At 46.1% G+C, this 206,182-nt stretch overlaps 2 protein-coding genes across 2 annotated transcripts; one reads left to right on the forward strand and one right to left on the reverse strand.

Moving 5' to 3' along the window:
• Window positions 1–43,185: 43,185 nt before the first annotated feature.
• Window positions 43,186–113,282, forward strand: SYCP3 (synaptonemal complex protein 3). The gene is made up of 7 exons (XM_082256747.1): window positions 43,186–43,326; window positions 54,697–54,785; window positions 57,573–57,616; window positions 57,720–57,837; window positions 84,577–84,676; window positions 112,666–112,770; window positions 112,911–113,282. Exons 1-7 carry the CDS (start codon window positions 43,195–43,197, stop codon window positions 112,962–112,964), a joined length of 642 nt encoding a protein of 213 aa, XP_082112873.1. The 5' UTR covers window positions 43,186–43,194; the 3' UTR covers window positions 112,965–113,282.
• Window positions 112,822–196,566, reverse strand: CHPT1 (choline phosphotransferase 1). Its single transcript, XM_082256746.1, has 9 exons — window positions 196,291–196,566; window positions 169,107–169,254; window positions 158,545–158,686; window positions 155,636–155,720; window positions 142,244–142,375; window positions 130,131–130,289; window positions 119,811–119,936; window positions 114,958–115,068; window positions 112,822–112,990 (listed from the first exon to the last, which is right to left on the reverse strand). Exons 1-9 carry the CDS (start codon window positions 196,531–196,533, stop codon window positions 112,946–112,948), a joined length of 1,191 nt encoding a protein of 396 aa, XP_082112872.1. The 5' UTR covers window positions 196,534–196,566; the 3' UTR covers window positions 112,822–112,945.
• Between the last annotated feature and the right edge of the window lie 9,616 nt (window positions 196,567–206,182).

The raw sequence follows: 206,182 nt of genomic DNA on the forward strand, positions 1-206,182 counted from the left end.
GTATGTTTTTCTGGGGGCCTCCTTCCCTGTGTCACTTCGGTGCATTGTTGGGGGTGCAGACGTTTTTTTGTGTGGCGACCGCAGCGGTGTGAATTTGCGCGGTCCGCCATCTTTGATATGTGCAGGCATGTATAGCTTCCCTGTGGGCGATACTGCATGCTAGTTTGGCGCCATCCGCCGCCATTTTGTGGGAGGTGGACGATCGGTTCGACCGCATGTTCGGCGGCCATTTTGGCGTAGCCTCCAATGCATTCCTATGGGGCAGCCATTTTCCCTAAGTCTGGCAGTCTATAGTTCAGCCTACTTCAGCAGCACTTCCTGTCCCTCGGCAGCAGGACATCGGTAGCAACACTCTGCGGGCTCTGCAGGTTATCGCTCTCAATATTCCTCTGTATTATCGCTTCTGGCTCAGTTTTCTCTTCTCCTTTTGGGGGTCTTTGTCTCTGTAGCTGTAGCAGTGGGCTGCGCATTCCGCAGCGATCTTAAAGGGGCAGTACACATTTATTGCACTGTTTTTTTCTGTAACCTTGAGCAATGGCTTCTCAGGATAGCAAATTCCCCCCAGCTCTGATGGGGGTGCCCAGTTCTCCTGTGGCCCCGCTGAGACCTGATTTGGCTGCTGTGGTGGCGACTTTGGTGTCTAGTATGGAAATGCTGATGGCTGAACGTGCTGCAAATATGAGGCCCAGATTGTCTCTCTCCTCTGATTCAGATGGTGATATGGCTGCTGCTGCGAGCGTGCCCTTTTCAGGGTCCCGCTCATCCTTGGACCCCCCCGGGGTCTAAGGGGGAGGCTGAGGTGGAGGGGGTTGATACCTCCTCCCCGGGATCGCCTGAAGAACGGGCGACCATGGATGAGTTAATTGTTTCTGTTAAGGAAACACTGCATTTGGAGGATAAGCCCTGTCCTCCGGGCGTTGTGTCCTCGTTTGGGACGCACAGGACCCGCAAGTCGGCACAGGTTTTTCCCTGCCCAGCTGAATTTCATTACACTGTTAATGAAATGTGGCGCACATTGAAACGTCCATTCCTGGTACCTAGTCGGTTCAAATTGCTTTATCTGTTTGCGCCGGCTACGGAGTCACGATGGTGTGTGCCTCCACAGGTGGATCACACTGTGGCCGTGTTAAACAAGGCTACCTTGGTTCCTACTGAGGATACTCCGGTTTTCCGGGATCCCACGGACCAGCGGTTGGAGTCTCTAGCCCGCCATTCCTACACGGTGGCGGGTTCGTTGCTCAAACACGTTTTTGCGTCCGTTTTGGTGGCTCAGGCGGTGGCTGATTGGACTAAGATGCTTGGGAGCAATCTCGTGTCTGATGGTGTTCCGCCTGCCCGGCTGAAAATGGTGAATCAGATCCACCAAGGAGTCATGTATTTGTGTGATGCGGCCTTGAATGAGGCCCTTTTAGTGGCTCGCCTCTCTAGTGTCGCGGCGCTTAACCGGCGACTGATATGGCTGAAGAGCTGGTCGGCCGACCAGTCCTCACGGAAAACTGTTGCTGATTTTCCCTATGCTGGCTCTCGCCTTTTTGGCGAGGCGTTGGATACCCTGGTGAAAGGCGTCACGGGGGGCAAGAGCACTATGCTGCCCCAGAACCCGAAAAACAAGTCCTTTTGAGGCAAGCGGGGTTCTGCGCCTAGATCCAATCAGGGGTCCTTTCGCGCCTTTCGTGACCAATCCAAGGGCAAGCCCTTCCAGGGCAACCAGGAGGAGCCCGGGGCGGGCAAGCAAGAGTCAGGCAATGCCGACTCGGCGAGTCTGTCCGACTCTTCCTGAAGGAGCGCCCTCACCCGTTTTCAGGGGTGGGGGGACGTTTGCGCAATTTGCAGATGCTACTGGAGTTCAGATGGACCATCAACGTTCAAAAATTACCTTTGGCTTCATCGGTTCGTCTTCCCTATCTGGGAATGGTTCTGGACTCTGCTCAGGCAAATGTGTTCTTGCCAGAGGACAAGCTCAGGACCTTGCAGGACGAGCTCAGGTCCCTCAGAGACGACCCGTCCTCGTCACCATTTGCTCGGTTCCACACGTGGGCTCTCCAGGCGGAGATCCTGGCCAGGTGGGACAGCCTGCCTCATTCCCTGGATATGAGTGTCTCCTTGAGGTGTCAGACCAGATTGGTTCTTCTGTGGTGGCTCCAGTCCCCGTCAGTGGCGGAAGGCAAGTCCTTCCGTCCGTTGGTGTGGACGGTGATTACCACGGCTGGGGTGGAGTCCTGGGCAACCTGTCTGCCCAGGGCACTTGGTCGGAGGAAGAGTCCTCCCTCCCGATAAATGTGCTGGAATTGCGAGCGATGAAACTCTGTCTCTTCCAGTGGTCGGACCGTCTTCGGGGCCGTCCTGTCCGGGTACAGATGGACAATGCTACCGCGGTGGCTTACATCACCAAGGGGGCACCAGGAGTGCTCGGGCGGCCCGGGAGGTGACCAACATTCTGTCTTGGACCGAGGCTCATGTCCCCGCGATCTCGGCAGTTCACACTCCGGGTGTGGGGAATTGGCAGGCCGACTATCTGAGCCGCCAGACCCTGGACCAGGGGGAATGGTCCCTACACCCGGAGGTCTTCCAAATGCTGTGTGCGAGGTGGGAATCCCCGGACGTGGATCTGTTCGCATCCCGGCTAAATCAAAAGGTGGAAAGGTTAGTGGCAAGAACGCGCGATCCGTTGGCGGACGCCTCAGATGCGTTGGTAGCCCCTTGGCATCAGTATTGTCTGATGTATGCCTTTCCCCCGATTCAGTTACTATCCAGGTTCCTCCACAGGTTTGTCTTGGAACTGCACCTGGTGATTCTGGTGGCTCCGGACTGGCCACGCCGGTCCTGGTACGCCGACGTTGTTCACCTGGCAGTGGCGCCTCCATGGCGTCTGCCTCTGCAGGAAGATCTCCTGTCTCAGGGTCCGATCTTCCATCCTGCTTGACAGTCGCTGGCTCTAACGGCCTGGCTGTTGAGACCCAGGTCCTGAATGACATGGATCTCTCCCCTGAAGTCATCCCTACCCTTGTCAAGGCTAGGAACACCTCCTCTGGTAAAATCTATTACCGTACCTGGAAGGCTTATTTCGCCTGGTGTGAGTCCAGGGGGTTCTCCCCTCGCTCGTACTCGGTGTCAAGAGTGTTGGCCTTCCTCCAGTCTGGCGTGGACCAGTGCCTGGCGCTGGCCACGATCCAAGGCCAGGTGTCCGCACTGGCTATTCTTTTTTCAACGCCCTGCGGCGTCTCTTTCCCTGGTTCGCACCTTCATTCAAGGTGTGCGACATTTGGCTCCTGCCAGGAAGGAGCCCTTACCTCCATGGGACTTGAACTTGGTTCTGTCCATGTTACAGCGTGCTCCCTTTGAAAACATTCGGGAAATATCGTTGCCTCTGCTGTCTAAGAAGGTTGCCTTTTTGGTGGCGATCACTTCGGCTCGTAGGGTGTCAGAACTGGCAGCGTTATCTTGCCGTTCTCCGTACTTGGTGATTCACCGGGATAAGGTGGTTTTGCGTCCGCATCCCTCCTTTCTTCCTAAGGTGGTCTCTGAGTTCCACATTAATGAGGACATTGTCCTGCCTTCGCTTTGTACAAAACCTAAGCATCCTAAGGAGGTTGCTCTGCACTCCTTGGATGTTGTCAGGACGATCAGGGTTTACCTGTCGTCCACGGAATCTTTTCGTAAAATGGATTCCCTCCTTGTCCTTCCTGAGGGACCTTGGAAGGGCATGGCTGCATCCGCAGCGACTATTGCCAAATGGATCAGACAGACCGTTAAACAGGCTAATGCTTTGAAGGAACGGGTTCCACCCTTCCCTGTTAAGGTGCACTCTACCAGATCTGTGAGTGCGTCCTGGGCCTATTGGCATAGGGCCTCGGTGGCTCAGGTGTGCAAGGCTGCGACTTGGTCGTCGGTGCACACTTTTTCAAAATTCTACAAAGTAGGCGTTCTGGCATCAGCTGATGCTTCCTTTGGCCGCAAGGTTCTCAGTGCGGCAGTGCCATGATGGACCCTTGTGTTTTTTTCTGGGTACCTGGCTGTTGGCGTTTGCTTTCCTGGGCTGTTGCTCCTGTTGAGCATTGTTTTTTTCTGTTGCCCAGTTGGTTCTCTTACGGTGCATGTAAGATTCCTTTCTCTGATGTGGGTACTGCGTTGCCTTTTCTACGGTTGCGTCTCCCACCCCTCATGTCTATACTGCTTTGGGACATCCCAACAGTGATGACTTAGAGGCGGCGGCGACTGTCGGAGGACGTAAGAGAAAACGTAATTTTTGTAAAATCTTACCTGTAAAATTCCTTTCTCTGAGTCCTCCGACAGTCGCTACCCCCGCCCCTCTTTTGGGGTTCTTGTTACCTACTGTTATGCTACCAAACTGAATTGGGAGTGGTCACTGCAGGGGGGTATTGACCAGATGGGACAGTCCCCATGGGTGTGTATATGCTAATGCCTTTTGTCTTTTGACTAAGTCTATATGCCTAGCTACTCCTGCGTAGCGGAAGTCAATACCCAACAGTGATAACTTAGAGGCGGCGGCGACTGTTGGAGGACTCAGAGAAAGGAATTTTACAAAAATTCAGTTTTTCAAAAAGTCTGATGCTTTAGTTTTTTTAAAAATCTTTTTGTCAGATGTTACTATGGTATACTGAAGTATAATTACAGGCATTTCATGAGTGTCAATGGATTTTATTGACAATTACATTAAGTTTATGCAAAGAGTCAATATTTACAGTGTTGACCCTTCTTTCTCAAGACCTCTGCAATTCTCGCTGGCATGCTGTTAATCAACTTCTGGGCCACATCCTGACTGATTGCAGCCCATTCTTGCATAATCAACGCTTGGAGTTTGTCCGAATTTGTGGAGGTTTTTTTTTTTTTTTGTTCATTGGCCTCTTGAGGATTGACCACAAGTTCTCAATGGGATTAAGGCACATATGTCAAACACAATGCCCCCGGACCGAATCGGGCCCTCCAGGTTTTGTTGTGTGGCCATCCCACCCAGTTTTATAGCTGGATCATGGTGGAACTCCATTCCGCCACCTCCGGCTCTCACCCTCTGCTCCTGCTCCCCGCTGTCACTTGTAAACACAGAAGGGACAGCTTTGCTTTCAGCGGCTTTCTAATGTAATAGATCTTTCTCGATGGGGCACAGCAGGGACATCTCTCCAGAATCTGAGAGCAAGAACAATTTAGTTGCTCCCCCCCACCACCTACACAAAGAGGTATAACAAAGCCAAACACAAGGGTAGTAGAGAGAGCCGCATAACATGGTGGTACTAAAGCTGCCTACATAGGGAGAGGTAGGTGGAAGTAGAGATGCAAGGAAGCTTTGGGGGGGTGGATTTGGTGTTGCACACTGCGCATAGTGCATTCCTAAACCTTGCACTCTGTGTGTGTTGCACTCCCAAAGTCTGCATTCTGTACATAATGCACGTCTATACTCTGTGCATAGCGCACCCATAAGCTCTGCACTCTACACAGAACACCCCTGAACTCTGAACCCTGTAAGTAATATACTGCTTAATAATATACGGGTAGGTGCAAAGTCTTACAGATACAAACGGCCCTTTGAGGGCAACCATACTGCTGTGCTGCCCACGATAAAATTTAGTTGGACACCCCTGGATTAAGGTCTGGAGAGTTTCCTGGCCATGGACCCAAAATTTTAAAGTTTTGTTCACCAAGCCACTTAGTTATCACTTTTGCTTTCTGGCAATGTGCTTCATCATGCTGGAAAAGGCATTTTTCGTCACCAAACTCTTCTTGGATGGTTGGGAGAAGTTGCTCTCGGAGGATGTTTTTGGTACTATTCTTTATTCATGGCTGTGTTCTTAGCCAAAATTGTAAGTGAGCCCACTCCCTTGGCTGAGAGGCCAGCCCACACATAAATGATCTCAGGATGCTTTACTGTTGGCATGACACAGGATTGATGATAGCGCTTACCTTTTCTTCTCCGAACAAGGTTTTTTCCGGATGCCTCAAACAATCGGAAAGGGGATTCATCAGAGAAAATTACCCCAGTTCTCTGTAGTCCAATCCCTGTACCTTTTGCATAATATCAGTCTGTCCCTGATGTTTTTCCTGGAGAGAAGTGGCTTCTTTGCTGCCTTTCTTGACAACAGGCCATCCTCCAAAAGTCTTTGCCTCACTGTGCGTGTAGATGCACTCACACCTGCCTGCTGCCATTCCTGAGCAAGCTCTGCACTGGTGGTGCCCCGATCCTGCAGCTGAATCAGGTCCTGGCACTTGCTAGACTTTCTTGGGCACCCTGAAGCCTTCTTCACATTAATTGAACCTCTCTCCTTGAAGTTCTTAATGATCCGATAAATGGTTGATTTAGGTGTAATCTTAGTAGCAGCAATATCCTTGCCTGTGAATACCTTTTTGTACAAAGCAATGATGACTGCACGTGTTTCCTTGCAGGTAACCATGGTTAACAGAGGAAGAACAGTGATTCAAGCCCAACCCTCCTTTTAAAGCTTCCAGTCTATTTTTCTAACTCAATCACAATTAGGGCTCTTTCACACGGGCGTTCCGTATGTCCGTTTTTCATCCCATCCGTTTGCGGATGAAAAACTGACATAATGTATCTCTATGTAAATACGGATGTCATCGGATGATCATCCTCTGACATCCGTTTTTTATCAGTTCAGTTCAGTTCAGTTTTTTTGAACGGAGGAGAACCCTATTTTTTCTTCCTTTCAAAAAACGGAACGGAAGCAAAAACGGATGTCAGTGGTGTCATCCGCAGACATCCGTATTTACATAGACATGCATTATGTCAGTTTTTCATCCGCAAACGGATGGGATGAAAAACGGACATACGGACCGGATGACACAAGTGTCATCTGTGTCCGTTACAAAAAAAAAAAAAGGACCTGATCGGGCAAAAAAAAAGGAACGCCCGTGTGAAAGAGCCCTTAGAGTGATTTCCAGCCTTGTCCTCGTTAACACTGACACCTGTGTTAACGAGAGAAGCACTGACATGATGCCAGCTGGTACTTTTGTGGCAGAGCTGAAATGCAATGGAAGTGTTTTCTTGGGGGAGATTAAGTTAATTTCCATGGCAAAGAGGGACTTTGCAATTAATTGCAATCTATCTGATCAGTTTTCATAACTTTCTGGAGTATATGCGAATTGCCATCATAAAAACTGAGGCAGCAGACTTTGTGAAAATTGTGAAAATTAATATTTGTATCATTCTCCAAATTTTTGGCCAGGGCTGTAATTGCTAAATGCTTTTTCCCACTTTGACAAAGACTAGGAACAGCCAAGCAAGCATCATTTTCAGAATGAGCAGTCTCCATACTTGTCTCATGACAGATGTTAATAGAAGTGATATCAATTATTGACTGACTCAAGATACTTAAAGTGGTTGTAAACCTCAGACATGAAATATGAACAAAGCATATCCCTCTATAGTGTGTACTTGTCTCAACCCAGAGCACTAAGTATCATTTTTGTCCGCTGTCTTGTTCCCCTGCCAGCAGCATGAGTCACTTCTGATGAATTTTCCTGACACCATAATAAAAATGGTGACAGGGGAGGAAGCTCCAGCAAATTGACAGCCTCAGCTCTGTTACTGTGAGCAGTGTAGGATGGGGTGTGTCCCTTCCTTCCAATCCGCTCCAAGAGCTCTCCTCACTGATGTAAAAGCTCTCCATCCCCTTCTTTTCAGAGCTGAGTGATTCTGTGTAAATTCTGCATTTTAAATGGATGTAGGGAAAATATGGTTATAGATAAAAAAGGTACTACTTTTGTAGGATGAGAAAGACTGCAGGGAAAAAACATACAGTTTTATAAGCATTAAATAGCTGTTTGCTCTTCATTTTGAATGTATCGTTTGAAAGAAAAAAGAGTGCCACTCAATGGTTTTGTCCCTGGAGCAGTAAATTATGTATGTCTAAGGTAGTGTAGGGTTCCACACAACAAATGAGCCATAGTACATAATGTTGTTTCATTCAGCAGTGGCTGTCATACATCCAAACAAAACGTCCAAATATAAATAGCTTGAAATGTTAGCACACTGACAATTTTAATCCTGACTGGAGGCCTCCTTAAGAAGATAGGTACATATACACAACGTTCGACCTGCACCAGTGAAAGAGTCAAGTACATTCGATCTTATGAAAAAAGTTTCAACTGTGGCTGTAGGTATTCTTTTTAGGAGGTATGCAGGATAGTTCAATCCCTGGGGTTAGTGGAGATGGATGGTGGAGGTGGCTGCAGGCTTCATACAGAGCTAGAGGGACTCTGCAACAGACAAAAATGGGTAGGAGAAAAAAAGCAGCGCCACCTCAGTGTAGATTAAACGGTTATTTATTACATAAAAACAACGTAGTAACTCACACAGAGGAAATAGTTGATCAGCAAATGGTGATAGTTCATCTGCAGGGATGTTCGGGAAGTACACTGTGGCGGCCGTGGTCCTGGCTGTGCCGGTGGAGTCCGACACTTCCTGTGGTTCTGGCAGCGTTCAGTATCCAGGCTTACATCCAATAGTGGCAGGGGGGTGCTCGCGTTCGGAGCATGCGTGCTTCTTCCTCAGACGATGCTCCTTAAGAAGATGCAAGCCTATGAAACAGAATTCTTCATCGGGCATAACTGCAATGGGCACACATGTCCAATACAGCACTTTTTCTTGTTTTTTTTTTTATAAAAGTGTGTGGTTTTCAGATTGTACTTTGCCTGATGAAGAAGTCTGCTTTAAAAAAAAAAACTCCTTTTTTTAATCAACTTCAATAAATGCTATCAGTTTGGCTTCCTTTGTTCTTTTGTGTTCCTAAAAATATGTTGATCAGTTAATTTTGGGCTTTTTTTTTTTTTTTACAACCCCGTCCCTGCTCCATTATTTTGATTACACTTGCTTCCCTCCTTTACCATGTATAATGGTAAAATATTTGGTGGAAGTTTATCTTAATTTAAATGACCTATCTCTGTAGATCAGCGATGGGAATTGATGAAATTGTGCTATGTTAACTTTAATATGAGATGTAAATAGAAAGTTGTGCACATGTAAATAATGGCGGTAGAAGTGATGGCAAAGGATGTCATGCAATAAATTTTCTGACAAAACTATTTGCTTTTGAATTTTTTTTGCCTTTCCATTTATTGTTGCCCACTTGAGGATTTTCTGTTCAAGAATTATAATTCTGAGCTCTTTCTAGACACGTTGAGTGCTATGCAAAGTGATGGGTGCTATTGCTGGTCTCATAACAGAGTCCCCTGATGATGATAAAATGAATCACTTCCTACAAATTCTGAAGATCTTTCTTAACATGTAGTTTATCAAGTCAAGAGAAAACTGCATGATCCTCTCCGCAGCAATGGCGTAACCAAGTGTAGCACCTTTTTCTGTGAAGTCTTTGGCATTGGTATTTAAGCTGTGCTTTGCCCATAGAACTGGTTTGAACCCTTTTTTACGTTACTGAAAAAGTGTATTTTTACATTCTGTGTACCTTCTGGAGATTCCCATCGCACACCTAACCAGAATCTGCATATATATGGTGTGCTAATTTAAATATTGGATAGTGCCACAACAATACAGAAGAAATGTTGCCAGCCCAGCAGACTTTTGTGTTTTTGGAGTAAATCTATCTTTGTTAGCATAGAACTAAAAAAAGTAAAAAAAACATGCTAATAAACATTGATTTCTCACTATTTCTGGGGAAACCATTTTCTTTGAATGTTGAATAGGTACAGGTGAACTGAATTACTCCTTAAAGCTGAACTCTAGCTTTCTGTCCAAAAGAACTGTTACCATCACTAACAGATATACCTGCTGTGAGTGCTGTGTAAACTGTCTGCTATATGTACAGTGCCTTGCGAAAGTATTCGGCCCCCTTGAACTTTTCGACCTTTTGCCACATTTCAGGCTTCAAACATAAAGATATAAAACTGTAATTTTTTGTGAAGAATCAACAACAAGTGGGACACAATCATGAAGTGGAACGAAATTTATTGGATATTTCAAACTTTTTTAACAAATAAAAAACTGAAAAATTGGGCGTGCAAAATTATTCAGCCCCCTTAAGTTAATACTTTGTAGCGCCACCTTTTGCTGCGATTACAGCTGTAAGTCGCTTGGGGTATGTCTATCAGTTTTGCACATCGAGAGACTGAAATTTTTGCCCATTCCTCGTTGCAAAACAGCTCGAGCTCAGTGAGGTTGAATGGGAAGCATTTGTGAACAGCAGTTTTCAGTTCTTTCCACAGATTCTCGATTGGATTCAGGTCTGGACTTTGACTTGGCCATTCCAACACCTGGATATGTTTATTTGTGAACCATTCCATTGTAGATTTTGCTTTATGTTTTGGATCATTGTCTTGTTGGAAGACAAATCTTCGTCCCAGTCTCAGGTCTTTTGCAGACTCCATCAGGCTTTCTTCCAGAATGGTCCTGTATTTGGCTCCATCCATCTTCCCATCAATTTTAACCATCTTCCCTGTACCTGCTGAAGAAAAGCAGGCCCAAACCATGATGCCGCCACCACCATGTTTGACAGTGGGGATGGTGTGTTCAGGGTGATGAGCTGTGTTGCTTTTACGCCAAACATAACGTTTTGCATTGTTGCCAAAAAGTTAGATTTTGGTTTCATCTGACCAGAGCACCTTCTTCCACATGTTTGGTGTGTCTCCCAGGTGGCTTGTGGCAAACTTGAAACGACACTTGTTATGGATATCTTTAAGAAATGGCTTTCTTCTTGCCCCTCTTCCATAAAAGCCAGATTTGTGCAGTATACGACTGATTGTTGTCCTATGGACAGAGTCTCCCACCTCAGCTGTAGATCTCTGCAGTTCATCCAGAGTGATCATGGGCCTCTTGGCTGCATCTCTGATCAGTCTTCTCCTTGTATGAGCTGAAAGTTTAGAGGGACGGCCAGGTCTTCGTAGATTTGCAGTGGTCTGATACTCCTTCCATTTCAATATTATCGCTTGCACAGTGCTCCTTGGGATGTTTAAAGCTTGGGAAATCTTTTGTATCCAAATCCGGCTTTAAACTTCTCCACAACAGTATCTCGGACCTGCCTGCTGTGTTCCTTGTTCTTCATGATGCTCTCTGCGCTTTAAACGGACCTCTGAGACTATCACAGTGCAGGTGCATTTATACGGAGACTTGATTACACACAGGTGGATTCTATTTATCATCATTAGTCATTTAGGTCAACATTGGATCATTCAGAGATCCTCACTGAACTTCTGGAGAGAGTTTGCTGCACTGAAAGTAAAGGGGCTGAATAATTTTGCACGCCCAATTTTTCAGTTTTTTATTTGTTAAAGTTTGAAATATCCAATAAATTTTGTTCCACTTCATGATTGTGTCCCACTTGTTGATTCTTCACAAAAAATTGCAGTTTTATATCTTTGTTTGAAGCCTGAAATGTGGCAAAAGGTCGCAAAGTTCAAGGGGCCGAATACTTTCGCAAGGCACTGTATTTCGGCAGCAGTACAGAGATTTCCCGCCCCACTCCCAGCACAAATTTGAGTCAGGCTAGGCACTGCTCAGCCATTTACAGGAAGCTTTGCATTTTTGGAATAAATACAAGGTTTCCTCTGATTGGCTGAGGTGGAGGTGGGTGGATGACTTCACAATTTCCAGCCCAGCCAATCAGAGTAAGCTTTATACTCCTTCAGAATATCAAAGCTTCTTGTGAATAGCTGAGCAGCGCTCTGCCAAAGTTAATTTTGTTCTGGGAACGGGACAGTAAGTCCCCATCCCACTGCCAGAACACAGCCCTCTATATGCATGCACATGCATGTCTAACTTTATATATCAATTGTGGAGGTATATTGAATACGTTATTATGTAGGCGGAATGTTTTTTCACTATTAAAGTGTAAGTCCACCCTAAAACTCAAATCCATAGACATCCACGATCTAACACTAACCTATCTAACCCTGTAAAGAAGAAATCAGTATACATACCTTACTGATTAATGTCCAACTGCTGGTAGTAAAAGATTTTCAAGTTAAAGCTAAAAGACATATGGGAGCATTGCAAATAAAATGTGTTAATCTATTCTGCTGTCCGTTTAGTGTAGACACATTAGTGCTACCCAGGGGTCAGAGGAGATAGTACATTGTAATGCTGAAGATATGTCAAAACACGTTCACCAAAATTGCTGCACATTCTTGTAGGAATGAAAGGTATCTATAAGGCTTTTAAGCAAAGGTCAGATATGGTTTGGGATGTCCTTGTAAGCTGTGAAGGCACTCAATCAGGAATACGGTAATTTGTAGGACAATTGAATAATTTTTAAAGATGTTCTTGACATATAGATAAAAAGATCTCTTAGCATATCCTTCTAGTCTCATTGTGACTGAAACTTACTCCAAAAAAAGAAAAACCTAGCAGGTATAGACTCCAGTTATAGCTAATGCTAAAACAAATACAATATGGACTAGGTCAATAAAGTCTGAATAGACCACAAAGGAATTTTTTTTTTCTAAATCAACTGAAGACCAGGTAGAATGACCAAGAATTATGCCTTAAATACTGAATATGTGCCCAAAATACAGCTGATACTATTCTTTATGCAATTGACAAAATAGTTTTATAAATTCAAATCGTGGTATCTCTTCCCATGAATTAATTTTTATGTCTGTTTACCCATGCCTATCTAGAATATTCAGGCAAGAAATAAGGATTAAACCGCACTAGTTCTATGAAGCAATAAAAGTGTTTAAAACGGAACTTTACCTTTGATCATACATTTGTGCTTCAGCAAGGGACATACATTCCACATTATTAATTATGCTACCAGCATTAGGTTGTGCTGTAAATTACCTCCAGCATTGCTCCTGTTTCTTTCTGCTGGAGGCTGTCATTTTGCTGAAAACCAGAGCACATGAGCAGCAGTAAATCATAAAGCGGAACTAAACCCATCGATTTAACGGCTTCAAAAAAAGTTACATTCTTTCAATGCCGGGATTGCTAACTGTCACATTTGTTTGTGTCCTCAAGCAAACTGGTAAACCATCCAATGGCTGGTGTCATAACTGATCACATGTGCATTGCAGTTGCAGATCAAACATTAAGCAGCTTCCTTGGCTATAAAGGATAGGAGGGTTTATTTCTGCTTTAAAGCTGTCAGCAGATTGGCCTCTACAAGTTCAGCAGTGCCTAAAAATAGAGCAACTGAGCATGTGCAGAGCAGGGTGAAACAGTGTATTACTGGATTGTAAAGAGAACAGGAGCTTATTTCTAATGTTTTACATAGCTATACCTGCAAAAATGGCCAGCCTGAAGTGATCAAGCAAGACTTAATTTTCTGACTTGGGTTCCTCTTTAAGTGTAACTGTGGCCAGGCTATAGAAATTCAAGTTTTTAAATATTCTTAACATGCAGTAAACAAGATCTAAAACAAGCTCTAACTGCCCTCTGTATTTGCAGACACATTGGAGCAATTATTCTCAAAGTGAAGGTGTTTAAAGAGTAAGTAAACTTCCATCTATTGTTTGTACCTATTGGTATGCCTATAATAAGGCATATCTATACTCTAGGTACTGTAAATATCTCCTAAATGTGCACTGTTTAGGAGATATTTACTGTATATGCAGCTAATTACGTCATCGGCGCATGCGCTCTGAAGGAACGGCCACCCTGTGCCGTGACCGGTGGCTCCCACGCACATGTGCAGGAGTGACGTCACGCGGCTCTTGCCAGTCACACAGCCGGGAGTCGTGGACCCGGAAGGAAGACAGGTGAAGATGGATGCAGCCTCCAGTGATGACTACGAGGGCTTCGTTTGCAGGTAAGTTTCACATAATGTGCTAGTATGTGATACTAGAACATTATGCCTTCACTTTGCAGGTCATAAAAAAAACAAAACATCGGTTTACTTCTTTAAATAGTTCTCTCAGCAGCTCAGTTGACCTTGCTCCCACACTCCCTAGGCACCTGCTCTGTGTTTACATTAGAGATCACAAGGCTGTTGAGTCAGTACTGAAAGGGGTCAGCAGGATGAGCTGACCTGACTGCTTCTGGTGTGAATTTTGAGGATAGCGCCAATACTTACCCTGAATCCTTTCATAATGTTTAATGCTATCTGCGCATCTGTACACGTTGGATTTTCTACTGTTTTTTAATCTCTGTTCAGGTTTTGGAAAACTTGATAAAGTTGAAAAAATGTATTGTAAATATTTATCCATATACTGGTTACAGTTAAAAATTCAAGGACCATCCTATTTGCGTTGTAGTGGGCAGTATGGTGTTGCCTTCGAAAACTGAGGCCTTTTTCTTCTGTACCTGAAAGTCATTTACTAATATGGCAATTTTATGTGCTTGATGTTCTCCCTCTGTAGGTTGTTCAGTCATTGAAAAAGTAAGCACACCAATGGAAATTGTCTTTTTTCAACATATTCAAACAGGCATACTTTAGATCTTCATTCAAACAGTACCTACAGTTAAAGGTTGATATACATGAAAAAAAAAATGACAATTTGCATTTATTCTCATAATCGTAATCAAAATTACCAAAAATGTTTATTTGACAAATAGAAAGTACGTCACAACTTTACATCAATGAGATTAAAATCTTGTGTTTCAGATTAGGTGCCAATGATTAGAGCCTTCTTAGCGAATATGCAGGTGGAACTTATTTAAACCTCGGATATCTAGGATCTAGTGTTCTTTTTGCTTTTCACATGTGTCATGTCTTTACGCCTAGATCAAAAGAGCTCTCTAAGGCTAGGTTCATATCTATGCAGATTGCGGTTAATGCGTTTTTCTGGCACGTTTTGCAGTGTGTTTTGCGTTTTTGAGCACAGTTTTTGATGCATTTTTGAGGCATTTTGCAGGGGGGTTTTAATAAGAAAGTATGACAGTTCTGTTCATGTAGTAGGACTTTGATGCGACTTTACACTCTCTGGCACTCAAGTAGCATCAAAGTCACATCAAAGTAGTGAAGGAACCTTTGTGTTTAAAGTCACGTTAGAGTTAGGGGCTAGGGATAAATGTTGGTGTTAGGGTTAGCGGTATTTGTTATGGTTAGCCTAACAATTGCTGGTAACCCTAACTCTATGTCTAATTATAACCCTAACTCTATCTCTAACTCTAACCTTACTTCTAACCCTAACATTTAACTCTAGCTTTTAACCCTAGCCCTTAACCGTAATGTAACTTTGGACACATAAAGATTTCTGCACTACTTTGATGCGACTTTGATGCTACTTGAGTCCCAGTGAGTGTAAAGTCTCATCAAAGTCACAATACATGAACAGAACTGTCATACTTTCCTAATAGCCCAAAAAAAAAATGCAAAACACATCAAAACCACATCAAAAACGCAGCACTTGCTTTTTTGGTGCGGGTCTATTGAAGTGCATTACATCCAAAACACAATCTGCTTCAGGAAAAAAAGCCCATGACCCTTTCCAAAAAAATGCACAAATGCACGCAATCCATAGGATCAGAAACCATGTTAAATGAACTGTAGTGCATTGCTGCAAAACGCACTAAAAAATGCATGGGTGTGAACCAAGGGTAGGGTCCTCAGAAAAAAGGTTGCGAATGCCTATGAGTATGGTAAGAGATTTAAAAAGATTTTGAAATCATTAAAGTGATTTTAACCCTTAAAAAAAAAAAAGAGATCCTGTTCCCTCATATCAGATTAAACAGAAAAGTGCCTTTCGCTGTTTAATCTGCCTCTTTCTAAACGGTAAAAATACCTGGTTGAACTTGCCTATTTCCATGTCCCCCTCTGTGTGCTGACCACAGTAATCATGGCTGCTGAACCCTGATTACTATGGTTGGTTATGTGCCTCTGTCATCCCGCTGCTCTCCTCTCTCCCTCCCTCCCTGCCTGTCAGCTCCTGTTTGTGTCTCTCCTCCACAGCTCCAGTCTTGCTCATCTGCTTTTTGTCGGCCGAAATCTGTACTGACTGACGAACAATCGGCCGTTCTTTGTTGGCCTACCAAAATTTTATAGCCTGCACACCAGATTTTGTTCGGCCGAAAAGTCGGAGTCGGTTGTCGGAAGCATCATACTAACAAGCCGACAATTGGCCGATCGGACGTTGGCCGAATATTTACGGCCGGCAATCGGTACGTGTGTACGGGCCTTTAATCATCCAGAATCCTAAACAGTCTGATTAAACATGTTATGTTCAGTAGCTTGGTTCTCCTTGCCTGCCAATGTGATGGGTGAGATTAAAGTAAGAATTCTATTTACATCATGTGACTACAGCAATGGGCCTGAGGGTTCGTCTTTCAATATATTCATTCTGTAATGTGTTATTTTAAGAAAATATACATAGCAATTGTCACACAGAAGTAATTCCAGATGCAGTGACATATGTTGTTTACACAGTATCGGGTAATAAACAACTAGCGCAGCACTGGCATGAGGTCATGGGCCATTGTATTGTTAAGTGCACGGCCCATACAAAAAAGTACATTAGAGCATACCTGTATGTCATTGATTTTAACACACCATCATTAGTGCCAGTTTTGACTTTTCAAAGCTGAATAGGTCATCAGAAGACACATTTTGTTTTACTAAATACATGTATAGCACAGCTAGAACACAGCCTATAGTTGTGGTCTGCTGCGTCCATTATATTAAAACAATAGTGCACAAAAAAAGAATATCTGCGTCCATGAAAGTTGAACTGCAGCCAGAAATAAACCTAAAACAATGAATAAATCTATGTACGCCTTGAAACATAATCAAATGTGTTTTTAAATATCAGAAATACCTAACGCAGTATTAAACCCCAAAGCAAACCTTTGTTATATTTATTTTATTGCAGCTTATCAATTCTTAGATGTGATGGCTGCATTTGTTTGTTTGATTTTTTTGTTTTTTTAGGCTTTCTTTCCTTTAGTGCCGGTTCACACTACCGCGGCACGACTTCGGGGGCGACCTGTGAAGTCGCGTGCACCGCGACTTCGGCGCGACCCACACGGACTTCATATAATGAATGTCAATGCAAGTCGCTACGATGTCACCCCGAAGTAGTACAGGAACTATTTTCTAAGTCGGTGCGACTTGAATCGCTCCTATTAGAACGGTTCCCTTAGCACTGCATGGACCGCGACTTGTCAGGCTGACAAGTCGCAGTAGTGTGAATGGGCACTTATTGTCATCTGGTGGTCCAGCCAGTAGGTATGTTTTTTTTTTTTTTTTTCAAAAGAACAAGCTCTCCTGCAGTCAAAGAGTTGAGACAAACTGTTTAACACTGACAGGGGTGCTTAAAATGATCAGCTTTTATTTATTTACTGTACTTGAAACCTCTATCCCAAAAGAAAACTGCTGTAACTGCTTATAAAGTATGAGCTGGAGTTTGGCTTCAATTTGTTAGTGTGTTTAAATCTGTTAGTACGTCTAACACCCTCCTCCCAAACTGACAATGCTGCTGTCCAAAGGTGCCCCCTGTGCTCCATTATCACAAGAGTGTTGTTACTGGCCAGATCACCAGGTGAAACAGAGGGGAAAAAAAAGCCTGTGGCCCCTTTCACACCTGGCGGTCCGCCGGCAGACTCCATTTTTCTCAGTGGGGGATCGATCCGCCGATCCCCTGCTGAGCAGGTGGATGGCAGCTCTGTCTTCGCGATGTGTGCGGAGACAGAGCTGTCAGGTCTCCGCTGTTCTTTATGGGGGAATCTGATGAGAACGGACCATCTTTCCGTTCTCATCCGATCCGATCCGCTGGATGGATGGAAAATAGGGTTTCCATCCGTCCAGATTTGACAGATCGGATGTCAGCGGACATGTCTCCTCTGACATCCGATGCCCCATAGAGATGCATGGGGCATCCGTTCAGATCCACCAAAAAAATGGACAGGAGGATCTCAACGGTCCGCATGTGTTAAAGGGGCCTAAAAGGAAAGGAAACCAATGGAGCCACCACATCTACTAATTGGTAAGCTGCAATATTTTGCATTTTTGGGTTTGAGTTTAATTTGGCTTTAAAATCAGCCTCCAATGATCCCCCTCTACGTTAGTGATCAGACTGGGTGAAGAAAGGGGAGTACTGAGAGCCAATCAGATGTGCCGACAAGAACATGTTGACCAGAGGAGAGGGCAGAGAAATTATGCATTAGTCTGTTGCTGCTTCTTCACTGTAAAATCACAAGCTGAGGGCAGAGATGTTACAAGGCTGTATTGCATAACTGCAGTAGAGACATATTAGATCAATAATCTGGGTCTGCTGTTTGACAGGGCTGTGTAATTCTCAGGACAGACTGGACAAAATGACAAATCCTTTGGCAGATAAAAACGTTTCAATACATTTCATCACAGTACATTACAACTGTGTATTTAGCAGTTTGCCTTGATTTCAGCTTTAAAGATGTTTTCTGCTAAATTAAAATACAACTTAAAGCGGAGTTCCACCCTTGGAAAGTTTTTTTTAATAAAAATACCCCCGGGACAGTCAGGGCTAGTGCATTCCACAATGGATAGCCTCTGAACTGTCCCAGGTCGCACTTACCTTTAAGAAGAAATACTTACCTTGAAAATGTCTTATCCAGCACTGCCATCTTAGGTGTGGGCAGCTGAAGCCAGCGCGTCCTCTTCGGCGTCCTCTTCTGTGTCCTCTTCGTCCCAGAATGCCCTGCACCGGCCCCGCTCATCATGTCCGGTGCAGGCACGTCATTCCTGCACAGCTTCTGGGCATGCCCAGAAGCTGTTTAGCAGTGAATGACGCACCTGCACCGGAACTGACGAGCGGGGCCGGTGCAGACGCATTGACTCCTGGGAGCGATGCCGCTCAGCTCCCAGGAATCAATGCAAGCAGGAAGTGATGGCACGGGCCATGGCCGAAGAGAGAGGAACAGGAGGTAAGGTGAGTATATTTTCTTCTAAAACAAGGTAAGTAAAGAAATAAAAAAATGTTCGATTATCCAATTGTTTTACAGGTGACAGAGAGGAAGAAGATGGCGAAAAGTTGTATTTCAGGGTGGAACTCCACTTTAAAGCGGTTCTTCGCCCTTTTAAGAAAAAAAAAAAAAAAAAACACGAGTCGGCAGCTACAATTATTATAGCTGCTGACTTTGAATAAAAAGACATTTACCTGTCCAGGGGTGCAGCGCTGTGCTCACCCGAACAGAATATTTGCCGGTCTTTGGGTCACCGGCGCCCTACGGGCAGCTAGCTGTGATTCCTTGCAGCTATACAGCGGGCTACGCCAGCGTGAGCCAAGCTGCACTTTGTGAATGGTCCCACAGCCTTCTGAGCCCTGTGATGTGTCCTAGAATGTTACAGGGAGAGAAAGGGGGGGGGGGGTGAGAATGTCTGCTGGATCACCGTGGCGATCTGCTCAGAGTGGGAGTGGGAACCTATAGAAACCAGGTACCTGCTCCCACCCCCAAAAAAAGTGCCAAAAACAGAAGGGGGGCATAAAGTAAAACTTCCCCTTTATCTAACTGGAACTAATTACGGTATTTAACATTTTAAATATGTACCCAACGAGGTGACCATTAGGGCTGTCACTACTCGTCGACTACTAAAATTCTTTGACGTGCGAGAAAAGCGTTGACGCGTCACGCGTGACGTCACACGCCCCCTGCTTGCATTCCGGCCGGGCCGCTACATTGATTGGGGCCGCTGCAGGCTGCACTGCCCCGCCCCCGGCCCCTGCTGCGCTCCAGTCCAGAGTGTCTGTGAGCGGCATGACATCCCGGAGGCGAGCGATGCTCTGCACACTGAGGCAGTGATGTGGTTGCAATGCTCTGCAGGAGCAAAAGTTAGTAAAATTCCCTTTTTTTCTTTTTTTTGATTGTTGCCACATTTTTTACATTTGTTATAAGGGCGGACAGAGAAGTTGCAGTCTTTGCTCTGAAGTGTAATAGAACGCCATGTGACCCTCATTTTCATCTCTCATTGGACTCAGCTGAGAGTGATTGCCTAAAACTGATCTTTATTACTTGTCAATAAATTCTGTATGGTGGATTTCCTGCGCATTTCTAGTTATTTCAAACACAACTCCAGGGTAGGCAGTACCCCCTCCCCCCTCAGTCACATGGTCCCCCCAACATGCTTATATATATTTTTTAATATACAAAATGTTATCGTCTCTTTAAAGCAAACCTATCCATAGAGATGCATGGAGACTGTCATCCCCAATCCACTCCTGAAGATGCAGGTTGTCTGGCTGTCAGAATGATAAGATGATGTATATTTTTCCTATGTATATCCTGTCCCAGATAAAGAATACCATGTATTAAAGCAGGAGGATAAACATGACAGCCAAGTAACTAGCATTTGCAGAATGTGACGTTGCTTTGACAGCCTCCATTTTTCTCTGGTGACAGGTTCACTTTACAACGGAACTTTACTGTATGTGAGCGTCACAAACCAAAAAATGCTATTTAATTCATTAATTATATTCAAAGCAACTCCTCAAACCATCCACCCATATCCCCATCTATCCATCCAACCACATCTCCATCTATCCATCCATTCAACCGTGTCTCCATCCTTTCATCCATCCATCCATGTCTCCATCCTTTCATCCATCCATGCATGTCTCCATCCTTTCATCCATCCATCCATGTCTCCATCCTTTCATCCATCCATCCATGTCTCCATCCTTTTATCCATCCATCCATGTATCTATCCTTTCATCCACCCACCCGTGTCTCCATCCTTTCATTCATCCATCCGTGTCTCCATCCTTTCATCCATCCATCCATGTCTCCATCCTTTCATCCATCCTCTGTACTAGGTGGGAGAGCTTACTGAGGGGTCTGTACTGGGAGGGGGGCTTACTGAGGGGTCTGTACTGGGAGGGGGCTTACTGAGGGGGCTTACTGAGGGGTCTGTACTGGGAGGGGACTTACTGAGGGGTCTGTACTGGGAGGGGGGCTTACTGAGGGGTCTGTACTGGGAGGGGGGTTACTGAGGGGGCTTACTGAGGGGTCTGTACTGGGAGGGGACTTACTGAGAGGTCTGTACTGGGAGGGGGGCTTACTGAGGGGTCTGTACTGGGAGGGGGGCTTACTGAGGGGTCTGTATTAATTAGCTAATCAAAAAAACACTCAATTAAGCAAAAAAAAATAAAATAAAAATAATCGATAGATTAGTCGACAGACAAATTAATCGTTAGTTGCAGCCCTAGTGACCATTAGTAAGTAGAGTAAGCATTAATAACATTTTCTACATACAATACCTTATTTGTTGGGTGCACAGAAAGAGAAAAATGGATAGCAGAAAACCATTCAGGAAAAAAGAGAAAGCTGCCCTTTTCATTCCCATTTCTCTGATGTCTGTTTATGGCAGGTCACATCAATATTCTACTATACAGGAAACAGAACTCAACAGCACTTTGCAAAGTCCACAGTATATTTGCCTTTAGTAAATCAACCCCAAAGTATTGAACCAGGAGGATCAGTATTGCAGCCATTAAGGAGTTCAACAATGCAAGCTTCTATATGTATGTTATGACAGAGATTTCCTTTAAAAAACCTAACTGCAGGAGTCATTGTTGACTGCAGTGTGGCTTCAAAAGGTTGCAAGAACTAAAACTACAGCCTCTGGGTTTTGGAAATGTAAGTTTTGAGTACTGTATGTACCTATGGGCCTAATACCTTGCAGTTTCTTTTATCTCTTAATAGTTGATGCAGTGAGATTTCCCCACACCAACAATGCAAAGCATTCTTTAATTGGATGAGATGGAGAGCATCAAGGCCCTGCTTCTGCACCTCATCCATCATCATAAGAGAACGCATACACTTAGTCAATTTAAAACCTTCTCTGAATGGTGTCCATACCAAGTGGCTGATCTCCTATGATCAGAATGCAGAAGAACAGCCACTCAGCACAGGACCTGGAAATAGAGATCACTGGAGTAGCAGTGTCTACAAATGTGATTTCCAGCTTTTAATGGGGCCCATAGGGCATGGCATATGAATAGCTGCATTAGTCCAAGCTGGACCAATGTAACTATGTATACAATGCCACAATGCAATATCTAGAATCCATGTTTAACTTGCCAGCAATCTTGCAAAAGTCAATATTGTGATTTAGTTGGCTTTTGAGAGTCGGTTCACACTAGCGCGACTTGTCAGCCTGACAAGTCGTGCTCCCTCGCGGTCCATTGACCGCTACAGGACCCTTTCTAATAGGAGCAACACAAGTCGCTCCGACTTAGAAAAAGGATCCTGTACTACTTCGGGGCGACCTCGGAGCGACTTGCATAGACTTCCATTATGTGAAGTCTCTGCAAGTCGCTCCGAAGTCGTGGTGCATGGGACTGCTCAAGTCGCCTCTGAAGTAGTAAGGAGTCGTGTCGCCTCAGTGTGAACCGGCTCTAAAAGATGATTGGGAAACGACTCAATTCTTCAACATCATACCTCCCAACATTTGAACTTCAGAATGAGGGACACTTGAGGGAAGGAGTGACCTACTACATGCGCCGTGTCAGAGTGTGGCCAAAGGCGTAAAAGTGGGGGCGTGGTTAAACATAACCCAAGCTTCATTGTACTTAAAAATATGCTTTGATTTCTTTTTCTGAACCTACCTTAAAGAAAAACTTAATTAAAATAGTCAGGGACTGCATAGCAACCAGCAACTGTTGAGACGATGAAGACTTGGTGAGAAGTATATAATGTACAGTATTATGTATATCGTGCAGGAGTGTGTAATGCAGAGCACAGGAATTGGGGAGTGTTGCAGTCAGTGTTAGGGCTCTTTCACACGGCCGCTCCGCTTGTCCGCAAATCATCCTATTTTTTTGCGGATGATTTGCGGACATAATGTAAGTCAATGGCACTGCGGATGTCAGCGGAATACCATCCGCTGACATCCGATTTTCTTCCTTTCAGTTCTGTTCCGTTTTTTGGAATGGAACAGAACCCTATTTTTTCATCCGTTCAAAAAACGGAAAGGAAGGAAAATCAGATGTCAGCGGTGACATCCGCTGACATCCGCAATGCCATAGACTTACATTATGTCCGCATATCATCCGCAAACGGATGGGATGATATGCGGGCATACGGAGCGGATGACACAAATGTCATCCGCTCCGTGAAAAAAAAAAGTCCCGCAGCGGACAAAAGCAGCGGAGCGGCCGTCTGAAAGAGCCCTTAGGTTTAGTTAGGTTTGGCTTAAGGAGTACATGACAACACAGAGCAGGATCCAGGAGTGTTATCCACAGAATGCAGGGGTCAAGAGTATGTATTGCACAGAATGCAGGGGACATGAGTATGTAATGCACAGAATGCAGGGGACAGGGGTACATAATGCTCAGAATGCAGGGGACAGGGGTGTGTAATGCACAGAGTGCAGGGGACTGGAATGTGTAATGTAATGTACAGAATGCAAGGGAAAGGAGTGTGTAATGTACAGAATGCACGGGACAGGAGTGTGTAATGTACAGGAGACAGGAGTCTCCTGTACAATACTCTCCTCCACTTTACCACTCCCTCCTCTCCAAAAAAAAAAAAAACAACAAAAGCACTAATTTGCATGATGACCCCCCCCAAGTACAAACCCTCTCCCCCCCCCCTCGTAAAACAAATTCCCCCTCATGACACAAAGTTTCACCTCATTACCCCCAGTACCCCTCTCAGAATAAATTCTCTACCACCCCCCCCCCAAATCCTCTGTCCCAGCACAATCCCCCATTTTAGTACAAATCCTCTCCCACCCAATTCCCACTCTTCAAATGCTCCAGCACAAATCTTCTTTCCCCCACCAATCCCCCTTCCCAGCACGACCAACCCCCCCCAAATGTATTTTCCCAGCAAACATCCAACCCCTATTTTAGCACAGACCCTCCTCCTCCCACCTTAAATCCTTTCTCCACTTCTACCAAAAAAATATCTCCCCCCAAATCCCCCTTTCCAACACAGATCTTCTTTCACACACAAATCCCCCCTCCCAGCACAACTCCTCATCTTTGCACATATTACCCACCCCCAAATCCCCTCCCGGCACAAATCCACTCCCCGCTTCCAGCACAAAGCCACCCCACCCCTCCATCCCAGCACAAATCATTTTTCCCCTTCTTTAATATTCTCCCGGACAAATCCTGCCCCCCCCCCCAATCCCCACTTCCCTCTCCCAGCAAAAATCTTCTCCCCATCTCTAGTACAGATCCTCTCTCCCAAGTACTCCCTTCCAACACAACCCCCCCCTATCCTGAGTCAGATCCTCTCCAGCACAAATCCTCTCTCCCCCACATCCCACACATCTGTACAAGTCCTCTCCCAGTTCTATCACACATCCTCCCACCCAAATCCCCCCTCCCAGCACAAATCTTCTTCCCGTTCCTCAGGACAAATTTTCTTCCACAACCCCCCTTTCCAGTAAAATCCCCCCCCCCCCAAAAAAAAAAATCCCCCAGTCCCCCAATCTCCATTTCTAGCAGAATTCCTCTCCCCCACTCTGTTCCCCCTGCCACTGTGCCCCCCCTCTTCTGTGTAGCCTCCTGTTATTGTGCTCCCCCTTGTCACTGAGTCCCCCCTCACTTCACTTCCTTGTCAGTGTGCCTCAGTCAGTGTGCCAGCTACTACATGGCTCTTCTTACCAAGTAGGAGCCGCTGACAGGCATAATGCAGGAGCTGGTGGCGGGGTACAGAGCTCTCCTTCACTGGAGCCGGAGGGTGGAGCTGTCCTTTGCTGGATCTGGAGGCGGGGAGCGAAGCTGTTCCCTGGAGCGGGGGGCAGAGCCGTCCTTTCCTGGAGCCGGAGGCGGGGGGTGGAGCTGTCCCGTGCTGGAGCTGGAGGTGGAGGGCCGAGCTGTCCCATGCTGGAGACGAGGGGCCGAGCTGTCCCGTGCTGGAGGTGGGGGACAGAGCTATCCCGTGATGGAGGGGGGGCGGAGCTGTCCTGTACTGAAGCCAGAGGCACGTGCAGAGCTGTCCACTCTTATCAAAGCTACTACATGGCTTACCAGACATGACAGACAGAAAACCGGAGCCGAAGGGGGGGGCGGAGCTGTCCTTCATCGGAGGCGGGGGGCGTAGCTGTGAGGAGCTGGGAATCCGGGAATTCAGCCCAGATCCGCTGGACTCACTTTAAATCTCAGGACGGTCCCGCGGAATCCGAGACGATTGGGAGGTATGCAACATTGTGGTTACACAGGATTTCATGAAGGTGTCCCTCAGATATCATATGGATTTCCTGTAGGAGGACACAGTATATATACAGTAGGATGAGGACAGAGGTGATCTATGAGATGCGTAATAATGACTAAACTTTTGATCACTATTGTAACTTATACACTGTTCAAAAAAACTTAAGGAACACTATTTTTAATCAGAGTATAGAATCAAGTCAATTCAACTACTGGGATATTGATTTGATCAGTTAATGCGCAGGGGAGGTTTTTAATCAGTTTCAGCTGATTTGGTGTTAATGAATTTAACAACAGGTGCACTAGATGGGCAACAATGAGGTGACCTCCAAAACAGTAACGGTTTATAGGTGGAGGCAGCTGAGAATTTTTTCCTACTCATCGTTTCTGACTTGTTTTTCACTAGTTTTGCATTTGGGTCAGTATCACCACTAGTAGCATGAGGCAATACCTGGACCCTATAGAGGTTGCACAGTCAGTCCAACTCCTCCAAGATGGCACATCAATACATGCCATTGCCAGAAGGTTTGCTGTGTCTCCCAGCACAGTCTAAAAAGCATGGAGGAGATTCCAAGAGACCAGCAGTTACTCTAGGAGACCTGGACAGGGCCTTAGAAGGTCCTTAACCCATCAGCAGGACCGGTATCATCTTTGTGCAAGGAGGAACAGGGTGAGCATTGCCAAAACTCTACAAATACAAATTGACCTCCAGCAGGCCACTGATGTGAATGTCTCTGACAAAACAATCAGAAACAGACTTCATGAGGCTGGCCTGAGGGCCCGACATCCTCTAGTGGGCCCTGTGCTTACTACCCAGCACCATGGAGCTCGATTGACATTTGCCATTGAACCCCAGAAATGGCGGGTCCGCCACTAGCTCCCTGTGCTTTTCACAGATGAGAGCAGGTTCACCCTGAGCACATGTGACCGACGTGAAAGGGCATGGAGAAGCCGTGGAGAACGTTATGCTGCCTGTAACATCATTCAGTATGACCAGTTTGGTGGTGGGTCAGTGATGGTCTGGGGAAGCATATCCATGGAGGGACGCACAGTCCTCTACAGTCTAGACAATGGCACCCTGACTGTATATCCATGGAGGGACACACAGTCCTCTACAGTCTAGGCCAGGGATCCTCAAACTACGGCCCTCCAGCTGTTGCAGAACTACACTTCCCAAGAGGCATTGTAAAACTCTGACATTCACAGACATGACAAGGCATGATGGGAATTGTAGTTCCAGAACAACTGGAGGGCCATAGTTTGAAGATCCCTGGTCTAGGCAATTGCACCCTGACTGCCATTAGGTATCGGGATGAAATCTTTGGACCCATTGTCAGACCCTATGCTGGTGTAGTGGGTCCTGGGTTCCTCCTGGCGCATGACAATGCCTGGCCTCATGTGGCGAGTGTATGTAGCCAGTTCCTGGAGGATGAAGGAATTGATGCCATTGAATGGCCCCCCATGCTCATCTGACCTAAATCCAATAGAACACCTCTGGGACATTATGTTTCGGTCCATCCAACGCTGCCAGGTTGCACCTCAATCTGTTCAGGAGCTCAGTGATGCCCTGGTCCAAATGTGGGAGAAAATACCCCAGGACACCATCTGTCGTCTCATTAGGAGCATGCCCCAACGTTTTCAGGCATGCATACAAGCACGTGGGGCCATACAAACTACTAATTAACGTTCTGAACTGCTGCAATGAAATTTCAGCAAAATGGACTAGCCTACTGCATCATTTTTTTCACTTTGATTTTCGGGTTGTCTTTGAATTCAGCAATCTGTAGGTTGATAATTTTCATTTTCATCAAACATGTGGCATCTTTTTGTTCCTAACACATTACCCAGTCCATATCAGTATAGATATCCAGCATGAGATTTTTCCGCATTGAGATCTGATGTGTTTTTAAAGTGTTCCTTTAATTTTTTTGAGCAGTGTATAAAGCTGCTGAAGGCATGAAGAAAGATGGATCAAGTTCTTGCCTGACCTCATGCAGCCACCTTTAAAGTAAAAAATAAAAGTTTTTAATAGTGATACCTCACCAGTTTTCACTTGCTATGTACAGTGACAAAGACACTGGCACATATGGCATGGCTTCAAACATTTATGCATGCTCACACAAGTATAACTTACAGTATATGGTATCTTATATTAAAGTGGTTGTAAAGGCTGAATAAAATAATAAACATGTTGTACTTACCTGCTATGTGCAAGAGTATTGCACAGAGCAGCCCCTTATCGCCTCTTCTGGGGTCCCCAGCTGATGCTGTCCATTCCTTCTCTGCTCTGAGTGCAACCATAGGAACCTGTTTGCTTTGGGGGCATTTGTGTGGGTGTGCTCCCAAGCCAGGCTGTTTGTGTCAATAGACACGAACAGCATGGTTTGACCCGGCCTCCTGCTCCCTCCTCACATGATTTGATAGAAGCAATGTCTCTTGCTGCTGCATCTATGTCCTGTGCAGGTACAGTGTTGGATCCAAAGAGATAATAAGTAAGTAAGTATTTAGGAAGGGGGAGGGGGGGGTGCAGATCATGTAAGGTGTTATACCTTCAAGTGGTATACTATTAAAGGTTCAGCTTTAACCACTTAAGCCCCGGAAGATTTTATCCCCTTCCTGACAAGGCCCTATTTTGCGATTCGGCACTGCATGACTTTAACGGACAATTGTGCGGTCATGTGACGCTGTACCCAAATGAAATTGACGTCCTTTTTTCCCACAAACAGAGCTTTCTTTTGGTGGTATTTGATCACTTGTGAGATTTTTACTTTTTGTGCTATAAACAAAAAAATAGCGACAATTTTGAAAAAATAACAATATTTTTCACATTTTTTTTATATGAAATTTCCCCCAAAAAAATGTAAAAATCTAAATTTTTAACATTTTAGGCCAATTTGTTTTTTGCTACATATGTTTGGTAAAAGAAATCGCAATAAGCGTATTTTGATTGGTTTGCGCAAAAGTTACTGCGTTTACTAACTAAGGGAAAGGTTTCTGTCATTTTTGGTGTTTTTTTTTTAACGAGTAACGGCGGCAATCTGCGATTTTTTTTTTGCGGGACTGCGACATTGCGACGGACAGATCGGACCCTTGACTGACATTTTTGACACTTTTGGGGGTACCAGTGACATTACTACAGTAATCAGTGCTATACATATGCACTGTTACTGTAAAAATGACACTGGCAGTGAAAGGGTTAACTTTATTGGTGATGCAGGGGTTAAATGTGTCCCTAGGGGCGTTCTTACTGTAAAGGGGTGTGGCTAGTGATGTAACCACAGAGACATACGATCCTACATAGCAGGATCGTATGATCTCTGCAGTTAGATCAGGGAGAATGACAGGCGGCTTTGTTTACATCAGTCGCCTGCCGTTCTCCCTCTCCACGGGGAGATCGCGAGTGACCAGTGGACATCGGGTCCGCCGGTCACACGCGCGGTCTTGTTAGGGAACGAGCGGGGGGCAGGAGCACGCCTCCGGCGGCGCACGCTCGCCCTAGAGGCTCTCAGGCTAGCGACGTAGCACTACTACTGACCGCCACAGTAAATAGTCGTGCGGCGGTTGGCAACTGGTTAAAGAAAAAAAATAACAAACGTCATACTTACCTGCTCTGTGCAATGGTTTTGCACAAAGCAGCCCCTAGCCTCCACTTCTCAGATCCCCTGCCGATGCTCCTGGCTCCTCCCACCTTCTGAGTGTCCCGATTGTCAGTTGCTGCTATGGAGGCACTGTTGCGTGCTTGCTCCAAACCATCCTCCATGCATCCATAAGACACATAGAGCTGCAGCTGGGCCCCTTCCCTGCTCTCCCCTCACTGGTTCACTGGCTTTAATTGACAGCAGTGGAAGCCAATGGCTCCCACTGCTGTCACAGCCAATAAGGAGAGGGAGTCCCAGGACAACCGAGGCTCTCATGAACATCGCTGGAATGAGTGGGGGCTCAGACGAGTATTGGGGGGGCTGTGGGGGGAGCAGCACACAGATGATTTTTTTACCTTCATGTAAAGAATGCATAAAGGTAAAAAACCTTCAGCTTTCACAGCCACTTTAGAATGCCATGCCATGAAAGGTTTAGATTCCAACAAATACACCATCCATTGAACATTGTTACTTTAGGTAAAATGGGCACATGAGATGTAGTGCACACAGGCTGCATGCAGGTCAGTGTATCAACAATCTGTGGATTGTTAGAACCAGTTCACATTAGAGCGATCCGACTCTCACAGCGGCCGGCACGGACTTCATAACATTGACGTCTATGCAGGTCACTCCGGGTCGCCCCAAAGAAGCTCCGGACCCTTTTTCTAAGTCAGAGCGACTTGTGTCGCTCCTATTAGAATGGGTCCACAGCTTCTCTATGGCAGGCGACCAGGTCGCCTGACAGGTCGCCCCAGTGTGAACCGGCTCTTACTGGGTCCTCCTAACAAATTACCATTGCATAAAAGCATGGGAATCGGATGCTGGAGTGTCATATTCCATGGAGAATGGTTCTTTTGATGTCACGGAGTGGCATTTCATTCTAAAGGTTTCACTTATTGAAGCTAATTTCAAGGTTCTGTCCAGATGGTATTTAATTCCCACTACACAAAAATTTTCCAGAAACTACTTTGTGCTTTAGGGGTTACAAGAATAAAGGGACCTTGCTTCACTTATGATGGTAATGTCCTAAAATCCAGGAATATTGGAATAGAATACTGAACTTAAAGTGGTTGTTAAGCCACTTATATAAAGTCATCTAATCCCCTCTGTATTATAACAATAATTGCCCCTGTGTCTGTGGTAAAGAAATATATGCGATCTGTACCTAAATCAGAGCGTCTCCTTGGGTCTCTCCTCTGTCCGGCTGACAGCTCCAGCGGGTGGGATCGAGCACTGCCACTGACGTCAGCCGGGGGGAGAGAGAGAGTCAAGTGGTCACGTGATTGCCGGGAGCCGCTCGGATTTAGGTACAGATTGCAATTTTTTACTATAACACGGACACAGGGTAAGTTATTGTTATAATACAGAGGGGATTAGAGCAGCAGGAGGGGAGAGGGTGGGCACTGACCAGCAGACAGGCGGAGAGAGGACAGTGCAGACCTGCGGCTGATGGAGGCACGTAAACGGATCATGGTGTCAGGGCTCAGCAACCATGTTACACCGTGGTCAGTTTACAGAGGGAGGGCAGAAACTGTCAGGATCAGGCAGGTTTTTTAGGTGATACAGGGGGCCAAATGACACAGCACAAACACTGTGCTGTATAACATGCTTTAACCACTTGCCGACCACCCGCCATACATATATTGCGGCAGGTCCGTCCTTTCGCGCGTGGGGGGGGGGCATCGCTGGAGGCATGCACCTATTCGCCAGAGGAGAAGCTAAGCTGCGGGGCCGGCAGCCGTGATTGCTGCTGGGCACCCACGATCGCTCCCCGTGGAGACAGAACGGTGGTTGTAAACACGGCACACCGCTGTTATGTCAGCAATAACCACAGAGCTCCTGTGTTCCTCCTATTTAGGAACACAGATCTCTGTGTTCATCCCAAAAGTCAATCCCCCACACAGTTAGAAAGCACCCCCTAGGGACACATTTAACCCTTTGATCGACCTGGTGTTAACCCCTTCCCTGCCAGGGTCATTAATACAGTAACAGTGCATATTTTTAGCACTGATTACTGTAGTAATGTCACTGGTCCCCCCAAAAGTTTTAAAAATATAAATTATGTGTCCAATCTGTCAGCTGCAATGTCTCAGTCCCGCTAAAAATCGCTGATCGCCGCCATTACTAGTAAAAAAATAAATGACATAAATCTTTCCCCTAGTTTGTAGACGCGATAATTTTTGCGCAAACCAAACAATATACTCTTATTGAGATTTTTTCTTTACCAAAAAATATGTAGCAGAATACAAATTGGCCTAAAATGATGAAAAAAATTGATTTAAATTTTTTTTATTGGGAATGTTATATAGCAGAAAGTAAAAAATACAGTTTTTTTTTTTTTTTTTTTTTTTTTCAGAATTGTCGCTCTTTTTTTGTTTATAGCACTAAAAATAAAGAGGTGATCATATACCACCAAAAGAAAGCTCTATTTGTGGGGAAATAAAGGACAACAATTATATTTGGGTACAGCGTCTCACGACCGCGCAATTGTCAGTTAAAGTAACGCAGTGCCAAATCGCAAAAGATGGCCTGGTCATTAAGGGGGTAAACCTTCCGGTCCAGAAGTGGTTAACAGAACAGGATCTTTTTTTTTTTGGGTAACAAATGCTTTAAAATTGAACGACTGTGCCTTCCCACTTTACTTTATGTGTTACCTTTTTTATATTAAAATCTTTAAAAAAAAAAATATTGACAGTATTAAAATAATAAAAAAACGGTTTACACTCTACAGCACTGTGAAAGCAAAGAGCACATTAACAGTGTTTAGTCTTTCCTCTGAGTGGAGCTGTTAGATCACTTTTTATCTAGCAATGCTCAATATACATACAGTGTATACTATATATTTATATATATATATATATAGTTTTTTTTTCTTTAAGCATAAATTGATCTGAACAAAGAGCGGACCTGACTTGCAGAACAGGGTGTAATTGTTCAGTTTAAGGCTGAGTATACAGTATATTGGTTACAGCAATCACAGAGGCGGAGCATAGAAACTACTGTTGCATAGTCACCATTTTTTAAACATTTCCAGGGACACCTTTCTTCTCTGTGCACCCAGCAAGCCATTCTAGGTAAAGAATGTACTTTAATTAGGAGTTGGGCATTCAAATAAAATGGGCCTAGTTTTACAACAGGCATATATGTAAATGTGCCCCATACTTTTAATTAACCAATTCAGCCCCAGAAGGTTTTACCCCCTTAATGACCAGGCCATTTTTTGCGATTCGGCACTGCGTTGCTTTAACTAACAATTGCGGGGTTGTGTGACGCTGTACCCAAATTTGTTCTCCACAAATAGAGCTTTCTTTCGGTGGTATTTGATCACCTCTGCGGTTTTTAGATTTTGCGCTATAAACAAAAAAAAAAGAGCGACAATTTTGGAAAAAAAAAATATAAAAATTTCACTTTTGCGTAGAAACATTACCAATAAAAAAAAAAAATCTAATTTTTTTATGAGTTTAGGCCAATTTGTATTCTGCTACATATTTTTGGTAAAAGAAATCCAAAAAAGTGTATATTAATTGATTAAAATTTTTAGCGTTTACAAACTATGGGATAGATTTTTGGACTTTTTATTTTTGTTTGTTGTTTTTATTAGTAATGGCGGCGACCAGCGATTTTTAGCGGGATTGCGGCAGACAAATCTGACAATAAGTGACACTTTTTGGAGACCAGTAATTTATACAGTAATATGCACTGTTACTGTATAAATAACACTGGCAGGGAAGGGGTTAATACTGGGGTTAAGTGTGCTCCTAAATTGTGCTTACTAACTGTGTGGGGGCTCTGTGAAAGGCACACAGGGATCTGTGTTTCAGCTTAGCTGAGACAGATGATCTCATTGTTCCTGTCTGACAGAAGAGCCGTCGCCTTTGTTTACATAGGCAGGCGCCTCTCCTGTCAGTTTCCCCGAAGATCGTGGGAGGCCAGCGCCGCCGAGACCACATGCACATAATGACGTAGATCTGCATTATTATGCACAGACGAGCCGCCCTGCTGCAGTAAATCTGCGTGGGGCAGTGGGTTAAGCAAATATAACCACTTGCCTTTTGGGCACATTTACCCCCCCTCCTGCCCCGGCCAATTTTCAGCTTTCAGTGCTGTTGCATTTTGAATGACAATTGCTCGAACATGCAACACTGTACCCAAATGGAATTTTTCTAATTTTTTGCACACCAATAGAGCTTTCTTTTGGTGGTATTTAGTCACCGCTGAGTTTTTTATTTTTTGCTAAATAAACAAAAACTGAAATATTTGAAAAAAAAAAAAAACACTTTTTCATACATTGTTATAAAACTTTGCAAACAGGTAATTTTTCTCCTTCAATGTTGTGCGCTGATAAGGCAGCACTAATGGGCACTGATGAGGCACTGGAGGGCATTGACGAGGCTGCACTGATGGGTGACACTGATGGGCACTGGTAGGTGGCACTGATGAGGAGGCACTGGTGACACTGATGAGGAGGTACTGGTGGGCATTGACGAGGCTGCACTGATGGGTGACACTGATGGGCACTGGTAGACGGCACTGATAGGTGACACTGATGAGAAGACACTGGTGGCACTGATGAGGAGGTACTGGTGGGCATTGACGAGGCTGCACTGATGGGTGACACTGATGGAAACTGACAGGTGGCACTGATAGGTGACACTGATGAGGAGGCACTGGTGACACTGATGAGGAGGTACTGGTGGGCATTGACGAGGCTGCACTGATGGGCACTGGTAGACGGCACTTATGGGTGACACTGATGAGGAGACACTGGTGGCACTAATGAGGAGGTACTGGTGGGCATTGACGAGGCTGCACTGATGGGTGACACTGATGGGCACTGGTAGGCGGCACTGATGAGGAGACACTGGTGGCACTGATGAGGAGGTACTGGTGGGCATTGACGAGGCTGCACTGATGGGTGACACTGATGAGGAGGTACTGGTGGGCATTGACGAGGCTGCACTGATGGGTGACACTGCCGGGCACTGGTAGGCGGCACTGATAGGTGACCCTGATGAGGAGGCACTGATGAGGAGGTACTGGTGGGCATTGACGAGGCTGCACTGATGGGCACTGGTAGGCGGCACTGATAGGTGACACTGATGAGTATCAGGGTACATGTCCCTTTTGGAGACAGCATGTCAGCATGAGGAGTGCACAAAACCCGGCTTCTATTTACATCCTTGATCAGCTGTGATTGAAAACAGCTGATCACATGGTAAAGAGCCGCTGATTGGCTTTTTTCCTCAATATGTGATCAGCAATGTCCTCCGGACACCATAATCACAGAGCGCGAGTCTGTCATATGACCGCCATCAGTGGCCGTCAGTGAAGGAGAAAACTTACTTATTTTCAAAATGTTATAACCGAAACGAAGAAAAACTCTTTTTTTTCAAAAATCTCATTTTATTTAACATTTTGTTTAGCAAAAGATAAAAAAACACAGAGGTAATCAAATACCACCAAAAGAAAGCTCCATGTGTGTTGCATGACCGCATAATGGTCATTCAAAATGCGACAGCGGTAAAAGCTTAAAAATGGCCTGGGAAGAAAGGGAGTGAAAATGTCTGGTACTGAAGTGGTTAAATGGGTGTGCAGAAAAATGGTTCTGTCAATGAAAAGGTTAAAAATAGTGTTATAAAGGTAATGGGAGAAGCAGCAGCATGGCAGACACGTCTAGGGGGTAAAAGCCTACAGATAATAATAGGCGCCATTCTTTGAGAGAGCACAGCAGAGACAACTGAAGGTATCTTCACCCCCTCAGTCAGCAGCTCCACCCCCTCCTCGGCCTCCGATTGGTTTGTCGCAGGAGCGCGCTGTGCTGTGTGTGTGAGAGCGGAGCGGATTGCGGCGTGTGGTGGCCATTGTTATAGCGGAGAGTCAGTTCTTACCTCAGCTTTCCGGCGGTCCTAGTAAGCAGCTCTACAGTCAGCTTCTTATGTGTTATCGGAGCTGGTCACTTTACTCAGGAGGGAAGGCAGGCGGGTCTTTATATCTTATGGAAAGTCAGCAGCCTTTCTGAATGAGAGCAGCCCGCCGTCCCTTGTGTGAGGAAACCCAGCACTTGGTAGGGCTGTTCCCTGTGGGAGGGAGTCTGTTATTAATGTATGAGGCCAGGCCAGCTGCACACAATTATATCTTACACCTTCTCATCCTCTCTACACCTCTATGTATACTATGAGTATTCTTACATATACTCTGGAACACACATTTCTCACAAAAGTGAGTACACCCCTCACATTTTTTGTAAATATTTTTTTATAACTTTTTATAAGACAACACTGAAGAAATGACACTTTGCCACAATGTAAAGTAGTGAGTGTACAGCTTGTATAAGGGTCCTTTCACAAGATGCGCCGTCCGACGAGGTCCGTTCTCTGCTGAGCGGGGAATCGATCTGCCGATCCCTGCTGAGCAGGTGGATGATGGCTCCGTCTCCGCTTTGTGTGTGTAGACGGAGCTGTCAGATCCCTGCTGTCCTCTATGGGGGAATCGGATGAGAACGGATCGCCTATCCGTTCTCATCCTATCCGCTGGACGGATGGAAAATAGGGTTTCCATCCGTCCGGATTTCACAGATAGGATCGGAAGCGGATAGCAGCGGGTGTCAGCGGAGATGTCTCCGCTGCCCCATAGGGATGCGTGGAGCATCCGATCAGGTCCTCCTGAAAAACTGACAGGCGGACCTGATCGGATCGTTTGTGTGAAAGGACCCTTACTCTGGAACATACAGTATCTCACAAAAGTGAGTACACCCCTCACTTTTTTTGTAAATATTTTATATCTTTTCATGTGACAACACTGAAGAAATTACGCTTTGCTACAATGTAAAGTAGTGAGTGTACAGCTTGTATAACAGTGTAAATTTGCTGCCCCCGCAAAATAACTTATCACACAGCCATTAATGTCTAAACCGCTGGCAACAAAAGTGAGTACACTGCGAAGAAAAAAATGTCCAAATTGGGCCCAAAGTGTCAATTTTTAATTTATTTTGTGTGGCCACCATTATTTTTCTTTCGTTCCTTGTCTGACACAGCTCCTGATATTCTTAACCATTGGGTTATACTGACCCCTACAGGAGTAGGACACTAGGCAGAAAAAAAAGTCTGGCTATGACCATGGGCAGTCCCAGGGGGTATACTCCCTCTCCCTGCTATAGTTACTTTTTTCTGCCTAGTCAGGAGTAAGGATCTAGTTCCTTGCTGGAATCTTTGGTCCTGGAAATTTATTTCTTTTTAGATATAAATTTTTCCTCCTGGATTTTCCTGTGAGATCTACAATCAACTGCTGGACTGGGCGATGGACTGGATAATCTATATCCAGTGGTCACCCCAGTCTGGCCAGTGAGCGCACGCAGACCTCAGCTCTGCGCTAGGTCGGCCGCTACATAGCCCCACTGGACGGGGCCTGGCCTGCGATTTAAACACCTCGCGAGGACGAATACAACTGGGTCTCCCAGGGTTCCTCCTGGCTGACAGCCCCCTATTTCGATGGAGACCGGTTCTGTCTGGAGAGGTGCTTGCCTGGTTCTTGGTATGATGAATAGCTGTCCCCCCCCCCCCCTCCACCTGGAGGGTTTTAGGGTGGAAGTTGGTCACTCCTTGAAATGGTTTGACCCCCGGGTTCCCCTCCTTCCTATCAGGCACCCCCCCTTTCCAGTGTCCCCCATCCTACCCCCCCTCCTCATATGCTGGGGCTGTGTGGGTGGTCTGGTCCACCTGGGGCAGGGCGCTAGCTGGCGACCAGACGATTGACTGTGCGGGGGGGAGCTCCTGCCAGGGCCCCCTGTCCTGTTTGGATCTGTCCTTGAGGCCTGGGTTCCCTTCTGGGTCACTTTAAGCCTTGTGGGGCTGCCATTTTGTTGTAGCCTGTGTGTTTCTATGCATGGTGGCCATGTTTGTTTAGTCCGGTGGCCATTTTGCTGTGGTTTGCCATTGAAAATAGCGGCGGCCATGACAGTGGAGCCCTGTGGGTGGCGATTTTGGCCGTGGGAGCCTCTCCTCATCCACTGGTGCTGACTCCTGAATCCTTTCACTTCCTGATCGCCGCATGTGTAGTGTAGATTATCCTGGTGGCTGCAGATGCCTTTTTCTGCTAGGTGGTGAGTCTGGTGGGATCTTCTCCCTCTCTGCTGAGCATTGCTTGGTGCTTGTGCCTGGCGACCGGGTGGTATTGCCAGCGCAGTGGGGGATTGTTCTTTTGCAGTGGTTTACACTTTTTGTGGGGTACCCCTGGTGACTCAAGAGTCTTTGGAGCACATCTCCCCACTTTATCTCCTCTCTGAGGCTCTGGTGCCCTCTGGGTCCCAACCATCCATCAATGCACTGACGGTGGTCCTGCAGTCCTTTGTGTCCCAAGTGGAAGTAGCTTTCGAGCGACAGACTAACAAAAAGCCCCCCCCCCCCCCCCAGTCTGAATCTGATTCGGCCGCCGTGGGTCTGCAACCTCGCACCCGGAATCCTCTGATAGTGAGGATGATTCCTCCACATCTGCAACCGCACACGAAAAGGCGCTGGTGGAGGCACCGATTGTATCTGTGCATGAGACCCTGAAGATGGAGGACGCAGCTGCAACGGAGGCGCAAGTGCCCTTTGGAACTCACAAGCCATCCAGAGCAGCAAAGATGTTCCCTTTCCCTGCCTATTTTGACAGAAATATTGTTAAAGAGTAGAGACTACCAAAGTGTCCCTGTGGGGTCCCTAAGCGCTTTACTAGGCGTTACCCCATTGAGGAGTCCCTTCTTAAGAAGTGGACTGTTCCACCAGTGTTGGACCCTCCGGTTTCCGGATTAAACAAGGCAACCATGATTCCGGTTGAAGAGTCCCTGGCCTTTAAGGATCTGGCTGACAGGAAGGCGGAGGCTGTAGCCGCAATATGTACACTCTGGCTGGTTTTGCAATGAGGCCAGTATTCACCATTGCCCTGTTGTCGCAAACTCTGACCGAGTGGGCTAAGCTCTTACGACGTGACCTGGAGGGAGAACCGCTCCCCCCCGTCATTGCTGAGCTGGCGGACCAGCTGGTCCAGGGGCTGCAGTTTATCTGTGATGCCTCTTTGGATGCGGCTCCCCTAGTGGCTCGGCTCTCTGTTTCAGCAGTGGTCCTTCGGCGTGTCTTTTGGCTCAAATTCTGGTCTGCGGACCAGACTTCTAAAAAGGCCTGGACTGATTTTCCTTTTCATTAAGGGTCTCACAGGGGGAAAGAGTACTTTTCTACCCTAGGCTACTAAGGGCAAGGAACCACGTCATAGACGTGGGCCTTCCTTCTCAGCTCATAGGAAGTTATTTCGTCCCTCAGGGTCGACTGACAAGGACTCCAAGCCCTTCAGGGACTCTTCTGGAGGATCCAAACGAACCTGGTCTGGCAAGCCGAGAGCTGGCTTCTCCAAGCCTGCGGACAAGGCTCCTTCAGCATGAAGTTGCGCCCCCCACCCGTGTAGGGGACGTCTTCGCTGGTTTCCGGACCCGTTGACTTCCCTGTTGCAAGTAAAGTGGGTCCTTGAAGTAATTCGGTCCGGCTACAAGATCGATTTTCGCTCTTGTCCCTCGAAAAGGTTTGTTCCTTCCAATTTGCACCTGTCCCTGGACGGTTTACGAGATTTGTTTGGAGCGGTACAAGACCTGTTACTTCAGTGGGTGATTGTCCCGGTTCTGACTTCAGAACGTTTTCAGGGTTTTTACTCAAACCTGTTCCCAAGAAGAAAGGCAAAGTGCGTCCAATCCGGGACCTCAAGGCGCTAAACTGCTTTGTGCGGGTGTAAAAGTTCAGAATGGAGTCCATTCAAATGGTGGTGGCATCCCTAGGTCAGGGCGATTTCATTGCCTCTATCGACATCAAGGATGGCTACCTTCACATTCCAATATGTGCCAGTAACCAGTGTTTTCACCGCTTTGCTGTGGGAGAGGAGCATTGTGGCATTACATTTTGGTCTCGCCTCTGCTCCTCGGGTCTTCACGAAAGTGTTAGCCCCAGTGTTAGCCTTGTTACGCCAACTGGGGATCGCAGTGCTGGAGTACTTGGACGATCTCCTTCTGCAAGCGAAGACTCCTGCACTGGTGGAAAACCTGGAGATCACAATGCGAACTCTGCAGGAGTTCGGCTGGATTCTCAATCTTCAGTCTGCTCTGGTTTCGTCCACGAAGCTGGACTATCTAGCCCTGAGTCTGGACTCGGCCTTAGCTAGAGTGCTCCTTCCTTTGGACAAACTGCAAAGAGAAATTCTGACCAAATGGGACAAGACTCCGCAGTCTATGACAATCAGATCCGGCTGAGTCGGGGAAAGGAGGAGTCCCTGATATGGTGGCTTCATCCTCCGGCGCTTCGGCTGGACAAATCCTTCCTCCCCCCTTATTGGACAGTGGTCACCACAGATGCCAGCCCATCCAGCTGGGGAGGCGTCCTCCGCAAGCATTCTGGTCAGGGGATCCGGATGCTGGAAGAGTCTAGACTACCGATCAGTGTCTTGGAACTCGGAGCAATTAGACTGTGTGTGGACCATTGGACGGATCATCTGCAGGGATGTCCAGTGCGCATTCAATCGGACAAGGCCACGGCCATGGCTTATGTCGATCACCAAGAAATATAAAAGGTATCCTGGAGGCTCTGGAGGTAGCCGGCATTTTAAGGTGGGCAGAACGATTCGTTCCAGCCCTCTCTGCCGTACACATTCCCGCAGTGGAAAATTTGCAGGTGGATTGCCTCAATCAGCAGGCGTTGGATGAAGGGGAGTGGTCCCTTCTTCCGGAGGGGTTTAATCGACTGTGTTTCCAGTGGGGCACCCCCGAGGTGGATTTGTTGGCATCTTGACTCAACAAAAAGGTGCAGAGGTTTGTGGCTCAGTCACGGGATCCTCTGGCGGATGCCACAGATGCACTGGTGGACCAGTGGGGTCAGTCTTGTCTGATTTACGCCTTCCCTCCTCTCAAGCTTCTGCCAAGACTTCTGCGCAGATCAAGGCAGAAAGGATTGCGGTCATCTTAGTGGCTCTGGACTGGCCTCGCCGGGCTTGGTATGTGGATCTGATGCGACTGGTTGCCGACGTTCCTTGGAAGCTTCCTCTCGGGGGGGATCTGATGTCCCAAGGACCAATCTTCCATCCTGCTTTACAGTTGCTGGCTTTGACTGCTTGGCTGTTGAATGCCAGGTGCTGATGGATAGAGGTTTTTCTGAGTCGGTGATTCCAACGCTGTTAAAAGCTAGAAAATCTACTTCTAGGAAGATCTACCATTGTACGTGGAAGACGTACATTGCGTGGCATGAGTCGCTTGAGGTTCATCCTTGCTCCTTCTCGGTGGCTCGGATCTTGACCTTCCTTTTAATGGGGGGTTGAACAGAAATTGGCCTTGAGTACCATCAAGGGCCAGGTGTCCGCTTTGGCGGTCTTCTTCCAACGACCCTTGGCCACACACTCCCTGGTGTGTACCTTTTTTCAGGGGGTCCGACATTTGGTTCCTTCAGTGCCATCTCCATTGCTGCCTTGGGACCTCGGTTTGGTGCTTTCGGCCCTCCAGAAGCCTCCCTTTGAGAAGGTGGATTTTTTGGTGGCTATGACCTCTGCGTGCAGGGTGTCAGAACTGGTGGTGTTATCCTTTCGCTTACCTTACTTGGTGACAGAGATAAGGTGGTTCTTCGTCCCTGTCCATCGTTCCTCCCAAAGGTTGTCTCTGATTTTCATTTGAATGAAGACATTGTGTTGCCTTTCCTGTGTCCCAGGCAGAAACATCCGAAGGAAATTGCCTTCCATGCCTTGGATGTGGTTCTGGGCAATTAGGGTGTACCTGGCAGCTACGGAGTCTTTTAGAAAGTCAGACTCACTATTTGTGCTCACGGATGGGCCTCGGGAAGGGTTGTCCGCTTCCTCTGTGACCATTTCCAGATGGTTTAGACAGACGGTTATTCAGGCCGATTCCATCAGGGGTCAGGTTCCTCCTTTCCCTGTCAAGGCACACTATACTTGGGCACTCTTAGGCCTTCCGTCATCAGGCGTCAGTGACGCAGGTTTGCAAGGCGACCACCTGGTCGTCAGTGCACACTTTCACAAAGTTCTATAGAGTGGATGTGTTGGCATCTGCAGATGCTTCTTTTGGCCGCAAGGTTTTGCAGGCTGCTGTAGAGGACCTGATCCTCTTTGCAGCTGTTTTTTCAGGTGGGCTCCAGTTGTTTTTGGTTGAGCTCCTGTTGCCTGGTTGGCTACTGTTTAGCCCTAGAAATTTTTTTTTGGTGTTCCCACCCCTCATGTTTAGCACTGCTTTGGGATGTCCCAGTGGTCATGAAGATCAGGAGCTGTGTCCGCCAATGAACGAAAGAGAAAATGGGATTTTTGACTTACCGTAAAATCAATTTCTCTGATGTTCATTGATGGACACAGCACCCACCCCTCTGTGGAGTTGTAATTCTCCTAAAACTGCTTGTAACAAAACTGAGAGCAGAGAGAGGGAGTATACCCCCTGGGACTTCCCATAGGTCTAGCCAGATTCTTTTTCTGCCTAGTGTCCTACTCCTGTAGGGGGCATTATAACCCAATGGTCATGAAGATCCGGAGCTGTGTCCATCAATTAACATCCGAGAAATTGATTTTACAGTAAGTCAAAATCCCATTTTTTTCCTCGAAATTCTACAAGCAATACCCCATATTGACAATGTGAAAGAAGTTTGTTTAAAATCTTTGCATCCCATGCACATAAGTATTCACAGCCTTTGCTCAATACTTTGTTAAAGCACCCTTGGCACCAATTACAGCCAAGTCTTTTTGAGTATGATGCTACAAGCTTGGCACACATATTTTAGGCAGTTTATCCCCTTCTTCTTTACAGGACCTCTCAAGCTCCATCAGACTGGATGTGGAGCGTTGGTGCACAGCCATTTTCAGATCTCTCCAGAGATGTTCAGTCGGGTTCAAGTCTGGGCTCTGGCTGGACCACTCAAGGACATTACCAGAGTTGTCCCCTAGCCACTCCTTTGTTATCTTGGCTGTGTGCTCAGTCATTCATCCCAGTCTGAGGTCCAGAGTGCTCTGGAGCAGGTTTTCATCAAGGTCTGTACATTGCTGAATTCATCTTTCCCTCAATCCTGACTAGTCTCCCAGTTACTGCCACTGAAAAACATCGCCACAGCATGATGCTTCCACCACCATGCTTCACTGTAGGGATGGTATTAGCCAAGTGATTAGCGGTGCCTGGTTTCCTCCAGACATGACGCTTGTCATTCAGGCCAAAGAGTTCAATCTTTGTTTTATCAGACCAGAAAATTTTGTTTCTCATGGTCTGAGAGTGCTTCAGGTGCCTTTTGGCAAACTCCAGGCGGGCTGTCATGTGCCTTTTACCGAGGAGCGGCTTCCATATGGCCGCTCTACAATATAGGCCCAATTGGTGGTGTGCTGCAGAGATGGTTGTTCTTGAAGGTTCTCCTCTCTTCACAGAGAAATGCTTGAGCTCTCTGAGTGATCATCGGGTTCTTGGTCACCTCCCTGACTAAGGCCCTTCTTCCCTGATCGCTCAGTTTGGCCGGGCAGCCCGCTCTAGGAAAAGTCCTGGTGGTTCCAAACTTTTTCCATTTACGGATGATGGAGGGCACTGTGCTTATTGGGACCTTCAATGCTGCAGAAATTTTTCTGTACCCTTCCCGAGATCTGTGCATCAATCCTTTTTTGGAGGGTTACAGGCAATTCCTTGGACTCCATTGCTTGGTTTGTGCTCTTACATGTACTGTTAACTGTGGGACCCTATACAGGTGTGTGCCTTTCCAAATCATGTTCAATCAACTGAATTTACCACAGGTGGACTCCAGTCAAGTTGTAGAAACATCTCAAGGATGATCAGTGTTAGGATGCACCTGAGCTCAATTTTGAATGTCATAGTAAAGGCTGTAAATATGTACATATGATTTTTTTTTTTCGTTTTTTTAATTTTTAATAAATTTGCAAAGATTTCAAACATACTTCTTTCACATTGTCATTATGGGGTATTGCTTGTACAACTTTGAGGAACATTGAATCAATTTTGTAATAAGGCTGTAACATAACAAAATGTATGTGTAAGCTGGACCAAGTCAAGTGTCAAAGAGATCAAAGCATATGAATCCATCTTGCAGAGAATTCACAAAAATGTCTGCTATCACACCACAACCTAATCACAAGTAGATCTGTAGTAGATGTTGACATGCCCCTCTGCACAGCTATTTACTGGGAAGATCAATGTACTGATCTTTCTCTGCCCCTTTGCTTACACACCCAACTGCAGTCTCCATCCCCAGTCCCGTATGCAGCAGAAAACAGAGGTCATGTGATCAATTATAAAAAAAATAAAAAGTATTTATAATATATACAAACGCAAAGAAATGTTTTGGATTGCATTTCTATTTTAAACTAAGTTGTTTTAACAGGTAAGGGCTCACATATACTTTAAGCCACCAGGAAGTACTAAGAGCCAGTTTGGGACTCAGCCCTACAATATCCACATATAACTTAAATATCCCTTTGGGGGATTAATTCTTTATGAGCCCTTATGAATTGTGTTACTGTGTGCTATTGTTTTTTTCCACGATGATGTTGATGTTAGATAACCGTCATGGCTCCTGGAAAGAAGACAGGAAAATCTGTAAAGGCCATTCAAGAGGAGAAGGTGCTATCGTACAAATTTCAAGAAATAGAGCAAAAAACCCTTTCTGAATCAGAAGAAGATACAACAGAAGGTATACAAGTCTCATTGCTGCTATATGGTGTATTGTGATTGTGATGTTGGTTTTACATATTTGCATGATTAGAGCTGCTCGGATCACTTTCACAGGAAACCCCATCGCCGGCTGAAAATTTTGATAACAGGATCGTGGCTGCTGCTGCAGCAGTCATGATCCTGGCATCACCATATATGTATGTACAGCTGTCAGAATAGGTTCACATTTAGTTACACCCTTATTTAAGGTATAACGTGTAACAAGTTGCTGTGAACCAGCAACATGTTACATGTTTTTTGACAAAGGTGAACTTAGCCTTTAACCTCCCTGGCGGTCTGATTATGTCAGAATTTTTGTGCTAAAAGCGGTACATTGTTTTACATGGAAATATGTTGTTTTATATTTTAGGCCTGTAATTCTTAGGAATAACCCACTTAAATCTGTCCAAACAAGAGTCTAGTAGACATCCTGGGTTTGATAAAGTTTGAAACAGGAAATCATAAATTTTAATAACCTCCCTAGCAGTATTCCCGAGTGTAGCTCGGGGTTAATATAGAGTACCAAAAGCGGTAACCCTGAGCCACACTCAGGATTACCCCACAATAAAGCTCACTTTCTCCTGCAATCTGCTGCTGTCCTCCCCTGCCATCCTCCAGTCATCCTCCCGCTGTGTGCTTGGCCGATGCCGGCACCTGTCTTCCGGTTCCCTTCTCTGTGAGCGTCACGACGCAGGGGGGTGGAACTGGCGGCAATTTCAAAAATGTAAATAAACCAAATGACATGATAAAAAGTTGTTATCCTAACGGATTACACTGTATCATGCTATTTCACCTGGTGGCATTTACAGTGCCCTGCCTGTGCTTTTCCACTTCTTTGTGCCTGGAAAATTGAGACCGACCACGGCGTCCAAAAAGCATTCTTTTTGCGCAAAAGCGCTTTTAGACGAACTGGAAAACAGTGACAGCGAAACGGAGTTACTTGAAGAACTGAGCGATAGCAATTTGTGGGAAATTTCGTCATCAGGTACGGAAAGTGACGACAGTGACGATTCAGATGCCTCTTTCTGGCATATAGAGCTCTGTTGGAAATTCTGAAGAATCATTTGATATACTTCCCAAATTTTTTTTAGTTTTGGTGCAGAATGAGAAGTTTCATCAAATTCTTCATTATTTTCAAAATACTCATTCTGCACCAAAATTAAAAAAAAATTGGGAAGTATATTAAATGATTCTTCAGAATTTCCAAAGGAGCTATGTGCCAGAAAGAGACATCAGAATTGTCGCTGTCGTCACTTTCCATACCTGACGACGAGATTTCTCACGAATCGCTATCGCTCAGTTCTTCAAGTAACTCAGTTTCACTGTCGCTGGTTTCCAGTTCGTCTAAAAGCGCTTTTGCGCAAAAAGAACGCTTTTCGGACGCCATGGTCATTCTCAAGTTTCCAGGCACAAAGAACTGGAAAAGCACAGGCAGGGCACTGGAAAAGTCACCAGGTGAAATCCTGTGGTGAAATGGCATGATACAGTGTAATCCGTTAGGATCACAACGTTGTATCATGTCATTTGGTGTATTTACATTTTTGAAATTGCCGCCAGTTCCACCCCCCCCCTGCGTCGCAACGCTCGAAGGGAAGGGAAGCGGAAGACAGGTGCAGAGCACACAGCGGGAGGATGGCTGGAGAACGGCGGGGATCGCAGGGGAAGATGAGTTTTATTGTGGGGTAATCCCGAATGTGGCTCGGGGTTATCGCATTTGGTTTATATTTATATATTGGTCTATATTAACCCCCAGCCACACTCGGGAATAACGCTAGGGAGGTTATAGTTTATTTGTGAGACTAACTGGTTGCAAATAGCTGACTACATTCAAAATATCTACACCCACAATAAAATGGATATATCTTGCTGTGAGCTGTAACAATCCAAACACCCCAATGATCAAAGAATAGGAAGATCCACACTGTCACTACATGTAAGTGGTCAATGCATATTTGAGGGACACTCCTCCAGTGTAAATCATCCACTGTTCACAGGGACTCTTCCAAATGATGCAAATCTTAAGAGCTTCAATCACATGTAAAATACTCTATTTAAAAATTCACATAAAAGCCAGCATAAAACTTACAAAAGATGCTGTCGGCACTCTCCAACAGTGTGTAACGTCAGAATACAAACTCCGCCCAAGTTAACACCTGTGGATATACTATTGGAAGAAACACATTGAGTGGAGTTAGCAGTGGTGGAACTACCAGGGTTGCAGCAGTCACACTTTGAGACTGGGCCCTGGATTTCCGCCACTGTGGGGGGGCCCGCTGGCCGCTGCCGCCTCTAGGCAATATGTCCCGGACATAGTTGTACACTGTGGGTGCCACCCGCCACCGCTACTAATTGCAGGCATCATGTCAGTTGGAACATTATACACTCACTGTGCCTGAGTGAACACTCCCTGCTACTGGCACAGCACTCCACCCATTCCTCCAAGTAGATCAATGTCAGGGGAGCCAATGTGAAGACAGAGTCCCCATGTCGAGAGAGCTGCTACTGGAGGCACTGTGAAGCCAGGCTGAGAGCACTGAGCAAGGAGGGGGATCGATTGACGCAGAGAATAGATGGGTGCCAGTGTCACCATCCCATCCCCCACTGATCTCATCCCTCCCACCATCCCATCCCCCCCACCATCCCTCTGCCAGTGATCCCATCCCTCTTCCCCTGATCCCATCCCTCCCACCATCCCATCTCCCTCACCATCCTCTGCCACTGATCCCATCCCTCTACCACCATTCTATTCCCCCACCATCCCTCTGCCACTGATCCCATCCCTCTGCCACTGATCCTATCCCTCTACCACTGATCCCATCCCTCTGCCCCTGATCCCATCCCTCCACCACCATCCCACCCCCGCACCATCCCTCTGCCTCGGATTCCATCCCTCTGCCCCTGATCCCATCCCTCCCAACATCCCATCCCCCTCGCCATCCCCCTGCCACTTATCCCATCCCTCTACCACTTCCCATCCCCCCCCCACCATCTCTCTGCCCCTGATCCCATCCCTCCACCATCAGCCTATCTCTCCACCTCCATCCCACTGCCACTGATCCCATCCCTCTGCCCCTGATGCCATTCCTCCACCATCATTCTATCCCCCCCCCACTATCCCTTTGCCCCTGATGCCATCCCTACACCATCATTCCATCTCCTGCCACTGCCACTGATCCCATCCTCCACCACCATCTCTCAGCCACTAATTCTATCCCTCCACCACCATCCCTCTGCCACTGGTGTCATCCTCCCCACCACTATCCCTCTGCCACTGACCCCCCCCCCCCCCCCCCACCGCCATTGATCCCACCACCACCACCACTGATTCTATTCCCCTGCCAACCACTACTTCCCCTGATCCCAAGGGGACATTCAGGAGGATGTAAGGGGGCACTCTGGAGGTACTGTTTTAATACCTCCAGAGTGCTCCCTTACATCCAGGGTCTTAAAGGTCGCACTTGCGACTGGGCCCTGGCGTTCTACCACTATGTGGGAGCCTCAAGACAGCAGGAGGGGGCCCGCTGCAAAACATAAGAAAGGGCCTTGGGATGGGGTCAGGAGGGGGGGGGACCTTCATGTTTTTTTGCACCAGGGCCCTTAAGGTTGTAGTTACGCCTCTTGGAGTTAGCATGCTGACATTACATTCTTACAGGTGATTGTCTTTTGTACGTTTTAGAGCCGGTTCACACTTCTGCGTGTGCCGGGTTCGCATGTCATGTCGGAGCGCACTGCTCCGACATGACATGCGATCAGCTGTGCGGTGCGAGTTTAGCCATACAGTTTGTATGGCTAAATTCGCACCGCACCCGCAGCAAAGACGCACAGGAGGCATTTTTGCTGCCGCATCAGGATCGGATCGCACAGCGGTTCACACTTGTGCGATCCGATCCTGTGCGAACTGCACGATCGCACTGCGATATGCGATCAAACTGGGGGTGTCGTTAAGATTACATTGACACCCCCAGCGGATCGCATATGGCAGTGTGAACTGCCGGGGGTGCGTGTGCGATGCGGGAAGGCTGCGAATTCGCAGCCTTCCCGCATCGCAATAGTGTGAACCGAGCCTCATGCTGGCTATTATATGAATGCTTTAAAAAAAAAAAAACCGTATTCTACAGTATCACATTATTGAAGCTATTTATTTTTATTTGCATCTTAGGGGAGAGTGCCTTTGATATTTACTAACGTTGAGCAGTGGATGATATACAGTGTGTATAAAAGATATACCGCGCTAACAATGATGACCTGCAGCCAGCAAAAAATTAAAGACAATTCGTAACAACCAATAATAAAAGTAATGCAGCGCTGCATTATTTTTATTATTGACGATATACAATGGAAGAGCATAACACAAACGCACACTGACTCCTTACATTCAGTGAGTTCCTGCCATTTGGTGGCGGTGGTGTCCTCCCACATGGGTCTCCTTATCCCTTGATTGTTGGAGGTATTTGGATTCTTACAGCCCACAGTGAGACCTACCGTATATACTCGTATAAGCCGAGTTTTTCAGCATGTTTTTTCATGCTGAAAGTGCCCCCCGAGTCACTGGCTTCACTGTGTTTTTAAAAATGGCGCCGACGTGTCACTGCGCATGTGCGGCATGCCAGGGAATAGCCGAACGTGTTGGGGTTTTCCCAAGCATCGGCGGCGCATTTGCAGTGACGTAGTATTGGCGCTGGGCGGCACGATTTTTAAATCGAAAGCGGCTCACCGACAGGTAAGTGAGACTCCTCCGCAGCCCCTGCATTTCCTCATGCAGTGCTGCGGGCATAGTACAGGACATTCTCCTGTACCATGCCCGCAGCACTGCATCTCCTGTGCCATGCCTGTACTTACTGTGCCATGCCTATACCTACTGTGCCATGCCTGTACTTACTGTGCCATGCCTATACCATGACCTGTGCCATGCCTGTACCATGACCTGTGCCATGCCTGTACCATGACCTGTGCCATGCCTGTACCATGACCTGTACCATGACCTGTGCCATGACCTGTGCCATGCCTGTACCATGACCTGTGACATGCCTGTACCATCACCTGTGCCCTGACCTGTGCAATGCCTATACTATGACCTGCGCCATCTCCTGTACCATGCCCGCAGCCCCTGTTTTGGGTCTCATTGTGGTCCAGTTGGGTCCAGTAGCTGCTGCATTTCCCACCCTAGGCTTATACTCGAGTCAATAAGTTTTCTCTCTTTTTGTGGTAAAATTAGGGGTCTCGGCTTATATTCGGGTCGGCTTATACTCGATTATATACGGTATCTATTTTGTTATGGATGTGGACATTTTAAACTTTATTTATAATGCATCACAAAATGACACGCCATTTAAGTTTCCACACAGCTGTACACTATGCTACGGTGACATGTTGTGCCTTACAGTGCACTGTGGTAAAATGTAGCACAGCCTGTGACTGGACAGTGAAAGAAGCAGCAGCAGCACATGAGCTCATTTCTGTCACCCTTATTTTTCTTATCAATGTGCTTCTTGTCATCACATGAACTCATTGGCTCCTTGTGCTGTTTCTTCCTCTCATACTCCAGCCCTGCTGTACAAGAAATGCAGGAGGCTAATACAAAGTCAAATTCAGGTATTTAAGCTGCATACACTAAAAAAAATAAATAAATAAATAAGCAAACATTTAAAGTAGGTGCAAAGCCAGCATGTAACCCTAGCCTATGTGGTACCTCCAATAGTACTCCTTCACTCTCTTATCTTTGACCAATTAAATGGAAACTTAAATTCCTTCCTATTTTATTGTTTACATACGGTCACATGACCGCTAAGCTGGCCATACACTGATTGAAATGTAGCTGGTCCAGCAGAGGCACAGCCTAGAACTGGAACTAAAGCCATGAGAAGGAAAACAGCAAGATCACCAGGTAATCTATTGATTTTAATAAAGGCTAATTTGAAGAAGCATCATGTGAATGCACACAGATTATGGGAACCCTGAACAATAAAGATTTTTATTTTTGCCAGGAGAGACACTTTATGTATTAAAGTGGAATTCCAGGATAAAACTGTCTAATCTTAAAACTACTCCCACCCCCTTTCTAACACCTATACTAATTATGTTGTAAATGAAAGATACATATAATTACCTATTCTCAGGTGGCTCCAGTCAAGTTACGTGATCTTGCATATGTCAGCAAGCACAGGCTACAGGGAGAGGAAATATTGCTCCAATGGCTGGAATGCCTGAACATTACCATCCATTGCCAGAGCTTCCTCCTCCTCCCTGAGGCCACTGCGGCCTGAGAATAGGTAAATATATAAGTCTTCCTTCTACAGGGTATTTAGAAGAAGGATGGGAGCAGTTTTAAAATGAGTTTTAATACAGTATTCCACTTTAATGATTACGGAGTTACATACATTTGTGTGTTCTATATCTGCAAGGAGATTAGGTTTAATGTAAGAACCACTGAAATCTCATACACTATTAATGGTAGCTCTTATTTGAAGGTGAATAGTCCTAAAACTAACAAAGATGAAAATCAGTTTTCTGTGTTTTTTTTTTTTTTTCTGAAGTGCTTATTTTACATGGTGCAGGTTTATGTTTTCAGTTCAATCATTTTTATTGAGTTTTGCATGAAATAAAATAAAATGGGTGAACAAAATATAACCTAGCAATTCCTTGCATACATTTAGCAGAAGAGTGGTAAACAAATATTACAGAACTGTGTCTTGCATTTACATTCAGCCAAGGTATATATTAGCCACTTCCGGACCGCTTTAGGGCTGCAACTAACGATTAATTACTCTGTCGACTAATCTATCGATTATTTTTACGATTAGTCGACTAATCTAACGATTATTTAAATTTTTTGTTTTTTTGCTTAATCTAGTGTTCTTTCTTTGATTAGTTAAATAATCATTTGAATAACTTTACAAAAAATGATACGTACAACTTCTAATATAATATTTCAACTTTTATTAAAGTTTTTCCAAAAAATACTTCAATGTGGTTGAAGTTTCAGTGGCAAAAATAAAATGTAAACAACACTTTAACATCAGGCAGGAATAATGCCATTAATTCAAAATGCCATATAAATTATAAAGCACTGCAGTGCTCAACAACACTAACTTGTGCAACTGTGCAAAAATACAAGAGACACATAAAGTGCCAAACACTTTAGGGCATCAGGCATGAAAAATGCCATATCTTCTGCCTAACACTTTAACTTCTTTAAACTACAAGTCAGCTCTCTGCCTTCAGGTAATCTTTTGCTGTATTGGCCATTATTTTTGGCCATTACTTTTGCACAGTGTTGAGGGGTGCTTTTGTTGGACTAGTTGGCTCCTTTAAAACTTGGTTACTTTTTAGGTATGTTTTCCATATACAGTGTTTGACCAGTATTTTTTTGGTGTGTGTGTTACTTGTAAATGTAAAACATACCTAAAAACTAACATAGTTTTAAAGCAGCCAAGTCCAACCAAAAGCAAGCACCGCTCAACACTGTGCAAATTATAATGGCCAATACTGAGGAAAGATTACCTGAAGGCAGCCAACAGCCATCTTGTAGTTTAAAGAAGTCCAACAATACAACCCAAGAGAGTGCAACAGGTACAGGTTGGGGGCCTGTACCTATAATATAGTATTTCAATGGAGGAAGGTTAGCATATCGACATGCTCTGCAGTTAGGCTTGCTCTTTTTTTAGTCACAATGTTGCCAGCAACTGAGAAAAGCCTTTCAGATGGGGTTGATGTTGCAGGCACACAGAAGTAACTCTTTGCCAGCATGGCCAAGATGGGGAAACCTCCCTTCATTTTCCTTCCACCATTTCAGTGGATTGTCTTTCTTTGGAATGGCCTGCTCACTAAAGTACATGTGTATCTCATTCCTCACAACTTCACTGTGAATTTCTGGATCTTGGATGTGACCAGTGTCATCCTCACCATTACTGTGGTGTTCATCTGAATCTGAACCGAAAGAGTCCAACATAGACACTTGCCTCTTTTCTGAAAGTTTCATGTCTGGACTCATTGCACTGGCTGACTGAACCTGTTCCTCACATTGACGTTGATGTGTTTGCTCTTCCTCATATCTTCTTTTCTCTTCAAGAGCTTGGACCTTGAGGTGAACTTTTAAACTATCCTCTGCTGCCAGGAATTTTAGCTTGCGGAATCTGGGGTCCAGGGCTGCTGCAATAAGACATATATTTTCTCCTCCGTCATTTCTGAATTTGGTTTCCCTCTCCCATCTTGTGGTCATCTCCTGTGCAGCCACATTTTGGAAAGCCTTGACTGCCGTTATCTCGCAAATTGAGCTCTGTATGGATTTCTGGAGGCCTTTTACCAAAGGAGGTAGAGCGGAACCAGTCACATAGGACTCTCCACTCAAGAAAACAGTAGCACACTCAAAAGGCTTCAAGACTTGTTCCACTTCCTCAAGTAAGCTCCACTGATCATGTTTTAAATCCAGGAAGCGCTTCCCTTGTGGTGTGACATCAGGATCGGAAAGTGTGGCAGTCACAGGCCACCTCTGTTCAAGCAGGCCACTGATCAGCTGGTTAGCAATGTTTTCAGCTGTGTGGCGATCTTCAAGTGGCATAGTGGTCAGATTGTAGGATGTGAGCTTCCAGTCTTCATTAATGAAGTGGCATGTGACACCCAAGTATGCCTCTGTGGCAATACTGGTCCATGCGTCTGTGGTGAGAGCTATTTTGGATTTGACATCTTTGATTGACGCTTTCAATCTTTCAAAATTCTCCTCATATTTCCTCTCCATCAGCTTCGTGAAATGGGACCTGGAGGGAAGTTTGTATCCTGGGTAAAATGTGCTGATCATCTCACGAAATCCTTGACCGTCTACAATAGAAAGAGGTCTCATATCTTTTACAATCATGTTGAGTATGCTATTGGTAAGTGTAATGGCCACTTGGGGTGTGCAAGCAGTGACATCCTTTTTATGAAAGTAGAAATCAACAATAATAATAATTAATAATAATAATTAATAACATTACCAATTTACACATCTATGAATGCTCAGCCTCAACGCTAACAATATTAATTGTATTTTTTCTAGTAGAATTTTGAGATATCCATGGCCAATGTTGTAATTAATAATGCTGCAGAGTGCAGTGACAGTCAAAATAGCTCTCAGGTGTGCTGGTGGTCATGGTCAGATCATTGCACTTGTTGTCAATCATGACCTGAGGGATCCACAAGACAGACACTGAGGGCTGCAAATGCAAAATGCCTTGTAGTCCATTTAAGAAAAGTGAGCTGGCCCGGCCTAAGCAATCATCAGCTAGCAATGCATTAATTAATATTGTTGAAATTAGTAGTACTAGTACTTACAAAGATGGCTCGTCCTTTGTGGTCAGTGCGCCAGGATGCTTTCTTCTGAGGTGCTCATGCATAGCAGTTGTGCTGCCGTGGTATGCCATTTCACTTTTGCAAAGGGAACAGAGGACCATTTTATTTGGCCTCTGCTGAAAGTATTCCCATACCCTTCATGACCGTGATCGGGCTCTCGCTGTCTTTTGTACTGGTGGTGTGCTGCTGGAACTGCTGCTGGAAGCCTTTTGTACTCTGCTGCTGGACGTGGAACCGCTGCTGCTGCTGGCTTTTTCTCCCCCAGGATCAGATGTCGCCATTACCGCTGCTGTTCCGCTATTTTAATGCAACTCGCGTGAGATGCGTGTGACGTCACGTCACGTGCTGACGCGTCGACGCTTTTTACGCACGTCGACGATTTTTTGTAGTCTACTACGTCGACGCGTCGTGGCAGCCCTAGACCGCTTACTTTCTATTTACTGCGGCAGGCTGGCTCGTACAGGCAAAACTATGTAGGTCTATGTAGCTCGCCTGTGGGCAGCTAGGGGGCGAGCATGCGAGTGCTAGGGGGCCAGTGCGGGTGTCAGGCGCCCGATTGCCGCCTGACACCCGCAATCGTTCCCCGCTGAGAGAGAAGGATGGTCGGCTGTTGTAAACACAGCCGACTGTCCTTCTCCCTGGGATGATGACAGAGCTCATGTGATCCTGCTATATAGGATCGCATTTCTCTGTGATCATTTCACAAGCCACGCCCCCCCCACAGTTAGAATCACTCCCCTAGGCTCACAATTAACCCCTTGATCACCCACAGGGTTACCCCCTTCCCTGCCAGTGTCATTATTACAGTAACAGTGCATATTTGTAGCACTGATTACTGTGGTAATGTCACTGGTACCCCCAAAAGTGTCAAAAATGTCAGTTAGGGGTCCAATCTGTCCACCGCAATGTCACAGTCCCGCAGAAAATCGCAGATTGCCGCCATTACTAGTAAAAAAAAAACAATAAAAATGACATAAATCTTTCCCGTAGTTAGTAGACGCGATAACTTTTGCGCAAACCATATCAAAATACGCTTATTGCTATTTTTTTTTTTTTTTAAATATAAAATATGTAGCAGAAAACAAATTGGCCTAAAATGTTAAAATTTAGATTTTTACTTTTTTTTTTTTTTTGAGAATGTCATATAGCAGAATGTGAAAAATTTTTTTTTTTTTTTTTTTTTTTTTTTTCCAAAAGGGAGCTGAATACAAATGCACACCACACTTTTCAGATATTTATTTGTAAAAAAAATATTGAAAACCATTTATCATTTTCCTTCCACTTCACAATTATTTTCCACTTTGTGTTGGTCTATCGCCTAAAATCTCAATGAAATACATTTACGTTTTTGGTTGTAGCATGACAAAATGTAGAAAATGTCAAGGGGTATGAATACTTTATCAAGGCACTGTATCAACAGTAGCTCTTGTGTGAAGGTGAATAGTCCTAAAACTTTTAAAGAATAAAAATCAGTTTTCTGTGTGGTTTTTTTCTAAAGTGCTTATTTTATATGATGCAGGTGTATGTTTTATTACTTTGTGACTTAAATAATTAGCAAAGTAACAATATTTTAACAAAGTAACTTTTTTGTTTTCCCTCAGTTTTCATACTATATTTTAACAGCACCCAAGATTTTTTGGACTGTTACATTTTTATGTATAACCGAATGCATTTTAGGCCCACAATTACACCTGCGCGTTCCAGGAATGCACGCAAAAATGGTTGCAGTGCCATTATTTCATAATGACATCCCAAACGCAGCCAGCAGTCGTGCATTTTTGCACTCTACAAAACACACAAAGCTTTATGCATGAAAAGGTTCTGTAGCTTCTTTGGTGTGTTTGACACACACACACACACACACACACACACACACACACACACACACACACACACACACATTCAAGTAATCGGGCTGCCTATGCGTGACACACCTAGAACTCACATAAAAGAAAAACTAGCGTTCACCTATGCTAGGTGTGAATGGGGCCTTACAGTGCAAATAATTTCTAGGTTTCTTTGTTTTTATTTTTAAATACAGAAAAGACTCCAGGTTTTGAGAAACATGGAAAAAAACGTCCTGCATCTGTTACAGATCAAGGAATAGAAGAAGAACATGTGGGGTAATATTATTTTTAGAGCAATAGGGCTGCAACGTCTGATATCATCTTCTTTTTAGTTATCAGCTCTTCTACTAAAAACAGCTGTATATTAAAGGAGAAGTATGGGCAAAGCTCTTTTGGCCCAACTTCTCCTATGGGTCACAGGAGCACACTAATGCCTCGTGCACACAATGAGATTATCAGACAAATGATTGTCTGTTTTTTTGTTGCATGCTAGTCTCATATAAAAAATGAAGAGGTTACTAAAGTTATGAAAATTCTCGTATGACAGAATACAACTTGGGAAGTGAGGTAATGTGTTGTATTGCATTGTAATGTATTATTTCCGGTGGTTTCTGAGCATGCATGGTCTTGGAGAATTACTGTACTGATTAAACAAAAACGTACGATCTGGTATCGTAGGAGAATAATGTTGTGCTTGTCCCTTATTTTTGGATGAACTGTCATTTGATGTGATTTTTGTCATCTGATTTTCTGATCGTGTATAACTAAGCATTAGTTCTGCAGTTTTGTGATCCAGATTCAGCCAACAGCAGGCTAAAGTCCACTGTTGGCTGACTAACCAATAATGTCAGGATCCGTCCAGATGCCTGATTGACAGCCTCCTGAGCCAGCCACTCTTGACCACTCCACAGTCTGGCGATCTAGTGAGCGCTGGAGAGGCAGAGCACAGAGCAGTGACTTAAAGTCACCACTCTGTGCTTGGAGCGGATCTGAGAATTGGGTGATCAGCGTTCTCTGATTGCTGAAGTGCTCTTGCAAATGCCCTTGCCCCTTCACTCCCCCAAATACTGGCTCAACGCCATTGTCTCTTCCATCCCTGTATAAGGAGCACACTGTACATGTAGATATGATTTACTTCAATGTATCCTCTTAGAACAGTGGTTCTTAACCTGGGTTCGATCGAACCCCAGGGGTTCGGTGGGTCAGTCTCGAGGGTTCGGCACACCCTCCGCTAGTACCACTTCGCTGTCAGGGACTATTTCTCCAGTTTCGGGCATGTCCTTCGCTCCCGCTCCGTCATCATGGAAATACATAACATCCAGTGGCATAGCGTGGGGGGTGCAGAGGGGGCCGGTCGCACCATCTGGGGGGGGGGGGGGCGCATCCGCTCCGGAGTGTCATGTCACTCACTCTGTCATGATAGGCTGGCCGCTGCCGCCCGCTGAGTCTGCTCGCACTCGCAGCTCTCTCTGCCCCTGGCTCACTCTCACTGCTGGCTGTGCAGCTCGGCTCCCGACCGAATCCGATCCAGCCGGAGCCGGCGTCGCCCACTGTGGAGTGGGGGGGGGGACAGGCCAGGCGTGCGGTGCGGAGAGGGACTGTCTGGGGGAGGGACTAACCCGTACAGCGGCCGCCCAGCGCAGCGCGGGAGAGAACCACCAGGCCAGGCAGCCGCAGCAGCAGAAGAAGCCGGCAGGCGAGAGGCCAGAGAGCCAGTGGTGACAGTGGTGCTGCAGCCTGCAGGAGGAAAACCTAGCCTGTGATCGGGAGTCGGGACACAGGTGAAAAAAAAGGTAGGACTGGAGTAGTACTGGCTGTACTAGTCTAGTGACTGACTGTCTGACTGTGTGAGAACACTGAGAAGACTATGTAAAGGGGATCTATTTTATGGGAAACCTGGCCTGCTGTAAGGGGGGAGATCTAAATGGGGGACGGGACCTCACCTCACCCTGGCCTGCTGTAAGGGGGGATCTATATGGGGGACATGATCCCCCATATAGATCCCCCCCTTACAGTAGGCCAGGGTGAGGTGAGGTCCCCCATATAGATCCCCCCCTACAGCAGGCCAGGGTGAGGTTAGGTCACTCTGGGGTCCCCCATATAGATCCCCCCTACAGCAGGCCATGGTCCGGACCTCACCTCACCCTGTCCTGCTGTAAGGGGGGAGATCTATATGGGGGACGGGACCTCACCTCACCCTGGCCTGCTGTAAGGGGGGATCTATATGGGGGACCTCACCCTGGCCTACTGTAAGGGGGGATCTATATGAGGGACCAGGTCCCCCATATAGATCCCCCCCTTACAGCAGGCCAGGGTGAGGTGAGGTCCCGTCCCCCATATAGATCCCCCCTTACAGCAGGCCAGGGTGAGGTAACATGAGACATGATAATGACATGAGAGTGGCACTTGCCAAGATAAAGCCACGCATTTCTGAACTGGTCTCTGAAAGACAACAGCAGAAGTCACACTAATTTGCAGTAAATATTCATTATTATGTTTTTGTTTTTGTGTGAATCATGTTTTAATGGTTTTGTTCTTTGTTCTTAATGGTTTTGTTAATTTTGTGCACCTATGTATAAATATATACCTAAAATAATATATACCTATGTTTTGAATTTGAAAAAATCATATTTTATTTTTCCAATTAAGAAGGGTTCGGTGAATGCGCATATGAAACTGGTGGGGTTCAGTACCTCCAACAAGGTTAAGAACCACTGTCCTAGAACTATCACTACTAGCTCCCACCCTCAGCTCACAAGTTCACCTGCAAATACCAGCATTCTCTTAGCCCAGCTTCACCTTTTGTCTTTTGCTTAGCAGCACGTTATTTCTGTAAGTATTACTTAGCAGTGGTTCTGTGTAATATTCTAGAAAATATTACTACCTTCCATCCCCAGTTCAGCAATTCCCTTACAATTAATAATTTCTCCAATACTCAACATAGCAGCACACATTTCCTTTCTGAGTTGTCCCAGAATTGTTTCCTAGATGTTCTCTTTCAGCTGAAGAGATAGGTTAGTATGCAGTTGTCAAAATATTTTACTGTGCGCTTCTCTCTTTTAGTGGTGAAGTACAAAACATGTTGGAAAGATTTGGAGGCAAGTACTGTGTTAATCATTATTTCTAATGTCTTCATCAGTTAGCTTGAGGCAGTGATTATTTTCTTCTAGACATTGTTTTAACTGCACTTCATAAAATCTTCCAATACAGCGGATATTAGCAAAGCACTTGTAGCAAAACGAAAGAGGTTGGAGATGTATACAAAGGCTTCTCTAAAGACCAGCAGCCAAAAAATTGAACATGTTTGGAAAACACAGCAAGAACAAAGGTAGGATACATACCTAAAGCTGGCTATATGTTGCTTGATAGTAATGTATAATTTGCACAGGCGTTTATTTGCATTCATCCCTTACATGTCCAACCGTTTTTCTGACATTTGTTGCTTACAAGTTAAATTCAGTATTTGCTTGAAAATTACTCAAAACCCCCAAACATTATATATATAATTTTAGCAGAGACCCTAGAAAATAAAATGGCGATCGTTGCAATATTTTATGTCACATGGTTTATGCACAGCGGTCTTTCAAATGCAATTTCTTTTGGAAGAAATACACTTTCATTTATAAAAAAAAAAAACTTTTTTTGTATAACGTGAACGATGATGTTACGCTGAGTAAATAGATACCTAACATGTTGTGCTTTAAAACTGCACACACTCGTGGAATGGCGACAAACTACGGTACTTTAAAATCTCCATGGGCGGTGTTTTAAATTTTTTTTTTTTAACGATTACCTGTTTTGAGTTACAGAGGTGGTCTCATGCTAGAATTATTGCTCTTACTCTAATGATTGCATCGTTACCTCCATTTGTGGTTTGAACACCTTTTACATATGCGGACGCAACTTGCATATGCGTTCGCTTCTGTGTGTGAGCACGGAGGGACAGGCCGCTTAATTTTTTTTTTTTTTATTTATTTTTTTCATTGTCCCTTAAAAAAAATTTTTTTTGATTGCTGTCTCAAGGAATGTAAATCCCTTGTGGCGATAATAGGCAGTGACAAGTACTCTTTATAGAGGGATCTGGGGTCTAAGGGTGTTTTCACGAGTTGGATTGCTCCCCCCTCCCCCTGCCCCCGATGGACAGTGTTCACATTTGATTTTTGTATCCAAACCGCAGTACACTTGTGTCATCAATCTGCATCCGGCGCGTACTCATGTTGCTTGGCAAAGGCTGTAAACGAGAATGTGCCAAAATGGATAGAATTGCTTGCTTTGGTACGATTGCGTTATCAGTACCCGGAAGTGATGTCATAACATCGCTACTCAGTTTTTACATCAGAGACCCAATCAAAGCCAAATCCGACTTTGTTCCGGTCTTCGTCCAGCCAACGCATGTAAGACCCGGGCGAGCCACGGAAGGTGGCAGAGGGGGGGATATCCCATACCACTCCTTGTATAAATTTCTTTTTATTCATTTTAAAGAAAAAGACACAATAAAACATAGGAGCCATGCAGGTCGAAAACAAAAACACGAACAGCCGGCAACAAGCCAGTGGAAGTGCAGGAATTTAAAGTGGATTAAACGATCCTAGCAGAAACTAGGTAGGTAAATGGATAATACCACATATCATCCCAATCATCTCCATCCAAGTCCGGCACCTCCTCCACCCACTTCTCCCTGCACCTACACATTGCCAATGGGAGGGTGACAAACAGCTCCTTGTAGAGCTCCGACAGTGGCTTCCTCTTGTCCTCAGCCTGCACAACAGTCTCTAGTGCGGCAGTTTTAATCTCAATGCGAGAAGAGCCAAACTGTGCAAGAAAAGCATGGCGTAGCTGGAGGTATTGGAACAGGTATGAATTTGACGGATTAAATTGGGCTTACAGGGTGTCAAAGGGGTAAAGTTCCCCGCCGGACGTAACCTCACCCAGCGTCTTGACCCCCCTCGATGTCCATATGACAGGGTCAGGTATCGAGTGAAGATGAGGATTCCGCCACGGGGGGGGGGGGGCTGGAGACAACCCAGACGCTCCGGGCTCCACCAGTGCCCGCATCTGGTCCCAGGCTTTGATAGGCACGCATCGTCCCCATCAGGGGAAAATTGGCCCCAGAGCCATGATGCAGAAGGAGATGGAGACTCTCGTACGAGCCCAAAACAGCCGTCTCCACCGTGGTAGAATCCCCATCATCACCCCGAAGCCACCTGCATGCAAACACCCCTGGTCCCGTCAAAAAATACTTGTATAAATCAGGCAAACGAGTCCCCCGTCCCCATGGTTCCTGAAGCACCTTGAGGCCTATTCTAGGAGAACTACCCCAGAAAAAAGAGCCTATCAGGCCATTCACCCTTCGGAAAAACGAACGGGGTACCCACACTGGTGAATTCCGGAGAAAAAATACAGGAAGACTGGGGGAATTTTCATTTTAACAAGATTGATACGCCCCAAAACCGACAATGGTAGGTTCCTCCGCCCTCCGTTTAAGAACATAACAGTAGGGGCAGCAGATTTAGACTGAGGTAGTCCGCCACTCTAGCAGAGACCCGGACCCCCAGATAGGTAAAATTGGTAACCCACTAAAGTGGCAACGTCACATCGGCCGCACCCTGGGTGCCAGGGACAAGTGGCAGAATTATGGACTTGTCCTGAGTCCCGAGAATTTAGCAAACATATCCAAAATAGTAAAGACCGCCTGTAAAAATCGACCGGGGTCACGCAAAAACAAACAACATATCATCAGCGTAAAGTTCTAGGCATTCCCTAATCGAACCAACCTTTGGAGAAGTGCGCAGTGCTATGGCCAATGGTTCTATCATTAAGGTGAACCGTCTGGTCTATGTCCAATAGTGAGGGGAGCACCACAGCCAGCCTGGTAGCCAAGACATTTGTCAGGATTTTCAAATCCGCATTAAGCAGAGCTTTGGGACGGTAAGATGAGCAGAGAGTATGGTTCTTACCTGGTTTGGGCAGGAGAACAACATACGCTTCCAGCATGGACCCCGGCAGCGCCCCCCTTTCAAAACACTCAGCATACAGGGATTAAAGTCTGGGGGCAAGGGAGTCCGAGTATTGCCGATACCATTCCACCAGGAACCCATCCGGACCCGGAGATTTATGGAGGGGAAAAGAGAGAATAGCTGTCTCAATCTCCCGCAGAGTAATGTCATTTTCCAACCAGGCCCTATCATCCCCCTCCAAAGCCGGCACCAGAAGAGCAGAAAGAAGCTGCTCTAGCTCCCCCTGGTCATACGCCGGCAAAGGGTGAGTACACTTCAGCATAATAATCAACAAAGATCTGCATAATTGTCTCGGGGTCCCTGACCAGATCCCCAGTACATGACATAATACAAGGGACACTGACCGGGGCCCACTGATCCGCACACCAGAAAAGCCATCAGCCTACCAATCTTGTCTCCTTTTTCAAAGAGTGACTCCGCTCTATGTAGTATATTGGCGTGTGCAAAGTCGGTATCCAACAAAGCTAATTGATGTCTAGCTGCCTCCAGGGCCGCATAGGCGGCAGACCCAGACGCCTGTAATGTCTCCCTCTCAGCATTCGCCTCTTTACGAGCCGCCTTGATGGCAGAAATCTAATGCCCCCGCAATATGCATACACTTGGGGCTCCACCTGCTGTGTCACCCGCTCAACTTGTAACCAGCCCGGAGACAGGCGCCGTGCACACCTGTCTGCCAACTTAAGGGTTAGCAGTAAGGGGTTGTGGTTCGACAGACCACCCGCTAGATATGCAGCATTCCGCACAAGACGCAGGCAACTCTCATTTGCGAAGGCCAGGTCAATCCTGGACGCCATCCTGTGGACCCCAGACCAGCAGGAGTAACCTCGTACCCCAGAGTTCTTCCAGCGCCAAAGCTTAGTAAGCTGTGCCGCGGCGACCCATGATACCAACTCCGGGGCAGCCAGTCTCCGCGGATTAGAGGGGTCCAGTCCGCCATCCAGGATAGCGTTGAAATCCCCCGCCATGAGTAGGGGGCGGTGCATATAAGGAGCCAAAGTCTCCAAAAGGTGAGATAAAAAACTGTGGCTGAAAGGGTGGAGGCAGGTAGACACTCAATATCACCATCGCGTGTTGATGGACATCCAATACAACAATAGCATATCGTCCTCCAGGATCAGTAATCACTTTCTGAATGGAGCAGGGCACACTCTTACCAAGCAGAATAGATACTCCTCGGGCATAGGTGGAATATGTAGCGTGGAACATACGCTGGATCCATGGCCTTTTTAAAGAGAGCACCCTGCCCCCATCCAAATGAGTCTCCTGGAGGAGGACAACATGAGTGTAGCAGAATGGACACTAAGAGTGTGGTTTGTGTTGGAAGAGTGAGGGAGCAGTGGCCCTCAGGAGATGGGTGGGGGTTTGTTATTGTTAAATACCTGCATTCTATTCTATTGTTCCTGTCTGGCTAGAGTAGGTTATTATGGGATGTTCAGTTTTGTGTGTGGGATGGCTCGAAGAGGGAGGGGTTTTCCTAGATTGTAGATCCCTTGTGTTTTCAATAAACAAACTTAGTCTAGTTTGACTCCCAGAACTGTGTGTCGTCCAGTTACTGGGGGGGGTTTGCCTTTGGATATTTTAGCACTTCCTCAGCTTCAAGGATGATACAGCGGAGATACCTAGGCTGGGTATTGGAGCTCCGTTACATTGGTGGCAAGCGGTGGGATGCAAGTCTTGCAGCAAGAGGAAGCAGTTTGTACAAATTCGGTTACACGAATGGAAGTGTAAATGGAGACGAACTATGCTGGATAAAAATGAGCCACGTTAAAGGATTTGCTGGAAGCGAGAGGGAAGATGGCCAGCAGTAAAACCAAAGCCACGCTGATTGCAGAGCTGACCGAGGAGGATCGGGCACGCAGTATGGCTACGGAAGCCATGGATACAGAATTTGACAAAGAAGTGAAACGCAGGCTAGCGTTTTATGGAGAAAACCCCTCAATAGAGCTGGTACAGGCAACGTTAGGCCAAGTGGATGCCTTTATCACAGCAAGAGAGGACCGGGAGGCAGTTGTAGGGTCAGCAGCGACAGTAGGTCCACAACGTCTATTGGTAGGTCTGTGCGGGAGAACCGCAGACCAAACAGGAATAAACATAACCAATCACGTTTAACTTCCGTAAAACTAAGAGGGGTATATGCTAATGCCAGGAGCCTAGCTAATAAAATGGATGAGTTGGAAATGTTAGTACATGAGGAGGACATAGACCTAGTGGGAATAACGGAGACTTGGTTCGACCCCTCACATGACTGGCTGGCAAATATCCAAGGGTATTCAGTGTACCGGAAGGACAGGGTAGGAAAAAGAGGGGGAGGGGTATGTCTCTACGTCAAGAATAATGTAAGGGTGATAGAGAGGAGTGACATTACGGAAGGGATGAGTATGGAGTTAGAATCCGTGTGGGTAGAACTCCATAGGGAAGGAGAAAAGGGAAAAGTAATTGTGGGGGTTTGCTATAGGCCACCTAAACAAGGGGAGGAGGTAGAGCTGGAATTTTTAGCACTTTTGGGTAAAGTGGCAAAGCTAGGATCGGTCATCATATTGGGGGACTTCAATTATCCCGACATTGACTGGGGAGAGGGGACTACACACTCACATAAGGGCCGTCAATTCACGGAAACCTTACTGGATAATTACATGTCACAGTTGGTGGATTCCCCTACCAGAGAAAACACAATCCTGGATCTATTGATCACTAATGACCCAGACCTAATCTCGGAGGTAGGAGTCCAGGACAACCTGGGCTCTAGCGATCACAGGATGATCACATTTAGCGTAAATAACAATATAGCAAGGCAAGTGGGGAACATAAGAACCCTTAACTTCAGAAGGGCAAACTTTCCAAAATTGTACTTGTTGATGGAAAGGGTAAACTGGGACCGAACCTTGGGATCCCTGACCACAGAGGAAAAATGGGAATGCTTTAGGAACATATTAAGCAAAGGCATCTTGCAGTGCATTCCTATGGAAAATAAATTTAGAAGGGACAAAGCCAAACCTGGCTGGCTAAACCGGAGCGTTAAAAAACTTATTAGGGGAAAAAAATTGGCCTTCAGGAAATATAAATCAGAGGGCACAGTATTGGCTTTCGACCAATACAAGGAGGCAAATAGGAAGTGTAAACACAAAATCAAGATGGCTAAAATAGACTTTGAGAGACAAATAGCGGAGGATAGCAAAAAAAACCCAAAGAAATTCTTTAAGTATATCAACAGCAAAAAAACTAAGGCAGGGCATATTGCACACATAATTAACAATGATGGGAGGATGGTTACAGAGGACACTGAAAAAGCAACCGTACTGAATGCTTTTTTCTCATCAGTCTTTACACATGAATCGGAGGGGTACACTGACCATGACTGTATAGTCAGTAGTAATACACAGGACTTGCCACTATGGCTAACAGAGGGGGAAATCAGGGAAAGGCTGGATAAACTCAACATAAACAAATCACCAGGCCCGGATGGCGTACATCCGAGAGTACTCAAGGAACTCAGTAAGGTTATATCCAGACCACTGTTCCTGATCTTTGCGGACAGTATTAGGACAGGAGATGTACCAGGGGAGTGGAGGAAAGCTAACGTGATTCCGATATTCAAAAAGGGTCAGAGGCATATACCGGGAAATTATAGGCCTGTCAGTCTGACATCAGTAGTATGTAAACTTCTGGAGGGGATGATAAGGGACTATATCGTAGAGTTTGCTAAGGACAACAGCATCATCAGTAGTAACCAGCACGGGTTTACAAATGGGCGTTCTTGTCAAACCAATCTCTTAACATTCTACGAGGAGGTGAGCTGTGAGCTAGATAGGGGCAGTCCAGTGGATGTGGTGTACCTAGATTTTGCTAAGGCGTTTGATACAGTTCCCCATAAGCGCTTAATTTATAAAATAAGGTCTGCAGGTATCGACAGCAGGGTTTGCTCTTGGATACGGAACTGGCTAAAAGGGCGTGTCCAAAGGGTGGTAATAAACAGCGCGTACTCAGACTGGTCTGAGGTAGTAAGCGGGGTCCCCCAAGGCTCAGTCCTAGGACCAACCTTGTTCAATTTATTCATAAACAGCATTGAGGACGGGATCAGTAGTTCAATATCAGTTTTTGCAGATGACACAAAATTAGGCAGGACAATAACAGCACAGCATGAAGCAGATATCCTACAGAATGACCTGGACAAAATAACGGAGTGGGCAAAGACATGGCAAATGAGGTTTAACGTGGAGAAATGTAAGGTTTTACACTTGGGGACTAGAAACATAAAAGCACAATACACGTTAGGAGGGGAACCCTTGGGAGAATCAAAAATGGAGAAGGATCTGGGAGTCTTGGTTGATGATAGACTAGGCAACAGCATGCAATGTCAAGCGGCAGCTGCCAAGGCTAGCAGAATATTAGCATGCATAAAGAAAGGGATGTATTCCAGAGATAAGACTATAATCCTTCCACTTTATAAAACTCTGGTCCGACCTCATCTGGAGTATTCGGTCCAGTTCTGGTCACCAGTCCTCAGAAGGGATGTGTTGGAGCTGGAGAGAGTCCAGAGAAGGGCAACTAAACTAATTAGGGGATTGGAGGACCTTGATTATGAGGAGCGTCTGCAATCGCTTGATTTATTCTCCCTGGAGAAGAGACGCCTGAGGGGGGACATGATAGCAATTTTTAAATATCTAAATGGGGATCTAGGCTTAGAAAAAAAGCTGTTCAGTCGAAGGGATTGCATGAGAACTCGGGGGCATACAATGCGATTAGAGGAGAAGCGTTTTAACCTCAGGCAACGTGGGGGGTTCTTTACTGTTAGGGCTACAAGATTGTGGAATTCTCTACCACATGAGGTGGTTTCTGCGGGTAGTATGGTGGCTTTCAAAAGACTCTTAGACGTACATCTCAAGGATCAGAACATTCAGGGGTATGCAAGATGATTACAGCCACACACATCTACACAGGTTGAACTGGATGGACTTTTGTCTTTATTCAACCTCACCAACTATGTAACTATGTAACTCTGGCTGGCAGAGCAGCGTGCCTTGGAGAGACGGCCAACTACTACACAGGCACCAGAGACAAGATTAAAGGTACCACATGATGCCTTAAAAAGTTTGTGGAAGCAGAGGAAGAGATCGATGGCTTCCTACAAGATTTTGAATGGCAATGCAGGCTGTACCAAGTACCCCTGACAGACTGGGTACGGATCCTAGCTGGTAAACTGTCAGGCCGTGCAGCAGAAGCCTACAGAGCCGTGCCAGAGGAGGAAATCTCAAGCTATAGCCGGGTAAAGGAAGTGATTTTGGCAAGATATGCCATCACCCCAGAAGCGTACAGGAGATGCTTCAGGGAAACCAAGAAACAGAAGGACTCCCACACCGAATGGGCTTGCCATATGCAGAGGGCAGCCCAATCCTGGCTACAAGCCTGTCAGGCAACCACAGAAGAAGCGATCACCCAGCTGATTTTACTGGAACAATTCTATAATGGACTAAACCCAGGGGTACAGGAGTGGGTAAGGGACCGCAAACCTACCACTCTCCCAGAAGCGGCCAGGCAGGCCGATGAATATCAGGATGCCCGCAGGCAATCACAGATTAGCTTCAGACCAAACCCCAGACCGCTGAACAATAACCCAGGGTCACCAGCACCACAAAGATCAGGACTAATCCCTAAGCGCCCAGAAAATCGATACCACGGGCACAACGGAGTGCAGTGCCATTTGTGCAAGAAATTTGGGCACTATCAGAGAGACTGCACTCAGAATCGAAACCACGCTTCATGGATTCGAACAGGACCCCCACTACCACAGAGGGGGCGAATCCCCTCCAAACACCAGATACCCGTCCCGCAGTGGGGCACAGTGCCACAGGTGCAAGCAATTTGGGCACTATCAACGAAACTGTACCCAGAGCAGCAACCAAGCTGCAGGGATCCGACCAGGGTCACCCCCTTCAGCACGGACAACGGTCCCCTACTATGCCGCAGAGGTTCCCCCAGTCGTACCCAGGTTCAAACCCACAGAGAAGCAATTGGGTACCCTTCACAAAGCTAACCTGGTGCAAGCCACTACGGAGAACAGACAGCACCATTTACAATCCGTCCAGTTAAATGGAAAGCCCGCGCAAGGTCTCCGAGACACGGGAGCTACTCTCACCTTGGTCAAGCGACACCTGGTCCCAGATGCCGCTCGAACCGGAGGCTCAGTAGTGGTATGGATGGCAGGGGGAGCAGTACACCGGCTACCCACTGCGAGGGTCCACTTGAATTGGGGTGACGGGTCAGGTCTGATTGATGTGGGGTTGATACGGGAGCTCCCCACCGACATCTTACTGGGGAACGACCTAGGCCAGTTGCCCTCAGCCTTCCTGCCAGTCCAGATCCCAGGCCCACATCACAGAGACGTAATGGCCTTCTGAGGTCCAGACACTTTAATGTTTGTATTGGGAGCAGTATTGAGCCAGGTTGGAGAAGATGGCAGAGAACAACCCGTAACCTACTTGAGCAGAAAGCTTCTGCCCAGGGAAAAGAAGCTTCAGCCCTACTTGTATGGACAACAGAATGGCAATGCTGACGGGTTATCGCGACAAATTGAACTGGAAAAATGATCTGTGAGTACTCCCCGGACATCCCCAAGCCGATCTGTTATGGATCAAACTGTGTATGCCGGCTTGTGGTTAAGGGGGAGCAGTGTAGCAGAATGGACACTAAGAGTGTGGTTTGTGTTGAAAGAGTGAGGGAGCAGTGGCCCTCAGGAGATGGGTGGGGGTTTGTTATTGTTAAATACCTGCATTCTATTCTATTGTTCCTGTCTGGCTAGAGTAGGTTATTATGGGATGTTCAGTTTTGTGCAGGGCCGGACTGGCCGACCGGGATAGCGGGAAATTTCCCGGTGGGCCGCCGGCCCTGGGGCCGCTTTAAGATTGGGGCCGCTTTAAGATTCATTTGGCCGCTTTAAGACGCGGCCGCTTTAAGATGCGGCCGCTATTGGGACCGCGCCGCGGCCGCGCTGTGACGGCCGCTGCAGCCCCGCCCCGGTGAAGTCTTTCCAACGTGACGTCAGCCGCTATGAGCGGCATGACATCACATCTGGCGGGAGCGGGAGCCGGCGGTGGATCATGTGACCCAGGCTCAGCAAGGCGGACCGTCACGGCGCCGAGAGTCCCACACCACATCCAGTGCTGTCTGGCAGTACACACACAGACGGCAGCAGCATGATCGACGGACCAAGTTAGTAACAAAAATCAGCAGCAGTGCAATTATTGGTCCCATCCTCCGACCTCCACCAGACCACCACTGCCCCCTGGCCCCTACTGATCTCGCCACACCTCCCACTGATTCCCCCCACCACCCCTGCCACTGATGCCACCACCCCTGCCACTGATCCCCTCCCCCCACCACCCCTGCCACTGATGCCACCACCTCTGCCACTGATCCCCCCCCCACCACCCCTGCCACTGATGCCACCACCTCCTGTACCATGTCCGCACAGCCCCTGACATCTCCTGTACCATGTCCGCACAGCCCCTGACATCTCCTGTACCATGTCCGCACAGCCCCTGACATCTCCTGTACCATGTCCGCACAGCCCCTGACATCTCCTGTACCATGTCCGCACAGCCCCTGACATCTCCTGTACCATGTCCGCACAGCCCCTGACATCTCCTGTACCATGTCCGCACAGCCCCTGACATCTCCTGTACCATGTCCGCACAGCCCCTGACATCTCCTGTACCATGTCCGCACAGCCCCTGACATCTCCTGTACCATGTCCGCACAGCCCCTGACCATCTCCTGTACCATGTCCGCACATCCTCTGACATCTCCTGTATCATGCCCGCACAGCCCCTGACATCTCCTGTATCATGCCCGCACAGCCCCTGACATCTCCTGTACCATGTCCGCACAGCCTCTGACATCTCCTGTACCATGTCCGCACATCCTCTGACATCTCCTGTATCATGTCCGCACATCCTCTGACATCTCCTGTATCGTGACCGCACAGCCCCTGACATCTCCTGTATCGTGTCCGCACATCCTCTGACATCTCCTGTACCATGTCCGCACATCCTCTGACATCTCCTGTATCATGCCCGCACAGCCCCTGACATCTCCTGTACCATGTCCGCACATCCTCTGACATCTCCTGTACCATGTCCGCACATCCTCTGACATCTCCTGTATCATGTCCGCACATCCTCTGACATCTCCTGTATCATGCCCGCACTTTTACCACTTTTAACTATAATTTGCTCTTTTATATATAAAGCCCTGCTTTTATATCTATCTTATCTATGATAGTACACTTTTCAAATTTGCTTTAAAATGCATGGTTTTCCCTTTTATGAACAAGAAAATAATGGCGTTATGGTGTTGGGCCGGTATAATAATGCTATGGGGCTGGTATGACATTTTTTCCAGGGCTGAATTTTATTCCCAGTCCGGCCCTGGTTTTGTGTGTGGGATGGCTCGAAGAGGGAGGGGTTTTCCTAGATTGTAGATCCCTTGTGTTTGTGTTTTCAATAAACAAACTTAGTCTAGTTTGACTCCCAGAACTGTGTGTCGTCCAGTTACTGGGGTGGTTTTGCCTTGGATATTTTAGCACTTCCTCAGCTTCAAGGATGATACAGCGGAGATACCTAGGCTGGGTATTGGAGCTCCGTTACAATGAGGCCTAGCGTTTTTAATATAGTTAAGTACTGCTGTTCTCTTCACTTTATCATTAAGACCTCGCACATTCCAGGACATAACATTAACGATCCCAGCCATACTGCAGCGACAGGGTAGAATAGGCAGGTGAGCGGGAAAGCAGAAATCGGCCCAAGGCACAATCACCACCCTCCAGCAGCGCCCTTGCCAAAAAAGTAAACACTGAGGTGAATATACATGAAGTGACCACTAGATAGAGCCTGGAGCCTGTCAAAAACTAACCCTGCTGCAATACCCAAAACCTTGAGAACAAAAATACAAAACCTGGTATTCAGCCTATTCCCCAAAACCCATAACCTCAGTCAGAAGCATGGCTTAGGTCAGACACCGACAGCCAGCATAAACCTTGTCCTCAAAAGACCGCCCAACAAGCAGACAGTCCAAGTCCTCCACCAAAAATAGAGGAAAGTTGCAGTCAGAGAGGCAAAAGGCAGAAAAATATGAGCAACAAGTGAGAGAGAGAGAAGAAAAAAATTCCCCCCCTCTTCCCCCCAAATTTTTTTTTGAAAAACGTGGTAGGGAGAAAAAAGGATATGCAAAAAACAGTCAAAAAAAAGAAAAAGGTAGATTCAAACAGTGTCCAAGGCCTGGAGCTCCCAGGGACGAGATCCAACTCGGTGGCCAGCAGTGCAGGATCCACAAAGAAAGCAGTGCAGTTCCAGAAAGCAGCAAAGAAAAAGTGAGACGGTATGGGCCGTCACAAGGCAAGATGGAAGGATAGTCACATGTTAGATCCATAGGCAAATAATGTCACATGGCTCACCCCACAACAGGAGTCTCCTCACAGTGATCCAAGATAAACAGGTAGGCATTTTAAATGGAGTCCAGCCAATCTGCAGCCTCTCCCGTCGAATCAAAGAACAAGGAAGAGCCCTTATAATCCACTCGCAACCTGCTCGGGTACATCATTCCGTATTTCAGACCCTTGGCCCCCAGGCGTTTGCGCACCTCAGTGTAGGATCTGCGTTTTTTCTGTGTTTCCACAGAAACATAACATATGAGTATGCGGTCGCGATCACGGAAGTTTTAGAACCGCACCAAAAACGGACGTGGGGGGGCCCCTGGCGGGCGAGCCCCCGTCGGCACCCTGTGGGCCCTCTCCACCACATATGTAGGTTGGGGGGTCGGCAAATTTAACAAGTCACAGAAGAATTTTTCAGCAAACTGGGTAGGATTAGAGCCCTCCGCCTTTTCAGGTAGACCCACTACTGTGATATTGTTGCGGCACTGTCTGCTTTCAGCATCCTCCACCTTGTCCGCCATGGCATTCACTTGACTCTGTGAGGCAATAAGCTGTGCAGAGTGGGCCGCAGTAACATCCTCCACCTCCAAGATGCGACCCTCAGCTCCTGTCAGGCGCCCCCTTATCTTGTCAAGTTCATGTCTTATTAAGGTGCACTCGGACGACAGGTGGTCTATGCGTAGCATTAGGGCAGTTTTGCAGCTATCAATGGCAGCCAGTATGTGAGCTTTTATGTCCTCACCCACAGCGGGCCCCCCCCACGGTTCAGCAGAGCCTAGTGCGGAACCAGAGGTTCAGTAATTGTATCATAGACAAGGGAACAGTCGTTTCACTGAAAAGGCACTGATGAAAAAAATAATGCATGACTCAAAAGAAAGGGTTGTGACAGAATTGGGTGCTTATTACAAGGGCATATATCTCACTTTAACTTAGGGTAAGATTAGAGATCTTCCTATTTGTAGTTAGCTATAGGACTGCATAGGCTTCTATTCCCACATTCGGTAAGCATGCATTGTACATAACTGATATGCACTGGATCATGTGGAATGGCTGCCATTCATCCTCAATGCAAAATGAAATACACACTTGGCTCAGGTGAGTAATGAAAAAATACTTTGGCAGACACAAGGATTGTGTGATGTGTTCATCTTCCAACACCCAGTGATCCCTGCAAACCTACAAAGGACACACACACTGAGTTTTCATGGGCCAGAAAGCAGAGTCTTTGCCAAGGGAATGCAAAACTGCTGTTGAACCTGCAAGTGCTCCACCAGAGGGACAGCTACAAAAGAGACAATCAGCATGGGAACCAGAGTCTACGGACCCGCTGCTGTGTTCTGAGCACCCAGGGAGCTGAGAGACTGAGCCACAGAGTTGCTGTGTCTTGAAACCAGAGCTGGGGTGACCCGTTGCTGTGAAGACCCGATCATGAAGACTGAGACTTCTGGGACAGCTGACCCCCAAGCATATGGGTCCAGACCTGTTGCATGCTAGGAGTGGTGAGCAGAACTACAAAGCTTCATCTTACTGTGCACAGTTAACGCAACAGAGACTGCTCTTAGCCCACTATTTATAGCAGTTAAATTGCAGTTGATATAACTTTACTGCAGTTAGTCAATTGCCATATTAGAGGGGGGTCTACTTCTTATTTGGTCTTGCTTGCTCAGATGAGTTCAGTTGCCATTCTACTGGTTTATGCATTGTCTAACTTGTCTTTCCATCTATTTACCACCTTATTACTGGACACTTTTCTGCCCAGGCCAATTTTCAGCTTTCAGTGCTCTTACACTTTGACAATTACTTATGCAACGCTGTACCCAAAATATGGAAATTTTTTATAATTTTTTTTTTTTGAGCCAGATAGAGCTTGCATTTGGTGGTATTTATTCCCCACTTGGTTTTAATTTTTTTGCTCCAAGGAGCACCCTCAGACATTCTAGGGGCATAAATTACTCATCTAATTTCCTGGCTACCTATCACATCTTTGAAACCCCAAGAGCATCAGGATAGTAGAAACACCCACAAAATTACCACATTTTAGAAAGCAAATACCCCAAGGTATTTTTTAAAAGGCATGTTAAGTCTTTTTAAGACTTCGTTTTTTTTTGTTTTTTTTTTTTTTGGTCACAGGTTTTGAAAATGCAGAAAGAAAATTAAAATGTATTTTAAACAAAGTTGTCAATTTAATAAGATATTTCTCACACACAGCATTGGCATACTTAAAATTGACATATTCTGCTACTCCTTCTGAGTATGTATGAGAATTTTTCACTGCCAGGGCTTTTTATATACTGGACATTGTATCTTGTGTATCACACAAAGCAACCAATTGTAACAAAACCAATGTACTGTAATGGTCACCTTTATACAAATGGTCAGGGAATATAGCTAAGCGTAGCGTCACCTATAGCAGTTCCAGTTCCTCTAAGCCAAGCAAGCCTAGCCGACTGCTACATGCCTACCCCCAGGCATGTCATGTTCACTGACCAGAAAGTACAGGAGGCAGAATGGAAGAACAAAAGACTCCCTGTGGTTCCAGGGGTGCAGTTGCATGCAGGGGATGGCTGGGACTTGTATCTCACAGGAACATAGTCAGTCAGACGTACAGATGGGTCAGTTCAATCTGCAGGTAGAGAAATGGTAAGCAAACAGGCAAACGATCGGTCAAGGCAACAGGCAGAAATGTAATCACTAAACAGGCCAAGGTTAGTAAGGGCAGCAGGCAGAGGCAACACTGCACTACTGTTGGCGGTGATCAGGAACATTGTTGCTGGCTGCACTGGTCTGGTGACACTGAAGACTAGTATGGCAGCAATCAGGAACACTGATTTATACTAGTCCGGTGGCACTGGGACGGGTGTTGTAACAAACAGGGACTCCGTTGCTGGCTTAAACTGGTGTGGTGACACGGCACCTGGTATGCAGTGATCGGGGACAATATGACTGATGTGGCGATGATCAGGGACTCTGCAACTGGTGTGGCTGTGTTTTTTTTATTTGTACTATGAATGCTTATACAACTATGATGGCTATGTAAGCAATCATTTCTGACAGTTCTCAGCTGCATTTTTGCAACCATTGAGCATTGCTGTGATTGGCTACAGCAAACACATGGTACTGGGAGGTGGTGTTTGTCAATGTGCTTTGTGATCACTGTGAGCAATCACAGAGATCACAGTAGTTCTGAATGATCAATCACAGCAAGCACATAGCACCAGGGCGGTGCACCACCGCTTGGTACTTGGCTTGGTGATCTGATGTGTCTGTCACGCGATCGCGCTGATCAAGCCAAACATCTGGGAGGAGGTAAGTAGTTAATCTGCTACCAAGTTACTTGTGGCCTACTAATAAAAGTTACCCAGGTGTGTCACTGTGGACCGAGAAGGGTAAAGAGTTATAGCAAAGCAGAGAACCCATCAACTCAAGCGGCTCTTGCAGGGGTCAGTGCTACAAAAGCTAAAAAAACTTTTCCCAGCCTTAGGTGTAGAAGGTCTGACCCCTTGCCTTGCACTTATGATGTGCTGTGCAAAATGTGTCCCCCATTGTGGTACTGTAAAAAGGGAAGGTGAAGCCTTCTGTGCCAGGCAATTTAGGCTGCTGAATCAAGGTAGGCACCCAAGGATCGCTGTGCTACATTATGTAAGCCAAGAGCTGATAGTGCTGACTAGAGAAGCACGCCCAAAAGTAGAAAATGGCATGCATATTTGCAGTTAAGTGATCAGTGGAAAAATGTCACCAATGGCACTCCTGCTACATGGCTGTGATGCACAGTTTAAAGTGCTGCAGCCTGCACTCCTTCATAGCTAAGGCATAGGAGTGCCAGTACCCTGGGTCAGAATTTAAAGGCTCATACCTGCACTAACCATGGCAGATGTCTTCATACTCTGGGCAGGATATTGGGGACCAGACCCCATTTTGGCCACACCTTCTATGAGTGTTATATCCCCAAAGGGGTCTTAAGGAACAGGGCTCTGCCGCCAGCAGACCACAACCCTGAACTTACCATGGTAAACCACCTGCCAAGATGAGCTCCCACGCAGGATCTAGTGCCCAAAGAAATGCTGTCATCTCCAGTTGAGGTCCAGGTATGGTCCCCCAAGGCTTAGATAAGGAGTCAACTAATCTGAAAGCTGTAGTGACCGTGGTGCAGCCAGGAATCTTGATAGAATCTTTTTTTAGAAAAAAACTCAACAGAAAATAAGTAAGCTTCTCTCAGCAGATAGAAGGCATCCATCATCTAAGAACACTAGCAAAAAACTAAGACTAACAGGGAGTGGGAGGGGTAATATGGAGGATGTTCCTGCAGCCTTTATTTTTTTTTTGCCAGTGTAGCGCCACCCCCGAAGGAGCCGTTTGGTAATTTTAGGTTCTCTGTTCTGCGCCTCAACCCCAAGAACAACCTCAGCCTCTTTCACACACCTTGTTAAACAAAATCACTGCAAACACAAATGCAAAGGACACCAGACTGTAGCAGAGCAAATCAATATTTCTCTTTCGTTCATTGACAGACATAGCTCTTGATCTTCTTGACCATTGGGTTATACTGCTCCCCACAGGAGTAGGACACTAGGTAGAAAAAGAACTTGACTACGCCTGTGGGCAGTCCCAGGAGGTATACTCCCCCTCTCTGCTATAGGTACTCATTTTTTTTCTGCCTAGTAAGGGGTAAGGACCTACTTCCTTGCTGGGATCTCTGAGATGTATCCTCCACTCCTGTAGCCCCACACGAAAAGGCACTGGTGGACGCACTGATTGTGTCTGCGTGTGAGACTTTAAAAGTGTGGGGGGGGGGGGGGTCAGCTGAAGCTGTGGCAGAGGCACTGTTTCCCTTTTGGCACTCACAAGCCATCTAGAGCGGCGAATATGTTTTTTCTCTTACGTCCTCCGACAGTCGCCGCCTCTTCATATTCGTCACATATGGGGTATTAGACTTTGCTCCGAAGGAGTAGCTAGGCAACAGAATATGTTAACATTAAAGCTTTTAACATATCCCACCCTCAAGGGGTGGTCCCCTCAGTCAATACCCTCCTACTTCCTGCAACCATATCTCAGTTTCAATGTCTAGCTTGTCAGGAGTGGCTGGCTCTCTCTGTGCTGGGGCTTTGTGCCCCAGACTCTTTCTTCTTTTTTGATTTTTTGTTTGAGTTTTCTCTCTACCTTTACTTAGCTGTTCTTTTTGTCAGCGTTAGTTCTTCGGATGAAGAGGATCATGCGGGCTGGGTCTCGGGCTGATCCCCCTGGTCGCAGGTCGTGGGTCAGTGGCTTCCCAGCCTGCCATCGAGCGTTCAGCCAGGTAACGCTCCTGGCACAGTGAACGACCCATCCCTGTTCAGTGCAGGGATGATTGGTGAGGTGGCTACCTCACTGGACGCTGTGCGGTTTCTTAACCCCCATTCTGTGCGTCTTGTATGCGACTCTCCCTGCCTCATGTGCAGCGGCTTGTTCGCCTGTGCGGGTCCCCCACGCCATTGTGAGGTAAGTGTATCTATGTGGGGACCTGTCTGTCTGGGGGGGTGTCAGTCTGGGACTGTGTAACCTGCCTCTGTTCGCACTGTTTGTCTCCCTATCACTCGGCTGCATGCTGTGGGCTGCAAGGGGGGGGGGGGGAGCTGTGTGACACTGTGTGTGTCAGCCTTGTCAGTGTGAGAAGCTGTGTGCTGTGGGGCATGTTTTGGGCATGTTTGGGCACTATACAGCGATCGCTGCGGCGATCTGACATGTTTTTTTATACATGGATAACATGTGTGCATTACTGTACTGTGGAGCGGCGGTTTCGGCGCCAAACGGCGCCATTTTGCCTACATTCGCTCCGGCCGCATGTTCTACATGCATGGCGGCCATTTTCTTGTAGCCTCCCATAGGCTTTCATAGAGCGCCCTGGCAGCATCACTTCCTCTTCTCCAGGAACACCGATCGAGGCAGCAGCAGCGGCGAGGGTCTCCTCAGGTTATATCCTTCTTATCCATTGCCTGTGTCAGTTTTATTGTCCCTGTGGGGGTCTCATTGTGCTTGTGTGTGGTGCGCTCGCCGCGCTTGTTAAAGGGGCAGTTAACCCTTTATTATCCGGCATTTGTAATAGGGGCAATGGATTCTCAGGAGGGCAAATTTCCTACCGCCTTGGTGGAAAGCCAGGGGACCGCTGTTTCCCCCACAGGGGGGGATTTAGCCACTATTGTGGCTGGCCTTGCTGCTCAGGTGCAGATGCTGGTGGCTGCTCAATCTACTAAAAGACCCAGAGTTTCTCTTTCCTCTGATTCTGAGGGTGAAGGTGATGGGGCTGTTATGGCGGGGTCCTCCTTATCGGGGTCCCGCTCCTCCCTGGATCTAGTGGGGTCCGAGGTGGAGGCTGAAGTTGAAGGGGTTGATAATTCTCCCCCTGGCTCGCCTGAAGAGCTTGCAATCATGGATGAATTGATTGCTTCCATAAAACAAACGCTGCGTTTGCAGGATGAAGTGTGTCCCCCCGCTGCCTTGGCGGCTTATGGGACGCAGAGAAAACGCAGGACGCCGCAGGTTTTTCCCTGCAATGATGATTTTCAGCGCGCTGTTAAGGAACAATGGCGCAATCTGCGCAAACCTTTTGCTGTACCAAGTAGGTTCAAGCTGCGTTATCCTTTCTCGCCTTCCACTGACGAAAGGTGGTGTGTGCCACCCCCAGTGGATCACGCAATTGCGGTTTTAAACCAATCCACTGCGATTCCTGCAGAGGATTCCCCTGTGTTCTGTGATGTCACGGATAGGAGATTGGAGTCTCTTGCCCGTCATACTTATTCTGTTACGGGTTCTATGCTTAAGGCTCTGTTTGCCTCTCTCCTGGCGGCCCAGGCGGTCGCAAGTTGGACGCAGATGCTTAGGCGCGTCCTAGTGGCCGATTCGGCCTCGCCGGTGACCCTGGATATGGTGGATCAAATCCACCAGGGTGTCATGTATCTGTGTGATGCGGACTTGGACCTAGTCCCGTTGGCTGCACGTGTGCACAGCGTGGCGGTGTTGTCTCGCCGCCTGGTTTGGTTGAAATGTTGGTCGGTGGACCAGTCTTCACGTAAGACCTTAGCCAATCTACCTTATGATGGGTCTCGCCTTTTTGGGGAGTCCTTGGATGTGTTGATTAAGGGGATCACCGGAGGTAAGAGCACTCTCTTGCCCCATTTCCCCAAGGCGAAGGGGGCTTCTGGGAAGAAGCATGCTAATTTTCGGCCCCCTCAGGGGTCCTTTCGTGCCTTTCGGTCGCACTACAAGGGCAAACCGTTCAAAGGTCAAGGCTCTCAGAAGAAGCCCTGGTCTGGAAAACAGAAGTCCGGTCAATCCGGATCCGCAGCCCATAACAGTGCGGCCTGAAGGGGCGCCCTCACCCAGTTTTGGGGTGGGGGGACGCTTGCTCGGTTTTCTTCAGCCCTGGTTGGCGCGCGTGCGGGACAGATGGGTTCAGGAGATCGTTCGATCTGGTTACAAGATCGAGTTTCTCTCTCGGCCGGAGAGCAGATTTTTTCCCTCAAATCTTCAACTGTCTCCAGAGCGTTTACGGGACCTGCACCTGGCGGTGCGGGACCTGAGGGCTCAGGGAGTGGTAGTTCCGGTGCCTCATCGGGACAGATTTCGGGGGTTTTATTCCAATCTGTTCACCGTGCCCAGAAAGGAGGGCAAGGTTCGTCCAATTCTGGACTTGAAGGCTCTGAACCGCTCTGTGCGGGTTCGCAAGTTCCGCATGGAATCCCTGCGGTCGGTGGTGGCTGCCCTGGTTCCGGGGGAATTCATGGCCTCCATCGATTTGAAGGATGCGTATCTTCACATCCCCATTTTCGAGGGTCACCAGAGGTACCTTCGATTTGCCATTGTGGAGGATCACTACCAGTTCATGGCGTTGCCCTTTGGTCTCGCCTCGGCTCCGCGGGTCTTCACCAAGGTGCTTGCACCGGTTCTGGCATTATTGAGGGCCCAGGGCATTTCTGTCCTGGGGTATCTGGACGACATTCTGGTTCGGTCTGCGACCAGCCAGGGTCTGGAGAAGGACCTGTCTGTCACGATGCAAACTCTGCAGGAGTTTGGTTGGACGATAAATTTTCCAAAGTCGACACTGAGTCCGTCGGTTCGTCTTCCCTACCTGGGAATGATTCTGGACTCGGTGCAGGCGAAGGTCTTCCTGCCGGAAGACAAACTCAGAACTCTTCAGGAGGAAGTCAGTTCCCTCAGGGATGTTCCGCACTCGTCTCTGCGGACGTGCATGAGATGTCTGGGATTGATGGTCTCGGTCTTCGAGGCGATTCCCTTCGCCCAGTTTCACACTCGGGGTCTCCAAGCGGAGATCCTGTCCATGTGGGACGGGCGACCTCAATCTCTGGATCTTCAAATCTCGTTGAGTCATCGCACCAGAAGAGACCTTCTGTGGTGGCTCCAGTCCCCGATGGTGTCCGGGGGCAAGTCGTTTCGTCCTATCTCGTGGACGGTAATCACCACGGATGCCAGCCTGTCGGGCTGGGGTTGGTGTTCTGGGCGTTCTGTCCGCCCAGGGGACTTGGTCGGAGGGGGGAGTCCTCCCTTCCGATCAACATTCTGGAATTGCGTGCGATAAGTCTCTGTCTTCATCGCTGGACGGACCGGCTGCAGGGCTGCCCGGTTCGGGTGCAGACGGACAATGCCACGGCAGTGGCCTACATCAACCACCAAGGGGGCACCAGGAGTGCCCGAGCGGCTCGAGAAGTGGCCGACATTCTGTCTTGGGCCGAGACTCATGTCCCGGCGATAACGGCGGTTCACATTCCGGGGGTGGAGAACTGGCAGGCGGACTATCTGAGTCGCCAGACCCTGGATCAGGGGGAATGGTCTCCCCACCCGGCTGTCTTCCAGATGTTGTGCGCGAAGTGGGGTCTTCCAGATGTGGACCTGTTCGCGTCTCGTCTCAACAACAAGGTGAGAAGGTACGTGGCAAGGACGCGCGACCCTCGGGCAGACGCGTCGGACGCGTTAGTGGCCCCGTGGCATCAGTACAGGCTGATGTACGCGTTTTCACCGATTCAGTTGCTGTCCAGGTTCCTTCGCAGGTTACACTCGGAACGCAGCACGGTGATTCTTGTGGCACCGGACTGGCCTCGCCGGTCCTGGTACGCAGACCTCGTGAATCTGGCGGTCGACGCCCCGTGGCGTCTGTCTCTTCGAGACGATCTCCTGTCTCAAGGACCGATATACCATCCTGCTTTACAGTCGCTGGCTTTTGACGGCCTGGCTGTTGAGACCGAGGTCCTGAAGGAGAAGGGTCTCTCCCCAGAGGTCGTTCATACCTTGATCAACGCGAGGAAGTCTTCCTCGGGGAAGGTTTATTACCGTACTTGGAAGACCTATTTTGCCTGGTGTGAGTCCAGGGGGTTTTCTCCCCGCACGTACTCGGTTTCCCGAGTGCTGTCCTTCCTTCAAACGGGTGTCGATCAGCGTTTGGCGCTGGCTACGATAAAGGGTCAGGTGTCTGCGCTGGCCGTTCTGTTTCAACGTCCCGTGGCTTCCAACTCCTTGGTTGGCACTTTTGTTCAGGGTGTGCGGCATCTGGTTCCTCCTAGGAGGGATCCTCTGCCCCCTTGGGACTTGAATCTCGTTCTATCTGTGTTACAACGTGCTCCTTTTGAACAGATCAGGGAGATCTCGTTGTCTATGTTGTCCAAAAAGGTCGCCTTTTTGGTTGCGATCACTTCGGCTCGCAGAGTGTTGGAGCTGGCGGCTTTGTCCTGCAAGTCTCCGTATCTGGTTGTTCATTTGGATAAGGTGGTCTTGCGACCTAATCCTTCTTTTCTTCCGAAACGAGTTTCGGAATTCCATCTTAATGAGGATATTGTCTTGCCTTCGCTGTGCGCGAAGCCTAAACATCCAAAGGAGGTGAGATTACATTCTTTGGATGTTGTTCGGGCGATAAGGGTTTACCTTAAATCGACTGAGTCTTTTCGAAAGACGGACTCCTTGTTTGTTCTTCTAGAGGGTCCTCGGAAGGGCATGGCGGCGTCGGCCTCTACCATCGCCAAATGGATCAGGCAGACCATTGAACAGGCATATGCCTTGCAGGGGAAGGTTCCCCCTGTGCCTGTGAAGGCGCACTCTACTAGATCTCTGAGTACGTCTTGGGCCTGTCGTCATGGGGCTTCTGTAGCCCAGATGTGTAAGGCGGCGACCTGGTCGACCGTGCATACTTTCACAAAATTCTACAAAGTAGATGTTCAGGCATCGGCGGATGCTTCCTTTGGCCGCAAGGTTCTTAGTGCGGCAATTCCCTAGGGTCCCTTGTTGGGGACCTCTGGCTGTTGGGATAAGTTTTTTATCCCCTGGTTATTTGTCTTTTCCTGGGTTGTTGCTCCTGTTAAGCACTTGTTTTTCCTGTAGCCCAGCTGGTTTCCTTCCTTTGGTAAGGTTCCTTTCTTTGATGCGGAGACTGCGTTGCCTTTCGGCGCGGATGCGTTTCCCACCCCTCATGTTTGCACTGCTTTGGGACGTCCCCATATGTGACGAATATGAAGAGGCGGCGACTGTCAGAGGACGTAAGAGAAAACTGAATTTTTGTAAAATCTTACCTGTAAAATTCCTTTCTCTGAGTCCTCCGACAGTCGCCGCCCCCGCCCCTCTTTTGGGGTTTGGTTGTATACTCTACTGCTATTCCACTGAAACTGAGATATGGTTGCAGGAAGTAGGAGGGTATTGACTGAGGGGACCACCCCTTGAGGGTGGGATATGTTAAAAGCTTTAATGTTAACATATTCTGTTGCCTAGCTACTCCTTCGGAGCAAAGTCTAATTAGTTTATTAAGTTTTTCCTGCCTATTTTGACAGGTATGTCACAAGAGTGGAAACCCCCAAAACATCCCTTTGTGGTCCCTAAGCAATTCGCTATGAGGTACCCCTTTTAGGAGTCCCTCCTTAAGAAGTGGACTGTTCCACCATGATTCCGGTAGAATAATCGCCAGCTTTTAAGGATCCGGGTGACAAAAAAGCGGAGGCTGTGGCCCGCTGTATGTTCTCTGTTCTCTGTGGCTGGCTTGGCACTCAGACTGGTCTTAACTACTGCTCTGGTGTCACAAACTCTGACGGAGTGGGCTAGTCTGGAGGATGAGCAGCTTCCCCCTGCCTTTGCTGTGCTGACGGACCAGTAAGTCCAGGGGCTGCAGTTTATCTGTGATGCCTCTTTGGATGCGGCTCCCCTGCTTCCTAGACTCTGTTTCGGCAACCCAGTCACCCGTGCCTGGGGTGGGGGATGCCTTCGCTGGTTTCCAGACCTGTGGACTTCCCTGGTGCAAGACAAGTGGGTCCACGAAGTGATACGATCCGGCTGCAAGATCGAGTTTTGTTCTTACCCTCTGGAAAGGTTCTTTCCTTCCAATGTGCGTCTGTCCCTGGACAGTGGAAGTGGAAAGCATACATTTGTGACATGGTGTGAGTCGCTTGGCGTTCACCCTCGCTCTTTTTCGGTGGCTCGGGTCTTGACCTTCCTTCAATGGGGGGGTTGAGCAGAAGTTGGTCTTGAGTGCCATTAAGGGCCAGGTGTCGGTCTTGGCTGTCTTCTTTCAACGACCCTTGGCCACGCACACTGATACGTACTTTTATTCAGGGGGTTCAACATTTGACTCCACCAGTGCGGTCCCCACTACAGCCTTGGGATCTCAACTTGGTGCTTGCAGCTCTACAGAAGCCTCCCTTTGAAAATATTCAGGAGATTCCCCTGCTCACGCTATTCCAGAAGGTGGCGTTCTTGGTAGCGATCACCTCTGCGCGCAGGGTGTTGGAATTGGCGGTGTTGTCTTGTCATTCCTCTTATTTGGTGGTCCACAAAGACAAGGTGGTTCTTCGCCCCTGTCCGTCATTCCTTCCAAAGGTTGTCTCTAATTTCCTTCTGAATGAGGACATTGTGTTACTTTCTCTGTTTCCCAGGCCAAAACATCCTAAGGAAATTGCGTTGCATTTCCTGGATGTGGTTCGGGCTATTCGAGTGTACCTAGCAGCTACGGAGTCTTTTAGGAAGTCAGACTCCCTATTTGTGCTTACGGATGGGCCTCGAAAAGGACTATCTGCTTCATCTGGGACCATTTCTGGATGGATAAGACAGATGGTGACCCAAGCCCTTTTCGATTAGGGGTCAGGTTTCTCTTTTCCCTGTAAAGGCGCACTATATGTGTTGGAATCTGTGGATGCTACTTTTGGCCGCAGGGTTTTGCAGGCTCCTGTTTAGGGGGCTTGTTCCCTCTTTGGGGGTGAACTGTTTTTCAGGTGGGCTCCAATTGTTTTGGTTGAGCTCCTGTTACCTGGTTGGCTATGTTTTAGCCTTGGGAATTTTTTTGCTGTTCCCACCCGTCATGTTTGACACTGCTTTGGGATGCCCCAATGGTCAAGAAGATCAGGAGGTGTGTTCTTCAATGAACGAAAGAGAAAATGGGATTTTTGACTTACTGTAAAATCTATTTCTCTGATGTTCATTGACCGCACCCACCCCTCTATGGAGTTGTAATACTTCTGACACTGCTTGTAACAAAACTGAGTACCTATAGCAGAGAGGGGGAAGTATACCTCCTTGGACTGCCCATAGGCGTGGTCAAGTTCTTTTTCTGCCTAGTATCCTACTCCTGTAGGGGGCAGTGTAACCCAATGGTCAAGAAGATCAGGAGCTCTGTTCGTCAATAAACATCAGAGAAATTGATTTTACGGTAAGTCAAAAATCCCATTTTTACTTGGGGTTTTTTAAGGCAACAAAAAGAAATGTTAATGCAGATATATTCTATCTCTGTCAGGGCTTACCTTGGTTGGAGTCTGTAGCGCAGAGATGTATGCTCACCCTTGCAGATATCCACAGTCCAAGGTGACCAGGTAAGGAAGCCACCTGGGCTGTGAATCTGTGCATGGGGGCTTGGCAGGGAAAGTGCTCCAATTAGCAGTACCGGCAGGAATACAAACAAGGATAGTCCAGGAATTACCAAAGTCAGTGGATGCAACGAGTCAGGATAAACACGGAGTGGAGATAAGGTCAGAAGCTGGAGTCAGTCTGGAAAACAAGCTCAGGAGACAAGAACACAGGAACAAAATCTGTCAACCAGGAACAATGAACTGACACTGCTCTCATGGAGAGGCAGTGTTTTATACCTTGCAATCAAAGAAAGGTTGACCGCACTCAGGAGTATAATGAAGTAGAAGTGTTTTATTCCCCATAAAACACGAATACATGAAGTGCATCACACAGACATGGGACAGGTTGACTCGTTTCATGATTCAAAAGATCGCTTACTCATAACCATATGATATGGTTATGAGTAAGCGATCTTTTGAATCGTGAAACGCGTCATCCTGTCCCATGTCCGTGTGATGCACTGCATGTATTCATGTTTTATGGGGAATAAAACGCTTCTACTTCATTATACTCCTGAGTGCGGTCAACTTTTCTTTGATTGCTCAGTATCTGGATGGTGGATCTGACCTGCACCGGAGTGCTTCACCTCACCTGAGCGGCTCTTTCTGTTATTATGCAGTGTTTTATACCTTGCTTAAATGGGCAATTAGCTTCCGGTGGACAATGAGAGACAGGAGCATACCCAGGTAAAGTCCAGCCCCCTAGTGCTGCAGGCAGTGCCAGATAAGACTGGATCCATATGAGCTGAAGTGTGGCTCAGAGGCAGGATAACAGGACAGAACACCAAAGTACCCAGGTTCAAATCCCCTGTTAGGTACTTAACGGCGTCCATGCCTGGCCATCTGTATGGCATGGCGAGAGCCGTGACAATCTCAACGTTCATCTAAGCAAGTATTCAAAAGATATGCAATGCAAGAAAGATCACAGTAAATCAACTGGTAATAACCTGTGGGCCCTGGAAGAACCTATGATCCCAGGTATAAAAGGGAAGAGAATGACCTTTCCATATCAACTGCTCCCCTAAAGTCCTGCTGCCACAGGCCAATGGCAATAAAGAATAACGTATTCAAAGTGTTTCCTTTGGAAGCTCTCATGTACAGAGATGGAATAAAGGTCACTGCATGCAGTGTCCTTGTAGTGTGTACACAGGGTGGGCTTCCGTCCGCTCGCCAGTCCTGATGATATCAAGGCTCGAAGGAATGGGATGTTCCCGAACAGGCTCCTGAAGGAGGTAACTCAGAGTAGCCACACCGCTGATGAGATGGCTGCGGATCTGCATCCAGGGGTGAAGCTTGGTGATGGAAAAGAACCTCCCTCTGTCCAGACCGCAATGTCCCCACACAGCAGGCAAGTGGAAGAGTTCCTTCTCCTGCTTCTGGTCTCATGGTCTCCCCTCTCTCCCCCAGGCCGCCTCCTGACCTCTCTCCTTCCTTGCGTGTTTCCCTCCCCCTTTCCCAGGCTCGCTCTCCCCTGCTACTCAGCGTGCTGTAGTCTGCCCCAATAAGATTCAATGGGGCTGCCTGTGTTCTGGAACTACATGTCCCATGGTGCTCCTTTCTTCTACCACTGATTGGTTCTCCCTGTAACCAAAGGGGAACTGGGGGGGCTTGGCGGTTGTTTTGGCACCCGCTACACCACTGTCCAATCACCTGATATGGTATAGTTAAAGACTAAATCATTTACGTCCTGTACTGTGTGACTAAAAACAAATGTTTTACACTCTTGTTAACGTCATGTTTATTTTATATATGTATTTTAGGCAGAAGTTGAGCAATGAATATTCTCAGCAGTTTCAGACCATATTTGAACAGTGGGAAGCTGACGTACAAAAAACAGAAGCACAAGAAGAAAAGTTCACTGTTAGTATACAGTTTGCTGAAACCATTACATATCTAAATGTAGGCTCCGTTCACATCTTGGCATCCTAGGTCATGGGCAGAATCGCTGCAAATCTGCCCCTGATTCCGAATCATGGCAAATTGCGGGACGCCCATGTAATTCCCGTCACTTGCAATGGCACACCAAATGCAGCCTGAGTTTGCCGCGATTATTAGCCGACTAATAGAATCGTGGGACAAAAACTTATTTTGGGGAACAGGCATCCTGCAATTCCATTTGCACAATTTTACTCCGACAAAATCATGACGTATTTGGGGTGCCATTGGAAGTGACGGGAATCTCACAGGCGTCCCGCAATTTGCCGTGATTCAGGATCCCGGACGCCAAGATGTGAACGGAGCCTTAGGGTTATGTCTACAAGGAAGGGAAGCTAAAGAAGCTTATGGTGTTAACTGCTGTGCACAGATTTTGTATTGCCTTTGCACCATTTGCCATTTCACTATTTCATACCATTGTAAAAAAGAAGAATACCTAGCAAAATCAAATACTGTACCATATATTGCTGCTAGATTTAAAAATAATCCCTAAATGTATCACTAACTTTTTTTAGTCCTGTTACTCTCTATTCTTTCAACAAAGAGTTGCCTGTGCTTGTTTTTACTAGTTATGAAACATATCTAAAAATCCTCAACTCTATGAAAGAGTCAGTTCTACATGTTACAGAGCAGTGATCTTCACTTTTAAACCAAATACACGGTGGATTGGTTGTATTTAGGATTCTTGGCACCAATTTATGAGTAATGTGTGTTTGAAGCCAATAAATTTGTTGATATGCTATAGCACAGATTTCACTTGGTGTTACAAAATAACATAGCATTAGGGTTATAACTGTTGAAAGGTTATGCTAATTGAAGGAAGCCTGGCATGAAAGAAATATATAGGTTGGCAGCACTGACCTTTTGAAAAAATGGCAGGTGCAGGGCTGTCTTTGGCTTCTTTAAGCCCTGGTTCACATTGATGCTACATTGAAACGTGCTACTTCAACAAAGTAGCAGGTCAGCGCGATTTCAGGTGCTACTTGAAAGTCATCTGTGCGGCTTCATGCACAGATGTCTATTGAAGTCTCATCTGAAATCGGCAAAAGTAGTGCAGGAATTACTTTTGCAAATCGGTGCGGCAAAGCTCACCTCTACACCCCACCATCCACAGCTCATCCCTGTATCCCTGCCCACAGCTCACCCCTGTATCCCTGCCCACAGCTTCATCCCTGCCCACAGGTCACCTCTGTAACCTGCTCACTAACCTCTGTACCTTTCCCATAGCTCACCTCTGTACCCTGCCCACAGCTCACCCCTGTACCCCTGCCCTTAGCTCACTTTTGTACCTTGCCCACAGCTCACCCCTGTACCCCACCCACAGCTCACTTTTTTTACTTTGCCCACATCTCACTTCTGTACCCTGCCCACAGTTCACCTCTTTACCTTGCCTGTATCCCTGCCCACAGCTCACTTTTGAACCTTGCCCACAGTTCACCCCTGTACCCCTGCCCACAGCTCTTGCGTGTGCAAATATTCGACATTTAAAAAACAAGCATACGCTTGGAGCAGGAGGAGCGTGTCATGACACGATTGGCGTGCACGTGGACGCCACGTAGCACACCTCGCATGTGCCGTACTACCACAAACGGCGCGGTTTTAAAAGGAGATACTTCCAACGCACAAGCGGGCTGGAGGGACACAGAGCAGCAACAGCTGGGTTGCGTGATGTCACCGTGGGTGCATGTCTACAGGCACAGTCAGGTTCTTTATCTTTGGGATAATCAGTATTTCTCTATCTTTCATTGACAGACGCAGTCTCTGATGCGTATCAGCAGGGTTATACTGCCCCCTACAGGAGTAGGACACTAGGCAAAAAAAAAGTTCTGGCTATGCCTATGGGCAGTCCCAGGGGATATACCCTCTCTCTTCCTGCATAGGATGTCAGTTTTAATCTGCCTAGTCAGGAGTAAGGACCTAGTTCCTTGCTGGGATCTCTGGTCCTGGCAAAAAGTTTTTTTTCTAGATAATTTTTAGCTAGCTTTTCTCCGGATTATTCCTGTGAGCTCTAAAAGCAACTATGCCGGATCTGGGCGACGGGCTGGATGTATAGATCCAGTGGTCACCCCAGCCGGCCAGCGAGCACGCGCAGGCCTATGCTCCGCGCTGGGTCAGTCGCAACATAGTCCCACTGGACGGGGACTGGCCCAGCGAGTTAAACGTTTTGCCAGGTCGCATGGGGCCGGGTCTAGGCCCGAGTCGCAGTGGTCCTATTTGGCCGACAGCCCTCCCCACTTTGACGGAGAGGGGCCCTATCAGGAGATGGTGCCCGCTTGTGTTCCTGGTATGGTGAGTAAATGTTTCCCCCTCTTCCCCTGGCAGATTTTGTGGTGGATGCGAGCCCCTCCCTTGGACGATCGGACCCTCACAATCTCGGGTTCCCCTCTGTCCTATCATGCACCCCCTTCTTCTACCTGCCCCCCCCTCACGCTGGGGTCTATTGGGCCTACTCTCGGGGGCTGGGACCGCACTTCGGGCCAGAGTGGGGGCGGGGGGTGCGCTACCGGCGACGGATGAACGATCGTGCGGGGGGGGTCTCTGTCTGTACCTCCAGGGCCCACCTGCCAATCGAGCCCATTGTGGAATTTGGGGGGTCCCCAGGAGGGTCCTCAGTTGCTCTGCAGGCCACACGGGGCCACCATTTTCTTGTAGCCTTATGTGCTGAGATCGGCGGTCATCTTGGTACACCCGACACGGCCATTTTTCAGTGTTTTTTTTTCTGATAGGAATCTGAATGGGAGTTCCTGGAGGCGTTTTTCTGTGGGTGGAGCCCCTCCCTATACCCTGGGCAGTTTCTCAGATCCTTTCCTCCTTTTTGGATCAAGCTTGCTGCTGACACGTGCTGACATTCTGGGCCTTCTGCTGCATCTTGGTACAGTGAGTCTGGGGGTGTCTCTCTCTCTCTCTGCTGGGGGTCTCCAGTGCGCTTGCCTGTCCTCCAGGGGGCGCTGTAGCACAGTGGGACTTTAAAAAAAAAAATGTGTAATTTTTTTCAGCTTTTGCCGACGGGTTCCACTGGTGCAACATGGACCCTACAGATCATGTGTCCCCACCTGACACCCTCGGGAGGCCGCAGGGCCCTCCGGATCCCAGCTGTCTACCGATGCAATTTCGGCGTTTTTTTTCAAAGGGCTAGGTGCTAAGAAATGCTCTCTGCCTACCCCTGCCTCATTTGTTGTGTCAGGTTCTGAGTCTGACTCAGCCACTGCAGACGCGGGTCTCCCTGCTGGGTCCACTACCTCGTGCCCTGTGTCCTCTGACAGTGAGGATGACATTTCTACCTCCACTGGCGCGCAAGATAAGGCGCTGGTGGACGCACTAGTTGTTTCTGTGCGTGAGACCCTGAAATTGGAGGACGCAGCTGTGGCTGTGACTGGAGCGCAGGTTACTTTGGCACTCACAAGCCACCCAAAGCGGCAAAAGTTTTTCCATTTCCCACGTATTTTGACAACATGCTCAAAAAAGAATGGGACCGCCCAAAGCGTTCCCCTGGGGTGCCCAAGCGGATTGCTAGACGCTACCCTTTTGAGGAGTCCCTGATAAAGAAGTGGACTGTGCCACCTATGGTGGACCCTCCGGTCTTGAGACTGAATAAGGCTACCGCTATCCCGTGGAGGATTCCCCATCCTTTAAGGATCCGAAGGAGAGGAAGGAGGAGGCTGTGGCCCGCAATATGTACTCCCTGGCGGGGTCTGCACTGAGACCGGTGTTTACTATTGCCCTTGTCACGCAAACGTTGACTGAATGGGCTAAGTTACTACACTGTGACCTGGAGGGGAAACAAGTTCCCTCCTGCCTTTGAGGAGCTGTTGGACCAGCTGGTGCAGGGGCTGCAATTTGTTTGCAATGCCGCGCTGGACACTGCTCCCATATTGGGCCGACTGTCGGTTTCAGCAGTGGTCCTCCGGTGTGTACTTTGGCTAAAGTGCTGGTCTGAGCATCAGACTTCAAAGAAGGCCTTAACTGAACTGCCTTTTCAAGGAGATCGCCTGTTTGGAGCTACCCTGGATGACATCATTAAGGGTCTCAAAGGGGGGGAAGAGTACCTTTCTTCCACAGGCTAACAAGGGTAAGGACCGTCGTAGCAGAGGGGGTCCCTCCTTTTCAGCACACAAGAAGTTTTTTCGTCCCTCAAGGTCAGTCGATAAGGCAAAGCCCTTCAAGACTCCCACGGGCGATTCCAAGCGACCCTGGTCTGGCAAACAGAAGTCCGGTTTCTCCAGAGCTGCGGACAAGGCCTTCTCGGCCTGAAGCTTCGCCCTCACCTGTATCTGGGGTGGGGGGACGTCTTTGTCAGTTTCCGAACCTGTGGCTATCCCAGATACCAGACAAATGGGTTTAAGAGGTCATACCGTCCGGTTACAAGATCCAGTTTCGATCCATCCCTCCGGTAAGGTTGTTCCCTTCCAATGTGCGAATGTCCCCGGGTTGCTTACTGGCGCTCTCTGGGGCAGTTCAGGACCTTGTACAACAGGGGGTAATAGTTCCGGGCTTTTATTCAAACCCGGGCTTTCAGGGCTTTTATTCAAACCTGTTCACGGTTCCCAGTAAGGCAAGGTGCATCCAATCCTGGACCTAAAAGCACTAAATTGCTTTGTGCTAGTTCAAAAATTCAAGATGGAATCAGTTCGCACGGTGGTGGCCTCCCTACATCAGGGGGATTTCCTGGCCTCCATAGACATCAAAGATGCCTACCTTCACATCCCAATCTGTGCAGGACACTAACGGATTCTCCATTTTGCCATGGGAGAGGATCACTATCATTTTGTGGCGTTGCCCTTTGGTCTCGCCTCTGCTCTTCAGGTCTTCACAAGCTTTGCATTCCTTGGTTCAAACCTTCGTTCAAAAACAGCCTTTTGAGCCCATGGGGCATATCCCCCTGATTCTTTTAACCAGAAAATTGGTCTTTTTGATTGCGATAACTTCAGCCAGAAGAGTATCAGAACTAGCAGCTCTTTCTTGTAAAGAGCCATTCTTGATTTTACATCAAGATAGGGTGACTCTACGTCCACACCCAGGTTTTTTGGCCAAGATGGTGTCCGCGTTTCTTTTAAATCAGGATAATGTACTGCCTTTCTTTTTTCCAGATCCTCAAACAGAGGAGGAAAGGTTACTACATTCTCTTGATGTAGAGTACGTGCTCTTAAGACTTACTTGAAAATGTTGGCTCAGATTCGTAAGACCAATCTTTTGTTCATACTGCCAGAAGAGCCCAGGAAAGGGCAGGCAGCATCAAAGTCTACGATTTCTCGTTGGATCCACTAGGCTATTATGCAAACATATGGTTTAAAAGGGAAGGTTCCATCTTTTCCGATAAAGGCACACTCTACCAGAAGAATAGGTGCCTCTTGGGCAGTTAGCCATCAAGCTTCTATGGCTCAGATTTGCAAAGCCGCAACTTCGTCGTCGGTGCGTACGTTCACTTATTTCTATTAAGTGGATGTTAGAACCCAGGAGGAGTCTGCATTTGGCCGCAGTGTTCTGCAGGCAACTATGTAGACCTTTTGTGGTCTGATGGTGGTATTGATGGTGTCCCCCTCTCCTCAGGTGCATTGCTATAGGACATCCCATATGTAATGAATATAGCTCTGTGTCCCGTGATGTACGATAAAGGAATATGGATTTTCTCTATTGTTCATTGACGGACGCAGTCTTCTGTTCTCAAAAGCAGTAGGGTTATGCTGCCCCCTAGAGGAGTAGGACACTAGGCAGAAAAAGGTTCTGGCTATGCCTATGGGCAGTCCAGGGGGTATACCCTCTCTCCCTGCTATAGGATGTCCGTTTTAATCTGCCTAGTCAGGAGTTAGGACCTAGTTCCTTGCTGGGATCTCTGGTCCTGGCAAAAGTTGTTTTCGAACTAGTTTATTTCTAGCTAGGTTTTTTCACCGGATTTTTTCCTGTGAGATCTGCAAGCAGCTATGCTGGATCTGGGCGACGGGCTGGATATATAGATCCAGTGGTCACCTCAGTCGGCCAGCGAGCTCGCGCAGACCCCAGCTCCGCGCTACGTCGGCCACGACATAGTCCCACTGGACGGGGACTTGCCCTGCGAGTTAAATGTCTCGCCAGTTCGCATATGACTGGGTCTAGGCAGCGTTCCTATTGGCTGACACCCCCCCCCCCACTTCGGCGGCGAGGGGTTCTGTCAGGAGATGGCGCCAGTCTGTTCCTGGTATGGTGAGTAAACTGTTCCCCCCTTTCGACCTGGCGGGTTTTAGGGTGGACGCGGGCCCCTCCTTGGGACGGTCAGACCCTCACGTTACCGGGTTCCCCTCTGTCCTGTCACGCACCCCCCCTGACCTGTCCCCCCCACTCACTACTGGGGCTTTGGGGTGATTGGAGCTACTCCTGGGGGCTGGGACCGGGCGTAGGCCTATGGTGGGGGCGGGGGGGTGGGCACCGCCAGAGACTGGATGATCAATCGTGCGGGGGGAATTTACCTTTTTCTCCCAGGGCACCCTTCCTTTCAATCCCGTCCAGGAGGCTGGGGGGGGGTCCCCTTGAGGGCTCCTAGAAGCTCAGTAGGCCGCCATTTTCTTATAGCCTACATGTGCTCAGGAGATCGGATGCCACCTTGGTACACCCGGCATGGCCATTTTGAGGTGGATCCCATTGTAAATCAATGGCGGCCATGTTCTTAGAGTCCCCAGAGGCGGATTTTGTGTGGAGCCCCTCCCTATACCCTAGTGCTGACACTCAAGTTTTTCTATGAGGATTGAGATTGCTACAGACACGTGCTTTACAGACGTTCTGGGCCTTCATGGTGCATCTTTGGTGGGGTGGTGAGGCTGGGGGTCTCTGTGCATTCTGCCTGACCTCTTTGGGGCACTGTGACGCAGTGGGACGTTTTGAAAAAAAAAAAAAAGTTTTTTTTTTTTTTCAACTTTTTGCTGCGGGGTTCCCCTGGTGCAACACGGACCCTGCAGAACATTTTTCTCTATCTGACCCCCTTCAAGGAGGCCGCAGGGGCCTCCGGACACCAGCTATCCATAGATGCACTGTCGGCGGTCTTAGAATCATTTGTGTCCCAGGTGGAGGTGGCCTGTAAAGGACGGGGTGCCAAAAAACGCCCCCCTCCTACCCCTTCCTCATCTGATGTGTCAGATTCTGAATCTGATTCAGCCACCGCAGACATGGGTCTCCCTGCCGGGTCTACAGCCTCGCGCCCTGTCTCCTCTGATAGTGAAGATGACACCTCTCCCTCCGCCACCGCGCAAGAAAAGGCGCTGGTGGACGCACTGGTTGTATCTGTGCGTGAGACCCTGAAAATGGAGGAAGCAGCTGTGACTGAGGTGCAGGTTACGTTTGGCACTCACAAGCCATCCAGAGCGGTTAAGGTTTTCCCCCTTCCCGCGTATTTTGACAACATGGGACCACCCAAAGCATCACCCTGGGGTGCCTAAGCGGATTGCTAGGCGCTACTCCTTTGAAGAGTCTATTGCTAAGAAGTGGACTGTGCCACCTACAGTGGACCCTCCGGTCCCCAGACTGAATAAAGCTACCATGATCCCAGTGGAGGATTCCCCGTCCTTTAAGGATCCCTCGGATAGAAAGGCGGAGTCTGTGGCCAGCAATATGTACTCCCTGGTGGGGTCTGCGCTCAGACCGGTGTTTACTATTGCCCTTGTGTCACAAACTTTGACTGAAGAGGCTAAGTTACTAAGACTTAACCTGGGGGGGGGGGGTACAACTTTCCTGCCTTTCAGGAGCTGACGGACCAAATGATCCAGGGGCTGCATTTTGTTTGTGATGCCTCGCTGGATGTGGCTCCAATATTGGCGCGACTCTCGGTGTCGGCAGTAGTCCTCCGGCGTATACTTTGACTGAAATGCTGGTCTGCGGATCTAAGAAGGCTTTGACTAAGAAGGCTTTCTACCCTTTCAGGGTGATCGCCTGTTTGGGGCTACCCTTGATGACATTATTAAAGGTCTTACAGGGGGTAAGAGTACCTTTCTCCCATAGGCTAACAAGGGTAAGGACCCTCGTTGCAGAAGGGGGCCCTCCTTTTCAGCACATAAAAAGTGTGATGAAGGCTCAATGTCCTTCAAGGCCTCCTTCGGTGGCTCCAAGTGGCCCTGTTTTGGAAAACAGAAATCAGGTTTCTCTAGACCTGCAGATAAGGCCCCTTCGGCCTGAAGGTGCGCCCTCACCCGTATCTGGGGTGGGGGGACTTCTTTGCCGGTTTTCCCTGGTGACGGATGAATGCTGCTGTGACAAGTTGGCTGATAGGTGTCAGCGTCTATCGGTCGGCATAGATGTTTCCATGGCGCCCGGGTCTGTGTAGAGGTGCGGGTGACGTCACATCCGGCAGCTGAGAGGGCAGGAGAAGCACACGTTTGAAACATGCCTGCTCCTTCATCAGGCGTGCTTCTTCAGTCACATGGCGAGTCTGGGAAGCTGAGGAGAGAAGTGTGAAGCGGTGTAAACATTGTTTGTGTAGGACCTGTTGATTTTATAGTGACCTAATTCAAGTGTCCCCAGGAGGAGTTTCAGACCCTATCTTTACCTGGATGTTTTGTGAAGAAGGTGAAGTCTGTTGCCTTTTGTTTACCCTTTGTGTTTGACCTGCTGGTAACACAGAGGTCATTGCTCTCAGGGGAGCGTGATTTATTCTCACTGGTGAAGGGTCTATCTCATGGAAAAAAATCTACTTTTTTTTTCCACACTGAATTGGACCACTTGGATCCTCTGGGCATTTTGGACTGTTCTTACTCATCAAAGTTTTTAGGAATATTGTGGGTAATTATTGCGCTGCACTGTTTTTATGTATCCTATACAAAGATCTCAACAATAATGTCCGGATCCGCCTTAGATTTGTTTTCTGTATTCTTACACTTCTCTTTTAACAGACCAAGCTGTCCAGTCCAGCAAAAGTGGCAGTTAGATGGTTGAAACAATCCATTTAACACTGACACCTACGTAAAAAAACCTTTATCCCAAAAGTAAAAACTTTTGTAGCTGGAACTGCTTCAAAAGTGTTAGCTGGAGTTTGACTTCAATTTGTTAGTCAAGTCCAACTAAATCTTCTAGTTCATCTAACACTATCTTCTACCCAGACTGACAATGCTGCTGTCCAAAGGTGACTCCATTGTTCTCCCCTCCAGATTGGAGACACGCTAAGATAGGAGGAGGTGTGTTACTGGCTGAATCAAAATAAAGGAAAAAAAATCCTAAAAAAGAAAACTAATGCAGCCACCATATTTAAGGATTGGCAAGCTGCAATATATACATTTTTTTTTTTTTTGAGTTTAATACCACTTTAACCCCTTTCATTTGCCACCTCTCAGTCCTTTAGGTAGATGAAATACCAGGAGACAGAGGCAGGCATTCCGATCATGTGACTGCTGTAAATGGCACAGCAGTCACATGATCAAAAGCTCCTGATCAAAAAAATGCATCAGGAGCTTTCTGTGACACTTTGTTACTGTGCTGGGAGTGCACTCCCTAAACCATTTTACATAGAAAAGCATATATTCGGCCGCTCTGTGTTAAAGTCCATCCCCTGAGAGACCTCATATATGCGTGCGGGCGGTGGTAAAAGGGTAATAAAACAACAGATTACACTATTATGAAGGCTAATTAACATATTGAGTTATTCTATATGATCGTTTTAAATGAATCCACAGTTGGTTAACACAACCAATACATCTGGCACACCAATAATCCATGCAATATAGGGTATGTCTGTTTATTTTTTAAACGGAACCTCTTTAAAACATTTTGAAACATATGAATATGGGTGCATCCAAATCGTATATTGCATAGATGTTTTTGTTTAAAGAAAACTGAAGCATATAGTTGGCCAGCTTAAGCAATTATGTTGTTAACTTTAGGGTCGAGTAGCTCTTAGGATGCCCCAGAAATCCCAAACCTTAGGTAACTCTATGATGTTGAACAGAAAGCATGCGCTTCTAAGTGCAAAAAAAAACCAAGACTTTAATTTCCCAAGGAAGATTAAAAACACTTACGAGAGCTAAAGAGTAAACAGGATCTGTCATCAAAAAGGAGCTAATGCGCATGTTCTGAAACACGTTACAGCCCCCTCTGACATCACATCCGGGTACATGCATTCCAGCAGTGCGGCTGCTCTTCCTTGACTCTGACACGCAGCTACGCACCTCTGGCCGGCTGGCATACATGCTGCAGCTGCTACATCCTATAGGAAACCTCCCATGCATGCTGTGCGGCTGCAATGCAGGGCTATTATATTAAATTGCCACACAGCAGGGGGTAAGCGGCGGGTGAGTGTGTGAAGCTCCACCCCGTCAATAAGTGGTGGCTGCTCTCCTTCTGACAGCCCTGGGCACAACAAACACACATAGGTCCCCAGCTGCTGACCTACAAGAGGCAGAGCCCAAGTGGCAATACAAGCGGCCTCCAATAGGGATTGAGCTACCGCCAACCGCCCGCCGGAGGTTGGGGAACCCTGCTAAACAGGAGATCTGCCTACCGGTCCTATTTCTTGCCTGGGCCACATTGTGAACCTTTTCCCTACCTTACCCAGAGCGCCCTATACCCCACCTGTTCCAACTCTGATGTTCCCTCTTGAGTCTCACTATTGGTCTGTATATATGACTGGTGGCATGACTGACCAAAAGTTAGGGTGCAAGCCACTTTCTTGCTGAAATCTGTATTTAAAGAATACAGCCCTGGAGGCACACCCTAGTTGATAATTAACGTGCAGGGAAGTGATAAGTGAAGTGTAGGCATTTTTGTAGCAAACTTGCTAAAACTGCACAGCCTTCACTGTAAGAGCTAAAACAAAAATAAAACAATAAGGAAGGATTTTTCATCTGTAAAGAAATGCAGTGCATACTTGTAGTTAAAATGTTACCAATTACATCAGTCTAAAACCTTATTTCCTTTTGCCTTACATATTAGAATATGTTCCGCCAACAGCAGAAACTTTTTCAGCAGGCCAGAATAGTGCAGAACCATAGACTGAAAACAATCAAGCAACTGTATGAACAGTTCTTAAAGGTATTTCTCATGTTTATTATGAATGAATGGACATTTTATGTACAGAAGAGTAAATGTGAAGGTATACAATTAAAATATTGTGCAAAAAATATTTTAAACATTTGCGCTATTATATTTTAAAGCAATAGTCAATATTGTTAAACAGAAATAAATAACAAGTTTTACAGCTTATATCGGTCCAAAGTGGAACACCAATTTTCAAAGAATTCCCTAGAAGAAACGTATGTCAGACTGTACTAACCTATAGAAAAGACACTACAGCAAAACCTGTGTCATATAGTCATTGGGGTTCATTTACTAAAGGCAAATAGACTGTGCTCTTAATAATAAAAAATATATATGAAGTAAATATATTTATGAAGTGCAGGCACAAGGAATAGCCTGCAAATACTTTCAGCCCTACTGTTGTGCACCCAGAGTTCCCTGAAACCTTGCCTCCCAAAAAATGGTGGGGCTGCCCATCTTAGCAGAGGAACAAAAGGAAACAGTGGGAGGTTGTGGTCCAGTCTAGTCAATGTTAAATCTTACAGATTACAATGCCATAGGTTTAGGGGTTCCAAGGTATGTGCAGGTACCACCATATGTATGAATGTATTCCTTTCACATTATTAGTTTCCTGTGTATCTTTGGACAATATCTCCACCAGTTAGATTTTTTTCCCCCAGTCATATTTCTGGACAGCCATTAAGAAATGTAGCTCCTCCCACCAGGACAAGAAACACATTGCCACATCAGAGCTGGCGGTCTTCCAGGCACACAGTTTTTAGTGTTTTCTCTATCTGGAGGGGACATGTTGCCTGAGGGATGGTCTTTATAGTGGGAGTGGCTGTATCTCTTAAGCATGTAGCTGAGCTCCTCACCTAACTTGTCTGTTGTTGGCTGTGGGATCCCTCCTTGTGAAGGGGCAGGAAGAGACCCCTTACCTTCTCTGTGCCTGCCAACAGTCTATACCGTGGCTGGTGCTCCCACTTTGTGGGTTCTTCTTTGTGTCTGACCATTCCATGCGCCCGCTTGGTGGTGTGGGGGAGGATCATTTCTCCATCCTGGTTGTTTGAGATCGGAAGACAATATTTCCTGGTAGGAGTGACATCATTCCTGTGGACTGGGGGCCGTGTTTCCAGCTTCCGTGTGCCACAGAGGGAAAAAAAGACGGCATGGGTGATCATCTTTGGGTGCCACAGCAGGGGGCTGCAGGATCACCTGGAGGAATGGGGCTTCCTCCTATTCGGCACCAGCACTTCACATGTAAGCGCTAATTCTTGGTTCTGTGCTGCCGGATATCCTGTGTTGTTTTAGTGGTGGTTTGTTAGAAGAGGTCACCTGGGTCTACTTGGTGGTGGGACTTTTCTGGTCAGACACAGTTAGGCTGCCTTTGTGATTCACTTATGGTGGGTACTGAGTCTTGTTCCTGTATATATCTGGTCATGGGGTCTTTTTGCTGGTAAGTTTCAAACTAAGGGCCGGAGAAGGATAAGTGTACCACTTCTAAAAAGAAATGCCTAGGGTGTGCAGTTAAATTAAGATCCAATTATTCTAAACTGCTGTGACTCTCTTGTATTGGGGGTCTTCTTTAAGGAGAATCAGCCGCAGTATGCACCAAATTTCTGATAGTGGTCAAAGAATTGCCATCCACATTTCATACCTTCTAATTCCTTCTGTCTGATATGCATGGCTCAGCAAAGCAAGCAAGCAAGCCAGTCAGTCTTCTACAGTGCACATTCCTTTCAATCTGGTGCCTTTTGGTTTGGGACAGAATTTTCAGGGGAAAGAGGTCGGGTCAGTTGTCAGTGACTCGGAACCTTCTCGGTCTGTGTCTGACTGTGATGAAGACCAGGAAGAATCTGACAAGATTTCCAGGTTAAAATTGTCCTTGGAAAAGGTAGATGAACTACCAGGTGCCATTTACAAGCCATTGGATATTAAGAAAAAGTCCAATTGTCAAGACATGGTCAAATGTATCAGGGGTTGCAAAGGAAAGAAATCCAGAGTTTTTCCAGTGCATAAAGTTTTATCTGATTCCTTTTTTCTTATATCCTTTTGATCATTAAAGTGTGGTCTGATTCAGAAAAGTGTCCTTTTTTCTCCAACAGTATTCAAAGGGAAATTTCTATTTGACGAAGATCCTAGCCTAGTCTGGAATATAAACTTCCACAGCAGAATGCCCCTTTAGTTAAAGTTTACAAAAAGAAACTACTCTTGCCTTTGAGGACATGGGGCTACTAAAAGATTCTATGGATAGACGAGGTGGTGATCTTCTTAAATGGGAGGAGTGCAATATGAAAAAAACCTGAAGCTTGCTTTGGCAACTACGTGTGTTGCAAGAAATCTGCAGTTTTAGCTGTCACAATTGCAGGCTCATTTGATGGCTGCAGAACCTACAGAGCAACTCCTAAAATCACTCCCTTTGCTATTTAAAGCAGTTAAATATATTGCAAATGCTTCTGCAGAATCAGTGAAGATGTCAGAAAGTTTCTGCCTTAGTAGTTGCGGCAAGAAGAGCACTGTGGTTTAAGACCTGGTGTGGGCATGCATCCTCTAAATTATGGCTGTGTAGTTTTTTTGCTATTTTTGGGGGATTTGCTTTTTGATCCTGGCCTAGAAGAAGCCCTTCACAAGAAGATTTTTTTCGTGGCCAAAAGGTTCAATCCCAAGAGAATAAAGATGCTAAACCAAAAAAACACTTAACATGCCACAAGGGCAAAGGGAAGGAGAATATTATTTTTTTTTTTTCAAATATGTTTTATTGTAAAAGTTGAACCAGAGGCCAGTACAATACAGTATAGCCATGACATGCAGATCACAAAGGCAAGCAACAAGTGAGTGGACAACGATCTCACGCAGGAGTAAGGCTAATACAGAAGATATAGCCTAAACTGTAACATCAAAAAACTTCATGAAAACGTCAGCAGATACAATATGAATGTCCAAGGCACTAGGCCGCAGCTGAGGCACTTGATGGTGTATACGTAAACACTAGAACACTGACAACGTCTAGTACAATCTTAGTGTCTGCGCAGTAAATTCATAGTGTAAGGCTCAGATAGCATGACTGGGGTAGAGAAAGTAACAGAGAGAGGAGAAGGGGAACAGACAGGAGGGGACAGACAGAAGACCAAAGGGGGTGATAGGGAGGGGGGGGGAGAACCGCTCCGTACCAGGCTCCGCGCCCCTCCCGGACAGGCACCCCGCCCGGGTTCGGGAGCACAAAAGAGACTTCCCTCGATCAGAGAGGACGAAAACCTTCCAGTATCCCCAAACCTTCTCATATTTATCACGTCTGTGGAGTGCTGTGAGAGTCAGATCCTCCATTCTGTTTATCTCAACTAGCCTCTGCATGCAGTTCTTGATGGTAGGTGACCGGGAAGTTTTCCAGCATAATGGGATGCAGGACTTCGCTGCACAGAGGACGTGTGGGACAATCGACTTTTTGTATTTCTTCAGTGTTATGCTGGATAGTTGCAGGAGAAAGAACTCTGGCGAGTCAGGAATAGCATGGTCGGTGAGATCCCGCAACAGGGAACCCACAGCCGTCCAAAAGCCTCGGATCTTCGGGCAGGACCAAAATATGTGGAGTAAGGTACCCCTCTCTTCCTGACAGCGCCAGCAGGCATCCGAAGTTCCTGGGAATATCCTGCTTAGACGGGATGGAACCCTGTACCACCTTGTGAGTAGTTTATAGTTAGATTCCTGTAGTTTAGTACAGGTTGGTGTCTTCAGCGCGATGGTGCAGACGTTCAACTTTTGCGTTGGTGAGAGGGAAATTTGAAGATCTTGTTCCCACTTGGAAAGAAATGGAGGGGTAAAGTCCTCCGCTGGGGAAGTTAGGAGGCGGTAGGCCTGGGATAGCGTGTGTGGTAGTACCCCTTCACCTTCACATAATATTTCATAGGGGGTCAATTCCCTATTAAAGAGGTCCGGGGTTGGCAGGGATGAAAGAAAGTGGTGGAGTTGCACCGCTGGCCAGAAATTACGGGCAAAGCGCCCCGCGGGGTCCATCAGCGCCGCTATGGAGGGCCAACCTCCAGGGCACATGAAGTGAGATGCCGCTCTTTGATTGCGGTCGGTCAGCGGCTGGAAGGCTCGGTCCGATAGGCCCGGTGAAAACGCCGGGTTCCCCAGAATCGGGAATAGCGGGGAGGTGTCCGAAGAGATGGCGGGATGGGAGAGGATCGTGTCTACAACAGAAAGGGTGACCCCAATCGTAGGGTGTGACCTAAGAGAGGACGGCCAATGTCCTTTACACCAAGGGGCACCCCCCAGAGGTATTGCCGATTGCACCAGTTCTAAGCGGACCCACATTTTACTGGAGGAGTGCCTGCACCAGTCCAGTAAGCGCCCAAGATGGGTCGCCTGGTAATATTTATGCACATCAGGCAGGGCTAGGCCCCCACACTGCTTGGGCAAGGTCAAAAGCGACCGGGACAGCCGTGGCGAGCCGGAGGCCCAAAATAAACCGTATGAATAGGGAGTGCAATTGTCTGAAAAAGGCAGACGGCAGTTTAATCAGGAGGGGTTGTAGCAAGTACAATACCTTGGGGAGTACCATCATTTTTAGCAGGTTGCACCTCCCAAACCACGAATGGATGCCGGTCGACCAGGACTCAAGAAGTTGGCGGACTGTGACTAGCAATGGAGCAAAGTTAAGTTCGTAGAGTTTCGAGACGGTCGGTGCTATGCGAGTGCCTAAGTAAGTGAGCGCCCCCCCGGGTCCAGCGGAACGGCAGTGAAGAAGAGATGTTGGCCAGTAAGGCCGGAGGGATGGCGACCCCCATCACCTCCGATTTACTGAGATTGATCTTGAGGTTGGCGTGGGTACCATACAGTGTCAACTCCTTGAGGAGATTGGGCGCAGAAACGACAGGGTTAGAGATGGAGAACATCATGTCATCTGCGTATGCAGATACCTTACATTCTACCTCCCCAACCGAAAGCCCAGTGATGTCCGGGCTTGCCCTTACCCTGCAAAGGAAAGGCTCTAGGGAAAGAGCAAAAAGCAGGGGGGACAAAGGGCACCCCTGGCGGGTACCATTAGAAATCGAAAAGGGCTCCGAGAGGACTCCGTTGAGAATATTATTTTTAACCCTCCTGATCAGACCCCCAAGTCCCAGTGACAGGATGCAACCTGTGGCAGGAAGATTAAGTGGTTTCCTTCCATAGTGGCTCTTTCTAAAGATTATAGAAGATGAGTACACTTTAGAATTCTACAGCAATTTGCCAAAGAGACTGTTGGTAACAAAGCTACCCAAAGATTTTTAGAAGACCAGAGCTTTAACTCTCTTCTTAACTTCTCCTAGGGGACTTTGTAGACAAGACAGTTTTTAGTCCCTGTTCCAAAATAAGGGAGATAGTATTTATTCACTCATTTTTGGGTCAAAAAGCCATCAGGAAAATTTTGACTGATCTTCAATCTCAAACCTTTAAACAAAGCAGTATGATACAAGAAACTGTATGGAATCCATCTTTTCTGTGAAAAACATTCTACAACAAGATTGTTTCATGGTGACCTTGAATTTGAAGGATGTTTATCTGCAAATACTGATGAGGGAAAGCTCTCAAAATTGTTTGCGGCTGTCTGTTGATTAAAGGGAGTGGTTTATCGTTACCAATGCAGAGCTCTACCGCTCAAAATTTCTTCAACTCCAAGAATATTTTACAAAGTGCTAACAGAGGCCCTACCTCCTCTGAGGCTGCATTCCATTACAATCTTTCCTTACCTCTGCAACCTCATGTTAACAGCCGCTTTGAAAGAATAACCATAGAAAAAAAAAAATCAGATTCTACAGTGGTTGAAAGACATGGGACTGATAATATATTTAGAGAAATAAAATCTCCAGTCTTTCCAAGCAATGTATTTTCTAAAAAGATCTGCACGTATATGCAGCTTCATTATAACCACTTGATTCCAAGGGACAATATGGGGTTGATTTACTAAAACTGGAGAGTGCAAATTCTGGTGCAGCAGTGCATGGCAGCCAATCCACTTCTAACTTTAGCTTGTTCAATTAATCTTTGACAAAAAAAAAAAAAAAAGCTGATTGGTTTCCATGCATAGCAGCACCAGATTTTTGCATTCTCCAGTTTTAGTAAATTAACCCCTCTGTCAGCACTCAGGCTTTTGATGTGCTACTTCCTGCGCTCCCATGGGCAATTTTCACCAAAGAAGCCGCCAGGGAATTCTCCTCGAAGTTTGTAAGGGAAACCTACAATCTCTAGACAATCATGCTTCTATTCCTAGGAGGGTCAAGCGAACACTCTGTTGGTGGAGAAATCACATCTCGAAAGGCGACTTCTCTGGACCTGATCAGTGTCACTGAAGTTGAAGATGGATCCAAGAACATAGGGATGGGGAGCCCATCTGGTGTCCAACTTAACACAGGGAAGATGGTCTCTGGCGAAATCAAAAGCCTCATCCAAATTGAGGGAACTAAATGCAGTGGCCAGGCAGATCAAAGGTTACCATTTACAGTCCACTACAGCAGCCAAATAACCACTTGCCTACTTGGCACGTTCACCCCCTTCCTGCCCAGGCCAATTTTTAGCATTCACACTTTGAATGACAATTGCGAGGTCATGCAACACTGTACCCAAACGAAATTAAATCATTTTTTTGAGACAGAGCTTTCATTTGGTGGTATTTAATCACCACTGGGTTATTTTTTGCTAAACAAACGCAAAACGAACATAAATGTTAAGAAAATTTTCTTAGTGATGTGTGCTGATTAGGCTGCTTTGATGGGCACTGATAGGCTGCACTAATGGGTACAGATTGGCAGCATTTGTGGGCACTGTTGGGGCTGCACTGATCAACTGGACTGTCCCGTGTGGATTTGCCAGTTATCGGCTCTCCTCTCCTCACATGCTGTCAGCGTGAGGAGTGGGTTGACGATAATCGGCAAATCCTGATAACACTATGATTGGACACAGCTGGTCATGTGGTAAAGATCTGCTGTGATTGACTCTTTACCCCGATCTGTGGTGTAAGGACACAGCGATCACAGATCTGCACCGATGCATGCCGCAGGGGGTTGCGATCATGGGAGGCTGTCTATAGACGCCCTCCTGGCAATGTGAGCCCACACTGTAGCAGTCTTTCAGCTTTTGCACGGGCGGAAAGAGGTTAAACAGGGAGGCACAAGAAGTTCCTCATTAATGGAACTGGCAGATATGACACTTGTCTGGGTAGAAAAGTACCTGAGCTCTCTATCTGCGATTCACCTGAGAGGAGATTGAAATGACTTAGCAGATTTTTTAGGCCTTTGAGAGGTCTCTCAGGAAGAGTGGGCTCTCCATCCAAGAGTTTTCTGGACTATGGGGACTTCCAGAAGTGGATCTCTTTGCCTCTTGTATAAACACAAAAAACACACCTTTTTCTCTAAATGCAAAACATTCAGCCTTATTTCAAGGGTTCTGCACAAGCTCCTGCAGGAAGAGAAAAACCTAATCTTATTCGCTCCATATTGGCCAAAGAGGACATATTTCTCTAGCGGTTTTTCCTTCATACATTCTTCCAGTGCGGTGAAATTCAATATCTCAGGGTTCAGTCTTGCATCCTCGGATGCGCACACTAAAATTGGCAGCATAGTTACTGAAGAGGAAATCCTGAAGTCTACAGGATTATCAGATCAGGTAGTTGGCACTCTTCTTCTGGACAGTCACAAACCGGTTAGGAGAGTGATCTACCAAAATGTATCGAACAAGTTTAATGCCTGGTGGGTAGGAAATTATATTTTTTCGTAGGATACGCCTACTATACTGGAATTGTTACACGATCGAGCAGCTAAGCGTCTTCGGGCTCTGAGTAATCTAAAAGTCAAGATTGCAGTGTGTTTTTCTCCAGAACTCGCTTCAGGAGGATCCTCTTATTAGCAGATTTTGCTAGGACCTGGGATTTGTCCCTGGTCTTAAGGAGTATCCTGTAGTCTCCTTTTAAAACATTAGCAGAAGCTTCTCTATGTCTTTTGACCTTGAAGACAGTTTTTTTTTTTTTTGGTGACAATTACACCAGCCTGCAGAATTAGTGAAATTCAAGCTTGCTCAGAGAACCATCCATGAAGATCCTAGATCCTGTGTACTTTTCTTCAAAACAGACCCTGGTTTTCTACCAAAAGAAATGGTTTTTCGCTGTTTACAAGACTGGTACTGCTACTTTCCTGTAGCCAGCCTGCTAATGATAGGAAGAGAGGTTCAGTTTTTTGGATGTTAGATATCTTATCTTAGTGCTTCAAAAGACTTTCAATTTTCATAAGCCTTGTTTGTACTCTTTGTGGATAAACACAGAAGGAAACAAGCTTCCAAAACTAATGTGGCCCATTAGATTAGGTTTTCTTGAGGACTCACAAGGTCATGGACCCTGAGCTACCTCAATTTTTGTATGCACCTTCTGCAAGAGCATTAGCTACATCTTGGGCAGAGAAGGCTGGTGCCACCCCAGATTTGTAAGGCTACAATCTGGCCAAATTTCCCCACATTTGTACATTGTTATCACTTAGACCTCCTGTCTAGCCAAAACCAAGCTTTTGGTAAGATGGTCTTCCAAACAGTGGTTTCAAAGGACCTTTGAAAATGTCACAGGAAGTGACGAAACACGTCAGTTCGTGGAACGCACGGTGTGACGGAAGCTCGTAGTTTGGAACGCAAGCCGGAAACCTCCGCTCGCCACTCTGCATAGCTCTGTACAAGTCACGGAATACTGTTTACCTTGCTTCTTTTAATCACCCGAGGATGGGTAATAAATTTATTTGACTCAGTTGCACTATTGGAGATTTTCTTTTTCTATACATTAACCCATGCTGATGCGAGGGAAGGTGAGGGGAAATCCATACAACACCCACCCCAGAGGCAGCACGAGGGGACCCATCTTGGCCCTGAGGGCCTACAAAGCGCGATTGGTCTCAATACCATATGGTATATGAGACCCATTACATCTGGTAAGTCACCCATCTTTACAAAACTTTACTGGAAAAGGAACCCGCACCTGCACCTTAAAGTCACTTAATCGCATTGGAGGAAGTTCACCACTGAGCACTTGCACTTTTGATATATTTGGAAGAACTTTTGACATTGTTAAAAGTCCAAATAATTTTCTTCAATCACATATTGATGAACTTGAATTATTTGCACTATATAGTCCCATTTATAACAGTACTATTGTTTTATATATTTATTTTGGTATCCATTTGATGTTTACATGGTTATTTATTGCTCTAGCAGACTATATTATTTGGAATCTCAAGGTTTTTAGTTAACATTTATTGCACTACTATCACATTAATTATAGATTTGGGAAAAACACCCACCCATTGCACATAATATATTAATTTGCTTTTTTGCACTACTATCTATGATTTTTATAATTTACTAATTGCAGCATTTGCATAACCCACTGTTTATATTATATTTTATCTGTGATCTATCATTATTAGCAAGCGCTGTAGATAGTCCTAACCTTAGGACTATTGTTTCTGACATAATATCCCTTACATACTGCTGCTGCTTCTTAGTTTTGTTAGGAACCCATCATTGTAAAAACACTAGGGGGGGGGGGGTACACTTTTTTTTTTCAAGTGATACTTTTTCTTCACAGTTATGAGTTTGGATGTACACGCTTCTTTTTCACTTGGGACTTACTTCATGAATTTTCATTTCAGTTTATATGTGTATACATATTTGATCACTTTATATAGTGCTGCACTTAAATATTTTTGATCTACACAACATGTCAGTTGGTGTGCTAGCAGCTTAAGTTTGTTTGTATTCAGTTAGCGCAGTTTGACATTTTTATTTTTTTAAAACAATATCTTCATTGAGGTGTAAGGCAGACACCACCTTAGGGAGAAAAGACTGGTTGGGTCGCAGAACAACCTTATCCCTATGAACGACCATGTAAGGCTAACGGCAGGACAGAACCACCAATTCAGACACTCTGCGAGCAGAAGTGATAGCCACCAGGAAAGCAACTTTCTGGGACAACACAGGCAGAGGTATTTCTCAGATTTTTTCAAAGGGAGGTCATTGCAAAACAGACAAAACAATTTTCAAATCCCACGAAGGCAAAGGGGCTCTTCGCGGGTGAGCCAGATGATGCACCCCTTGAATAACAGTGCGAATCAGGGAATTAGTCGCCAAGGGACGCAGGAAGAAAATGGCCAAGGCCGACACCTACCCTTTAATTGTGCCCGACGCCAAACGCTGTTCCACATCGTTCTGAAAAAAAGCCAGGACCCTCGCCAGCGAAAAGGAGCGAGGATGCAATCCTTGTGACTCACACCAGGCAATGTATGCCTTCCAGGTACGATGAGAAATCTTCCTGGAGGTAGCCTTCTGAGCTCTCAGCAAGGTAGGAATAATAACAGCAGCAGAGAGACCTCTGTCTCTCAACACCTGGCCTTCATCCGCCATGCCGTTAAAGCCAGAGACCGTAAAGCAGGGTGGAAGATCGGCCCTTAACCTCCTTAGCGGTATTCCCGAGCGTGGCTCGGGGTTAAATTTCAGAGCCAAAAGCGGTAACCCCGAGCCACACTCGGGGTACCGCCAGAAGCATCGCTGGATCCTGTAAGCAGGGTTACTTACCTTGTCACCGGGATCCAGGGATGTGTCCCGGCGGTTCTTCCTCCCGATCGTCTCCGTGCCCCGGCTTCCGTCTCCTGCGACGTGACATTGGCAGGGGGGTGGAACCGGCGGCAAATTCAAATGTAAATTACACCAAACACACAGATACAATACAAAAAAAAAAAAAAATCACAGTTTGCCCCCCAGTGCCCTTTCCTGCAGTTTTACTGTACTTTTTATATATATATATATATATATATATAATGTATACAGTTGGTTTGGGCTGCTCATTCACAAGAATTACATGCAAAATAATGGTACCGCTTTCAGCACCTAAAATCCGAAAAAGAATCATACCGCCAGGGAGGTTAAAGACAGCAGATCTTCTCAGAGGTAGCCGCCAGGGAGGCTCGACGACCATCTTGACAAGGTCTGCGTACCAAGACCGACGAGGCCAGTCTGGGGCCACCAGAATCACTCGTACCCGTTCCAGCGCAAACCTGCCAGAGGAACCTGGACAACAGCTGATACTGGTGCCAAGGCACCACCAATGCGTCCGAGGCGTCCGACAGAGGATCTCGAGCCCTGGCCATGAACCTTTCTGTTGAGAGAAGATGCGAACAGATCCACGTCCGGAGTCCCCCACCGGACACACAGGAGCGGAAACACCTCCGGATGCAGGGACCATTCCCCCTAATCCAAGGACTGGCGGCTCAGTCCGCCTGCCAGTTCTCCACTCCAGGAATGTGAACAGCAGAAATAGCTGGACATCTGCCTCAGCCCAAGACAGAAGCTTGGCCACTTCCCTGGCCACCCGGGCACTCCTGGTGCCCCCTTGGTGATTGATGTAAGCCACAGCCGTGGCATTGTCAGTTTGAACCCGAACCGGTCGACCGCGCAACCAAATCGCCCAATGGAGCAGGCAAAGATGTATCGTCCTGAGGTCCAGAACATTTATCGGCAAGGAGGATTCCTCCGACGACCACGTCCCCTGGGCACAAGGAGTGTCCAGTACTCCACCCCAGCCCCTCAGGCTGGCATTCCGTGGTGATCACCGTCCACAACAGGGGCAGAAAGGACTTGCCCCTGGTTCAGAGTGGGTGACAGAAGCCACCAGGAAAGCTTGATCCTCATGAGACGGCTCAAACACACCATCCTGTCCAAGGACTGGAGATCCCTGTTCCATTTGGCAAGAATCACTGCTTGCAGAGTCCTTGTGTGAAACTGGGCAAACGGGATCGCCTCGAAAGCTATAACCATCAGGCCCAGGGACCTAATGCAGGTCTGCATGGAGGAGAGATCGTTGTCCCTGAGGGACCTGATCTCGCCCTGCAAGGTCTGAAGTTTTTCCTCCGGGAGAAAAACCTTCGCTTGAGCGGAGTCCAGGACCATTCCCAGATATTACAGACGTACTGAGAGTCAGAGCTGACTTCCAGAAGTTGATGGTCCACCCGAACTCCTGGAGCGTCTGAACCGTGACCCTCAGATTACCCGACAGAGTGGCACACGAGCTCGCCCTCAACAAGAGATCGTTCAGATAACCGAGGACCGCAATCCCCCTCTTGCGCAGCAGAGCCAGCACCGGGGCCAAAATCTTGGTGAAGACCCTGGGAGCCGAAGCTAGACCAAAGGGTAATGCCACAAATTGAAAGTGCTCCTCCGCCACTGCAAAGCGGAGATACCGCGGATGACCTTCGCAGATATGGATGTGCAGTTACGCATCCTTTAATTCGATGGAGGCCAGAAAATCCCCTTGGCTTAAAGAGGCCACCACCGACCGGATGGATTCTATCCGGAACTTCTGCAACCGCACAAAGCGGGCGAACCTCGCCTTCCTTCCTGGGCACTGTGAACAGGTTTGAATAAAACCCACGAAATCTCTCCCGCTGTGGAACCGGGACAATAACGCCATGAGCAAGAAGATCTTTCACTGCCCCCTTGAGAGCCGTCAGGCAATCGGGAGACAGACGGAGATGTGAGGGAGAAGAACCTGTCTGCAGGGCGAGATCTAAATTCGATCTTGTACCCTGAATGAATCAGTTTGTGAACCCATTTGTCCTGAATGAGGGACAACCAGGGTTCCTGAAAGTAATGCAGACGTCCCCCCCCACCCCTGAAACAAGTGAAAGTACCCCTACATGCGGAAGGAGACTGGGTGGCAGCACCGGACTGACCGGCCTTGGGTTTACCAGACCAGGGCTTCTTGTTACCGCCGGAGGCCTTGAAGGATTTTCCTTTTTCCTGCGCCCCTGAGGCACGAAAGGGCCCCCGATGAGCCTTGAAGGAAGGACCCCGCCGTGTGCGGGTGATTTACCCTTCGCGTATTGGGGCAGGAGGGTACTCTTATTCCCTGTGAGACCCTTGACAATCTCATCCAAGGAGTCCCCAAAAAGGCGTTCCCCCCCCCAAATAGGGTATATCAGACACGGTCTTTTTAGAGGCATGGTCTGCCGACCAGCTCTTCAGCCACACCATACGGTGGAGTGCAATCCCCACCGCATACAATCTTGCGACCAGGGGAGGCTCGTCCAGGGCCGCATCACACAGATACACCATGACCTGGGCCATTTGGTCCGTGAGCTCAATGAGATTCGGAGGAAACGACTCAGCCAAGTTGCGCCTAAGCACCTTAAGCCATTCCGCGACCGTCTGAGACCAGCACGAAAGCGAATACCGGCTTGAGGAGTGAGCCCGCCACCAAGTACATGTGGCGGGAAAGTGACTCCACACGCCTATCCATCCGGTCTTAAAACCCCGGGGAGTCCTTCACGGGATAACCGTGGATTTATTCAACCTGGAAACAGTGTGGTCCACTTTAGGTGACACTTTCCAGCGATTGGAAGCAGGGTCCGCAAAGGGGTAACGGCGTTGAAAACGCTTAAGCACCGCCAGCACATCCTTCACATGACGCCACCATTCGTTCACGATATCATGAAACTCCTCTGGGCAGGGGAAAACTTGACCCGATTTCTGGGCTTTGCGGGACCTGAAACCCGCTTAACTGACAGGGTGGGCTCATCATCAATGTTCAAAGTCTCCCCAACGGAGCGAACAAGTGCTTCAACCAAAGTGCGTTCTCGCACTGCAGCGAGGGAAGGACTCCTTCTCCCCGTCTGAGTGTGCGGACAGGGGTCCCTCAGGGAGGGCAGTGTCCATGGCAACCATATCAGGCTCTGAATCAGAAGACTGAGCGGGCATCGGCCATTTTTGAACATTACCTTGTGACATCATAAGATCAACTTTGGATGCCAAAGTTTCAAAGGCTGCAGATAAAGAAGCTAGGGAAGGTGATCCGGATGTCCCGGATGCACAAACAAGATCAGTGGGGAAATTGTCACCCTGGGACTGCATTTTGGCAGAAATACAAAAAAAGGAACACTGGCCCTTTAAATCGGCGATTGCGTTCCGCATTGGGATCCCGCGCTGCTGCTGGAGTCCCCCTTTATATTGCCAGATAACTGAGAAAGCAATGTGTCTAAGGAAAAATGCCCAAAAAGCAATAAAACCCCTTATAGTGCCTGAGAGAGAAAAACAAACCAATCTCCACGCTTCTTCTGCAGCAAGGGAAAGATGGCTGGAGGAAGTGACCGAATTCACTAGAGGCTGAAAAGCGCCCTGAGCCACACAAACATGGATGCCAATAGAAAAGATATGGGAAAACACAGGGAAAATGGCTGCCACCCTTACAATGCGGCTGCCCACATACAAGATGGCGCCAAAAGCACATGTTAATGCAAAAAATGGCTGCTGCCCATACACTGATGCAGCCAGGCCTGCCCACAGCCAAAATGGCGGCCAAAAACGGTGCTGATAGTCAGGAGCCCAGGAACCCTGGCCACCACCGGAATCCACTACAGAAAGCCCCCAGGACAAGGTAGGAGCCCTACACCCCCCCCACACAGTGGATGCTGCTAGAGAGCCCCCATAAGGAGCAGGGAGGCAGGATCCTGTCTAGACCGGCCGGGGGGGACCACCCAGAGACCACCGCTCTGACATACCCAGGAGTGGGCCCACATCACCCCCCCCCCCCCCAGAATTCTGTCCCAGGGACACGAGGGTAGCATCACTCACCATACCATGGACCGCGGGCACCGATCCGATACAGCTCGCCTCCCACCCTGGGCAGGGGTCCTGTCAGCCAAGAAGGGACGCTGCAACACGGCGTTCCAGGTTGATGCGTCCCGGCAAAGAATTTCTCCGCAGGCTCGTCCCCATCCGTCGGGGCAGCGTCGTGGCAAAGCCTGGGCGGACCACAACCTGCACACGCTCGTAGGCCAGGCTGGGGTACCATAAGAATCTAGATTATCCAGTGCAAAGCCCAGCCCGGCTGTCACTTGTAGTTCTCCAGGAGGATCCCACTGACTAGCTAGCGATAGCGAGTAAAGAAAATAAAATAAACATTTTTCAAACAAAAAACAGACCGGAGTCCCAGCAGGGTATCCTAGGTCCTACTCCTGAGCTAGGCAGCAAGAAACTGATTAGTAAGCTCTAAGTGTCTGAGGGTAATGTCGAGAGGGACAGACCCTAAGGTGTGTCTAGTTAAATATTTTTAATGAAGTTTCACTACCTAGCCTACTCCTGCAGAGGGTGCCATTTCCCAATAGTGGTGAAACTTGGAAGAGGCTGCGTCTGTCAGAGGACGTAGGAGAAACCATACTCACCTAGATGGCTGCAGCACCAATTCCAGCTGCACTTGTTCCTCCACCACCTCCAAGACTGAAAACTGAGCAATCAAACACTGCTAATCGCCCAGTTCTCGATCCTCAACCTGTAGAGAGCTGGTGACTGTCAGTCACCGGCTCTCTGCTCATCCAGCGCCAGGCTGTGGAGGGGGCAGGAGCAGCTGGCTCACTTCAACCTACAACTAAGAAATTGCAAAGGCCATATTCCTAAGATATACTCATTCATTTTTCAGCCTGGATCATTTGGTAGAATATACTGTATGTCATCAGAATTTATCAGAACAGCAAATATGCATTTGGAAAATATTTCACTACTTTAGTCATTCATTAGCGCATAAAAAGAAAGAAAAAAGGGCAGTACGAGCCATGGTTACAGAAGTAGCATAAAGAAATGCAATTGTACTTGGGTCGCTATTTAAAGTTGTTTTATTAAAGATTTATAAAGTACAGCATTTCAAAAATATCCACAATTATTATAGCCATAACAGAACAAATGACCTGTATCATTTATTTTTAACAGTAGATCCCTGTTTTTTCATATTAAAGAAAACTGGGCAATATTTTTGATAAATACATGTTCCAATGCACTGCATTTACCTTATTTTTCATTATATATAAAACTGCATTATTATGACCCACATAGCCATCCCAAAACAGGGTTTACTGCATAGCTGAATGGACTGCCTATTAAAACTTAGACAATCAACAAGGGCTCATGGCTGTAGTGAAGGCTTTTAAGTAACACACTTGAGGTATTAAAGTAAACTTGTAAGCCGTCACTGCTGGATGGCTTTAATTCTTTTTGAAATCGCCGTCCTGGTAAAAGCATGCAGCAAGTTAGCATCCTCCTTTTATTTGGAGTGGGGTCTGCTTTGCTACATATTTTACACCTTTGTCTTAAAGACATTTTCTAATTTTAGCTATTAAATTACATTTGGTGAGTAGAATCATGATCCAAGGTTACCACACCCCAGACCCATGCCTATTGGTTATTTTGATCAAATATTTTACCAGCTTTCACAAACTGAATGAAATTTTCAGTTTTTATTCACAAAAAAAAAAAAAAAACCTTTAAATGATGTCTGATCCTAAAGTGTTACTAAACCCAGGACCCTGCATTCACTAGATCTGGTCTCCCACAGTACATGGAAATGCAATAGTTTTAGTAAATATAAACTGCTAAAAATATTTTCTCTCATCAGCAGTATATAGCTTCTATCAGTGTCTGATTAAAGCTTGTAGGAGGAGTTTTTATTCTACTCTGACTTTCCTATGAGGCTGCTGGGCCCTTGATCCTCTGTCTAGTCAGTGCTGATTGGCCCTTTGCTGATCACATGCACCCTAAAAGGAAAAAAAAAACTCTAGCAATACACACCAAACTGAGCATGTGCAGAGTGTTCCCATGGCTCTGTTCTATCAGGAGATGGTTTGGGGACAGTGGCAGGAGAGGAACAGAGAAGACAGGATCAAATATCCTTTTAACACAATGCAGAGGATTAACTCCTTATGTTCCACGGTGAGTATAATAAGCACGCTTTACTGCATATTCAGACTGATTTTACTGATGTGGGTTTAGTAACACTTTAATACAAAACATCTGCATTTGTTAAGGAGTAGCAGCTATAACACATATGAAGACAGGAGGGAGATTACGCCTTAGAATTTAAAAACTGTATTTTTTTTTTTTTATCTCAATATTTATAGAACATGCATGATCTGGAAAAGAACCAAGAAAACCTTCTATCTGGTGCTCAAAATGAACTCCGAAAGGAAATGGCTTTGTTACAGAAGAAAATTCTTATGGACACCGTAAGTTAAATTCTAGTGATTGCATTGTCATGCGAGACATTCAAAACAGTATTTTTTTTTTACTTTTAGCTTTATTATCAAAATATATAAGATAAATATAAAAATATTTTAAACTTATTTCATTCTTTTTCTTCTGTCAGCAACAGCAAGAGATGGCAAGTGTTCGAAAGTCGCTTCAGTCAATGTTATTCTGATGGCTCCCTGAAGGAATAACTTCTACCTATTTAAACATATAATTAAATGATTATCCACCAAAAAGAATACAAGTCCCATTTTGACTTCTGATTTTACAAAGTTCAATAATGGTTTGTTTTAAAGAAATATGAAATGTTAATATGTAAACAGGTTTGCTTTGTTTCTAGTGTACAGTATGTGATCTAAAACTTGCTAGTAGCAATGAACCAAGTTGTGTCTGTGTACATATACAGGTAAAGTGAGGAAAGGGAATGCAAAATAATAAGTAAATTATTAAGGCAAACCTTAACTGAAGTAGGCAAGCATTGAGTATGGGAGATAAAAGGAGGGGATTTACTAAAACTGAAGCACAATGAATCTGGTGCAGCTCTGTATAGAAACCAATCAGCTTCTAAGTTTTATTATCAAAGCTTAATCAAACAAGTGGTAGTTAAAAGCCGATTGGTTACTATGCATAGCTGCACCAGATTCTGTGTGCCTCAGTTTTAGTAAATCCCTCTAAAGTGAGTTAATAACTTATGAGCTGAAAAAGCAAGTCCCATGAAACTCTGAGTCACATGACTTGAAGCTGTAATGGCAGTGTACGGTGGTGTTGACTTCAGAAAAATGTTTAAAGTAGATGAAGACTACGCTGATGCCTGCTCCCATAATTCACAGCTGGTGCAAGTCACATGACCTGAACCAGAGTGCCATACAACCTGCTTTGTATAAGTTTCTGTTCACTCTATTGCAGCTGCTCTCCATCCCTAATTCCTGTGGGTTTGAATACAATGGACCTGAGTTTATGACTGCTTTAAGAATTTTTTGCTTACACTGTCTCAGAAAGTTTCTCCCATATCAAATACATTGGTATAAATTTAGATGTGTGAAAATGCAGAACCCACCAAAATAGCGACCCATGTTATTTTGTAAAGGTTTTATTAGATATGGAGTCTCAGCTGCCAAAAAATGAACAAATGTGTATTATCTCTGTCAGCCATGCAGACACTGTATCCCCAGCTATGTGCTATCCTCACAAGCCTGAGAACCTAAAGCTTTTCTACTGCATTTTGCCATTTGTATGTATTTTCGGTAATACTTTTTAGAGCTTTTAAAGTATGCTATGTTTCAAACAAAACACAGTTACCTGTACAAAATAAAACATTTTATTAAACATAAATGAATAAACTGTATCAATTCTATTTCATGTTTAAAACAAAAATAAACGAATCAGCTCCACGGAGCACAAATACCGCATGGCTTGGTACTTCACAAGATTATTTCCAGTTTAAGAACACTGTACAGCTGGATTCTAGCTCAGTGTTATAAGGGTTATTACAAGCAAGCAATAAAATAAAAATAAAAAATCACATTGGTCCAGGAGAATGTCTTTAATTCCTAGGTATGGTAGTTTTAAAAACTCATCTTTTTTATATTAGGAAACAAAATACAAATTAAAACTAATTTCCTTTTATGGTAAGAATGAGAAAATTTAGACCTGCTTTCATGGAGGAGAAGAAACGTGTAATTGTTAAACAATTAAAAGCTATAAATTAAATTTAAAAGCAAATCCATTTAGATCCAGAAATAATACATGATGTTGATTTCAGTAAGTTAGGTATATCTTTTGTTTTTGGCAAGCCCAATTTGCTAACCATTATCAATGTGAAGGAAATCAAATGCTTCAGATACAGCAAATTATCAAAATTGAAACAATACTGACAGAGAATACTGTCACTAAACATATGTTTGAGAAGAGCATTATATTACCCCGATATCTGTATCCTGTAACACTGCTCAAGTATAGAATCCAATGGACTTGCTCTTTTTTCAATTACATTTGAATTAAGAAAATGGATTGCCATACTGCCATTCATTAGGCAACCATTGATTTAAGTCTCATTGAGTCCTATTATTTTTATGGTACCATATAAATAGATGTTTTTGATTCCCCCCCTGTTTCTTTTCCTCCATTTGTTTTAGCAGTCAGTCAGTATGATTTTGATTTTGAACCTGCTCAGCAGCTGGGATAGGAGGGATTCTGAAGACAGATATCCGAAGGTGTGTTGATATTTGAAGACAAAGTCCTATGCAGTATCTTGTCAATTCCAACAATGAAATAACCTAAAAAAAAAAAATAAATACAATTAGTCTTATGTTCTTCTGAGTTCAATTCACAGAAATTATGAATTTCAGTCTCACTGTGCTTAAACACTAGTAAGGGACAATCTCGAATGATTGTTTGGCCTTCCAGATTATGTTCTGGAGGCCAGTGTCTTTCATGATAGGCACTTCATATCTTCTCTATGGCATAATGATTTAAAGCTGAAGTTAAGTATTTGTTTTTTTTTTTTTTGCTATACTGCACCAAATACAGTACATTAGTCAGGTGTAAGGATGTTTATCCCATTTCCTACAAGCAGCTGCCCCTAGTAAAAATCTTCCCCGCTGTGCTTTCACAGAGTTGATACTCTCCTGAGCATCTGTCTCCTGGTGCTGTGAAGGTTAACGGCAGCTACTTCTGAGAAACGTTGCACTGCTCCTCTGATCCCTTTGCCAGTTACAGAACTCTTACCAATATAGTCCAACAATGCATTGCATTCTAAATAGGCAGAAGAGATCCTGTCATTCAACTGTTCCACCCCTATACAAAGAACATGATGCACTGTGGGAGAATAATAGCAGAAGTTCGGTGAATGGCGGAGAGGGCAGAAGGGCAGGCGAATTGTGCTACTTTTCGCAGTGGCTGCTGTAAACCTTACAGCACCAGAAGGCAGCCACTCAGGACAGTATTCAGTGGCTCAGAGGAGGCACAGCAGATATTTTTATCAGAGGCAGCTGCCTGCAAATAATGGGATACACACCATTACATATAATGTGTTTGGTGCTATATCCGACAAAAACAAAAAAAAAAAACACACATACTTCAGCTTTACTGTTTTTACTAAATTTATTTCTGGAAAAAATAGGTAACAGTAAACACCCCTGGTCACTGAGGAATGGGATGGGGAAAGAAAGGAAAGCGAAGAAACTTCAGCTGCAATTATTTTGTAATCATTGCTCATAAAATACTTATAACAAGTATTTATGTAGTGCCAATAGCTTACGAAGGGCTTTACATACTGTACATTTATATCAGACCTGGTCCTCATGGTAATCAAACAACCAGAAAGAATAAACCGTGCTCTTATAACCCCCACAAAAAAATTATAGTGTCATCAAAACATGAATAAACATACCTGAAAAGTCCATAAGAAAAGACCAAATAAAGTGTTTAGTGCAAAAAACTTTAAAAGTAGTGAAAAGGTGACACCAAAGAAATGGTGTTCTTACTTTTCACCTGATAGGTAAAGAGCGCACGCACCAAAGATTTATGACCCCTTTTATTTTAGGAAGTCACAAAATGCTTTATAGGTCTTCAATTGGCAGTCTCTCACACCCAGCCGTGGAGTTCAGCTCTCTCAAACACTTAAACTGACAACGCTATCATGAATTGGCAGCCATTAGCGTTATGACTATATTGACAGGAACAGGCAGGATCAACCAGGTATCATACTACATAGCAATGGATGAAAGCCATTTTAGAAGCAGTATGCTACATATCAGCCATCATTAAATGGCGTCCCAAGAACGGACCGCATGATGCTTCCGCCTGAAACGTCAGGCCACCACTATTAACCACTTCCCGACCGCCCACAGTATATTTACTGCGGCAGACAGCTCCTCCTGGGCAAAGTGATGTAGTACTACGTCGCTAGCCCAGGAGAATGTAGGGGGCGAGCGCGCGCCGCCGGAGGCGCGCTTCCGCCCCTGCTTGTTCCCCTGTATCCCCGCGCGTGTGACCGGTGGGTCCGATGTCCGCCAGTCACTCACGATGTCCCGCTGGAGAGGGAGAAAGGCAGGCGGCTAATGTAAACAAAGCCGCCTGTCATTCTCCCTGGTGTAACAGCAGAGATCATACGATCCTGCTATGTAGGATCGTATGTCTCTGTGGTTACATGAAAAGCCACACCCCTTTACAGTTAGAAGCACGCCCCTAGGCACACATTTAACCCCTGCATCTCTAATAAAGTTAACTTCCTTCCCTGCCAGTGTCATTTTTACAGTAACACTGCATATGTATAGCACTGATTACTGTAGTAATGTCACTGGTACCCCCAAAAATGTCAGTCAAGGGTCCGAGCTGTCCGCCGCAATGTCGCAGTCCCGCAAAAAAAAAAAAAAAAAATCGCAGATCGCCGCCATTACTCGTTAAAAAAAAAAAAAAACCAAACAATAAAAATGACAAATCTTTCCCTTAATTAGTAAACGCAATGACTTTTTCGCAAACCAATCAAAATACACTTATTGCGATTTTTTTTACCAAAAATATGTAGCAGAAAACAAATTGGCCTAAAATGCTAAAAAATTTAGATTTTTACATTTTTTTGGGGGGAATTTCATATACAAAAATGTGAAAAATATTTTTTCAAAATTTTCGCTCTTTTTTTGTTTTTAGCGCAAAAAGTAAAAATCGCACAGGTGATCAAATACCACCAAAAGAAAGCTCTATTTGTGGGAAAAAAAGGACGTCAATTGTCCGTTAAAAGTCACGCAGTGCCGAATCGCAAAATAGGCTCTGGTCTTTGAGCAGCCAAATCCTCCGGGGCTTAAATGGTTAAGCAGTCATTGGTTTGCTGGGACCGCAGGTGTCCCAGCAACCAGTGACGTCCTGTGTGTGCGCTCCCAGCCAGGCCACGAGTTGGGGCTTGATGTCACGTGCGCGCCCTGCCTCCCTGCTCCTAACTGCGGCTCCCAACTCTCAGCCAGGCCGCGAGTTGGGGCGTGACATCACGTGCGCGCCCTGCCTTCTGCTGTTTGCGGCTCCTGGCTCTCGCATTTTCTGCCCCCAAAGGTATGTGGGGCACATTTTTAAGGGGGTTGCTTATTTTATAAAGTGCAGACTGATGGGCATATTTTGTTAAGGGGCACACTGATGGGCACATTTTGTTGTGCCCATTAGAGTGCCCCATAAAATAAAATATGCCCATTAGAGTGCCCCCTAACATGCTGTTACACCAGGGAGAATGACAGGCGGCTTTGTTTACATTAGCCGCCTGCCTTTCTCCATCTTCAGTGGGAGATCGCGAGTGACTGGCGGACATTGGAACCGCCGGTCACTCGCGCGGGGATGCCCATGAACGAGCGGGGGCGGGAGCGCGCCCCCAGCGGTGCACGCTCACCCCTATTGGCTCGCAGGCGAGTGACGTACCGGAGCATTGTATTTATATTTATTATATTGGAATTTTTTGAAGTTACAATAAGTACAGCACTATTGTAAAATACCTTAAAGAATTATATTCATTTTTTCATTTATTTTTTGCACTGTCTAGCACTTTAACCTTCCTAGCGGTATTCCCGAGTGTGACTCGGGGTAAGATTTTAGTGCCAAAAGCGGTAACCCCGAGTCACACTCAGGGTAGCGCTAGGAAGATCGCTGGATGCTGGAGGAGGTTTTACTTACCTTTTCTTCGGGATCCAGCGAAGACTGCGGGCGGTGTGCGGCGGCGGAGCTTCCTCCCGATCGTCTGCGAGCCCCGGCTTCCGGCGACGTGACGTCCGCCGGGGGGTGGAACCGGCGGCAAATTCAAATGTAAAATGCACCAAACACACTGATACCGTTCAAAATAAAATAAAATCATATTACATTGCCCCCCAGTGCCCTTTCCTGCAGTTTTACTGTACTTTTTATGTAAATATATATATATATATATATATATATATATATACATATACATACACACACACACACATATATATATATATATACATACACACACACACACATATATATATATATATATATATATATATATATATATATATACACAAGTAATTCTTGTGAATGAGCAGCCCAAACCAACTGTATACATTATATATATATATATATATATATATATATATATATATATATATAATATATGTATACATATATATATATATATATATATATATATATATATATATATATATATATATATATATATATAATAAATGTATACAGTTGGTTTGGACTGCTCATTCACAAGAATTACATGCAAAATAATTGTACCGCTTTCAGCACCTAAAATTCAAAAGAATCATACCGCCAGGGAGGTTAAGGAATCATACTTATTATTTTAATGATTGCACTGTTCAATACTGAGAAAAGTATATATCTTTAAATAGCACTTTACTTCAAAGTAAACATTCTCAGCAATTTTGCACACAAGAGCTAGCACTTTATTTTGAATACTCACAGCATTATTTGCACACTAGTACCAAGCACTTTAACTTCTAACCTAGTACAAATATTTTATCTATACCAGCTCCTTTTTTACTTTTGTACCTAATATAATCATTGTATTCATACAATTAAAAGGGACAGCAGGTAAATTATAGATTCAAATAAAAATAACCAAGCGCCTTCACAATAATAACAAATCATCTAAGTTTAAAGTTTGTCCTCATTCCATGAGCGTGCACAATATTGAAGCATGTTGCGTATTAATTTACTCGGTGTAACATTATCTTTCACATTTAAGAAAAAAAATTGGGCTATCTTTACTATTTTCTTATTTTTTTTTTTATTTAAAAAAGTGTATTTTTTCCCCAAAAAATTGTGTTTGTAAGACTGCTGTGCAAATACAGAGTGACAAAGTATTGCAACGATCTCTATTTTGTTCTCTAGGGTCTCTGCTAAAAGAAATATATATAATATTTGGGGGTTCCAAGTCATTTTCTAGCAAAACATACTGGTTTTAACTTGTAAACAAATGTCAGAAATAGGCCTGGTCCTTAAGTGGTAAATAACTATTACATGTTGGATAACTGTAAAACATACTTACTAGTGCTAACCACAAAACTATGTATTCATCAATAAAGCTGTTGAAGTACTGGTTTAGGAATAAAAGACCCGGTCCAATAAATGCGCTATCTTGAATATACAGTTCACTTTTGGTCATATGTGCCAGCTGAAAAAAAAAAAAAAAAAGTTGAAGAAAAACAAAACAGGAGACAACATTACATTTATACAAGTCATTGAGCTCATGCATTATTCTTTGTATTACATATGAAACACACTGAGAATGACACAAGCAGGCCACCTATTCATTATTAAAACAGAGTTCTGGCCTCAAAAGCAACTTTGGCCCATCCGCTTGCTGAAAATCACCTAAAAAAGAATTGGATAATCCCAATTTTTTTTTTCATTTACCTTGTTTTTGAACAAAATATACTTACCTTCCTTCCACTTCCTCCCCCTGCGGCCACGGCCCGCACCATCTCTTCCTGCTTGCATGGACTCCAGGGAGCTGAACGTCATCGCTCCCAGGATTCAATGCGCCTGCACCGGCCCCGCTCGTCACTTCCGGTGCAGGCGCGTCATTCCCTGCTAAACAGCTTCTGGGCATGCCCAGAAGCTGTGCAGGGATGACGTGCCTGCACCGGAAGTGACGAACGGGGCCGGTGCAGGGCATTCTGGGACCGAAGAGGACGCCCTGGCTTCAGCTGCCCACACCTGAGATGGCAGCGCTGGACAAGAAATTTTCAAAGTATTTCTTCTAAAAGGTAATTGAAACCTGGGACAGTTCAGAGGCTATCATTGCTGCAATGCACTAGCCCTGACTGTCCTGGGGGTATTTTTATCTAAAAATGTTTTTTGAGGCCGGAACTCCGCTTTAACCAATCACAAAATGACACAGATGTTACTGAATGAAATCCATGATAAATTAAATGCCATACCAACCATATAAAACCCCACCCACTGCTGGGCAACATGGGTGAAAAACTGCCTGGTTTGGCAATCTGCCCCAGGATAATTATTTTGCAAGTGAAATAGCACCTTCTGAAGTCAGAATGTTTTATACAGATGACAAATCGGTTTCTCCAGTGAGGAAAACACAAAACAACAGTGTAACCTAGCAACATAGAAACAAAATGTATAGTTTTCTTTCCTCAAGAAACAGATTTTATGGCAATTGCAAACATCCTGTTCTCTTTCTCATTCATTAACCACTTGACCTCTGTAAGAGTTTACCCTCTCATGACCAGGCTATCTTTAGCACTGCGCTATTTTAACTGGTAATTGCACGGCCATGCAATGCTGTACCCAAACAAAATTAATTTTTTTTTCCACAAAAAAAGAAAAAAAAATTATTTTTTTTTTACTTTCTGCTACAAAACATATCCAATAAAAAAAAATGGGATTTTTGACTAACCGTAAGATCCATTTCTATGGTGTTCATTGACAGACACAGCTCCTGATGTTCATAACCATTGGGTTATACTACCCCCTACAGGAGTAGGACACTAGGCAGAAAAAGAATCTAAAACCTTAAGATTAAATACCACGCTCAAACAAGTAACACACACTTCATATATATAGTGAATATGCAGAATCAACCAATATTGTACAAAGTAAGTGAATGGTGGGTAAAGTGATAAAATAAAGTCTCTAGTGCAATGAAGTCACAGAGGATATCCCAATCTAAAGAGGGTTATTTTAATGGACACTGGTAAATGTTCAGATAGGTGCAGATACAGTTCACCTTCACCTTAGGACTTCCACCCAGTGTGCACAAATTCCGCTTACCGGATATATCAGACCCCTTAATTACAGGCGGTCGGATAAAGCGATGCTCTCAATTCAATGGTTTGGACAGAAAGGCATTTCCAATGTTATGACACCATCAAAATTATATATCCGGCTGGTATCTTCCTGAGATAAACTCCGATGGGATGTAGTACAGATCAGCCAGTAATTCATATTTGTACCAAGGGTATATTTGGAGAGACAAAAGAAGAAGCCCTCATGGCTCAATATATTGTTTATTTAAAACAAGAGATTGCACTTACTACAAGAAATCTTCAGTAATTGCCAGTAGCAGTAAAGACCGCGGCTTCCAACAGGGGATACCGCTTCCCCGTTCCACCTGCGTTTCAAAGGAAACCGGAAGTTGCGTAGATGCAATCCCACGTCCCGACGTGTTTCGTCAGCGCGTAGCCAACGTCATCAGGGGTCATATCACTTTATCCACCATTCACTTATTTTGTACAATATTGGTTGATTTTGCATATTCACTATATAAATGAAGTGTGCGTTACTTGCTTGAGCGCGGTATTTAATCTTAGGTTTTTATATTGTACGTTTTTTCACGTTTTACGTTGCTGCTCACTTGTTGGAAAACTTTCCACACACACATTGATAATTCACATTATACACATTCACTACCAATTATCTTATGCGCAGTTGGTTTAGTGATTAACACTAATTACCCTAGAAAAAGAATCTAGCTACGCCTATGGGGAGTCCCAGGGGGTATACTCCCTCTCCCTGCTATGGGTACTCAGTTTTGTTACAAGCAGTGTCAGAAGAATTACAACTCCACAGAGGGATGGGTGCTGTGTCATCAGAGAAAAGGATTTTACAGTAAGTCAAAAATCCCATTTTCTCTTTCGTTCATTGACGGGACACAGCTCCCGATCTTCATAACCATTGGGACATCCCAAAGCAGTGTTAAAAATGAGGGGTGGGAAGAGAAATAAATTCCCCAGGCTAAACAGTAGCCAACCAGGCAACAGGAGCTCAACCCAAAACAACTGGAGCCCACCTGAAAAAAACAATACACACTAAAAGAGGATCAGGTTCTCTAAACAGCAGCCTGCAAAACCTTGCGGCCAAAAGAAGCATCTGTAGATACCAACACATCCACTTTATAGAACTTTGTGAAAGTGTGCACCAACGACCAGGTGGCCGCCTTGCAAACCTGCGTCACTGACGCCTGATGACGGAAGGCCGAAGAGGCACTAAGCGCCCGAGTAGAGTGCGCCTTGACAGGGAAAGGAGGAACCTGACCCTTGATGGAATAGGCCTGAATCACCGTCTATCTAATCCATCTGGAAATGGCTGCAGAGGAAGCGGACAACCCTTTCCAAGGCCCATCCGTGAGCACAAAAAGAGACTCTGTAGCTCCCGGGTACACCCTAATTGCCCGGAACACATCCAAGGCATGCAAGGCAATTTCCTTCGGATGTTTGGCCTGGGACACAGGGAAGGCAACACAATGTCTTCATTCAAATGAAAATCAGAGAAAACCTTTGGGAGGAACGACGGACAGGGGCGAAAAACCAGCTTATCTCTGTGAATCACCAAGTAAGGTGAACGACAGGATAGCACCGCCAATTCTGACACCCTGCGCGCAGAGGTGATAGCCACCAAAAATGCCACCTTCTGAGACAGCGTAAGCAAGGTAATCTCCAGAGGATTCTCAAAAGGAGGATTCTGGAGAACCAAAAGCACCAAATTGAGGTCCCAAGGTGGCAAATGGGACCGCACTGGAGGAACCAAAAGGTCGGACACCCTGAAGAAAGGTATGCACCAGGAAGTGTGTGGCCACGGGTCGTTGGAAGAAAACCCCCAAAGCCGACACCTGCCCATTGATGGTACTCAAGGCCAATTTCTGTTCAACCCCCCATTGAAGGAAGCTCAAAATCTGAGCCTCCGAGAAGCAGTGAGGATTAACCCCAAGAAACTCACGCCACGCAATGTACGTCTTCCACTTACGGTAGTAGATCTTGCTAGAAGTAGATTTCCTAGCTTTTAACAGTGTTGGAATCACTGACTCCGATAAACCTCTACCCATCAGCACCCGGCTTTCAACAGCCAAGCCATTAAAGCCAGCGACTGTAAAGCAGGATGGAAGATTGGTCCTTGGGACAGCAGATCCTCCGTGAGAAGAAGCTTCTAAGGAACGTCGGCGACCAACCATACCAGATCGGCATACCAAGCCCGGCGAGGCCACTCCAGAGCCACTAAGACATGAAACCCTTCTGTCTCAATCCTGCATAAAAGTCTTGGCAAAAGATTGAGAAAAGGGAAGGCGTAAATCAGACAATATTGACCCCACGGGGCCACCGGCGCATCTGTGGCAGCCGCCAGAGGATCCCGTGACCGAGCCACAAACCTCTGTACCTTTCATTTGGGCCGAGACGCCAACAGATCCACCTCAGGGATGCCCCACCGGAGACACAACTGATGAAACACCTCCGGATGAAGGGACCATTCCCCTTGGTCCAACGCCTTCCAAATGAGGTAATCTGCCTTCCAGTTTTCTACCCCGGGAATGTATATGGCGGAGGGCTGTAACGAAACGTTCTGCCCACCTTAGAATGCCGGCTACCTCCCGAGCCACCAGTACACTTTTTGTGCCCCCTTGGTGATTGACATAAGCCACGGCCGTGGCACTGTCCGATTGAATGCACACTGGACATCCCTGAAGACGATCCATCCAATGGTCCAGGCACAGTCTGATCACTCGGAGTTTCAAGACATTGATCGGTATTCTTGACCCTTCCAGTTTCCAGATCCCCTGAGGAGAATTATTGCTGAGGACGCCTCTCCAGCTGGACAGGCTGGCATCCGTGGTGATCACTGTCCAATACAAGGATTTGCTCAGCCAAAGTGCCGGAGAACAAAGCCACTATATCAGGGACGACTATATCAGGGACGATATTTTGGTCAATGCATATCGGTATCGGCCGATATGGGTCGATATTTTTGTAGTTAAAAAATTATTATTTTTTTTTACTCTACAGGTACTCTTTCTTGTGAATGGATCTGGGGGTCTAAAAGACCCCAAATCCCTCCTCTGCACTTAAAAACATTCAAAACGCCAAGTTTGGCTGTTTTGAATGCTGTAATTTTTATTAATCTGGTGCCAGACAGTACCCGGAAGTGATGTCCCTCATGACATCACTTCCGGGTTTTTGCATGGAGACCCGATCAGAGCCGAATGCGGCTTTTTTCGGGTCTTCAGTGGCTGTGCAGGCTGGTTGCCCGGGTCTCCCAGGAGAACAGGAGACCCGGGCGAGCCGCGGAAGGGGGCGGGAGGGACGTCACCTCCCGCTCCTTGTAATTACAGCCGAGCGGCTTTGCAGCCACATCAGTTGTCATTACAAGACAGCCGACCGTTGGCTATGGACGTCGGTACCTGGGTGATGCCTCTGTGGCATCTGTGGCAGCCGCCAGAGGATCCCGTGACCGAGCCACAAACCTCTGTACCTTTCATTTGGGCCGAGACGCCAACAGATCCACCTCAGGGATGCCCCACCGGAGACACAACTGATGAAACACCTCCGGATGAAGGGACCATTCCCCTTGGTCCAACGCCTTCCAAATGAGGTAATCTGCCTTCCAGTTTTCTACCCCGGGAATGTATATGGCGGAGGGCTGTAACGAAACGTTCTGCCCACCTTAGAATGCCGGCTACCTCTCGAGCCACCAGTACACTTTTTGTGCCCCCTTGGTGATTGACATAAGCCACGGCCGTGGCACTGTCCGATTGAATGCACACTGGACATCCCTGAAGACGATCCATCCAATGGTCCAGGCACAGTCTGATCACTCGGAGTTTCAAGACATTGATCGGTATTCTTGACCCTTCCAGTTTCCAGATCCCCGGAGGAGAATTATTGCTGAGGACGCCTCTCCAGCTGGACAGGCTGGCATCCGTGGTGATCACTGTCCAATACAAGGATTTGCTCAGCCAAAGTGCCGGAGAACAAAGCCACTATATCAGGGACGACTATATCAGGGACGATATTTTGGTCAATGCATATCGGTATCGGCCGATATGGGTCGATATTTTTGTAGTTAAAAAATTATTATTTTTTTTTACTTTACAGGTACTCTTTCTTGTGAATGGATCTGGGGGTCTAAAAGACCCCAAATCCCTCCTCTGCACTTAAAAACATTCAAAACGCCAAGTTTGGCTGTTTTGAATGCTGTAATTTTTTTTAATCTGGTGCCAGACAGTACCCGGAAGTGATGTCCCTCATGACATCACTTCCGGGTTTTTGCATGGAGACCCGATCAGAGCCGAATGCGGCTTTTTTCGGGTCTTCAGTGGCTGTGCAGGCTGGTTGCCCGGGTCTCCCAGGAGAACAGGAGACCCGGGCGAGCCGCGGAAGGGGGCGGGAGGGACGTCACCTCCCGCTCCTTGTAATTACAGCCGAGCGGCTTTGCAGCCACATCAGTTGTCATTACAAGACAGCCGACCGTTGGCTATGGACGTCGGTACCTGGGTGATGCCTCTAGCTAGGCAAAATATTGGCAATATCAGTCACCTTGGTGGCTGATTCCGATATATCAGGGAAAGTGCATATCAGCCCTCGATATATCGGCTTTGCCGATAATCGATCTCTAGTGCAAACTAAACCGCCTCGAAGGTAGACACCATCAGTCCTAGCACCTGAATGCAAGTTCGGAGGGATAACCATCTGCTGGACAGCAGGAGACGAATTGCAGGGTCCACCACCGGTGGAACAGTCCTCTTCTTAATAAGGGACTCCTCATAGGGGTAACGCCTAGTAAATCGCTCAGGGACCCCAAGGGGACGCTTTGGTCATCCCAGTTTAGAGACTATTTTGTCACAATAGGCGGGGAAAGGAAACACCTTTGCCACTCTGGATGGCTTACGAGTGCCACAGGGAACCTGTGCCTCCGTCGCAGCTGTGTCCTCCATCTTTAAGGGCACAGCACGGTTGCAGATGTGGAGGAATCATCCTCACTATCTGAAGATTCTGGGCGCATAGTTACAGATCCAGTAGGGTGACCCACGTCTATGGCGGCTAAATCAGAGTCAGGATCTGATGATACAGAGGAGGCAGGGGAAGGCGGGGGGGGGGGGCACTGTTTGTTAGCCCGTCGCCCGAAAACCACCTCCACCCAGGACACAAAAGACTCTAGGACCACCGTCCACCAGGACCACAGTCAGTGCATCGATGGATGGTTGGGACCCTGAGGGCCCCGCAGCTTTACAGAGGGGGTCATGTGGGGATATATGCTCCAAAGACTCTATGAGTCACCAGGGAGACTCCAAAAAAAGCTTAAAACACTGTAAAGGCACCAGCTGGTCGCCAGGCACAAGGCACCAAGCGATCCTCAGTAGAGAGGGAGAGGATCCCACCAGACACACCACCCAGCAGAAAAAGGCACCTGCGGCCACCAGGAGAATCTGTACTCCATGCGCAGCGATCAGGAAGTGAAGAGATCTAGGAGTCAGCACCAGGGGATGAGGAGGGGCTCCCACCGCCATAATCGCCGCACATTGGGCAACGCTGTCATGGCCGCTATTTTCAATGGCAAACCATTGCAAAATGGCTGCCGGACTACACAAACATGGCCACCATGCAGAGAAACACACAGGCTACATCAAAATGGCGGCACCAGGAGGGATCCCTAGGCCTCAAGGACAGGCCCAGGCAGGACGGAGGGGCCTTGCAGGAGCCCCCACCAGGTAAAACCCCCCCTCCACAGATGATCGTCCGGACGCTGGTGGCGCACCCCCCCCCGCCTCTATTGCCAGCATAGCACCCTGACCCCACCCCAGGAGATGGTCCAGACCACCCACACAGCCCCAGCATAAGTGGAGGGAGGGGAGGAGGATGGGGGACAGATGAAAGGGGGGGGACCCAGGGGTCCGACCGTTCCAAGGAGGGGCCCACGTCCACCCCTAAACCCTCCATAGGGAGAGGGGGGGGAAGCTACTCACCATACCAGGAACCAAGTGGGCACTGCTCCAGGCAGAGCCCCTCTCCATCGAAATGGGGGGGCTGTCGGCCAGGAGGAACACTGTGACTCAGACCGAGACTCGTCATATGTGACCTCACGAGGCGTTTAACTCACAGCCAGCCCCCGTCCAGTGGGGCTATGTCGTGGCTGACCTAGTGCGGAACGGAGGTCTGCATGCACTCGCTGGCCAGACTGGGGCGACCAATGGATCTAGATTAGATTATCCAGCCTTTCTCCCAGTCCGGCAGTTAATTGAAGATCTCGCAGGAAAAAAAAACAGGAGAAAAAATTTCTCTCTAAAAAGAAAAAAATTTGCCAGGACCAGAGAATCCAGCAAAGAACTAGGTCCTTACTCCTCTGACTAGGCAGAAAAAAGTACCTATAGCAAGGAGAGGGAGTATACCTTTATATTTATCTGCCTAGTGTCCTACTCCTGTAGTGGGTAGTATAACCCAATGGTTATGAAGATCAGGAGCTGTGTCCGTCAATAAACAAAAGAGAAAAATCGAATGTAATCATACATTTTGGCAAAAATGTATCGTTCTATATGTTTTTGATAAATTCCAATAAGTGTATATTGATTGGTTTACCTGAAAGTTATAGTGGCTACAAACTATGATATATGCTGGATTATTTTTTTTTTTTTTAACTACGAATGGCTGTGATCAGCGACTAATAATGGGACTACGATAGTGTGGCGGGAAATCGGACCTTAACTGAAGATGGGGTGAACTAATTGTCACTGACCTCACCAGTTACATTGTTAGTGATCAGTGATAATATTCTACGTTCTGTTACTGTACTAATGACCCTGGCTGGGAAAGGGTTAACATCTAGAGCAATTAAGGGGTTAAATGTGTGTTTAACTAGGTTTAATGTGTGTAAAATGTGTTGCTTTTACTAATAAATCTCCAAGTTTCTCATCCCTGCATTGCAGGGATAAGAAACAGAGAGATCATTCTCTCTGTACAAAGCTCTGTGTTGATTGTCAACACAGAGCTCTGAGCTGTGATTGCACACGGCTGATCAACAGGTCCCGACCATGAATCATTGGCCGGGATGACAGGCTCCTGTTGTGTACAATCACAGCGCATGCTGGCAGGGGCACAAAATCCGGAAGCAGGCAGAGAAGTGGGTATGTCGCTTTGCCTGTGCAGGCCGCCCTTCCGCAGTACATTGCAGGAGGGTGGTCCACAAGTGGTTAGGGGCACAAGATTCTGTTATTCTGAGACAACTGGGACAGCCACAATCAGTCCAACTGAGGGGTGAACAATATAACTGGGGGCAGCCTGCAGCTAAAAGAAGCTGCCTGAAGGACATTACAACCCAAGCTAACATCAGGTAAGGCCTGAACATCTAACTGGTAGAACTTAGAGAACATATGAAGAAAAGACGAGGTGGCCACCTTGCAAATCTAAGTAACAGTTGCCTAAGGCCAAAAAGAGTATAGTACACCTCGGCAGGAAAGGTTGGAACCTTTACTTAAACACCTTAACCATGTATGGTAATCTTTCTGAGCCACCGTGAAATGGTGAAGCAAGAAGCTGGTTCCCTTTTACAGGGACCACATACAGAGAGATGGAAGAACGATGTACTAGCTGAGGTGAACAGCCCAAACCCCCTTAGGAAGAAAGGAGGCTCCTGGATTCAACACCACCTTATCCCTGTGTAAGACCAGACAGAGTTCTTTACAGCACAAAACTGCCAGTTAAGAAAAATGCCTTGCAGAGGTGATGGCAGGGAAAGTAACCCTGTGGGTGTGTGTAGAAAGGTTTATATATGTAATAGGTTCAAAAGGCAAGCTCTAAAGAGTCAAGAGAAACAAATCTGAAAACAGGAGGAGCCAAATTAGAGACACCCTATATGAAAGTCATGACCAATGAATAGGAGGCTACCGGACTTTGTTATAAGACTTCAAATAACAAGATTTGACCCTTAAGCTGGATACACACTATAAGATTTTCTGAAGACTTTTTCCTTCAGATTTACCTTTTCTATGTAGTACAAGGGCCTGCCTGATTGCAAACAAATTGAAAGTGTTTAGGTTTGACATCATATTATATGGTTTTGGTAAGTCTGAAGGAAAAAGTCTTCAGAAAATCTTATAGTGTGTATGGCCCTTTAATGGTACTGACTGCAAAAAAGTCAGGATTATTCCCACAGAGTATTTCCTGTGGTAAAAGAGTATTAAGTAGGTGAAGTATGTCATGCCAATCCATTTGCGACGCTTGACTTTTCAAGATATAGACTTCCTTGATTTTAACAGCATTGGAAAGGACTGGAACAAAGTGCTATGCAGCACTTACAAGGCATTTAGATGAATGCTTACTAAAATGTTTCAATACCTATACTCCATAGCTAACATTCTATATATGTATAATAGTGTAAATTCCCTTTTTTGTGATTATACAGTATGTATGAAGAGCTGAATGCTTATTCAGTGCAAATATGTACTGTAACCCAAACCATAAATAATTTCGGACTTCTTACATCATCTGGAACAATAGTAACTTCTAGCCGATTGCAATGCATGAATTGTGCTTTGAACATGTCTGTTGTATAAAATGCTTCACTAAAGAAACGGTGAAAAACTTACCACAAGCTTAATAGTGATCTTGGCACTTACAAACCCAAATGTTAGTGTGTAAAGACATGGATGATTGTGTAATAAATCTGTTGTTGATTTTACATAGATCATTAATCCCAATGTAAGCACCAGTCCAATATGGAGGCCAGGAGATAGTACACTTGTTCCCTGCAAGAATAAAAAAAAATGCTTATTGTACTTTCAGTTTTCATATATATATATCTATATAGCAATTTTGTTTTTTGGCTGCGAGGGCTGTTTTTACTTAATTGCAGTTAACAACAAAACCACTTTAGCACAAATGGGCTTACATGATAAGACAAGTAAAGCAAAGCGTGGTAAATCACTATAATCTGATTACATTTTACTGTAATATTCAATTAAAAGATCCCCTTAGATTATGGTGGTGGTATTACTGAAGGGGCTGATGCAGTGTTGACCTCAAAAAGTATTTTATTACAGTTACGCAATTTTTACGTTGGATAATGGGCTATCATTACAGATCAACATCTGCCATCATTAATATCTTATTGTACACAGCTTAAAAAATTAAAGGAACACATTTTAATCAGAGTATAGCATCAAGTTAATTAAACTCCTGGGATATTAAATTGGTCAGTAGCAGAGGGGGTTGTTAATCAGTTTTAGCTGCTTTGGTGTTAATTATATTACAGGTGCACTAGATGGGCAACAATAACATCCAAAACACGAATGGTTTTACAGGTGGAGGCACTGACATTTTTTTCCCTACTCATCTTTTCAGACTGTTTTTCACTAGTTTTGCATTTGGCTAGGGTCAGTGTCACTACTGGTAGCATGAGGCGATACCTGGACCCTATAGCGGTTGCACAGGCAGTCCAACTCCTCCAGGATGGCACATCAATATGTGCCATTGCCAGAAGGTTTTCTGCATCTCCCAGCACAGCCTCAAGTGCATTGATGAGATTCCAGGAGACAGGCAGTTACTCTAGGAGAGCTGGGCAGGGCTGTAGAAGGTCCTTAACCCATTAGAAGGATCTGTATCTGCTACTTTGTGCAAGGAGGAACAGGATTAGCACTGCCATAGCCCTACAAAATGACCTCCAGCAGGCCACTGGTGTGAATGTCTCTGACCAAACAATCAGAAACAGACTTCATGAGGGTGGCCTGAGGGCCCAACGTCCTCTAGTGGGTCCTGTTGCTCAATGCCTGGCACTGTGGAGCTCAACTGCCATTTTCCATTGAAAACCAGAATTGGCAGGTTCGCCACTGGCATCCTGTGCTTTTCAAAGATGAGAGCAGGTTCACCTTGGAGTTCATGTGACCGACTTCAGGAGGAAAAATTAACCAAAAATTAAACACTACCTAAAGGGTAACGCCACTTTCGTGGGAAGAAAAAATAGCAAATAACGAAAAAACAATATAGCGTATACAATTGCAACCCAAAGTTATTAAAAATTACCTTTTTTAAAAATTAACTACAAATTGATTTTTGAATCCAAAACTTGTAGATCCAATGAAACAATGAAAACGGTTACCAAATATAATGCTCATCACCAATTGACTAAAACAGTTCTGAACCGGAGCTGCCACTTTTCCACAGATGACTCTATTGTTTCTAAATATATACTCAGGCAACCAGAAATTGTGTACCGAATAGCACAGTCTATAAGAGATCAACTAGTTCATAGTCATTACTTACCAGTGGATATGGAGAGGGAGCAATGGGAGGTACAGGTACCCTCCATTATGGAGGCTGTGACCAATTCCCTTGGGTGAGGGTAGGCGAGTCCCTCCCTCTCCCAAGGGTGGGACACTTAAGCCCCGATTCCATGCCGATTGTCGTACAGAAGGAGTGGTATATTTGGCAAATTGTATATGCGGATCGTTTTATGTGGGAAAGACCAAAAGGACCTTTGCACGACGCATACAAGACCACCTTTATTATATCAATGTGGATCCGATCGGCAAGCATGTTGGACTTAACCACAGTTACAATCCTTGTGTATTCTCATTCTCAGTACTTGGAAACAATTCCAAAAAATCCTCAAAGTAATTTTGATAATCAGATCCTCAAATGTGAGGCGAAATGGATTTATAATTTACAGGCCACTCAGCCACCAGGATTAAATACAGCAATATCATTTAAACCTTTCCTTGAATAAGGAAATACCCAATAGAGTTTCACTATGTCATATTATTTCCTCACAGTTGGGTGAATAGGAGTATACTTACCTAGCCATATAATGGAATGATAAAAACATCTGATACAGTATAAGTCATACGGTGATGGAAAATTAATATTGTACATTTCCAAGCATACATACATATATATATACACATATATACAGTGCATTGCGAAAGTATTCAGCCCCCTTGAACTTTTTGACCTTTTGCCACATTTCAGGCTTCAAACATAAAGATATAAAACTGTAATTTTTTGTGAAGAATCAACAAGTGGGACACAATCATGAAGTGGAACGAAATTTATTGGATATTTCAAACTTTGTTAACAAATAAAAAACGGAAAAATTGGATGTGCAAAATTATTCAGCCCCTTTACTTTCAGTGCAGCAAACTCTCTCCAGAAGTACAGTGAGGATCTCTGAATGATCCAATGTTGACCTAAATGACTAATGATGATAAATAGAATCCACCTGTGTGTAATCAAGTCTCTGTATAAATGCACCTGCACTGTGATAGTCTCAGAGGTCCGTTTAAAGCGCAGAGAGCATCATGAAGAACAAGGAACACACCAGGCAGGTCCGAGATACTGTTGTGGAGAAGTTTAAAGCTGGATTTGGATACAAAAAGATTTCCCAAGCTTTAAACATCCCAAGGAGCACTGTGCAAGCGATAATATTGAAATGGAAGGAGTATCAGACCACTCCAAATCTACGAAGACCTGGCCGTTCCTCTAAACTTTCAGCTCATACAAGGAGAAGACTGATCAGAGATGCAGCCAAGAGGCCCATGATCACTCTGGATGAACTGCAGAGATCTACAGCTGAGGTGGGAGACTCTGACCATAGGACAACAATCATTGTCGTATACTGCACAAATCTGGCCTTTATGGAAGAGTGGCAAGAAGAAAGCCATTTCTTAAATATATCCATAAAAAGTGTCATTTAAAGTTTGCCGCAAGCCACCTGGGAGACACACAAAACATGTGGAAGAAGGTGCTCTGGTCAGATGAAACCAAAATCAAACTTTTTGGCAACAATGCAAAACATTATGTTTGGCATAAAAGCAACACAGCTCATCACCCTGAACACACCATCCCCACTGTCAAACATGGTGGTGGCAGCACCATGGTTTGGGTCTGCTTTTCTTCAGCAGGGACAGGGAAGATGTTTAAAATTGATGGGAAGATGAATAGAGCCAAATACAGGACCATTCTGGAAGAAAACCTGATGGAGTCTGCAAAAGACCTGAGACTAGGACGGAGATTTGTCTTCCAACAAGACAATGATCCAAAACATAAAGCAAAATCTACAATGGAATGGTTCACAAATAAACATATCCAGGTGTTAGAATGGCCAAGTCAAAGTCCAGACCTGAATCCAATCGAGAATCTGTGGAAAGAACTGAAAACTGCTGTTCACAAACGCTCTCCATCCAACCTCAGAGCTCAAGCTGTTTTGCAAGGAGGAATGGGCAAAAATGTCAGTCTCTCGATGTGCAAAAATGATAGAGACATACCCCAAGCGACTTACAGCTGTAATCGCAGCAAAAGGTGGCGCTACAAAGTATTAACTTAAGGGGGCTGAATAATTTTACACACCCAATTTTTCAGTTTATTTGTTAAAAAAGTTTGAAATATCCAATAAATTTCGTTCCACTTCATGATTTTGTCCCACTTGTTGTTGATTCTTCACAAAAAATTACAGTTTTATATCTTTATGTTTGAAGCCTGAAATGTGGCAAAAGGTTGAAAAGTTCAAGGGGGCCAAATACTTTCGCAATGCACTGTTTATTATTGCTGGATAGTTGCATTATGCAATCGGATCTTTTTGCGGAGAATGCTGGGACACTAACACTGATCATGGTTTGTGGGGGGTTCCATATATTAAGGCCTCCAGCGGCAGAGGAAGCCGTACAAGGCTCCCTGCTACCACGAGACAGGACATCAGGACCGTTCTCTTTGGTTTAATTGATCAGATTGAAAACAGACTCCCTGGAAGGTAACTGGTATTTCTTTCTTATGGGGATACTTTTGAATAGGCTATATATATATATATATATATATATATATATATATATATATATATATACCCTTTATCGCCATTATTAGGGGTGACTGCATGTTATGACCAATATGGGCATTATTGTTTATATGGGTCAATTTAAGCATTAAGGGAAAAGGGAAGTAAGGAAAGGTTCCCCAGACATGCAATTGCTATTATTACTGTTTACAATTTCTTATAGAGTGGACTCCTGTTCGGTCCCTTATCTCACGGTTATCCCTGCCTGCCTCAGAGATACTGGTGCGGTCCAGTGCCCATCAATAGCCCTACCCTCTCTGCGGTGGCCCCTTGGGGTGCCTGCCTACATGTGGGGGGCGTCAAGTCATTGGATTTTTGCCCACCACTTTTACCATGGAAGGCTGTTTTGAGTGCCTGGCATGCTCGGCGACTGATCCTCTGATTATTGGTGAGCACAATAGATAACTGAACACAGTTGAAAGAGTACAACAATGGATAATGTATATGTGCTATTTACATGGACATCAGTCATTCTTTATTATTATGATTGTATATTTCTGTTTTCTTATAAAGCCTGTAGAAACAGTCTTTAAGTACTACATGTGGTCCCTGAAGAAGCAATTGAATGAGCAGAACGCTCAGCGAAATGCGTAGGACCTATCAGTAATGTATCTACACTGAATGTATCTAAGCATATGAGCCTGAATTTAGGTTGTAAAACTTTTTTTTACTGTTTTTAATCTTTTTTATTATTTTGAATAAAGATGTTATTTTAAATATTGTGTGCTCTCCCATTCTATGATAACCTCACAGCCTTTAAAGTACTAAATTTGAGAAGAATAATAATAAAATGTGGGCTAACTCCCCTATTTGGGGTTGAGTTCCCCGACATTCCAGATTCTCTGGGATCTTCTTTTTATATCCTATGATCGAAATTACCTTTCCTTTTCAATCTGCAGCTGTTGTCATTTTCTGCAAATGCAATGCAATGCAATGCAATATGGCTACCAGGAGCTCTTCTGTACACAAAATGTGTACTGACCACACCCCAGAAGGGTCTGGAGAAGTCATGGAGAACGTTATACTGCCTGTAACATCGTTCAGCATGACCAGTTTGGAAGTGGGTCAGTGATGGTCTGGGGAGGCATATCCATGGAGGGACACAGACATCTACAGGCTAGGCAATAGCACCCTGACTGCCATTAGGAATCAGGATGAAATCTTTGGACCCAGTGTCAGATCCTACACTGGTGCAGTGGGTCCTGGGTTCTTTCTGGTGCACGACAATACCCAGCCTCGTGTGGTGAGAGTATGCAGCTAGTTCCCGGAGGAGAAAGAAAATAATACCATTAAATAGCCCGCACACTCGCTTGACCTTAATCCAATAGAACACCTCTGGGACATTATGTTTCGGTCCATCCCACGCCGCCAGGTTACACCTAAGTCTGCTCAGGAGCTCAGTGATGCCCTGGTCCAGATCTGGGGGGAATACCCCAGGACACCATCCCACGTCTCATTAGGAGCATGCCCTGACGTTGTCAGGCATACATACAAGCACGTGGGACTAAACTACTGAGTACAATTTTGAGTTGCCGCAATGAAATTTCAGCAAAATGGACTAGCCTACTGCATAATTTTTTTCATTTTGATATTTAGGCTGTCTTTGAATTCAGCCCTCTGTAAGTTGATCATTTTCATTTCCATCAAACAATGTGGCATCTTTTCGTTCCTAACACATTACCCAGTCCATATCAGTATAGATATCCAGCATGATATTTTTCCCCACCGAGATCTGATGTGTTTTCAAAGTGTTCTTTTAATTTTTTTGAGCAGTGTAAAAATGCAACCATTTATACAGTATAACAAACTTTATTCCAAAAACAATAAAACCTGGAAGTTCACCATACAGATTAAAACCTCTTATTTCACACAAATTTTATATTTTTGATATACAGATTTCACTTCATCAAAATCTTATATATCCTGGTCTGGTCTCCTTATCTAGAGATGCCCAGGATGGTAATTGCATACCTCGTGGGTGTAGGCAGAAGCTCATGTCTATATATACAGACCACAATGACTTTGAGGGTAAAGTGGAATGTGATATTGATTATAATGCAATTTAAATTATACATATTGTGTTATATTGACATTTTTTTAGAATACCACATCCCAAATAGGTTATCAATATATACTTAATTATACGTAATTACAGTGCATCTGGAAAGTATTCACACCGTTTCACTTTTTGCACACTGTTATGTTACAGTGTTATTCCAAAATGGATTAAATTCAATATTTTCCTCAAAATTCGACAAACAATACCCCATAAAGACAGCATGAAAGAAGTTTAAAATTTTTGCAAATTCATAAAAAAAAAAAAAAAAAAAAAAAAATCACATGTACATAAGTATTCACAGCCTTTGCCAAATACTTTGTTGAAGCACCTTTGGCACCAAATGCAGCCTCAAGTATTTTTAAGTATGATGCTACAAGATTGGCACACCTACTTTTGGGCAGTTTCTCCCATTCTTCTTTGCAGGACCTCTCAAGCTCCATGCGTCAGCACTCAGCCATTTTTAGATCTCTCCAGAGATATTCAATCAAGTTCAAGTCTGGGCTCTGGCTGGGCCACTCAAGGACATTCACATGGTTGTCCCGTAGCCACTCATTTGTTATCTTGGCTTTGTGCTTGGGGTTGTTGTACTGTTGGAAGATGAACTGTCGCCCTGATCTGAGGTCCAGAGCGCTCTTGATCCTGACTAGTCTCCCATTTCCTGCCACTGAAAAACATCCCCACAGCATGATGCTGCCACCACCTTGCTTCATGATATGGTATTGGCCAGCTAATAAGTGGTGCCTGGTTTCCTCCAGACATGACGCTTGCCAAAGAGCTCAATCTTTGTTTCATCTGACCAGAGAATTTTGTTTCTCATGTCCTGAGAGTCCTTCAGGTGCCTTTTGACAAACTCCAGACAGGCTTTCATGTGCCTTTTACTGAGGAGTGGCTTCTGTCTGGCCACTCTACCATACAGACCTGATTGGTGGAGTGCTGCAGAGATGGTGGTTCTTCTGGGAGATTCTCCTCTCTCCACAGAGAAACTCTGGGTCCTCTGTCAGAGTGACCAAAGGGTCCTTAATCACCTCTCTAAGGCCCTTCTCCCCTGATCGGTCAGTTTTTTCTGGGCGGCCCACTCTAGGAAGAGTTCTGGTGGTTCCTAAGTTCTTCCATTTACGGATGATGGAGGCCACTGTGTTTCTTGGGATCGTCAATGCTGCAGAAATTTTTCTGTACTCTTCCCAAAATCTGTGCCTTGATACATTCCTGTCTTGGAGGACTACAGACAATTCCTTGGACTTCATGGCTTGGTTTGTGCTCTGACATGCACTGCTAACTGTGGGAGCTTACAAAGACAGGTGTGTGCCTTTTCAAATCATGTCCAATCAACTGAATTCACCACAGGTGGACTCAAGTTTTAGAAACATCTTAAGGATAGTCAGTGGAAACAGGATGCAACTGAGCTCAATTTTGAGTGTGATGGCAAAGGCAGTGAATGCTTATGTACATGTGATTTTTTTCATTTTTTATTTTTAGGACATTTGCAAAGATTTCAAACAAGCTTCTTTCACATTGTCATTATGGGTTATTGTTTGGAGAATTTTGAGGAAAATAAGAAATTTAATCCATTTTGGAATAAGGTTGTAACAACAAAACGTGAAAAAATTGAAGCGCTGTAAATACTTTCCAGATGCACTGTATTGAAAGGATGCATGATGTCTACTTTTTCTATGACCAGGAAGTGCTGGATTTTGACATTGTTTGGAAGTGCACCACTGTTTGATATTTGTCTGTACTTCTGCACTTTGCCTAAAATGCTTTCACTAGAAATACTGGAAAAGAAAGAATGCATGATTATCAACTGGGATTTTTACGTCCTGCAGAATTGGACAAGACCCAAGAAACATATTAACGTATGAGACACCCAGAAATTTTATGTATAATACATATTAAGATTGTGACAGTGAAATTTGGGATGAAGAAAGATGTAAATAAGATGTTTTTTTATGTGTAAGAAAGTATGGTGGACTTCCATGTTTTATTTTTTTTGGAGTAAAGAAAATGTGATATTGAATAAATTGTTGCATTTTTATAAGTAGTATACAAGATATTAATAATAGCTGATGTTGATCTGCATTGACAGCCCCTTATCTAATGAAAAGATTGTGTGACTATAATAAAATACATTTTACTGTAGTCTGACAAATGATCAATTCCCATTAAGGGTGGTCATACATGGCTGAACACCCTGTATTGTCAGATTCTAAAATTTCTGTTGCCGCCTCTAGCTCTGCAAGAGATTGAAAAAAACAGAATCCACATAGATGCTAATAATAAGGAATATAAAATGTGTTTCCCAATGCTGTATTTGCTTCAACTTCTTGACATAATGAGAGTCTCTTTGAGTGTAAATTCATTAAAATTTAGGGATTGGGTGAGGTAACAGATGACAGATAGCAAAATAAGTGCACATATTTCAATTTCATTTTTTTTTTTTTTTTTTGTGTTTTTTTCAATTTCATTTGTTTTTTTTAAAAAAAAAAAACAAAAAACACTATTTGAAAATTAATGTACTGCATCATTTGTTTAATATACATTCATTCATGATTACACCAAGTACAAAACAGAAAAATAATGCTCTATATTTAAACTTAACTTTTTGTAAGATACAAATCAACCAACCAGCCACAAATGTTTAATGCAAGAAGCACTTTGAGCGATTGAGAATATCTGGCTGCTAGCACTTAGAGATGACAAAACTCACTTGAATAAAAATAAATATAGTGCAGTGCTCAAACATTACCTGGGCACCCTGATTAATAAAGGCTGACAGTGTAAACCAGCCTTTATCAATCAGGGTGCTCAGGCACCCTGGGGTGTCTTGGCAAAATGGCTAAAAATTGTCCATAAATTCTATACAAGACTGTAGGTGGATCAAGCCTGCTTTTTAGTTACACAAAGCCACAGGTTTTTATGGGCACCATATCAACCTTTAAGCCACTGGTGTCCTAACTACCAGTGATGTCCTCAGTGTTGATAAGAAGGGAGTTGATCGCTTGCACAGCATCCTTGTTTGACCCTCCCCATCAACACTGGGGTCACATTAGCTGAATGATGGAGAGAAACTGAGGGAGAGGAAAAATATTGGAATACTAGTCAGTACTAGTGTGCAAAAGTGTATTTGCTTTGGAAGAGTAAATCGCCTCTAATGTCGGGTGTCCTACGTGTTGTCGATGCTGCCGCATTATGTAAAACTATCAGAATAGTTTTTTACATTTTAGAATGGGGTGCCTTGAGACTGTCCATAAAATTAAAAAGGTGTCTTGAGATTGTCTACCATTTTAAAGGGTGCTTTCACTGAAAAAAAAAAGTTGAAAAACACTGGCGTTAACAATGACATTCATATGAATATTCACTAATGTAAAAGTATATCAAAGTGCTCAAAATAGTGCAGCAGTGAAAAAAACAGTCCATAAAATATTAAAGTGCAAAGTTTATCATAAAAAAATATAATCAAATGTCTAATATAAAATATTGCTTTAACAAGTTGTTGGAAGTGCTCCTTAGTGCAAAGATGCTGTAAAGTATCCGCAAGTGCACCAATATCGCCACCACTCTGCACTCAGCAGAGCAAGCAAAGAAAGTCAGTCTGTAACAATTATGTCATCACAAGAGATATCCTTCCTGATCCTTGCAAGTGGCAATCAGATACGTTCCCGCAGCTTCTCCTTGCTGACCTTCACTTGGCTTGGATTGAACCTCTTCCACACATTCTGCAGGAATCCACCTAATGTGCCCTCCTGCATTTCCTTCTCAGAACCCTCATTCTCCAATTCTCTAAACTTCTATCCAGTCCCACTTGTAAAGGGGAATCTCACCTTCTACTTGAGGTTAATACGGTTTCATCACAACAAAAGGCCTTTTAGGAAGAGCACTATGCAGCTTTCGCTTTGGTTCCCGATAATCCCCAGCAGAGGCCACTTCCTTGTTGGCACCAAGACTTTTGGTTTTCAAACTCTGCCACTGTGCTGTTCCCAGCCGCTGCAAGTATTTAACAATTTCAGGTGTGTGAATGCCTGCTCCCCCCCACTACACACTATGGTTCCTCCTGCCAGTTCGAATGTCACTACAAGATTACTTTACTGCTGCACTATTTTGAGCACTTTGATATACTTTTGCATTGGCGAACGTTCATATGAATGTCATTTACACTGTACGTTAATGTTTGAGCACTGCACTATATTTATTTTTAGCCGCAAATGTGGCTAGTAAGCTCCATCCGATGCCTGCAGATCCTTCTTCTGAATGTATTGGATTTTCCTATGCAGGAATTTGACATTTTTAAGAGTTTTCATAGTGTAGGGGCCCCGCAATCGGTCTCTGCATTGTGGGAGGTGATGAAGTGGTTGTAAAGATAAAAGTTTATTTTTTTTATTTAATTTAACCACTACCCTACTGGGCACTTTTACCCCCTTCCTGAACAAGCCAATTTTTATCTTTCAACACTGTCACACTTTGAATGACAATTGCGCGGTCATGCAACCCTGTACTCATATGAGTTTTTTCATCATTTTATTCGACCAATCGAGCCTTTTTTTTTTTTATGGTATTTAATCACCCCTGGGTTTTATTTATTGCTAAAAAAAAAAAAAAAAAAAACTAGGTTTTCTTTGTTTCGGTTATAAAATTTAGCAGATAGGTAATTTTTTTTCATCACTGTTGTGTGCTGATGAGGCTGCACTGATGGGCACTGATGAGGCTGAACTGATGGGCACCGATAAGGCTGCACTGATGGGCACCGATAAGGCTGCACTGATGAGCAACGATGAGGCTGCACTGATGGGCAACGATGAGGCTGCACTGATGGGCAACGATGAGGCTGAACTGATGGGCACCGATAAGGCTGCACTGATGGGCACCGATAAGGCTGCACTGATGGGCACCGATAAGGCTGCACTGATGAGCAACGATGAGGCTGCACTGATGGGCAACGATGAGGCTGCACTGATGGGCAACGATGAGGCTGCACTGATGGGCAACGATGAGGCTGCACTGATGGGCAACGATGAGGCTGCACTGATGAGCAACGATGAGGCTGCACTGATGGGCAACGATGAGGCTGCACTGATGGGCAACGATGAGGCTGCACTGATGAGCAACGATGAGGCTGCACTGATGGGCAACGATGAGGCTGCACTGATGAGCAACGATGAGGCTGCACTGATGAGCAACGATGAGGCTGCACTGATGGGCAACGATGAGGCTGCACTGATGAGCAACGATGAGGCTGCACGGATGAGCAACGATGAGGCTGCACGGATGAGCAACGATGAGGCTGCACGGATGAGCAACGATGAGGCTGCACGGATGAGCAACGATGAGGCTGCACGGATGAGCAACGATGAGGCTGCACGGATGAGCAACGATGAGGCTGCACTGACAGATACTGATCAGCACTGATGGGGCTGCATGGATAATCAGGGCACTGATGATCAGTGCCCTAATTATCAGTGTAAATGTCCCCTGTTACAGGAAAGCCAGTTATTGGTTGCTGTCAATCAAATCGTGTGAGCAGAGAGCGGGGCTCAGTCGCACTGTGTGGGTCAATGGATGCACACAGGACGGCTCGGGATTGAGTGTGCATGAGTGTCCTTATAGCAAGCAGCTTTCTATGGAGGCACTAAAAGAGGAGGAAGTCAAGACCGCCAGTGAAGGACTCCAGAAGAGAAGGATCAGGGTTGCTCTGTGCAAAACCAATGTAGAGCAGGCAAGTGTGAAATGTTTGTTTTTTGTTAGAAAAAAAAAAAACAATTAAACCTTTACAATCGCTTGACAAAGGCAGTTTATTACTAGAAAAGCATAGTTTCAAATTCACTTACGGCAACAGTAGATCCATTTTTTCCTACGCCACCACTGAAAATGACGCTAAAGTAATTGCTACAGGAATAAATTGCTCCAAACACAATACCCATGAGAGGAAAAACTTTCAAGGGTAGTCCAGTCACAGGAACCTGTAAATTAATTATAAAGAAAGGAATTGTTAAGAATAAGGAAATGTTTCTGTTTTTGAAAACATATTATATGTTTACATTATAACAAACAAGACACCAGGAGATGCAGATGCTCCATAATTGCACAGAAATTTCTGTAACTTAATTACCCAAACATCATTTTGTCCATATCTGAATGATCTAAACATTAGATGCTCAAGAAAACCAATATCGGATAACTCCACTTAAAAATTGTATATCATCAATAAAATGAAGGCAATGCGAATATCGAAGTAGTCAAAGTTGACCACATATTGGCCACATTCCCAAATCCACTTTTGGCTGTACACCACAAAGAATGAACATATTTCTGTTGCAAGCATAAGCGTATGTGACTAGAAGTGGCCGACAAGCTGTATGCATGTAACCGCAGGATGTGATTCAATACAGATGAGCAGCCCTGGATGCATCCTGAGCGGTTTACCTGTCCCTAACTGCATGTAACAGCTTGATTTGTATTGAAATGCAGAGAGCCAGGGCATCTGTGATAGAACTGAAAGGCTGAGTGGCCACAGCTGATTGCATACAGCTGCACAGCCTACTGGAGACTTACATTAATTCTTAGAAGTGTACAGCTTATATAGAATAGTCATTAAACCACACAAAAGCTCTTGCAAAATGTGTTCGTTCCCCTAAGAATTGGTTATTTCATATTAGAAAATATATAAATACTATATATACTTTGGAAAGTGGTACTAAAATGCAATGAGCAACAGGTATATGAAGGTTCAGTCCCCCTTCAAAGTCAGGACAATAAATACAAAAAGTTACACTGCACTAATTTATGCAGCCCGCTATGCTACAGATTTCGCCCTTGTCAAAAGAACAACAGTAAGGTATATGCTTGGAGTAACTGATATTACAGCTACTGTGGGAACTTTGGAGTCTTTGGATGTACTATATATGTAAAAGCAGCTACATATATACAGTATTAATATACACTAAGAGCTGCTTGCCGTGGTGTGTGAGGATTAGCAACTATTATACATCTGCACATTTTTTGTGATGTTTGGACACATATCAATGCCTTTGCTGTGTGTTTTCAATGAAAATGAAGCTGATTCTTTGAAGGACCAGGTATTAACTTCTTCATGCAGCAACTAGCTTAGAGGGTGTATATAAGAGTGCTGTTTATGGTGGTTGTGTATTTACATTATATATTTTTCTGTGATTCTTTTGACAAGAAGGAAATCGGTAGCCCACCAAGGTTGCATAAAATAGTGTGGTGTAATATGTATTTATTGCCAGAAGCCATATTAGCGGTTTCTTGTGTTGTGCAGATTTATTCGCTTCTTCCAGTTAGACAAAACATGATGAATGATGCGGTATTAAAATAATTACCTGAAACATTCTTTTCAGATGCAAGAAAACTTCCATTGGCAGCGGAAAGTGAAGAGAGAAAAATTAAATGCCCAGCCTATGCTTAATTCTTGAGCAAAATATTTGGAAGTCAGCACGATTAACAGTACCTTAGCATTTACCCACAACTTCTACTGACATCCCCTGTTCTACATGAGGGCAGCGATTTTATGAAATAATCACATTTCAAAAGCACTTCTATTTATTTTACATTATTTTTAACTACAATGAAAACAAGAAACTGAAATACAGAAAAGGGGTGTCAGCGATAGTACAGAAATAATGGGATTTTTGACTTGCCGTAAAATCCATTTCTCTGAGGTTCATTGACGGACACATCTCCTGTCATTCTTCACCAATGGGTTATACTGCCCCTTACAGGAGTAGGACACTAGGCAGAAAAAAAAACTTCTGGCTACACCCATGGGCAGTCCCAGGGATTATACTCCCTCTCCCTGCTATAGTCACTCAGTTGTTACAAGCAGTGTCAGGAGAATTAGAACTCCACAGAGGGGTGGGTGCTATGTCCATCAATGAACATCAGAGAAATGGATTTTATGGCAAGTCAAAAATCCCATTTTCTCTTTCGTTCATTGATGGACACAGCTCCTATCATTCTTGACCATTGGGACGTCCCAAAGCAGTGTAAAACATGAGGGGTGGGAAACAGCAAAAATCCCCAAGGCGAAACATTAGCCAACCAGGCAACAGGTGTTCAACCAAAACAACTGGAGCCCACCTGAAAAAACAATACACCCTCAAAGAGGATCAGGTCCTCAGCAGCCTGCAAAACCTTGCGGCCAAATGAAGCACCTGCAGATGCCAACACATCTACTTTATAAAGCTTTGTAAAAATGTGCACCGACGACCAGGTGGCCGCCTTGCAAACCTGCATCACTGACGCTTGATGGCGGAAGGCCCAGGAGGCACCAAGCACCCTAGTAGAGTGCGCCTTGACAGGGAAAGGTAGAACCTGACCCACCGTCTGTCTGATTCATCTGGAAATGGTCACAGAGGAAGCGGACAACCCTTTGCGAGGTCCATACGTGAGCACAAATGGAGAGTCGAGTCTGACAACCTGAAAAGACACTGTAGCTGCCAGGTACACCCATATTGCCCGGACCACATACAAGGCATGCAAGGCAATTTCCTTTGGATGTTTAAGCCTGGGACACAGGGAAGGCAACACAATGTCTTCATCCTAATGAAAGGCAGAGACCACCTTAGGAAGGAATGACGGACAGGGGCGAAGCACAGCCTTATCCTTGTGAATCATCAGATAAGGTGAACGACAGGATAACGCCGCCAGTTCTGACACCCTGCGCGCAGAGGTGATAGCCACCAAAAGGCCACCTTCTGGGACAGCGCAAGCAGTGGAATCTCTCCAAAGGGAGGCTTCTGTAGAGCTGAAAGCACCAAATTAAGATCCCAAGGCGGCAAAAGAGCCCGCACTGGAGGAATCGAATGTCGGACACCCTGAAGAAAAGTACGCACCATTGAGTGTGTGGCCAAAGGCCATTGGAAAAAGACGGTACTCAAGGCCAATTTCTGTTCAACTCAAGGCAAATTCGTTGAACCCCCCCCCGTTAAAGGAAGGTTAAGATCTGAGCCACCGAGAAGGAGCGAGAATGAACCCCAAAAGATACACACCACGCAATGTACGTCCTCCACGTACGATGGTAGATCTTCCTTGAAGTAGATTTCCTATCTTTTAACAACTTCGGAATCGTCGACTCAGACAAACCTCTATCCTTTAGCACCTGGCGTTCAACAGCCAAGCCGTCAAAGCCAGTGGCAGCAGATCCTCCCTGAGAGGAAACTTCCAAGAAACGTCAGCAACCAGCCACACCAGATTGGCGTACCAAGCCCAGCGAGGTCACACCAGGGCCACTAAGATGACCGGAATCCGTTCTGCCTCGATCCTGTGTAGTAGTCCGGGCAGAAGTTTGAGAAGAGGGAAGGTGTAGATGAGAAGTTACTGACCCCCACGGGGGCCACCAGCACATTTGTGGAATCTGCCAATGGATCCCTTGACCTAGCCACAAACCACTGCACCTTTCTGTTGAGCGGAGATGCTAACAGATCCACCTCAGGGGTGCCCTGCCGGAGACACAGCTGATGAAACCCCTCCGGATGAAGGGACCACTCCCCGTGGTCCAACGCCTGCCGACTGAGGTAATCCGCCTGCCACTTTTCCACCCCGGGAATGTGTACAGCGGAGAGGGCTGGAACAAATCATTCTGCCCACCTTAGAATGCCGGCTACCTCCAGAGCCGCCAGGGCACTTCTTGTGCCCCCTTGGAGATTGACATAAGCCACGACCGTGGCATTGTCCGATTGAATGCACTGGGCATCCCTAAAGACGATCCGTCCAACGATCCAGACACAGTCTGTTTGCTTGGAGTTCCAGGACATTGATCGGTAGTCTGGACACTTCCAGCGTCCAGATGCCCTGAGCAGAATGCTTGCCAAGGACGCCTCCTCAGCCGGACAGGCTGGCATCCGTGGTGACCACTGTCCAATACAAGGGGAGGAAGGATTTTCCCAGCCGAAGCACTGGACAGCGAAGCCACCACATCAAGGACTCCTTTGTTCCCCGACTCAGCCAGATCAGATTGTCCAGAGTCTTGTCCCACTTGGCCACAATCTCCCTTTGCAGGGACCTAATACGGAATTTGTTGGACAGCAGGAGACAAATTGCAGTCTGCAATTTCTGGAGTTTGTCCACTCTGACTACGGCCGAGTCCAGAGTCAGGCCCAAATATTCCAGCTTTGTGGAGGGAACCAGGGGCGACTTCTGAAAATCCAGAATCCAGCCAAACAGGCAATCTCCTTGAAAGGGAAGATCAGTCAAGACCTTTTTAGAAGTCTGGTCCGCAGACCAGCATTTGAGCCAAAAGACACGCCAAAAGACAACCGCTAAAACACAGGCGAGCTATCAGAGGAGCCGCATCGAAAGAGGCATTACAGATAAACTGCAGCCCCTGTACCAGATGGTCCGCGAGCTCTGCAAAGGCAGGGGGGAGCTGTTCTCCCTCCAGGTCACGACATAGGAGCTTAGCCCACTCTATCAGAGTTTGCGACACCAGGGCAATTGGAACTAGCGGCCTCATTGCTGAATCAGCTAAGGTGTAGATAGTGCAGGCCACATCCTCCGCCTTCCAATCAGCCTGGTCCTTAAAGGCATGGGACTCTTCAAGCGGAATCATGGTTGCCTTGTTTAATCTGGAATCCGGACGGTCTATCCACTTCTTAAGAAGGGACTCCTCATAGGGGTAACGCCTAGTAAAGTGCTTAGGAACCCCATGGGGACGCTTTGGTTGCCCCCACTCTTTAGCGACAAATCTGTCAAAATAAGCAGGGAAAGGAAACCCCTTTGCCGCTCTGGATGGCTTGTGAATGCCAAAGGGTACCTGCACCTCCATGGCAGCTTCAGCTGCATCCTCCCATCTTCAGGGTTTCATGCATACAATCAGTGCATCCGCCAACGCTCTTTCATGCGCGGTCGCACGCGTAGAGGAATCATCCTATAAGAGGATCCCGGGTGCGTGGTCGCAAACAAAGAAGGTTGACCCACGTCCGTGGCAGCTGAATCAGATTCAGGAACTGATAAGACAGATAAGGCAGGGGAAGGAGGGGGTTGCTGGAGGAGGGGGTGCTTTTTGCTAGCCTGTTGCCCGCAAGCCCCCTTCACCCGGGACACATTTGGGAGACTAGGCCTCAAGCACAGATCCAGGCAAGATGGAGGGCCCTGGCAAGAGCCCCCACCAGGTAACCCCCCCCCCCCTGTCAATCGTCTAGTCACTGGTAACGCACCCCCCGGCCCCCATCACCTGTTAGCACCCCCATTCCAGGCCAGTGACCAGACCACCCAAACAGCCCCAGTTTATGTAGAGGGGATGGGGGGGCAGGCTGAGGGCATGGCAAAAACAGAGGGGGTGCCTGCGGGAAGGAGGGGAACCCGGGGGTCCGACGTCCCAAGGAGGGGCCCAAATCCATCCCCAAAACCCTCCAGGGGCAGAGGGGGGACAGCTACTCACCATGCCAGGAACCAGGTGGGCACTGTTTCAGACAGATCCTCCTCTCCATCGAAATGAGGGCCTGTCGGCCAGGAGGAACGTTGTGACTCAGGCCAAGGCCAAGTCGTATGCGACCTCGGGAGACGTTTAACTCGAGGGTCAGCCCTCGTCCAGTGGGGCTATGTCGTGGCCAACCTAGCGCGGAGCTGAGGCCTGTGCATGCTCGCTGACCAGACTGGGGTAGCCACTGGACAGAGATTATCCAGCCCGTTGCTTAGTCCGTCAGTTGATAGTAGATCTCACACGAAAAATTCAAGAGGAAAAAATGTGCTATTTAGAAATTTTTTTGCCAGGAGCAAAGATCCCAGCAAGGAAATAGGTCCCAGCAAGGAAATAGAGTGACTATAGCAGGTGGAGGGAGTATACCCCATGGCACTGCCCATGGGTGTAGCCAGAAGTTTTTTCTGCCTAGTGTCCAACTCCTATAGGGGGCAGTATAACTAAATGGTCAAGAATGACAGGAGCTGTGTCCGTCAATGAACGAAAGAGAAAACTATCCGTTAGACTTACCGGTAACGGTGTTTCTACGAACCTCCCAGGACGGCAACACATGAGACATGAGAAGCTCCACCCTACAGGAAACACAATCAGTTCACAGTTGTTAAAAGGCCCACCCTTCCCCTTGTCCCTCAGTTGTAAAAAAAAAGTAGTTCTCCAACCGATTCACAAGGTATGTATAAATACTTAGGTACTTACCACCTATTGTTTACATTCTTTCCTCACCCTTTTAACAGGGTGGGATGTAGGCCTGCGGTCCTGGAAGATTAGTAGAAACACCGTAACCAGTAAGTCTAACGGACAGTTTTCTCATCTCACCTTCCAGGATAGCAACACAGGAGAGGATAATAAAGTAACCACAGGCCTACCTTAGGGTGGGACTACTGCCTGTAGTACCTTTCGGCCAAAGGCTAGGTCTTGTTGAGGCAGCACTTCCACTCGGTAGTGCTTCAGAAAAGTGTCATGGCTGGACCAGGTGGCTGCACTGCAAATCTGTTCCCAGGAAGCTATAACTTTTTAGACCCAGGATGTTGCCAGTGCTCTTGTTGAGTGTGCTTTCAGCTTTGCTGACACAGGAACACCTGAAACCTCAAAAAGACATGGTAATGGCTTGCCTAATCCACCTGGGGACTGAAGGTTTTGACGCCTGCAGTCCTTTTCTTGGTCCAGAGTAGAGGATCAAAAAGGTGATTAGATCTCCTAAACTCCCTGGTCCTCTGTAAATAAGTGAGGAGGCATCTCCTCACGTCTAAACAATGAGATTTCATTTCTTTTTTATTTCTAGGATTATCACAAATGGATGGTAAAATTATTTCCTGCTTCCTGTGAAAGGAAGATGTTACCTTGGACAGATATAAGGGATCTGGCCAGAGAAAAATCCTATCTGGGAAAATCAACATAAATTGTTCTTTCAATGAAAGACCTTGTAAGTCCCCTACCCTTCAGGCTGTCGTGACAGCCAAGAGGAAGGCTAGTTTTAGGGACAAAAAGTTAAAGGGAGCCTCTTCTATAGGTTCAAAAGGGCTTCTAGATAACACCTCTCAAACTCTAGTCAGGTCCCAAGGAGGGAACCTGTCTCTAGTGACAGGGGTAACTCTATCCCTGGCCATCAATATTCTTTTAACTAAAGGCTCTTTTGCAAGTCTCGCGTCTAGAAAAACAGAGAGCTGCTATTTGTACCCAAAGGGTATTAACCGCCACACCCTTCTCTACCCCATCTTGAAGGAAATCCAAGATTATGGGGACAGAAGCAGAAGAAATGTGCTTCGGCCTACGCCAAGTACAAAATGTTTTCCAAACTTTAAAGTATATTTTCTTCGTTGCTGGTTTCCTGCTCAGGAGAAATGCATCTATCACTCTGTCTGAGCAGCCCTTTAATCTAAGGATCTGGCACTCACTAACCAGGCCGTCAACTGGGAGAACTCCGGCCTGGGGTGCCAAACTGGTCCCTGCAATAGTAGGTTTGGAAGGTTCGGAAGCTTCCAAGGAGGCGCCGCCAATAATGCGTTAAGGTTCGCAAACCACGCCCTCCTTGACCACCATAGCGCAATCAGGAGGAGGCGAAGGCCAGGGGAACGACTGAGCTTTTGTAAAACTCGAGGTATAAGAGTTAGAGGTGGAAGGGCATAGGCTAACTCGAACTGCCATATCTGGGCCAGAGCATCCAGGCCCGCTGTCCCTCTTTCCCAGGAAAGGGAAAAGAACCTCCTTACCTTTCTGTTTTGTAGGCTGAAAAATAGGTCTACTTCTGGGCAGCCGAAGTTTTGAACTAGTGTCTGAAATACCTTGGGATTTAGCTCCCATTCTCCTTGTCTTATTGGATGGCGACTGAGGAAATCTGCTTCCCAGTTGCTTTCCTCTTTTATGTGAATGGCAGACAGGGAGATCATTCTTCATTCGGCCCAGCCTAGGATTTCCTGGGCTAGTACCAACAGGGGTCTGGACCTGGTACCCCCTTGGTGATTCAGGTAAGCTACTGTTGTAGCATTGTCGAAACAGACCTGAATTTCCATGCCTGAAATTGAACTCTCAAAAGCTTTTAAGGCTTCGCTCACTGCTCTTGAGTTCTCTGAAGTTGGAGGAGGCCTGGGCTACTTCCTTGTCCCAGATGCCCTGGGCTTGGGCTCCCTCTAGATGAGCCCCCCACCCCCAGGTGCTTGCGTCTGTGGTGACCTTCAGAGCCCTAAGATCTGCCCTTTTCTAAATTGCTTGGTATTGACCACCACTCCAGGAAGGTTTTTACCTGAGAGGTGAGGATTAGGTTCAGGGACTCTACCTTTTTGTCCCAGGAGGAAAGGTGGAAGAATTAAAGGTCTCTTGAATGTAGCTGCGCCCAACTCATTGCCGGGATGCTGGCTGACATGAGCCCCAGAACTCTTAGGATCACTCTCCTGGAGCACGAGGGGGCGACCACCAACCCTTTTAATGAGGAGACTACCTTTTACACCTTTTCCCTTGGAAGGAAGAGACTTTTTACCTGTGAGTCTATCCAGTACCCTAAATAGGTCTGAACCTGGGCGGGCTCCAGGGATGATATTTCCATGCTAATCAACCAGCCTAGGACTGTTAACACCTTCTGGGTGTTTAATCTTACTTGGTCCGCTGACGGACCAAAAATCAGTAGATAGTCCAGGTAAAGAATCAAAGCTATTCCCTGGAGATGAAGATACGTCACCGCCTCTACCAGGATCTTGGTAAAAATCCTTGGGACTGGCTGCTAGACCAAAGGAAATTGTCCTGAACTGCCAGTGTTCAGTCCCCTTCTCGTGACCACCGAAAATCTCAGAAAGGCCTGGTGTTCCGGATGAATTGGAACATGCAGGTATGCATCCCTGAGATCCAGAGTAGCCATAAACACATCTTTCAACAAGTTTTTGCGGACTGTATAAATACCTTTCATTGAAAACCTCTTGTACTCTAGGAACTTGTTTAAGTTTGAGGATTATGATAAGGTGGTATTTTCCCGAGGGCTTGGGTACCACGAACACGTGGGAGTAAAAGCCTTGGTAAAGCTGGTTTTCTGGCATTGGAACTATCACTAGTTGTTCTGCCAGTTCTTGAATCCCATACAAAAGGGCTCTTCTTTTTAGTACCTCCTTTGGAGGATGAGTTTAAGTCACTTCTAATGGGGGTATGGATGAAAATTCTAGGCAGTATCCTTCCTGAATGAGGTGATAAATGTATGGACTGATTGAAATTTTCTCCCATTGAAATGAAATGGGACCGTCTGCCCCCCACTTTGACTCTGGCGTCACTTAGTATCTTTGGCGCTTGTGCCTGGAGAGGGGAAGAGCAAATTACTTCTTTGCCTACCTCTACCAAAGCCCTACTTATTGGGTTATTTTTTGGCTCTCTGTTGACTTTCCCCCGAGGGGCCATGAAAAAATTTCCTATAGCTCTCCCTTTTGGGCTTGCTAGGAAATTTCTTTCCTTTCTCAGAGGACCTGGACAGTACTTCATCCAGGGCTGAGCCAAACAGTAAGGTCCCTTCAAAAGGTAGCCCACAGAGCTTCACCTTTGAAGTTAAGTCGCCTTCCCAAGCTATAAACCAAACGGCTCTCCTAGCTGAATTAATGAGAGCTCCGGTCTTAGCTGAGGCTATCACTGACTCAACTGCTGCATTGGCCAAGTAGGGAACCCAGCAGGTCTTGGGACTTATTTCCCTGTGAAAGGTGCTTTGTAAGCTTTTCTATCCAGAAATTTGCATTCCTAGCCACGCAGGTTGCAGCCAGTGCTAGAGCCATAGTGGATAAGTTGGCATCCCAGGCTTTCTTTAACAGAGATTCTGACTTACGGTCCATGGCATCTCTGATATTCCTTGTGTCCTCAAAAGAGAGGTCAGACCTCTTAGTCACTTGGAACAGGGAGGCGTCCAATTTTGGACTCTCTAGAAATTTTTGCACCTCTTCCTCCTTAAAGGGGAATCTCATTTTCCACGTCTTTGGCCTAACCAGACATCTTTCAGGAAACTGCCATTAAATCTTTCAAGGATTGGTGAACAGGCAATACCTTGGATTGTTTTTTTAACCATTCCTTTATACATCTGATCCTTTGCCAAGGTCTCCTTGGGGGGTTCTGGGATTTCTTCTGTAGCATAAACAGCTTGAGGAGTCCCTCCAGATTTTCCAGACCAAACCAAATTGATTTTTGTTCAATTTGGTCTCCTCTGCCTCACTATGTGGATCCACATCAACCTCCTCCCCAGAGCTAAGCTGAGACTTAGCCTGACTTTCTGCATTCCCTAGGTCTTCCTCTTCCCTTGCTTGAGCAGGGGGGAGACCCTGCGAACCAGGCAGAAACGCAGATGGGCCTGCCTTGGAAAGTAAACTCTCCTGAAAAGAAGGGCCCTCTTTAGGGGTTAGCTCACCCAGCTCTGTTACCTTGGGGGGAAGCTACAGAGGTGCGGAAGGACTGAAATGTGGCTAGCATTTCCTCCTGCATAGAATTAAGGAAATCTTTCATCAACCCTGAGTCCTCTTCACCAGCCAGTTTGTTAATACACCTGTAACAAAAGGGCTTGGTGTGAGATCTGGGCAGTCTCTCTCTGCAATTACCACATTTTTTAGAGGAGCTAGTGCTAGCGGACACAGTGGGTGCTTTATCAGAGGCCTCCTGGGTTCCACCTGGGGATTCTGTAAGAGAAGATCACTCTTCCTGCCCCCACAAAAACTTGGCTACAGGCCCCGATGGGGAGAGCATGGGAACTACCAGGGACTAAGCTTGACACTGGTAATAGACCCAACCAAGAGAAAACCGCATTTACCGGGCTCTGATCTTCTCTTGCCTGCAGCCACCTGCACCGACCTCCCCGTCTCCTTCTCTATGAGGTGGGTTGCAGCAGGTTTCATGTCTTTGGCAGCTTCCTGGCTCTCTTTGGCTGGAGAGTCTGTCTTACCACCGTCATGCGGGTCCAGAGTCTCCTCCGTACTCGCTTCCATCTTCCGGGTCGCGCTGCGCATGCTCCGAATTTCCTGTACAAACCAGAAGTTCCGTTTTCAAAGTGAGGCTTGGAGCGTGCTGTCCAGCGTTTTTTTCAAATTCCGACTGAATGGCAGGGAGGACCGGAGGAGACCCCTGCTGGAAAGCAGCCACAGGATACAGACTGCCTGTATCCTGGGGCGACCTGTGAGAAGCCTAAAAGGCGTACAGGTAGAGTGAGGTCCTCACCGGCGTTGCTGAACCTTCCCTTACAGGGGGACCATCCAACACAGAGTCTTCAGGTCAGAGACAAAAAAAATAAATGTTTCGCTGTAGAAGAAACACAATCAATACTGAGGGACAAGGGGAAGGATGGGGCCTTTTAGCAACCGTGAACTGATTGCGTTTCCTGTAAGGTGGAGCCTCTCATCATGTGTTGCCATCCTGGAAGGCGAGAGGAGAAAAGAATGTTTTATTTTGCTTTTCTTGTCTTGTTGTTAAAGCAGTATTAAACTCCGAAAAATAAAAAATTAGCCTGGCCCCCTGCAGGCTAATGTCATGATGTGCTAGTATGCCTTGCCCTACCTTTCCTTTAAAAAACACAACCCTACAGCGGCGAGGTGGGACTGCTGCAAGCACTTCTATCTTCACCCGGTCTTCCTCCTAGGCTCGCACTCTCCAGCCACTTGAATGGTCCAGACTGCAAAGACCTCACTCCCACACATGGGCATGGGAGCCACAACTGCTGCTCAGCGCTCTCTGTATTCAGGGAACACTGATGTATAGAATAGATGTGTAGCGATTCCACATCTATTACAAGTGAACCCTACAATTTCATGACTACTCATCATGATACACCATGATTTATAACACATTTATATGAATTGCCTTCAATTATGAGGCATCAGGGTTCCATTGATATAGGAGTATGTCCTATCATTTATGTGCATGTTCATACCATATTTTATTGAATATATGTTTATTTTTGTATGTTTTGTATTCTTTGTGCTAAATAAATGCTATTTTTATTAAGTGATGGCTATTTTTATTTCCACTGAGATCAGCACATACTAGATGCCCATAAAGTCCCAATATACTGTATATTCGAGGGGTGAGGAGACCCCACTACTTTGTGAGGCTCTCTCATTCTCCTCTCCTTTATCCCTTTCTGTGTACCTAGGGATGTGGCAATAGTATGTTTTAGAGTGTGTCTCATCAAACTTTTTTACATTCAGGGAACACTCGCTGTGCCTTGAATGCAGAGCGTACTGTGCATGTGCAGTGAAGTAATCGGCTAAAGCTGATGCGAATATCTCCTAAAAAGGTGCACATTTCTGAGATATTTACTGTGCCTAAAGGTAAGACTTAATATAAGTTTACCTGGAGGTATAAGTGACAATGCAGAGTTTACTACTGCTTTAAAGCCCAACAACAGTAATAAAGCTCCTCTTAACAGTGGGCAGCACCTGCACTACAAGGGGTTAACTAGTCACCTATTTTTAGGGGACTGATAAGCCCTTTTAGTTACCTGATCCTTTGCTCACCTGGCAGACAGCGCTCCCCTTCACTCTGGCAATGAACTGTTTCATGACCTATTTACATTAGATGCAGGGTTAGAGTCCTTGCATCAGTATTGATGACATCAGAGGACCTTAGACCTCTGGAGTGTAATGGCTGTGGGGACTGGTCTAGAAGCATGGAGGAGCGATTTATAAATTATTTTCTCAATTCATACAACTTTCATCCAGGATTCACATATTTTTTTAATTAACTCCAACTTGAAAAATCCATTAAATATTGAGTAAAAGTGGTGTTAAAACATTTATAAACAGACCTCTAAGAGTTGACATGAACATCTGAGCTGCAGCTGTCCCCCGTCAGCTCTACCTGGGCACCAAACACCACTGATCACTCTTTTCCCCACCTCCGCTCTGGGCAGAGAGTCATGACTGTCCGTCACCGGCTCTTTGCTCTGCCCCTCCAGCGCTGACCGGAACACCGGGATGTGGAGGGGGTGGGAGTGGCTGGCTCAAGCTCTCAGCGTATCTGGATAGATTCCAACCTGGACTGGCTGAGTATTGTCATCTGACAGTGGGCTAAAGCTCACAGTCGGCTGAAATTGAGTCACAGGAGCGCAGAACGAACTGCACTCCTGTGATCCATAGAAGTACAGCCAAACGAGCTTTTGCTATAGTTCTCCTTTAAGCCAATCATAGGAACATGACAGCAACATCATGCCTTGATGTAATGTAATAGGAAAATTGTCTGTTTTTTTTTTTTTCCATCCTATTAAAGCAGCAGGATGGACCAGAAAATATACACAATGAGTAGATCTAATGCAGGGATTAAAAATTGTACAATATGTTACCTCAATGTCCCAGAATCTAGTCCCAAAAAATGCAGACAACAAAAATACAATGGTAACTGAAATCTGAAGCTCTGTGACATCAATCCTGGGGAGAAAAGAAGACAGTTGTGTTCTAAAAGTATGACATTCAACGCAAAAGTAATCAAATATTTTTTTCCATACAGCCAACTCATATGTAACACATCATTACACACAGGATGATAAAATGAGTAAATAGGCCTGCAGGGCTATATTTGTAAGAAATTATGGCACTATGGGTGTACAGCCCTGAAGCACATTGATAATCAACAGAGCTAGCAGAATTTTCTCTCTGATGCACACTGACATATGCTTTATTATAAGAATGCAAGATATATAAATGTTCTATTATTTTCTTCCTAAAGCCCAACTCTGGACAAATGAAAAAAAAAAAAAAAAAAAAAAAAAAGATCCCCAACAGTGTGGCTTTGTTCGAACTGCAAGGGTTAAAGCCCAACTCCGGGCACTTTTTTTTTTTTTTTGTTCCCATGAAGCAGTGCTGTGCCCGCACTGCATGGATTTTTTTCTAGGGGTGAACACAGCCTTCAATTACCCAATCCTTCAATTCTCCGGAAGACAGCGCTCCCCCATGGCCAGCGGTGGACTGTTCATAATGTCTTTATATGAAGAGCCGGTCTATGGGCATGATGTCAGGAATAGTCCACAGCATAAAAATTGCAGGAGCTGAAGAGACCAGTCTTGCGCTCTGGGAATCAGAGGATTAGGTGAGTATATCTCGGCTCTAGTCTAGTCTAGCTACACGAAAAGTAGGTAAGTAAATCTTCCTTTCTGTTTTCCATAGGCTTAATTGAGCAATTTAACCCTTTTCTTTGCAGGCACAACCCCATGCAAGGCATATTTTTAGAGTTTCCTGGAGTTTAGCTTTAAACATTACTCACATTACTCACTTTGATTTAACGACCAGTAAACCAGCAGTGGCAATGGTATCATAGATTTTGTAAAAATTAGGTGCTGTGCTGTTGTTCTGTCTATATCCTTTCTAATGATATTCATGTATATAAGGTTGTTGCTCTTAAAGATACAGTAATATAAACTGGCTATACATACAGTGGGTACGGAAAGTATTCAGACCCCCTTAAATTTTTCACTCTTTGTTATATTGCAGCCATTTGCTAAAATCATTTAAGTTCATTCTTCTTCCTCATGAATGTACACATAGCACCCCATACTGACAGAAAAACACAGAATTGTTGACATTGTTGCAGATTTATTAAAAAAGAAAAACTGAAATATCACATGGTCCTAAGTATTCAGACCCTTTGCTCAGTATTTAGTAGAAGCCCCCTTTTGATCTAATACAGCCAGGAGTCTTTTTGGGAAAGATGCAACAAGTCTTTCACACCTGGATTTGGGGATCCTCTGCCATTCCTCCTTGCAGATCCTCTCCAGTTCTGTCAGGTTGGATGGTAAACGTTGGTGGACAGCCATTTTTAGGTCTCTCCAGAGGTGCTCAATTGGGTTTAAGTCAGGGCTCTGGCTGGGCCATTCAAGAACAGTCATGGAGTTGTTGTGAAGCCACTCCTTCGTTATTTTAGCTGTGTGCTTAGGGTCATTGTCTTTTTGGAAGGTAAACCTTTGGCCCAGTCTGAGGTCCAGAGCACTCTGGAAAAGGTTTTTGTCCAGGATATCCCTGTACTTGGCCGCATTCATCTTTCCCTCGATTGCAACCAGTTGTCCTGTCCCTGCAGCTGAAAAACACTCCCACAGCATGATGCTGCCACCACCATGCTTCACTGTTGGGACTGTATTGGACAGGTGATGAGCAGTGCCTGGTTTTCTCCATGCATACCGCTTAGAATTAAGGCCAAAAAGTTCTATTTTGGTCTCATCAGACCAGAGAATCTTATTTCTCACCATCTTGGAGTCCTTCAGGTGTTTTTTAGCAAACTCCATGCGGGCTTTCATGTGTCTTACACTGAGGAGAGGCTTCCGTCGGGCCACTCTGCCATAAAGCCCCGACTGGTGGAGGGCTGCAGTGATGGTTGACTTTCTACAACTTTCTCCCATCTCCTGACTGCATCTCTGGAGCTCAGCCACAGTGATCTTTGGGTTCTTCTTTACCTCTCTCACCAAGGCTCTTCTCCCCCGATAGCTCAGTTTGGCCGGACGGCCAGCTCTAGGAAGGGTTCTGGTCATCCCAAACGTCTTCCATTTGAGGATTATGGAGGCCACTGTGCTCTTAGGAACCTTAAGTGCAGCAGAAATCTTTTTGTAACCTTGGCCAGATCTGTGCCTTGCCACAATTCTGTCTCTGAGCTCTTCAGGCAGTTCCTTTGACCTCATGATTCTCATTTGCTCTGACATGCATTGTGATCTGGAAAGTCTTATATAGACAGGTGTGTGGCTTTCCTAATCAAGTCCAATCAGTATAATCAAACACAGCTGGACTCAAATGAAGGTGTAGAACCATCTCAAGGATGATCAGAAGAAATGGAAAGCACCTGAGTTAAATATATGAGAGTGTCACAGCAAAGGGTCTGAATACTTAGGACCATGTGATATTTCAGTTTTTCTTTTTTAATAAATCTGCAACAATGTCAACAATTCTGTGTTTTTCTGTCAGTATGGGGTGCTATGTGTACATTCACGAGGAAGAAGAATGAACTTAAATGATTTTAGCAAATGGCTGCAATATAACAAAGAGTGAAAAATTTAAGGGGGTCTGAATACTTTCCGTACCCACTGTATGTAATATAACTAGGTAAGACACAATATGCAAATAATTCTTATTCATTCTTACAAAGTGGATTATTTATTTTATGTTATATTTTAAACACAGTAGGTAACCAATTCCTACAGTTTTATTGACGCTAACTCAATGGACATTTATAAAAGACACTGTACAAGAGGATGAAAATACAAAAACTTACAATCCAAATCTCAGAGTACCCGACACATAGGTCTGCCACTGGGCACAAAAAAACATGAACATGCTGATAAAGCAGCAGAAAAACATCCAGCTGGGCATTGTTCCAATCCGTGCCGCAGCAATTGTCCCAACGGAAACAAACACTGCACAGGAAAAGAAAAAGTTGTTATATCAAGAAACAAACACATGACAGAGCCAAAAGTGAAACTTCAAGTGGGAACCTTTGTGGTAGAATATGTAATGATGCAATCAACATACTTTCATACAATCTTATAAATAGTTGGACAAAATGTCAAGCGCAGCCTACCAACAGTCCAATACTGTGAATTCTGATAGGATGCCAAGGATTACTGCAGTTCTTTTTACAATCACATTTAAACAAAGCTGTTATCTGAATATACAGTTGTGCTGATACATTTACATACCCTGGCAGAATTTATGATTTATTGGCCATTTTTCAGAGAATATGAATGATAACACAAAAACTTTTCTTTCACTCATGGTTAGTGTTTGGCTGAAGCTATTTATTATCAATCAACTGTGTTTACTCTTTTTAAATCATAATGACAACAGAAACTAACCAAATGACCCTGATCAAAAGTTTATATACCCCAGTTCTTAATACCATGTATTGCCCCCTTTAACATCAATGACAGCTTGAAGTCTTTTGTGGTATTTGTGGGTGAGACTATTTATCTTCTCAGATAGTAAAGCTGCCCATTCTTCCTGGCAAAAAGCCACCAGTTCCTGTAAATTCTTGGGCTGTCTTGCATGAACTGCACATTTGAGATCTCCCCCGGGTGGCTCAATGATATTGAGGTCAGGAGACTAAGATTGCTACTCCAGAACCTTCACTTTATTCTGCTGTAGCCAATGACAGGTCGACTTGGTCTTGTGTTTAGGATCATTGTCATATTGGAATGTCCAAGTACATCCCATGCGCAGCTTCCAGGCTGATGAATGCAAATTTTCCTCCAGTATTTTTTGATAACATACTGCATTCATCTTGCCATCAATTCTGACAAATTTCCTGTGCCTTTGTAGCCCACACATCCCCAAAACATCAGCGATCCACCTCCCTGTTTCACAGTAGGAATGGTGTACCTTTCATCATAGGTCTTGTTGACTCCTCTCCAAATGTAGCGTTAATGGTTGTGGCCAAAAAGCTTGATTTTGGTCTCATCACTCCAAACGACTTTGTGCCAGAAGGTTTGTGGCTTGACTCTGTGCTGTTTGGCATATTGTAAGCAGGATACTTTGTGGCATTTGCATAGTAATGGCTTTCTTCTGGCGACTCGACCATGCAGCCCTTCTTTCTTCAAGTGCCTCCTTATTGTGCATCTTGAAACAGCCACACCACATGTTTTCAGAGTCCTGTATTTCACCTGAAGCTATTTGTAGTTTTTCTTTGCATCCCGAAACAATTTTCCTGGCAGTTGTGTCTGAAATCTTAGTTGGGTCTACCTGACCGTGGTTTGGTTTCAACAGAACCCCTAATTTTCTGCTTCTTGATTAGAGTTTGAACACTGCTAATTGGCATTCTCAATGCCTTGGATATCTTTTTATATCCATTTCCTATTTTAGTGAGGATGGTTACCTTTAATAGCCATTCAAACCGCTTTGTGTCAACTTGTGTGCATGTTATCAGGCCAAAATCACCAGGGTATGTAAACTTTTGATCAGGGTCATTTGGATAGTTTCCGTTTTCATTATGATTTAAAAAGAGTAAACACAGTTGATTGATAATAAATGGCTTCAGCCAAACACTAACCATGAGTGAAAGAAAAAGTTTTTGTGTTATCATTCATATTCTCTGAAAAATGGCCAAGAAATCATAAGTTCTGCCAGGGTATGTAAACTTATGAGCACAACTGTATATGTACCTTAAAACTGAACTCGGTATGATTTTTATTGCATAGTTACAATCTCATATCTGAGGGACTGCTGTGAAATTGGACAATCGCTGTAATAGTCAGTGCAACTAGAATGATCCCTGCAATGTTCTGTGCTTGCAACTTCCTTTCTGTACAGTTACCACTGGGGGTGGCTTGCTTAGTACCACTTTTCATAGAATGCCTTGTATTCTTTTAACACATGGATTGGACTAGGTGGAAAGGAGAGGCAGTGACGTCACAATCTTTACATCATCCAATAAGATAATACCTTGTATTCATTAAAAAAATACAAGGCATTCTGTGGTGCCAAGCAAGCAATCCCTGTGGTCAGTATACAGTGGGACAGGAGCAGACACAGGGCCCAGGAGATTGTGGCAATCACTTTATTATCTATTACTAGTACAGTGGTTTGTCAGCTTCCACAGCAGTCACTCAAGTATGAAATATGCATTACTCCAGGTCCAGGCTAGATCAATGCAAGTATGCAACAAAGTTCATCCCTGGACTTCAACGTTCCTATATACATATTGCAAAATTCATTTTGCTATGAGCAGTGCGTCCATTTAAAAAAAAACTAGATTTTTGTCTTAGCGTAAAATCTTTTTCTCTGATGTTCATTGATGGACACAGCTCCTTATCTTCTTGACCCTTGGGTTTATGCTGCCCCTACAGAAGTAGGACACTAGGTGGAAAAAAGTTTGACTACGCCAATAGGGCAGTCCCAGGGAGTATACTCCCACTTCCTGCTATAGGTCTTCAGTTTTGTAACAAGCAGCATCAGAATAACATATAACCCAACTCAAGAGAGGGGTGGGTGCTGTGTCCGTCAATGAACATCAGAGAAAAGGATTTTACGGTAAGACAAAAATCCAGTTTTCTCTTTCGTTCATTGACGGACACAGCTCCATATCTTCTTGACCCTTAAGAGCCAACCAGGGAAAACAGGAGCTCAACCAGGAAACAACTGGAGCTCACCTGGAAAAAAATACACCCTCAACAAGGACTAACCCTCTCCTACAGTGGCCTGTAAAACCTTGCGGCCAAAAGGCAGCATCCGCAGATGCCAACACATCCACCTTATAACGTTTTGTAAAAGTGTGCACGGATGACCAGGTGGCCGCCTTATGACAGAAGGCCCAAGAGGCACTAAACACCCTCGTAGAATGCGCCTTATCAGGGAAAAGGAGAATCCTGACGATGGTACCCAAGGCCAAAAGCTGATCTACTCCAAGACACCGAAAAGGAACGGGAGGGGAGGGGAGGGGAGGGGAGGCGAGGGGACCCCCCCCCCCCCCCAAGACTCACACCAAGCAATGTACACCCTCCAGACTTGATGATAAATCTTCCTAGAAGTAGATTTTCTAGCTTTTAACAGCGCAAGAATCACCAATTCAGACACCCCTCTATCCTTCAGCACCTGGCTTTCAATAGCCAAGCCATTAAAGCCACAGACTGTAAAGCAAGATGGAAGATCGGTCCTTGAGCTAAAAGATCTTCTCAGAGGGAGTCCCCAAGGGACATCGGTGACCAGCCATACTAGATCTGCATACCAATTCTGGCTAGGACACCCAGTAGCGAAGTTGGTCCAACAGTGTGGCCTGGTGATAAGTCTGAGCATTGAGGAGTCCCAAAACTCCCAGATTCTTGGGTAAGTATAGAGTGTTTAGTGCACCCCTGGGTTTCTTTCCAGCCCATATGAAGTTGCATAAGATCGTAGCTGATTGTGAGAAAAAAGAAGATGGCAAAGGAATGGGGAGCGACCTAAAGTAGTAAATCAGTTTAGGCAACATTTGCATTTTGTATGCCGCCATTCTTCCTACCCAGGAGAGTTGGACTTTGCTTATTTGTGCCATATCATTTGAGATTTGTTCAAGGAGGTTAGGGACGTTTACTGTGTACAGGTTTAAGATAGGTGATGTCAACTAGATGCCCAATTAGGTAATAGATGAGGAGTCCCAAGTGCAAGGAAACAACTGACCCAATAATGTGTATTGTGCCTGAGAAATATTAACTGGAAGAGCATAGCACAAGGTTACGCCAACCTTGTAGTATGAAATTTTCCCAAACCAGGAGAGGCCTTTTTGTACAGCGGGGAGAGATTTTGGGGTTGGATAACTTTAATATAATTTCATCAGAGAAAAGACCCAGCTTGCGCTCTCCTTGTTCCACACTTTGATACCGTGAATAGAAGGGTCAGATCTGATATATTCTGCTAGTGGTTCAATGGCTAAGGAAAAAATCAGTGGAGAGAAAGAGGGCAACCTTGTCGGTGCCATTCATCAGTGGAAAGCTGGCGGAGACCATGCCTGAGTTGTAGACTCTTGCTGTAGGAGTAGTGTAAAGTGACATGATTGCTGAATGTATAGGACCTGAAAGCCCAAATTTCGACAGAGTCCGAAATAAATAATCCCAGTGTACTCTGTCGAAAGCCTTTTCGGCGTCGAGTGACAGGAACACACTTTGTTTTTCTGTTAGTTCTGCAAATCCTATTAGGTTATTCCTAATTTTCCTAGTCCCATCTGGGGCTTGACGGCTCTTAACAAATCCTACTTGGTTTAGTCCCAACAGGAGTATTGTAACCTCCATTAACCAATTAGCAATAATTTTGGCGCATATTTTGAGATCTGAGTTTAACAAGGAGATAGGGTGGAAATTTTGAAGAACGGTGGGGTCTTTACCCAGTTTTGGAAGGGTGTATATTATAGCCTGAAGCATCTCGGTGGGAAGAGAACCCCAGTTTAGTGCTTTGTTGAACAGTTCAGTAAGCTTTGGTACTAATGAGTCAGCAAAAAGCTTTGTAGTACTCGCCTGAGAAGCTGTCAGCTCCGGGGAATTTATGAAGAGGTAAAGGCTTAATTACTGTCATAACTTCAGTGTCTGTAATGGGAGAGTTAAGTAATTGAAGGGTTCTGTCATTACTCTGGGTAGTTGTAGACGGTGAAGAAATTCCTCAATGTCTTTTGTAGTAGGGTGGTTAGTATTAGGGTCCCTTTGAATGTTATAGAGAGACTCATAGTACTCGCCAAAGGCCTTTGCTATTTCCTGGGGGTTATAATGGATTGTGTCTGTTTTTTGGTGTCTAATGGAGCGTACTCTATTTTGGATTTGCCTTCGTTTTATTTGGTTCGCCAGGAGTTACTGGCTTTATTACCTTGAGAATAATATGACTATTTTAATCTTTTAAGAAATTTGTCACGGTCAGAGATTAATGCTTGTTTCAGTTCCTCCCTGCATGTGTTTAATCACAACAGGGTAGATGAGGGCAGTGGGTGTTTTTTTTTTTTTTTTGAAGAGCCTACAAGTCCGCAATCTCTTTTTGTAGGGATGATATAACCTTCAGCGTTTTTTTTTTTCCTCTCTTTGGACGCTAGTTGTATAAGGATGCCTTTGCGTAGAGATTTTGCCTGGTGGAGTAGCGGCATGAGTGCTAAGCTCCTCAATTGGCAAAAGGCCTCACTGCTGTAAGAGCTCCAGGCCCTTTTCAAGGGATGTTACTGTGAAGGTTTTGTTGTTGCCATCAATGGTTAGCAAAACTGAAATCCCCCACTTGTACATTATTTTATGATCCATCAGGATCTTTGTGATGGGGACGAGGTTATTTCTTGCTTTCATAGTTGCTTGTGACAAATCTGCGTATAGAGAGATTCATGCGTATGGATCAGGGAAGGAGAGCTGCTGCCTTGAGTAACGCATCAGCTGGTCTTTGACATGATAGAAGTGTATTCTCGCTATAACGTCCCTTGGGACTGTATTCGATAGATAATTGAGTTTAGGCAGTCTGTTTGCCCTATCAATAATGATGTCGGTGGGAGACAGGGATGGGAGGACGGTCGTCATAACCTTTTGTAGAAATTGGTGTAGATCTGCCGTTTGGACCCCCGGAACTTAACGTTGTTCCTGCGGGATCTGTCCTCCAGGTTTGCTAATTTAAGCTTCATTGCCAGCAGCTCTCCCTCCACCAGCTCATTGTGTGCTTGTGCTAAATCCCCCATTTTTTGCTCTACATGATCTACTCTGTCTCCTAAACTTTCTAGCTCTCTCTTAGTGCAGCACATAAAGGTAGCCATGCTGTGCTGCAGAGCTCTCCTTAATGACAGCAGCATGTCTAAGTGTTGTGTCGATAACTGGCTGTCCTGATGTGGGGAAAGTGTCCAACTTTTCCTCAGGCTCTTCCATGCCCCTCCCCCTATGTGTGGCTGATCCCTTTCTTTTGATAACCTCATCTTTTTGTTAACAGGGCTGTTAGATGCAGAGTGTGTGTTGTCTTTACCTCTGTTTGCAGTGGATCCTGGTGAGTCATCACTGCGGCATCCGGTTATAGCCCCCTCAGTGAAGAAAGATGTGCCTGTGAAGCTTCCACCATCGCCATTTTGGCTGCACCGAGCCTCTGCAGCAGAGAAGAATTCGGTGAGTTTTATTTCTCAAGGTTTTTTCGTTTGCCCATCGTGGCCATTCAGGTCCCCTGTGCTTCCGCCGCTTCTCTGACTCTGTGCCGAGCTTTGTCCGTCGCTAAGTGCCGCTGTGTCATCCCTTTAGTTCCAGAGCTCTCTCCTCACAATACCATGCGCCCGGCTGCCGACTCCCCCACCAGCGCCTTTTCATGCGCGGCTGTGGTGGAAGAGGAATCATCCCCTCTGTCAGAGCACTCCGGGTGCATGGATGCAGACCCAGTAGGGTGACTCGCATCCGCTGTGGCAAAAACAACCTCAGAATCTGAGGAGACAGATGATGCAGGTGAAGGCAGGGGACGCATTTTGCTCGTCCTATTTTGGAGGGCCATATCTACCTTGGACACTAGTGACTGCAGGACCGCCGTCATCAGACAAAGCAGACTGGGACCCAGAGGGCCCCGCAGTCTCTGAGAGGGGGTCAGGTGGTGGCACTTGCTCCAGGGACTCCATGGATTAACCTGGGGATCACCAACAAGAAATAGGAAAACTGCTGTTAAAGTTCCCCCCACTGCTGCACCAGTGGCACCACAAGTCCCAGCGCACCAATCTACCGCTATAGCAGAAAGAGGGAGACGCCCCCCAGGGACTCACCAGCCCCCCCCTGGGTGGGTGAATGGGGTGTGTCCTGCAGAGGGACCCTGAAAGAGAGGGGGAGTGCTATGTAGGAAGGAAGGGCACCCGGGGTCTGAACAACCCAGGGAGGGGACCACGTCCAATCCGAAAATTGCCAGAGGGGAAGGGGAGACACTACTATCCACACCTTGGAACCGGGCAGGCACCACTCCAGGCAGACCACCGCACCATCTTAGACTGGGGGTGCTGCGGGTCAGAGGCACGCTGCGACCCAGGTCGTGACCAGGGCTATGTATCCTTGTGTGGCGTTTACTCGCAGGCCAGCCCCTGTCCAGTGGGGCTATGTCGCGGCCGACCTAGCACATAGCTGAGCACGGGTCACGCTTACTGGCTGGACTGGGGAGACCGTAAGGATCTAGGATATCCAGTCTGTCGCCCAGTCCACCAGTTGATTGTAGTTCTCACAGGAACAGAAAAAAAATAAAAGAAGCATAAAATTTCCATCTAAAAAGGAAAAAATGCTAGGACAAGAAATCCCAGCAAGGAGCTCTAGGTCCTTACTCCTGACTAGGCAGAAAAAAAACTGAAGACCTATAGCAGGAAGTAGGAGTATACCTCCTGGAACTGACCTAGAGGCGTAGTCAAACTTTTTGTCCGCCTAGTGTCCTACTCCTGTAGGGGGCAGCATAAACCCAAGAGTCAAGAAGATATGGAGCTGTGTCCGTCAATGAACGAAAGAGAAAACGGTTAAAAGTATTAAATACGAATACATACACACACTGATCAGCAATAATGTTATGATGACCCACCTAATATTGAGAAGGTCCCACTTTTGCTGCCAAAACAACCCTGACCCATCGCAGCATGGACACCACTAGACTTCTGAAGGTATGCTGTGGCATCTGGCTCCAAGCCATCAGTAGCAGATCACTGCCTCCTTTTCTCCAAAGCTAAATAATCTCAAATAAGGACTGCACAAAACCACTAAGATTAAAAAGTAGTTTTCAGTTTGCCCATTGAAGGCAGAGTGACAGGGTTTCCTGATAACCCAACCCTCCTGCAAGGTTTACTCCTCTATCCACACCCCCTACTACTCTATGCTGTAGAAGTCCACCCTAGATAAGCTCCCCTTTCAGAGTGAACCTTCGGGCCTGAAGACTGGCTTCTCAGGCAAAAGCACTGATATGGGGGGGGGGGGGGGTGTCATACTTCTCCATGCCTTTAAGCCCCACATTGTTACAGCAATGGAGCGGGGAGATAGTGAATAAGCACAGGTAAGTAAGTATATTTTACCGAGGGAGTTGGCTATTAGCAGACATTTCCACTTTAAGCTGAAAAGGCAAAGTAACAGTGTCACTTAAAAAAAAAAAAGCCAAAACTTTGATTTAGTTTTAGATAAAGTGGGAAGGCTTAGACTCTAGCTCAGGTATTACGAAAACTCAGTCGTCTTTTCCTCACTTCCTATTTTATCCTGGAAAGGAATCGTGGCAAAATTTACTGAACTGGTAAAGTCCCAAAACATCCCCACTGTGTTCCTCCTGCTCTCCCTGTCTTTGTATAGGAATTTTTCCTTCCTGTTTTATCTGAAACCCATAAAACAAGGGAAATTACCCAAATGGCAAAAAATAGTTGACAGAGATTGTAACCCTTCGCCACTTAAAAATCATTTTAGCTTGAGTTTGCTACATTAGATTAGATCTGACACTCTACTACAATGTATTTGCATCAACTATACCTCTTACCTGCATCTATTATTATTATAAAATACAGGATTTATATAGCACGGACAGTTTTCACAGTGCTTTACAACAGACTGTACAGTTACAATGCAATTCAATACAGGAGGAATCCAAGGGCCCCGCTCGTTAAGAGTTCATATACTAAAAGGGAGGGTCAAATTACACAAAAGGTAATAACTGTGGGGGATGGGCTGATGGAAAATATCAAATTACAGTTAGGTGGAGGCAGGATAGGCTTCACCGAAGAGAAGGGTTTTCAGGGATCACCTAAAGGTGAACAGAGTAGGAGATAGTCTGTCAGATTGGGATAGAGAGTTCCAGAGGATGGGTATAGCTCAGGAGAAGTCCTGGAGGCTGGCATGGGAATAGGTGACGAGAGCTAGAGAGCAGGAGGTCTTGGGAGGAACGAAAAGAACAATTTGTTAGTATTTTGAGATTAAGTTAGTGATGTAGCTGGGGGCTGAGTTGTGGGTGGCTTTGTAAGTTGTTAGTATTTTGAATTAAAAAATTTTTTTTGGGGGGGGGGGGGGGGGGAGATGAGCAGAAGCCAGTGGAGGGATTGACAGAGAGGGATAGCAGACTCTAAAAGGTTGGTAAGGTAGAGGAGTCTGGCAAGATCATTTATGATGGACTGAATGGAGGATAGACTATTGAAAGGTAATCCAATGAGAAGGGAATTGCAGTAGTCAAGGTGAGAGATAATCAGGGGGCGAATAAGAAGTTTTGTGATGTCTTTGGTTAGGAAGGGGCATATGTTGGAGATGTTGTGCAGGCTGAGGCCTCAAGCTTTGGAGAGTGATTGGATGTGGGGCCAAAAGGAGAGTTCATAATCCAGGATTACACCTAGCATCTGGCTCGCGGGGGAGGGTTGATAGTTGTGCCATCAATCTCGACAGAGAAGTCAGGGGAAGGATCACATTGGGGAGGAATTATTATGAGCTCGGTTTTAGATAGATTGAGTTTGAGAAAGCGGTGTGACATCCAGACTGATATGTCTGTTCGTAAACTAGTAATGTGTGAGGAGTAGAGAGATAGATTTGTGTGTCCTCAGCATAGAGATGGTATTGAATTTTGATGAAAATCATGGGGGGCAATCAGTTGACCCAGGAAGGAGGTGTAGATCAAGAATAGGGGGGAGGGGTCCAAGAACAGATGAGAGAAGAAGGTAGAATTTTAAGTGATGCTGAAGGTGCAGTGGGATAGAAAGGATGAGAAGCAGCGTACGATCATTGGGACCAAAGGAGTGAAGATTTTGAGGAGGCAGCTATGGTGAACCATATCAAAGGCAGCAAAGAGGTTCAGGCATAGGTGTACAGAGTACATTTAGCCATTAGTAAATAGGTTGTGAGTTTTAGGAGAGTGGTTTCCGTGGCATCTACACATCTCAACAATATTTTTATCAAATAAAGGAAGGGTTAAACTAAAATAATAAAAAAAAAAAAAACAGCATACAAAAAACAATTTAAGAGAATATTACCTTTGAAGGGGGAGGTTTGGTGCCTCAGATCAAGGTGTGTGGGACTTTTAAGGGCTAATACACAGGGAGGTATTTTAAATATAAATATAGTATTTATTTCAAAATAACATAAAAGGTAATTATCATGCGTTTCTGGTTACAGAAAATATGTTACATGTGGTGTATGGGCTAAGGTCCTTAGCCCATACACCACATGTAACATATTTTCTGTAACCAGAAACGCATGATAATTACCTTTTATGTTATTTTGAAATAAATACTATATTTATATTTAAGATACCTCCCTGTGTATTAGCCCTTAAAAGTCCCACACACCTTGATCTGAGGCACCAAACCTCCCCCTTCAAAGATATTTCAGGGATTATGGCTAAAACCGAACTAAAAACTTCTTAGGGAATCGCATACCCAAAAAGAGAATATTACCTTACCTATAGATATAGAGTCACAGCCATGGTCAAATAGTTCCCCTAACGGGGAACTACTGTTTGTTCTTCGTGCTTGTTTTCCATCAATGGCATCCAGTGACTGATAAACAAACAGACCAAAAGCACAAAGCAGAAATGCCCATGACGGAGCCTGTAAAAAGCAATAGTCTGTTAAAGTAAACATAATGTAAGTGAAAAAGGTAGGTTTAAGTTCTATACAGTGCTTTGCGAAAGTATTCGGCCCCCTTGAACTGTTCGACCTTTTGCCACATTTCAGGCTTTAAACATAAAGATATAAAACTGTAATTTTTTGTGAAGAATCAACAAGTGGGACACAATCATGAAGTGGAACGAAATTTATTGGATATTTCAAACTTTTTTAACAAATGAAAAACTGCAAAATTATTCAGCCCCCTTAAGTTAATACTTTGTAGCGCCACCTTTTGCTGCGATTACAGCTGTAAGTCGCTTGGGGTATGACTATCAATTTTGCACATCGAGAGACTGAAATTTTTGCCCATTCCTCCTTGCAAAACAGCTCAAGCTCAGCGAGGTTGGATGGAGAGCGTTTGTGAACAGCAGTTTTCAGTTCTTTCCACAGATTCTCGATTGGATTCAGGTCTGGGCTTTGACTTGGCCATTCTAACACCTGGATATGTTTATTTGTGAACCATTCCATTGTAGATTTTGCTTTATGTTTTGGATCATTGTCTTGTTGGAAGACAAATCTCCGTCCAAGTCTCAGGTCTTTTGCAGACTCCTTCAGGTTTTCTTCCAGAATGGTCCTGTATTTGGCTCCATCCATCTTCCCATCAATTTTAACCATCTTCCCTGTCCCTGCTGAAGAAAAGCAGTCCCAAACCATGATGCTGCCACCACCATGTTTGACAGTGGGGATGGTGTGTTCAGGGTGATGAGCTGTGTTGCTTTTACGCCAAACATAACGTTTTGCATTGTTGCCAAAAAGTTTGATTTTGGTTTCATCTGACCAGAGCACCTTCTTCCACATGTTTGGTGTGTCTCCCAGGTGGCTTGTGGCAAACTTTAAACAACATTTTTTATGGATATCTTTAAGAAATGGCTTTCTTTTTGCCACTCTTCCATACAGGCCAGATTTGTGCAGTATACGACTGATTGTTGTCTTATGGACAGAGTCTCCCACCTCAGCTGTAGATCTCTGCAGTTCATCCAGAGTGATCATGGGCCTCTTGGCTGCATCTCTGATCAGTCTTCTCCTTGTATGAGCTGAAAGTTTAGAGGGACGGCCAGGTCTTCGTAGATTTGCAGTGGTCTGATACTCCTTCCATTTCAATATTATCACTTGCACAGTGCTCCTTGGGATGTTTAAAGCTTGGGAAATCTTTTTCTATCCAAATCCAGCTTTAAACTTCTCCACAGCAGTATCTCGGACCTGCCTGGTGTGTTCCTTGTTCCTCATGATGCTCTCTGCGCTTTAAACAGACCTCTGAGACTATCACAGTGCAGGTGCATTTATACGGAGACTTGATTACACACAGGTGGATTCTATTTATCATCATTAGTCATTTAGGTCAACATTGGATCATTCAGAGATCCTCACTGAACTTCTGGAGAGAGTTTGCTACACTGAAAGTAAAGGGGCTGAATAATTTTGCACGCCCAATTTTTCAGTTTTTTATTTGTTAACAAAGTTTGAAATATCCAATAAATTTCGTTCCACTTCATGATTGTGTCCCACTTGTTGTTTATTCTTCACAAAAAATTACATTTATATCTTTATCTTTGAAGCCTGAAATGTGGCAAAAGGTCGCAAAGTTCAAGGGGGTCAAATACTTTCGCAAGGCACTGTAGTTTATGTTTAGGTTTATCTTTGAAACAATGTATGGTCTGAGTGTATTTCTTTAACCAGGTCTGGGCCTGAAGGATTTGCCCCCTTAATGACCAGGCCATTTTTTGCGATTTGGCACTGCGTTATTTTAACGGAAAATTGTGCGGTCGTGCAACACTGTACCCAAATAAAATTGATGCGACAATTCGGAAAACAAATATATATATTTTTCACATTCTGCTATAGAACATTCCCAAGAAAAAAAAAAAAATGTCATCCTTTTAGGCCAATTTGTAATCTGCTACATATTTTTGGTAAAAAAAAAAAAATATCGCAATAAGCGTATTTTTATTTGTTTGCGCAAAAGTTATCACATCTACAAACTAGGAAAAAGATTAATGTAATTTTTATTTATTTCTTTTTACGAGTAATGGCGGAGATTTGCGATTTTTAGCAGGACTGTGACATTGCGGCGGACAGATTGGACCACTGACATTTTTGAGACTTTTGGGAGGACCAGTGACATTACTACAGTAATCAGTGTAAAAATATGCACTGTCACTGTAATAATGACAGAGAAGGGAAGGGGTTAACACAGTGGTGATCAAAGGGTTAAGTGAGAGCCTAGGGGAGTGTTTTCTAACTGTATGGGGGATGGACTTGTGAAATGACCACAGAGACCTGTGATCACAAGCGCTCTGATCATTTCAGAGAGAAGACTGGTCAGTTGTGTTTACACTAGCTAACCATCCTCTCTCAGCGGGGAGCAAACGCGGGTGCCTGGTGGCAATCGCGGTCGCCGGTCCAGTGGATCGGCATCCCCGTTGCTTAGTAGGGCAAGAGCGCAGCGCGTGCTCGCCCCCCAGCTCCACGCGCGTGACTGATATAGGGCTACGTCGTTTCGCGCAGCCGAGCCAGATTGCCGCAGTAAATATGCGGTGGGCGGTCGGCAAGTGGTTAAGCTTTTTTTGGAGTGACCTTTTGGGTATATAACAATTTGCATTAATTGGACCTATTTTTGATCCCATTAATATTATTTGTAACACAATATACACAGCTTTAGAATAAAAAAATACACAAAGCTGGGGATGTACAGTGTTTCCTTGTGGTCTTCCATTAGAGCACATTGAGCTTTCTTTTGGTGATATTTGATCACCACTGGGTTGTTGTTTTTTGCTATATAAACAAATACTGACTATTCTGAGAAAAAAAAAAAATATATAAAAACATTTTCTACTTCCTGCTATAAAACATACATTTCATCATACATTTAGGCCAACATGTATTATGCTACATGTCTTTGGTAAAAAATAAATAAATAAATAAATAAATAATAAAATAATAATAATAATAAAAAAGTGCATTTTATTGGTTTGTGTGAAAGCTATAAAGTCTACAAACTATGGTATGTATATTTGAAAATTTTTGATGGCCAATCTAATTTCTTGAGGCCCTTAAAATGCCAGGACAGTACAAATTCCCCCCAAATGACCCCTTTTTGGAACGTAGACAGTCTAAACTATTTAGTAAGAGGCATGGCAAGCTTTTTGAAGTTGTCATTTTTTGCCACAGTTTTTTGGAAAATTAAGACATTTTTTTCTTTACATACTGTCACCAGTGCAGTGCCATCATGTGGCTGGTGTGGCAGTGCTCAGGGATACTGACATGTAATAGTATGTGAGAAAAAAAAAAATGTTTTTACATTGCTTTTCTTGTGATTGGCTCAAGCACCATGTGAGAGCTGTGGGCCATCACTGTATTGGAAGCACAGCTAAGCTGTTATGTATGACATTCATTCATAACATTAAAAAAGATACTCAAAATAAAGATACAGAGAGTAACCCTATGCGCTTATGGGGCAAACAAAATAAATAAAGATACAGAGAGAGAGAGAGATTACAAAATGACGGCGGGAATGTGGTTGTGTTATCCTGACCGGACGTCATATGACGGCGGCAGGATAACACAGCTCTGGGCGCCCCCCGGGGGCGCGCAGAGCGGCGATCGGTGATGCGAGGTGTCAGTCTGACACCCTGCATCTCCGATCTCGGTAAAAAGCCTCTGACGGAGGCTCTTTACCATGTGATCAGCCGTGTCCAATCACGGCTGGTCACATAGTAAATAGGAACAGCCGTTGATCGGCTTTCCTTAGTTCGTGCCTGACAGGCACGAGTAAAGGAGCGCCGATCGGCGGCTCCCCTGACAGGGGGGGGGGGGGGGGGTCGGCACTGGTAATCAGATCATTGATTACCAGTGCAGACCCTCGGGGGGGGGATGCCACTAGATCCACCAGGGATGCCCACTATGACCCCAGGGATGCCCACTATGGCCACCAGGGATGGCAATCAGGGCTCAGGGAGCCCCCCATTGCCCTCCCCATCAGTGCTGCCCACCAGTGCCCTCCCTGTCAGTGCTGCCCACAAGTGCCCATCATTGCCATCCTTTAGTGTCGCCCACCAGTGCCCATTATTGCCCACCAGTGCCACCTATCAGTGCCCATCAGTGCCGCCCATCAGTGCCCATCAGTGCCCACCAGTGCCGCCTATCAGTGCCCATCAGTGCCACCTATCAGTGCCCATCAGTGCCACCTATCAGTGCCCATCAATGCCGCCTATCAGTGCCTAGCAGTGCCGCCTATCAGTGCCCACCAATGCTGCATATCTGTGCTACTTATCAGTGCCACATATCAGTGCCTATCAGTGCCGCCTATCAGTGCCACCCCATCAGTGCCACCCCATCAGTGCCACCCCATCAGTGCCACCCCATCAGTGCCACCCCATCAGTGCCACCTCATCAGTGCCACCTCATCAGTGCCTGTCAGTGCAGTCTCATCAGTGCTCATCAGTGCAGGAAAAAACGTATTTATTTACAAAATTGTATAACAAACAAAAAAACTTTTTTTTTTTCAAACTTTTCGGTCTTTTTTTATTTGTTTAGCAAAAAAGAAAAAACCCAGAGGTGATCAAATACCACCAAAATAAAGCTCTATTTGTGGGGGGGAAATGACATAAATTTGGTGTAGGTACAGTGTTGCATGACCGCGCAATTGTCATTCAAAATGCAACAGCGCTAAAAGGGGAAAATTGGCCTCGGCAGGAAGGGAGGGAAGTGCCCTGTATTAAAGTGGTTAATAAGTGCTGCTACTTAGTTAATAACAAGATGAAAAAAGGAAATTCTATGTATATATACACACTACAACATATATCAAACAACGTCCTTGGTTACTGTTACGACGGAGGAACTGGACGATCCTGAGGAACTTGCTACTCGGCGTGGAGCCATTACAAGCATCCGAAGGAGGTCCATTACTCTGACTATTCACATGGTTCAATGCGATTATCTGCTTGGTTACAAGTGAGTGTAATGTGCGGGATGTTATATTAATAAAGTGTTAAAACAATGTCACACTAGTGGAGCTTTTTCTCTTTACATACACGGGAGCCACATGATCTGAAGGGGTGCTTTTGGCCGTCTGGTGGAGCTTTTTGCTGTTTGGTATTTAAGGGCTGTATGCCTGTTCCACGTGAGTGGGGGGCATAAACATCTGGTGAGTTTTCCATTCAGCCATTATCCCGGCACTGTGGTGGTGGAGAGTTGGGTGTCCTTTATAACAGCACGGATTATCATCACTCCCTGAAGATTTTCTGCATTTGCCTCTATTTATTTATGTGTGTGTTTTTTTGCATGCACTAGTGTTTGTGCTGGGAATAACCATAAGGCCTTTTTGTATTCATTTTATGGTGTATGATTTTATTGTGCATATAGGTCTTGGTCTGTATAACAGGTTTATAATTAACTGTGTGGTGATAAGGGGTTCCCACCACTCTTGCGCTACTGTCATTTTGTGATATATGTTGTAGTGTATAATATATACATAGATTTTCCTTTTTTCATTCATTCATAACAGATGTGTTGACATTGTGATCACATAACAATCACATGATCCCCAGGCCGCTCATAGCAGCTGGGTACCAGGAGCGGTGTCTAGTGTACACAGCGGTCGATGAAGTGGTGCGCTGCACGCCCCAGGCTGGATGACGTACATGTATGGGATCCAACCTGCCCATGCTGCCTGCCTGCAGTAAATGTACTGTGAGCAGTCGGCAAGTGGTTAAATAAATATGTATTCACTTGGGGGCACTCCTGCATTGTTTGAAAAAAATAAGCAAGCTGGAAAATTTCTTTGAATTAAAATTAACCTGCACAAATAAAGTTTCTTATTAAAACTTGTTTAATTACATACCTTATTTTAGATCCAATTACATCAGTGGGTCTCTGGTTCCCTACGCAACGCACGGCTGGTGGGAGGGGCCAGCAGGGTGCCATACATAGCTTACTGAAAACATCACAGCACCTTGTCCTAGTACTCCTCTAAAGAGTCCTCAGAGTTATTAAAATATCAAAATGCCTTAATGGGTGGATGCCTGCCTGGCGAAGCGGATGTTCCTATGCAGACTGCATTTGCATTCATATGCCCACATGTGATAAATTAATGAAATCCAATGTACTTCTGTAATTTCTAATGCTGTGAGAAGCTCACAGTGTGCAGTGAAATCAGATTAATCTCTTTCAGTACAGAAGATTATCCTACAACTGTGCAAGACAGAATGTAAGGCTGGAGTTCGGCTCAAAGCCCATTACCGCCATCCTGTCCCCAAAGCATCTAATACTTACCTTCTCTTCACTACCGGTGACTCATTCACTGCCAGGAGTAAGGCAAAGCTTGATCTTAGTAGGTGAATAAACAGGGCTGCAGATACTCAGATGCAGGAAGTGTCAGTGAACTATGAAGGTGCTGATGAGCTCCCTGGTAGTTAATTGAGAACTACAAGCCATCTGCCACAATGGCTGACAAGACATATTCATTCATTCACAAAACTCTGCGAATGAATGAATGAATGAATGAATGAATGAATGAATGAATGATGTGGCTGTATGGGTGGAGCCCCGCATAGCCGCACTGTTTTTAAATTGTGACAGTGGGTGTAGGTAGAAGATCCCCTGCGCACTGTCACAATAGAGGATCAAGGGGGTGCGAGGCTGCTGCATTAGTAACCTATTACACCCTGAATACAGATGTAACATGTTATCTAATGAGTAACTCCACTTTTGTTGAGAAAAAAAAAAAAACATTCCCCTCTGGGTGATCTGTGTACATTACAAGGATTTTAACAAACTTTGTTGCAGATTCCTACCTTTTGTTATTCTGAAGAAATCACTGTGTGTTTGTCTGTATCCATGTGGGAAAGTGAGTCTAATGGGAGTGGTTTCATAATTATCAATCAGCGTTGCACCTGCAGGGCTCTGATGAGGAAAGCTGCTGGGCCTGCATTCCTTTAAACATCATTTCCTATTGAAAGTATCTCACCAAAAATTAAATTTTTGTTGAAAGGGATGCCTGAAATCTGACTTGTATCTTAATGCAGAGCAGACTTCTGGGGAAATCAGTGAGCCAATCACACAAGCAGGAAATGATGTTTCTGGGGTGTGGTCAGTACACATTCTGTATACAGAACAGCTCCAGGTAGCCATATTGCATTGCATTTTAGAGAAAATTACAGAGCTGCAGATTGAAAAGAAAAGGTCATTTTTAATAACATTCAACTACAACATGACTTGAGTCACGATTGTATATGCTATATATATATATATATATATATATATATATATATACATACATACATACATATACACACACACACATTTTTTTTATTGGCTATTTTTTTCCCCAAATGTGGAGTTACCCTTTAAGGTGAACTTATGCTTTAGGGCTCAGTTCACATCTCTCTGCTTCCGCTGTCATGCATTTTTCCTTGTATTTTGTCGGTATTCTTTAATGCACTTTTTAGTTCATTTTACATGCATTTTCATGTGCTTCCATAGACTTCAACAGGCTAGAAAAATGCAGGTAAATGTATATAAAATTGTACAATTGCTCCAAGACGCTCAACAAGCACAATTTAATTTATTTCAATGGCTCCTGTTCACATCAGAATGTTTTGTCACCTGTAGCAGAACGTTTGTCAATCAAAAAATGTTCATGAGCTTCTTTCCAGGCAAACTAGAGCATTTTTGGGCTCATAGACTTAAAATGAAACGCACGACATGTTTTATGAGCATTTTGTCACACATTTTCCAGCTAAACAGCAGCTCCTCCACTATTGCTTTCTGATTGGCTAAAATGAAAACATCAGAAGCTTGAATACGCAGGTAAAACACTTGTAATACACTTCTAAGTACTTGTATATGCCTTCAAAACTCTCAAAGAAAAATACTTGTTAAGGAGCGAATGCAACCTAATGGCTGGAATACACGATAAGAAAATCGGCCGAAAATTTCCGTTCAGCAAACAATTGGCCGATATTCTACCCGTTAATGCCCAGCCATCAATGACCGATATCGATATCGTGAATAAAAAATACCGTTTGAAAAAAACAAAATTCTGTCTCGTTTGCGAATGAATGATATTCTATACGTTGGTGTTAAGGTCGTTCATTTGAAATGTGTAGAACATCATCACACTGAACACTGTTTTGATGGTCGGTGGACAACGGTCGGGCGATATTCGGCCCGTGTATGTTGGCAACGTTTTCGACCAACGAACACTTTTTCATTAGTCGGTGGTCGAATGATCGGGCGATATTCTAATCGTGTATTCCGGCCATTACAATACAGCAGGCAGATGTGAATGGACTCATTTGAGTCAATGTATTTTTTACGACACGGGCGTTTTTAGGGGCTGCTAATTGCACAGTGTGAACTAGGCCTTAATATTACTTTAAGGTAAACATGTTGTATTTAGTCAGCCACCAATTGTGCAAGTTCTCCCACTTAAAAAGATGAGAGAGAGGCCTGTAATTGTCATCATAAGTACACTTCAACTATGAGAGACAGAATGGAGGGAAAGAATCCAGGAAATCACATTGTAGGATTTCTAATGAATTCGTTGGTAAATTCCTTGATAAAATAAGTATTTGGTCACCTACAAACAAGCAAGATTTCTGGCTCTCAAAGACCTGTAACTTCTTCTTTAAGAGGCTCCTCTGTCCTCCACTTGTTACCTGAATTAATGGCACCTGTTTGAACTTGTTATTAGTATAAAAGACACCTGTCCACAACCTCAAACAGTCACACTCCAAACTCCACTATGGCCAAGACCAAAGAGCTATCGAAGGACACCAGAAACTAAATTGTAGACCTGCACCAGGCTGGGAAGACTGAATCTGCAATAGGCAAGCAGCTTGGTGTGAAGAAATCCACTGTGGGAGCAACACAAGATCTCACCCGGTGGGGTCAAAATCATCACAAGAACGGTGATCAAAAATCCCAGAACCACACGGGGGGGGACCTAGTGAATGACCTGCAGAGAGCTGGGACCAAAGTAACAAAGGCTACCATCAGTAACACACTACGCCGCCAGGGACTCAAATCCTGCAGTGCCAGACATGTCCCCCTGCTTAAGCCAGTACACGTCCGGGTCCGTCTGAAGTTTGCTAGAGAGCATTTGGATGATCCAGAAGAGGATTGGGTTAATGTCATATGGTCAGATGAAACCAAAGTAGAACTTTTTGGTAAAAACTCAACTTGTCCTGTTTGGAGGAGAAAGAATGCTGAGTTGCATCCAAAGAACACCATACCTACTGTGAAGCATTGGGGTGGAAACATCATGCTTTGGGGCTGCTTTTCTGCAAAGGGACCAGGACAACTAATCCGTGCAAAGGAAAGAATGAATGGGGCCACGTATTGTGAGATTTTGAGTGAAAACCTCCTTCCATCAGCAAGGGCATTGAAGATGAAACGTGGCCGGTTGTTTCAGCATTACCATGATCCCAAACACACCGCAATGAAGGAGTGGTTTCTTAAGAAGCATTTCAAGGTCCTGGAGTGGCCTAGCCAGTCTCCAGATCTCAACCCCATAGAAAACCTTTGGAGGGAGTTGAAAGTCCGTGGTGCCCAGCGACAGCCCCAAAACATCACTGCTCTAGAGATCTGCATGGAGGAATGGGCCAAAATACCAGCAACAGTGTGTGAAAACCTTGTGAAGACTTACAGAAAACATTTGACCTCTGTCATTGCCAACAAAGGGTATATAATAAAGTATTGAGGTGAACTTTTGCTATTGATCAAATACTTATTTTTCACCATAATTTGCAAATAAATTCTTTAAAAATCAGACAGACAATGTGATTTTCTGGATTTTTTTTCTCATTTTGTCTCTCATAGTTAAAGTATACCTATGATGAAAATTACAGGCCTCTCTCATCTTTTTAAGTGGGAGAACTTGCACAATTGGTGGCTGACTAAATACTTTTTTGCCCAACTGTATACAATCTCTAAACCCCCAGCATTACTGCATACCACTGGAAAACAGTTGTAGAATTCACTCATGTACTTGGCTTATCTTGCTTGCTTAAAGTGGAGTTCCATCCAAAATTAGAACTTCCGCTCATCTGCTTCCCCCCCCCCCTCCGATGCCACATTTGGCACCTTTTAAGGGGGAGGAGGGAACGGGTACCACTTTTTGACAGGTACCCTTCCCCTCTTGACGAAGAAAGCGTTGCGGCGCTGTCCCTTGGAAGTTCCGTCCTCCTTCTCCTTCCCCCACCATAGAGCCAATTAGAATGTGCAGCGCTTTGCGCAGTAGGGAACCAGCTGTGACGCCGAAAGGCTTCATTGCCAATTTCCCATAGAATGAATGGCGGCGGCAGCCGATCTGAAAATTGGCTGGGGTGCTGACATTGTGGGCTCCCTGGACAGGTAAGTGTCTATATATATTAAAAGTCAGCAGCTACAGTATTTGTAGCTGCTGACTTATTTTTTTTTCCACAGCTGGAACACCGCTTTAAGAGGAATGACCCTTCACCCAGTCATCAAAGGGCACTACAAACTCATTGCCTCAGCTACACTTCCCACTAAACTAACCTTTGAAACCTGTAATCGTGGTCATATTGATTCATTCTCAGAATATTTACTGTCCTGAACATAACCTTAAATGGAAGCCAAAAAATGCTTTATTTCTTAACTCCTTGACCTCTGGAAGGTTTTACCCCCTAGGGCCTGGTTCACACCTATGCAGTTTGCTTTTGATCAGTTTCTGCAGTGCTTTTTGAGATGCAGTTACTGTTTTTGCACACATGTTTTTCCACACGTTTTCATGGGTATTTCATTTTTTTTATGCTTTTTTTGGCCAATTTGTTGTTGGGCAGATGAAAAAACGAAAAAAAAAAAACGCACTATATGCTTTTCTGCAGCATCTCCATTGAGGTCTATTGAACTAAAAAGCACTGGTTTGGCATACTGCAGTAATATCCCTGGTCCCCCCCAAAAGTGTCAAAAATGACAGTTAGGCGTTCGATCTGTCCGCCGAAATGTCGCAGTCCCACTAAAAATCGCTGATCACTGCCATTACTATTGATAAATGAAAAATTTTTCCCTAGTTTCTAGATATGATAACTTTTGCGCAAACCAATCAATATACAATTATTAGGATTTTTTTTACCAAAAGTATGTAGCAGAATACATATTGGCCCAAAAATGATGTACACGTTTAATTTTTATTTATTAATTTTTTTATTGGGAATGTTTTATAGCAGAAAGTAAAAAAAATTGGATTTTTGTCTTACCGTAAAATCCTTTTACGTAATGCTGCCCCCTACAGGAGTAGGACACTAGGCAGGAAAAAAACTTTACCACGCCTATGGGGCAGCCCCAGGGGGTATACTCCCTCTCTCTGCTTTAGGCATTCAGTTTTGTTGCAAGCAATGTCAGAAGAAATATAACCCAACTCAATAGAGGGGTGGGTGCTGTGTCTGTCAAACATCAGAGAAAAGGATTTTACGGTAAGACAAAAATCCAATTTTCTCTTCCGTTCATTGACAAAGCTCCAGAATCTTCTTGACCATAGGGATGTCCCAAAGTAGTGTTAAACATGAGGGTTGGGAAAAACACAGCAGAAAAAACTCTCAAAAGGCTAAACCTAGCCAACCAGGTAACATGGAGATCAACCAGGAACAACTGGAGCTCAGCTGCAAAAAACAATACACCCTTAAAGAGGACCAAGCCCTCTCAAACAGCAGCCTGCAAAACATTGCGCCCAAAAGCAGCATCCACAGATGCCAGTACATCCACTTTGTAAGTGTGCACAGACAACCCAGTGGCCGCCTTGCAAACCTGTATAACCGACCCCTGATGGCGGAAGGCCCAAGAGGCACCAAGCGCCCGCATAATAAGCAAGAATACAAAATGGCGCCTCCTACGTATATCAATTAATTATTTGGTTTCCCTGCAGCCACCGTTGGTTCTGGGAAAGTACCCAAAATGTAGCTAGCTAGTTACATTTGAGGCACTGCGTGATTAGATATATTGTAGTGCAAACACCAAAATTATATAATGATATCCTATTATTTGACAAATGAAAATCTAGTTGACTATCAACGTGAATGAATAAAAACAGAGCATTAATTAAAAGTGTAAACAAATATAGATAATTTGTTCTCAATACATATATATGTGGGTATCTTCTACACCCTGTGCTCATAAGTGGTGATCCTCCAACTTAGTGTAAGGGGGCCACTCACCAAACATATCCGGCCACCAGGACCCTCACAGCTTTGCATACAATATGGGTTGTAGCTTCCTGTTTTCCAAATAAATCCTCCTCAATCCAAAAATACCACGACTTATAGAATAGGTATATATATATATATATATATATATATATATATATATATATATATATTATATATTATATATATATATATATATAGATCTTTAAACGCTGAATCAGGCTCCACACCGTTAGTAATCCCAGAAAAAAGCATAAGGAAGGTGATTGTGCAATACGTTTAATAAAAATGACAAAGTTCCATTAAAAGCAATGATAAATGCACTCACATTTTAATGTGCCAAAATCAGCACCCACTGGTATAGGTTTGTTGTGCTCTGGCTAGCACCGTTCACTTCAGGAACCGGCGTGCTTGCCAGCTGCGTTCCACCAGGGACCGAAAGTGACGAAACCGGAATTATCACCATCAGTCATCATGATGGGGACTTCCTGATGATGCCAACCGGTAAAAAGCATTGAGGTCCGCGATGATAATTCCGGTTTCGTCACTTCCGGTCCCTGGTGAAACGCAGCTGGCACGCACTGTTTTTATTCATTCACGTTGATAGTCAACTAGATTTTGATTTGTCAATTAATAGAATATCACTTTCTAATTTTTGTACTTGCACTACAATATATCTAATCACGCAGTGCCTCAAATATAACTAGTTAGCCCGCGTAGAATGCACCTTAAAAGGGAAAAGAGGAACCTGACGCTTGATAGAATAGACCTGCACCACCGTCTGTCCTAATTATCTGGAAATGGTTGCAGCAGAAAGGACAACCCTATTGGAGGTCCGTACGTAGGTACAGATAATGAGACTGACTTCTGAAAAGACTCCATGCTGCCAGGTACACTTAAGTGCCCGAATCACATCCATGAAATGCAAGGCAAGTTCCTCATAATGTTCAGATCTGGAACATAAAGAAGGAAACACAAGGTCATCATTCAGATGAAAATCAGAGACGATCTTTTGAAGGAACGACAGACGGGTGCGAAGAACCAACTCAACTCTGAACCACCAGATAAGGTGAATGACAAGACAACGCCACCATTTCCGACATCCTGCGCACAGAATTAATAGCCACCTAGGAAGGGACACCTTCTGGGACAACGTAGGCAGAGGAACCTCCAGAATATTTTTAAAGAGAGGTGTCTGGAAAAAAAAAAAAACTGACAGCACCAAATTGAGGTCTGTTGGCGGCAATGGAGACCGCACTGGAGGAACCAAGTGTCAAACTTCCTAATAAAAGGTCGCACCAAATAAAATCTGGCCAAAGAACGTTGAAGGAAAAAAACGCAGAGGCCGGAACCTGGTCCTTGATGATATTCAAGGCCAAACACCACTCAACTCCCTTTAGGAGAAAAGCGAAAAAAAATAAATAAATCCGAGTTACTGAAAGGGAATGAGGAAGAGCCCCAAGAGACTCACACCACACAATGTACCCTTCTAAGTACGATGGTGGATCTTCCTAGAGGTAGATGTGCTAGCCTATAGCAGTGAATCACCAATTCAGACAAGGCTCTATCCTACAGCACCTGGCTTGCAACAGCTAAGCCGTTAAAGTTAGTAACTGTAAAACAGGATGGGAATTCGGCCCTTGGGACAGCAGATCTTCCCGGGAGGAAGTCTCCAAGAAGCAGCGGCGACCAGCCATACCAGATCGGCGTACCAAGACTGGCAAAGCCAGTCTGGAGCCACTAGAATAACTGTGTCCCTTCTGCCTCGATCCTGCACAGGAGTCTTGGCAGAAGCTTGAGTGGGGAGAAGGCGTAATCAGAAAATACTGACCCCAGGGAGCCACTAGTGTATTAGTGGCGCTGGCTAGAGGATCTCGAGACCGTAACTCTATACCCTACTGTTAAGACGAGTGGCCAACCGAACCACTTTGGGAATACTCCCATGGAGACACAACTAAAAAACACCTCCAGGAAAGTGTACAGTAGAGAGGGCTGGAAAACGATCGTTCTGCCCACCTTAGAATGCCGGCTACTACCCCAGCCACCATGACACTTATTGTGCCCCTTTGGTGATTGAGAAACCATCAGGCCCACGCATGTAGGTCCAGAAAGACAACTGTCTGCTGAACAACAGCAGTAGAATTGCATCCTGCTATTTCTGATGTTTGTCCAGAGGCAGGACACTATGGCTGAGGTCGAGAACAGAGTCAGACCCTGAGAGTCAGAACAGACTTCTGAAAATCAGAATCCCACCGAACTCCTTCAGAGTTCACAGAATAATTTCCTCGTAGTCCATTGGAACTGTTGGAGACACTGTTTGCAGAAGAAGATCATCCAGGTACCCCAGTACCGCGATGCCCTGCTGGCGCAACAAGGCCAGCACCTGGGCCAACACTGACGTGAAGGCCCGAAAAAAAAAACGGAAGTGAGGCCAAGGGCTAACGCCACAAACTGATAATGCTCCTTGCCAATGGCAAAACCGAGGAAACGCTTATGACCAGCATATATTGGAAACGAAGGCAAGCATCCTTGATATGATATTGATAGAAGTGAGAAGATCCACCTGATATAGGAATGCCACTATCGTACAAATGGATTCCATTTGGAACTTCTGTACCCGCACAAAGTGGTTAAAGCCTTGAGGTCCAGGATCAGACTTACCTTGCCTACCTCCCTGGGGACTGTAAACAGATTGAATAAGACCCCTGAAATTGTTCCAAAGTCAGAACTGGGATAATCACCCATTGAAGTAACAAGTCTTGCACTGCCTCAAGAGACCACGTAGATGGTCTGGGGACAAGGCAGGTCGGGGGAAGAGAACCTTTTCGGAAACTCAATCTTTTTAGCCGGAACAAAAGACTTCATTGACCACTTGTCCTATACTAGGGAGGACCATGGATCTGGGGACACGTGGTTGACATTCCCCCCCCCCATCCTAGATATGGGCGCGGGTGCCACTTCATGCTGGAGGGAGCCTGTTGCAATCCTCTATCCACCTTGGCTACAAATTTACAGATGTTTGAGAACTATTGACACGGCAAATCTGGAAAGCTTCGGCCTTGCAGTCCCTTTCAAGACCAGGGTAGTCTGGGACCACTAAAAACAACAAACAAACAAACACAAGGGCGCACCGGCCTAGTGCATTATCCTGAAAAAGTTTATTGAAATAATGGAATAGAAATACTCACAAACGAGTTCTTGATAAAAGCATATCAGACAAAATATAGAGTCCTCAGCATCGAGATCAAGATTGGATAGTCCCCCGAAGCTGTATAAGCTTATGCGTTTCGAGGCATTGCCTCTTCTTCAGAGCCTCCTTTTGGAACCTCCGGTAGAGGCCCAGAAGAGCCGTTTGTTTTGAGACCCTAAGAGATGACAAACTGACGTCTTATGAGCCGAGAAGAATGGCCCCCATCTATGACTTGTCTTTGAGGCATGTGGAAGGAAAGTATTCTACCCCCCTGAGAATGTCTTCATTATGTCATTCAGGGCAACTCCAAACAGGTTATCCCCACAAAGGGATATCAGATAAGGCCTTCTAATTCAGCCAAAAACAACACGCCGAATGACCGCTGCTGATACATACAGCTAGTACGGTGGGTACTAAAAAAAAAAAAGGACCGACACCTCTGATACAGTAGGAATCACAACTCAATAGACACAAAACGACCGTGATCCTGCAAGGGGGCGCTGACCCGGGGCCCATGAATGGACCAGCTACTGGACCCCGTGAAAAAACAAAAAAGGGGTAGCCCTCCAAGCCCCCCGCTTATTGAAAATAAATGGCCCCCTTAAGGGATGTTGGCAAAACATGTATGACATGGGCTGCTTAGAGAATCAAAACCTATGCAACCCTTAAGGGGGGCCATCCGCCATGCCGCGGACGCGCAGGCAAGGTACCCAGATGGTTCACAGCGCTAAAGGGGAGGTGCCCTACGCAATAATGGTGGCATGCTGTCATCAAACAAAGGTGACCACCCCCACAGCACCCCCCCCTTCCAGGGAAGGCGCCAGATGGCCCGCAGGGCTAAAGGGGAGGTGCCCTACACAATAATGGTGGCATGCCGTGATCAAAGGTGACCACCCCCACAGTGCCCCCCCCCCCCCCCAGGGAAGGCAACAAGTTTTCCACATGGCATAGTAAGCCGCAAGCCAACGGCCTAAATTTTGGTGGAGGCCATGCCGCACAGATCCCCCATCCAAGAGAAGGCGAATGGCAACAGGACACTCACAGGAGGCCGCCGCCCCCCCCCCCCCCCCCGAGGAGTAGGCCTAAACTTCCGTGGCGCCCTACTGCCTGGGCGCGAAGCCCGCTGGAGCTGACTGCCCAGGAACAACAGGGGAGAGGGCGGATGCCCCTCACTGGGGCCTCCCAAACAGCATTCGGCCGGTAGGGTCCGGTCACATGCGGCGCGAACCAGCGGGTGTGAAAACCCATCCGATCCACCAGCCCAACACAATAGCTGGGAGCTCTCAGGACCCCCTGCCAAGGTCACTAACCCCCAGGGCGGCGAAGGACACTGTTGTAACCCCCCCCCCCCGGTGTGCACCCAGGGAAAACGGGCCAGCAGCAGCCCGCTTAAGAGCACATGGCAAAAGCGAGCTCACAACCCTCCAGGGAGGAGGGTGGGGGGGTGGAAGACAACAGTGACTCTAGAGGGGCTGGGGAGGAGGGAACCTGGGGGTCCCACCGTCCCAGGGAGAAGCCCACGTACACCTCAAAACCCTCAAGGGGGAGGGGGGGTACAATTACTTACCATAGCGAGGAACTAGGTGGGCACCGCTCCGGACAGATCACCTCTCCACCGGAATGGGGGTGCTGTCGGCCAGGAGAAACACTGCAGCTAAGGCTGCGACCAGGTCGTATGCGTCCTTGCGAGATGTTTAACTTGCAGGCCAGCCCCGTCCAGTGGGGTTATGTCGTGGCCGACCTAGCATGGAGCTGAGCCCTGCGTGCGCTCGCTGACCGGACTGGGGAGAACTTAAGTCCGTCGCCCAGTCCAGCAGTTGATTGTAGTTCTCTAAAAAGGAAAAAATGCTAGGACCAGAGATCTCAGCAAGGAACTAGGTCCTTACTCCTGACTAGGCAGAAAAAAACTGAGTGCCTATATCAGAGAGTGGGAGTTTATCCCCTGGGACTGCCCTATAGGCTAAGCGTGGTAACGTTTTTTCCTGCCTAGTGTCCTACTCCTGTAGGGGGCAGGGCAGCATAACCCAATAATCAAGAAAAGATTGTGGAGCTGTGTCCGTCAATGAACGAAAGAGAAATATTGTTTTTTTTTTCAGAATGGCCGCTCTTATTTTGTTTATAGCGCAAAAAATAAAAAAACGCAGAGGTGATCAAATACCACCAAAAGAGATCTATTTGTGAGGGGGAAAAAGGACATCAATTTTATTCGGGTACAGCATCGCACAATTGTTAAATAACAGTGCTGTATCGCAAAAATGGTCTGGTCATCAAGGGGGTAAAACCTTCTGGTCCAGAAGTGGTTAAGCACCACTGGGTTTTTTTTCATTTTTTTTCTATATAAAACACAAATATACCGAACATTTTGAAAAAAAAAAAAATCAGATCTCAATGGGGAAAAATACTGTATCATGCTGGATTTCTATACGGATATGGACTAATGTAATGTGTTAGGAATGAAGGGATGCCACATCGTTTGATGGAAATGAAAATGATCAAACTACAGAGGGCTGAATTCAAAGACACCCCGAAAATCAAAGTGAACAAATGATGCAGCAGGCTAGTCCATTTTGCCGAAATTTCATTGCAAAAATGGTACTCAATAGTTTGTATGGCCCCCACGTGCTTGTATGCATGCCTGACAACCAGCATTTTGCTCGGGCATGTTCGAGTTCATACGAGCCCGATCTCGCCAGGAAGCCGACACTGCACTCTGCACACATCGGGAAATGTCTCACTGCCTGCGATTAGTGGAGCACAGTGTCGACTTCTTGGCGCGATCGGGCACGTACAAACTCGAACACACCCAAGCCCATCTTTGCTGACAACATCGGGGCATGCTTCTAATAAAATGATGGATGGTGTCCTGGGGTATTTCCTCCCAGATCTGGACCAGGGCATCACTGAGCTCCTGAACAGACTGAAGTGCAACCTGGCGGCGTTGGATGGACCAAAACATAATGTCCGAGAGGTGTTCTATTGGATTTAGGTCAGGCAAGTGTGGGGCAATTCAATGGTATCAATTCCTTCATACTTCAGGAACGGGTGGCTTACTCTCGCCACATGAGGCCGGGCATTGTTAAGCAACAGGAGGAACTCGGGACCCAGTGCACCAACGTAGGGTCTGACAATGGGTCCAAGGATTTCATCCTGATACCCAATGTCAGTCAGGGTGCAATTGTCTAGCCTGTAGAGGTCTGTGCATCCCTCCATGGATATGCCTCCCTAGACCATCACTGACCCACCACCAAACCGGTCATGCTGAAGGATGTTACAGGTAGCATAACGTTCTCCATGGCTTCTCCAGACACTTTCACGTCTGTCAGGGGGAACCTGCTCTCATTGTGAAAAGCACAGGGCGCCAATGGTCAACCTGCCAATTCTGGTGTTCAATGGCAAATGTCAATGGAGCTCCACGTTGCCGAGTAGTGAGCACAGGGAGGTCGGTCCCTCAGGCCACCCTCATGAAGTCTGTTTCTGATTGTTTGGTCAGAGACATTCACACCAGTGGCCTGCTGGAGGTCATTTTGAAGGGATATGGCAGTGCTCATCCTGTATCTCCTTGCACAAAGGAGCAGATACCGGGCCTGCTGATGGGTTAAGGACCTTCTACGACCCTGTCAAGCTCTCCTAGTGTAACTGCCTGCCTCCTGAAATCTACTCCATGCTCTTGAGACTGTGTTGGGAGACACAGCAAGCCCTTTGGAAATGGCACGTATTGAGGAGTTTGACTGCCTGTGCAATCTCTATAGGATCCAGGTATCGCCTCATGCTACCAGTAGTGATATTGACCCTAGCCAAATGCAAAACTAGTGAAAAACAGTCAGCAAAGAGGGGGTGGGAAAAAAATTAAAAAATCAGTGGCCTCCACCTGTAAAACCAACCCTGTTTTTAACCCTGTCTCCTTGTTGCCCATCTAGTGCACCTGTTGGTAATTTCATTAACCCCAAAGCAGCTGAAACTGATTAACAGCCCCCTCTGCTACTTAACTGACCAGATCAATAGCCCCGGAGTTTATTTGACCTGATGCTATATTCTGATTAAAAAGTGTTAATTTAATGTGTCAGCAGTGTACATTTGAAAATTGATCAACCCAGATGTACTGAGAGCCTATCTAATTTCTTGTGGCCCTAAAATGCCAGGACAGTCCAAATACCCCCAAGTGACCCCTTTTTGGAAAGTAGACAGGTAGACAAGGTATTTAGTAAGAGGCATGGCAAGTTTTTTGTATTCTGTCACAATTTTTTGGAAAATTCAATTAAATAAAATGTGGGTTTTTTTCACATACTGTGACAAGTGCAGTAAAGTGTCATCATTTTACTGGTGCGGCGGTGATCATGGATACTGACTGGTGACTAACTTTTTTTTCCCTTTACATACTTTCATCAAAGTAGTTTTGTGTCACCATAGTGACACTGTACTACTCTGGGAGGGTCGATCAGGGATTTTTTCATTTTACACCATTATTGCTTATACTAGTGGTGTTCACTGTTATAATCAATAGTTAGCTGCCATTAATGGCTTTCCATTGGCTTTAGCTAACCACATTGTACAGGGTGTCAGGTACCATTTGACAGCTGTGGGCCAATTACAGCTTCAAACGACTAAGCAAGCAGTCATAAATGGAAACCATTCATGACTGTTTGTTTACACTGCAATCATGTGATCTCTATGGCCATTGGCCAACCATAATGATCACATGATACCCTGGACGCCCCAGGGGGCAAGCAAGTGTGCATGTTCGGGGCAACATTACAGTACCTCTACTGGCCTGGATATGCCGCCTGCTAGCAATATATGTACTGTTAGCGGGTGACAGGTGCTTAAAGGGCAATTCCAACTTTGATTGTGTTTTCAAGAATACAAAAGTACCCAAACTACTAAACTGTAATGCTCACTTGGTGAATAATATAAAGCAGAGCAATACAAAAGACTTTCTTTTCTTTGCTTTAAATAGAGTGATTGATTGTTGATCCTCTCACAGTGGATATTGCCATCTGCAATCCTGTTACGGAGACCATAAACACCTCGATTTTATTATCCAGTTGATGTGTGATTTGATCTAATCTGAAACTGATCGAATAGCCATAACGTCCCTTAAGGCCCCTTTCACACTATCCGTCCGTCGGACGGATTCCGTTTTTCTCAGCGGGGGATCAAGCCGCCGATCCCCCGCAGAGCAGGAGGATGACAGCTGTGTCTCCGCGCTGTGTGCGGAGACAAAGCTGTCAGTTCCCCATGCATCTCTATGGGGGAAATCGGATGGGAACGGACCGTCGGTCCGTTCTCACCCGATCCCATCCGATCCGCTGGACGGATGGAAAATAGGGTTTCCATCCGTCCAGATTTGATGGATCGGATCGGATGTTAGCGGACATGTCTCCGCTGACATCCGATCCCCCATAGAGATTCAGATCCGCCAAAAAAAACGGACAGGCGGATCTGAACGGTCCGCCTGTGTGAAAGGGGCCTAAGAATGAATAAGACTGGGCTTAGATTGGTTTCTGATCAAAGTGATTCGATCAGCTGGGGTGGAAAAGTATCTATCATTTTGCATCGCTGAGATGACTTGTTCATAAATTTAAATATATATTTCAATCAATCAGATTATGAGGTTACATTGTAGAAACACAGATACGATGGATAAATAACAATTGTACCTTCTACCTTCTACTTTTCAATCAAATTCTACTTCCCCGTGTGTGATGTATCAGTCGATTGTGTTGCTGTCTATAGATCAGTTATTATTATTGCGAGAGACCGATCTGAAAATGATCATTTATTGATGCGCGTATGGCCACTATAAGGGAGTTCACTCTCCTTATATCACTAGGGAAAGGCAAAGAAAAATGTATTAAGCCTGGGTTCATGCGTACAGCTGCGGTTTAAAGTCTGGAGCTCTTCTGCTCACCGGTTCACGAGCGATCCAGGTGTAAATTTTTCCCTGAATTCGCACCTCAACTGGACCCAAAAACGCACAGGACCCTTTCCAAAACCGCACCATGGCTGCCCTGGAAATGTGTGAACTGGCTCTATGAAAGTCAGTCACATTCACATGTTATGCGAATTGGATGTGGTTAAAAACTTATTCAATTCACATATATGTGAACCCAGCCTTATGTTTCTTTCATACTGATGTGGTGTGGTTTGCCCGCAGCGCAGTGTACCCATGGGATTGGTGTGGGTTAGCTGTGCTTTCCCATTGACTTTGATTGTGCCCCGCAGTTTTGATCGAAAGTCCTGCATGCACTCACTGCTGACGTGAGCTTGCTGCCTCCAGAAATGTCCACGTCACCAATCCCAGGAGACAGAGTTTTACTATGCGGTGCAAGATCTGTGCATTCACAGACATGATGCTGGTCTCTGCCATGTATTTGACAACTGGCAGATACCCACAGAATGACTGCGCATACCTGGTGGACTCCTACTCCTGCGCACACTGGCACTCGTTTTTACAAAGCCCCAGATACCTGAAACCAGAAGCACATGCATGCCTAAAAATCTGCGCATACACAGACATACACAGGTCTGTTCCCAAATGTCTGCCAGAGACCTGCGGCACATCTGCACACATGCAGAATATTTCATGATTGCAGCACAAGGAGATTTTAAGGGGGGGCAAAGTTCCCCCTTAAAACCTGCTTCGCAGTTTTTTGTAAGCCCAGTAAAAATGGCCAGTCCTAGGCCTGGATTACACCTATGGGTTTTTTAGTGCGTTTTCAATTTTTCAGAAATGAACTAGTTTATTTAACATGGTTTTCTTTGGGTCATGTTCACACCTCTGCGTTTTCCCTTAGTGCGTTTTTGGAAAGGGCTCTGGACTTTTTTTCCCCGCAGTAGTTTGCGTTTTTGGTTCCATATACTTCAATTGAAATGCATCAAAGAGCAGTGCTTGCATTTTTGATGCGTTTCTGCTGGCTTTTCCTGCTCGACAACAGACACCTCCCAAAAATGCAAAATGCATCAAAACACAAATAAAAACGTGTGGGAAAAATGCAACCTGCATAGGTGTAAACCAGGCCTTACTACAACACACCTGAACACATAAAAATAAAACAAATAAGGCCTTATGCCTTATTACTGGACTCCTAAACTCTTTCCTCCTGGCAGTTTTGGCAACATAAAGTGCTCGACATGCAGGGGCGTTTAGAGGCAGGAAAAAAAATTGCAAAACAAAACCTGAGAAATTTCTATGCTCAACTTACCGACCAGCCTGCAACCAACCAAATTATCCTGTCTAAGTGCCGGTTCACACTTCCGTGTGTGCGGCGATCGCATGCAATATCGGAGCGCACTGCTCCTTTATTACATGCGATCGGATGTGCAGTGCGAATTCAGCCATACACTTTGTATGGCTAAATTCGCACTGCACCCGCACAAAAGTCACACATGAGGCATTTTTTCAGCCGCATCAGGATCGGATCGCACAGTGGTTCACACTTGTGCGATCCGATCCTGTGCGAACTGTCAGATCGCACTGCGATATGCGATCAAACTGGGGGTGTCGTTAACATTTCATTGACACCCCCAGCGTATCGCATATGGCAGTGTGAACTGCCAGATGTGCGTTTGCGATGCGGGAACAGGCTGCGAATTTGCAGCCTTCCCGCATCGCACAAGTGTGACCCGGCACTAACACTATGCATTAAAGACAGGGGTTTAGTCTGCAACTCTGCATACATTTGCAAATACATGCGTAAGCTACAGAGCCCTGTCAAGGCACCCCAGGAAAAAAAAATTTAAAAATACCAAATGGCCCTAGAAGCAGCGGAAAAAAAAAATTCCATTGTGCATGGGGCCTAATGGGTGTGTGGTTACTCACTGCAACAATATTTATCTGACCTAAAGAGGAAGTAAAGTCTTCTTGTTCCTACAGATAAGCCTTTAATAAGGCTTATCTGTAGGTACTCTGAAAATCTCCTAAACTTGCACAGTTAAGGAGATACTGAGAGTGCATGCAGCATATAACGTCATCAGTGCATGCGCTCTGAAGGTTCGGCTTACCATGCCAGACCTTCAGATCTCTTGCCGCAAACAGCGAGAGTGACGTCATCGTAGCTCCGGACACTCTTAGCGCCAGAGCCTGCGAGCCCAGAAGAAACACCGGGAAGGATGTCAGCTGTCTCAGCGGTGTGCGGGCACTGCTTGAGCGCTTAATTCTAAGGTATTTCAGAATGAGCTAGTATGCGATGCATACTAGCTTATTATGCCTTTGTCTTACAGATTTTTTGGGGGGTGGGTTTCCCTGGAGGTTTACAACCTCTTTAAATCTTTATGGCAGATGTAGGTTCCATTGCTCATTGATACTTCAGCCAATACTACCCCCAGGCGCAAGAAGCCATTGGTATAACTGCAGGCACCAGTAAGGGCACATGTCAGGTCCCCAACTCAAAATTTAGTCTGCTTCATGATCCTTGTTCTGCTCTAGAGGCACATATTTTCTTTTCTATATAACAGACAAAATGCACTGTGTAACCATACACCCCTGAAGAAGAAAAATATATGATCTTTCCAAACGCGTTGGGTTCATATCTCTGTCATCACAGTTGATCTGAGGTTACGCTCACACAACAGTATCATATATGGCAACTGCTGCACTATGTCATTTTATTGAATTCATATTTTGTATATACATGTAAAATTTATATATTTTTAATTTCTTTGGTGATACTGTTGCCCTACAAAAATCCCACAATAGGGGGTCTTGCCAACAGAGTGTTCCAAAGTTGGCACATTCTATGGTTAAATGCTACACATACAATGGAACCCAAATCTTTCAGTAAACACTTAATTGTTCTGAGAATTTGTGTACATTTTTTTTTTTTTTAAATTTCCTAAGAGCTTGTGTTAGAAATTCTATCCATCCGTGGCTAGCTTTATGCAATCATTGCTTTTAGCCCCATTCACACCATGCTAAACGAACAGCAGGGCTGCCTACCCGGAATTATAGGAACAACATGGTTCTATCATGAAGTTGGTGCTGATCAATTCGCAAATCACTAAACCCAGCAATCTATGGATCTTATTAATATGATGGCGGTGAAAAAACACAAAAAAAAAAAAAAACAGATTGAAAAGAATTGCTGAGATTCTTCCTGAAAAACGATCTGTTGTGTCATGCAGTTTCCGAATGCTGAGGTGGCAGATTGACACATTAGCAGGTGACAACAGACAAGGCAAACATTGAGATGAATAGACTCTGGACACAGGACAAGCAGGACTCCACCACCAATACACACAACAATAACTACCATAGTATGTGGCCACTATGACAAACAACTGACAACAAAACCACAGGTATAAGAAAACAAGCATTTCCAAGCAATGAAAATCCACGCCAGCTTCAATAGAATGTAACAAATAAAAAGGGACTGATTTACTAAAACTGAAGAGTGCAAAATCTGGTGCAGCTCTGCATAGAAAACCAATCAGCTTCCAGGTTACTGTCAAAGCTTAATTGAACAAGCTGAAGTCAGAAGCGGATTGGCTACCATGCACAGCTGCACCAGATTTGGCACTCTCCAGTTTTATTAAATCTCCCCCACGAGATCCTATGTTGGTACTCTCACCTTCTCTCACACTAGCTGAAACTCAGCAGAGCCAGTGAGGAAAAAGTGACTGCCACCATTCCACTATTGTGTCCTGCAGTGACTAGTGGTCAGCATGGAAAACCACAATGAACAGTCCGAGGTGCTGAATTTAGAACATTGCTGGGAGCTCTGCTACAAAATTTGGGACAACTGGGCTGAAGGACAAGATATGTAAATCAACAATCAGCTTTGGGCACTTGCTCCTGCTAAGGCTCTGTTCAACGACCGGGCGATTTTCCACTCTAAAAACTCCCATTCATTTCAAAGGCCCCTGTTCACACCGGAGTGTCCTGTCGCCTTAAGTGAAATGCCGTCACTCAAAAAAGTACATGAGCTTCTTTTTTGGCAGATTACAGGCATTTTACTGTTTTTCATTGGTCACTTGTCAACTCAAAATGCTTGCACAAAAACGCCAGAAAAAAACGCCTGTAAAAATAGCAACGCCTAGATGTGAACGGAGCCTAAAGCTGGATACACACTATACAACTTTTGTTGTCAGATTTCCATTAGATTTACCTTTAACTATGTAGTGCAAGGGCCTGCCTGACTGCATACAAACTTAAAGCGTTTAGGTTTGACCTCATATTACATGGTTTTGCTAAATCTAAAGGAAAAAAATCGAATGAAAATTGTATAGTGTGTGTCCAGCTTAAGGGGTTGAAGAAAAGTGACTGTAAGGCCCCTTTCACACAGATGGTCTGTTCAGATCTGCCTATCAGTTTTTCAGGGGGATCTGAACGGATCGTCAATGCATCTCTATGGGCCAGCGGATGTCAGCGGAGACATGTCCGCTGACATCCGTTCCGATCCTGCCTGTCAAATCTGGACGGAAGGAAACCCTATTTTCCATCCGTCTGGCGGATCGGATCAGATGAGAACAGACAGGCGGTCCGTTCTCATCCGATTCCCCCATAGAGGACAACGGGGATCTGACAGCTCCGTCTCCACGCACACGGCTCAGCAGGGATCGGCAGATCGATCCCCCGCTGAGAAAAACGGAGTCCGTCGGTGGAACAGACATGTGTGAAAGGGGCCTCAGATTCGGTTCACACTACGGCAATCCGACTTAGGGGGTGACCTGTGAAGTTGCGTGCACCGCGACTTCGGCACGACTTGCACAGACTTCATAAAATGAATGTCTATGCTAGTAGCTCCAGGTCGCCCCGAAGTAGTACAGGACCCTTTTTCTAAGTCAGAGCGACTTGTGTCGCTCCTATTAGAACCAGACCTGTACTACACTATGGGACGCGACGATGCGTGATTTGTCAGGCTGACCAAGTCGCCTGAAAAGTCGTACCAGTGTGAATGGAGACTAGGTAAATTTTTGTTTTACCAAAAAAAAAAAATAAACAAGCCTATAATTACCTTCTCTGTGCAATGGACTGCACAGAGCGGCAGTGAACCTTCTCCTGGCCCCTCACCTTTGTCCAGTGCCCCCACTGGTCCCCAAAAAAAGTGTCCGTATCCGATTTGTCGGCCGCAATATCCCAGTCCTGCTATAAGTTCCTGATTGCTGCAATTACTAGTAAAAAAAAATTTAAAGAAATATCCCATAGTTTTAGACGCCATAACTTTAGCCTGGTCAGGAAGGTTAAAAAAAAAAAAAAAGAAGAGGGGGTTTTGGGGACTTTTCCCTGCAGGTACAGAAAGAAGCCTGTTTAATAGAATGGGCTGCTGTGCCCGTGCAAACGAGGCAATCAGGACCAGCACATATGCTTAATATATGCCACCCACTTTCAGGTGCCATTGTCATAAGATTCTCCATGTTATTCACCTCTCCTGCCAATGTTATGGCTGATCGGTATAGTCCATAATAAAAAAGTATGCACCTAATGTAATCAGGGCTGTCAGTGTCTATACAGGTAGAATATATATAGGAATAGGAAGTGATCAGAGTGTCCTAGGTGTGTAGGTGCTCAATGGAGAGTGATAGCTACACTGTAATAGCCAATAGAAGAGCCAAGAAGCTGCCAGCCTGGCACAGCGCCCACTAGGAAGGCTCAGTCTGTACACAGGGACACCACTGGAAATAACTCACCTCCTCGGTGGCGGTGGGACAGTAGTAGGCTACGACGAGGACAGTCAGTACATTCATGGTGAGCCCCACCATGGTGATAGTGTTTGGGGCCACCCATAGAGGGACCTTCTCCACCAGCCAGTTCCAATACACCTGCATGGGGGGCTCCAGCAGAGAGCGGCCCTGGGCGCTGTACTTGTGCTCCTCCAGGCGCTTCAGCTGCTGGGCAGTCAGGGGCTCCGGTAAACACAGCACGAACGCCATCCTCTTCTCCCCGCCCGGTTCTCCTTCCTGTCTGTCCGGTGTTGTAAAATTTTGTCGGACCCGTGAAAAAATCGGACCTCGTCACTTCCGGTCATGGGAGTCTCAAGTGCGCATGCGCACCAGACATTATCTTGGTTTGGTAAACTTATAACACAGAGCGACCAGTTGAATGAGAGGAGGCGGGGCTGAGGTGGGACGGAAGACACCGCCGCGTCATCTGCAGAGCTGAATAGAGGAGGCGGGACGGAGGCGTGGCTGTGTAATAAATGCAGGACTTTAGCGACTCCCTGTTTTATTATCTTTACTAATTATCGTATTATTTATCCTTAGGATTTCATTACATTTAGTATTTCTTATTTTGCATTATAGAAATACTAAATGTCATGAAATCCGAAGGATAAATAATACGATAATTACTAAAGATAATAAAACAGGGAGTCGCTTAAGCCCTGCATATATTACACGGCCGCACCTCCGTCCCGCCTCCTCCGCCAGCTCTGCATATGTGCCTCCGTCCCGTCGCACCTCAGCCCCGCCTTCTCTCAATCAGCTGTCCGTTCTCTGTTATAATTTTGCCAAACCTCGAAAAATGTCTTCTGCGCATGCGCACGGACGACTTCTATCAACTGTTTTGTGACGCTCTGTCACCGGAAGTGACGAGGTCCGATTTTTTCACGGGTCCGACAAAATTTTAGAACACCGGGAAAGCAGCTCCCTTCCGCCGCCCTAAAGTTCAGGGGGCCGGACTAGGGAACTTCATCCCGGAAGACTGCGGCAGCCTGAGACAACAACACGCACAGTGCTCAGTACAGAGCGCTCTGCTTAAAGGGTCGGCAGAATCCATACACAGCGCTCTGCCTGAGGGGTCTGTGTACTCTCCGTACACAGCGCTCTGCCTGAGGGGTCTACATACTCTCCGTACACAGCGATCTGCCTGAGGGGTCTGTGTACTCTCTGTACAGAGCGCTCTGCCTGAGGGGTCTACGTACTGTCCGTACAGAGCGCTCTGCCTGAGGGGTCTACGTACTCTCCGTACAGAGCGCTCTGCCTGAGGGGTCTACGTACTCTCCGTACAGAGCGCTCTGCCTGAGGGGTCTACGTACTCTCCGTACAGAGCGCTCTGCCTGAGGGGTCTGTGTACTCTCCGTACAGAGCGCTCTGCCTGAGGGGTCTACGTACTCTCCGTACAGAGCGCTCTGCCTGAGGGGTCTACGTACTCTCCGTACAGAGCGCTCTGCCTGAGGGGTCTACGTACTCTCCGTACAGAGCGCTCTGCCTGAGGGGTCTACGTACTCTCCATACAGAGCGCTCTGCCTGAGGGGTCTACGTACTCTCCGTACAGAGCGCTCTGCCTGAGGGGTCTACGTACTCTCCATACAGAGCGCTCTGCCTGAGGGGTCTACGTACTCTCCGTACAGAGCGGTCTGCCTGAGGGGTCTACGTACTCTCCGTACAGATCGCTCTGCCTGAGGGGTCTACGTACTCTTCATACAGAGCGCTCTGCCTGAGGGGTCTACGTACTCTCCGTACACAGCGGTCTGCCTGAGGGGCCTATGTACTCTCCGTACAGAGCGCTCTGCCTGAGGGGTCTACGTGCTTTCCGTACACATCGCTCTGCCTGAGGGGTCTATGTACTCTCCGTACAGAGCGCTCTGCCTGAGGGGTCTACGTGCTTTCCGTACACAGCGCTCTGCCTGAGGGGTCTACGTACTCTCTGTACACAGCGCTCTGCCTGAGGGGTCTACGTACTCTCCGTACACAGCGCTCTGCCTGAGGGTTCTACGTACTGTCCGTACACAGCGCTCTGCCTGAGGGGTCGCTGTACTCTCCGTACAGAGCGCTCTGCCTGAGGGGTCTACGTACTCTCTGTACAGAGTGGTCTGCCTGAGGGGTCGGTGTACTCTCCGTACAGAGTGCTCTGCCTAAGGGGTCTACGTACTCTCCGTACAGAGGGGTCTGCCTGAGGGGTCCGCGTACTCTCCGTACAGAGCGATCTGCCTGAGGGGTCTGTGTACTCTCCGTACAGAGCGCTCTGCCTGAGGGGTCTACGTACTCTCCGTACAGAGCGCTCTGCCTGAGGGGTCTACGTACTCTCCGTACAGAGCGGTCTGCCTGAGGGGTCTACGTACTCTCCGTACTGAGCGCTCTGCCTGAGGAGTCTACGTACTCTCCATACAGAGCGCTCTGCCTGAGGGGTCTATGTACTCTCCGTACACAGCGCTCTGCCTTAGGGGTCTACGTACTCTCCGTACACAGCGGTCTGCCTGAGGGGTCTATGTACTCTCCGTACAGAGCGCTCTTCCTGAGGGGTTTACGTGCTTTCCGTACACAGCGCTCTGCCTGAGGGGTCTATGTACTCTCCGTACAGAGCGCTCTGCCTGAGGGGTCTACGTACTGTCCGTACACAGCGCTCTGCCTGAGGGGTCTACGTACTCTCCGTACAGAGCGCTCTGCCTGAGGGGTCTACGTACTCTCCATACAGAGCGCTCTGCCTGAGGGGTCTACGTACTCTCCGTACAGAGCGGTCTGCCTGAGGGGTCTACGTACTCTCCGTACAGATCGCTCTGCCTGAGGGGTCTACGTACTCTCCATACAGAGCGCTCTGCCTGAGGGGTCTACGTACTCTCCGTACACAGCGGTCTGCCTGAGGGGCCTATGTACTCTCCGTACAGAGCGCTCTGCCTGAGGGGTCTACGTGCTTTCCGTACACATCGCTCTGCCTGAGGGGTCTATGTACTCTCCGTACAGAGCGCTCTGCCTGAGGGGTCTACGTGCTTTCCGTACACAGCGCTCTGCCTGAGGGGTCTACATACTCTCTGTACACAGCGCTCTGCCTGAGGGGTCTACGTACTCTCCGTACACAGCGCTCTGCCTGAGGGTTCTACGTACACTCCGTACACAGCGCTCTGCCTGAGGGGTCTACGTACTGTCCGTACACAGCGCTCTGCCTGAGGGGTCGCTGTACTCTCCGTACAGAGCGCTCTGCCTGAGGGGTCTACGTACTCTCTGTACAGAGTGGTCTGCCTGAGGGGTCGGTGTACTCTCCGTACAGAGTGCTCTGCCTAAGGGGTCTACGTACTCTCCGTACAGAGGGGTCTGCCTGAGGGGTCCGCGTACTCTCCGTACAGAGCGATCTGCCTGAGGGGTCTGTGTACTCTCCGTACAGAGCGCTCTGCCTGAGGGGTCTACGTACTCTCCGTACAGAGCGTTCTGCCTGAGGGGTCTACGTACTCTCCGTACAGTGCGGTCTGCCTGAGGGGTCTACGTACTCTCCGTACTGAGCGCTCTGCCTGAGGAGTCTACGTACTCTCCATACAGAGCGCTCTGCCTGAGGGGTCTATGTACTCTCCGTACACAGCGCTCTGCCTTAGGGGTCTACGTACTCTCCGTACACAGCGGTCTGCCTGAGGGGTCTATGTACTCTCCGTACAGAGCGCTCTTCCTGAGGGGTTTACGTGCTTTCCGTACACAGCGCTCTGCCTGAGGGGTCTATGTACTCTCCGTACAGAGCGCTCTGCCTGAGGGGTCTACGTACTGTCCGTACACAGCGCTCTGCCTGAGGGGTCTACGTACTCTCCGTACAGAGCGCTCTGCCTGAGGGGTCTACGTACTCTCCATACAGAGCGCTCTGCCTGAGGGGTCTACGTACTCTCCGTACAGAGCGGTCTGCCTGAGGGGTCTACGTACTCTCCGTACAGATCGCTCTGCCTGAGGGGTCTACGTACTCTCCATACAGAGCGCTCTGCCTGAGGGGTCTACGTACTCTCCGTACACAGCGGTCTGCCTGAGGGGCCTATGTACTCTCCGTACAGAGCGCTCTGCCTGAGGGGTCTACGTGCTTTCCGTACACATCGCTCTGCCTGAGGGGTCTATGTACTCTCCGTACAGAGCGCTCTGCCTGAGGGGTCTACGTGCTTTCCGTACACAGCGCTCTGCCTGAGGGGTCTACGTACTCTCTGTACACAGCGCTCTGCCTGAGGGGTCTACGTACTCTCCGTACACAGCGCTCTGCCTGAGGGTTCTACGTACACTCCGTACACAGCGCTCTGCCTGAGGGGTCTACGTACTGTCCGTACACAGCGCTCTGCCTGAGGGGTCGCTGTACTCTCCGTACAGAGCGCTCTGCCTGAGGGGTCTACGTACTCTCTGTACAGAGTGGTCTGCCTGAGGGGTCGGTGTACTCTCCGTACAGAGTGCTCTGCCTAAGGGGTCTACGTACTCTCCGTACAGAGGGGTCTGCCTGAGGGGTCCGCGTACTCTCCGTACAGAGCGATCTGCCTGAGGGGTCTGTGTACTCTCCGTACAGAGCGCTCTGCCTGAGGGGTCTACGTACTCTCCGTACAGAGCGTTCTGCCTGAGGGGTCTACGTACTCTCCGTACAGTGCGGTCTGCCTGAGGGGTCTACGTACTCTCCGTACTGAGCGCTCTGCCTGAGGAGTCTACGTACTCTCCATACAGAGCGCTCTGCCTGAGGGGTCTATGTACTCTCCGTACAGAGCGCTCTGCCTGAGGGGTCTACGTGCTTTCCGTACACAGCGCTCTGCCTGAGGGGTCTATGTACTCTCCGTACAGAGCGCTCTGCCTGAGGGGTCTACGTACTGTCCGTACACAGCGCTCTGCCTTAGGGGTCTACGTGCTTTCCGTACACAGCGCTCTGCCTGAGGGGTCTATTTACTCTCCGTACAGAGCGCTCTGCCTGAGGGGTCTACGTGCTTTCCGTACACAGCGCTCTGCCTGAGGGGTCTATGTACTCTCCGTACAGAGCGCTCTGCCTGAGGGGTCTACGTACTGTCCATACACAGCGCTCTGCCTGAGGGGTCGCTGTACTCTCCGTACAGAGCGCTCTGCCTGAGGGGTCTACGTACTCTCTGTACAGAGTGGTCTGCCTGAGGGGTCGGTGTACTCTCCGTAGAGAGTGCTCTGCCTAAGGGGTCTACGTACTCTCCGTACAGAGGGGTCTGCCTGAGGGGTCCGCGTACTCTCCGTACAGAGCGATTTGCCTGAGGGGTCGGTGTACTCTCCGTACAGAGCGCTCTGCCTAAGGGGTCTACGTACTCTCCGTACAGAGGGGTCTGCCTGAGGGGTCTATGTACTCTCCGTACAGAGCGTTCTGCCAGAGGGGTCTGCGTGCTTTCCGTACACAGCGCTCTGCCTGAGGGGTCTATGTACTCTCCGTACAGAGCGCTCTGCCTGAGGGGTCTACGTGCTTTCCGTACACAGCGCTCTGCCTGAGGGGTCTACGCACTCCGTACACAGCGCTCTGCCTGAAGGGTCTACGTACTCTCCGTACACAGCGCTCTGCCTGAGGGTTCTACGTACACTCCGTACACAGCGCTCTGCCTGAGGGGTCTACGTACTGTCCGTACACAGCGCTCTGCCTGAGGGGTCGCTGTACTCTCCGTACAGAGCGCTCTGCCTGAGGGGTCTACGTACTCTCTGTACAGAGTGGTCTGACTGAGGGGTCGGTGTACTCTCCGTACAGAGTGCTCTGCCTAAGGGGTCTACGTACTCTCCGTACAGAGGGGTCTGCCTGAGGGGTCCGCGTACTCTCCGTACAGAGCGATCTGCCTGAGGGGTCTGTGTACTCTCCGTACAGAGCGCTCTGCCTGAGGGGTCTACGTACTCTCCGTACAGAGCGCTCTGCCTGAGGGGTCTACGTACTCTCCGTACAGAGCGGTCTGCCTGAGGGGTCTACGTACTCTCCGTACAGAGCGCTCTGCCTGAGGGGTCTACGTGCTTTCCGTACACAGCGCTCTGCCTGAGGGGTCTATGTACTCTCCGTATAGAGCGCTCTGCCTGAGGGGTCTACGTGCTTTCCGTACACAGCGCTCTGCCTGAGGGGTCTATGTACTCTCCGTACAGAGCGCTCTGCCTGAGGGGTCTACGTACTGTCCGTACACAGCGCTCTGCCTGAGGGGTCGCTGTACTCTCCGTACAAAGCGCTCTGCCTGAGGGGTCTACGTACTCTCTGTACAGAGTGGTCTGCCTGAGGGGTCGGTGTACTCTCCGTACAGAGTGCTCTGCCTAAGGGGTCTACGTACTCTCCGTACAGAGGGGTCTGCCTGAGGGGTCCGCGTACTCTCCGTACAGAGCGATTTGCCTGAGGGGTCGGTGTACTCTCCGTACAGAGCGCTCTGCCTAAGGGGTCTACGTACTCTCCGTACAGAGTGGTCTGCCTGAGGGGTCTATGTACTCTCCGTACAGAGCGCTCTGCCTGTGGGGTCTACGTGCTTTCTGTACACAGCGCACTGCCTGAGGGGTCTATGTACTCTCCGTACAGAGCGCTCTGCCTGAGGGGTCTACGTGCTTTCCGTACACAGCGCTCTGCCTGAGGGGTCTACGTACTCTCTGTACACAGCGCTCTGCCTGAGGGGTCTACGTACTCTCCGTACACAGCGCTCTGCCTGAGGGTTCTACGTACACTCCGTACACAGCGCTCTGCCTGAGGGGTCTACGTACTGTCCGTACACAGCGCTCTGCCTGAGGGGTCGCTGTACTCTCCGTACAGAGCGCTCTGCCTGAGGGGTCTACGTACTCTCTGTACAGAGTGGTCTGCCTGAGGGGTCGGTGTACTCTCCGTACAGAGTGCTCTGCCTGAGGGGTCTACATACTCTCCGTACAGAGTGGTCTGCCTGAGGGGTCGTCATACTCTCCGTACAGAGCGCTCTGCCTGAGGGGTCTACGTACTCTCCGTACAGAGCGCTCTGCCTGAGGGGTCTACGTACTCTCCATACAGAGTGGTCTACTTGAGGGGTCGACATACTCTCCGTACAGAGTGGTCTGCTTGAGGGTTCGGCATACTCTCCGTACAGAGCGCTCTGCCTGAGTTGTCTACGTACTCTCCGTACAGAGTGGTCTGCCTGAGGGGTCGGCATACTCTTCGTTCAGAGCGCTCTGCCTAAAGGGTCGGCATACTCCGTACACAGCGCTCTTCCTGAGGGGTCTGCGTACTCTCCGTACAGAGCACTCTGCCTGAGAGGTCTACGTACTCTCCATACAGAGTGGTCTGCTTGAGGGGTCGGCATACTCTCCATACAGAGCGCTCTGCCTGAGGGGTCTATGTACTCTCCGTACAGAGTGGTCTGCCTGAGGGGTCGGCATACTCTCCATACAGAGCGCTCTGACTAAGGGGTTGGCGTACGCCGTACACAGCGCTCTGCCTAAGGGGTCGACGTACTCCGTACACAGCGCTCTGCCTGAGGGGTCTGCGTACTCTCCGTACAGAGCGCTCCACCTGAGGGGTCGGGTACTCTCCGTGCAGAGCGCTCTGCCTGAGGGGTCTGTGTACTCTGCGTACAGAGCGCTCTACCTGAGGGGTCTGCGTACTCTCTGTACAGAGCGCTCGGCCTGAGGGGTCTACGTACTCTCCGTACAGAGCGATCTGCCTGAGGGGTCGATGTACTCTCCATACAGAGCGCTCTGCCTTAGGGGGTCTACGTACTATCCGTACAGAGTGGTCTGCTTGAGGGGTCGGCGTACTCTCCTTACAGAGCGCTCTGCCTGAGGGGTCTACCTACTCTCCGTACAGAGTGGTCTGGCTGAGGGGTCTGCGTACTCTCCGTACAGAGCGCTCGGCCTGAGGGGTCTACGTACTCTCCGTACAGAGCGGTCTGCCTGAGGGGTCTACGTACTCTCCGTACAGAGTGGTCTGCCTGAGGGGTCGGTGTACTCTCCGTACAGAGTGGTCTGCTTGAGAGCGGTCGGCATACTCTCCGTACAGAGCGCTCTGCCTGAGGGGTCTACGTACTCTCCGTACACAGCGCTCTGCCTGAGGGGTCGGCGTACTCTCCATACAGAGCGCTCTGCCTGAAGGGTCGGTGTACTCTCCGTACAGAGCGCTCTGCCTGAGGGGGTCTGCGTATTCTCTGTACAGAGCGCTCTGCCTGAGTGGTCTGCATACTCCTTGTACAGAGCGCTCTGCCTGAGGGGTCTGTGTACTGTCCGTACAGAGCCCTCTGCCTGAGGGGACTGAGTACTCTCCGTAAAGAGCCCTCTGCCTGAGGGGTCGGCGAACTCTCCATACAGAGCGCTCTCCCTAAGGGGTCTGCGTACTCTCCGTACAGAGCCCTCTGCCTGAGGGGGTCAGTGTACTCTGTTCAGAGCGCTCCCCCCCTATGGATAGCAACAGAAAACTCTACCTACAGTAACTATGGCCCCCTACGTTGTCCGGATTTGTCACTGTTCCTTTTATAAAAAGGCAATTGCCTAAGCAATGTAATGTGTAACAACAACAAAAAATAATAAGTACAGTATATTGATTAGTGTTAATTTGGGCAGCAAATTTCTATTTAGTTTTAGACCTCTTGCACACTGGATGTAATAAAAAAAAGCCAATAGCGTGTGCTGTGGAAATCTGTAGCTGTAGAATTGGTTCCTTAGCGTTGTTTAGCTTTTTTTAAACAAAATTATTCTCCCACAAAAGCTTATGGCTCAAAAACGCAGAATAGCCACCTTTTTTAACATTTTTTGTCGTTTTTATCCGATGTCCAATAGAGGAGAGCAGGGCTCTGACAGGTTCGTCTCTGCACAGTGAGCGGAGACTGACCTGTCATCTGCCTGCTTAGTGGGGGATCGGCCGATCAATCCCCTACTGAACGAAACTGAGTCCACGGGGTGGAAAAAAGCACCCTATGTGCTGCTTCCACCAATCACCCCAAACTGACTCACCAGACTTAAATAAAAGCCTGTGTATTTTATGGAATCCCGATATGTTGAATCATTTTTTGCACATTGTAGAGGTTACGAATATTTAATTGTTATTTATTTAGTAGTGGTATATGATATGTAATGTATACTGTAGTAGCCATGCAGATTTAATTAATAATTTTGCACTGTGCACTTTTTACAACAGAAACAGATTTGAGTGATATGTTTACATATCATTTTAGGGTAAATATTTTTGCACTGTTTTTATCTTGCTGCTGCACCCATTTGCAGTCAATTAGCAGCAATTATACTCTTAAATAGTTTTTCAATAGATACAGCCATGTTTAGGGGGTGTTGCCTTATAAGGAGTTTATGTGTAATCTCCATTAGAGCGTTGCCTGATGAGGAGTTATGTATAAATCTCCTATAATAATTGTAAATAGATGGATGTAAATATTTATTTTTCAAGATATTGAGTGTTGATGTCAAACACATAGATGAATATTAGTGTAGACTTTTAAGTCTGACCAGCAATAGTAATTTGATTAACAAGTCCGTTTGAAATGCATGCCTGAGCTACCAGGGGGCACCTGCTATTTACACTTAAACACATAATGATAGTAGCACTCTGTAATTAAGTTCCGGTTAGCTAGACATCCTGGGGCCAAGGCGATAGGGTATGTCATTCAGCCTCCATATCAAAGAACTCTCACTAAGATATGCAATGAAGATGGACTATCTGTTGAGGGTTGGACAATGTGCTTCCGGAGATGAACCTTGCATATCTTAATTTTCAATTTCAGAGCAAATCAACATGTATGATTAAATTCTCTCTCCAACAGAGAGGAGGGGTTAGCAAGGGGCTGAATTATGCTAAGCTAGGCAAGGATGAAGTTGTCCAATCCTGAACGAGATACGCCCAGAGGGAGAAACAGGGCAGGACAGGTGAACCAATCAGAATAGCCCTATACAAGTCTATGCGATATAGATCTATATTAGTGAA

This window comes from Pelophylax lessonae, assembly GCF_965119305.1.
Source record: "Pelophylax lessonae genome assembly, chromosome: 4".
In the NCBI taxonomy this organism is placed as follows: domain Eukaryota; kingdom Metazoa; phylum Chordata; class Amphibia; order Anura; family Ranidae; genus Pelophylax; species Pelophylax lessonae.

What these genes read in the sequence shown, in the direction of transcription:
- CHPT1 (XM_082256746.1), bottom strand. Translation starts at nt 196,533, where the DNA reads ATGGCGTTCGTGCTGTGTTTACCGGAGCCCCTGACTGCCCAGCAGCTG. An exon ending in GGTACTCTGAGATTTGGATT is followed by an intron (nt 155,721 to 158,544) that starts GTAAGTTTTTGT and finishes TTTTCTCCCCAG; the next exon opens with GATTGATGTCACAGAGCTTC. An exon ending in AGATCACTATTAAGCTTGTG is followed by an intron (nt 119,937 to 130,130) that starts GTAAGTTTTTCA and finishes TTTTTTTTTCAG; the next exon opens with CTGGCACATATGACCAAAAG.
- SYCP3 (XM_082256747.1), top strand. Translation starts at nt 43,195, where the DNA reads ATGGCTCCTGGAAAGAAGACAGGAAAATCTGTAAAGGCCATTCAAGAG. An exon ending in AAGATTTGGAGGCAAGTACT is followed by an intron (nt 57,617 to 57,719) that starts GTGTTAATCATT and finishes CTTCCAATACAG; the next exon opens with CGGATATTAGCAAAGCACTT. An exon ending in CACAAGAAGAAAAGTTCACT is followed by an intron (nt 84,677 to 112,665) that starts GTTAGTATACAG and finishes CAATATTTATAG; the next exon opens with AACATGCATGATCTGGAAAA.